Source organism: Rhinolophus hipposideros, assembly GCF_964194185.1.
Source record: "Rhinolophus hipposideros genome assembly, chromosome: 24".
Classification (NCBI taxonomy): Eukaryota; Metazoa; Chordata; class Mammalia; order Chiroptera; family Rhinolophidae; genus Rhinolophus; species Rhinolophus hipposideros.
Genome location: NC_138070.1, coordinates 27,664,777 through 27,953,134, shown reverse-complemented (window position 1 = coordinate 27,953,134; position 288,358 = coordinate 27,664,777). Strand labels below are relative to the sequence as shown.

The 288,358-nt window shown below is 41.1% G+C and overlaps 1 protein-coding gene across 2 annotated transcripts; it reads left to right on the top strand.

Annotated features, from left to right (window-relative positions):
* The first annotated feature begins 84,295 nt into the window (after positions 1-84,295).
* ETS1 (ETS proto-oncogene 1, transcription factor) lies at positions 84,296-204,758 on the top strand. Of its 2 annotated transcripts, XM_081037655.1 has the most exons (10): positions 84,296-84,373; positions 97,551-97,633; positions 110,240-110,384; positions 174,842-174,961; positions 176,506-176,706; positions 179,509-179,586; positions 180,545-180,793; positions 185,096-185,356; positions 202,348-202,466; positions 203,462-204,275. In XM_081037655.1, exons 2-10 carry the CDS (start codon positions 97,565-97,567, stop codon positions 203,675-203,677), a joined length of 1,458 nt encoding a protein of 485 aa, XP_080893781.1. In that variant the 5' UTR covers positions 84,296-84,373; positions 97,551-97,564; the 3' UTR covers positions 203,678-204,275. The 2 variants fall into 2 exon arrangements, with proteins under 2 accessions (XP_080893781.1, XP_080893782.1); XM_081037656.1 differs by lacking the exons at positions 84,296-84,373; positions 97,551-97,633; positions 110,240-110,384 and adding an exon at positions 142,217-142,628 and having other exon boundaries at positions 203,462-204,758.
* Positions 204,759-288,358: the final 83,600 nt, after the last annotated feature.

The window sequence follows — 288,358 nt, the reverse complement described above, 5'->3', positions numbered from 1 at the left end:
GTAACAATGGTCCCTTCAATTTCACGTATATACACATAGTGTTGAAAAGTGAGTTGTGTTTGGCTTTAGAAATTCATCTCCTTCAGTTTATAAACAATCTTGTTATGTTACTTTTTTAAAAACCTCTTATTCTTTCATTACTGTGGGAAAAACTGTCTCTACTGATCCCTAAATCTTCATCATGTAGGTGTATGTGTGTCACCCTACTGCTTCCACACACATGCAGTATTTGATCAAAGGCAGCACTAGACACAGAAAGGAAACCTTGAATGTCAGGTGTTGGCAAAAGCAGTCTCCATTACCAGCTCCACAGGACTCTGTCTTTCTACTTTTAAATCCATAACATGTCAGAATTGGTGAAAATTGAGAATAAAAAGGAGATGATTTGCATTCGGATTTTTTCATTTGGTTAGGAGCAAGGCTGGGACCATGCCACCTGAGTTTTGTGCATTACTTGACCCTGTGGAGCCAGTTTTTCAGGAAGTTCAGGACATCCCTTCAAAAGTGACCTGGGCAGCACCAGCTAGTGGGGTTCCAGACACAGGTTCACAAGGAGTTTGGGAAGCATGGTGGACCCTCTGAGCCCTAGAGGATTTGGTCAGGTGCAAACCTGGCTGGGGACTTTGGGATCTGGAAGAGCTTGTGGCACGGGGGTGGGGGGGAGTGCTCTCCATGGTGGGTAAGTTTAAGTCTCTCTTCTCCAACTCCATTTCCTGCCTCTAACTGCCACAGCTTGATCGTTGAGACTTAGCCACCCGTGACTGTTGAGGGAAATAGAGGGAAAATTAAGTGGCTGCATTCATCTCCTCTCCTGGCAAAAGGGGCAGGGCCCAAGATAACTGAACCCTGGCCAGAACCCGTTGCTCATTGTCACTCTCTGTTTTAAAATCCTTCTGTTAGAATCCGGGGACAGAGATTCTGAGAACCTTACAAGAGAGCTCCTTCTCCACAAACTACAAAAAATACAGCTAATATCTTGCTTTTTTCTTTGAGGTTAGAGATGAGGAACTCAGTCTGTGATGGAGAAAGACAAATTAATGCATACTAGAGGGGCAATATTTAATTCTAGGGAGGGAACCAATGAACAAATACTGAGAAATGAAGATCAGAAATGATGGAAGTTAGAGTCTGCTCTAAGAGGTATGGTTAATTATCAAGGGGTTGTCACATCTAGACATTCATCTCTGCTCTTCAATCACTGGGAACTTATACGAGTCATCCTTGCCCTATCCGGGCCTCTGTTGTCCTAGTCTTTTAAGTGGCGATACTATTCACAGTTGAAAATGAGGTAAGGATAGCGCTGGATAGCAGAGGCCCTAAAAAACATACCCCAGGTCCATGTGCAGAGAACCATGCCTTAAAACTTGATTCTAAGAATTCACTGATAGCTAAAAATACCTTGTTGACACAGGCCTGTCTGCACCCTCTGATTTTTCATTTTACGTGCAAAAATTTATGTTTTTCCATTTTCGTTGGCTAGGGTTCTGTTATTTGAAGGTAAGGTGTGGGAAGTTCTTCAGAGGTTCAATGGGAGACAGGGAATCGGATATAGTTTTTCTCTCTGGAAGGAACTTTCATCGAGACTTAAAAAAAAATTGTTTAGGCTCTGCTTGCTACTGTAACCTCTAGTCTTCTGCCAAATGGCAACACAAGAAAGAAAGCCTCCTTTTCAAGTTTCTGGTTAATAAAACAACACAACGCAAGACAAATAAACAGAAACAGAAGGCTTGAGCTCACATAACTTAGTGAGCACATGTGTGGAGTGAGGAGTCACTGCTCAGCTTGGCCGGGGCAGGCGATGTCTCTGGTTAGACCACCAGACCTCAGACCTGAGCCTCAGGTCTGAGACCCACTGCACACATTCCCAAATGAATGAAATAGTGGTCCTGGAACAATCTCACAAGCAAGTGGTTTCTTCTTTTTGTTCTTTTGCTCACTGCCCACCCCTAACATTTTTTTTTTTTTCTCCTTGGAAGTTTGAGTTGGTGACTGACTTTCTGGAGGCTGTGGTTACAGACATGCTGGTTGAAGGGATCTTATTAACGTAGTGCTAGAAAGGGTGGGTGTGACTGGAAGGGTAGTAGTGGCAAGTCATTTGGGAGAGCTTCGGTAGAACTTAATGGGCAGTTGACTTATGTAAACTATGGGACCAGCCTTCTCAGGCTTCTGTTCTTTCATCTTTGTGATTTGTGAATAAGTGAGGGCTGGAGGCCTTGTGCTAGAATGAAGGAGGAGTGGAGGTTGCAGAGGAGCTGCTTGCGTGCAGGGCCATGGTCTGGGCATCCTGCAGGGACTTGGAAGGTTCACAGTGCTCCTATAGCTGTCCCTTCCCGCCCCAGTGTGTTCTGGGTGGGGAATTGGGCATGCTCAGAAAGTTGTGTAGCAGCAAAACCTACTCCTTCACTCCATATTTCTCTCTCCCTCTCTCTTTGTCTGACCTGTCAGAATGCTATCTCACTTCCAGCTTCCACTGGATTCCCTCTCTCCACCTTCCATCCGGACACAGAGAGCACTGGCTTTTACCACAGAATGAACATAAGTCTCAAAACATGAGGGAAGCATTTCTAGTAGTCATTTTTTCTAGGCTGGCAGAGAACGGTTTCTCAGCTCTTCATCTCTGTTCTCAGGGGATGTGTCCCGACCATTACAAGGTAACATCTGTGGGTCAGCTTCTGCTAAACCCTGGAAACAAAGAGTATACCCAACCCTTGAAGAACCACTAAGGATTTATGATGTTTCAGGGGAGAAACTGTTCATAAAAAGTTGATGAGCCAACTTCTCTACAATGTGTTAAATAAAAAACTGAGGGTGTGAGCTGCTTTTGTTATTCAGAGCAAATTAAATGACAGGGAATACCAGGAAGCAGTTGGTGGGATGTCTGAGACTTAGGAAATTAATAACATGGAATTTTTATCATTTCGAGGATTTCATGCATTTAGCTTCTCTTCATTTAGATCTGTTGCTTCTTCTGTTGTTGATAAATGTCTCTAGGAGATCTTCTGGGCTATAGGATTCCCTCAATTCTCTCAGAATCCTCAAATCTCACTTCCTTGTTGAGGGCTTTATGAGATTTATCTAAAACTAAATTTTAGATTTATCTAAAACTCTTCCTCTTCCTCTCTTTCTTTCTTCTTTCCTTCCTTCCTTCCTTCCTTCCTTCCTTCCTTCCTTCCTTCCTTCCTTTCTCTCTGTCTCTCTCTGTCTCTCTCTGTCTCTCTCTCTCTCTGTCTCTCTCTCTCTGTCTCTCTCTCTCTGTCTCTCTGTCTCTCTCTGTCTCTCTCTGTCTCTCTCTCTCTGTCTCTCTGTCTCTCTCTCTCTCTCTCTCTCTCTCTCTCTCTCTCTCTCTCTCTCTCTCTCTTTCTTTCTTTCTTTCTTTTTTTCTTTCTTTTTTGTCACCACAAAGAAAGTAGGAGCTGGACAATATCCTCAAGAGGAAGCTTTACATTTTAAACACTATAACGGACTTGATGGCTGCCTACCTGGCTTCCCTTCCCACTTCCCCCCTGAGCAAATCTTGGCATGGTGCATAACTCTTTCCCTCACTGCCTGAGTTTCTCAGGGACAGTTGAGCTATCCTCAGCTCCAGAGATGGGCTATGACTTGACTACACAAATCAGGGCAATTCCATCCTTCTTGAACAGTTTGCTTCAGGTGTGGTCATGAGGCCTTATTCTGTTTAAGGTAAAGATTGCAGAGAGTTCTGGCAAAATTCTTACTCAGTTTTAGGAGGAGCTGTAAATAGTCAATTTTTTTTCTCTCTTTCTGCCTCAGTTTCTGTTGGTGGTCATTTTAGGACCATGAGGGGAGCAACTCTGAGAAGAAGGCTGATACTCAGAGGAAGACAGCTTGAGGGAATGTGGGAGAAGTGTAGCCAGAGTCCTGACTGCATGTTCTTGGAATCTGCCCAGGCTCTGGACATCCAATTTTGTGAGCTAAATACAATTTCTTATCGGTTAAGCTGAAATCATCCTAACTGATATGTTATATTCTCAGCATGGTGTAGGGTGGGCCTGGTGAAAAAGAACTCAGATAGGAATCCGAGAGTCTAGCCTGGAGTCTTAAGCTCCCATGCACTGAATATATGTCTAGGAGCAAGACTGGTCAATCTTCCATGCTGATTCCTGTGTTAAAGGTGTGTAATGATCACTGTGTGTATGTCACAAAGCTGAGAGAGCATCAGATAAATCAGAGCTTCAAAACATGTTGTGTAAAATGTTATTAATATCACTTGTCACTTCAGTCCATTATTCCATGATAATGAAAATGACAGTGGCTAACTTTATGGAGAGATTTTCAAGTGTCAGGCCCTGTGCCAATTGCTTTAATAACTTAGCTAATTTAATTTGAATCGCAATCCTATAAAGTGTGTTATTATATCCCCATTTTGCCAATGAAGGAAAAGCATTAGAAAAATTAAGAATTTTTTTTCAATATTATACATCTGGAAGTGGGAGAGGGCTTACTAATAAGCATTTGAGGATTATGATAATTGCTTAATCATGTGTTCAAGAAATTGTCAATTCCACAAAAATTGCCACCAGTCTCAAATTCTGTATTAGACTTGTTCTTATTTTCAGTTTTATCACTCATTATCTAGCTTCCTCTTACTGCTCCCTAACTCCTTAAGCTAATACAAATCCTTCCCACCCCCCCAATTAACTACTGTACTTATATACAGCACTTAGAAAAGAAGTAGTTTATGCTGGAGTTGGTTTATACCACATCTCTAAAAGTTTGTGTAGTGTGTGCGTGTGAATGTGTGTGTGTGTGTGTGTGTGTGTGTGTGTGTTGGGGTATAAATGGAAGTAGTAAGTGCTTCAAATATTTTGACACTCTTAAATTAAAGTGAAAGTGGCTTGCTGGTCAGCTAGTAGCTGTAAGTGATCTAACGCCTTGCCCTAAAATACTGAAGGTAGGTACAGATTCAGTGTGCTCAGTGCAGGCCTCCTTACTGTCCAGACCAATAGTTCTCACATGGGAGCAGTTTTGCAATTCTAACCCCCACAGGAAGCTGTTGATCGTATCTGGAGACATTTTGAGTGTCACAACTAGGAAGTGGTGTTGTGCTATTGGTGTCTAGTGTAGGGATGCTGCTACATATCCTCCAATGCACAGGATAGCCCCCAACAACAAAGAATCATCCAGCCTCAATAGTGCTGAGGTTAAGAAACCCTGGTCTAGACATCCCCCATGACCAGTGCTGAGCTCATCTTAATGTATCATTCCTGCTTGGTTAGGAGTCAGGTACTCCATCCTGTTTTAGGGGATCTGTATGAGTGTCCTGGAATGTTCACAAATTCATCCCCACACTGAGGCCTGGCAAAGCCCTAGAGCCTGGCCAGTTGTCTTTCTATTGGAGGTGCCACCAGCCTCTTGCGCAACACTGATGATGGAAGACTCTTACAGAAAGGAGCTGAGATCAGCTGAGATGCATCTCTTGGACAGTGTGGGATGGTCTTCAGGCATTCAGTTTCTACAGGGAGCCTTTAATGTGGTTAGCTGCTGGTGATGTGTGACCACCTCTATGTGGACACCGCTCTCTCCTTCTCATCCCCTCAGGTTTATTTCTGCTCTCTTGGTCCCTGACATATTCCAAGGTCTTGATCTCAGCACCTTTGCTCCTCTACTCCCAACCCAAGTTACTATAATCAAGTCTCTAGGAGAGACGGTATGGTCATTTTCTTCTCCTTCTAACCCTCTCTCTCATCTTTACTCTGGCATACACTATGTCTCATTACACTTAGGTCCTTTCCTTTTGATTCCCAGGAGTGTAAGTTAGAATTTTTAAAAGAATAGAATATTGAAATGTTCCTTTAACCCCCTCAATATCGAAGTCAAAAAATTCCTTAAAGCCATGTGGATGCCTCGGAATAACAAGGAGAGACATACAACAAAGAAAGAAAAAAAATCACAAAGATGAATATGTGAAGATCTTATTTCACGACATCAGATATTTCATAAGTTGTTTTTTTTTTCTCCTTACACTTTGGAGTTAGGAAGGAGGTAGTGGTGGTAGAGAATAGTTTTATGGCTTTAGCCAGATGTTAAGAACATCTGGTGACTGGATGTTTGTTTTTTAGGCATTTCTGAATGTTACACTCAGAGAATGGAAACTGAGAGTTGAATGGTGGTTGCTCTGGTCACTCTAATAGTATTTGCTTCAACAGTAGAGGTTAGAGGCAGTAGTAGGAGAGGTGGTTTTGGCCTGGTAACAGGCAACATTTTCCTCTCTGTACCTCCATTTCTTTACTTGAAGATGAGACTCCACCTATCCCTGATATAATGAGCATAATGATTCTAGCTGTAATTTACAGAGTGCTTGTTATATGACAAGCACCATATTAGATTCTGTTTATGTTTACTTACTTACATTCAGTTCTCATAGGCTAGAATCTGTGATGCTCTGTAGAGATGACTCCTAATTCTTCTAGAATTTACATCATTTTCCCCCTCCACTATCCAGGTGGATATCATTCTTTAGACTTAAATACGTTTCTCACATTTACAAATTTTACTGTTACCAACCCCAGTATATATTTTTTTGTTTGTTTGTTTTCCACATGGTATTAATGGATGGTCTTAACTTATCCACATCCGTTAGTCCAATTTTCTTAGAGAAGTTGCTAGGTTAATGGTATTATTTGTGGCTGCAAAAGTCTTTATGTAATAAAAATCTCCCCACCCAAAAGTCAAACCTTGGGACCTTTGCTTCATAAACTCTAGACTTCAAACAGGTGAATAAATTGATATCTTTGAAGAAAGGGCTAAATTATCTGGAGGGATATCTTTTGGACTTGAGTCTTTGTTCTATCAAAGGCAACCTGATGAAACAGAGGTTTGCATTTGGTGCTGAAATTCATACTTCAGGAAAGGAAATGTAGCCATGGGAATATACTGCATGTGTAGATTTGAAAACTGAGGGAAGAAGATTGTGAACAGAATTTTTTTCACCTCTTCCCAAACACGATGGGCAACAGGTTTTGACTATTGTCCCAGGGAACTAAGATGTCCCCTCATGGGGCAGGCCCGGTGGCTCAGGTGGTTAGAGCTACATGCTCCTAACTCCAAAGGCTGCCGGTTCGATTCCCACATGGGCCACTGGGCTCTCAACCACAAGGTTGCCAGTTCAATTCCTTGAGTCCCGCAAGGGATGGTGGGCTTACTGAACCTGGAGCTGAGCTGTGCCCTCCACAACTAAGATTGAAAGGACAACAACTTGACTTGGGGAAAAAAAAAGTAAATAAAGTCCTGTTCCCTTAAAAAAAAAAAAAAAAAGATGTCTCCTCATGGAGATTTTCTAGAATTAGACAGAGACAGAGGTTGTCCATGGCAGTAGGAACAAGGTTCTGAGGTAAATAGGAAAGAAGCAAAGATGGATAACATATGTTGGGGAAAGTGAAAAATCCAGAATCTTTCAAGGAAAAGAGTAGTGGGCTGAATAAGAGTTGAAGAAAAAATATCAAAGATTTAGTTGGTGGGAAAAGATCTTGATTTGGGGGCCAGAGACTAGTGGCCTAACTAGAGGAGTCTGGGTCTAGAAGAATCTGGGAGATGTAGGTCCAGAATAAAACCATGGTCTAGACCACACTGACCTCCCACATGCTGCTCCCCCATCCCAATTGTTATAGTGGAGAGACCCTGGAAGGAGTCAGAGCAGAATCAGAGATGATTGGTGGTAAAGGGCTACAGAATTGGAGATACAGATGAGCAAGCCTGCACCCTGAGGGCTGTCCTGACCTATCAGCTTCAAGAGGATCTGTGCATTATTTGAAGAATAAGGACTTATCACAGCTTAGAGGATTTGCTAGGGATTTGACCACTGTTGGAGCAGGAGGCTTACTGTGCTCAGATGGGCACCAGTAGACCACGGCGTCTTGTTTTCTTAAACGGTGGGAAGGGTTTGATTTATCAGGAGGTCCTCAGCTTCAGAGAGTGGGGAGAGGTACACAATGGGCTGAATAGGAATAAGACATAGAGTGGAAGACAGAATGTGTTTCGAAAGTTTCTCTGCATAATGACATATACATACATCCTCTGCTTTTAGGAAAGGAAGCTGATCTTAAACAACAACAACAAAACACTAACGTAGGGGTTTTTGAGAAAGTTTATAAAGGAACTTTGAAGACCAAAGAGAACCCAAATAATTCACATCTTAATTTTCCTGTTTTTCTGTGACCTTTGCTTTGTATTTTGAGCAGACGGAGATACCCAGAATTGACTGTAAGGCAAGACTCCATCCCTGTCACGTCCTATAAAGGGGAAAACTGTTTTAAAGTTTGTAAGTCTTAAAAAATAACAGTTTGTGAATAGATCCTTATGATAAACAAGGAAAACAGAATGATTACCTTCTATGATATCAAATTTCATATACAGTTTAAATATTCCTACCACTTAAGGATCTACCAAATACTTTAAACTCTATAAAGTTGCTATTATTTCATTTAGCCAGAGAAATCTGCCAGATAATACTTGACTAAGCTTGAAAAATTTTTAACTAGCCCTTTCGGTATCTATCAAATTCAAAGATATGGTTTAGTTCATGTATCAATATTTTATAAAGTTTAGTCCTAGCAATGTGGATTATACTTTCAATATTTATTAATTTTTTTCTTTGTTTATTGGCTAATTCATTTTAAGCCTATGAGCTCATACTTTTATTGCATACTAGGCTTAATTCATATGTTCAGCTTAGATGACCCTAGCATTTTTCTGTTCATGAAGATCATTTAAGAGGAAAGGCATTAAAATAAGGTAGACTTGAGATATCTAAGCATCTGTTTAATACAGCGCCTCTCTATTTTACTTATTTCTGGTGCTGGGCATCAAAGAAAAAAATGAAAAGTCGGCACTGCTCTCTTAAAAATACGTCAAGGGCCCCCAACTCTTTAACAACACAGGAAATGTCAAATATTATATGGATATAAATAACTCAGTAAAACAGGGTTACAAGAACATCTGGCTTTGCACAGTTCCACGCACTCGGCTGGCGCAAAGATATTTCAGTAATACTATCCAGTCGTTGGGTTGTGTGAGACTGTGGGGCACAGAAGGGAATTTGAGTGTCGAGTGAAAAATGTGCTTGTAAAAGGGTCTGAGTTGTTATCTGTCTAATCCGTCCTAATCTGTTCAGTCATTTGCTCTGGGGTCTCTTAAGAGGGAATACTGACCCCCTCTGGAAGCTAGTCTCTTAGACAGATACCCCTGGAGTCCCAGGGTTAGGGATGGAGGGCAGAAGGTTAACGACCCTCAAGACACAAGCTGCCCCAATGATAACTGGAGTGATCATTTTAAAAAGGGACATTTCAATTTTCTGAGGAACTCACAGCTTTATTTCTGTTCTAACACTGTGGAAACAGTCTGAAGGGAAAATGGTGACATACATCTCCTTTGTTCTTGCCAGTATTGCCTTTCACCCTATTTGGTTCCACTGTTTGGTTTCCCTTCTCTCTTTACTGCATCATATTCTCCGCTGTAGGCTTTCCTTTATTTTTAAGATCTAACTTCTTTGGGTGTTGGGCGTGCTATCATTTGGGGAAGGCAGTTTGTACAATTTATTGTTTATTTATTTATAAATTTAAAATTTATTTACCATTTGATATTCATTTCACTTATGTACACTTAAAAAAGAAAGTAGAACCCCCAAAACAAATTACACAAAAACTACACACAAGGCACTTAAGGTTTATGGTTTTTCTTTAAATAACAATGCTCAGCCTTATTAAAGATAATAAAGAGCAACATCATCCATTTCAAGGAAGACAAGGCCAAATATAAATGATAGGTAAACCCTAGATTCCTTTTGGGTTCATTCCCAAATAACTCTTTTACTTGTTTATTCTACAAATATTGAGTAACTATTATGTGCCAAGCACTGTGATAGGTAAAAACTCAAGGCCCTTTCTTATCTTTAAGGAGCTTACAGCCTAGTGGAGGAGACAACACGTGGAAGTAAACTATTCCAGTCCAATCCAATCCAATCCAATCCAATCCAATCCAATCCAATCCAATCCAATCCAATCCAATGTAGTAAATTCGATTAGGTTGGTGCTAAAGCAATTGCAGTTTAAAATGTTAAAAATAATTGCAAAAACTGCAATTACTTTTGCACCATCCTAATAAAATAAAGTGAGCCATCAAAAGAAAATAAATACCAGGTAAAGATAACTTGCTTAAATATCTCCTACCAACCTTTTGAGTATCTAATGATATTGATGTCTTTCTGTCCCTTCAAGAGTCTTCTTGGAAATCAGTTGATCCTTCGTAAAATCAAATCTAGGTGGGGGAAACACAGGTAAATCAACAGCTGAATGACAGTGTTGCCCACCACTGGAACAGGAAGTGGAGGTGAAGCTGATTTCTCTCTGAAGCAGTTGGAGAAATTGTATTGAGGTGAAAGAAAGCACTTTATTTGAAGTATGGTTGGTAAGCATGCACAATAATCTGTTTGTGCAGTGGTTCCTACAGACCCCAACGTGCCACCTGTATGGCATATTTTTTGTTTTTTTCTCAAATGACCTTATTCTATTCATTTATTAATTGGTTAATCTAAGTATTGTGTATCTATTGAGCATATTCTAGGAGTGAAGGTCTGTGGCAGATGAGAATTCCTTGCTTTCAAGGAGCTTAGACTGAGGAAAGCCATGTCGAGTGCTAAGGGGTCTGTGCTAGACAGAGAGAAAGATCTGGGTAGAAGACAAAACCCCAAGGTGGATGGGTTAGAAATCATCATCGAATGGATCAGTGTAAACATTCTCACTAGAAATATTCATATGTTAAATTGCATTTTTCATTAACATTTTTTCTTGTTTGCATTAATTGGGTAATTTCCCAATTTCCTTTCACTCTGTTCTCTGTGGACTTGACTTGAAAACAATGTCCTGTTAGTCACCTGAATTACAGACTGCCTAGAGTGTGTTTGCTTCTCTAGAACCGTGAAAGTGTGCCTTCTTAGGTTTATTTGTTGGAGGAGTCCCAGCCCCTACACCTCCAGCCCCAACCTAGATGGACATTGTTGGGCATCACTTGCCAACCTGTGCTTCTGCTAGTTTTTTGCACTTACTCTCCCCTTTCTCTTCTCATTCTATTCCAGGGATTTGACAGAACAAACTGCCCCCAGACACCATTGAGATCGTGACACAGGCCAGTACACTGCAGGAAATTCAAAATGACAGAAACTGCTGCCTTCTGCTATTGCAAAAGTGGCTTGGTGTAGTAAGACGCCAACTCTGAGCCATGGGCTGTAACTAAAGGTTCTTGACCCTCTCTGCAGAGATGGGAGTGCTTGGGGGGTTGAAAACTTTGGCAGGGTTGAGATAAACACTCAGGTTAAGGCATTTTTCATCTGTTTAGCCAGATCTCATTATATTGTCAAACAAGACTGCAGTGTTCACAAGAAACAGCCATGACATTCTTATTGAGAGTTGGGATGAGAGGTAAGAATTTATTTTTTTCACTGAAGTTAATTTCCCTGATGCTGAGATGCCAGGCAAAGTTTTTATTGGGATTGAAGTGGGGTGGGGGGGAGGGTAAGCTCTTGCAGCCTTTGAAGAAAAGCCTAATGGCACTTCATATAGTCCTGCCCCTCCTGGTGTTGGGGAGAAAATAGGATTTTAGTAATAATCTTGCCCACATCCTGTGCAGAGAACTTCTTTCTCTAGATAACCTACAGAACCTATCCTTAATCGTATATTCCCTTGCTATGTCGTTGTCTTACAGTCCCCTCTGTTGACTCCAAGAAATGTCACTTTGCTTTTTTTTTTAATAGCTTTTCTTATCTTTCCAGGTTGAGTTAAATTTAATAGTTGCTTAGTCCTGACGATGCTCAAATGTTTGGGAAGTTACCATGCTCCTCAGCCACTAGTCTGAATTGTATAGGAATCGTGGTGATCCATGTGAAAATACTTATAGTTTGTGATACAAAGTGGTCTTACTGAAATAAAGCATCAGCATTTTAGAAAATCTAAAGCAATTATCTATTAAGTAAATCCTTTTATTAACCACTGACTTCCATCATAATCCAATTTTATATTTGTATAGTGCATTTCACACTTACAGCTCATTTTATTTTAATCATAAAACTATGATACAGCTTCCAAAAATTTTTTAATTTAAAATTTTTTTTAAAAATTAAAAAAATTAAAGCTATTCTTTACTCAGGAAATATTTATTAAGTTACTAGTTTGTGAGGATGTCTTACTATGTTCCTCTGCCACTTTTGCAACAACTGTTTTAAATCTCTGCTTTCCTGGTACCTCCAGTTCTCCCACTGCTCCTCCTGTCCCACTGGTGATCTTGGGTCCTACTTCACTGAGAAAATAGACGCCATGTGGTAGAAACACGTTTAACTTTTTGCCACCAAAAAAGGCATCTTCTATCTGCCTTCATATTACTCTCTTCCTTCCTATGACAGTGAAGAAGGGTCTCTTAAATAGCTATCATAATTCCCTGAAAATAAGACCTAGCCGGACAATCAGTTCTAACACATCTTTTGGAGCAAAAATTAATATAAGACCAGGTATATTATATTATATTATATTATATTATATTATATTATATTATATTATATTATATTATATTATATTATATTATATTATATTGATCATATCATATCATATTCCCGATCTTATAGTAAAATAAGACTGGGTCTTATATTAATTTTTTCTCCAAAAGACGCATTAGAGCTGATTGTCCGGCTAGGTCTTATTGTTGGGGAAACACAGTATTTTACAGAGTAGGGAACATGCAGAATGACCTGGAGAACTGTCCAATATCTTACACATAGCAAAGGCAGCAACAAAGATTTCACTCAGGTCTACTGATATTTGGTCCCAATGCCGCTTTTCTTTTTTTCAATTTTTAATAGACTTATTTTTTTTAAGAGCAGTTTAAGGTTGACAATAAAGTTGAGAGGAAGGTACAAAGATTTGCCACATACCCCCTGCTCCCACATGCATAGACTCCCTATTATTAACCAGAAATATGTGTATATATATACATACATATATATGCGTATATATATACATACATAAATATGTGTATATATATGTGTATATATATACACATATGTGTATATATGTGTATATATGTGTATATATACACAAATATGTGTATATATGTGTATATATATACATACATATATATGCATATATATATAGTTTATTCATTCATTCACTCATTTATGTATTTATTTATTTTTACCAAGGATGAACCTTTATTGACATATCATAATTACTCAAAGTCTATAATTTACCTAAGAGTTCATTCTTGGTACTCTATATTTTGAGTTTCTTTGGATAAATAACCAGAAGTGGAACTGCTGGATTGTAAGGTAGTTCTATTTTAAATTTTTGAGGAACCTCCAGGCTGTGTTCCACAGTAGCTGCACCAATTTGCAATCCCATCAACAGTGCACTAAGGTTCCCTTTTCTCCACATCCTCACCAACACTTTTTTATTCTGACAGGTGTGAGGTGAAAAATTTGCATTTTTCTGATGATGAGTAATAGTGAGCATCTTTTCATATGTCTATTGGCCATCTGTATGTCCTCTTTGGAGAAATGTCTATTCAGGTCCTCTGCCCATTTTTTAATTGGATTGTTTGGGGGGGGAGGTTTGGTGTTCAGCTGTAGGAATTCTTTATAAATTTTGGTTATTAACCCCTTTCCAGATGTATCATTTGTGAATATCTTCTCCCATTCAGTAGGTTGTCTTTTGGTTTTGTTGATGGTTTCCCTTGCTGTGTAAAAACATTTTAGTTTCACTGTAGTTCCATTTCTTCATTTTTTCTTTTGTTTCTTTTGCTGTAGGAAATACATCAGAAAAAAATATCACTAAGAGCAATGTCAGAGAGTTTACTGCCTATGTTTCTTCTAGGAGTTTTATGGTTTTGGGTCTTATGAGTATATTTAAGTCTTTAATCCATTTTGAAGTTTATTCTTGCATATGGCATGAACAAATGGTCCAGTTTCATTTTTTTGCATGTATCTATCTGTTCAGTTTTCCCAACACCATATATTGAACAAACTGTCTTTGCCCCATTGTATATTCTTGCCCTCTTTATCATAGATTAAATGACCATATAGGCATGTGTTTATTTCTGAGCTCTCTATTCTTTCCCATTGATCTATGTGTCTGTTTTTATGCCAGTATCACTCTGTTTTGATTAGTATAGATTTGTATTTTGATATCAGGTAGCATGATAACTCCAACTTTATTCTTCTTTCTCAAGGTTGCTGTGACTATTTGGGGTGCTTTCTGGTTCCATATAAATTGTAGGATTGCTTTTTCTAGTTCTGTGAAAAATGCCATTGGTATTTTGATAGGGATTGCATTGAATCTATAGATTGCTTTGTGTAGTATGGATATTTTAATGATGATAATTCTTCCTATCTGTGAACACGGTATATGTTTCCATTTATTTGTAACTTCTTCAATTTCTTTTTTCAATGTCTTATAATTTTCCGAGTATAGGTCTTTTACCTCTTTGATTAAATTTATTTCTAAGTATTTTATTTATTTATTTGTTGATGCAGTTGTAAATGGGATTTTTTCCTTAATTTCTCTTTCTGAATATTCATTATTGATGTATAAAAATGCAACTGATTTTTGAATATTAAATTTGTATCCTGCTACTTTACTAAATTCATTTATCAGTTCTAGTAGCTTTTTGCTGGAATCTTTAGGGTTCTCTCTATATAGTATCATGTCATATGCAAATAATGACAGTTTTACTTCTTCTTTTCCAATCTGAATGCCTTTTATTTCTTTTTCTTGTCTGATTGGTGTGGCTAGTACTGCCAATACTATGTTGAATAAAAGCAATAAAAGTGGATATCTTTGACTTTTTCCTGATCTTAAGAAAAACACTTTTAGCTTTTCACTGTTGAGTATCATGTTAGCTGTGGGTTTGCCATATATGGCTTTTTATTATGTTGAGGTATGTTTCCTCTATTCCCACTTTGCTGAGAGTTTTTATTATAAATTGATGCTGGATTTTGTCAAATGCTTTTTCTTTTCTTTTTTTTTTTAGGGGAAAATGCTTTTTCTTTATCTATTCATATAATTAAATGATTTTTATCTCTTATTTTGTTATATGATGTATCATGTTAATTGATTGGTGGTTATTGAACCAACCTTGCATCCTAGGAATAAATCCCATTTTATCAGGGTGTATGATCTTTTTAATATATTGCTGAATTCAGTTTGCTAATATTTTGTTGAGGATTTTTGCAACTATGTTCATCAGAAATATCGAACTATAAATTTATTTTTGTCGTATAATGTCTTTGTCTGGTTTTGGAATCAGGGTAATGGTGGCTTCGAAAAAGGAGATTGGGAGCTTTCTCTCCCCCTGAATTTTTGAAATGGTTTGAGAAGGATAGGTGTTAATTCTTCCTTGAATATTTAGTGAAATTTATCTGTGAAACTATCCAATCCAGGGCTTTTACTTGATGGGATTTTTTTGATTACTGATTTGATTTCTTTTGTAGTAATTGATCTGTTCAGATTTCCTGTTTCTTCTTGATTCAGTCTTGGAAGATTGTATGTTTCTAGGAATTTTTCCATTTCTTCCACATTGTCCAATTTGTTAGCATATAATTGTTCATAGTGTTTTCATATAATTCTTTGTAATTCTATGGTGTCAGTTGTCACTTCTCGTCTTTCATTCCTGATTTTATTTATTTTGTTCCTCTGTCTTTTTTTCTTGATGAGTGTGGTTAAAGGTGTATTGATTCTGTTTACCTTTTCAAAGAACCAGCTTTTGGTTTTATTGATCTTTTGTATTTTTTTTTTTTTTTTTTTTTACAGATTTATAATTGTTTTTATTTTTTTTTATTTTTTTTTATTTTTTTTTTTTTAGCGTTTAAATTCCGGTCATAGAGCACTTTTATTTATTTATTTTTTTTATTTTATTATTTTTTTTTTTATTGCCAGGTCAGTATATATAATCTTTTTTTTTGTTGTTTTGTTTTTGTTTTTTTTTTTTTTGTTAATTAATTTATTTATTAGTTTCAGGTGTACAAAACAAGGTAATACTTAGACGTTCATCATTTATATCCCTCATACTGTGAACCCCCCTCCCCCCATCCACTATCCCTCCGACCTCACACTGAACCATCACATTATATATATAAAATTATAGTTGGCATTCATTAATGTTTAGCTTCTGATGTACAATGCCATGATCAGGTATCCACAGTATCCCTGAGGTGGTCTCCCAAATAGGACGCATGTCCATCGGATACCCAACAAAATCTTTACAACATTATAGAATACCTTCCCCAAATTAATTTTCAAAAGAAAAACCCTGAGGCCATCTTGTGGTTACCAGCTGCTTCCAAATCCCTTCACCTTTCCCCTTATCCCCAACCCCCTCCCACACACCCATCTAACCACTCTCGGTTTTTTCTCTGCGTCCCCAAAACTGACTCTGATTAGTTCATTCACATAGTCTTTTCTTTAGATTCCATATATAAGTGAGATCATATGGTACTTGTCTTTCTCTTTCTGACTTATTTCACTTAACATAATGTTCTCTAGATCCATCCATGTTGCTGCAAATGATAAGATTTCTTTCTTCTTTATGGCTGCGTAATACTCCATTGTATAAATGTACCACAGCTTCTTAATCCAGTCATCTACCGATGGGCATTTTGGTTGTTTCCATATCTTGGCTATTGTGTAAAGTGCTGCAATAAACATAGGAGTGCATACAGATTTTTGAATTGGAGTTTTGGATTTCTCCGGGTAGATGCCTAGGAGTGGAATTACTGGATCATAGGGTAGTTCCATTTTCAGATTCCTGAGATACCTCCATACTGTTTTCCATAGTGGCTGCACTAATCTGCAGTCCCACCAACAGTGCACTAGCGTTCCCTTTTCTCCACATCCACGCCAGCATTTGTTGTTTGTTGATTTATTGATAATAGCCATTTTGACTGGAGTGAGGTGGTATCTCATTGTGGTTTTTATTTGCATTTCTCTGATGGTTAGTGACGTTGAGCATTTCTTCATATGTCTTCTTGCCTTCTGTATGTCCTTCTTAGAGAAATGTCTCCCCAAGTCCTCTGCCCATTTTTTAATTGGGTTGTTTGTTTTTTTGGAGTTGAGTTGAGTAAGTTTTTTATAGATTTGTGATATTAATCCCTTATCAGATATATCATTGGCAAATATCTTTTCCCATACAGTAGGATCCCTTTTTGTTTTATTGATGGTTTCCTTTGCTGTGAAAAAACTTTTTAGTTTGATGTAATCCCACATGTTTATTTTTTCTCTTACTTCGCTCGCGCGAGGGGATATATCAGTGAAAATCTTACTCCGGGTAATGTCCATGAAGTTTCTTCCTATATTTTCTTCTAGATATTTTATGGTTTCAGATCTTACATTTAAGTCTTTAAGCCATTTTGAATTTGTTTTTGTATATGGTGTAAGGAGGTGGTCCAGCTTCATTTTCTTGCATGTGTCCGTCCAGGTTTCCCAACACCACTTATTGAACAGACTATCTTTACCCCATCGTACATTCTTGCTTCCATTGTCGTAGATTAGATGGGCATATAGGCATGGATTTATGTCTGGACTCTCTATTCTGTTCCATTGATCTATGTATCTATTTTTATGCCAGTACCATGTTGTTTTGATTTCTTTTGTATTTTTTTTAAAGATTCTATTTCATTTATTTCTGCTCTGATCTTTATTATTTATTACTTCTACTCACTTTGTATTTTGTTTGCTGTGTTTTCTAGTTCCTGTAAATGTAAGGTTAGATTGTTTATTTGAAATTTTTTGTTTGTTTGTTTCTTGAGGTAGGCCTATATTGCTATGAATTTCCCTCTTAGGACTGCTTTTGCTGTATCCCACAGATTTGGGGTCATTGTGTTTTCATTTTCATTTGTCTCAAGGTATATTTGACCTCATTGTTTAGTAGCATGATATTTAGCCTCCATGTATTTGTGTGTTTCCCTGTTTTTTTCTTGTAATTGATTTCTGGCTTCATTCCTTTGTGGTAAGAAAAGATACTTGATATGATTTCAGACTTCTTACATTGGTACTTTTTTTGTGGTTTAACATGTGGTCTATCTTGGAAAGTGTTTCATGTGCATTTGAAAAGAATGCATAGTCTGCCTTGGAGTGGAAGGCTCTAAAAATATCAATTAAATCCATTTGGTATAATGTGTCATTTAAGGCCTCTGTTTCCTTATTGATATTCTACTGGAAGATCTGTCCATTGTGTCAATGGGATGTTAAAGTCCTCTACTATGACTATTACTGTCAATCTCTCCCTTTATGTCAGTCAGTATTTGTGTTTAGTTGCTCCTATGTTGGGTGTATAAATGTTTATAAGGGTAATATCCTCTTGTTGGATCGATCCCTTTATCATTATGTAATGTCTCTTTGTCTCTTATTATTGTCTTTGTTTTAAAGTCTATTTTATCTGATATACTAAGTATTGCTACCCCAGCTTTTTTTTCATTTCCATTTGCATGAAATATCTTTTTCCATCCCTTTACTCTCAGTCTGTGTGTGTCTTTCAATATGAAGTGGGTCCCTTGTAGACAACATATGTATGGATCTTGTTTTCTTATCAATTCAGCTACCCTATGTCTTTTGATTGGAGCATTTAATCCATTTACATTTAAAATGATTATTGATCGGTGCATAGTTATTGTCATTTTATTATTCATATTTATGTCTCCCCCCTTCTTCTTAAAGAAGTCCCTGTAATGTTTCTTGTAATGCTGGTTTGGTGTTGATGAACTCCTTTAGCTTTTTCTTGCCTGGGAAACTCTTTATCTCTCCTTCCATTTTAAATAATAGAGTTACTCAGTAGAGAGGTCTTGGCTGTAGGTATTTGCTTTTCATCACTTTGAATATTTTGTGCTAATCCTTTCTTTTCTGCAAAGTTTCTGTTGAGAAATCAGTTGACAGTCTTATGAGAACTCCCTTGTAAGTAACTAATTGCCTTTCTCTAGCTGCTTCTAGGATTCTTTCTTTGTCTTTAACTTTTCTTATTTTAATTATAATGTGTGTTGGTGTGGGCCTGTTTGGGTTTATCTTGTTTGGGACTCTCTCTGTTTCTTAGACTTGTGTATATATTTCCTTCATCAGGTTAGGAGATTTCTTCATTATTTCTTCAAATAGGCTCTCAATCTTTTTCTCTTTCTCCCTTTTCTATTTCTGATACCCCTATGAAGTGAATGTTGTTATGTTTGCTATTGTCCCAGAGGTCCCTTAAATTATCCTCATTTTCTCAAAATTCCATTTTCTTTTTGCTGTTCCCTTTGGGTGCTTCCTGCTACCTTGTCTTCCAAATTGCTGATTTGATCCTATGCTTCGTCTAATCTGCTGTTGATTCCTTCTAATATATTCTTCATTTCAGTTATTGTATTCTTCAATTCTGACTTGTTATTTTTATGGGTTTTATGTCCTTTTTATGCTTACTATCTTTTTGTTGAAGTTCTCACTAAGTTTCTTGAGTTTCCTTATAACCCATTTTTTAAACTCTGTATCTAGTAATTGCATGTTTCCATTTTGTTTAGTTCTTTTTCTGGAATTTTCTTTTGTTCTTACATGTGGGACATGTTTTTTTGTTTCCTCATTTGGCTGCCTCTCTCTGTTTGTTTCTATGTATTCGGTAGATCTGCTAAGTCTCCCAGTCTTGGCCAGGTGGCCTTATGTAGTATGTGCCCTATGGGGCTGAGTGGTATAGTCTCCTTGATCACCTGCTCTGGGTGCTCCAAGAGTGTCCCTTATGTAGGTTGTGTGTACTTTCCTGTTGTAATTGAGACTTGCTTGCTGTTGGCATGTCAGTGGGTGAGATTTACCCTCAGGCTGACTGGCTGTGAGGATTGGCCATACCCACAGCATATGAGATGCTCTGTGTGGGCTGACCCCATGGAGTGAGGTTCAGCTCAGCAGGCTCAGGTGCCTGCTGAAACTACCCTTTTGGTGTGCCACTTGTGGGACTAATCATGTCATGCTCTGTTGCCTTCTGAAGCTGACCTGTGTTGGTCTGGGGTCTCTTGGGTGTGGCTCCCATTCAGGTGAAGGTCAGCTGCTGCTTGTGACCAGCCTGGGGCTATGTGGTAAGAGATACAAAGCAATCAGTGGTTAGTCACTGCTTATGCTGGACCTGGGGGCCTGTGGGAGAGGCCACACTGTGAACCAAGGCAGCTTCCATCAGTATTGGGCCTGGGACAGCTCAGCAAGAAGCCAGGGCACACTGAGGCCTGCGACTGCTTGCCTGCTGCTTGTAAGGTTCAGCTATTGCACAAACCTCATGTGGTATGCAAGTTGGGTAAGGTAGGAGTCTCAGGGAGACACCAGGGTGAGGTGAGTGGTATTTACTAGGTTAATGCAGATTCAGGTCTGGTGCCAGTGTTGAGCTTGGGACTACTTAGCAAAAGTCTCCGAGCACACCAAGGTCAGCTGTCCCCTTGAACCTTGAACTGCAAACCCTGACAATGTCGAAGCTAGGCTGCACTGCAAGCCAGGACTGGCTGCCTGCTGTAGAAAGTGCCTCCAGTAGTGCATGAGTTGTGTCAGACAGGATCCCAAGGAGTCCTTAGGGTGGAGTGAGCAGAGTTCACCAGGCCAATACAGATTTGGCCGTGTTGAGGAGAACTCAACATAAAAAATATGGCATCTGTCTGTCAGCTGCATGGGACAAGAGCTCAACACAGGGATAATGGCATCTGAACCTCCAGCCCTCACCCTGAAGCCACACAACAGTCTGTTCCTATATGTCTCTGGTGCCTTCTGTGCCACCGTCCATCTGCCAGAGCACAGGATGAGTGCCTGGGAATGAGAGAGTCTGCACAAGCCCTTTAAGAAGACTTCTGGGTTTTCTATAGCTTTCTTTCTCACTTGGATGAATGGAATCCCCACTTATTTTCACAGCCAGATGTTGTGGGGGGCTCCTCTTCCCATCACCGGTGCTCCTAGCTTGGGAGCCCCATATGGAGCTAGGACCCTCTCATTCCTCCAAGGGTACCTCTGCAGCTGAGATATCCCTCCTGATTCTCAACTGCCCACGTTAGCGTGGGGCCAGCCTGTTTTGCATCTTGCCCCTCCTACAAGTCTCAACGTGACTTCTTCTTTATATCCTTAGTTATAGGATTTCTGTTCAACTAGTCTTCAGATAGGTCTCTAGGTTGATTATCCTATATTTAAGCTGTAATTGTAATGTGGTCATGGGAGGAGGCAAGCATAATGTTTACCTACTCCACCATCTTGACCGCATTCCCAATGGTATTGTGTTTCTAATTTAAAATTCAACCTGTTCACTTTTGGTATATAGGAAAGCAATTGGCTTTCATATATTAACCTGCATGCTGCAGTCTCTTATTAGTTCCAGGAGATTTTTCCTTAATTCTTTTGGATTTTTGACATAGACAATCATGTCATTTATGAACAAATAATTTTGTGTCTTCCTTCCCAATCTGTCCTCCCTTTTCTTTCCTTATTGCATTACTATTACATTTAGTATGATGTTGAAAAGAGTGGTGAGAGGGAACATCCTTGTCTTGTACTAATGCCCTTTTCACTGTATCATAGTACCTTTTAGTTTTTTAAATTAGGTAAACAAGTATTTTTAAATGTTTATAGCAGACATGTCTGTCAAGCACCCACCCTTTCCTTGCTTATTTCCAATAACCCTGAATTTCTGTTTGGTGATCTATATGGGTCTTGGGAATCTGATTGCACCTCCAGCTCTACCTATGGAGAAATTAACTAACAGCATCCCTCAGCCACAGTGATTTGTTCAGAAGTAGGCCTGTGTCTTAAGCTGGTCCAATCAGAGTGGCACACAAATGCTTTCTCTCCTTCTGTATCACATGGTATAAGAATGAGAAGCCTAGAGCCACTGCAGCCATTTTGTCATTATAAGAGAAGTCAATCTAGGACTGAAATTAAACACAGAAATAGACCAAGTGCAAGATATTTTCAGGAAAAAAAAAACACCAGGCTCCGATTAAATCATAACCAAACATTCTCATTTATGTTAGCCATAAATTCCAGTTATTGCTTAAGCCACTTTGAGTTTGGTTTTATGTAACCTGTAACAGAAAGCATAATTGACTGCTATAACTTTTTTCTAAGTAATATAGTTTTCTTGCAAATAACTTAGAAAATTCTTAGAAATATGAAGAAAAAATAAAAACCATGCATAATTGTACTACCCAGAATAATTGCTATTAATATTTGGGGGATTCTTTTATAGTTTTTTTAAGGAGAAAGTAAAAATTAAGATTTTTATTATATAAAGTTTTATGTCCTTATTTTTTCCTGAACACTATATTATATGAGAATTTACATGCCCCTATGTAATCATTAAAAAACATTTTTAAATGGCAGCATGTTTCAACTATTTATATTAATTTTCAAAGTTGCCAAGATTGAACTTAACATTATTTAGGTTTGTGTTTTGTATATTACTTTGTAATACCTTACAATTTAATTTTTTATCACTTGTGTTATATGAAATAGTTTTCAGATTTGGTATTCATTAAATAAACATTTATTGAGCACGTACAACATGCCAGTGATAGGTTCTGGGGCCAGTGAGTAAAAACTGACACCAATCCCTGCCTTCATGGGGCTAAGTCTGGTACAGGAGGCAGGCATTAATCAGAAATCCACAGAGGAATTTATTATTACATATTATGCCTATGTTAAAAGAAAGAATGTGGATGCTGTTAGAATGGTATGGAGTGTAAAGTGAAGGGAAGGGTTCCATGCAGAAATGATGCTTGAGTGGATCAGCAAAGATAGGTGGAGTGAGGGAAGGGGTATGGGATAGAGGAGACCCTTCTCTTCAGAGGAAAAAGAATGGGCAAAGGACATGTGTCAAGAGAACTCAGCACATTTCAGGGATTGGAAGGGCACCATGGTTGGAATGCAGAAAATGAGGGGAGAGTGGTACTAGGGAAGTCAACAGGAGGGCAAGGACCACAGCAGAAAGGAAGGACCTTCTCTTTTCTCTTTAAAAAATATATTTTTTTTCCTTTTCTCTCTTCTGACAAATGAAAAGTCATCAAAGAGTTTTGGTGGGGGTGAGGGTGGGGTTGATAACAGAGACCTGTGGGTTGCTGAGCTCCTGTGAGACAAGGATGAGTAGGAAGATACCAGCTGAAGGCTTTCGCAGCCACTAGAGGACTCTGGCTGCTTGTTCAGGTTGGTGGTCCTGGAGGTGGTAGGAGAAGTGGATGAAAAGGAGATAACGAGGAAGTACTGTGAATAGAGCTTAAAGACAGGTGGAATGTGGAGAGTGAGAGAGACATCTTGTTTCTGGCTTTGTGCGCAGGGATGAAGAGTGGTGCTCTGAGAGAGAGGATCACACATACAGTGTGGGGCTTGGAGAGGCTGAGGAGATGGAAGGGGTCATGTGGAGGAGGCTTTGTGGGCTTGCAGCTCACAGGAAAGGTGTAGAGAAACACATTTGTAAATCATCAAAGATGAGATGGAAATTGCAGTCATGGGTATGGAGGAGATTGTCCTTCAAGGAGAATGAGAGTGAGATTAAGAAGAATCAACTTTTCGTGCCAGGTAGATGAGAGTCTGAAGTCCTTGAAAGGGGCAGCAGAGAACTCAGAGAGAAAGCTGAGCAGCGTGGAGTCTTAGCTTCTTAAGGAAAACAGCACAGCAAGAAATGCAGCATCATAACAAATATCTAGAGATGCACAGAGGTCAGCTGCCATTGGATTCAGCAGCATTTGGATCTTTGATGACTTTGGCAAGAACTATTTCAGAGAAGTGATGGAGCAGAAACCTGATTACCTGATTGCTGTGGTTTAAGAGAGGTTAGGAGAAAAGGGAATGGAGACAGGTTTAATGAAAAACTTCTAGGAATTTGCTGAGAAGGGAGTAGAGAATTAGGGCTAACATAGTTCTCAACCTTATCTGTACACTAGAATTATGTGAGGCGCTTTAAAAAACCCCAGTGCTGAGGCCACACTGCAGACCAATTAAATCAGAATCTTTGGGAGTTGGACCCAAGCACTGAGATGGTTTACAAAGCTCCCCGGTGATTCCAATGCACAACAAAGACTGACAATCCCCTGGTTAGGAGATGTAGTATTGGGGGAAAATATGTGTGTGTGTGTGTGTGTGTGTGTGTGTGTGTATGTGTGTGTGTGTGTGTGTATGTATGTATGTGTATTAAGTATTGAAGAGACTTGAACATGCTTAATTGTTGATGGGAGAGGTCTAGGTGAGAGAAAAGAGAAGGCACAGTTGATTTGGGAAATCTCAAATTGCAGAGGAGAGAAAGGCCTCAAAAAGCAGTGGTTTAAAGGAATGCACTGCTTTTTTAAATGTGCTATTGGTTACCTTGACATTTTTCAAAAAATACTTTAATATACATTTCTTTACTTATTCAAAGTCGAGTAAAGTTGCTTTTTGAAACGCTTCCTATAGAAGATAATGCAGTTAAGCCATTTTTACTTTTCCATATACCTTTACCTTTTATTGAGTTTTTAATCCACATAATGGTTACAAACTACTTGTTCCTTCCACTCTGTATTTTCTTTTTTAAAATGACTCTGCACATGTGCATTTAATTTTGTAAACATAGTTCAAGGCAACTATTTAGGTTTAATTCTAGATGTAATATTGCCTGCCCATATGATGACACTGTGACACCCCCATTCCTAGGTTCTGAAATTCCTCTCTCATTGGGTATATGAGTTCAAAAGAGGTATATGGTATATTTTCTGAACTCTTGAAGAACTGAAGATTTTCTTATTACCCTCACAAGTAAAAGACAACATGAATGAGCATATAATTCTTTCATTTCAATATTCTCCATAAACACTCTGCCAATCTTAATTTCTGTTCCACTATAGGTAGCATGGTTTCCTACCTTCATACTTGTATGGTATTTTCCTGTTATCCATATGTTTACAATAAAGTTCCAGAATATGGCTATTTGTAGCTGATTTAGGCAGAGACATGGTGAACACTTTTAGTCTCAGGATATTTTTATCCTCCTCAAAATGTGTTCTTTAGTTATGGTTCTGATTATTACTCTGTTTTGAGTAGCTTTGATTTATTCCTCAGGGACATACTCATGCTTATACAGTTGACCCTTGAACAATGAGGGGGTCAGGGTTGCTAATACCCTCATGGTTGAAAATTCGTGTATAACTTTTGACTTCCCCCAAACTTAGCGACTAATAGCCTACAGTTGACTAGAAGTCTTACCAATAACATAACAGTTATTAACAGATATTTTGTATATTACATACAAAATATATGTTATATATAATAATATACATATATTACATGTAAATATATAATAATGTATAACATTATGTACTACTCTATTCTTACAACAAAGTAAGCTAGAGTAAAGAAAATGTTATTAAGAAAATCATAATGAAGAGAAAAAAAATTTATAGTACTCTATGTACTTGTATTTATTGAAAAACAATCCGTATATAAGTGGACCCCTGCAGTTCAAACTCATGTTGTTCAAGGGTCAACTGTACTAGAACTTCATTCTTTGTCCTCCATGTCTGGTATCTTTTCTCGATTTTCATTTTGACTGATTTCCTTTGCATTCTGGAATAACTTTTCAAGTTTATTCTCCAATTACCAATTGTTTTTTCTGCAATTTCAATTCTATTTTTTCCTGCCTTCAATGTAATTCTGCTACTATTTTTTTCATTAGCTTGTAATCTGCCATTAGCTTACACATCTACTTTTTATTTTTTTGTAGTTTTCTTTTTTATTATATCCTGTCTCTTCTTAGACTTTCTGTTACTATTTCAAAGAGGCAATATCTTCTGGCTTTCTATTAAAGTTGCCATTTTAGAAGTCCGATGTTTTTCAGAGTTTTTAAGATGATATACCCTATCTCATGTGCTTCAATGTTTTTTTTTTTTCTTTTCGTAAGACCTGTATAAAATTCCAAATGTGCAGATTGCCTGTGTATACCCTCTATATCCTTGGGCATATGTTATATTCTCTTTTTTATTTCAACAGGTATATGTACAATTGATATACACTTAGGCCTTAGCTAAATTCCCAACATTTGGCAGTTCTTCACCTTAGCTTGTTCTGTTGGCATGACAACATCTTCAGTTTATTCTTCTCCATCAAGCTGACATAAAAGCTACATGAAAACCTGTAAATCCAGTATTGGTGGCAATGGGGACTCTCCTTGCTTTTGTCACTCCACATTCCCTTAGACTTTTCCTTCTGATGTTTATGTCTCAGGGGAGGCAATGCATTGCTTCCAGTCCCCTGCACCCAGATTCTGTGCAGTTTTATTCTTGGATTTGCAGTATCTAATTAGTTGGGGAAGCGGATACTGATGCGAGTGTGAGAGAGGGATGGGGAAATGGCACACAGGGATGGAAGTGCTTGCATTACAAGGAGAGCTGACTGGTTTCCCCTATTGGTGTTGACCTTGCAGCCCTGAAGCAAAGCAGAGTGACAAGCAGATTTGCCTTGTTCTCCACACCTCTGACTATTTCTGTCATCAAGTTCTACCAGACTTCTAGTCAGTGGGAAGTCCTCTCAGATTCTGTTAATAATCTAAATTTTTGGTACTGTGAATTTTTGTCTTTCCCTGTCTTAATAAGAATGTTAAATGGGAGGCTGGCAGAATCTTAAATGGAGGATTTAAATTGAGGCCAGATGCCATTTTTCTGACATCTCATTTAAAATTATATTTTAAAAATTGAGTGGTGGTATCCTATAAATACATCTTAATTCAGTTGAAAGCCTTTGGCAACGGTAAGGAAATGGTGAGAACCAGCCTAATGCTATGCAGCAGATTCCTGGTGGATGTGGAACCCTCAGCATTGGATAACCATTCCTTTTTGCTGCACTCTGAAGGACGCTTACAGCTCCAGACTTTTGCCTCTTAGCCTGCATAGATCTCTCTTCTCTTGGGGATTCTGGAATCTTCTACATCTCCCAAAACTATTCCTTTCCTTTTAGTAAGGTGTTTAAAATGTGCTTACAACGTAGTGCTGCAGAGTTTCATTGTGGAGAAGGTGCTGGCCAACTGAGAGTGTTGAATGTGACCCTATAAGACAGATGGGTGCCCACCGAACATTGCATAGACTTCTGGCTCCCTGATAGAAATACTAAGAACCCACAGAAGGGAAGAGCTTGGAGGTCTTTCTAGAGTATTGGCCAGCAGCACATAGTGTACAAGATACCGTGTTCCCCGAAAATAAGACCAGGTCTTATATTAAGTTTTGCTCCAAAAGATGCTCTAGGGCTTATGTTCAGGGGATGTCATCCTGAAAAATCATTTTCAGGATGATTTTCCTAGGGTTTATTTTCCGGTTAGGTCTTATTTTTGGGAAAACACGGTATGACAATTAAGTACGTGAACTGATCCTAAAAAAAGTGCTATATACCTCATTGCTGAATATCACTACAGTCACCTTCAAAGTACTCCCCTTGGGAAGCTGTGCACCGATGCCAGAGTCTAGTCCATCCTTTAAAGCAATTTTGGAACTCTTTCTGAAATGGCCTTCAGAGCTGTTGTTGTATTACCCTTGGTGTCCTGAATGTCATCAAAATGTCTTCCTTTCAATATTTCCTTTATCTTTGGGTAAAGAAAGAAGTCATTGGGGGCCAGATCAGGTGAGTAGGGAGGGTGTTCCAATACAGTTACTTGTTTACTGGCTAAAAACTCCCTCACAGACAGTGCCATGGGAGCTGGTGCATTGTTATGATGCAAGAGCCATGAGTCGTTGGTGGAAAGTTCAGGTCGTCTCACTTTTCATGCAGCCTTTTCACCACTTGCAGATAGGAAACTTGGTTAACTGTCCAGTTGTTACTAATTCATAATGAATAATCCCTCTGACATCAAAAAGGGTTAGCAACATCCTTGCAATAAGTTTGCGAACTTAATTGTCAGAACTCGTATGTGGAAGCCAGAGGCTCTTCCATTCATTAACAGTAGCTGATATTTACTGAGAACCTACCATATGTCAGCTATGAAAAAAGATATTGGGGGCACATTCTCTGCCCTTAAGCAGCTTATTGTTTATGACATTGAAAAGTAACAAGTAATTTTATGCGCTAAGACCTGAAATTGAGGTAAATCCATGGTTCTATGAAAGAGCAAAGGATGGGACAATTTAACTCACCTCGGTAGAGCAAGGAAGACCTCCTAAAGGAAGTGATGCGTAAACTCTAGAAAGAAAAGGGACACGAAGGAGAGTCAATACTAAAACAAACAAACAAAACTCTAGTATAGAAGAATGTATTCCTGAGTTGAAAGAAGACCTAAATCTGTAAAATCAAAGGAGGCACCAGATCCTGTCAAGTTTAATTTTTTAAAAAGTACACATGTGGTGAGCAGTGAGCACAGATTCTGGAGCCAGACCACTTGGAGTTGAAGCCTGACTCTATTGCTTCTGAGCTGTTTGAATTTAGGCCATATAGTTAACCTCTGAGTCTCAGTTTTCTCACCTGTAAAATGGAAATAACAATCATATTTACTTGAAATGTTACTTGGAGGATTAAATGAGTTAATACATGAAAGTAGTTTAGACCAGCGCCCAGCATATAGTAAGTAGGTCTTCAATACATATTGGATGCTGGTGGGCATATTCTTGTACAATCACAGAGCTTCAAAGTAAAGGGGAAAATCTCTTGAATTTCCCGACAAAAAGAACGCATGATATATAAATAAGAAACAATCAGACTAGCATCTGATTTCTTCCCTGCAACAGTGTAAGTTAGGAGATGGCCAAATAATCCAACAACCAATGAATCTAAACAGAAACCACGTGTATTACTAGTGGCTTGTCTGGAGATGTATAGTAGGTGCTAAAAAACAGTGCTTAAAACAAAGATATAGATCGTATAGACTGGAAGGGAAATTTCAATCATGTCCTAGAATGACATAATTGACCCGGTAAAGTGGGGAAGGAAAAACATTGCAGGGATCACTTTTATTACTAAGCAGGGCCAATATTTGATTCAGTTCAACAAATATTAGTGGAATATCTGTCTTGTGTCAGGTGGACGAAGGCAAATACATGTCTATCATGTGCCAGGCATTGCGCCAGGATGTCAGACTAAATAGGACCTAGCTTCTGCCTGGTTTGAGTTTACACATTGAGGGATTCACATAAGTAATCGGGTGACTGTAGAGCAAATTACTTTATAACATGGTCCTGGGAGCTGTGGGTGCACAGAGGAGGGGTCCCTTCCCCAGTCTTGGGCAGTCAGAAATTATTTCCGACAGAAGTGGGGTTGAGCTGTATTAGAGACTCTTTGTGCCTATGGAGGGAAGTGAGGCATTGATCTTCATTCAGATTATAATGCCATCAGATTGCATTTGCTTGAAATATGAGGTATTTAAGGAAAAAGCAACAAGGTGGAAGAGCTTATACATCTAGATCATTGTCTCAGCAATCCCCTTTGTGGCAACAACGGTGGCAGCTGCCAGGACCACAGCCCTGGGGTCCCCACTTGTGGAGATCGGCTATATTCTGTTTGGAGGATCATTTGGTGTCCTGTTTGTCTTAGCTTGTGCCCCACCAAACATCATCTCTGGGTTTACAGAGTATTGATTTATCTTCCAAAACATCCCTTCCTCCTCTAGATGCTTCCTCACAAATTTCCTGTTTCCATCAGAACCGACATATCCTGTGAGGACTTTTGGCTCATGGATGGAGCACATGCAGCAGGAGAGTCAAATTGCATGGAATGCTCCCGAAGGAGCTCTTTTTCCCTCCCTTTCTTTCCTTGCTTCCTTCCTTCTTTTCCCTTATCTCTCTGCTCGGTTCCTCACTTACCCCCAATCCTCAGACTTCCTCTATAGGTTCCAAGCAAGGATTTCAGAGATGTTGAGATTCAGGGCCTCTATTGGGGGCAGGGGTCCTCATGGGCCTATTATAGCTTTGGATAAAGTAGTTATTTTGGTGCAATCACACAGGCAGTACAAAACCTGTAGGTAATTAAAAAGGCCCTGAATCTCCCTTCTGCCCTACAAATATATGCCTCTGGCAAAAGAATTGTTATTTCACAACCTTTGCTCACTGAGCTTCAGACAATAAAGACTGCTGAAATTTCAGGTGTTAAATAAGAGGCGATAAATATTATAGTCACTGACATCACAAGGTGAATTAGCTTCTCTACTGGCCCCGGCCCCCAGGGTTCCTAAAGGCATGAGACCCAAAACATGTGATTTTTATAGGAGCTGATGTATCTGGAGAATGGGGATATTACCTGAGGGACAGAGGTATATGCCACAGTGGAAGGTCCCTGTTGGCACACACTTTGGAAATCTGGAAATGGAAACAGGCCAGTTTCTCTGTCTGTCTGTCTGTCTGTCTGTCTCTCCCCTCCGCCCTTATCTCTTCACTCATTCATCTATTCATTAAAGAAGAATTGTTGAGTGCCTCCCACAACAAGGCAGTGTTATTTCTATATTCTGGGGATTCAAGGATGAACACTGCCCATGAGGATCTCAGTGTGGTGGGAAGGACAGAGCGAACGGATAACCCTACTGGACAGTAAAAAATATCCCAAGAGCTGGAGACCCACCCCAGCACAGTGGAGCAGGAACTTCAAGGTAAATAAAGATTTTCCAGGGGGACTTGATGGGGAAGGGACTCTGGCTGAAGTCGTATGGGAACCTGATATGGTCAGGAGGGGAGAGCAGCTCCCTGGGTCCAAGTGTAGCCTGTGTAAGGGAGAGGGGGGCGAGGTGGCATGTGACGGGCTCTGTGTGCCAAGTTGGGTTCAGTTACTGTCTCAGGGTGGCGGAGACACTGGTGGGTTGAAACAGAGCGCACAGGATGACATCTTATTAAACATGACCATTGTGTGGAAATCATATCAATGATACTCATAGTTTTATTATAGAAGGGAGTTGTGGATTTTCCTTTAAGCTGGGTGAATATTTTGAGAGACTAGAAAGCCTACCATGTTTCCCCGAAAATAAGACCTAGCTGGACAGTCTTTTGGAGCAAAAATTAATATAAGACCCGGTCTTATTTTACTATAATACAAGACTCAGTATAATATAATATAATAATTATATAATATAGTATAGTATAGTATAGTATAATATAATATAATATAGTATAATATAATACCGGTCTTATATTAATTTTTGCTCCAAAAGATGCATTAGAGCTGATTGTCCGTCGAGGTCTTATTTTCAGGGAAACAGGGTATTAAAGATGTTTTATTCCAGCCTGTGGCTGTGTCAACACAGTCATCAAACAAGGTGAAAAATATGACAAATAGGAGACACATAATTAACGTGGGAATTAAACCCCAAATCCAATAATTCGGGTTTTATTTTTCTTGTATTTTCCTGTATGGCTTTTGACAATGATTGAATGAGCTTGCTTTCCCTGTGGACTATGGGCACCAATCTTTGGCTTCTCAGGATTCATCCTTTTGTCGGAGAGAGAAGAAAAGGAAGCTTAAAGATTCTCCCTGACCAGTGGCCCGTGTTGGGGAAGGGACACTGCGGTGGGCACTGAGATTCATCTTGGGTGACCCATTCTTATCGGTTCCATTTCTCTTAAGACAACATAGACTTTTTACAGGAGAATCCTGAGGGTCTTTTGTGGGCATGCATGGAGCTTGTGGGGGAAGATGGCCCAAATGTGCGGTGGCCCTGCTTTTGGGGGGTTCTGGGCAAGGCTCTTGTTAAAGCCAGAGGTGATGGGAAAAGAATCCAGAAGGAAGGGGAAGGGAAGTGAACGTATTTCTGGTCAGTGGCTCCTGTTGCTTTTGGCACCTCCAGAATGAAGTTCCCAAGCTGCCTATGGTATCGCAGTTGGGCAGGAAGGCCAAGGGGAAACTCAGGACAGGTGGGGAGAAAGGGAAAGGAAGAGGCAGCAGCCTAGACGAGGCTCTAAGGTCTTTCCGAAAGAGCCTTTACACACAGCTGGGTGGAAGACATGGACGCTGCAGGCAGAGGACGTGGCCACCAGGCGGCGCTGTCTGTGACCAGGAGGCCGGCGCTGCTTCTCTGTAGTCTGAGTCCTACAAAGGATAGGTATTGGGCTGCCCCAGGGTTGACTTGCCAAACTGAAAACTTCCAGAAACTAAGGACCCTAGATGCATTATCATGTCAGGCAAGTGGGAGGTGTTCAATAGATGCTTGTTGTAGGTGTTAGGAGTAAATTCTAGAGCCCAAGCTGATGGTGGTTGGATTCTCACAGTGCCCATCTTTTATAGACACTGAAAACAAAATATGAGTGTACTGGATTCATAACTCATCTCCAGGCAAAAGCAGGACGTGTTTGTATCATTGCTGATTCTGTTTATTAGAATTTGTTCAGTTATCTCTTATACCTGTTTCGAAAATATTGCCAGTGTTAGTCTGCACGTTCTAAGATCAGGCAGAATATTTTTTTTCATTCTTTCTACACCATGGAGTACCTGTGAGCGCAGACCAGTCATTTTCGCAGGGGAGCAATGACCCGACTAGCACATCACCAAGAGTGAGTGCTCTTGTGTTTTGCATCCTGGGGGCCTGGTTTGCCCAGTCCTGCCCTGGCCCCTCACCACTGCTCCCAGCAAGGAGATAGTTCATCTGGGACAGATTCTAGGAGATAGAGCCTGTGGAAAATGAGAGGACACCACCCGAGGGACAGAGGCGGCCATGACAGTCTTTTTGCTTTCCTGCGGCCAGCCCTAATTCTGTCCTGGATCCTAGGTCAGTTTGATTCTAAAATAACTTGGACTAAAGCTTAGGTATTTAAGGTCAGAGACATTCAACCATGCTGTGTAGCCCTATGGCACCGGGTCATTGCAAGATGGCACCCCTCTCCCCACCCCTCTGTCAATTTTTTTTCTTTCTTGTTCCCTCAACCTTCTACTCCTCTCTGCTTCACCCAGCTCCCCTCCCTCTCATTTCCCCTCCCCAACGCTTGCACTGTAGCCTCCGGAGTTCTCAGTGCAACTTTTCATTATCCTCCACCATTTTTTAATGACATTAAAACCCCCCTACAAATGTTCATGGTCTCCTAACCCCACTAGAACTCAGAGCTTCCCATCAAGTCTCACTTGTTTTCAGTCAGCTCCTTCTTCCATGACCCTCCCTGCCTGGTTCAAAACTTCTCCTACTCACTTCAGACGTCCTTGAAATTTTCAGCCCCTGCTCACAGCCATTCTTATTCCCATTTCACAGAAGAAAAGTGAGACTATCAGGGCTGATCTTTCCATGTGTCCACTGGCTTCTCACATATGTCTCCACATCTCGGCTGCCTCCTCCCCACTCAGCTCTGAGCGGAAGGGCAAGGCTGTCATTTTACTCTGCCTGACTCCATGGCCACTTGTCTCTGTCAGTATCATCTCAGAGCCACACTGTCCTTTCCTGTTTCTTAACCTCTCTCTGTTGCTTGCTCCCTTCAGCTTATAAATGTATAAAATTCCTTCCCATCTTTAAATAGCCCGTCTCTCAGCAATACACCTACTCACAGCAACCATCAAATTTCTTTTCCTTTTTTCATGCACACATCTCCAGAGCAGTTTTCATTTGCTGTCTTCATTCCCTCGCCTGACATTTATTCCTTGACCCAGTCCAAACTGTGTCTTGCCCCAATGGATGCTAGCCTCTCCAAGAGCACCAAAGGGGAAATTATTTGACAGATGTGAACTGAGGCTCAGGAAGTTCATCAATCAGTAAGTGGGGAAGCTGGAATTCAGACTAGGTTTTATTCGTTCTATTTTCTGCACGCTTCCCATGACTTGATGCTGCTAGGAGGGGTTGACCGTGGGTCCCCCAGATGCCTCACTGAATGTCATCTGGAAAGGCAGGCTTTTGGAGTGGGGAGGTGGTGGTTGTGGGGGAAGTCCATGTTAGGGGTACGGAGGCTAGTTTCAATAGTTTCCTTGGTATTATAATTTCTTCGGATCCCTCTCCGTACTCACTCCCACTCCTCTCGGTAAAACACACAGACACAAACCTACAAAGGCACATGTGTGTCGTGTTTACTATGCATCTCACCGGCCTAGCAGAGCACATCATAGGCACCCAACAATTATTTGCTACATGAACGGAAGACGAGGCAGGAGAAGGGGAGAATGCCAACACTAGTAGACCCCATGTTTGCCAGTGGGGAGGAGACTCCCTCCCGGCTTGGTCACCCTCTTTGGCTGGAAGGAGATCATTCTTGAAGCACCTTTCCAGGGCCTAGCCCTGAGGGGGCCTGCCTTTGAGAGGCAGCATGCCGGGGCGCAGCCCTGCTCTGTTAGCTACTGCTCCCATCTAGTCACTTCTCTCACCTGGAGAACGGGATGATCATGGTGTCCACCTCATGGGGTTGTTAGGAGATTTAAATGAACTGCAGTATCACAGTGTCTGGGACACAGGAAGCTCTCAGAGCCTTAGGTGCTACTGTTGCTGCTCCTGTTGTTTTGGTGACAGTGATGATGGTGACGACAGGGATGATGGTGATGAACAAGATGTAACTCTGCTGTCAACTCAGTGCATTCAGTACACAATGATTGAGCACCTATTGCATGCCTAAACTGTGCTAGGCAAGGGAAGTGTAGGGGTAAACAAGACAGAGCCCCTGGCCTTAAGAAGGAGGAACCTGGACTTCTTCAAACCTGGGGGTCGCTGTGAAGCCCCAGACTCTGGCATGATTGGGTTGGTCCTTCCTAACAAGTGGGCACATCCAGCCTGGTAAGAGCCTTTGAGGAGGAACCCCCCTCCTCCAGGATCTCAGGGAGCCCCATTTCTTGCCCCTTCCCAGAAAGAGGACTGTCAGCAAGGTTTGAGTCTGTCTGCCCCAGGCATCCAGGGTTATGAGAAAGCCACAGGGTGGGGACCTGGGAGGGATCACGTTACCTGGCTTGGAGCCCCTGATTGGTAACAGGAGCTTCAGAGGCCATTTCTTCCCTCTGCTGAGCTTGTGGGAGAGGGCAGGCACTTGAGGACCTGATGCAGGTGAGGCTCCGGCTTTGGGGTACTCCCTGGGCTGGGGGTCAGTCCAGCAGCTCCAGGGGTCTGAGGACAATAGTGCTGCTTTCTAGATGAGCAGAACAATCCCTGCACTTGGTCCTTTTTGCCAAATGGAATTTTCACTTCTTTGTACCCAGGATGTCCAGATGGCAGGAAGGGGAGCCTAGAGCCCAGGGAGCAAAGGCAGGCAGCCCCCAGTGTCTGTCGAAGGCTGGAGACTTGCTAGAACCACTGGTGTCCAGGCTTCCCTTGGGCTGGGACTCAGGCTTCTGATTTCTGGTCAGTTATTCCATTTGAGTCTTATAGGGACCATTGTTTTTATGAACGTTTAAAAAAGTTATAGAGATGCTAAAGGTCTGTCCTTTGGGGACACGCGTCATTTCTTTACTGGTCCATCTGTCATCTCTTCCATCATGAGGGTCACCCAGCGTGGCTGGGTTGATGTGAATTATCTTACTTAAAACCTTATGTTTTCTAGTGGTAAATTTAGTAATGCCTTTCTCTCGTACTTGTTTTTTCATCTCTCTACCCCTGTTTTGTTACAAGCCTTCTCCAAGTTGGATTAGAGTTGCCTCAGAAGTCCAGTAGGGGACACAGACTTTTCTTTGTGGTGATTATGTGCTTTGAATTAGAAATTGACATGGGCTTCCATAGCCAGCCCCTTTGTCATAAATGCATTGTGTTGTTCTCAGAAAAGAGGTGATAAATGATATTTAGACAAAAAAACAAACAAAAAAAGAAAAGTGGAGGCTAAGGGAAGATGTCCCCGGCTACTTCGGAAGCCACTGCTCTGTCACTTTGTCCCTGTGTCATTCCAACTCCAGGCCAGGCACACATCCTGGAGGAGTTTCAGTTTTTCCTGTATATCTTCATTATCCTCTAAAAACCAAAGAGGCCATGTGTTGCCTATAGGACAAATTGCAAACTCTGAGCTTGGCCCGCAGGACCCTTCCATAAGCCCCTCATCATGCCTTTGCAGCCTTGGCTCTCACTCTTCCTACTGCATGCCCCACCCTTGGCCTCCCTCCCCCAGGCCTTCTTGGCTTTGCGTACTCTAATCTCCCCACCTGTTCTTTTCTCTGTTCTGTTTGGTGGACCGTCCTCTTTAATCGCTTGAAGAACTCCTCTGATGAAAAGGTGCTGTGTGTCCCTTAGACCTGGTCATCACTGTCCTGCTATACCCTTTGGCAAAAACCCCCACCTACATTGTAGTCCTGTGTGCCCAGCTCTCTCCTGCAGTGGCTTCTGAGTGTCTCAGAGGGACACTCCCCATTAGCTCCCAGCACAGAACTTGCTGAATGCTGTGGTGGTCTCGGGTGTGCACACGAGGGCCAGAGCAGCGCTCTGACTTGTCAGAGATGAGAGGGGGCTGCCCAGGCCTGGGGGAGTGGGTGGGTTTTGGACAATGCTTGTTTCCCTGGCATCTCCTGTGAGAGCTAGCAGTTGGCTGCGTTGCACCTCCAGCATTTGAGCAGAAGGGGTCTCTCCAGGCGCAGAACACAAGTTCCCAAGGCTGCAGTCAAGGGAAGCTGCTGAGAGGGGCATCTTCCAATAAGGGACAAGAGCCAGACTTCCTTGAATATTTGGTTTATGCTCATTAATTGCTACACGAAGAGGAACTCAGCACCTCTTCTTTCTCAAAAGAAATGCCCCCCAAATTTGGCCTCCTTCTGGAAGGCATGTTTCAACACCCCCTTCCCCATGGAAGACCGTTCTTGCCTCTCCCCTCCCACCCCTAAAGTCATCTATCCTTTTCTTTAAAATAAAGTATGCAGAGAAGGGGTTTCTCTTAATGATAGTGTGTGTGTGTGTGTGTGTGTGTGTGTGTGTGTGTGTAAAACACATGTAATTGGGAAGTTTTCCCTGAACTGTATTTTTCTCCCATTGTCACAGGTTAATATTAACAATAACAATACTAAGAATGTATAGTCAGAGTTAATTGATTTTTTTATTCATACGTATTTTTTATGTGGTATGCCAATTGTCCACATACTATTTACTGGTTTCTTTACTTATTAATTTAACACTCTACTTTGATATTTTATTTCCCCACATGAAGCTATCACCTCATATCTGAAAGAATGGCTGTTATCAAAAATATAAAAGACAACAACGATTGGTGAGGATGCGGAGAAATTTGAACCCATGTGCACTGTTGGTAGGAACGCAAAATGGTACAGCCACTATGGAAAACAGTATGGGGTGCCTCAAAACATTAAAAATAGAACTGCCATATGATCTAGCAATCCCACTTCTGGGCTTTTATCCACAAGAATTGTAATCAGGATCTTGAAGAGATTTCTGCACTCCCATGGTCACTGAAGTACTACTCCCAGTCGTCAGGATGAGTAAAGAACGTCCGTCAATGCATGAACAGATAAAGAAAATGTAGTGATATACGCAATGGGATATTATTTAGCCTTTAAAAGGAAGGAAATTCTGCCATCTACAACTATGGAAGAACCTGGAGGACACTTTGCTAAGTGAAATAAGCCAGTCACAAAAGAGTTAATTGAGTTTTAAAATGCCGTAAGTGTCTTCTTAGTTATCTCTTTTTACCGATTTCTTGCATGTAGGGTAACTTTCATGGCAAAATGGTACATCATTTTGGAGTCTCTATCCCACCTGGGAAGTAGAGCTCAGCTCAGCCTACTGGAGACCCCATTGTATACTATGTGTATTCTTCCTTCTGCTACATCAGTTTGAGTGGTAGAGAACATAAATGTTGTATGATAGAAGGACAATGAGCCATAGGGAGGGTCAGAATGCTCGAGAGCCTCTGGACCCCCTCTCTGCCTCCAAGCCTATTCCTGATCACGCTGTAGACTCCTAATCAGCCTTCTTGTTGAGAAGTTCCCAAGAACCCCAGTAAGGAAAGAGCTGAAGGGAGACCCCAAGGTTATTGCTTTCATGCCTGCAGTTCATAGTGTTCTATGTCTTTCTGAATGGTCAACAGAAAGGATTTAAATGTGATTGAACAAGAGATGTCCTTAAGGATCACCAACCACTTCTATTCATCACTGAGGAAGTGTCCTGAGAGGTGATTGTTTGCCTAGTAGTTCAATGAGGTTCTTAAGTTAGCATAAAAATGTATATACTAGAAAGTGCCGTGGGGGGAGAAGGGAGGCACATTTCCATAGATCAGGGGTGTCCAAACTGCGGCCTGCAATACATTTTTTATTGGCCCGCAGCAAATTCCAAAAATATATTTATTTTACTTAAATAAACCAGGTGAGGCAATACGTACTTCACCTTGAGTGAGTGGCCCGGCTGTTTGTGTATTTTACCGCATATGGCCCTTGGTGAAAAGCATTGAGAAAAGTTTGGACACCCCTGGTATAGATCCATTCTCCAGATGAGGGAACTGAGGCACAGAGAAGTCAAAATGTTTTGCCTATGGTCATGCATATGGACGTGGTCAACCAAGAATTGGAACCTAATTGTAGCTATTTATTGAGCATTAATTCTGTGCCAGGCTCAGATTTAGGCCGTTCACATTTTTCTTCCGAGTGTTCCAGTGGCCTAGCCGGGTAAGTATGGGAAGCAGTATGATGTGTGGTTGAGTCCAGACTCCCGACTACATCACCAAGGTTCAAACCAGGTTCTGTTAATTAATTACCAGCTGTGGAGGTTTCTAACGCACTCTGGGCCTCAGTTTTCTCATTTGTACACAGGAGACAATAATAGCACATAAATCATAGGATTTTTGTGAGGATTGAATGGGTTAACACATTGTAAGCACATAGACCAGTGCCTGCCACATTATAAGCAATCCAAAAATACAGTAGTACCTCAGTTTTCAAATGGCTCTGTTGACGAACATTCCGGTTTACGAATGCCGTAAACGCGAAGTGAATGCTTCGGTTTTCGAACATGCCTCAGAAGTTGAACAGGTCACGCAGCTTCTATTGAGTGTAAGATCCTGAGGCCTAGCTGTCGGCTATTTTTGAACATTTCAGAACTCAAACGGTCTTCCGGAACAGATTATGTTGGAGAACCGAGGTACCACTGTTTACTTTGCATTCTGTATTATACAGAAAGGGAAACTGAATCAGAGAGGTTAAATACCTTATCTGTGTTGAAATTCAATCCAAAGCCTGTTTTATGCCAAAGCTCAATCTCTTTTCAACTACGTGGGCACGTCCATAAACAGCTAGCTGGGGTTAGTATAGCTACTTGGTTTTGCTGACTCTGCTTTTGCCACCCCTGGCCAGAGGGCTCCTAGTTCCTCACCTTTTCCGCTTTTACTGCACTCCTCCTTGTTGGCCTTCAGGGGGCACCATTGGGCCGTACTCACCAAGTTCCAGGCCAAAGGACCTCAGCACAATTGGAAATTACACATGACGACAAGAGAAGACAAACTCGGAGGCTGAAATTCAAACTGTTAAGACTTTTGTCTCTATGACAGAACAGCTCTTTTTAAAAAAAATTTGCTGTCCTGCAGGAATGAAAGAACTTTTCAGAAGTTCAGGTTATTGCAACATATAGTATATCTTTTCTTTGTTCCATGTACTTTAAAAAGAAAGCTATATAGCTATCTTAAAACACAGACACACACAACTCTGGGGACAATATCAGTGTCAGACTCCGCAGCCTTCACCTTGTCAAGAATGGTGTTTTATAGCCTGACTGTCCACCTACATAATAAACCAAATGCTTGACTCTGGTTAATGCTATCAGGAATCTAACACATCAGAGAGAATGGAAGCCCTGGAAAACAATTAGGACCAATTTTCCTTTGCTTATTTGCCAGATCACAGGTTCCAATCTGGGCGGCTTCCCTGGAATCTTTCAACAGGAAAGGCCAAGTGTCCCAATGCTTGGATGCCTGGAAGGCTGGCCGTGCCCACCTGGGGCACGGCCATGTCCACTTCCCTGCTCTCCCGCCGGACCCCGCCAATGCCAGCCTCTGCGGTCAGTCTTCCGTGGTCACGGCCTGGCCTCTTAGAGAATTGTTAAAGGCTCCATAGTACCTTTTATCCCATAAATGGTGACACTCATGTGCTCACTATTTCTCTCTCTCCCCTCTCAGGTGTAAGCCAGGCTTAGAAGGGAGTTACTCTGCTCTAAACAAAATACTCCTAGTGCCACTGCTTCTGGAAGTCACTTGGCAAACAGTTTCTGACCATCGCTAAATAGAGGCACCTTCAAGTCCTTCGGCCATTTGATCTCCAGCAATCTCTTGTGATTATCCCCGCTTTACAGGGTACACAGGGGAAGGTGACTTGAATGTTACCCAGCTGCTAGAGAGGCTTTCTGGAGGTGCTAGCTCTTTTGATTTAAATCCAGGGGTCTTTCAATGACCAGACCCTCAACTTTTACTGAGCAGCAGCCAGGCTGAAGAATGGAAGTCACTCAGCTTCAGTGGTCGTCTCTCCTCTCCTCTGCAGGATTTCCCAGGGCAGGTGCTGATAAGACCATATTTGCTCTATTCCCTCTCCCCACCCCCATCTCATGCCTCTTCTCACTCTCCAAAGTTCATCTTTATCAAAAAGGCCCTGACTTCTAGCAGAACAATCAGGGCCAGTCTGGTGGAATCTGAGGTGCATTCAGGAGGCCTGTCCAGATTTCCTCCGGGATCCCTATTCTGGTCCTACCCTTCCTGGCTTCATGGCCACCGCCCACCTTCTGTAGCACCAGCCTGAAGTCTTCTGCTTGGCAAAATCCAAACGCCTCCATAAGGGAGGGCTAATATGGTCCCTAATGTCTTAATGTGATCTAGTTTATACCTCCTGTCTTTGCTGAAAAAAATTAGGAGTAGGAAGCAGAAGAAGGAAGATCAGGGACCAAGGAAAAGAAGGGATGAGGTGCTGCCTTTCTGGGCAGACCCTGATCCTGAGCAAATGGGTTCTGAGGCCACGCTCAGTGAAATGAAGTGTGTTCAGAGACAGGGTGTTGATGTCGGTCTCAACTCCCACCCCCCACCCCACCGCACCCCTCCACCCCCGCACCTACCCACATAAGCAGGTCTCCACAGAGCGAGTTGCAGGCCTGAGCTGCACAGCAGTTATGCACCAGCAGCACTTTGATGGCATCAGTGTGGTCTAACTGTATGTTCTGTTTTCTGCCACGCAGTGTGGGTGACCATTAAATGGTCCTGGGTAAAGCTGAAAGAATCAGACTCGGCTCCAGGAAACACCTCATTCTGTTCACAGAAGGGTCCATCATGGAAATGGAGCTTTCCTTAAAAAGGGCTTTAAAGAAAGAAAGAAAAAAAGAAATCTAGCCTTTTAATTTATAACAACAATAACAACAACAACAAAAAAAACCACACAAGTCCATCTGCTTTTTTGAAATAAACAGAGACATAATTAACAGTTTACAGACTTTGGCTGGGGTTTTTCCTTTTTCGTTAGTATGTGATATGTATTTGCTCCTCATCTTTAAGAAGAAATTTCACACCTTCTTTTAAATTTGTCATTACTTTGAATGCTGAGCTGAACCTTACATTCGATTCAGCTTCAAGAGGCCCTTTCAGAATCTCATCAAATGCAATATTTAGGACTTAAATCCTGGAGAATCTTCAAGAGGCCCCTTCATTCCATTAGGAATCCCAATTCAGAAAGCACGCCCCTCTGATGGACAAGGAGATATAACCATGTGTGAGACATCTGAGCAATGTCCAGGGTCACTGGGAAACCCCAAACACACACAGCCTGGTGAGAAGTGGCCTGGCATATTTTTTTTTCCCCAGGCAGGAGGCAGCTGGATTCTAACTTACTACAAACAGGTCACATTCAGTGACTTGGAGCACAGATGAGGCATTACAATGTCAAGCAGCACTCTTTCCTGCTCACTGTCCCTATTTCTTCTCTCAGTCCTCATCTGGGTGGTCCTGATAAGAGCTTCATTGCCAGCAGTGGTTCTTTCCTTCCAGCCTGCATACCCTGGTGGCTCGGAGCTCACCGTTGGTGCAGGAGCTGGGGGAGGTGGAAGGAGGTGAATAGGCCCCTGAAGGCACTCCTCATCTCCCCATCATTCATCTTTCCTCCTCCGCTTTTCTTCCCCACTGTTCCCACTCTAGTGGCTTTCCTTGTTAATTCCTTCCCCCATAGGTGTTAAGGTCCCCGCCTACCCCTCTGACTCCTCACAACATTTTCAATGAGGATGAAGGAGGACTGGCCTGCTCCTTGTGGTGGTCATGCTTTGCAGAATACCACCGAAGACTCTTACTCAAATTAGCACAAAGAGCAGGCGTTTCCTTTGATCTCTGGGATGAGCAAGCTCTAATCAGGCTGGCCTTTGAGACTGAGCCAGGCTCACCGTCTCCAATGGGTCCCAGGGCGTCCCCAGATTCTAGCAGATCTCATGAGGACCCACCAGCAGCACCAGGTGGCTGGGGGCGTGGGGTGGGAGGGCAGCTGGCACCCCTCCCACCCCGGGCTTCTTCTGTTGCATCTGACCCGCTTAACAACAATTCATGGCACCTAATTGCTCTTTTCCTTTTCATTTTATTTAGTAACTGAGTTCAGCCCAGGAAACTCTGGCTTCCAATCCTTGACTGTTTTGACTCAGGGACCGTAAACTGTCTGATTTCTTGGACAAACACAATCTTGAGGAATTTTTCTCTTTACACAATGGCAGGGCTCTGTGAATGTCACGGTTCCCCCATTCAGGCCCTGGTAGTTTTTTTTTTTTTTTTTCTCCCCTTCCTATAGACGTCAATCTACTTAAAATAAATATTCCCTTTGGTTTTGGGGGCCTTTTCCTTTGGATTACTCACCTTTATCTCTGGGATTAGAAAGCAGCTGGGAAGCAAAGATAGGCTTTGTAGTGATTCTCACACTACAAGAGAAATAGATTATGCTGAGAAATTCAACTCACATTTTAGATTTTAGTGACTCTGGAGTTCATGGTTGGCTTTGAAGATTATACTCCTTTACCATGGAGACTACCTACCTATTTTATTTTCCCACCTAGAGTGACTACTAACTCCCTGCTCCAACTTCCCCCTTTTGTGACCCCCTCTGCAGCCACCTGAGTCATCTGTCTGGAGCAAATCTGGTCATGTGTCCCCCATTCCCCTGGCTGGAACCTTCTGAGAACTCAGATAAAGTCCCACTGCTCAGTCAGGCACACTGAGCCCTGCATGATGCTGCCCCACCTGCCTTCTCAGTCTCATTTCTCAACACCTCCCCATGTGCTCCATGACACAGGGTACCTTGGTTTGTGTGACTCCTGCCTAAAAGATGCCTTTTCCCTTCCTGGTTGAATTTCGACTTTCCCCTCCTTGTCCATAAAGACCTATTTCAACTTTTATTGTGGGAGGCCTTCCTATACAGACAGAGTCTCTCTCCCTCATGGGTGCCTCTGCGACAGCACTTAAAGCCATACCGTGGCTCACAACTTTTCCATCCATCCAAATAGACTGCTAACTATTCTTAATTCTTCTTTTTTCTTTTTCTCCTTCTTCGTCTTCCTCTTCATCTCTTCCTTCCCCTGTTGAAATCTCTGCTGGGACGTTATGGTACCTGGCATTCCGCCAAAATAAATAAATAAATAAAAGGTTTACATGCTAATTTTTGCATTATCGAATGTCTGCAATGTCTAGAGACTGACCAGCCACCTTCTGTTTGCTATCTCACTTAAATATCACCCCACCCTTTGAGGTAGACGTTGTTGTCTCATTTTCACAGAAGCTAGACTAAGGCTGAGTGAGTTTAAATTATCTTTTCAAGGTCACTCTGCTAGCAGATGGTATAGTTCCTATGCCGGTGTCTGATCCCAGAGCCTGGGCCTTTTGGTACTGCCCCTCAGTGAAAGGGAGCTGAGAGGACCTGGGCCCCAGGTGTGGTTCTCCCTGCAACTCACTGAGCTCTCAACTGCTCTGGCCTCCATCCTCTGTATGTGAGATGGAGATGCAGTCCTCAGGATGGTTGCTAAGTGCAGCAGGATCATAATAAATCATCTGCCATTGTTAGGCATTACAAAAAAGTGAGCGAATGAGGACTTTTCTACCCAATCCATTCTTATTTCCTATTCCACCCCAAATCTATTGTGCTTCCGTGGTCAAAACATCATCCCCTGGGAAAGCCTGCTGCAATTGGTCTGGGTTGCTGGGTGAACACCAGGGGCAGGAGTGGGTATGTAGATTTTGGTGTAAGAATACTTAGAGACTATGTGGCGACCAGGTAATAAATGCTGAGTATGGAGAGGAAAAAATTATGTAAGAGTGTTAGAGGGAACTGGGAGTTGGTGGGGGAGGGGAAAGCGGCCGCAACACAGCATACTGTGTGCTGAAGAAAAAGACCCAGGCGGGGGGTGGGGGGGGTGCTGCATGAGGACCCCAAGCCCAGGGTCTGATGGGGCGTGTATTCTTGGTACTACTGAGCACAACCAGTTGTGTGTCCTCTCGCTATCTTGTCTCTTGTTCTTTATTCCTCTCTTTTCTTCCAAAAATAGAATCCACTAGAATCAATCATGCACGTTTATTAAGTGCCTACTGTATACAAGGCATAAGAAAGCTATAAGATTGTAAGACACAAGCCCTGTTCTTAAGAAGCTAAGCCTGGGAAGGGATGAATAATAAAGTCATACCCAGATCACTGTTTATTGACTGCTTTACAATGTTTCAGGGGTAAGGTGGGGGAATACCAAGGAACAAGCAGTATGTCAGGTGGTGATAGTTGCTGTTATTCAGAAAAGGAACGCAGTGCAGAGGGTTAGCAGGAAAGGGATGGAGCATGTGTGCTGTTTTCTATGCAGGGGTCAGGGCAGGCCTCCCTGCCTGGAGGGGAGCGGGGCGTGCCTGACCCAAAGCCAGATCCTCCCTAGCCCATCTAGTGCATGTAGTGCTCCATGGTTTTGGTGACAGTACCCCATTATTGAAAAGGACACATGAGCTAACACTGGGCTCTATTATGGACACATCCGGACCAGCAATTGGGAACTGGGTCTTGCCCAGAACATCCAGTGTGGGTTGTCGTCCTGCTGAACTCATAGTGCCCATGGGTCCCGTGGCACCTGTCCAGGACCCTCCACACTCCATTAGGTCTTTTCCTGCGATTAAATGGGGAACACGCAGCAGCAGCTGGTGTGTCTCTGATTCTCAGCCACCCTCTTTTAGCATTGCTTTCTTTGTTTCATGCTGAGAAAAGGCGACTAATGCTGGTCGCCTGTGTGCTCTCCAAGCCCTGTGCCCAGCCTCTTCAGGCCCTCAGAGCCTCGCCCCTGCTTTGGCATCCTCCCCTCTCCTAAGCACACGGCCCATCTGGGTGTAAAAACGTCTTGTTTGGGGAGTAATTCTATCTCACCATATCTGCCTCCGTTATGCTGAAGTCAGGAGAGGACTGTTTGTCAAAGCTGACTGGTACCCAGAATGTGTCTCAGCTTCTACCCACCTCTTTTCTTCAAAAACAGGAAGTCACTTCAGGCCAGTGTAAATCAGCCCCAACACCCAAGGGTGTAGATTTCGTTAGAGCTCAGAAAATCAGTTTAAAACTTGGCAAGTTAGGTCTCTCAGAGGCCCGGCCATTTACTTTTGTCCTCTTCCAGACTTCTAGATTTCTCTTGTTGCCCTCACCCTCACCTTTGGAGACAGACTCCAGCTTCTTGGGTGAGACCTGGAAAACAAGACAGTGGTGAGTTGGGAGAAGCTTCCATGGATTTGAAGAGCACATTCATTCTGCAGGTGGGCAGTTGTCCATGGTGGTTGGAATAAAGGATAAGGCCTCAGATTCTGGAATCCGTTGTGGTTTTTATACTATTTGGTTAATCCTACTGCTTTACAGCTAAAGTGATACATTCACCGATTTCATCATCAAGAGTAAAACACCAGTAAAAACACCAGTTTTGCTTCTCAAGAGGAATGATTTTAGCTTCATCTGAAACTGTTCATGTTATGTTGGGGTAGATAAAGGCACAGACACAGGGAGTCATGTGGCTGGTGATCAGGGTGGGAGGAAAGGAGTGTGCCTGAGGAGTTGTCTGACTGTGTTCTTGTCAAGATAGGAACACTCTTCGTAAGCATGAGAGCGAGGTCTGAGTTAACCCCTGTGAGTCAGGTGATAAAACGTGTCACAGACATTTCTCTGGCATAGCTTTCCCCTCTGTGTCTGTCATCTAGGTCGCTTTCCCCACTCCTTCCTCTCATTTCCCCATCTCTATCCATTCAGATGTCTCTCTCCCCCTTCCGAATCTGAATTCCTTTCTGTGGAAATAAGAGATCTATCATGCTGAGGATGGAATGAATAATGAGTAAATATGTTCCTGCCCTCTGTCATCAATGAGATACCCCTCCCACTTCCCCCATTCCAGTTGATTATCAGTTGCAGAAAAATGTGATAACACTGAAAGGGCTCCAAAGATGAAATTGGTTGTTAGGGAAGGAAGGGAGTAATTTAGCCAAGACCCAACAAATCCAAGAAAGTCTTAAGCCAAGACCCAACAAATCCAGGAAAGGGGTGTTGTGGAAGAGATTCATGCTGGCTTGTGGAAGAGATTGAGGGCTGCCATCTCAGAGTCTGTGCTTCTTTTCTCTCAGCGGCACCCTGGGGAGCAGCCCTTCTTCCCCCAACACCATCTCTGCAACTCCCAGTGTGTGCCTTCTTGGAAACATGCCTGTGGCCAGGACTCCAGACTCCTCCATACTCTGACATACCTCATGGTCAAGAGGACGATGACCAGTTGGGTCCCAAAGCTCCCTCTATGAGAGAAGTTGAGGACATTTACAACTTTGTCCTGGACATTTGCTGAGTCATCTTTTAAGAGACAAATTCCATCCCATGCAACATAAGCCCCCAGCTGAGCGGTGAGATGCATATGTTCTCGCGCTCTGAGACCCTGTGGGTACTGGCCTATAGGGCGCCTCAGCCTGAGAAACTGGCCTAGCGGCTTCACAGTGTGACTAGTATCCTATAGGGACCAGCTGGGTCCTAGGACTTGCATCACAGTCAGCAGACCCGCACCTCCTTGAGCAATACCCCTGGGACTGTTCGTGTTCATCTGGGAGAAACTAGATGCTGACTCAGGTTCAGGACTTAGTTCTTTCCCACCTCTCACCCCAGCCGTGTGATCTACACATCACTTAATGATTTATACATCATTCGATATTTTCTGCCAGGAAATCCCAAAGCATCTAAAAGACAAGCGGTGTTACTCAAGTTGCAGCCAAAGGTATATGTGCTCTGGTTTGGGGGAAGAGAGTACTGCTGAGGAAAGGAGGGAGAGAGAGAGAGAGAGAGGAGAGAAAAGAGAGAAGAGAGAGAAGAGAGAGAAAGAGAAGAATGTAGAAAGGAAATGGCCAGTAGGAAGCTGAGTCTCCAAGGTTTAATCCTGTAATATTAAAATTGATAATCCTGTCCCATTCAGCAGTGCATGACAATCTTCAATAGAATTTACTTTTTATAATTTGGATTATAATTGGGTGAAACAGTGTCACACAAATAAAATGTCTTTTCCCCCCATTTGGGGATGTTGGCAGCAGGGCGTGTTTTATGTTTAGATAGCTCACCAGTTGTCCCTGACCTGGGCTTGTTCCCTATTGCCTAGCCAAACATGGTACCTGTGAAGCATCTCCAATCTCTGATCACTGTGAGCTCCTGAAACCTTTAATTTCATGGGCCAGTCCGAGTCCCTGGCAAGTGGATAAATTAACAAGACTTGGTTATTTCTCTGTAGTAAGGATAGATAAAGCTTGGAGCTAGAAGCGGCCCAGGGGGCAGAATGGTGAAGCAGAAATACCTGGGATTGGAGGATACTACAATAACTTTAAATCCTGCCTTGTGGCCAGATGGCTCTATTAACCCATTTGGGCTTCAGTTTCTCCCTGTGGATAATGTGTCTCTGAGGGTGGTAGGTTGCACTGCACGTGGAAATTGTTCAACATATAGAAGCCCTTCTTATAATCTTGTATAACGTCTCATTTTGTCAGGTGACACTGGAACCCAGGCTGGCACTATGTACAGAGGAGGGGTTCTATAAACACTGATTGAGTAGAATTGACAAGCTACCCAGGTCTTTGCCCTTAAATTCAGTGCTCTTTAGAACTGATTTTACCTTTTTTTTCTAACAGGCTTCTTCTCTGCTTTCAACCACACAGACAGAAGAAGTTCCTGCACAATCCCATTTCCTGAGACGGGCTCTATGGAGGATGCGCTGTAGATCCAGTGAGTTGAGATCAAGCTGCTTCCTTGGGACCTGCAGAAGTAGCTGCTTCTATGACTAAGAGGCTGAGCTGGGAGGTCTATCCAGAAGAGGAACTGGCAGATTAAGCTCTCTCCCCGGCAGGCCTGGCTAGAGGTTGATAAGTGATCTTCAGAGATGTGGAGGTTGCTGTCTATCCCCGCTTCCTTGAAAAACCATGACTCAGGAATATTGTTCACATCCTCAGGATGACAGAGGAGCTAAAAATAAATCATGACCAAAAAGACCCTGGCAAAGGGTGGGGTGGAAGTAGTGGGGAGTATGAGACAGTGAAGATCACGGAGCAAGGAGACGGAGGGATGCCAGTGGAGCTGGGGGGTGGGGGAGGAGAGCAAGAGGAGAAAAGGGGAAGGAGAATGCAACTGGACAGAAGATGCACAAAAGGAGAGGAAGAGATGGAGCTAGAGGAAGGAGAGTCCTGGAGAGAAGACATGTCCACTGCACACAAACATGAAATTAACATTTTTAAAAATTAAAATTTATTGGGGTGACAATTGTTAGTAAAGTTACATAGATTTCAGTATTACATCATCTGTGTAATTCTGTATTACATCATCTATAAATCTCATTGTGTGTTCACCACCCAGAGTCAGTTCTCCTTCCATCACCATATATTTGATCCCCCTTACCCTCATCTCCCACCCCCCACCCCCCTTACTCTCTGGTAACCACTAAACTATTGTCTGTGTCTATGAGTTTTTGTTTCTCATTTGTTTGTCTTGTTCTTTTGTTGTTTTTGGTTTATATACCACATATCAGTGAAATCATGGTTCTCGACTTTTACTGCGTGACTTATTTTGCATAGCATAATAATCTCAAGATCCATTCATTTTGTTCGAAATGACAGTATTTCATCTTTTCTTATGGCAGAGTAGTATTCTATTGTGTATATATACCACATATTCTTTATCCAGTTATCTATTGAAGGGTACTTTGGTTATTTCCATGTCTTGGCCACCATAAATAAAGCTGCAGTGAACATCAGAGGACATATATCTTTACAGATAAATGTTTTTTTGGGTAGATACCCAGGAGAGGGATTGCTGGGTCACATGGTAATTCTAATTGTTAATTTTTTGAAGAACCTCCACACTGTCTTCTATGATGGCTGCACCAATCTGCATTCCCACCAACAGTGGATGAGGGTTCCTTTTTCTCCACAGCCTCTCCAACACTTGTTATTATTTGTCTTGTTGATGGTAGCCATTCTAACCAGTGTGAGGTGATATCTCATTGTGTTTTTTATTTGCATTTCTCTGATGATTGGTGATGTTGAGCATCTTTTTATATGTTTATTGGCCATCTGTATGTCCTCGTTGGAGAAATGTCTATTCAGGTCCTCTGCCCATTTTTTAATTGGATTGTTTGTGTTTTTTGTTGTTGAGTTGTATGAATTCTTTATATATTTTGGATATTAGCCCCTTATCAGAGGTGTCGTTTGCAAATATCTTCTCCCATTCAGTTGGTTGCCTCTTTGTTTTATTGATGATTTCTTTTGCTGTGCAGAAGCTTTTAAGTTTCGTATAGTCCCATTTGTTTATTTTAACTTTTACTTCCTTTGCGTTTGGAGTCAAATTCATAAAATGCTCTTTGAACCCAAAGTTCATAAGTTTAGTACCTATGTTTTCTTCTATGCAGTTTATTGTTTCAGGCCTTATGTTTAGGTCTTTGATCAATTTTGAGTTGATTACAATACATGGTGACAGACAGCAGCGTAGTTTCATTCTTTTGCACGTGGCTTTCCAATTTTCTTAGCAACATTTATTGAAAAAGCCTTCTTTCCATGGTACGTTTTTGTCTCCTTCGTCAAAATCTGTCCACATTTGTGTGGGTTTATTTCTGGGTTCTCAACTCTATTCCATTGGTCGATGTGTCTGTTTTTCTGCCAATGCTGTATTGTTTTGATTTTTGTAGCCTTGTAGCACAAGCTAAAGTCAGGGAGTGTGATACCTCCAGCACTGTTCTTTTTTCTTAGGATTGCCTTGACTATTCAATTCAAATAGAATAGTGATTCCATACAAATCTGATGATATTTTTTTCTTTTTGGTCTACTTCTTTTTTAAAAATGCCATTGGGATTTTGATGGAGATTGCATTAAATCTGTATACTGCTTTGGGTAATATGGCCATTTTAACTATATTGATTCTTCCAATCCATGAAGAAATTAACATTATTAAATGGAAAAACAGGCAGGCTGGAGGCTGAGTGGAAGGTCACTGCTATTCTCTCGTCTCTAAATGGGAGCGTCCTGGCAGCTCAGTAGTGGGCTCTGTCTTCCTCAGAAGTGTCGCAAATGTCTCAGTTATCAGTTCTATACTGGGGACCCAAATTTCATCTCTGACTCTAATCTCTCACCCGAGTTTGGTCAGTATCTTCAACTGCCAACAGCAGTGGGTTTCCAACGTAATTCTGGGGAACCCTTAGGCTCTGAGGGGTGGCAGTAGGATGCCAAGGGACTAGGGTTCATGGCACACCTAGTTTTAAACTAGTGCATCTCCCTTTTACTTTATTTTATGGGTCAGGTTTTTCCTAAGATTTTGTCTGCTGCTTACAAAAAGTTTGGCAAAAGTTTCAACTTTTAGGTTGAAATTGTCTTTGCTTACATTTAAAATGTTCCCAATTAAATGTGCCCCTCCCACATTTGTCCCCTATTTCCTCTCCTCTTCCTTCCTCTGGTTTTGTAACTATCCTCCCAGATATTCAGACTCCAGATCTGGGAGTGCACGAAGGAGCGTGATTGCCCCCTCCACACGAGATCCTGGCTGCTGCCTTGGAAATATGCCTCTGTGATTGGGCACTTTCTTCTCACATCTGCTGTGGTCCCCACGGTCCCATCCTGCTAGGGCTTAGATTGCTGTGGTGTCTAACTAGCTTTTCTCTCCTTCCCTTCTATGCTACACGCCACTGTCTGATCAAACTTCTCTTTCCACCTACGTTATTCTGATGCTCCTCTTTCAAAATCCTTCAGTACTCACTTGGCCTCTCAGGGATTCCTCCGACCAGAATTCAGAAGCCCCTCCTGGCCCAGGACCTGGCCAGATGGACCCATCACTCCAACCCCTCATTCTCTCCTGTCAGGCTTCCCTCCCCGGGGGTGCAGACCTCTTTCAGTCCTGCTCTTCTCCTCCCTACCTGGGAGTGCTCCCCACTCTTTTCTAACTATTCCCATCTCTCCCATCCTTTGGTTTTCCTCAAGCCCAACCTTCTCTGCTTCCTTCTCCAAGACTCCACTGGTTATTTTAGCCCATTCATTTTCTGAATCTTTGCCATCTCTAGAGTCTATAATACATAGCTTAGTATTTCTTTATATACACGTTAACTGAACAACTGGCCCATGGTCCATCCGTCCCCTGATGCCACAAATGCTGCTCCCCAGCCCCTACGTGGGGGCCCTTGGGCCTCTGGCTCTGTAAATCTCAACTCCCTTGACTCTCCCGCCTTCTCAAGTTGCAATGGTCCTCTTAGGCTGACTCACCTTGCTCCCGAGCCACGAGGGTCAGGTGGGTGCAGGCCTGGACTTCACATATATACACATCTATTGCTTTTGATTGCTTTCAGCATCCAGGTCCTTGAGTCTACAGGTACAAGGTGTTAGTGACCCTAGCCTTTCTATTTTCTCATTCTCAGTGGAGCAACGCAGGCACATTTTCATCCACAGCATCATAGCCCTGTGGGCCTCTTGTTCTCTTGGCTAGGCCAGGCGACTTCCAACCAGGGCCTTTGCATGTGACACCTCTTTCTACTCTCTTTGCCTGGGTCACTTCTACTCATCCTTCACTTTCCAAGGGAACACTAAAAGTCACTTCCTAGGGGGCACCTTCCCTGACCGAGTCTGACTCCCCTACTTTATTCTCTTAGAGCATGCGGTGCTGTTTCTTCATAGCTCTTATCACAATTGCAATTGTACACTTAGTTCCTTGTTTATACACTTTCCCCAGTGGCCCATATATGCCATATGGACAAGGACTAGATCTGTATTATTTTCTGCTTTGTTCCTAGCACTAAGTACACACAGTGTCCGGCTCAGAGCAGAATATATTTGTTGAAAAACTACAGAAGACGTACTTTGGATTTGACTTGGGAGCCGGGCCAGTGGTTGCAGGACTCAAGGTCTCTGCCTCCCACACACACGTTGCTGAGGTGGTTTGCCTTTCACTTCCTGTTGAGCTGATGGTCAGTGTGGAGAAAATATCCCTGATGCACTGCATTTTCTCTCGCTCCTTGCAGTACAATGTCATTCTCTAGCTTAAATTCTCCACTCTTCTAATATCCATGGCAGAGCTCCTTTTCCCCCACCTCCCACACTCTCTCCACTCCCCCAACCCTGGTACATATTAGAGGCTGGCAGACAAACGAACACATAAGACAACTCTTCTGCCAATCCTGCCTGTCTCATCTCTGGGCCAGTTTCTTTTCTGTCTCCTGGCTCTGTGGGAGGCTTCTCACACTAACTGTGGGAAAAGCAGTGCTGGAAATCAGGAAGGGGAGAGGAGCAGTCACCCAGCTAGAGCACAGCCCCAGGAAAGGCAGCTAGGAACCCAGAGGGACAAGGCTGGAACCCTGGAGACCTGCAGAGGATCAGTGGGGCAAAAAAGCTCCATCATGCATTCATTCATCCATCCATTCATCCAACCAGTGTTTATCAAGTGCCCACCATCCTTCCTGCCCTCAGAGAGAGGGGGACTCAGACCCCCAAAGGACAGGAAGGAACAAACAGGGTCCTCAGTAGGGACCTGTGGGATCCCTGCTTCGGACCTGAAGATCAAGAATAGAAATAAAGTTAGGTGGTCAGATTCACCTTGCTTCCCACCTCCATCTCACTGATTATTTTGTCTTTCAGTGGCTTCTTTCTTAACTCATCTCTGATCCACTCGCACTATTCACATCCCTATTTTCTGTTTTCCAAGTTCTCTCTCTGCTGGTCTTTGCCTGTCTTTGGTTTCAATTTATCAAATGGTTTGAAAACCTAGAAACTTTCCTTTTTTTTCACTTGTTTCCCCCCACCACCCCCAGCAACAAAAGCCCTGGAGTCCCAGGTTCTGTCATACTCCCAAATCACAGACTACAATGGTTCGAAGAGACCTTAAAAGTCAGTGTACACAGTCTTTCCATCTTCTGACTCTCTGACTGTCTCTCTCTACCACTCATTCACCATCACTCCATCCCTTTCTTTTCTCTGGTTCTCTCTTCATCTCCTTGTATTTCTGTCCCATCTGTCCTGAAGGATAACAAGTGGTCACAAGATAAGAAGGAGAGCAATTCTCCAAGGGCAGCTCATCTTTTCCCCAGGCTCATGGAAAGATCTTGTTTCCATTGTTGCCTTTTGATATAGGTCAGGTTGATTTGCTTCAGTTCTATGCCTGTCACTTCATCTTTCCCCCTTTTGTCCTATGCTTCTTTGTTCTGTCAAACTCACAGAAAGAGGAACTAGCCAATTTACTTTCCCTTTTCTGGAGAACAGAGCATGAAGGACCCAGAAATATCTGGACTGTGTTTTTTGGTATGTGGTACCTAGTAGCTTCGTTTAGGCCTCCCTCCCTTTCTTCCTGATGTAAAGTTCTTTAGGAGTAAGAAAACGAAAGCCATGTTTGAATATTCTTTCTGACCTGATTATCAGGGAAGTTAGGCTCAGTGGCCAGACAAGTTATCAAGCCTAGGAAATTACATGGGCTGGATGTGAACCACAGTGTGGCCATTTATCAGCTGTGCAACCTTGGGAAAATTACTTCATTTCTCTGAGCCTCATTTTCTTATTTGTCAAATGGAGACAAAATAGTAATTACTTCATAGATTGTGGGTGAGGATTGAACCTATTAAAGTAGCCAAAGTACCTGGCACAATGCCAGATGCATACTCCTCATTTCAATTATTAAGCACGTGGTAAACACCTCACATTCAATTCTGCAGATTATACAGAGCCTGGACCATGGCTTTGGGGGGAGGCGGATGTAGAGAAGAAGCAGCTAGGACTGGGGAGATTGGGTTACAGACATGGTCCCCTCCTTTGCCTGGGCAGCCTGGGCCTGAGCTGGGGATCGCAGGGCCTCGCCAGGCCTCTCTCCCCAGGAGCTGGGGAGCACATCAAAGCCTGTCATACCTCAGGAACCGGGCCCGCTGTGCCAAGCATCTGGATGTTCTTAGATCTCTGTCTGGATTCCGTCTGCTTGTCTTGTAGAATCACTTATCAGCAGCAGGCAGACCAGGGCTTTGGCCTTCCTCTCTGTGGGCCAGCCCCGCTGCCTTCCTATCCATAAACATGAGAGCAGGGGACAGGAAGGTGGCTCCAGGGTCTGCAGAGCAGGCTGCCCTGCACGCTCTCCTCTCCCGCCCCCTGACCACAGCGGCTGCTGTCCCAATGCTAACGCAGGGCTTCCCTTTGTACCCAGCTATCCTGACCTTCCCACATCTTCAGTTGAGAGGTGCTTAGGGATCTGACGGAAATTTCAAAAATTTTTGGAAAACCTTAAGAGTTGAGGGCTGTCTTTAGTCTCGGCTCGCCACACCATTCCTTCCAAACTACACCTGCTACCAACTCCCTTCTCTCAGGGTCAGCTGCACTTTCTGAGGCTACACCAACGCTACTCTTCTTGACATTAATGGACATGTGGATTTAGGGTGAAGGCTGGTTGTGGCCTTGGGAACAGACCATTGCATCGGTGGTGTCACCTCAGCCTTTGTGGCTCTGTCCCCAGGAGGCATTCGAGGCAGGAATATCGGATTGGAATGGGGGAGGGACTTCCAAGAACAAGAAAACTATTTTGGAGGATGAGGCCCTGGGACACCCCTCAGGTCACTCCGAAATAAGAATGTTAAATCTCAGTCCTTGTTTTGGTTTCACACTGAAGTGGCCTGGGATACAGCCATTCCTTTCCCCCTTCCTTGCTCTGCTTTCCTCACTGGGCCTTCAGGATGCTCTTCTCTGGTTCTCCTTCACATTACTGGTCTCTGCTCTGCCCCTTCTGCTGGGTCCTCGTCTCCTCCGCCTCTTCACTTGGGAGGGTCCCTGGCTCGTGTTCTTTCTGATTCTCTCTCCTCCTTGGTGAACTCAGCCAGTCTTGGCTTTAGAAAACATCTGGAAGCCGGCAAATCCACATTTATAACTCCAGCCCAAAGTTCCTGTGACTCCAGACACACATGTGAAACTCACAAAACCGAAATGTTGGAATTCAGGTGCCTGGTCTCCCCATGTCGGCCTTACTGCAACCTCCTCCCCGGCGACCACACTGCCTGCTTCCTGGGTCGAAGGCCCAGATCTTTGAGGTTCTGCTTGACTCCTCTTCTTCTCACAACCTCGTCCAGTGTGTCAATACATCCTCTTGGCTCTACGTCTAAGCAACACCCAGTACCCAGCTGCGTGCTGTCCCCTGCATTGCCACCTGCCTGGTCTGACCCACATCATGTCTCACTGTGGTTCTACGATGTCTTTCTTGCCAGTCCCCCACTCTGCCCTTACTTTCCTGTCGGTGTCTGCCTCTCAGGAGAAGCAGGAGTGGACAGACCAGGATTCTCTTCTCCCCCCTCCTTCCTCAAGTCTTTCCCCAATCCTCAACTCCGCAACATGGCCCGCTCTGACCCTTCTATAGGAAAGAGCAGCCCCTCTGTGTCCCACCCTCTTCCTAACCCTGTTGCCCTTCTGTTTTACCCCGGAGTTCTCACATCACTATTTCTTATACTCTTCGTTCCCTCTTTCCCTTCCCTCAATAGGTTGTAAGCTCCACTAGGACAGGAACCTTTGTTTTCATGTTCCAGCAGCGTGGTGACACATGGTAGGTACTCTGTAAGACACAGCGCTCTGCTGTGTGTGAAGGTGGCGCATTCTTCCGCTCAGGTTGTGACCTGAACACAGGGACCATCCCAGAGATAGTGGGGGCCGCCACCTCCTCTCAATTGTTCTCTGTTGGGACCTTCCTTCAGAGCTTATTGTCACAAGCTGTAAATACATATTTAGTGTGTACTCACTTGTTTGTGGTCTGTGTACCCCCAACTGTGTAACCCCATCACAGAGTGTTTGTTTCCTTCCCTGTCGTGTTCCTAGCACCTGGTGTAGGCCTACAGAGACTGTGTGCTTAATGCTGGTTGACTACACATGAAACACTTTTTATGTGAGGTTGGGCAATTAAGTTTGCGAACTCATCCTAGAAAAAGTGCTACATGCCTCATTGCTGAATATCACTCTGGTCACCTTCGAAATACTCCCCTTGGGAAGTTATGCACTGACGCCAGCACCTAGTCCACCTTTCAAAGCAATTTTGAAACTCTTTTTCTGGAACGGCCATCAGAGCTGTTGTCGTATTACCCTTGATGTACTGAATGGCATCAAAACGTCTTCCTTTCAATATTTCCTTTATCTTTGGGTAAAGAAAGAAGTCATTGGGGGCCAGATCAGGTGAGTAGGGAGGGTGTTCCAATACAGTTATTTGTTTCCTGGCTAAAAACTCCCTCACAGACAGTGCCGTTGAGCTGGTGCATTGTCGTGATGCAAGAGCCACGAGTTGTTGGTGAAAATGTCAGGTCGTCTAACTTTTTCACACAGTTGTTTCAGCACTTCCAAATAGTAAATTTGGTTAACTGTTTGTCCAGTTGGTACAAATTCATAATGAATAATCTCTCTGATATCAAAAAAGGTTAGCAACATCATTGCAACAAGTTTGGGAACTTGTCAGACCTCAGATGTTATCTCTGAAGTTTATAGCAATCTTGTGAAATATTATTATAATAACTTTCTTGTTTTAGGGCAGGGACAAAGGGATTGGTGGCACAGAGAGGTTGAGTAATTGGCCCATACACACAGAGCCAGGTGAGGGAGCCAACCTTGAACCTAGGTCTCTCAGACTGTGTGTGTGCGTGTGTGAGGATCTGTGTACTTTCTTCAGTATTGCACTTGCAGGCAACTGCCTTTTGTGTATGGAGGGCTGTCCATGGCTGCCTTTTCTGGTTTACCCAATGCCACTAAGAGACTTCTTCTCTACCCTTCAGGGTCCTTTATTCTCAAGAAGCCTACTCTGGAGGCTCGATTGTCCAACACTGTGAGGTCCGGTGACTGCCTGCTGCCCCCTCAGCCCTACCAAATCCATGGCTTCTCAGGGAACTAAGGGCCCAAAGTCCCGTCTGTTTGTACACAGAGCACACACATCCTTGGGAGATTTTGAATATTGCATGGCAGACATAGCCACGTGAGTCACCTCCAACTGAGTGATCAGCTCTGTCCAGATCCCACCACCGAGCAGGAGCCAGCTGCCCTGGCCTCGCTCAGTAATCTGAGGCCACTGTGGGCACAGCTGAGACGGCCCAACGGTCCTCCCCTTCCTTCCCACCCACAGCAGGTGTCACGCTCACTCTGCATCCCACAAGGAATACACTGGTCTTTTCTACAGGAAGGCAAAGGGGGAGGCGGAAGCAAAACGGGGCTCTTTAAAAAGCACATGGGGCTACACTCCCAAGCCAAATGGAAAGTGCCCTGAACGTGCCGACAAGGAAAGAGAGGGGAAGAGGATCACCTCACCCAGTGCCTGCAGCCAGACCCAGAAGTGTTGGCTGTTCCAGCTGCTTAGCAGGCAGCCCGCCCCAGAGCAGCAGCAGACACTTTTCCAGATAGGCCCAGGCCTGCCTGCTGGGGGTCCAGTGATGGCTGCATGTGTGCCTCACGTGAATAGCAGTCACCGAGATGCTTGCTGCAGGATGGGCCTCCCAGGGGCTGGGGAGTGGGGTTGGGACAGTGACAGGCACCCAGTCAGGAATCTGTTGGTCATTGAACCAAGCTTGTTGGTGACGCGTGGCCTGATATACGGAAGCTGAGGGCTTATCTTTTGTCAACCTGGGCAGGCAGGGTAAGAGTCAAATGGCAAATGAAATGGAATCATTTAAAAAATATTACCTATGAAACTTTGTTCTCCAGTTATTATACAATTTTGGACACAACCATAGGACCCTCTTGACATTAAGTCACTGTTTTTCTTAGTTAAGTGTGCTTTTGCTTCATTAGCAGTAGACGTGCTTTGCTTGTCAGCTGCACTACAGAGGGCCAAGTCCGGGTCTGGGCTTCTGTGCACGGTGGCTGGGACAGAGGGAGGGACAGGCCTTTGAGTGGGGTGGGGACTCAGGAGCTGTGAGCACAGCCCAAGTTATGCATTCTGGTTTGCAAACGCAGCAGACCTAGAAATGCACACACACACACACACACACACACACTCACACACACACACTTGATTTGCAACAGGCAATCCTTAAAGCAGCTCATTCAATGCTGTTGCTATTCTATAAAATAAATGTAGATTTATAAATAGACCTCACATTTTGCTTCAAAAACTGACAAGTGTGCAGAAATGATTTCACAAACAAGCTAAAATGTTGGCTGGCTTAGCTTCGTTTGCTCTGATGTAGCAGGCATCTCCTGAATTGTGGGTGTTCAGGCAGATTATGTGAGGGTTCACAGCTTTCTTGGGATTGTTTCTTCAATGTAACTGGCATTTGGCTTTATTGTGTTGTATAAAATATTAATATCTTTTTTATTAAACTCTTCTCAGAGTGTTACCAATACCAACTTAATACCAACTAGCTTTGAGAGAGAGAGAAAGACGGAGGGAGGGAGAGAGAGAGAGAGGGAAGGAAGGAAGAAAGGAAAGAAGGAAGGAAGGAAGGAAGGAAGGAAGGAAGGAAGGAAGGAAGGAAGGAAGGAAGGCAGGAAGGAAGGAAGAGAGAGAAAGGAAGAAACAAAGAAGGAAAGGTGAGCCCTGCTTCTGTCCTGCAGGACCACTGCTTGGCTATGTTTGGGGAAAGACCACAAACAATGATGAGGACACACCAGCTTCCGCTCCTGGTTCTGCTCTTACAATCAGTCATGATTACAATCAGTCATGATACCGTGTTTCCCAGAAAATAAGACCTACCCTGAAAATAAGCCCCAGTTAAGATTGTCAGCCAGACGGACGCATTTAGTACGTTACGACGATGTTCCAGAAGAAGATGACATGACTGTATTTGAATAAATGTAGATTGTTGTACATGAAAAAATATGACATCTCCTGAAAATATGTCCTAATGCATCTTTTGGAGCAAAAATTAATATAAGACCCAGTCTTATTTTCAGGGAAATACGGTATCCACCTGACTGCCTGCAGATCAGATGCATTAGGCACCTTTACTTTCCATCCAATCACAAATTACAATGGACATGAAACATGGAAACCAGGTTCTACCCAAACAGGCTAAGTCCATTCTATACCAACTGAGAGATGGCACATAGGACACAGAGACCTGAACTTGGGAGAAGGGTCACAACTCATCCTCTGTCAGCTGTGAATTATTGGCTCCTTTCTTCACCACCTGTCCACGCCTATGCTTACAGGTGGGTCCCAGGTTCCATCTCTGATCTGAGCTGATCCTGACAATGGCACTTAGAATTCCATGAATTTGATTTGATCACTCATTTTGAGACGGTATTAAATCTTGAGGCCAAAAGTATGTGCCACGTGAGGCCAGTAGGCACAGGCCACTGAAGAATGAATCCTTTGTGCTCTGTAATATCAGTGTCCCATGTCCCCTCACCTGTTGTACCAACTGCTCCTTGGCACTGAAGGCCTGTCCTAGAGAGAGGTGTCCCAGGCCTTTTCTTCCCCTGGGGGACTGGATCCAGCTTTCTGTGCCCCTAGCCATTGACTGGGGCTTGTACTCATGATTAGACCTCAGCTCCTGCACTGCTGGCAATGCTGGCTCTGCCCAGACTGGCCCCTCAGCCTAACTCCGGCACTGAACTGCCCTGGGTGCCTGACTGCCCTGGGCAGTTTCCCAAACTACATCACACCAGTCCCTGGCTTCCTCCTCCTCCTGCCGTCTGCCTTGGTTGCAAGGCCTAACAGTTTTTGCACCGATGCTTATTCACATTAAGGCAGCTTGCAACTCAGAAGTGAGAAGACAGGGTCAGAGAAGTAAAATGTCTTGTCAAGAACTCTTGGCTAGTTGGAGGCATACTCTGCATAGTACCTACTGGGTCTTTCGACCTTGTGTCTGTGATTTTTTTCCCCTAGACCAGCAAACTCCCACGTTTTTGCCACATAAACAAATGGGAACCTTATGAATACTCAGACATAACACAGAACAAAGCACTACCAGATACCAGCTGCCCCGCATGCCACTCTGTAGGCAGCTGTCCCTGCCAAACCAGTAGAGAGAAATTCACCCATCTATGGGTCTGTGCACCCACCAAGGAGGCCTGCCCTGCAGGTGGTGATTTGCATGGGGCAGCATAACCTCCCCTCTGAGGTTTTGCCTATCTAAGTTTCTTTTCTGCTATGGGGAGATGAACTGCCTCTTAAAAAAAAAAAATAGAAAAGAAAAACAAGACACTGGTCACTTTCTGCTGGGACTTGGGCCTTAAGGTGTTTCAAAGCCTCCCATGGCTATTTCTGGCCCCATTGTCGTCGGGGTCTGAGAGGAAGGCCTGATGGCCGTTCTTTGCTTTTAAAGGCAGAAACAGAACATTGTTTCTCCAGGCTTTGATTTAATGGCCAAAAACAGTTATAGGAAACTGTTCAGCAGATGTTTTATGAAACTCAGAAAAGATTGGGTCTTTTAGAAGAGCTATTTTTAGACAAATGCTTCCTACCATTGGGGGTTTAGTGATCACAAAAGGGACAGAGAAGGAGAGAGAGAGAGAGACTTGGAGGGAGCTTTGAACATTTTGGTGATCAAGTTTAGTTTTTTATTTTTTCCCATTTTCGGCATGAATTAAAATGTACCTGGTACGCTATGGTGGATGGATATAGAGGTGGTTCCAGGGAGGAGGGGATCACTCCAGAGTTTCCTTTCTAAAATGAAGGTTTACTAGGTACAAGAAAAATCTGTATTTTTTATGATTCTCCACTTCCCATTAATGTTGCAGGAATACAATTTTTTCTCTTTCACACGTTCCTTTCTTACCTCCTTTTGCCTGAATTAACCTTTTTCCTCTGTCCCTATCCCTTCTGCTTCTTTTACCTTTTTCACTCTGAGCCATCATCATTCACACTCAGGTCAGGCCCTCCCTTCCTCAGGGAAACTTCCCTGAGCTCTCTAGGATGAACTGGTGTAACTTTGTGTTACTTTGTGATACGCTGGCCATATTTTAAGCACTGCATTTACTGCCTGGCTTCACAATCTATTTATGTATCTGGCTCTTTCCTTAGGCTGCAAGCTCCGTGAAGTTGGAGACCTTGTCTTAATTATCTTCTCGTGTTCATCGTCTAGCACTGTTTAGTGTAATAATGGGCACAGAATAAATATTTTGTTGAATGAAGGGATTGAAGAAAGAATAAATGGAAAGAGCAGGTTAAGGAATTTTATCTAGTTGAAAAAGTTTTACTTCATCTATAGGAGCAGAAATTAATCTTTTTTTGTGTGTGTCTCTGCTGTTCAAATCAACCCAAAATCTGATACTATTATACTAAAATAATTACTGTACTTTGAGGTGGTTATTATTATTTTCAGGAAACTGAGGCTTTGGGACAATAAGTGAAAGAGCTGATGTGAGAGCATTCAGAATCAGATGTGTAATTCCAAATCTTTTATTTTCCCCATTCTACCAGGGAGAATAATGTGTAAGGAGGCAGAGCTTTAAGAAAGCACGGGGTACTGATATAAGATATCCTGAAAGAGAGAAGGTATGGAAAAGGGAGGTGGGGAACTCAAAGCAAACGTTTCTTCCTTTATTTCTTTCTCTGGGGCTGCCGTCAGCTGGAACAAGAAGACAAGAGTGGCTGCCCCAGATGAAGACAGACAAATGACCTTCCATGTTCTCACTTGCCTTAAGATTTCTGGCCAAACTCTCAAAGTCAGGTGGACAGAACAAAGGCCAATCACCTCCCACTGTCTGGAAAGTCCGGGAATTCAGCCCAGGAAAAATGAGGTTCTCACTTTATTTGACCCTCACTTATCACGGTCTCCCTGGTTTCTTGAGCCCTTATCGGGCACTTTCCAGAGAGCCCTTTTAACTGGCTGAGGTTTAGGTAAGTTCTGATATCTGGGAAAAGGATCTTCGTTGCTTGTGTGAGGGCCAACGATCACATCTCTGTGCTCTGGGCAAGAGTTTTAACGTTTCCTGGAAGCTGAACCCGGGCAGAACTCCCTTTTATGTTCCATGGCCCTTTTGTGAAGTTTCCATACCCTTTTATTTTTTTAGAGCTATCTTTTTTTTTTAAAGGCTGACTATGTTGTAGTTACTGTGCTAAGTGCACCAGAAAATGACCTCAGTTATCTTTAAGACTTTTTTTTTTTACGCACGAAATATAAAAATGCTTCCTTATTAGTAAGGAACGTTATGTTCGGACGTCCTCAATCACTCTAAGAACTGAGATTTATTCGTACCTTCTTTTTCCAGGTGAAGAAACCAGGTGGGTTAGAGTGGTGAAGTAAACTTGCTCAGAGTCACCCAGTGGGTGAAAGAAATGCTGGAATTCAAGCTCAGGACTGGTTGATACCACAGGCTGAGCTCCCAAAGGCTTCAACATTGATTTCAATTTCCCAGTGGTTTTTGACTGAGGTCCCCACAAAGCTTTCTCTCAGTGGAAACTTTCCTTTCCGATCTTTGCACACTCATTCAGACAGTCTCTATTTTTAACTTCCCCCAAAGTTCTCTGCCCCTTTTTAGGACAATTTCATGGCATTTCTATTCTGACAGCTAAAATTTGTAGGCAAAGATAGAGAGACATTCCCTACCAAAGTAAAATGGCTTCAAAGAGAAAGAAACGCTGACAGATACGGAATGTTAATGGCTTTGCGTGGTGCCTTTTTAGAAACAGAAACAAGAACACATTAGAGAGGGCTAGTAAAGTATTTTCCAGTGGAGGAAGCCTTCACCCAAGCCATTGCCAACCTAATTTATTTACCTCCTACTTATCTGCTACAATCGAGCTATTGGGACAGAGCTCAGCAAATATTCGTTGACCACTTCTGTAGGAGTCAGGCTACATCATACTGTGGTGACAAGGGCCAAACCTTCGCGGCTTGAAGCAATACTTCTTACTCAAGAACATCACAGGTTAGCAGGGGGCTTTTGTTCCATGGTATCTAAGCCACTCAGGGCCCCAGTTGATAAGCAGCTGTCACCTGACACGTGCCAGAGAGAAAAACAGAATGGTTGAAACTAGTCACTGGTTCTTCAAGCTTCTGCCAGAAGTGCTCTAATTTCATCAGTGAAAGAAAGTCTTGAGGCCACTCCTAATTTCACGGATGCAGGGAAGTGAGGTTCTACTACGTGCCGATTAGGGAAGAACTGCAATTTTGGTGAACAAATCTCATATGCTTAATATTAGATTAGGCACTGTTAAAAAACAAAATAAACAAGAGTCCTGATCCTGCCCCCAAGGAGCTTTTTATGTGGCTGGGCAAGTAGGACTTACTACCTGTCAAATGCTTGAAGAACACTGAGTTGATAGAAAATAATGTATCCTGCTAAACCATAAGGAGGGAGTGGTAAGGTTTCATATTCAGTGTTTCAGGCCTCGAGGCAGCAAATGAGGAGAATCTGATCTGCAAAATAAATGCCCTAGATAACGTGATGCTCAAACAGAAAGAACAATCATACAAATTTTGGAGATGAAAGGACCTTCAGAGATGATGAGATTCAGTTTCCTTAACTCTTCTCTCATCTAACTCTTTACTAATAGAGCCTCCACTCAAAAAATTAAATCACCTTGTTACTTGTTCCCCTGATAAACTACAAGATGTACAAACAGATTTTACTTTATCTTTTATTTTCAGTTCTTATCAAATATCTGGAACACAGAAAGGCGTATTACACATTGTCTGGTTGAGTTAATCCTGCGGGGCCCATTTTGTATCAGGTTTCTTAGAAGAAAGAGAGCTTGAAGGCCACCCATGAAGAGCCATCAGCAACAGCAACTGTGCTCAGAGGACTCTTTCCTCAGTGACGGTGACATTCTCAGCACTGCTGTTTTTCCCCCAGCAGACCAGCTTGCTCTTACTCAGCCCTACCACACACCTTCTGTTAGTTGGACATCTTCTCACCTACGCCTTTTGCCTGGCCGCCCTGGGAAGAAAACACCACAGTTTACCACAGAGTAATTATTTAGAACAAAATATACTTCCCCTTCTCCGATTGGGTTCAGCATAGCCACGAATCTTAAAAACACTGAGTTCTTTAAAATGTTGAGCTCCATAGGGATCCTCTAGTCCATGTTGTTACTTTGCAGAAACTGAGGCTCGGGGAGCTTAGGATCCTCCCAAGGCTTCCTAGAATTCAGTGGGAGGTCTGGGCAAAAGACCTGCACTCCAGGTCTTTTGACTCATATTTCACTGCTTTTTGTACTCTGTATTTATAGATTCATATTTCTGTTTAGACTTGTTGATAAACTTTACATTGATACCCAAGACCTTATATTTTCTCCTTTCTATCAAGACAACGTTTAAAGCAATGCAGAAATGACTAAAAAGAAAAAGGAAAAAGTAAACATAATGTGGTTTACATGCAAGAAGAAGAAAAATTCTACACCCAACGTAAACATGAGATCTCATAGAACACCTCTGCTCACCAAGCAAACTTCAGCCACATGAGTGACATCAGCGCTGCTGGGTGTCCTGGACATCTTTGATGAAGCCGACCATCTCTTTGATGGCATGAATGGGCAGGCTCTGATTCTCATTAGAGGTTGTCGTAGTTTTGTGGAAAACAGATGAGATTTGAAACCAGGTTTGACTCAAATCCCACCTGTCTCTGATTTCTGAGCTTCAGTTTTGTGGTCTGTAAAACAGGTTAATAATCCTGCCTGGCCTAATTTATACAGTTGCCCGCCCATCAAATAAGACAATGAGAGTGAAGGTACTAAATGAACTGTACACAAACATTAGTTGTTGCTAGACCCTGGTTCATGGAAATTAGCATACATGAGATCATTTCTTCTCTTGAGCTGGAGGCAGGGAAGGAAAGAAAGTGGAGTTATCCAAGATCATTGACCATGATCGCGCTTCCTAGTTCGCCCATAATTGAGGGTGTTATAGGGAAGAGGCTGAAAAGAGAAAATGGGAGGGTAGAGCAATGGAAGATATGGTGAGGGTAAGTTGAGGACCAAGGTGGGTGGGAAAGAAGCAACTATGTCTCAGAAATGGGGGTAGAGTTAAAATTATCCGACAAATAACAGCAATGATATTGCCTCTCACATCTCTTCTCTAAAAGCACTTGTTCTCCAAAAATAAACCAAGAGCAGAAAGGCAGTGTCGCATTGTGGTCAATATATGGGCTTAAGAGTCAGATTAGCTTGGATCTGAATTCAGACGTATTTGTGTATTACCCTAGACAAATTATTTAATCTCCTGTAGCCTCATTATTTTCTTTCAGCAAAATGAGAATAATACTAACTCTCTTACGTGTGTTGTTAAATGAGGTAATGTATCAGGTTGGACAACTAAGTTCGTAAACCTGTTGTAACAATGTTGCTAACCTTTTTTGATATCAGAGGGATTACTCGTTATGAATTGGTACCAACTGGACAAACAGTTGACCAAATTTACTATTTGGAAGTGCTGAAAAGCCTGCATCAAAAAGTTAGATGACCTGAACTTTTCACCAACAACTCGTGGCTCTTACATCACGACAATGCACCAGATCACACAGCACTGTCTTTGATGGAGTTGTTTAGCCAGTAAACAAATAATTGTATTGGAACACCTTCCCTACTCACCTGATCTGTCCTCCAGTGACTTCTTTCTTTGCTCGAAGAAAAAGGATATATTGAAAGGAAGGTATTTTGATGACTTTCAGGACATCAAGAGTAATATGATGACAGCTCTGATGGCCATTCCAGAAAAAGAGTTCCAAAACTGCTTTGAAGGGTGGACTAGGTGTTGGCATCAGTGCATAGCTTCCCAAGGGGAGTACTTCAAAGGTGACTACAGTGATAGTCAGCAATGAGGTATGTAGCACTTTCTTTAGGATGAGTTCACGAACTTAATTGTCCGATCTCATATGTCAACTGGACAAGTAGTAAGTACGCAGTTAATGTTAGCTCTTATTATTACTAACAATGTAGCTATTTGTAGGGGGATTTCTTCTTGAACTTGAGCTGAGACATTATTACCTAGGCCCCCCCCATAAAAATGAACCCAGAATCCTTGTGTACTTTCTCTTTTCCCTCCTCCCTGATAAACTTGGACTCATTTTCAAGCAGTTTAATTAAAATTTTCTTGAGCATTGGCCACAATTGAAGGCAAAGGAGACAATTAATTTCATTTACCTGTAAGAACTACCTCGGTGAATTAGGACCAACTTAGGACCTTCAGAAGCTGATAGAATTTTCTCTTTCTGATGGCCCAATAGAATGTACATGTAGAAATATACAATACTTCCAAGGTCCTATTAGGGTTGTCATAGCTTCACACTTCAACCGACTGATAGTAGATGAAGTTCCGTCACAGCCTTGTACAAAAGTGTAAGCTTTGCTGCCAGAAAGCCTCTACTACATTGTTATAACTGGTATCATAATTAACTAAGATGAGACTCTATTTCCTGTTTTTTACAGCCATGTTTGCTGTAACCTAGGATAAATAAACCCTGAAATGGTTGTTAGACCAGGAAGCATTTTTAGGGCCCATATCCTGACCTGGCAGAGAGACAGGATCAGATGAGATAATGGGTCTTTCCATGGCTAACTGCGATGACAGCTGCCATGTTAATAATGGCAGGAGCATCAAAACAGCAAGCTGTCCAGTGAGAAAAATGTTGAATTTTAATTTCCATCACCACAGGAAAATGACATCTCAAGGCAGCCATGTTTGTTCTGTTCATGTAGGAATTAAAATTAGAATGAGAGATATTTGAAGCCATTTGTTCCAGGATGTGTAACAGGACTCATCATGTTCAGAGGGGATAAGTAAAAAACCAAAAACCAAAAAAACTAAAATAAAACATAATCATGATAATATACAAATCAACCCTTTGGAATTACATTTTAGATTTGGAGGGAAAACCTGTAGTTCAAAACCTCCATTTTTTTTTTCTTTTCTTTTTTGAAGGCAGGGCTTCAAAAAGAGAGAAGATCTGAATGTCACTGAGTGTCGGTAAAAAAAAGAAGTAATCTTAGTATCTGGAGTTAATATGAGATTAGTCTTCCAGCTCTGTGGAGGGAAGACAGGCCTCAAGTTTCACCCATTCTAGCAAAGTTCCCCCTGAACCTTACTTCTCAGCCAAGTGGCTAGTATTTCTATTGTCTAGCATTTGTCTGCTGGTCAGATAATGACAACTACTGGTAATGTGGTCTAGGATGGACCGTAAAACAAGGCCAACGAATAGAATGTAGTCCTATTGCATATTGTTCCTATTGCATTTGCCCCATAATAAGTAGACCATGATCCAAATCAAGTCTGAGCTCTGATTTCATTATTTATTAAATGGAGAAAATATAATTTGCCCCACAGATTTATCTGAAAGACAAATGAGTTAAAAGTACAAGCGTTTTAAACTTAGAAAGGAATAGGCACATGGATAAAATGATTCACTTCCCTCTCTTCCAACCCCACGATCTTGTCTCCAGTCAAACTCTTTCGCTTGCCTGCAACGTAGAATTTTCTGGCTGCCTTCTCAAGCTACATTTTGGCTGCAGGGTGACTGGGAAGGGCAGGTTTGGCATTCAGAGAAAGTATCTAGCCCATGGATGTGGGTGGTATATAACAGAGCCAAGAGAATTATTACTCTTGCTGGCTCCCTTTCTCTTTTCCCATGGAGGGACCATTTTCTCACCTATTTTCCAGTTTTTTGGGAGTGCACAGTCATTGCATAGACTTTGCCCTTTTCATAAGCCTGACCACAGGGGATACAGCTGTGTGGTCACCCTTTCTTACTCTTTCTGGCCTAGTGGGAGGAGAATGGGCATTGGGCACATTTTAAAGCCATTTCTATAAAATCGATGCTGCAAGTCAATGAGAAGCCTGAACTCAGCTTTCCAGGCAGGGTTTGCCAAAGAACAAAGATCTGATTCATGCTAACTCATTGACTGCCTTATTTGTAATTTCCCCCCTTAATATTATAAATGCAGGCAACCAGGAATGCAGGCTTCCCAGATGAGGATTTGCACAAATCATTTTTGTTTTCTATTTTCTGTATATTTCCTGCCCACCCCCACCCCCAACTCAGGGCACTCGTAGAAACACCATCATTCTGGGGAGAGGAACTGGAGAGCCCTTTGTTCAGAAGAGAGGAGAGCCATGCATGTGAGGGGGAGACAGAAATTTTGCATGGCACCTTCCACTGTCCTCTCTGAGCCCAATGCAATTAAGAGTGGGTGGTTACCCTGAGTCTGTTGACAAATGCCTTAAATCTAGTTCTTTGAGATAGGAGGAGGAGGCTGGCTGCAGGTCTCTGTGAAGATTGTTTCCCCTCCACCATCCTGCCCTACCTGAGTGTTTTTGAGGTGTGCTGTGAGCTGTGTGGGTGGTTGGCTACAGAGTGTTCAGAAAGTTGGTAGCTTCCTCAGAAGATCTTCATGTAGAAATTTGATTCTGCCACAGGGAGCACTGGACCTGTTGACTCAGAAATCATACTGAGGAATTCATTTGACTTATTTATTTGCATGCCAAAAATTTATAAAAACTGCCCTGCTCCTCTCTACTAGTCCTGGTTCAAACAGATGGAGAACAACCCAATGGCACAATTTTCTATAGCTTTTTTATAACTTGAACTTCTCATTTCCTTGGGAATCTGAATAAAGAAATAAAACATCATGGGCAAGGACCCTATTGAAGGGTAGAAAGGTTATTAAAAGAAATTTATTAAAAGATTTGTCTAAGATTACTGTTTCTTTTGATTCCAAATTCTATAGTCTTTTCACAGGTCTTCACAGCTTCCTTGTAACCTGTATCAGAAAAATAAAGCCAAATTTTCATTTTCATTTTTACATTTTTTTGGGGGGGTCAGATTTATCTATCCTAACATACCAAATGTCATAGGGGAAATGACATAAGCCAGCACCTTCCGATACAAACAGTCTCTTCTTTTTAAAACAGAGATGTTTTAAAAGTATAAAAATAATGTATTTGTGTGGTAATGAAAAGTCAAACAGAAGAGAGTATTATGAAATGAAATGTGAAAGTCGACAGTCCTATCCCACAGCCAGTCACACACAATTTAAACTATTTCCATTTTCAGTGTTTGGGTAGTTAATTTCATATTATGTATAATACGATTTCACTGTTACTTTGTACTACTTAATCACTTAAATCATATCAATGGACCCAATACAAAGCATAAAATATGTAGCTCACTTACACTACACCCAATCCTATCGGTTTTCCAATTTTTAAGTGATTCAAAAGATTTTTGTTCTAGTTATCTTTATAACTTTGAACATACACTTCAAATTTTAATTTTTTGATTCATCATCGTTAGATATCTCTCATCTCATGCCACGTGAAATGAGAAATTAGCACTCCCATATTTCTTTCCACCTTTTTACATATCCTTCACCTCCTAATATCATCAAAGTTATAATATTTGCATTTAATTTTGTAGCTATAATTAAATCATTCATCCTTTGTCTATAGATTGATTCTGAAAATTGAAATCCCATTTGTATTAAGCAAATCACGTATTTATATTAAGATGGCTTGCCACAGAACCAAACTGTGTAATTAGACTTTATAGACTGAGATATAATTCTATGTCACTGAACCTGTGTGCCAATGAAAAATATTCCAAGTTTTAAGATTAAATGAATTGTCCTTCTACTCCATGAATTGGTTAAAATCAGATCACATTCTATTTTTCATTATATGACTTTCTTATATAGTTTTATTTTCCTAGTGTTTCTGATTGCTTATTTTCTTATTAATTAAAGCAGTTTATGCTTTCACCTATTATCCAACTTTTTAATAATTTTATGTTATAAGTAAATCTACTTTCTTTTAAAGGTATTCTCCTGTTCTGTGGTGGCTTTTTATACCTACTGTATACATATTTCTTGGAGAAGGTCCACTTTTTCTTGGATCTTATTTTCTCTTCTTCCTTTGTTTCTATTTTCATTTAGTTAAAAAGTACACCTTATTTTTCCAGAAAGCCTTCATGAGAGGAAAACTTTTGCATTCTTTGTGTGAACGAAATGGTTTTTGTTTTGTTATTATACTTGATTGATAGCTTAAGTATGAATTTTAGATTCAGAATAAGTTTTCCTCAAAAATTTTAAGACTTTATCTTTCAGCATCCAGTGCTGCTAATTTGAAGCCTGATGCTAATCTTAGTCTCATTCTTTTGTGGATAACTTCCCACCTTCTTCCTTTTTTTAAATTAAAGTTTATTGAGGTGACAATTGTTAGTGAAATTACGTAGATTTCATGTGTACAATTCTGTATTACATCATCTATAAATCCCATTGTGTGTTCATCACCCAGAGTCAGTTCTCCTTCCATCACCATATATTTGATCCCCTGTACCCTCCTTCTTTCTTTTGTATATTCTATTATCTTCTTTTATCTTTCAGTGCTTGTTCAGATTTTTCAGTGATTGTTTCAGATTTTTGTATCTTCTTTTATCTTTCAGTGAAACTTCAATTTTAAGATTGGTGACTTTCTGAAAAAAAAAGGAAAAAGATTGGTGATTTACTTCAGCTCTCATAAATTTTCTTCTAATATTTTCTTCCCTGTATTTTCTCTCTTCTCTTTTGGGAATCCTCATGAGGTGAATGTTGGACATTCTTCTATGTCTCTTAACTTACTTAAAAAAAAAAAGTCTCTTTATAATTTTGTTCTTTGTTTCAAAGACTTCTTCGACTTTTTTTCAGGCATGTTATTGAATTTTTATTGGGCAATCATATTTTTTAAAATTTCCAATAATTCATTAACTCACTCATCATTCTCTTGTTTAGTATAACGATTATTGAGCTCTTTAATATGCCAGACACTCTAATAGGGGATATAGCAATGAACAAAACCTACAAAGTATCTTTCCTCTTGATGAGAGAGGAGGCAAAGAAAACAATGAACAAATAGACACATAGTGTATCCGATGATGGTAAGTGCTATGGAGAAAAATAAAGCAGAGGAAGGTGGATAGGAAGCACTGAGGGTGGGGATGGGTGCTTTTATTTTTTTTATATATATTTTTTATATATATATATATTTTATATATATATATATATTTTATATATATATTTTATATATATTTTATATATATATTTTTTATATATATATTTATTTTATATAGGATAGTCAGGCAAGACCATCCTGATAAGCGAACATCTTCATGTGACATGTATGAAGTGAGGGAGGGAACTATGTAGAGCCATATCAGGAAGGAAGTGCAAAGGCCCTGAGGTAGAAGCTTACTTGCTCTCTGATCATTTTCCATAGCAACTCAAAAAAGCCTTGGGGGAGATTCTTAACTATGTCTAAGTTTTAAGATACTCATGTTTTGTTGCATTGGAGGCGGCCACAGGCTCCATTTACAGGTTACCTTCTAGGTTCTAAAAAACATGAAAACTTAGGCATATTTTCAATTAAATTAACCTATACTGAGAAGTACCTCAAGGCCAGGCACCAAGTGAGATGCTGGAGATACAAAAATAAACGAGTCATAGTCTTTACCTTGAAGGTAAGCAAATAACTGATTTGTAAGGCAGTAAATATTTATTGGCTTTATGTACAAGGTAGTTGGAAATATGAATGGGTAATAGGAATACCTGATCCCACAGAGATGCTATATGCTGGTGGTTCCAGAAGAGGGTGAAGTCAGGAAGGGAAGATTCAGAGAGGAGAGGAGATAAAGATTGAACAAGATTTTGCTACAGGAGGAAGGTGGAGGAGGGCATCCAGCTGGTAGTAGCCACATGCAACACTCGACAACAAATAGAAAATTCCTGTCAAGAGTTTTCATTCAATTCAATCTAGTTTTTACAGGCCCAAGAGTAGCCCAAGCATATTAACTTAATTTTCCCCCAGAGAGAAAGTCTAATAAAGGAAGGAGTTAAAAGGCAGCAGGACTAGAAGAGGGCTCTCAGCAAATGGTCACTAACATGTGGCTTCCGTTTCACTTTTAAAATACGGATTTACCGAGCATGTGCAGCCTTGGATTGGGGGAGGCACATGAGACAGGGAACACAGAGCCGAATTAAGAATCTAAGAACGGCAAATTAGCTTTGGACAAATTATTCTTCCATAGTCAGGTCTGCTCAAGTTTGCAACAATTGATTATAAAACATTTCTAAATGTTTGCATACTGTCCCTGTGTTGTGCCAAAGCCTACCTTCCTACAACATCTATCAACCAGGTCTAGTTTGATGCTTTTGAAATAAAACACCTCCTCTTCTGCATTACAGCCCTTTACATATTTAAAAATAGCAATAGAGAACTTTAATAGTGGATTCATAGATTCTTGGAGCCGGCTGAACCTTAGCTGTCATCGGATCCAGTGTAAGAAAACTTCTCGACAGCATCCCTGCTGATTGGGCCTGCAGCTCTATTGCAGCCTATCAAGTCTAACCCCCTTCCCACCCCCAAACTCATTTTTGTTTTTGAATGGCTCTAAGTGTTCAAAAGCACTTCATCATTTTGATCTGAAGAATGCTTCCCTGTAATGTTTATCTACTGAGCCAAGTTCTGTGACACTTGTCTAGTATGAGGCAAATTCGGTTTTAACAATGAAATACTATAACAGACTGCTGTAATGAGACAACGCGGGATTCATGTGAGCTATCATAAACAAAATCTCCGATCCCTTTCATATGCAAAGCATTTTACTTTCAAAGCATTTTTTCCTATTATCTCATTTTATTTTTTAACATCTCCATGAGAAATGACCTGCTAAGAGCACAGGCAATCGTAGGTAGGGAGTGCTGCCTAGTTCAATGAATATTATTTCTGTGTTCATTAATACTGACATAGATGGGCGAAAAATAATCAAGAAGGAAATGTCTCAGAAGATGCTCCGTGGTCTGATGCCATCATTCTTTGGAATCCTGTTAGCTGATCATGTGGGAATATCAGCACCTCTTGAGCTAATGAAATGTGCCAGGGCTATTCCTCACTCTCCTCCCATTTCACACCAGAGTTACAAGTTTCTGGGGTCAGTGGAATTCATGATAAAAACCAAACATCAGAAGCTTCTACCTATCTTCTCCGTGGCTATGCTACAGCAGACTGGTGAGACGTTGGCTCTTCTTGAGATACCCAAATTGATAGACTCCAGAAATATGCAGAGATAAAATTCAACTCTGTACTTAATCTTTTAAGATTAAGACTGATTTTTGTTAGTCTTGGGCCAGTTACATGAATAGCTTGATCAGACCTGAAGGGACACAAAGTGAGGATAGGAGGATACCCTTCCTTTCAGGCAAATGAACATGAAAAATACCTTTAGAACTTAGTTATGCAGGATTGCATGTGGAAGTTTCAGGAGACCTGGCAAATCTTTCTATGAACTACTGTATCAGACCTCAGGAATCCCTTTGGATTCCAAATTATGGGCAAATTGAGTCCCTTATTCATTTTCATAGGCTGCAGCGGAAAAACATTGTCTCTTCCTAGCTTCTCTTTGATGTGGGACACAAAATCCTTACTGGCCCCTTTAAAAGAGGAAGAGATTAACGTTTCTGTTTCTGGTCCAAAGAAAATGAATGTGCCTTTTACATTTTTCTCATAGTCTCTCTCTGGCTGGAGACTTTAAGAAGGAGGAGACTTACTTGAAGCTCCAGGAGTCAATTTTCTACACCAGGGATATGGAGTTCAGGTGAACCTGGTGGTAGAAACACACAGAACTACCTGCCTTGTGCTTGGGGCTCAAAACAGGCGTTGCACTTCACAGCAGGAGAGTGGTGCCGAGTTTGCAGAAGTGTGGAAGAAGCCAACCACCCATCTTCTGATGAGCAGATCAAAGGCATCATATTTCATTGTTTCAGGGGAAAGGAAATGGAAAAATAAAAGGAAAACAAATCAAAAGATGAAGGGAAAGGCGAAATCCCTCTCATATGGAGGATACATAGTAGGCAAAATGGCACAGGGAAGAAACTGTGCATTATATGATTTATGTAGCAGAAGTCTTCCTCTTGGACTTTCTAGAAGTCAGCTATGTAATCTTGACTTCATAGATGAGAAAACGAATGCCCAGAGACCTTGCCCGAAAACATACAACGAGTAAGTAGAACTAGGAATTCAATCCAGGTCTCATAGTTCTTTTCATCACTAGGAGAGTCAGCATAAAAGGAAGGTTTAGTCCTATGCTAATAGCTTTAAAAAATAATGTAGAAGGCAACCATTTAATGGATTAAAAGGAGATTAAGATTTATAAGACAAAATAGATATGTCATTTGTGGTCTAATCTATTTTATTTTAAATAAAATAAAAAATAAACCTATCTACATAAAAGACTGGAAAGAAACTATCCATTGAAATGTTATTTCTGGCTGTCTCTAGATGGTGGATTATAGATGAATTTAATCTTGTGTTTTTACTCTTTCCATATTTCCCAAAATTTAAACAATAAATGTACTACTTTTCAATTAAGAAGAGTAATGATTATTTGGAAAAGAGATAAATGGCAGAGTTCATCTGGGATTCAAGATTAAAATTCTTGAATTGTAATTGCAGAAAGTGATTTTAGAGGGAGAACATAATTTCAGTATAAATTTTTCACTCTAAGCTTCCTTGAATTTTGACCACCTTGAGAGATGACCTTCTCAAGAATCTGGACCTGTACCAGCACTCCTGTTCCTCTGACCCATCAGAAGATTTTGCCCTACTCCAAGCAAGGAACAACACTGCTGCTGTTTTCACTATTACTCTTTTTGTTTCTTTTGGCCCTCTTTAGAAATATCTATTATCCAAACACCCAGAATTTCTAAAAACTCATTTTTGAAATGCCACCAAAATAAGATAAAACGTGCTGGACTGTATCATGTGTGCTTTGGCCAGGGATGAGCTATGATGCAAATTGCAAGAGACAGCCCTAATTAGGAGTTCAATTTCATTAGATAATGAGCCAGGTTTTCTTTGGTCACAGGCCTCTCCCTTGGAGCAAGGTCAGCATCTTTGGTTATTCCAGATACTGTCTGGTTGGTGCAAAGGTTGGGTTCAAGCTTATGTCATTTCTTTAGCCGGCTTTCCAAAAAAAAAAAAAAAAATGGTTCTGTTAGTAACTGATTGATATGCTTATTAGGGAGTTAAGATATAGGATTGCACAACCAAAGTGTTTCTTTCACACTCCATGCTCATCCCACTCCAAATCACTACTCGGATGTCATTTCTACACACCTATCCACTGGGGAGGGTTTTTTTTTTTTTTTGTGGCCAATAGCATTGATAGGAAAGAATGACATATTTCAGGGTCTTTCAGATCTGAAACTCCAGGAAAACAAACTAGGAGAGAAATAAAACCCAAAAGTGTAGTATAAGGCCAGAAATCACAAGTCAATGGCTTCTATTTTACTTTTTATTTTACCTTAAGAAAAAAATAAGATGAGGGATGTATTGAGGCAACTACTCAAATGGTAATGGAAAAACACACCAGATGTAGACTGAATTACCCAGATAACAGGCAAAAAGAAATCTAGTGTGAAGTGATGACTCATTCTGTCTGTTCATACTGCCTGAATTTTTTGGTTAATTGTCAGTTCTTTACTTCACTTTGTGCTACTAATTAAAAAAATAAATTATTCTCTTGATAGGTTTATTTTTGTGTCAATTGGGAAAAATTCATGTTAAAACAGTTGTGTGACGTGTACTCTAGAGACAGAATTGGATGCCAGAATTTGGTATCGTATGTAACAATAGCACCACCAATGGGAGAAGGATTAAGGATCAAAGAACCAAAGTTAAGGAATTACAGGTAAATTAGTGTATAGCCAACATTTAAATATCCATCTTTTTCATCTCTTCATTCATCCAACTATCTATGTCCATCATCTACCCATCCATCCATCCATCCATCCACACCTATCCATCCAAGCATCCATCCATCCATTCGCTTTTTCAACCATCCGTCAGATATTTATTTAGCCTTTACTTTAGGTTCCAGGCACAATTAAAGTTGCAGGAATGATGGTAAACAAGGCTAATCCATTTTTTCTTGCTCTCGTAATTTACAATAAACAAAAGAGACAGACATGACACAAAAATTGCAATATAATTCTTGATAGAAAAGAGAAAGTAGTACAGTAGTAACACATATAATGAGAAGACATAATCTAGTGAAAGAAGGGAGATGAGGGTGGTCAGAGAAAGGCTCCCTGTGGAGGGAAGATTTAGGTAGAAACCAGATATACATAAATGTCTGAGACGTCTGGGTCTTCTTAGTTTGTCTTCCTGGTCCCTGAGTTCAGAGATAGTTTTCGGCTATGTTGAGGAAGAAAGGGAAGTATCCAGGATAAAGATGTTAGCAGCAAACCTGGCATTTGTTGAAATGGTGTTCCAAAAAGGCTCAAGAAAACAAAAAAAAAAAACCCAAATCTACTTCTAATCACTGATCAGCACCGGGCCAAAATAATGAGTACATTAACAACTGATCAATGTGGCTTTCTATAAATCTCTCACTGTATTCATGACTGCAGCTGACTATGTTAGTGGACTTCTGGACCTAAGCACATTTTGAAACAGCAAAACCCACAGTGATCTTTCATGGTCCACTGGATTACTCTTTCCTCTTCTTGGTCTACTGCAGACTGAGCTATCCACTGAGACTCCAGACATTTGGTGTGAATGTGGAAGCATTATTCAGTTAACAGTTCAATTAATTTGAATTTCACTTCTTTAGTACCAGTTACCTCAGCTCCAAACAGATCTTTGGTCTCTCTTAGGTGCTAAATATGGATCTTACCTATAGATAGGTAGGTAACCATTTAGCTTTGAAGCGATGTGGCAAATGTATTTATCAGCTTTCCCTTAAATAAGAGATTAATCTCTTTGATTCTGGTTACTTGCCTGAAAGGTGATGAGATTGCAGACTCCCTGAAGATTCTGCACTGCTTACAAACTCATGGCTTCTAGAGTTGTGAGTCATGTTCATCTTGCCCTGAGAAGCATATCTTGTCTGAGCAGATGTTCTCAGGTTAGTCCAGGCCTAGGGCACAGGTAGAGAGATATCGGAGGCAGAGAGAGAGTATACAGTTGGAACTGAGGCGGCGACCTCTTGAGTTCCTTGGAGAAAGCAGAGTTCAGACTGTCTCCCAGAAGTCCCGAAAGCCTCCCATGAAGAAGGGGGAGTGTAGGACCCCTTTGTCCAGTATACATCAGGAAATACATTAGTGGTCTCTGCCCCTCCTATGAAAGTGAGTTGTCTTCTGAATCGGGATGAGAGAACGTGCTTGGGGGATTTCAAAGCGTTGGTCCTGTTATAGCTTTGGGGAGGAGGCCCTGGCTCTAAGACTGGACTCAATCTATAAACAGGGAACTGTTTCAAAAGGAAAAATTAACGTAGTCCACGTTACTTGGTGTGAACCACTGAAACACAGCTGCAGGCGTTCTTCTCCAGACTCAGCAGGGCCCCTTCTTTCAGCAGCAGGTCCTAATTCCATTCTTGGGTGCTGCATCAGTCTCTTCTCTCCTGACCAGCACACCAACACTCCACTCAGGGGGGAGGATCAGCCTCTGGGTTCTCCTCCTCTGAGGATTCATGCAGTGTGGTGAGATGACACTGGGTTGCAAAATAGAAGCCTTGGACCCAGCCCTGGCCCTGCCATTGATGACAAGGATTAATATTGTTGAGTCCAAACACAATGAATTAAATACTCACCACTCACTACTCTTTAATCCTCACAGTTATCCCTGAGGTGTTTAGCATTATTGCCTCATCTCACAAACTAAAGATCCGAAATCTTAAATAAAATATCCATGATAACAGAGAAAGAAGCAGGGCTGGGATTCAAACTGGGCTGTTGAACCTCAGAGTCTGTGCTCTACTGTAATATCAATCAGGCCAATAAAAATGACATATTTAAAAACAAAATTTGCCTTTTTTCTTATTACAGATGGAATATAACACTGTATGAAAGTCACAAAACTCAAACATAACAAGAATAAGACAAAAAAATCTCCCCTACCACCAGAAATGACCACTCAATAGTTGGATGATTTATGCTGTTAGATTTCCAAGAAATGGTGTCATGCTGTCCGTACTATATTTTTACCAGTCAAAAGCCATAACTTTCTACTCATCCAGACCATATTCATGTACATTATGTTCAAGGGAGTATGCGGGGGGAGGACTTTCTGTGACTATTGGTCACATGAAAAGCACAGAGGGGAGATAAGGCAGGAAAGACATGGGAAGGAGAAATGAAACTTAAACTGCACATTGTGACGATATGTGAACAAGAAGACGGCTACATGGAAAAGTGCAAGAAAAGAAGACTGGGGTGTTTGGGGAGATACAGAGGAAAAATGAGTTGAGCTGGAATTTATGAGATATGATAGAGGATCATGGCTTGGTTGCTGCAAAGAATGAGGTTATTGTGATGGGGCTGATATGGGAGGACAACGCCAGTAAGCGTATAGCCGCACACCAGACAATGACACCCAGAGACCAATACATATAACACAACCCAATGATAAAGGCATAGGAAAAAAGTGAAGGGCTGCATATCAAACTGTAAACTATTAACTTTTTGGTGTGAGATTGGGTGCAAGGGGGCAGGGGTGGCAATTTCTCTTTTTAATTCAGATTCTTCTGTATTGTTTGAATATGCTACAACCAAATGTTAATGTTGTAATTAAAAATTGAGATTTAAAAGTAACTTTGTAGGAATTAGAGTGACAGAAACAATATAAAAGTACTTTGAGGAAGGAGGAAACGAGGTGGGGATAGGGACAAAAATACAGAGGAAGAAATGGAGTCAAAGAAGGTGGTGGTTAGAGAAAGGTTTTCAGTGAGCTGTAATCCCACAGTCGTCCGCTCTGTTGGAATGCTTTGAATTTATGGAATCTAAAGGATGTTCAGAAGGTCCAAGACAACCAGGATGGAGAAGTATCTCTACAAAGCCTGTCTAAGCTACTTTGCAGGATGTCCATCTGGGACCCTACCTCCAGCCCATTTTATACTGCAGAGAGGGAGGAAACAACAGAAATTTGGTGCAAATGATAATGGATCAACACACCGTGGGCTTCTGGGAGGACTATGCCAAGAACTCTAGCATCTCCATAGGCTCTCTGGCACACAGAAGGACCAGCGCCTGGGTGCCAGATGTGCACACACACATACGTGTGCCACTGCTTATTCATCTGTGGCTCAAGACAAAGGCTTGGCTTTTGATCACGGAAAGGAGATAGATTCATTACAAAGTACAGGATAAGAAGTTCCAGAGCTGGAGCATGAATAGACAAAGGTTCTTTCCTCCTCTCTTTCCTTTCATCTTATCTTCTGGGGCCCCTTCGACATTTGGTGACGACTGCACTTGTAACAGTATCTGGATTTTACCCCCATTCAGTTTTGATAATTTGTTTAGAGACTGCTTTCCTGCGTGTATGGAGTCTTCTGAAGCATCAGAAATAAGAGAGAATATGAGAAATGTAACATGTAACTAATATTTTGTTTTGTTTCTCAGTAAATTTAACATCATTGCTCAGTACAAACTTAACTCTTGCTGTGTATGACAGTGGTTTAAAGACCCATTACATGTTGTGTGACCAAACAATATGGTGAATGTTTAAATTAAAAAAAAAAATATTACAGTAAAAGACACATTGCCATTAATCCCTCTCAAAATACTCCTCCTCGCTTTGAACGCACTTATCCCATCATTCTTGTCACTTTCTGAAGCAGTTCTGGAAGTCCCCTTATGTGTCTTTAGTTGCGCTGTCGTGGCTGCCTGGATGTCTTCAACAGGTTCAAAACGTTTACCTTTTCATGGTCATTTTGAATTTGGAGAAGAGCCCGAAGTCGCATGGTGCCAGATCCAGTGAATAAAGTGGATGAGGACACATCATGATGTTTTTATTTGACAGAAGCTGTCATCTGCCAGAAGCAATGTGTGACACAGAGCATTGTCATAATGGAGGGTGATTTACAGCACACTTTAAGACACACCTTCTCTTAACCATAGCTCACACCCAACTGACTGCACAGAACAAGTTGAAACTTGTCACACACTGTTATTAAGGTTTGACACGCTGCTTCCTGTATTGAAGACCCCTGCCTTTCCATTGGATGGCACTCGGCAGCAACATTCGTCGTATTGTTTGATCACAACAGAAAAGCTCCATGTCACACTTTGCTTCTGGTAAGGCAATTTCTGTCAAATAAAAGCATTATGGTGTTTCCTCATCCACATTATTTACCAGATCTGGCACCGTGCGATTTCTGGCTCTTCCCCAAAGTCAAAATAACCATGAAAGGTAAACGTTTTGAATCTGTTCAGGACATCGGTGCAGCCACGACAGTGCAACTAAAGACACTCACGAAAGAGGACTTCCAGAACTGCATCAGAAAGTGGCAAGAACGATGGAGTAAGTGTGTTCAAAGTGAAGGGGATTATTTTGTGGGGGATTAATGGCAATGCGTTTTTTATTATAATAAATGTTTTTTTATTTGAACATTCACTGTGTTGTTTGATCACACCTCGTAGGTCTCTGTGAAGGCAATTCCTAAATTTTGGGGGTTGGAGTGGAAATGAGGGAAGGTTGATAATGGAAGGGGTAGGCACAGGTACTCTTGGGCTAAGGTTCTGGGAATTCATCTTCCCCATTTTCCTCTTAGGAGATACTAGCAATGTATCTTGTTATGCTGAGAAAAGGAAAATGATTTATTCACAGTAAGAATAGCAAATAGCTTGGTGGTAATTATTCCAGAAATTAATTCAGCCTCTATTCCAAATGTGTCTAAACTATACTGAAACTACCGTTCCTCATTGGGCTATGGAAATACTCCTTCAGAGGAACAAACAACTCTTTTAACATAACTCTTTTACATGAGGGCCCAAAGGCATAGGAGGCCTGACAATTAAGTTTATAAGCTTGTTGCAACGATGTTGCTAACCTTTTCTGACATCAGAGGAATCATTCATTATGAATTTGTGCCAGCTGGACAAACAGTTAACCAAGTTCACTATTTGGAAGTACTGAAAAGGCTGCATGAAATAGTTACACGACCTGAACTTTTCACCAACAACTCATGGCTCTTGCGTCATGACAATGCACCAGCTCACACGGCACGGTCTGTGAGGGAGTTTTTAGCCAGTAAACAAATAGAGCTGTATTGGAACACCCTCCCTACTCACCTGATCTGGCCCCCAATGACTTCTTTCTTTACCCGAAGATAAAGAAAATATTGAAAGGAAGACATTTTGATGCCATTCAGTTCATTGAGGAAAATACGACAACAACTCTGATGGTCATTCCAGAAAAAGAGCTCCAAAATTGCTTTGAAAGGTGGACTGGGTGCTGGTGTCGGTGCACAGCTTCCCAAAGGGAGTACTTTGAAGGTGACTGTAGTGATGGTCAGCAATGAGGTATGTAGCACTAGTCCTAGGATGAGTTCACGAACTTAATTGTCCCACCTCGTATATGCCTCCTAGGTCACTGGGTTTTAATTTTTTTCTCAAGAATCTTATAATATGTAGTCATTTCATTTGAGGTCCTTTCCTATAGAATTCAATATTGCAGAGCATGGAAAAGAACTGTTAGTATTGCCTTTTCAGTTTACTGTTTACACAATCATTCAATTATACAGTAATTTCAAGAAACTTGTGAAGTTGGGCTGCTACTTTTATCCCCACCTTGAAAGACCAAGGGAGTCTGTGTGGTGGAGGGAGTTTCCTGTGATTCTTCCTATGAGTTCATACCCTCTTTTTTTGGATTCTTTTTCTTGGATTCTTTTTCTTTGCTCTGGACCATCCATGTCGATAAGCAATTTGTGCCAGGGGTGGTTTATTGTGTACCATTCAGATTTCTAGCTTAGGCTTTTTCATACTATGACAGGTAGTGGTAGAGGACAGAGTTAAGGTCCTAAATGGTTACTGTGTATATGAACTTTGTGTAGACAACTCCAGATGCCAGAGCTCCTGAATAATCACACTGTATACCCTTATAGGGCAAGAATCCAAGTTTTCTCTCTCTTTTGCTCAACTCCCTTGCAAACATAGTGAGTAATACAGTTATAATTAGTTGTGATTGGTTTAATTGACCTGGACTCTTTAAGAGTATTTTCTTTGGGAAATACCAGTTTTTTAATTTGTTTTGTTTTATTCTTTTTAAGGAGGGTGGAGCTCACAGTGGCCCATGTGGGGATCTAAACGGCAACCTTGGGGCTATCAGCACCATGTTCTAACCAACTAGGCTAACCAGCCACCCCCGACCTGGGCTCTTTAAATGGAACCAAGTGAGGTATAGGGGATGGGCCAAATATTCTGTAGCTCTATTCATAGACTTCTCTCACCCGAGGTTTGACAATTAAGTTCATGAACTTGTTGCACCGATGTTGCTAACCTTTTTTTTTATATCAGAGAGATTATTCATTATAAATTTGTATCAACTAAATAAACAGTTAACTAAGTTTACTATTTGGAAGTGCTGAAAAGGCTGTGTGGAAAAGTCAGATGACCTGAACTTTTTGCCAACAATTCATTGTTTTTGCATCACGACAATGTACCAGCTCACATGGCACTTTCTGTGAGGGAGTTTTTAGCCAGTAAACAAATAACTGTATTGGAACAGCCTCCCTACTCACCTGATCTGGCTCCCAATGACTTCTTTCTTTACCCGAAGATAAAGGAAATATTGAAAGGAAGACATTTTGAGGCCATTCAGGACATCAAGGGTAATATGACGACAGCTCTGATGGCCATTCCAGCAAAAGAGTTCCAAAATTGCTTTGAAGGGTGGACTAGGAGCTGGCATCAGTGCATAGTTCCCCAAGGGGAGTACTTTGAAGGTGACCATAGTGATATTCAGCAATGAGGTATGTAGCATTTTTCTAGGATGAGTTCGCAGACTTAATCGTTATACCTCGTAGCACGTGCACTTTATTGGGATGGTTGATTTATGTGTCTGTCTTCCCACCATAGTGTGAACTTGTTATATTCCTAGTGCCTAGCACAGTGCTTGGCATAGGTATTTATTAAACTAAATGGAACCAATAGCATTATGTCTTCTTTTCTTTCAAATTAAGCCATGTTAATCTGCAAAGGCAAAATATGAGCAGTAAAATCTTGTTTTAATTACAATACCATTTTAACTGCTCTCCCAGCTTCGTACAATGAAGGATAATGATGATGTTGCTCTGAATGACATTTATTAGATTTTCATAGACTTTCAACAGTAAGCATTATGTCTTCATTAGAAAGGGAAAGGAGCCAACCAGGACAAATTGTAAATCCCTTCTATTACTCAAAGAAAAAGGAATCTTTCAGGATAAAAGTGTTAAATTAAGCAGCCACAGTGACAAGAATTTCTGCAAGGAAACAGCCCTATTCATTGAAATGATAGTCCACTGCAACATTCTTACCACAGTTCTGACTATGTGAATAAAAGATGCTATGTTTTCACCTAGAACAGATGCAAGATTTTCACATTGTTTGCATTTTCTCTAACTTGGGAATATATGACTATTTCTACCATTTCATTCCTGCATCATGGACTATGAATCAGGGCACTAAAGCCAATCTATTTTAGAGATCACCTAAAAGCAGGTTTACATAATGAGCGTATTTGGGCTATACTTTCCAGAAATCACAACTCTCTATTCCATCAACTCTCTTCCATACAATCATTTTCTTTTCTTTAAAAAATATCACATTTCACATCAGGTTAATAGAGACAAACAAGAAGCCTGAGCATGTGACTGGGTCGTAGTAGACATCCTTTCTTCTGACAGCCTTTCCTGACCGGATTCTTCCCCAGTCCCTCCCTCTCCTGACCCTTTGCCTAGGTTAAATGGAGCTCCATTGAGAATCAAGACATGTGAATCATGAATATTCACATATTCAGTGGAGAGTAAATCTAATGCATCTGCAAAGGCTGAAAGCCCGTGTTATCTCATTCAGCTAGTTCCCTTTTGTTCCTCTCCCTCCCAATTACTCTCCAAGGCTGAGTTATATTTAATGGAAGGATAATTTGAAGGATGAAAAATAAGGTGTGATTCGGTGTCATCTCAGCCAGTAACATTATTTGCTTTACCACCTAGACCGAAAAGCTTGCTCTAGTGGTTGCCTCTGTGCTGTCGGGGGCTAGCGCAACCCTGCCTTTTTCCCAGCTTTCCCGGGCTTGACCACACCTCCCCCAATTTAAGGAGGCAGCTCTATTAGAAACATTATGGTCTTTGCATCCTTTAGCCTTCCAGCCTGGGATTCCCGCAGGTAGTTGGAAGGAGACCACGGTCGTTGAGGGAAGCTCACTCAGGACTGTTGCTTCATCCAGTCTCTCCAGCAAAGTAGTAAGTGAAGTGTGAGTTTCTGCCTAAAACTTTGCAGTTCATTTTCCTTTTCCTTTTCCTTTTTTTTTCTTCTTTAAATTCTGTGTAACGAAATGGTAAATTGATGAGGACTTTCAGGATACAGGCTGGTTTTCTCTTTCTCTTTTCACATTTTTCTGTATTTTCCATTCAATTCTTTAATAGTGATTTTCAAAAATACTTCCTAATCTTGTTTGAATAGTGCGAATCAAGAGTGTTTCACTCTTTTCCCTGCTTTATAAAAGCAAAATCATGCACGATTTTGATACTCACAGAATAGTTGTCAGAAACTCTGAATTTTTTTTCACATATTGGAACACTTCCAAAGAACTAAAGTTAAATGTAATAATTTCTTTTGATTTTTTTTTTTTTTGTCTTTCACTCCTAGCGAGCCTATTGTTTTACTTCTTTTTTCTTTTTTTCTTAGCAGCTTAATGAGTTGCTTTTATGGAGAAGAAATTGCTACAGGTTTGAATATAACAAGCCAAACTAGCCTTTTTGGTGTTTTTCCCTGACTTGTGACTCACCTTTCTCTCAGGTTCTCCCTGTCTTTCGGACTGCAGCTGAGAAGGGGGTCTCTGAGTCAGGGGGACATTTGTCCCCTCCACGGCAGAGCTGGACTTGAGGGACTCTGCCATTGAAGAGCAAGGGGTGTGTGTAGATGGCCATGCCCCGCATTCCATGATTTTATTTGGCAATTCCACTTTGCCTGTGGCTTCTCATCTACTGTTAAAACGTCTCTGCTATCCCCTTTTAAAGTAACATTTTATGTGGGTGAACTATTGGAAACGATGCTGGGTTACTGAGATCAAGGCATTTAATTGATAGGTTTTTCTTATTATCTTTTGGGTAAGTTTTTTTATTATTTTTTTTTTAATCTCAAGGCCATTTTTCTTCCTACTTCATACCACGACTGTGCAACTGACAAGATAGATATTTGTTAAGTAACAGAAAATACAGATTCTAAAATGATAACTCGGGTAGCTCCATTTGATTTGTAAAATGACTGACACTTTGACTCTTTCATCAGTTGTCTTTCTGGTTTGCATCACCTCCTTTTTATCTAAAGAGAAAAACCTTTTGCTACAGATGCCTGGGGGGTTGCTGGGTGGCCACTAGTGCTACGGAGAGTCTTACCTGTTGTTTCCGAATGGAGGGAAGGGAGAGCTAATGAGTTAATGTCTGCAAAGTGCTTTGAAGATGAAAAGACCTTTTCATGTGTTCAGCATTGTAGTTATTAATATTAATATTTGAAGAAGCATGCTGCTTCTAATTGTAAATCAACAACTTCCATCCTTGCCAACTCAGTAGTGAAAAAACAAACAGGGGAGGCAGCCACGCAGACTCTTCCGTCCTGGTTCTGCAGCCAAGGATGGAGGAAGTGAGAGTCTGATTACAGAGGGGGCATCTTTGTCCTACAGGCCCCTCGCACAGAGGTGCTAGTTGGTAGAGGTGCCAGGAGGTCCTAGAGTAGAGCCCTGGGGGAGGGTGGGTAGCAGGAGATAATCCGTCAATATCTGGTATCTATGACCTTGGAGAATTGGTTGAGGGCATGGACCTGGGCCAATTGCCTGCCTCTGAGTCTAATGGCATTCAAAGGTGAGTAAGATAAGAACTGGCACCAGCCCTGGTTTTGGAGTCAGGAAAGTGGATGTGCACTTGGGTCCTATTAGAGGTTGGCTTTGTAACTGAGAACAAGTTATTTAACGTGACTATGCCTTTTTTTCTTCATCTCTAAGTTGTAAATTATGATTTGTGCCCCACCTATGTCATACAGAGGAGAGAACAGAAGTAAATATAATTAACTCTGATGTTTCTCTCCTGACTGTACATGGAGCCTCAGTGTAGGCGCAGCCAAATTTCTCACTGATCATTCAAGTTCTGCTGTACCTCATGATTTTATTTACTAGTGAACAGATCTGTTTGCCACAGCAACTCTCCTTTCCTCATTACCATTCAAAATTCTGATTTCTGCATCAAACAGCAAAGGGAAGGGATTACATCCCAGAAACTGGGCATCCGACCTCCCTTCCCTCCGTCCCTTCCTCTCTCTCTCTCTCTCTCTCTCTCTCTCTCTCTCTTTCTCTTTTTCTCTTCCTTTCTCTCTCTCTCTGTCTCCCTTTTATAAAAATTAAAAAGTATTTAGTATTTGAGCAAAATAAGTGTGGTATGCAGGAATTTAATGCCATTGGAGGCAAATTTTGTGAGTCTTTAATCTTGGAGAAACTTAGACATGAAGACAACTAATTTTTTTGCCTTTTCATTTCCTCTGTCCCTGCTTATTTTTAAAATCTGGATGATTATCTGTATACAATACCTGGTTTCCTCCACTTCACCTGAGTGCGGCAGGATAATAATCCCTCCTGTTTACTGAGCACTTGGTCCATTGCAGGACCTGTGCTAGGTGTTTTGTATGGACCAGTCATTTAATCTACAATGAAGTCTTTGAGGTGGGCATCTTGTCATCCCCATTTAACAGATGAGGACCAACTTTTGGGGGAGACCTGATTAGAACTGAAGGAATGTGAGTCTAGGGCTTGTGTCTGGGGTGATATCTCACAGGAACTTGAGTAGCTTTGGGACACAAGTTTAGGCTGAATTTTTCTGCGTAGACCTAGGATTTGCTTTTATCTGGGAGAGTACAGTGGATCAAGTTTATTTTCCAAAGGGGAATCTGCATTAATTCTTCACTGTTAGGAAGATACTGAAGAAAGGCTACAAGGTCTAGTCTCTTCCTCAATCTCTCATGACAAATATTGATTTAATTTCTATTCTGATCCCAGCCTTGTGTTGGGTGCTGTGATGGGTACAGAAGCAGCAATACAGAAACTCCATTTTTTAAATTAACATAATTTATTTTAGGAGGCAAGGTTTTACCTGAAAACAGGTTAAAAATAAAAGATAATGTAATTGTTATGCAAAGTAATACAGTCTATGAGTGCTTGGAGAGTTCTGATGGAAAAAAGTGGTGTGCAGAGCTGTGAGGGAGGGAAAGCTGTTTGCGATCAATTTTGATTCTCAAAGAAGAGGGTAGATTTGGTATTTCAGTTGACCAATTGCTGGTGCTGTGTTAAGAACTTAAAAAGGATTAGTTTAGATACTATATATTAGAATGAAAGTCAAGCAGCAAACTTTTAGTGCCGATGTCAAGAAAAGATTCTCACTGGGGGAAATAAAATATATACATTTTCAAGAGATGTGGAAAAGTAGAAAACCCCAGGATTTTAGTCTTTTCATATTCAAAAATCTTTTTTAACTTTTCATTTTGAAATAATTTCAGATGCACAAATGTTGCAAAACATAATACAAAGAATTTCCAAAATATTTAAATACTTTAAAATTGTGATAAATATAATGCAAATTGCTCTCAGTCATCTTTTGGTGCCTCAGGTGATCCTTAATCCAAAAGGATTTCTGTTGATGGGGGGATGACAGTGAGGCCGGTTTCTTGACATTAGAAGCTAAATAACTAAAACCACAGCTTCTTAGGAAAGGCAAGAAGTTTTGTCAGATGTGGCCATCATCTGGCATTTGGCTTGAGAGACACGAACAGATCCCAAGCTGCACATTCTCTGTGGCTGGGTTTGGATTGCAGCTCAGATAAAAATCAAACTTTTGCTTAGCCTATGGCACAGATGTCTTCTTGTCTGTTCCTCGGTGGACTCTGCCGCCTAAACACTTGCCTTGTTATAATTACACGTGAGTTGAACCAAGTTTGTCCAGATACTGCCTTGCTTCTCAAAGTGAGTTCCTTTGACCTGTAGCATCAGTAAACATCTTGTGGGATCTTGTTAGAAATGCAGACTGTCTGGGAGGACCTCAGACCTGCTGAATCGGGCTCTTCTGCATTGTAACAGGCTTCTCAGGTAAGTCTTATGCAGATCAGCTGGGGAAGCACTGCTGTAAAAAAAAGCAAAACAAACAAACAAAAACTTTTGCAATATTTTTCCTAGCAGCTTGCTACTTCCTTATATTTCTATCTAGTTACTAAAGTGTTACTCCACAAAAGATTGGCATTTATATCAAAAAGATGTTGGTTTAACTCAGGAAGCTGCAATATTTCCCCATTTGTGCTATGCAATCTTTCAGTGAGTTTGTTCCCCACTGTAAAAAGAATGCTTACTTCTTGGTTTTATGCATAACAATGATACAAACACAACCATTCAACAGAAATTGTGGCTCTTTTCTCCTGTGAAATTCTTGACTAATGCTCCTCTATCTATGGTTATGAAAGGGAATGCTTTTTATGATGATTTAAATACCAGTGCTTTAGAAAAAGAGAGAAGGGATTTAGACCACCTGGGTTCTAGCTCAATTACCTGAATAAATAACCTCTGCTACCTTGGGGTGTAATAATAATAATACAACCACTATTACTATTAATTCATGAATGCTTACTAATCTCAGGCACTGTGATAAAATAGCAATAATAATAACCATTGTTTATCGACCATTTTATCATCTGTAATGCACTCTGCTAAGCACTTTTATTTTACATAACCCTTCTCAATAATCCTGAAAGTGTTGGTATTATAATCTCCATTTTATAGTCAAGATAACTAAGATTTTGTGAGGTTAAGAAATGTGCCCACGACCCATATGTGCAGTAAGGAGCTCTAGGTAACCCATAATCTGTTTAACTCCAGAGCTCATTATCACTCTGCTAAATACTTCACCTCTCTGGGTTCAATTTATTCAATTGAAAAATGGGCAGATTTAATGAATTGTTTCCAACTCCACAGTTCATGGAATTTGCAAAATCCCTCTTTATATAAGGATGCCAGCAAACTAACATTATACTACTGAGAAATTTGAACCTTACAATTTGGGCAATGAAACAAATGAAACTCCACCATGGAAATCACAATCAGACATAGTCCAAGAAGTTGTCTGCTGGATTTGAGAGATCAGAGGCAGCTGGTGTCCTTTAGTTCAATTTTAAAAGGCGTTATTCAAACTCTCTTGTACCCTTTCATTATTCTCTTCATATCTATATTTATGGTGACTCTCCGTTTTCTGGAGAGTTTCTTAACAGCCTGAGCCATATCTAAATTCTAGATTATATCTGACATGCTCCACACGCTGTGAGTTGAAAAGTAATTTAAAATTTTAGGCTCTTTAGGGATTCCTTGGGCCAGAGGCATTGGGTTAGAGTTGACATCTTTAGTCCTGCAGCCCTTCTTTGGGTTTGATTTGGCCAAGAATCTCATATGCCATTACCTCTGCTACACCCGCCATTATAAAGCAAAGAGTACTTCACATTTTTCTTCCAGCTTACTCTTTTTTTTTTCTAGTTTCTTACTAAAAACCATCCTACTTTATTTATTCAGTTATTTGTGGAGCACCTACTGTTTGTTGCATGGCACTGGGCTACATCTGAAGGCCAACTGTGATCCTTTGCTGAATTTCAGGGTTAAATATAGGATTTGGGGAATGGCATTTGAAGCCAAAGCCAATTTTACTGTAAACCAGTTTACTGAATATTCCCTTTAGAAGTGGAGCGCTTTCCCACACTAGAATAAGGAGTGTTCATTTCTGAAAACTTTCAGAGACTAAGATTGACATTGTGCTTGTAACCTTTCTGGTCATATATGAGCAGGCAGGTTGGAAGGTATTGCCTTGATGTTTATGAGAAACAGCACCATTCCAGCAGTGTGATGGTGAGGGGTTTGTTTCCATGAGGAGGAAACATAAAGCGTCTATGAGGCACTCTTCATTTCCTAACTGCAATGGTACAGCAGACTAAAACCATTTTATATCCTCTTTCTTTTCCAGGAGATATTAAACAATATACCCTTCTAATATTATAATAACACAAGTCCATTTTTAGTATTCTAAGAAAGATCAGTTGAGCTGTGTCAATTCATACAGAACTTGAAAGTATTATGCTTAATTAGGAGATGGGGGTTGTTTAGAGAAACAGGAGATGGATATGAGTCATTTTCAGTTCTCGATTCACGTAAGGGTGGGGGATGAATTACCAGTGGTGTTGGGGAGAAACAAGACTGATGTTCCCTGTACTGTGAGTTGCTGCTTTGTGAACTTAGTGATAGAGTGAATTTAGTTTAAGATACAGAAGCCAATAGCACGTAAATGAGAATATCGTCTTTATTGGTCAGTGCTGGCTAATTAAGATAAAAAAGAATGTTTACTACTGTAATATGGGTATACTCAGTCAAGAAATTGAGCTTTTTCCAGGTTTAGGAGTGAGACAGAGAAAACATCTTCAATTCCTCTAATCATTTTTCTTTTCTGGTTATTGTAACCACAAAGTTTCCTTGGGGGATTGAGGAATGTTCAGCCATCTAAATTTGATGCTATTTTGATCTAAACGCTTAAATTTGAGTTTTTGGAGAATTGAACTTGGTAGCTTTTGTCACACTTCCAGATCAGGGGAGAGATCTACTAAAATGATTTGAAAAACATGGATGAGAATTAGGAAGAAAATGATGGCAAACAATAGACAAACTCTTCATTCAGCTAAATCTATTAGTTTACAGAAAAAATATCCTGCGTGTAGTTAACATTAAAGAAGCCTAACCTCAGGTTGCATATGGACACACATCATCACAGGTAACTTTTTTTTTTTTTGGGGGGGGGGGCACCAGAGATATCTTCTCTCTCTTGGATATACTCAGGCAGTGAGACATAACTCTTGCACATCCTAACTTTTATTTCACATAGTGTTACATGTCTACTGTGTGCTGCCTGAAAAGGTAGTCCCTACTCTCAAGCAACTTTCAGGAGCAGAAACAGACACATATACAGGAAGTACAATGAACTTTAGTAGGTACACTGTGAGAGTAAATACCAAGGAGGAGGATCAAGGAGGTCCATCTAACTAACTGCCTAGGAGGTTCAGGGAAAGCTTTCTGAAGGAGGTGATACTCAGTCTTGTAACCGAACAGGAAGAGAGTTCCTCCACCTGGAGCACAGCAGAGCCAAACAGTGAACACCGAGAATTGCAGTGGAGGAATTAGAGTAGCTTTATTGCAGGGCACTCTGCAAGGAGAATGGGGAGCGGTAGCTTAAAAACCCAAACTCCTCGATAGCTTATAATGGTGAGCGTAGTGTGTTCAAAAGGGTTACGGGAAATCAGTATGGCGAAGCATTGGTGGGGGCAAGTTTTAGTTGAAGAGCTTTAGAACTTGACCATTTATGGTAAGGAGCTTCTGCTTTGGATCCGCCTTTGCTTTTGAAAGGGTCCCGGTTTTCAAGTTCTGGTCATGTCCTGGTCCTTTGGTTCCATGGAGTGGGGCACAAAACTTTGGTTCTGGGTGAAGCTGAAGGTCAAAGTTCTCCTGTGCAGCTGCTTTGGCTGCTTAACTTGCGATTTTAGTCTGCTGTCTCTGAAAGGCAACTCAGTATCTTGTTAGAAACAGGGTAGGATCATTTTGAACTGGGTTTTCCATTCTAGTCTTGAGTTTTTAAAAACAGATTTGTAAGGCATTTATTTGGAAACATGAAGTTAAAACTATCCATTACACATTAAAGATGCTGCCTTGATAGCACGGGTCGCAGCATTGTCTTAGCTTGGCAAAGGTGCTGGCTTTTGGGGAAGGTTTCCTTTAAATAGTCATTTTGAAAGCGAACTTCTTTTTCATCTATATTCCAGGCCAAAAGGATATCCTTTTTGTATAAATTGATGGGAATCCTAACTTGTTGATATTAGGAGAAATACTAATTGCAAATCTATTTAAATTTTGCATAGATTTCAAAGAGGAAAAAACCTACATTATCTACATTTTTTTGTCAGCTGTATCTCACTTTGTATTCCCCATGTAGGATCGTCATACCCAGGATACATTGTAGCCATAATTCCTGACCTATGAAGCTAACATCAAATTTAAAACACAATGCCTTTTGGTGGCAGTGTAACTTGGGCTTCTCTGTTATGGAAGACAGTGTGTCAATATGTATTCAGATATGGAATGTACACATCCTTTGTCCCAACAATACCACTTTTAGGCATTTAATGAGACTAGAAAGTATTTTAGTCATTTTCTTAATGACAAGGAATTGGGGACAAATTAATTTCACAATAAGAGGCTCATTAAGAAAAGAACAATACATATGCACAATACTCAACAGCCATACTCTGGGAGGTAGAGCTATATTCATTGATGTAGAAAAATGTCCACAGCATTATGTTAAGCATCAATGAAAAAAAATCAGATTGCAACACAGCATGTACAGAATAAAACTATGAAGGTAAAATTATGATCATATGTATATGTTATATCTATATTTGCATAGATGAATTAAAAAATACCTAGAAGAATGCTGAACAAAATATCAGTACAGTTATCTCTAGATGATAATGATTTTAGCATTCGTTTTAGAATTTTCTGTATTTTTATTGTAATTTTACAATAAATAGATATTATTTTGGCAAAAACAATTATTCTCAAAAGAATAAAAAACATAGTTTACTGAGTTATTTACCTAAAGGCATAGTCTTTCCTTGAAGAGCACATAATCCAGAATGAAAAACCCTTAAATGATGTCACAATTATCATTTGGAAAGGTAACCAAGCAGGGCAGAGTTGATGTGAGCTGGAGGCCACCTCCATGAAGGCCTCCTCTCTCGGGATTTCCTGCTCTTCTGCCTCGGCCTGAACCTCCCAACTCCTCTCTTCATTCTGGGCATCACTCAAACTGCCCCTGGAAACACTTCGGTGAAGGAAGTGTCAGCCTGCAGATCTTGGCCCTCAGAGGGTGGAAAGCTCTAGAAGCTGTCAGTTGCATGCTTTATGAAGAATAGAGCTCTCTCTAGAGTTCCACAGAAAATTAGTTCGAAGTGCTTTATTGTACGTGAGACAACCATATAAACTAAATTGTTAACCTTTTCTGTCCTCTGCACAGATTGTCCATTTTTATCCCCCAAATCCAGGATGGTGAGGATAGAGAAGCACAGGAGAAGGTGGCTGAAAACCTGCGGCCAGGCCTCGGTTTGTCCAGTTAAGAGCTTTGCAAGTTTCTCTCCTCCTCTGTGAAAAAGGGGAGTTAAGTGAGCTAAAGGGTGTGTACAAGTTTTTATGACGTACCCTCCTATGTTCAACAGTTATTTGTGTGTCACCAACCTACCAATACTGGTCTGGGATCTAAAGATACAGGGTGAAGAAATAGACTAAATCCTTGACCTGGAGGGGCTTAAATTCTAATGGAGTAGGAGTGGGGGAGACAATCACAGCAGCTAAGTGTCAGAGTTGGGGAGTAGGGCACTGCTATTTATATGGGGGCTGTGGCAAAGCCTTTGATAAGTAGCATTAAACAGGCAGTGAATAAAGGGAAGCAGTTTTCACTTAGAAACAGATCATAAAGCAAACCTTTTATTTCAAGTGGCTCTTTATCCAGACCTACCATCTATTCAGATTCTCCAATTTGAAAATCAAATGTTATTTACATCTGATCCACCTCTTACATGTTTCATCTTTTGAGACCAATTCATTCATTCATTCATTCATTCATTCATTCATTCACTAATTTAAAAGAAAAGAATTTTATTGTGCTCCACAGTCTGTCTTAAATTCTGGAGATGCAAAGATGAAAAAGACATGGTGCCCACCTTCACATAGCTCCGTTGAGTGGGAGAGGCAAACAGAAACAGATGTTTATAAAACAGTATGTTAGCCGCAATGATTGAAATACATGTGGGGAACACAGAGAAGGAGCAGGTCGCCCTGGCAGGAGTGAGGGGTGCTTCAGGAAGAATTCCTGGCAGCGGAAACTTCGGAGATGAGCCTAAAAGCTTGTGGAGAAGGGTTTAGCCCTGACGAGCAGCAGGGTAGATGGTCATTTCTATTTGAGGAGGTCCTATGAAAAGGGCAGGGAAGTGAGAAATAGCACTGGGTGTTTAAAGGAACAGAGTTCCATGTTACAGGAGTGAGGTTTTGTACTGGTGTGTGGTGAGGGGTGGGCTGAAGCAGGCGCACAGATCCTGGCGGCCATGGCAGGCAGTCACTTCAGATACCTTTATTCTGCTGCTTGGGCCTTGATGGTCCCATGCAAGAAACACGAACCTCAGCTCTTCCTGACTCTTGTTACCAAGTGTTCAAATCATTTCTACATTGTGACAAACCTATGGATGCTTTTGGGCTGGGGAGTAAATCTTAAATCACACAGTTGTTTTGTGTTTAGGTAATAAACGTTTATAGTGCCAAGACAAAAAAAGTTGGTCCAGCTGATGTTCAAATAGCTGTCATGTGGGAGGGAATTCTCTTTGGCTAAGGAGTCCAAACGAAAAAAAAAAAAAAATTACCCAAACACTACTTTTGCTTTTTCTGAAAGGGTTTGCGTCTACAGCAGCTGTTCTGTGTCACAGTCTACAAGTGGGAAAAGGGTGGGTTCTTTTTTTTTTCTCCAAAAAATAATAAAGCAGTAATCCATTTCTGTCCCAGAGTTATTTCCTGAGATGAGAGCCCTGGCAACTCCCTCTTTTCAGCTTCCTCTCTGGGTGAAGGGCTTTTCCCCAAGGGAAGTGTCCTTCATGTAGCACACAGCTTCAAGAAAACAGCCCGGCACAGAATGTGCCATATGTGGGGCCACAGGTTTCCTCTCTCACTGTCAATTGGAAAGAGAAAACATATTTACATGGAACCTTTTTCTAAGCTGCATGGAGTGTGGCTGTGAAGAGGAAGTTGTCCATCTCTCAGGCCAAAAGTCTTGGAGCCTTTGAGCTAGGCGTCAGGACAAGGTTGCCAATTCCAAAAGTCCTGACTCTTACACATATACAACTAAAACAGGAATTCAGAATGGTAAAGGTCTTTGGCTGCCTGTGGGCGTCTCAGAATGGTTCCTAGGGCCATCTGGTCACACCTTACGTGTACAGTGTTCCGTGAGTGCTCTTCCCCACACCCAGCAGAACTGACTGCTATTTCCCCCATGTTGTTGGTCAACTACCCATCATATTATGTTATATTTATATGTGAGTCTGTCTTCTCCAGGACCTGAAGATAGAGGCTGTCCTTCTCAGTTTTATCCCGAGTCTGACTGAATGTAAGGTCCACGAGGTCAGGGCTCTTTGTTTACTAGTGCATCTCCAGGGCTCAGAACAGTGCCTGGCACGAAGCAGACACACAGTATTTATTTACTGAATGAATAAACAAGTTCCTAACAAAGGGAGCCATCACTGTGCTCCTTGAATAAATGGAGCTGTGATGATTCAAGGGATCCATGGCGCTTTGGAGGAGGAAACCAGGGGCTGAGTGGCTTGTAAGAAGCAGCACTCCTCCATCCCTGCATATTTTCCAAAGGTACGGATTACTCTGCAGGGCCCGGGAGGGATGACTAACTTTTCCCTAAGGAAGCTGATCATGGTTAAGCCATCTTCACTAGGACACGATCCATGCTGTTAACTTTTAAATCTCATTTATGAGTAGATCAGAAACATTGAAGTGGGGGTGTATGGCTCGATGATGATTCATTGGGACTTTAAAACTCGATTTTAAGGTTAAAAATAAGGAATACTTTGGTAGAAGGGAATGTGGAGCTCATGGAGACTATCCTCACGATAACTGGCGAGGACGAGTCCACGTTGACCTGGGCTGCATGCATCTCATTTTTATTTCATGCGCAGTGCCCAGCGCAGCGTCTGATATATGGTAGCTGCTCACTATTTTTAGGAACAAACACTGAATAGGCGACCACTGGTACAGATGTTAACGATGTCCTTGGACTAGAGGAACTGGATCATTTTCTACTCCTCAGCTTTTACCACTGGGGGCTGTTTTGCTGCAGTGGATATCAATTCCCTGAAAAACTAGACCACAAAATCTTGATTAACATAGCCTAGCTATCTTTACTTATAATTTTTTAGTTAAGCTTACTTTGCTTACTTATAATTTTTTAGTTAAGCTTACTTTGGGTGGCTTTTGGGAGAAAATTCTATTTTGGGGAAGAGAGACATCCTAAAAGGGTAAAGTTTTAGTTGAAAACAATAAGCACAGTTCTGGGCTAAGTTATGTCCCTAAAGGTTTTTAGCTTACGTCTCTGCACCGCATGATACTACTGGCTCTGTGATTGGAGCCCTTAGTCAGTATAATTTTATGTTGCTGAGATTGTTTAACTCTATCATTTGAATACATTTTTATGTGTAAGAAGATATGTTCATTGGCTGTCATGGTGTATCGACATGGTGAACCAAAACTGCAAATCGAGTACAAGACACATAGTGCTCTTTATTTTTCTTGAAATGTGCCAGGGCTTTAAATCTTAACAAGAATAAAGGAAAAGGACAGACAAATACAAACTGGAAACAGTCAAGTTGAAGCTGAAACATCACTTCCTAACAATAGGAATTTGGCCTCTGAATGATATGCCTAGGAATTTAATCTTCTAAATTATTTAGGAAAGACATTTATAAAAAGTGTATAATATTGAATTTATGAAAGTGTGTGAACTGATGCACTTTAGAAAGCATTTAGATCAACAGAAGTGCTTGATATATAAATGATTTTCCTGATGACCCACAGCGAGCTGGAAAAAATCCCTTCATTCACTACATTCCTCAAGGGTTCCTGTCATCCAGACTTTCAATGGAGATAATAGCTCTCAACAAGAGTTATTTATCAGTCCTTCTTTTTTCAAGATGAATAATGTTCAATCCGTTTTCCAGGGCTTCTCTCTGTTTCTCTGTGTCTTAGGGTCCTGGTTTATATGTCTCTTCTGTAGAGCTTTTCCATCCTTCTCTCCAATCCTTTCTTTGTTTATTCCTTTATCAATTAATTTACACCACAACTGTGTACTGAGTCCAGTTATGCGCCAGACTGGAGGGAGGGTGATAGATGGATAAGGATATTACTAAAAAAGACACACACTACTTAGTCCCTGTCCAGAAACCCTACAAAAGGGTGTGTGTGTGTGTGTGTGTGTGTGTGTGTGTGTGTGTGTGTGTTTGGTACACTCCCACTGTTTATTGCCTGCAGCACACACAGGCTATCCACTTTATATGCTATGTTGCCCACAGGAGACTGGCTCTGTCTGGGGTCTGCCCTGCTCTCGGGGTGCCAGGGTCAGTCACTTTATCTTTCTGAGTTTTGCTTTTCTTCTCTGTAACACATAGAGGTGGATTCTATGGTTCTCAGATTCAAACCCTCCTGTGGTTTCTAGTCACCTGTCGGTGCGTCCAGTGGCTCAGTGAACCCTTTCTCCCATGCAGGTGCTGAAAGCAAGATGAGCTACTTTGTGAATTCTGCAGTGAGCAGTCCTGCTCCTTATTCAGCAGCGCGTCCTACAGTGGTGGTAAGTGGGGTCCCTTTCTGGCCCTCCCCTTGCCCACCCTGCCTTCTCTCCTCCCCTTACTTCCTGCTTCCCGACCTCTGCTAGACAGAGGAGCTAGGGATCCAACTCCGAAGTTGGAGTCGGCTTTGAATCTTTTTTGGAGGAGCTAATTTGTGAAATTATCTGTCCTTTTATCAGCCTATAAAGTAAAAATCCAAGACTGATGGATTGGCTGAGAAAGATTTTTTAGTGTTTGTGTTTCAGAGAATATGACTCGAACATGATTAATGGATAAAACTGGGTGATTTTTTTTTTCACTGCTCAGTTCATTTGGTAATGATTTTTCACATGTTGATCTACCTTAGACCTGTTCTTGGCATAATTTAACATATTTTTGGCCTCATAAATTCACAAAAGGGGCTGGAGAAATTGCCAGGGAGTGGCTCCTCCTACTTCCCACATAGAGGTTATTGTCCAAGGAGAGCCCAAATTACACTGAATTTTCTTATTTATTTATTTCTTCATTCATTCAGGTACAGTTAATTTCATTTATTAATATAATTCAGTTATATTAATTTCAGGTGTATAGCATAGTGGTTAGATTTTATATAATTTATGCAGTGATCCCCCTGATTAGTTTAGTACCCATTGTTGACAATATTCTCTATGCTGGTCTTTACACCCCATGATTGTTTTGAAGCTACCAATTTGTATTTCTTAGTCCCTTTACCGTATTCACCCAAGAGCCCAATCCCCCTTCCCTCTGGCAACCATCAGTTTGTTCCCTATATTTATGAGTCTATTTCTGCTTCGTTTGTTCATTGAACACTAAAGATTTTCTTTTTTCTTAAAGATGATATTGTAGAGATTTGTTAAAATAAATAAGGATATGGTGATTTCGGGGCAAAAGGTGTCATTGACTTGGAAAAGTAGATTAAAAAGGCATCCTATGTTCATTCTCTTTTACCAGCCTTGTAATCAAATTAAACAGTATTAATAAGCTGTAAAAAAAAGCAATGCCACACACATTTGTATTTATTTTAGATACTGAAATAAAAAAAATTATTGTAAGTATACAAGTTGCAAGCATAATATTAAATTATCCTAGACAGGGTATCTGGAAATTATATGAGATTCAAAAACCAAATACTCAAAGTGCATATTTTTAACTAAACCCCCTCCATCCCCCACCTCAACTGAATACACTGCATATTTTTAATGTAGTTTGAATGATTCCACTGGTTTCAAAACAAAGAACCCATTTACCCTCATCCTCAATCGCCATATCTGAAAAGCATTACCAACATGTGGGATCCTTTTCACTACAAATTTCAAAGTTGCTTGGGTAAAACCAGAAGGTTGTGTAAGAGAACTAAGTTATTGTTTTAACACTTTCACTCATAACTTCTTTCTAGGCCTTAGTTTCTCCATCACTGGAACTAGTTAGGCAACCGTTTAGAACTCAGCAAGCAGAAAAGTCCTTTAACTGCTTCACATACGCTCTCTCTAATAAAAATAAATAAGTGAATAACGTTTAGTACAAACTCAAGTTCAATAAACCAGCTCCTACAGATAACCTTCAACTTTAGACTGGGCTATAATAAATAGTCAAAGGTTTGGCAATTGTCTACAGGCTATAACCTGGGGATATTGGCATTAGAGAAACTAGTAAATTGCACATGTTCAATCCCAGTCTGAGATTTCGTGGAAGAGTGAGCACAGCTTCAGGAACTTTCCCAGACAAGGAAGTCAAAGCCCCCGGTGCTGGGTCTTCTCAGTCCTGCTGGAGCCTCTCTGTCTAGCGCACAACCAATGGTAATAATACAAGTTCTTCTGCTTCCTGCCCTGGTCTCTGATCTAGTTAGCTTGGTTTACCAAAAAAAGAAACTATGCTCCAGGTATGACAAGTTTAAGGGTGAAAGGAAAAACATAAGGGCAGTGGGTTTTCAGCTGCATTAATTTTGCCCCCAGGCTTAGGGATGGATAGTTAATGATATTTTTGGTTGTAAAACTTAGGGGATGGATATACTAGTGGCTTCTAGAGGGGAGAGGCCAGGGATGTAGCTAAACATCCCATAATACACAGCACAGTCCCCCACAACAAAGAATTATCCAGTCCCAAATGCCAAGATTGAGAAGCCCTGGCCTAAGAGTAGCCACAGACCAAGTTTGAAAGCAAAATGGTACTCTGTGTACAGATTGGTCAAAAGGAATCTTGGGTACTTGTAAATTATTGCGTTAGAAAGTGAAATCTTAAAAAAGAAAAAAACACATTGAGAATATATTCATGTCATGGGAAGCTCTGCTGAGCATACATACTATGTTAGTTGTCCAAGAAACAGTCTTCTAAATCAGGCTAGAAATGTTTTCTAGTCCTTGAAGATTATAAATCTCAGGTTCTCTACTTATACGTGAGGTAGCATTAGCATTCTTTGTTCATTTGCTGCACCAGAAAAATGCTTAAAGTAGTCTCAGGGACAGTTGTAACATTGATGCCACCGTCAGGTAATAGCCATTTCACATAGAATTCACATAAAATGCTGTCTCAGGGTCAGCTTGTCGAAAACAGGACACATGTTTTCCCTCTTGTAAGGTTAGCCCTTCAGGAGACTACAATGAATGAGGTGATGTCACAGCCGGGGAGGTAGAGAAATAACACATTTGGAAGTTGTCTGGCCATTGTGTGGGAGGGGGTGACATGTTCAGGTACTTATATGGGTTGCATGTCCGGGACCCTTTCATCCAAGAGGAGGAAGCGCTTTTTCCTGTTATGCTACCTCAGCAAGCCTGTAGAGAGCGAGCCCTGGAAGTCCCTCGCACTGCTGGTCCCTTGTCCTCTCATGCGTCATCCTCTCCTTCATGCCACTGAGCCGGCAGAGTTGGGGGAGGACAGGAATGGGAGGGATGGTCCGCCCCTAGTTTTGACCAAACATGTCCCCGTCCTTGGCTGCCTCACGAGCAAAGAGGACGTGGGGAGGAGGTCCTCAGGGATTAGTGACCCCCAGGCTAAGCAAACTTTAGGAAGTACCTTGAACTGGTCAGAGGGAAGGAACAGCACTGCCTGCTCACTACCTCAGAACTCCAGTTACAGCAACATATTGGGACGGAGTGACTGCCCAGAGTGTCAGACCAGAGGGAAGGCAGTGATCCCCAACACTGAAAACGAATATTCCAAAATGCCAGAGTTTCTTAGGAGGAGACTCTGGTCTTAGGAAACATCCCTTGTGGGTTGAAGTGGGGTGATTGTATTGAAAATTAGTCATTCTTTCTAGATCAAATATTCTTCTCTTATAAATACAGTGACTATAGTTTTTGAATGAAAACAAACGTTTCAGACACTGCCGGACAAAAGATTTTTTTGACTTGCGGATTATTATATGAATGATTTCCAAGTTATATAAATGAGATCATATTTATTAGACACTTAATTGCTTTGATTGCACAGAGTAACATGACACGAACCCAGGGCTATTTCAGACATATGATCACTGAATGAATAGGGGATGGAAAAAATGCCTGAGTACATTCTGGATGCCAGCCTGGAGGGGGCAAAGGGGAAGCCACTGGCAGGTTTTAGACATTGGCCTTTGTCCTTCCTGTGCTGTTCCAGTGGGACAAAGGGACTGGCTGGTCTTCTGACTCTCCAGTGGGCAGAGGGGACTAGCCTGGCCACGGGGTTCTGCTAAGCGTGGTGCAAAGGGATCTCCAAAGCCCTGCCCTCAGACACAGATCCCTCTTACTGAGGCTTTTGAGACTGACTGTGGGTCTTGCCAATCACATCCTCATCTGAGAAATCCTCTTTTGGTCATTTTCTTTCTTCCTTCCATCGTTGATGGATTGATGGATGGGTGGATTGATGGACACATAATTCTCTTTCCACCTTCTGGCATCCTGGTGAGGTAAAAGAGGGACCTACCTTGTTCTTGCTTCTTTTGTACCAGGCATTCAACAGAGCTTTACGTCCTGGGCCAGGCAGCTGTGGAATTCAGCCTGGCCAATTATCATGGAAAGCACTTGGGCTTTGGAGTCAGAAAGACCTGGCTTAAAGTCTGGTTATTCCTTAGCCATATGGCCTTGGACAAATTACGTCACCTCTCTGAGCCTCAGTGTCTTCATCTGTAAAACAGGCAGACCTGAGGTCATTGTGATGGCTAAATGAGAAAATGCTTGTCCACTGCCTGCCACAAAGGTGACTTCAGTTACTTCTCTTTCCCTTACGTTCACCGTCTTTTCTCAGGACTTCGTGATTGTCTTAGGTGGACACAGGGAGGGAGGAGTGGAGATGATTCCACTTATTGTCCATACAAAGTGCTACCAGAACAATCTGGAGCTACTGGGGGAACGATGATGGAGACATTCGTACTGAGAAATCTCCTGGCTTCATCACTCCCCTGCACTAGAAACAGCTCCCTTACCACCAGATCAAAGTTCTCTTGTAAAGGCTGTTGGTTTACAACCCCACTGTGTAAACAGACCTGGTTCTCTTATCTTGAGTAATTGCAGTTTAATTGGGCCTCCTTGGGAAGCAATTCGCTTCTTACCCAGGGCTGCTCGGACACTTCACTTGTCTCAGGATTCCCGCCTTTGAATGGTCACAGAGGAGTCTGTGCTGTCCCCACACAACTTGGGAAGGGCTTGTGCTTGTCACTATGAAGCTTAGCACAGACACCCTTTCCTTCTGTCTGGGAATCCTGGAGAGCAATGAACAAGGTATTGAGGATAAAAGAAGTGGGAATGCACAAAAAGATATTTGGATTGTAAATGGAAACGGAAAAAGAAATTTTTGTTTGTATTGCTTCGAATGGTGATGGTTTTACCCTTGGAGAGATTGCTGGAACATAATGTTTAGGGAAACTGTTTATAGCCATAACTCTTAATGATAGAAAATTGGAAGGAAAAAAGAGGGATAACGTATATTTTTCCAGCATCTTAGAAAGCAGGGGTTTTCTAAGATACTGGGTGCACTTGGCACAATCTAGAGAGTTACAGAGCCAGACTATAACCTGGAGACCATCTCCCAATATCAGGAAATTAAGGTCTTAGAGGTTAAGTAAATTGCCCAAGTTTACAAAGTGGGCAAGAGCTGAAATGTGGTCCAGATCTGGACTCCTGGGATAGGACACTACTTACTATTGAATTCATCTTAAAATTTTTTAGATATGTGGTGATGCATAGTAACCTAGAACAGACTTTCATTCACACATCTATATGCCTTATTTATGGTGATTTGGTCATCCCTGATTTAGGAAAAGAAAACTACCGCCATTTTGGAATTGCTGCCCAATCTTGTAGCCATGGCGAGCTTTCCCACCCTCGTCCCATAATGAGGCTCAGAGTCAGCCTCTCCTTCCATCTCCTGCTCTGTGGGATATCTGTCTGACGCTGTCACCCCTGGAGGCAGCACTGGGAGTCTGAAGCCTCCTTGCTAAGGGGATAGAAGCTGACAAATTCCACTACCTCACCCAAGATCTCTCGGCAAGAGAGTGTCAAGTCCAAGCTCCCAGGAGGGTCTGAGGTTCAGAGGTCCTTTGCATTGCCCAGCCCTGAGCATTAGCCAGCCTTCACTAGTGCCTGCTACAAGAGGAGGGGATGGTGGTTTCAGGCTGACAAGAGGAGCTGCAGTGTTGGTCACACTACCGCTAACTGGATATGCTGCCCCAGGGCCGGGAGGCCTGTTGGGGTTGCCTGAGCTGTGGTCCCTATAGAAACCAAGCACATCTTTCCATTTAAGAGCAGAATTTGATATTCTCATCTCTATAGCACTCTCTCTGTGCTTTAGATTTTCTTTTCCTCTCTCAGAAACCTGCGGTATGTTAAGTCTGCCCTTTCACCAAGGCCCAAGCCCATCACTCTTATTGTTTTAAAAAGCATTTCCTGGCCTTGAGTCTAAAATTAAATTGCCCTTTGAGAGTTTCCTATTTTGTCTGTTCCTGCCTCTCCTGGTGGCTGCAACACCCATACCTCCCCCTCCCTTGCTAGGAGTACTCAGGCTTTGTCCTAAGGTAGGCTGAGCACCAAGCTAAGAAGCATTGCTGTTTTGGCTCCTTCCTTTGTGCCTCTCGAGGGAGCAGGACACGTGTTCCCTCCTGAAGAAGATGCGCCCACTGTCCTTCTGAGAGCCAGAGATGCTCTCCCCTAAAGGTCTCCTCAGCATTGCCCACAGAGAATCTCCGTGATATGTTGAACAATCCTTGAAAGGAGGCGCTAGCTTGTCTAGCATCTTCTGAGAATGAGGAAGCTCAGACTTGATTAGAAGTCTGCAGAGTTATTCAGCTGAGAGTGGAAGGGCATAAACTGCACTTTATGGAGTAAGAGGTGTTAAGCTGGGAAATTTTCCACTTATTGTATAACTGTTTATTGAGCACCTACTATGTAAGAGCCCCTACAACACTTCAGTAGCCAGTTACTCCTTAAGCTTCACTTTGTCTACTGAAGAACGGGGAATGTTGGGTCAAAACAGTTTGAACATGGTTTAGGGAAGAATGAAAACAAACGAAATGAAGACCTTCATACATTTTAAGGGGACATTGTATGCCATGAACCCAAATTATGACTATGACAACTTTTAGCTCCATAGGCTTCTCCACACTGAGGTGTGGTTCTTTATCAAATGAAGGTTTTCAGTCACAAGGTCAGGAGAAAGAATGTGGATGGATCAGCAAAAAGGGGCCTTGAAGTTGGCAAGGAACTTGGAGATCATTGGAGCCAACGTCCTCAGGAAGCAAAAACTTAATGAGGTTAGGAGACAGGCTGAAGGTTACACAGCAACTTAGGGGTAGAGCAAGACTTGAATCCAGGCTTCCTGATGTCCAATCTTCTGTCTTCCTACAGAGCATATGAACATCTGTGGCATTCCTAGAGTAATACAGTTTATCCCTGTAAATAGTAAACCCCTGTGCCATCCATCCAGTGTTAACTCAGCTTTGCCATTGGGTGTACTTGTATTTTATAAGGAGCAGCTTCTAGAAATATTTATTGTGTCTTATATGTTTATAGCCTTGCACCAAGGCTAAACCCTAGGATTCTGAAGTCGATCAAAGAGAAGACAAATTGTTCCCACAGAGTTTGTGCATGAGTAACACATACAGAAGAATAGTAAGGATGGAGTTAAGAAGCCAACCCCTGGACATGTAGGCTATTTGGCTAAAGAGAGAAACAAACTTGAAGAATAGATCATACATACCCATGGACAGGTAGACTCTGTTTGCAAGTTAGTGTAAAAGTATTGCCCTCTTCTCTCTTTTCCAATTTGGGGTATTTTGGGGGAACAGAGAGAAGGAAGACTGTGAGAAATGCAATGGCTGTGAGGTTTGGCAGGGTTGGGGTGGGGAAAGGTGAAGAGTTGTCACAAAGAGAGAGTAACGTGTGTGGATAAGGGAAGCTCGAGGTTCCTGACTCTGAAGCACTGAGAGGTGGCACTGGGAGAGGTAAGGAATACACAAGCTTTTACGTGGAGGTAGTCAGCTGTGATGATGGTTGTGAGAGCTGGTTCACCTTTAGACCAGTGTAGGGAGAAGCCTGTGTCCACTGTCCTGGTTTGCAGACTTCCAGGGCTTCATTTCATTCATTTCCAGGATGAGAGACAGGAAGTGTCTAGGCTGTGGGCCTGTGTCCTGTGATAGCCTAGGAGACTCAGCACTGGGTGTGACAGAGCAGGGCAAAAGCGCGTGCTTTCCTGAGATGCCCAGGGGACCCAACCGCTCCAAGGCTGCCTGGCTCCTATCCTTTTCTTCACGGCCATGTGCCAACTGCCTCTGGCTCTGAAGCTGCCCTTGGCTTCCATGACACTGTACACAAGTCCTTGGTTTTCTTCCTATGTCTTTACCTGGTCCTCCTTTGCTGTCCTCCTGTCCCCCATTGCTCCTCCCAATTGTAGGCAACGTTATAGATCTGTTTTTGATCCTTTCTCTTTTCGTTTTAACTGCCATTTTCCCTGACTGTGTACTCTAACTGGATCCTGTATGCTACCTAGGTCTAACTTTACCCTTTCCTGTCTTCTCCGAGCGTGCAGCCACTTTACGGACCCCTCCACCAAGGGTCTCTGCCATTACTCCATCTAAATGTAACCCAAAAAGTGAAACTTCTTACTTATGTACCTAAACTCACCATTTTCACTATTATAAAAGCAAGTAATCTGAGCATTATCTTGGATTCAATCCCCTTTTATTTGTCTTCTAGCATTCATAAAATCATATTGATTCCGCCTTGGGAACATATATTTCTTGCTTCTCTTCGCCTCTACACCCATGATCCTAACATGACTTATTCACTGTAACTGGGCTGCTGCTCACCTATGGATCTGGGGTAGGATGAACGGAGCACTCACATGGGACAAAACTTAAGGGATGCCCACCAAGTCAGTAATGAAGCTAAATAATATCTGAATGCGATACTTTTAAAAATCAAAATTAATGCAAAAATTATGATGAAAAAATAAATAAGTAACCAGAGTTCAGATTTGTCATGCTGATGGTTCCTTTTGGTCTCAGTTTCCCATGTGGCTCTGCAGGGCACTAGTACTGCCTGTGTCAGCCTCGTCACCTTTGGCTCTGCCCAATCCATCGAACAAAGCTATCGACAACACATTGATTCACCATTCACTACTTCTAATATGTACAACCTCCAATGCCTTACTCTCGAAGCCTAATTCCTGTCTGGTATTCGTGGCCCTCAACACTGATCTTTCTCTGTCCCTCCAGCTTTAATCCTTACTCATTACCCTCCTATGAGCAAGCAACCTCATTGCCCCAGAGCACAGCTTTCCTTCATGCTTTTCACCACCAAACAATACAGTCTTTATCTCTCTATATCATCTATCTGAATCTTTCTTATTCTTCCGTACATAATTGTATCTGTTCCTTTTCAACATCAGGTGTGTCATCATCTTCTTCTTCTTTTGCTCTCCAGGCCCTTCGCCAAATGTTCTAGGCTAGATATTACTGTCTTTCAGTTATTACCTTAATCTGCTTCCTCCAAGAAGTCTTACCTGCTGCCACCCCCCCACCCCCTTCCACATCAGTACTTAACCCTGTCACATCCCTTCTCTGTAATTTCCTGTTTACTTGTGTGTACGCTCTTAACGGTAAAGTTCATCTGGTGCTCATATTGTATTTTTAGCATCTAATATTGTAATACTTGGCATGATACTGATTTGTTCCATGAATGCACAGTACCATAATTCATCTGCTACCTATCATGGGACAGCAGTCACCCTTTTTAGCAATCTGTACCAGAGCCACACAAGCTTCATGTTGCACAGGTAGGAGAAAAGGGTCTGAAATCAATTAGACCTGGGTTAGAATTCTATCTTCATGATTTTATTAGTTGTGTGGCCTTTGGAAATTTACTTGCCCTCTTAAAGCCTCAGTTTGTTCTTCTGTAAAATGGAGATAAAAATACTAATCTTGCATGATTGTGATGAGGGTTAAATGCACACCAACTGGCATAGAGCCGGTATGGGATACAAATTAGTTTCTTTCAATAATCATCTGTGGGATGAATGAATGAGGATCTGTCAGGTAGTTTCCTTAAAACTGTGACAGGGACTGGGAGTGTTGCTTGCATCTCATTAAGTCACCTCTAGTTGTAGCCCGGAAAGGAAGATGTCCGCGAAGAGACTGGAACTTGTTTTGGGTGGTGCCATTTTAAAGCAATGAGGTGGGAGCTGTGCTGCCCAGATTTCTGACCTGTTGATAACCTGCTTCTTTCTCCTCAACTGAGACAGTTTCACAATGAATTGGAACTGGCTGTGTGGTTATCTTGAGATAAATGTCATTTTCATACTCTATGAAATAGGAATTAGGTCAGTTTGTGAAATGTCTAATAAACAAGCAGGTGTCCAGATGACAAGAGTCATGATGCTTCCAGGAGCATCCACCAGCAAAGGCGTTTGTGGGTTATGATAGGCTTGGTACATTATCTCCTCATTTTTCAGTATAGAGTCCTCTGGTTCCACTGAGGACAGTTAAAGAGGAAATATATCTTAAAAATAGAATTCCATTTATAAATTAATAAATGAACTGTCCCTATCAACAAAGAGCTGGGTTTGGGGGCAGGAGAGACTCTATGAAAAAAGCCAACCATGTAAACTCAGGCTGGTGATGCACTTGGTTGTTAGTCAAAGGCTACGATTTGACTCCCCACATAGCCACGTGGTCATCACCCAGGTCTGCAACCTCGCTTTGTCCCTAATCCACTAACTCCTTCTGTCTTGCGTCTCTCCCCTGCACACTGACTGCATCTAGCTCATTTCCTTCAATAACTCTCTGCACACTACACTTTGCCTCCATTGCCTTTCCCAAGCAGGAAAAGCCTAAACTTTTAAACCTGAATTCAAGTTCTCCTCAGGTTCCCACCACCCTAGCAAAGCCTGTGACCAATTACTCACCACTTATCTACCTGGATCCTACTTGTCCTAGCTATTGCCATCTTACCAGGATCTTCTGGTTTAGGCAAGCCATGCATACACTGACCCAAAAGGAGACAGGACCGGGAAGCTTAGAGTTTTCATTTATACCACTTAGAATCAAAATTTCCTCCCTCCAGAGACTATTGCTACCACACTCTGATTCTTGACGTTGAGTTTTGAGAAAGACTCCAGAGAAATATAAAAAGATGGAGATAGATAGATATCGAGCACACAGCTAGTCTAGAAAATGGGTTTCAAATTGATTTGCTGCAACGTATTGTTGAAAACCTACTTATCTTTTGGGTATTCACAAGAAAATCTTAATGTCGTTGCTGTAGGAACTAATAATATTAAAATACAATGTCAGCAAAATAGTTTTAAGGCAGAATTAATGAAATGTGTTCTGGCTGAAGCTCAGTAGAGTGTTCTTGATGATTTCCCTAAATTTCTTGGTCCCAAACACAAAGAGCTAGCTGAACTGTCATTGCTTCATTTATATTCTGTGGTTCTCACCAGAGCCTCCTGCTAGCAGAAGGCCAAGGACATTAGCCTCTGATATACAACAACTCAAGGCAATTCCATTCAGTCCCAAGGGTGTTATTACCTTCTCAGCATCTTTAGCTCAGTTTGCAGATGAAGAGACTCAAAGTACACTTCATTCAGTCCTAGTTTGAATGACTTTATGAATATTATGGGAAACATGTGCACAAATTAATGTGCACAAGACCTTCTATATTTTGGGTTTGATTGTCATATTTCTCTGTGCCAATGTACTCTGTTCTGTTATTTTTACTGAGCTGAAGTGAACAGACAATTGCAAAATGGGGAGGAGAGTATAGATAGTGAATGATTGAATCTAACATAATAGGGCTGAGTTCTTGTATTGTACTCAAGGGGAGACAGGACACAAGGGGTTCTCTAATTAGAGGGTCTAACTGACGGTTAGCAAGTTACTCTTTAGGGATGAGAATACCACCTGAAGAGTTACACTCTTTAATTAGCACCATAACATCAATACATTTAATTACATCAAATTCTAGGAGAGTTTGGTTTTCTTAATTGGTGTTTTTATTGAGGTAGAGGAACGATAAGAGAGAAAGACTAAAAAAGAGAAAAAGAAGGTTGAGGATGGTTCAGTGTAGATTAGACTCCTAATCTCAGGTAGTCTACTTTCCATGATTCTGCTGCTTCTACATTTATGGCTTAATTTTTAACCCTCTGTCTGGTCCCAGAAATGTTAAGGGTCTCTTGGATTAAAAGAATACCTACCTTATACTAGTCTTCTCAGACAGTATTTTTTACATCCATTTTGTATAATATGTAATTTTATTACATGAATTCCATGTTTTATTTTGCTTTATGTATTCTTTTCTTACACATATTTCATTTAATTCTCCTGCCTTATGAGGTAGGTATTATCATTCCCCTCTTAAAATTGAGTAAACTGAGGTTTAGATAAAGGAACAGGCCCAGGCCCCCAAGTAGTAAGTGGTGGAGCCAGAATTTGAATCCACGGAAAAGTGGTCTCAAAGGACGTGGTCTTCACTACCACAAAATATGGCCTCCCACATAGCACATTTGTCTTTCTGAAACTGTACTAGGTGGGTAGTATATTTTATGGATTTCATAGCCGACAAAAGAGTGGCACAAGTTTCCAAATGTTGAGAGAAATGGAAAATTCCTGTCTAGCAACCAGTATCATTAAAACCTATGTACATTGATTAACTGAAAAAATGAGCAATTATTATTATGGAGTACATTTTTGTTTTGTTTTTCCTTTGGCATTTACCACCTATTGATTGGTTCTATGATATTGGAATAAGTCTTATAAGAATATACTTTCATGGTATTTTTACAGAGCAAGAAAACAACAACAAAAAAAAAACACCAAAAGCCAGGATTCTATACATTTAAGATGACCAAGATTCTGCCTTGCTGTTAACTATGGGTTATTTGAAAATTAGAAAAGATAGTCCTCAAATGTTTGAAGAAATGAATGGAAATAAATATGTACATAGTCTAAGTCAGAAACACTTCCTATTCCCTGTGTCTTTTTTTTTTTTTTTTTTTTGATGGGGAGCATGTGATCAATAGTTGGTTCTCTCATCTATGGATGATTCCTCCTGACATGTGGTTGGATGACATGAAGTCACTGTTCCATTAGTGCTAAACTATAGAGATTTTCCTCAATGTATTTCCTTTTTTTCCCTTGGTTACAGAGGCAAGGACCTTTCAACTCTTATGAAGATCCTCGAATGGCCTGTGGTTTCCAGTCCAATTACCACCTGCAAAGAACTTGCTATCCTTTCTGGGAAGAGATGGCCACTCAGGAAGTTCCTACTGGTCTTGAACATTATGGCTCAGGTAGGAACATAAAGAAAGGCTGAGAATGAGGGCAGAGTTGAAGGACAATGGAAATTTAATGAAGGCTGCTTTCTCTGAAATAACAGCTGCCATATCTTATGTGGATATGGATGCTATTATACTCTCATGGAAAGCCTCAGGCCTTTTCAATAATTTTGAGTTATTTTATTCTCTAGCAACAGGAAACCTAAACTCTCGGAATGGGCCCAAGAGAGGAGAGATTCTTTTAGGTCTTTATTTTGTAAATAGTTGTGTCTCCTGTGCATTTCCTGCAACTTAATCTGTTTCAGCCTGGCGGTTGACAAAGGGCCTAGAAATTTTGCAGTCCCAAAGTATAAACTGTATAAATGGTCTTCTTACAGAACATAATTTCTTTCATTCATGTTCTCTTTCCATTATACCCTACCTCTCTTGCCATGTCTACCTGTATCTGGCTTCTGTCTCCCCTTTTTTACTTTCTCCCCAGCTCTTCTTCACAGAAGCTCCTCTCCTCCTCTCAGCATTCCCTTCGCTCCAGACTTGCTGGTCACAGTGGTGCCCTCTGGTGAACAGGAGTTACATTGCTCCATAGAACTAAAAGGATCTGTTTTCCCTAGGAACTGAGTTCAAAGGCCTACCCAAATTCTGTTTTGCAGGACTCACTGCATTTCTCACAAATTCAATTAGTCTTTGTTTACTTGCTACCTTTTTGGGTTTATTTTTAATAGAAAATGTAAAACTTGAATTTGGGGATTCTGAAATAATTGATTCAGATATTAATTCAATTTTTTTCATGAGAGTAGGTTATGATAATATATACAAATACCGAAAAAGCCAGTTAAGATCTGTGTTTTCTCCCAGGATGAATTCTTAGCATAAGAAACTTCATTACTCTCTTACATATTGAAAATATGTACTTCTGAGGAATTACACAGGGGGAAAGCCACTGGAAACTAACTTAAATTAATTTTTTTTCTGTTCATTGTCTCTTAACCCCACAAAAATATATGGTAAACTACTTTTATAATAATGAAAATATAAAATAAATGTTTGTTTTGTTGTCCATGCCTTATCTTTCACCAGGAATACCCAGAGAGGCCCAGAGAAAGATGCAGTAGCACTAGATGGGGGTTGGGAGCAAGGCATGGGGGTTGCTTTCCAGTTGCCTGGTTCTTCTCCAGGGCAGGATGGAACCAATTCTTGTGTCCCATGTTCTCTTGATTCATAGCTATTGATCTTTGAGGTATTCTTAGGCGCCACCTTGGAATTCAGACATGATAACATTAATGCTTTCTGCTGGGTGTCTCAGTTCCTGCAAGCGTAAATACAAACGTATCAGCTATCTACCCATTTCAAGAGAAGACAGGGAGGGTTTCACATCTGTTCACAGGTTAGACTTAAGGACTTAAAATTTTAAGAAATGAAAAAAATGATCCTTTGAAATTCTAAACAAAATAGATTTTATTTGTATAAAATAAAGATCAAAATGATTGTGTCTACATTAGTAGAATTCTCGAATCCTGTTAATATAGGAAGCTTAAGTCTTATGTTTCCCAATGCAAGAAAGATTAAAGTTATCTTGCCGTAACACTTTCAGCTCAGGATGGTGCTTCTGCGTGCTGAAGGTTACATCTCAATAGCTGAGATCATTTCCACACTTGCCCATAGTCTCAAGATCAGAATGTCTCTTCTTCATAGCAAAAAGACATGGTCCTTCTCTTTCTTAGCTAAGTACGTGAGTTCCCAAGTGAAGATAAGTTTTCATTCTCCCCCTTTTCAAGGTTCTCAAAGGTAAAGGAGTTTTTATTTCAGGGACAACGAGACAGAGGCTGTGTAGAACCTCTCAGGATGAAGCTGCTTTAAAATGTAAGGACTGGTAGCGGTATAACATAGTCTTCCCAGTCTATTGTTGCAAAAAGAAGGAAGCTGGAGTCACTCAAACTAGTGGCTCTTGGGTAGGGTGGGAAGATGGGGGCGCATAATAACCAGTCTTCAAATGACTTCGGTTGCCATCAACCGTAGCTCAGAAATGCTAGGAAGCCTCCATGTGGGGAGTGGTACCTCAGTGGCAAATGTGATGTCTGTAGTTCCTTCTGTCCTAGGCTTCCTCTGATGGAAATATCTGGCACCAGCCCTGAGCTTTTCCAGCTCCTCCTTTGCCTTTTGCTCTGTCCAGATGAAGGAGTTGCAACAATTATTTCTGGGCTTTGGTCCAGCCTTCCTCAGTGATGGGTGTCCTTTGGAAGGAGATCGTGGGGTTGGTTATAGGGAAGGGAGATGGAGACATGGACCAACCAACGATTTCTCCAGCTGCAGCACATTTCCTTGGAGTTGTGTTGAGTAAGAAGAAAGAGGGAAAAAATACTCTACATTTTTTTCATCTTCTTTTATCCTATTTATAACTTCAGTTTCCTTCCCGTTCGTTCGTCTCATGGCTGCTCCCCACCCCCGCTCCATCTCACGTTTTGTGCTCTCAGAAAGGATGAATGAACTTCTTTTCCAAGGACTACCCTCTGTCAGTGAGTGAGATACCCAGCAGGAGGGGCCATCAGAAGGGGCCATGGAGAAAGGATTAGGCCCCTTCCTCTGAATGTTGCTCCTATTCACAAAGGGGCAGAGGCTGAGAAGGAAGAGAGGAGTGGGGGAGGAGGTGGAGGGCAAGGGAGAGAATAAAGCTGAGAGAAACTATGAATGGGGGAGAGCTTACCAGGGGAGTGGGAGAGACAACTCAGTAACCATGTTAAGTTGAGAATCGGTTAGACAGAATAGATAGTAAAAAGGGTGCTGAGAAAGAAAGAAAAGACGTGTGGAAATGGACAGAAAATAAAGGTGGATATTAGTAGAGAGGTGGAGAATACTGGGAAGAGAAAATGAAAAATGAATGGGAAGGGGAAAAGAAGGGGATGCCAGACAAAAGACAAAGCAAAAAGGGGAGGGAAATGGAAGATGACATGAAAGAAAAATAGATGAATCTGAGGACGTTAACTACACAGCTAAAAAGGGAAGCCACATTTGCATGCAATTGCCTGTGCAGCTGTACATTTCTTCATGACAATCTTGTAGTCATCATTTTCTTTCATTTCTACCTCCTCTCATTCCCCCTCTCCCCCCTTCTCCCTATCAGCCTGGAGCCATTAGCAAGAGCCAATGGGGATGGAGAGCTGGTGTTCTGCATGAATGAATGGGCCCTTTCTGTCTTAGCTTCTAGTCATCCCTCTGTCGGGGAGCCTTTTGAATCAATGGAGCCCCTTACACAAGACATGGCTGAAATGTCTGCTAGTGTTTATAGTCTGACTGGAGTGGAGCCCAGGGACCGTGCCTCTTTTCTGTTCTCTTCCTCTGTTCTGTCCTCCAACCTCAGTCTTTTCTCTCAATCATTCATCACAGCAAGATTCCTTTTTTTTTTCTTTTTGTTAATCGCTTGCTACTTGTCTCTAAGAACTCACTAACATTTCACTGCCATTAAATATTTTGACTAGTTCCTATCCACAACCCTGTTGAAAGGATGGAGTAGATGGCAAGCCATTTCTAGATAGAGGCAGTGGACTCAGAATGGTGCCCAGACCCAGCTGGAGTCATTCAATGCCTGTTTTCCACTGGGAACTAGAGAACTGACATCAGAGACACAAATAAGCACCCAGGCCACAAGACCACAGCCCATCCCATCAACTGATAGCTGTCTGCTTGATTTTAACCTCATAAGCATGATGATCATGAATGACAATCGTGTGTATCAGAAAATATGATGCTTATTTACTTGACACTCTTCCAGAGTGATACACCATCAAATTGTTTTCATTTCAGGTATGCATTTATTTTGAATCAGCCAAAATTATGGATGTGATGTTGTGACTGACGTTCACTTTTGCGAAACAGTTGCTTAGAGCTGGAAAGTTGTCTCCAGCTACAGACCCCAGTAAACCCAACTTACCCTCAGGGGATGAACCTGTAGGCCCTTGATTTGGAAATAAGACAATACTTTTTTTTATTCTTGTATAATGCAACTTGGTATGTGTTTGGTCATTGAACATAGTAAAAAATCCTCATCTTCCCACATTTACATCCTACCCTTCAGTTCTCATTCCTCACGAGAGAGGAAGAATATATTATATAATGGTAAAGAATTCAGACTTGGGAACCAGATTGCTTGTTTTTTTAAATTTATTTTTTAATCACAGTTGCCATATAGCATTATACTCGTTTCGGGTGTATAACATAGTGATCAAACATTTATATACCTTATGAAGTGATTGCCCTGATAAGTCGAATGCCTATTGGACACTATACATAGTTATTACAATATTATTGAATATATTCCCTAGGCTTTACTTTACATCCCTGTGACTATTTTTATAACTGGCAGTTTGTACTTCTTGTACATGAGCTCTCCTGAACTATGTGACCTTAGGCAACACAATCTCTGTACTTCAGTTTCCTCATCTAAACCAGCAGTTCTCAAAGTGTGTCAGAATCACCTGGAGGGCTTGTTAAAACTTGAGGCTTCTATCCCCAGGGTTTCTGATTCAGTGATTCTAGGGTAAGTCTCAGGAATTTGCATTTCTCACCAGTTCTCAGGTGCTGCTGCTAGCTCAGGGACCATACTTTGGGAACCGTTAAGTTAATATATGTAAAGTTTAAAACAGGGCCGTCACTTAGCAAGCGCAATATGAATGTTTTTACTATTATAACTCATTGTCCTGAAGTGCCCGAGAGTCCAAAAGTGTCTGGGTATCATTGAGTCAGAAAGTGACCCAGTGATTTGTTGAACACTTTTGGTGGCCACTGCCACATACTGGAATCAGAACAGACATATGGAGAAAGGGGAAGACTCATTCTTTGTTTCTGAGCAACTTTTATTCAAGTGTGTATGAAGGGGTACATTTACATGATAGAAGAAATGGTTCCCGAGTGAAATATTACACTTATTTATGAGATAAAAGTTGGCAATGTAAGTATGTGACTTCGGATTTCACTATTTAAAATTTCTAAAATAAATGTCCCAGCAAAATGGTAGAACTAAAGAATGTCTTTCCCAAATAAACTTTGGAAGTTCAAGTGGGAGATATATTGAGAGTCCGAGTTCAAGGTCTCTCCTGGGGCTTTCTCAGGCCGTCAGGCGGCTGGGAGAGATCAAACCTGGGCCAATGTTTGGAAAGGGCTATCGACAACCAGGTGGGAAGTTTCAGCAGGAAAAACAGATGCCTCCAATTTGGCTTTTAAGTGTTGAGAACATTGAGGGAATGCCAGAGAGACTTGTTAAATGGAGATTCACCTTGCTGTCAAATGTTTATTCTCATAGCAGTTTTGTTCTTTCAACTGGCCATCTCAGATGACCCGATGGGTTTTAAAAAAACGATATTTTAAACTCTCTCTGCAGCACATACGTGTTCTTTTCCCATTCAGGGTGTGTTTTCCTTTTCTAGAGGACTTGTTTCAGGTTCTTTGTTCTTCAAAACAGTTCTGATCCTGTTTGTGTGTGTGTTTCTGGGATGTTGTCGCGGACTGTTCTTCTCAGGGAAAATTTCGACCTTCTCAGCATCTGACTTGATAGCTGTGGTATTTGGGAAGGAGAAAACTGTAACTGGAATCATTTCAGGAAGGCGACAGTTGGGGCCTAACTGCCTTCACAAGCAACTTCCAGGGGACAGCGCCGAGGGAAGGTTGATGCAGGAACACCCTCTCCCCACCAGCATTCCATCTCTCAGAGGACCAAGGATTTCAAGGAGGAAACACTGGAGGAGAGAGAAGCAGATCTGCCTTGCCCAAGTAGTATATTAGGAAGAGAATCCAGATGCAAAACACCATTCTACATGCTTGCTCTATCATTTTGTTCTTCTGATAATGAGATTTCTATGAATGCCTAACCCTGTTCTCCATAAGCAAAGGATATTTCTCTGCTATGGACTGGACTTGCTTCCATTTACCAATGTTACATTGCCTCATCCTTTCTATTCCCATCCCCCGCTCCCTTAGTAGTTTTCTAGCCTTTGCTGTTTCATACTCAGATTACAAGATTTTTTGGTATGAGTTTTTGAGTACAAGCTGAAAGGTATTGAATCCAATCAAAGGGTTTAGCGTGGTCTGGAAAGAGCAAGAAGTCACCTGGGATCTTGTTCCCTCACCTGTAACAGGTGGGATACTCAAACACTTATTTCCAAGAGTTCTTGTGCCCATGAAAAGGGGTGATACACTTAAAACGTCATAGCTATCCAGGTGATTAATACATGCTACCCTCCTTCTTCCTTTCAGCAGATTTGAGTGTGAATTTAAGTGAGCCGAAGAAACTAGAAGTCCCACCCTTATCTAAGGGGTCTTGCCTACTCATATCGTCCAAGTTTAATTTTCTTACACCTGTCAACTTTACCATTCACTGTGCCTCATTTTACCAGGGAAAGGAGAAGGGAGCCTGGTGAGGACCAGAAAGGGAAGCGCAAAGCGCAGCCTGTGAGGGACCAGAGCCCTGTGTCTCTCTAGTGACCAGCAGCCCAGGGCAGTAAGGATTGTAAGGTCTTTACAAATGTCAGTCACCTCTGTAGCTCCTCAGGAAGGAAGGTAACCTAGAGGAAGACACTGGAGACCATGGTTAGTTGAGTGAGTTACAATTCGAATGCAAGCATTCCGTCGGCTGTCCTCTGATTTGTTGCTTCTCGAAAATCCTAGGAAGTAACAGCAATGCACTGGAAATCCCAGGCGGCTGTGGAGAAAAAAGTTATCTTAACTTTTTCAAACCACAAATATTTGGGCCGAGTTGGGAAAAGGTCCCTGGGGCACCAAGTTCCTATTTGATTCAAGCAGTTTGACCCCTCTTCTGGAAGTCCTAGAGCGGGGGATGGGGACATGGACCCTGGCCTGGCGTCAGCCCCCGCTTGGCTCGGCTCGGTGAATGGAAATCTGGGGTTGGGGAGTGATGCGGGAGCTGGACAGAGTCTGGCCAGGAGGAGGGCTGTGTGAGGGCGGGCAGGGTGGGGGTGGATGCGCAGAGACAGCCTGTTTTGCTCCGTGTCTGGCCGCGGAGAGACTCGTACTCTCTTTCCAGATGTTCGCTGTGTTTATAGCTGCTGTAGCCGGGGACCCAACTGCCTCATTACTAAGTTTCCTTCTTGTGCTGCAGCCAGGGGTCTCAGCGGGGCCGCAGCTGGAAGGGGCTCGCGGGGGAGGGGTGGGGGGAGGCGTCTGGCTCCCTCCCCCCGCCTCTGCGTCCCTAACCCCTACCCCGCCCTCCTCCCCTGCAAGCCTCTCAAAATACACGAGCACACAAAAAGAAAAACACCAGCAGATTTTTTATTTCAGAGAGTAAACACTTGGGCCACGGGGGTCTGGAGGTTATGGGAAAAGAGGAAACCATCAGGCTAATCAGGCAGGCACACACTTCCCCTGCTGAAATAAAGCAGAAATCTTCGCGCGCAGGGCTGGCGGGTTAACCCCAGCGCTGCCAGCCTCGCGTGCCCTGAGCTTGGGCGGCCTAGGACAGGGCTTCTAAGCCAGATCCTGGCAGTGGCAGCGAGAGAGAGGAGAGACTGCCTCGGCCCGGCCTGAATGCCCTTCCTTAGTCCGTACTAGCATGTCTGCCCTCAGCTGGGCTTTAGAAAGAGTTGGAATGAACAGAAGAGATTCTGGACTTAGATTCGGTTTTACAAGAGGTCGGAGGGAATTCTAGATAGTGGGGGAGATAGATAGGTAACAGAGCTGCGCTCTGCCCAGAGCACACCTGTGAATTGCTACTGTGTGGAAATGGGCAAGAGAGTCAGTGGGACTGATTTGGGCTAAGGTTTTAGCACTGCCACCTATCACCCCTGTAATCATGGCCAAATCACTGACCCTTCTGAGCCTCAGTGTCCTCATTTGTAATATAATAATGCCTACCTCACAGAATTATGACCAGGAAGGAATTGTGACATTGAACGTGGAAATGCACCAAAGCATGGTTCTCAACTCATTATTTCATATATTACTTTAAATTGATCAGGTTTCCTCCCTCCCTTCCTCACTCCTTCCCTCCTTCCCTTCCTTTCCTTCCTTCCTTCCTTCCTTCCTTCCTTCCTTCCTTCCTTCCTTCCTTCCTTCCTTTCTTCCTTCCTTCCTTTTTTCTTTCTGTATTAAATGTCTTCACCTTCAATATTCACTCATTTGCTCCCTGGATGGCTGTTTGGAGAGCATAAATAGCTCATGGGACACAGGTCATAGGTCAAACATGAGACCTAATTGCACTCCCAGAGAAATGACCTTTTCACTGATGTATAGGGCAACCTTGGGCTCTTTCTGAGGCTGCCAGTGTGAGTGGCCCATCAGCTTTCATTTCAGACCCTGCCCCCATACCATGATCTAGTCAATTAACCACCCCTCCCTCACCATCAGTATTTTTTTTAAATAGGACTATGTTTTCCCCACTCTATTCCTGAACATCCCAGTTAGATTCACTCACAACCTTCAAAGAAATGTTTGACCCTTGAATTTTCTTGCTTTTTAAGAACACAGACCTTTGGAACCTCTGTTTACTCTTTCGGGTGGCATTATAAAATCAAAAAACAAAACCTACCAAAGTTAGCTTTGCTGAAGTTATTTTAACAGTCTTTTCCATACCTTCTCAGACTGGCTGAAGGGGTGCTTGTGAAATAGAAATACCCATGATTTAAATATCCATAGAACCAAGGCTCTAGTTGCCTTTGCAGAGGTCACTTTAATTCTTACCTGCTTTATACTTTTTTCTTTTTTTTTCTTTTTTTTTTTTTTTAATATCAACCCCGACAATTGTCTGCCAATTCTTAGACCTGCTCATTTTCAGAGCAGGGGTGCTTGACCCAGATGAATTTCAGAAATGTGTGATTCCTTTGAAATTGTGTGCAAGAATTTTTCTAAGGGTCTGTAGTTTCCCCCTGATGTGGGAAGTGCTCTGAGATACCCAAGAGATTTAGAGCTACTGCCCTAAAGGAAAAGGTACCTTTGTACCCCCTGCAGTACTTAGCATATTGTACTTAGAGAGGATGCCAAGCATATTTGGTTGAACTGGATTGAATTCACTGATATAAGCTTCCTTCCTATCAGCCCTTCTCACCACTTTGGTCATTCCCAAGAGAGTATTATTTAAATCTGGAAGCTGTTTCCATCCCATTGTCTCGGAGACACTGGCATTGAAGCCTTGCCTGAAGTCCAGCCACATCTCTCCTTTTTCTTTTTTTGTATCTCCTTTTATTTCATGCTCCATAGAATGATCTCACCAAATATTCATGAAGGTGATGGAACTGTGGCCTCTCTACTGAGAGGTGGGGGTGGGGATGGGGCACTTCCCTTCACTTCAGATGGTCATAGGAAACTCACTCTGTGCTCTGCTTCTCACAGACTTCCCAGTGAAGGAAAGATTTTCCTCAGCATCTCTATGTCATGCAGTGGGGACAAATGAGTGGTAGAAGCAGTGCCTCTGAAAGAGGTAGAAATCCAGAGCTAATGCCCCCTCCAACAATGGATACAGGAAGAATAATGGCTGGTAACCCTCCGTCCGATGCTGCACTCTGCCAGCCGAAGGCTCCAACTCTGGGCTGTCCCTCAGAGTCTTGGCCCTAATTTCTGATCTTTGGCTTTTCTTGAAACCGTTGTGATATCTGCTGCCACCAACTAACTTAGACAAGAGGAGACCATTTCCAGAAGTCTCAAATCTAATGAGAGAGATTACCCCACCCTGTGTCAGCATCAGCTACTTTGAACTGTCCTCGGACCTCTTGGTATCTCTTTCTTTGGTCAATATAGATGGACTTTCTTAACTGAGAAGAGCTAAGTGTTTAGATCCCATTGTATACTCATAGGTTGAATGTTGGGTTTTATAATGAAACTGTCTGAAATGACTGTGGGCTGTTTGTGGAAACTAGAAATTAAAAAGTTGTGTTTGCTTCAACCACACCTGAAATATTTAGGCAATTCATCAGTGCTTTTTGCTTTGAAAAACCTGAGTTGAAAGTTCCTGAACAACACAACCAAGCTATCATAATGCAAAGTTTGCTTGGCTTTAGTGCTTTGTTTTTTTTCCAACACGGTTCTGATCCCTCTGTATTTCCAGTTAGATAACTATACTTATCTCTATTTCTATGTTGTTTCTCTACTGATCAATAAAAACCAGAATATAAAGTTGAAACAGTTCAGATCCCATTCTTCTTTAGTTTTAAATAATCTTATTGTAGAAAGTCCAAAAGAAGGCCTGTCCTTTTAGAACAGTTTGAGGTAGAGGAGTTATCCTTCACTGAATACTTTCCATGTGTTAAGGATCACACACAGATGGTCTCTTTTACTCTCACAACATTCCTATGAGAGTGATATCATTCCCATTTTACAGATGAGATTAATGAGGCTCAGAGAGGTAAAGTTACCTCCCCATAAAAGTCTAACTATAATTATCAGAAGTGGGAGAGGTTCAGTTAAACTCGGGTCTTACTCCAAGGCCCATGCTCCTAACCATTATACAAACTTTACCTGCTGCCCCAAACAGTCACCAGGGATGAGGCAACAACGAAGTTGCCGTTGTTGCCTCATCCCTGGTGACTAATGCCCACCTCTGGGATAAAGGAATAGAAGTTTTCCTAGCTGTCCCACCAACCAGAGAGCCATGGAAATCTTACAGAGATGGGACAGGGAAAATAAGCTGCTGCGGCTTTATTCCTTTTGGACCTTGTCTCCGATTTCTTTTGGTCCAACATTGGTATGAAAGTGCATGAAGGAACACAGAATTCTGTGAGGCTGCTTCAGAGACCGGTGTCTCCTTTGCTAGGCATTCACTTAGAGTCTGTTACCTAAGTATTGCACTCCCTCAGCCCCCCACTCCTCCACCAACTAGCTCTGTGAGCAGAGTCACTGAGCAAGAGTAAACCCTTAGAAGTTTCTGAAAGGTTATACCCTTGAAGCTTCCATAGTGTACACAGCACGTGCTGAAGTTTACACAGACTTCTCAGACCTCTGAATAGGGAGACTAATTGTGGGGAAGCTGCTTTTCAGCACACAGAATGGGCTGTTCTCTGTGGGTTTTACTATCAAAAGGCTTTTAAAAGTGCAGTGCAGCCATTGTTGAATATTTCACAATGAATTAAATACCATTTCTCTCCTCGCAGCTGTTCCATATGAGTGAGCGTAGAGTGCTATTTTTTTTCCCCTGGCAGAAGACGTCTGCTACAAACCTAAGCACTGGGGTAATGAGATTATTTGTGTGTGAATTCTTTAGGAAAAGCTTTTCTTTATTTTAAACTCAATGTGATGCAGAGCTGCTGCTCTGGAGACGGGCGAGGGAAAGTCTTGGAAAAGAATGGAATTGAAATGTGTCTGAGCAGAACCTGGAGAAGGAAGGAGTGAGGGTGAGGGGAAGAGGCTCTAGTCTCAGAACATTATTCTCATTTTTCCCCAGGCTGCCTGTGTCCCTCAGCTCTACTTACTGGGTTATGGAGGAGGGAAATTCCATATATTGTTTTTAGTAAACAATTAATCACTTTTCCATCAGCTCTTTCAAAATTCCTTCCTGATCTCACGAGTTGTTAATGGAATTGAAGGAACACTTGTTTTGCTCTCTACCTATTTTTATATCAAAGAGCTTTTTAAAAACTTTAGATTGTAAAATATACAAGGAAAAGAGCTTTCTTAGAATAGTTAGGGCAGTTTCCAGAATTAGGACATATTTGACCTCACTGGTGCCATGCATTAAGTTCTGTACCAAGTATCTACTCATCTTCCCTTGCTTTTCCTTTTTAATTTTTTTCATTGCTTTTCATTGAAATTGAGCTTCAGGTAAGCAGTGAATTGGAACTAAGTATAAAATCAATTATGATTAAATACTAGTGTAGACTTAATTTTTCTTAAAATATCACCAGGGAGTTACCAGTTGCTCTTTAGATCCATTGAAGACTAAGAAAAAGATGGAATAATGGGAAAAGAGGGATTTTAGATTAGCTATGGTGAAATTTAACTCTGAAATCGATTATTAAAGGAGTTTGTGAATTACCTCTCCCCTCAAATACCTTTCAGAATATTTCAGAAGTGGTTTAATTTGTGAAATTATCCTTCTGCTTCTAAGACAAAAATTTCAAAACCTTTTAAGGGAACTTCAAGGGACTATTTTAGGAAATGCTCAAATGGGAAAGAGCAGGTCAGATATGAAAAGAAAGCTATTGACTTCAGAAATAATCTTTTACTTCTGCTTCATTGAGTGAGACAGAAGGCTACTCGGGCTAGGCATGCTGATAGGACCACTCGACCAATAAGATTTGAGGGCTAAAGGTAGAGTTTGAAATGTAATTCTGTACGTCTCCCATTGCTATTGATCTCTTTTCACTTCCCAAATTCCCGTGTTTATGGCAGAGTGGGCAGGTGGAAATTAGTCATTCTTCCCTCCCTCTAACAGAAGTGAAAGGTCTGCTGGGAAGGCAAGAGAAAATCTATGCCATTTTGGTTGCGTTAAAACACATAATCTTCCTCTTTCTGGCTGTGTACTAGTGCTTTGCCATGTGCTTCTATGCCATGTTTTGATTATTTTTTTGTAATCATTGTGAAAAATAATATATCTCTTTAAGTAAAATTTGTAAATTACAGAATAGTTGAGGGGAGAAGGCAATTTAGTCTCATCACTTACTGGTTAGCATGTTCAGGTCTCTTCCATGTATATTTTTCTGTGACTAGTTCACCTGGCTATCACACAGGTATCTCAAAGTTACACATGATCTCATCACCTTCTCTCCTAATCTTTAGCCTCTATCTTGGTGAATGACATCATCATTTACCAATCACCAGGCTAGAAAACTGGATGTTATTATCGACTCCTTCCCTTCTGCCTTAACCCTTTGTTGGTTAAGACCCTTTTTGTTTGCAAGTGGCAGAAACCTGGCTCAACTAGCTTAAGTTTAAAAGGGAATTTATTGACTGACAGAACTGAAAACTTCAGTAGAAGAGCCAGCCTGGGGAACCCTAAGAAATCAAATAATCTCGTCAAGTCTCTCTTTTCTCCTCCTCCTCTTCATCTCCCTACCCCTCTCTCTCTCTGCTAATAGAAGGGAAGTGGGAGGGTTCCTGTACTAGAAGAAGGGAAAACTCCAGGGAGATAAAAGCAGCAAATGACCACTATATCCTCATATTTAGTTGGTCCCAAGTCCTGTCAACATTATCTTCTAAATATCTCTTGAATTCATCCTGTCTTTTCTATTACTATTGTCAATACCTTAATTCAGGCCCTAATTGTGTTTCCCCAAGACCAGTGAGTCCCTGTATTGTAGAGATCATTACACTGGGTTGCAATCACTGACCTTTGTCTTCCCCTGTTAGTCCATGTGTGTCTTGAGGGCAGGCCCTTTTCCTTGTCATGTTCCTAGTAGCTAGCAGAGTGCTTGCATCATCATAGGTACTCAGTTAAGTAAGGTCTGTTGGATAAACAAACCAGGGTTATTAATTTCATCTGTCAGGATAATTGTGATAACTAGTGAGGATTTTAAAACCAGTTAAGAAGTTACTAAAATTAAAAACAACAACAACAACAAAACCCCAAATCCTTCAGAACGAAATTCAAAAATTGGTCCAGAAGGCTCTTTGTGTTCTGTTTCCTCTTCCTCTGAAGCCAGAGGACTTAATTATTTACTTCTATATTCCTAGTATGTAGCCAATACTTGCCACAGAGCAGAGGATATAATAAATATCTCTATCCTGGTTGTCCAAATATGTCATAGCTAGTGGAGAGGTGATTGGTGTCTTGGTCCTCGATTGGATCAGAAGTAATTCAATGTTTTTGACCAGATTTAGGTCTTGGTTACACTTGAGAACCTTTATTCTGTCCCTCATCAATGAACACATATTTATTGAGTCCTTATTCTTCATGGTATTGGGGCTGCAAAGTAGGTGTCGCATTTGTCCTCAAGGACCATCAAATAACCTTGAAGGGCGCTGAGACAGACATAAACACACTGGCAGTCAGGTGAGCCCCAAGAGAGTGAGAATGAGAAGGAGAGACCAACACAGCATGGTTTCTCCTGTGGCCTCTTTCCAAACTGTGTGAAAGTGAAGGTGGAGGGAGTTCGCCATGAGAGGCACTCATTTGTCCAAACTTGGTCAGTAGAACGAGGACACAGAGTTTGATTTGAACAGGGGTGGCTTTACTGATGTTTAGAATGTGGTCACTCTTGCTCTGCTTTATGTATCCTTGTTCAGTGTTATTCTTTCCTTCTGTACCCTGTGTTGATTTTCACCTCCTTGGCCTCAATCTGGCCCCTCCTGGGCCTTTCTGCTTTCCTTTCAGAGATGAGTGGAGACTTTTGCTCGTGCCTCCCAACCTGAGTGAAATGTTCCATTCGCTAGGTCTGCCGCTCCTCACTTCATTAGCGTTCCTAATGTTTATAAAGCCAGGAGATAATATTTTTAGGTTCCATTTGGAGTTTCCTGGGTAGCCTCTCTCTAAGCCACTTAGGAAGTTTAGAAAAGAAGGTCATTGAAATGTTAGACGTTTTTCCACTGAACTTTGGTTAAGCAAATGGTCTTGAGATGATGTTCATAGACTCCACAGGGCAGACTTTACTGGATGATAAGAAATTCTGTCTCTTTTATTCGTCTTCCTTTCACCTCTGAAAGGCAGAGGGATTTTTTTTAAAGTAACTTTACTTAGATAACATTTATTGAGATATAATTCACATGCTATACAATTCACTCATTTAAAGCGTACAATTTAAGGTTTTTTAATATATTGACAGCATTGCACAAACATCACCACAATTTAATTCTAGAATAGTTTTGTCCCTTCTAAAAGAAATCCCATACCTATTAGCAGTTAGTCCCATTCTCTTTCATCCTTCCACCCCTATGCCCTAGTAACCACTGATCTAATTTTCATCTTTCTAATATAATTTGTCCATTTTGCACTTATCTTATAGATGGAGTCACATATAGCCTTTTGTGACTGACTTCTTTCACTATTTTTAAGGTTCATCCACGTTGTAGCATATATCAGTACTTCATGCCTTTTTATCACAAATAATATTCCATTATATGGATAATGCCACATTTCACTTATCCATCACTTAATGGACATTTGGGTAGTTTTTCTTTGTGTCTATTATAAATAATGCTGAACATTTATGTATAACTTTTGGTGTGGACATAGGTTTTCTCATAGGTATATACCTAGGAGTAGAATTGTTGGGTCATATGGTAACTCCATGTTTAACTATTTGTGGAACTGACAAACCGGTTTCTGAAGTCGTTGTACCATTTTACATTCCCACCAGCCATGAATAAGGGGTCCAATTTCTACATATCCTCACCAATACTTGTTGTTGTCTGTCTTTTTGATAGCTCTCATAGCAAATGTGGAGTGGTATCTTATTGTGGTTTTGATTTACATTTCCTTAATGATTAATGATGTTGATCATTTTTTCATATGCTTATTAGCCATTTCTATACCTTCTTTGGAGAAATGTCTGTTCGAATCTTTGTTTTTAAATCGGGTTGTCTTTCTACTATTGAGTTGTAAGAGATCTTTTTTTTTAGTCTAGATATAAGTTTCTTATCAGATAAATAATTTGCAAACATTTTCTCCCCTAATATGGGTTGTCTTTTTAGTTTCTTGATGTTACAGTTTGTAGCACAGAAGTTTTTAGTTTTGATTAGCCCAATTTGTGTGTGTGTGTGTGTGTGTGTGCGCGCGTGCTCTTGGTATTATATCTAAGAAATCATTGCCTAACCCAAGGTTATGAAATGAAAATTTACTCTTGTAAATCTTGTTTTCTTATAAGAGTTTTATAGTTTTGCTCTTATATTTAGGTCTGTGATCCACTATGAGTTAATTTTTGTGCATAGTGTGAAGGGGTCCAATTTCTTTCTTTTGCATATACATCTATCTATATATCTATCTATATCTATCTATATATCATCTATCTATCTATCTATCTATCTATCTATCTATCTATCTATCTATCTGTCTATCTATCATCTATCTACATATATCTTGTTGTCCCAGCACTATTTGTTTAAAAGATTATTTTCTTCTTCATTGTCTTGGCACTCTTGTAGACAGAGATTTTATATATATATATATATATATATATATAGATAGATAGATAGATAGATAGATAGATAGATAGATAGATACATAGATAGATAGATAAACTGAGCTATATTTATGAACTGACTTCTTAATGTATGGCATAATCATTTGTATTAAGTTGTTCTTCAGTATTGCTGACTATGATAAATGAGTATTTTTTGGTGTATAGTGAATTTAGTTAAGGATACCTGAATTCTAGGGTTTTTTTTTTGTGTGTGTGTTTTTAACCCGAGAAAGCCTCCCCAAACTGTCATTTACTATTTATTTTAGGCCAGATAGCGCCAAATAGTTTACATACATTATCTTATTTAAATCTTACCAAAAAATCCTGTCAGTTATTACTAACTCCATTTTATAGACAAGTAATATGAGCTTTATGTAGTTGAAGTACCTTGCCAGAAGTTATACCATTGGTAAGTGGCAGACCCTGAATTTGAAGTCAGGTCAACCTGACTCCTGTGCTGGGCCCTGAGCAAATTATGTGAAATAATATTAACCAGAAGGCAACAGAAATTGTAATTTGTGAAGCATGCAAAATCTGAAAATCTAGTTAAGCTAAATGGTTATCAATTTTCTCATCTCTAAGTAGGCACATAACCCTTTCCCTTTACCTCCTGTATTACAATTAAAACAAAAGAAACATTATTTAGTTTTTAATATACTTCAGTGTATTTACTCCAAGAAAAAAAGTCATCAGACATTTCTAGGAAAATTTCATCATAATTTTATAAATTAAGTGTATAAATCTCATTTAATGCAAGTTTCTTTGCCCAAGACATTAATATTGATGTTTAATTTTTAGCTCTTTTTTTGTGTCTTATCTTTGATAGCGTTCAAAGAAAGTCACTAACAGTGATCTGGCAAACATCATGAATCTGTAGAGTTTGCCATATATAAAACTTTGAATAGAATTAGTATATTCAATTAAGCCCTCTTGAAAGAACAGCCGCTGTGAATCCAAGGGAAGCAGAAATACCCTTATATTGGAGGTGTCAATACATATTATACCCGAAATCAACCCTGCAAATCTTCTTCCCCATCTCTTTTCTCTTTCTCCCTTTTGTCAGGTACTTCCTTGGCCTTTGGTGAAGAATTTGGGTTCTGTGTCTTTAGAACAATGAGACATTTCCCAGGATGTATTGTTTGTGTATGTGCAATGGCATGTCCTACTTGCCTTGAAGTGTCTACAGGAACATGTTGTTATAAAGTCCTAATATACATATATAGATTTTAAAAAATTAGAAATACGTGTTTTGTGACCAGCTGCTCTTATTTGTAATGCTTGCCAACATTTCCCTGCTGCAGCTGTGAGGGAGATGTGTAGCAGACATTGACTTCTGAGTGCAAGAGTTTACTTCATGTCAGTTTCCCTCGCCCCTTAGTTCCCATGGGAAGAGAACTGAGCCCTTCCTTCCCTTTCCCTTAATCCCCAGGCCTGATTTCAGTCCTCGTCTGGGCCATCCCTGAGCTCAGGCAGATGTATCACTTGGGATCTTACTGTATGTACTCCCAACGACAGCTCCACTTATTCCTGGTTTGAATGGAGATGCGTAAGAGTTAACGCATTAATAGTCTCTTTTTCACCAGCATGCCTTCCCTACTTCTGCTCCTAAACAGAGTTTCTTGGTGGGAAAATAATGATTCTGAAGATTTATGCGACATAAGTGATAAAAAGTCTCATGAGAAGTCCAACAAATGATGACAAAAGACCTAGCAGGGGGAAACCACATTTAAAGGTCTCTGAGGGACAGGTCAGAGTGATTTGGGACATATGGATCATTTGAAAGAGCTGAGCAAATGTGTGTCTTCAGTATTTTGTACAGCTGAGTTGGATCAGAGGTGTGTAAAACACTGGAGAGTCTCTACTCTGGACAGACACTGTAGGCTGCTGCGGGCTGTGATGTGTGCCCTTCCCCTAGACATTTCTCAGAGGTGCTGGAAGATCATGTTGATGAAAGTGCTTTGTGACCTTCCAGGCCAGACAAAGTCACGCAATGCTGTTATTTCACTCAGAGGAAAGGAGCTGTGCTTACTCACATTTAGTTCTGAGGTTTGGTACGTAAAGGATTTAAAATGACCCATACTCTATGAAGACAGCATGAAGTGGATGTCTCCTAATGGTTTTTCTATGGGGACCCATTTGCAGACTTACATGGCGAGCTTACCCTGAAGTCATTGCTTAAATAACCTGCTTACTGGAATGTATTGACATGGACTAGCATCAACGGGGCTGTTCCATCTAGCCAATTCCGAGCTCTTTCTCTTCCTATAGAAAGGTTTCTTATGTATCTTGATTTGTCTATATTATACCTTGTAGTATTACTCAAAACCTTAATTGGATTTAGAAAGGAGCTATTTCTATCCTACAATAAAGTATGCTATTGTCTAAGACCTTAATAATGTTGTGTTTACCTAATGTACCCAATATCTCCATGACAGTACTCACATTTACAGTACTCGTTTCTTATGTTCCTCCTTTTTGATTAAAGTTCATTGATTATATGCACCTGATATTTCTACTTGATTAATATGGCATTCACACTTATAATCATTTCTAATCATTCTTTTCTTTCTACCATGTTTTCTATTTATCTCTGTTGTGAACAGTTTATTCCTGCCATGTAGTTTATTTGATCTGTCCTTGATGAATTAACAGGTGTGATTTTTACACGCTCAGTGCTCAATGGTTGCTTTGTATTCATACCAAGTGGTATCTTGAGGAGACAGATGTATATAAAGTTACAGATCTATTTGTCTTCATTTATTATCCTGTTTTCTACATATCTTAGAGGACTTGAATGAGTCTGCCTTAAGGCAAGATGTTAGAATGGAGGCGCACTGTGGTAAAGGCAAATAATAAAGAGCTTCTTGCCAGCCAGAATTTAATTTTACAGCTTTCAATCCATTATGATCATTGTGAATTGGGTATTCTACTCCAGCAAGTAGGAGTCTTGCCAGCACAAAGTGACTGCCAAATGAAACGGTGTTTTCTCCCCCTTGGTGTCAGGTTGAAAGTTATGAATACTTTTGTTGATATAATTATTTATTACTGTTATAGCTGTTGTATGATCATGGAATCTTCTCTGTTTTTATGCCTCAATTTCTCTCTTTAAATCAAAGCTCTCCCCTCCTTCCTCCTTTCCCCCCATCCCAAATTTTAGAAAAAGTTGAACTTGTGATGGTAAAATAACAAGGAAACAATTGACCCCAAGTGTCATCATGGATAGAAGTGAATTTGTACAAGAATCATCAGATAGGACTTTTGCTGCAAGGCTTTATGATTTAGGGATGGGAATCATTCAATGACTTTGACTGTTTTTAAATGTTGGGGATTTGGCAGAGTTCAAATTCTGTTTTGCCAAGTGCTTTAATTTTTCTTTCTTTTTTTTCCCCTGCTAATTTAGAGGCCCATGAGTATTTCATGGGAAATTTAAATTGTATGGGATTTCTTTATAATTTAGTCATCTAATCATCTGTATAGGATGTCCAAGAAGATTGGTGAGTCTTCTTAAAAACACTTGGAAGGAAGGGGGATCAAATATATGGTGATGGAAGGAGAACTGACTCTGGGTGGTGAACACACAATGGGATTTATAGATGATGTAATACAGAATTGTACACCTGAAATTATGTAATTTCATTAACAATTGTCACCCCAATAAATAAATTAAAAAAAAAACACTTGGAAGGAAATGTTTGTATGGTGTAATTATTAAATAGCTAGAAGTCTCAAAGACAGTTGTTGGTTTGAAAAGTTAAGCTCTAAAACTATTAAAGATTTAGAAAATGGCTAGCCTGGTCTCCTTCCATTTTATTATTAAAACAAAAAATATATAGATATAGAAAAGTGTGTGCATGTGCGTGCATGTGTATGAGATTAGACAATTTCAAATGGAAAGAACTGTGCCATAAAATACGAATGCCCTTTTCTGAGCACACAAGCCTCTGTAGTGAAGCAGGCAGTAGGCCTGATTTTACCACCTCAGATCACACTGAAAATCAAGTGGTTGTTTTATTTACTCATCCATTTATTCATTATTTTATTAACATATTTATTCAGTTACCTATGTTTTCCACGTTTATTAAGCAGTTACTATGTTACTGTGGCTAAGTCACAGTGTTTTAAACTGGAAATTAAAACTTGAGTTGAATATGTTTCCTGCCCTTGAAGGGCTGAGATAGGTAGAAAGTGCTCAGTCAGAGCCTGTATGTGCTGACTTGAAGTAGTTTGTTGTGAGAATGCAGAGGATGACATGCAGAATCATATCCAGGAAGGGCCCGGAAACCATGGGCAGAGGTAGTGATGGTTGCTGCTGTGTCTTGATGGATGAGTGACACAGGTGGACCAGGAATTTCCAGAAAGGGGAAGGTCTGTTAAAGTGCCCACAAGGGTGAAGCACTAAGTAAGGGGTGTTCAAGGGACTTGAACAAGTCCAGGATTGTTGGAGAGCAGGGTCCCTCTGTGGGAAGGAAGTGAAACGTGGTTGATAGGTGGGCAGGGACCAATTTTGACCTTTTGGTCTAGGCTTGGACTCTATCTGGTTAGCAATAAGGAGTCTTTGAAGGAATTCGTTATTTCTACATCATGTTTAAAAACTTCTACTCTTATTTCTGCTTTCCTATACGATTGATACCTTTCCAAGAAGTCTCAGCTTTACACACAAGTCTGAGGATGTCTACGGGGGTGGAGACCTGCCTGTGGTCATCGTGGCTGTCTTTCCCAGGCTCTGAGACTTCAGTAGTAAGTCCTTCATCAATGCTCCACTCTGGCAGGAGTGAAAGCACTTTCGAACTGTGATGTGGATTTTTACATGGTGACAGAAACTTTCCCAAATCATTTATTTTTAAAATAATATAAATTTCATTTATTCCGTGAAGCTGGAGGTAACTGAAGTCTGAGCTAGGGATGAATATGGAGCATGAACAAATGAAACAATATTGACAAGATGACTTTTCAAAGGCTATGGATTGATGATGGGGAAGCTTATGAGAAGTGGAACGTTGGCTTGTCTATCTCTAGGCGTTTTGCAGAGGTTTTGGACAGAGAAAAGCTAATCAGGAGACCTGCATGGGGAGAGAGGCGTGTTATTTAATTAACTTTTACAATGGGCTGACTTGAAGGCACGTGGTGGTTTAAATAAAGGGAGATAGATGTCCCTTTTTGCAGGGCTAATTGTTGGGGAAAAGCAGGGTCTTTGTTCAGGCCCAGCATGAGGGCTCTGATCTCTTGGAGCCTAGGGCTGCCCCTGCTTATAATTTTAGACAGAGCTATTCAAGGCTGCTCTGTAGAGAAAAGAAGAACAAGAACAGTATTGTGTGTGCAGGATCAGCGCCCAAACCTCCCCAAAGTCACTAGGAAAAAAAGAGAGAACGAGAAGACCCAGCCATGTGCATTTTGGAGTATTTCCCCATCATTTATTTGCTACACTTGTTAGAAAGGGCAAAGCTACACTTTAATCATCTTGGACCTCAGGTGGGGTGACTTAACTAAGCACCCCCAGAAAACCAAATAAATCCACTTTTCCCAATGATATGGTGTTAATTTTGCCAAAAATGGAGCAGGCAATTAGTGTGGAGACTACGTGTGTTCCATGTTGCCAACCCTGATGGCTAGGTGCCAGGCACTAGTAGTGCCAGAATACAAATTATGTAGCTGACAATCTCTCAATAGTGAAATCTGTGTTGCTAAAGAGCAGCATAGGAGCAATGATGGTGCAGACTGGTGGCCGAAGGGGCAATGGGAGAAACCGCTCCCTAGGATTCTTTTGGGCAACTGGTCAGCACAGGTAGTTGACATCAACAGGTAAAATACTTCATCTGAATTCTGGGTAGCAAGACCAAGCTCAGATGGAGTGCTACATGGGTTCAGCATTCTGTAACTAAATGCATGTGTATGGCACAACTAGACATGATGGTTAGAGGTTCAGGTTTGCTGTACAAGTTAGGTCGTTAGAAAACTTTTGGGGTCAGAGCAAGAGTTAGCCAAGGAAAATGTAAGGTGGGGTAACATAAGAAAAGACTTCCATGAAGTGAATGCAGTGGTGTACTGCCTAAAAGGGGGGTTAGTTTGGGGAATGCTTCAGCAGCATGGGATAAGGTATGCACTGTAGAGTGTGTAAGCTTCTGCTAAATTACTGGCCAGCTTGAAAGCCAAATGGCAACGCCATTTGTGTAAGGTCTTATTTTGCTCAGCTGATACAAAAATCAATGAATGGGTATCAAACCTGCAACCCAGAGTGAGGAGAATCTGACATCGGGAGGAATCCTAGAGGGTGCATATGCCCATCTTTGCTGCTCATGTGTAATGTAGCTGTGAACATATGGTTAGACTGTCCATACCTGTACTTCAATTCTGTGTTAATAGGAATCAATCTCCTTGCATCCAAAGGGGTTGGTGTCAAGATTTGTGCTATTTGCATACTCAGACCTAAAATTATCTTTATTATTACATCATGATTTTAATGGCACACTCCAAGAGTGGTCACCGTGTCTTCAAAGAACACAACATACCACAGTTTAAATGAACTTCCATGAACATTTTACGCTCACTAAATCCAAAGTCACAATTAGGATTTTTCAAATTTAAAATAGCAGTGAAGTGTCGTTAAGTGTGCAGTCTGCATTCAGCACAGTGTAAGTCACTTGGCACACATTCACTCCACATTCGGTTTAACTCTGTGAACTGGGCACTGTGCTCAGTTCCATTCTACAGGTGAAGAAATTGAGGCTTTCTCAGGCCAAAGGACTGACAGTTGGAGAATGGCCAGGCTAAACTTCAAACTCTTGTCTATCAGCTGCCAAAGCTTGTGTTCTTTCCCAGTCTCCGACATTGCTCACCTCAGTTATTTTAGAGTTGAAGTGCCCTCCTACAGTTAGGAAACCAAAGCCTGATAGTCCATTTGGCAAGAAACTGCGGGTCTTTGTATGGGCTACTATGAAGCATGGCGGACTTTTATTTGGAAGAGTCTCCTTACCTCCACACTTCAGTCAATTCAATTCAACTCAATTGAAAAAACAATCTCCACAAGAGAACATATTAGCTCACTGAAAATGAAGAGTGTGTGGAGATGCTGGGCCTTTCCTGGATCTGGAATGGTAGTTGCCAGCCATCTGGTCTGTCTCAATGCCGTGGAATTCCCTGAAAGAAAAATCCATAATCTTTTTGATTTTTAAAAATTCTCAGCATTATTTAGAATTTTTAATATCTGGAAAGGGAGCTCTCCTGGGACCCTGTCACAAGAGAGCTGCCTGCCCTGTGTGCTTTCCTCCCACACTCTGTGGCCAGCTCACTACCCAGCTGCACCCCAACCCCCTTCCCAAAGGGTTCCTTGTGGCACTTCCCACCCAAAGTCTTTTTGTGATGAAGTCTTTCAAGATAGTTTCCAGTCTGGGGAAAACACATGTTTCTGATCAATCTGATGAAATACATTTTCATGAAGAAGTAACTTCTATATTTTCTACTTTCTTCATTCTCCACATTACCTATCATTACCTATGATTTCAAGCCCTGAACACTTGAAAGTGCTTCACAGGCCTGACTGATTAAATGGCGCCTTCTTGCATGTCACACATGTTGGATTTGCTTCTCTCCTCTTCACCAACTTGAAGAAAGAAAGGTTTTTATTGTATAGGAGCCAATCCAGATAAATGAGATGTGAGCCGGGGCCGGTTCCACCTCATGCGTCATCACCAGGACCATCCACTACATTCTGACTCCTTCACAAGGGGTGATGTAAGACGCAGAGAGAGCACAGCTGGCTTCCTGTAAATTAAAGAAGGCTTCATCTCCTTCTGGCCCTTAAGAGCAGAGAATTAAATGTGAGCTGTAATCCCAGAGAAGCTGACATATCCCTTCTTGAGGTTGTTTTTCAATTGTCAACTTTTTATCGGTGACATATTTGGTGCTCAGTAAATTCTAAATATGAATAATTATACTAGACTCCCTAGAGTTGTTTTTATGGATTTGTCTTCCTGCATATTTAGGAAACTCAGATTCTGGGTACATTTTTCAGGACAGTACACAGAGAAAAAGAGGTTTGAAACAGCAAGGGAATTTTAAAAGTGCTCTGCATTTCACTTCTTCTGTTGCTAGATTCAGCATTGGCAAAGGTAGGATTTGTATTAATTAATTAGGACCCAATAACATTGTGCAGTGAAGGATGCTAAAGGTAAGATAGAAGTAAATACCTGCATAAGATGTTTGCAAATGACGGTAATGATGTACTCAAAGAATGTTTTATTTACCGGCTTGTAAGACGTTCTCAGTGTGACACATACCAAGTTGTTTTGGGCCTGGTATATGGACCTACCCCTGCAGGAAGTGATGTAAAATAGTGTGTTCATGATTCCCATCACAGCTCAGCTGCAATGTTGGATCCTAACCAAAACCAGTATTTCCTTGGTTTCTACGGTTTAAGGTCAGCCTGCTTTTCTGTTGCTACATTTCCATTATCCATTAGCAAATATAACTAATTGCAGAGAGGGGTGGGCTGCCACAGTCCAGACAGCAAGAGGGGTCAGGCTTTCTTTAGGGGTTTCTGCATCACCTGTGAGGTTAAGCTACCTGAGAGTAGCTTAGCTGACTCTTCCCGCCCTCCCCATTCCCATCCCCACCCTCAGCCCTTCCCCTTCTTCACTGCAGGTGATACCTAGAGTATGTCCAAAGGATTCCAAAAATGCAGTGTTTCTGAGAACCTGACTAGGCACAGTAAATTTGAGAAGGTGGAGGGGATGTGTAACAGGCTCTCGGCTCCCTGTAAAATATCTAACAATCTACTCTTCCTCAAAAAGATGGAGAAAATTGGGTTTATTTTATGTGTTCTTTTGTCTTACAAATAACAGATATAACAAGTACATCTTGCCTTTATGATAATCAGTGAAACAAAAAAAAATGCAACTTAAAGTTCAAAAATTCCTAAAGACTATTTCTGAGCAACAGTTTGAGAATATGAACAGTATGCTGTATAAAAGTTCAGACCAAGAACAAAACAACTGGTTTGTTTTGTGGTGAGCCAAGTGCCATTTTTCACAAACGACTATATCCGCCGCATATACTCAGATGAAAAATAAAATGAATATGGTGACCTTAGGTAACATTTGCCTTTAAGGGGTTGGGGTAGGAAATGAGAGGAGCAGAATAAAAGTTTATGGAGACCTTCTCAGTTGGAAAAGAAACACTTGGTTAGCTCTTTAGTCTTAAACTTTGAGTTTCACATTAGACCAAAAAAGAAAGATATGTATCTGAGTTAAAGATCCATTTTTGGGATGTTAGGAAGTTATCTATTCATTAATTAAATAATCAACATTGAGCTTCTACTGTCTTGAGCTGGGCCACTGAGCTTATAATGAGGACTGAAACTCGTCGCTGCCTTTAGGCAGGGTGGCAGGCAGACATGCACGTTCAAATAGGCTCTTGGGGTGTACTCAGGCTATGGAGCACAAAAGGGGCACCTTGTGAAAATGGGGAGGAAAATTCTTTGTATAGGGCAGATGTCCATGTGGGGGACAGACTAAGGAATAGCCTCTGTGTTCAGTGTGGATTTTTTGGCTTGACCTTCCCTTGCATCTTCTGTGACCTCCTGAGACCATCACCTCTCTTCCACTCTGTATTCTTTGCAACTGTTCCAGCTCGAGGACCTCCTACTGATTTGTTTTATTGTCATTTCATAACTACTGGTCATGCAGGACAATTAAATTGGCTCTGTGAAGTGCTGCATACATCGCCAGGCCTTAATTTCATTTTGGAATCTTGGGGACTTAAGTCGCAGAATGACAAGGACATAGGATCACTCTAACTCTACCTCATCATGTCCTGACCTTCCCTCCACTCCCCACTTAACCTTCCACTGTTCTCAGAGGAGGGTCTTTCTACTGTTTTGTCCTTTACCATCGTCCCTTTTCCTTTCAAGGATATTTCTTCCTTTTCTAGTCCTATCTGCTTCCTCTGCCTGGCTTCCAGTATCAAGAACAGGACGGAAAAATTCTCCACCCCCAACTGCTCCTTCATCTCTAGGGTGGTAAATGCTAGTCTTTTGGGGCAATTGACTTGGCATTTCAAAATGAAAGGGAGAGGAGAAGGGGGAAGATTCCACAATAAAATTATCTTAATTTAAGATTCAGACCACAACTGCAGAGAACATCTGTTTTGAAGTCTGGTGTTGTCTTTGTAACCTAAGAGCAGAGCAGGGTAAGATCAGAGGAGAGCCCTAGTCTTCCAGCAGATGAAACCACCTGCATCCTGGGGAGGGGCCGGGATCCTGTTCTCAGGGGTACAGAGCTCCTTGCTAGGAGCCTGGTTTTCCTCTTCTGCCATGGTATTAAAGAACATTGGTTCTCCTGCCATCTATGCTAACACCATCATCCCTCTACCTCCTCAAGAGGCCAATTTAAGACAACTTAAATTGGAATCCAAATTACACGATCCCCAAAGGCTCACGAGACAGCCTGCGTTCTGCATTATCCAGGCCAAGGAGGAAGCAACATTCCTGGGAAATATGCTCAGGCTGCTTTGGGGAAGCAAACTGATGCTGGGTGTAGAGGAAGCCTTGGAACCCTGTCGCCTTGACTGGCAGCTCCTCACCTCTTTTTGTGTGATTGGGGTCTGATTTGCTGCAAGAAGAATACGTGATGTCTAAACTGGTGGATTTTAAAATGTCGCTTGGTCTGTGGATGGGGCCAATCCATCCTACATTGTTGGGGCTGCAGATGCAGCTGAATGGTTCATAATTACAGTCTAAAGAAACTGCAGATGGCAATAGAGCCAACCCAGACCCTTTTTCTCCTTACAGCCCATGCCAAGCTGTCTTCCCCAGGGAATGATACTGTGGTTATCCTGCAATGTGCTTGCTCAGAGACAACACATTCAGTGCACAGTAAATGGTCATATTTCTCGAAATTTATTTCTAAATAAAGATATAGTTCTAAAAAAATGTTTTATTATCTATCTATTCCTGTGTGTACACCGTATCCTGCTTCGTGTCTCAGGAGTGTCTGGTAACTGACCAAGCGGAATGACAGTGACTGCTCCTGCAAATGGGTTATCTGTAAACATACGGAGCTGCCATGGAGAGAACATTAATTAGGGGATCCCGTTCTAGTCCTGACACTGCCCTTTTCAGGCTGTGTGGCCTTGGGCAGAATAACTCTCTCAAACTCATTTTCCCCACCTCGGGTAAATAAGAGGGCTGGACTTGACTCTCTCTATGAGACTCCCATCTAGTTTTCACATGTGACAAAGCCAAGACCTCAGGTTTTGTCTCCAAGGTCACAAATGTGACCTTCCTCCTGAATTTGAACCATAGTTTTACCATGACTCTTACAACACATACAAATCTGCATTTTTCTCTTCTAATCAGGTAGTGCTGGGATTTCCTAACTGAGACCAAAGCTAGGTGAGTTCCCAAATCAGGAACTGAGAAGGGAGCTTGGGGAGATTTAAACATGATCATTCTCCCTACAGAGCTAGTTCAGGTAAATAGAGGGTTCAGGCTACTCTGTAAAAAGGATGGCCATAGAGAATAGACTTAATGTGAGTTCTCAAATAACCTACCTTATACTGGATCTTAATAGCAGTAACAATTATTTAATATTAATGGAGCACTTTTTCTGACTTAGATACTGTGCTTGCTGCTTTGCATGCATTTTCTCATTAATCTTCCAAACAACTCTAAATGGTGGGTGCTATAACTATCCCTACTTCATACATGGAGGAACTGAGGTTTAGGATTGTGTGACTTACGTGTAGTAATTCAGCCAGTTAGTTGGTAGGGCTAGAATTTGAACTTGAGTCTTATTCCAGAGCCTACACTATTCATTCTCATCTTGGTTTTATTATGGAGAGCTTTCCCAGGCAAACAGGCCCCAAATCCTTCCCCCTCCCTGCCCATCCCTCCTCCCTGCTTCCCTCCTAACTGCAGCTCCTCTTATCGCTCATTGTTTATTGTACCATCTAAACAATAGCTAATGAGTCTGTATTACATGGTAGGGGAGCCAGGGGTGATTTTATGCCCTGAAACAGAGATGAGGTTGTGACACAAAAAGGTTAAGTGGCTTTGGTGGGGTCACAGATCCAGCCTGCAGTCAGCAACAGCACAGTTCTGAGTCCCCCATTTGGGTTCTTGAACTGACCCTAAGGCCTTTTGACACCAGAGTTTAATTAAGAGAGTTATTTTCATTTTCCTTTCTATCTCCAATTTTCCATTTTATTGCTGCTTGATAATGGTGGACATCAGAGCCCCAGGCATCTTTCTTCCCCAGTGTGCTTTTTAATGACTCAACTTATCAAATAGAAACCACTTGCTTTAGAGTTAAGCTTTAGAAGCCTGTTTCTGTGTGTGACAGGGACTGTTGCTTTTTCTCAGAGAAAAACAACCACAAACTTAGACAGGTTGTTAATTGAGGATTTTTTTTTTAAATATCTTACATTTAAACCAGTAAATCAACATCTGTGAGTCATAAACTTGTTGTGGATCAGCCGTTAGTGGTCTGAATGTTTTTGCACTTACCTCTAATAAAGTATATTTTAGCTTCATACTCAGAAATTCTTTGGTTTGTTGAAGTTCAAGATTCAGGAAAGAGACAACTTATTCTAGCACACTTCTGGAGAGGGAGTGTCTGTCTTCCATGATTGTTTGAAATTAGGTGTACTTGTATATTTATTTTTTGATTGAAAATGGGGTGGAGTTGAGGGAGGAGTATAACTGAAAATGTTTTTGTTTTACATACTCCATGTGTTTGAGGAAATTCTTGTAAAAATGTGAGTATTTTCTTGATACAGTCATGTCTAACTCCCCACCCGTCCCCCAACTTCTGCAGCCTTTTTCTGACCCTTGTTGACATGATGTTCCTGATTTAAGGAGTTTCAGCACTTGGTGGATGTAATTCCCTAAATCTAAGGGATGTTTAAAAATAGCTCTGTACTTTCTCAAGTACAAGAGGAACAGACTGGTACATTGCAAGCAAAAGCAAAGAACTATGTCCCTGGTTGATTTTTCTTGAATGCCTTAAGAATCAGCTGTAATCTAGATACAACTTGCCCAAATGGATGGAAGGCAAGGCTCAGCTGATCTTGTTTTGCTGGTGGGGAAACTTAGGCTCAAGTGAAAACATGAGTGCTGGGGAATAGAAGCTCTGTTCTGCCATGCGGGACGGAGAACAGACCTAGAGGCAGAGTCACTGACATTTCTTAGTTCATCTTTACCAGCCATAACATATCAGATGCACTTAAACTTTGAATTAGAAAGAGTTGGTGGCACAGTAGAAGCCCACAGTGTCCAGGAAGTTGATAGTCCATCATTCAACACATATTTATTGAGCATCTGCAATGTTTTAGGCACTGGGCTAGGCATTGTTTTCTTAGGATGTGGTAAGACAGACATGGCATCAAAAGTCTTAAGAACATTTAGAAAAATCTACTTGTGTCCTAAAAAGAATAAAATTTTCATTTATCAAAATCGATTAATCAAGTGGGATTCTTATAAGATTTTAATTTGCCAGATTAGTGCTCCTTGTCCCAAGCAAAAGTTCAACAGGAACTGAGGTTAGATGCCTAACTTCTGATAATATCAATATTCATGATTAGCTCACATAGAAGTAACCTTCTTGGATCTCTATGGTGGGCCTTGGCAATCTCCCCAACTCTGCCATTTTACCCAAATCCATTCCTTGACTGGGACCTTCAAACATTTCAAGCTTCTGTGCTTCGGGGCTGTTGTTAGAAAAGGATGATTGACAAGTTGAGTTGTCACTGTTGAAGAATTGAAGGAATGAATCCCCCCAAGTGTTTACAGTTTAATCAGGGAGGTCTCTTTTAGTATCTAACTTGGGTGGTTGGGTGGGTGGGGCACATGTTAGCAGCAGTGTTTGGGCTAGGGCAGAGAAGAAAACTGAGGAACCAACTGGGGAAGAGAGAAAGGACTGGTTCTCAGGAAGCTGCTTTTGAAAACAGAAAAGTACTCATTCTTGAATTAAATTCTTTTTTCTTAAAACAACATTAATAAAACAAAATTCCTCAAAGCAACACTTGATTTGCTCAGTTCTGCTGATGTATTCATAGTGGTTAAGGCAGAAATGGCTGGAGATCCATTTCTTTGCTGCTCATTTGAGTGTGTGAATGTACAATTCATTCATCAGCTGTTTCCCCCGCAGCTTTTCCCAGAATCAGAAATGCCTGTTCTTGTCATCTGGGGGCTAGCATTGTTTTCTCATACCTTTTAGAACCACAGCTGGATTACAACAATCCTTCAAAAATTAGAATTATCCCATACAAACATTTTCCTCTGGGTACTGAAGGAGGGGCATAATTAATCCGAATTTTGAACCAGAAGCTCAAGATTTATTTTTTATTCCTGGCTCCTTCCTTCATTTGCTGTGGGTAATGTGCAAGTTACAAATGCTTCAAGGAGACAAAGCTGGGATTAGATGAAGGTAAGCAGGTGTGTTAAAACTTATCAGAGGCAGAGGTTACAGTTATGGGCAGGTGGTGGGAGTTCAACATATGCTTAGAAATCAGGAAAAAATATTAGAAATAGCTTTCTCTGAGGTTGTGCAGAAAAATTTTACTCAAAGATAGATCTCAATGTATGGTTCTAACTCTACATGGGTGCCGATGTATGAACCTCTATTATCTACTGGTTGATTTATTAATTAGGACCAACTATCTCCACTTATGGTAATCAATGTACCCGTGGCAAATCATTAATTATTCAGAATCATATTGTGCTGTCTGAAGTGTTCTGAAGTTCCAACTGGAACAGGGGCTGTGCACTGTGGTTCTGTCATGGCTGGGAATGATGTACTCCAGAAATTCAAAACCACAGAGCCTTTACATCAGTTTTCTGGTGGTGGTGGTAATAGGGTCGTCAGTTTTATCTAGTCCAGGAGAGTCTGTGAAAGGCAGGACAAAACTTTGGCTAACCGTGATATAATTAGAGGGACAGAATAATAGCTTCCCCTTCCACAACACCATTGCTGTACCTAAAATGAAAGCTTATGGAAGCCCAGGACTGGGTTCTAATTTGGGGGGCCCTGTTCTCAACTCTCTCAATGATACAGCGGAATCCGGGCCTTTGTTTTGGGGTCTCCTGTAGCCTGCCTTGGGTGTGGTGCTTATCAAGGACAGCTCCGTCTTTTCCGAACGATTGCAGGGGTGGGCTCTGAAAAACGGAAGGTTCTCTAGAAACACAGTCCCGATTCCTGACTCATTAACCCGCTGGACTCCAATATTCCTAAAGCCCTTTGAGGACATGGGCTCCCCAGTCCCCTGCGCCTGCTCGCACGCACGCCCCTTCATCCGCATGCCTCATGTCCTGTGTGTCAGTGTTCCTGAATGAATGATGTACACGCACTAGGAAAACTATGCCGCTACCGGGAGGGGGCCTGAGCGGGTGACCAAGCCCTCAAGAATGCGTGGAGCATCAGGGGGACTTTCCTGAAGTGTTTGGGGAGCCTGTGCACGCAGCCTGCTCTCCGCAAGCCCCGCGCGCCCCGGCTAGGGGGCCCCTGCCCTCGGGCTACGCGTCCCGCTCCGTCGCCGCTCCCCGGCGCTCCCCGGCCGGGAGGAGCGGGAGCTGGAGGCCCGCAGCTCCACCCACCTTCCTTTCGCTTTGGGCGGCCGCTAGCGATTGGCCACGGGTGCTGGTCCCGCCCCCAGGCCACCCCGCCCTCGACGCCCCGCCCACGCTCCCCCCCGCGGAGATCCTGGGGGATTTGCTAGGGGGGGGTTGGGGGGGTGGGCCGCAGACCCAGCTCTGGGCTCTGCGCCGCGAGAAACGCCCTAAAGAGGAGGGAAGAGCGCGCTCGAGAGGGCGGGCGGGCGAGCGGCTCCCGGGAGCGGGGACGAGCGGAGGCAGCTGGCGGCGAAGAGGGAGCGGGCGCGGGCGCGGTGGGAGCGGCGCGGCGCGGCGCGGGCGAGCCTGGGACCCCGAGCGCGCGCGCTTTCCCGCAAAGTGCCAACTTCCCCGGAGAGTGCCGGGCGCACCTTCTGGGTGCGGGGGAAAGTCAGCGGGAATTTGAGATTTTAGGGGAGAAAGTCGGATTGCCCCCTTCCCCTTTTCCTTGTTACGAATTCCCATTAAGAGGAAAAACAAGAATAACAGCAAACTTACTACCATCCTGTCGGTCCACCACTGCTGGCACCATGAAGGCGGCCGTCGATCTCAAACCGACTCTCACCATTATCAAGACGGAAAAAGTCGATCTGGAGCTTTTCCCCTCCCCGGGTGAGTGGTGACTGTAGAGGCGCCCACCCTAGCCCTCTGCTGGGGTCCCCGCCGCTTCTCTTCCCCCCACCCCCCACTATTTCTTCCATGCAGTGCTCTGCCTGATGGGGCGATGCTGGTGGCAGCTGGAGAGAGGCAGAGAAGAGGACTGTTGGTGGCCTGAGACCCTTGTTTAGGGGGTGGTATTTATTTTCACAGCTGTGTTTTTGTGAGGAGTGAGAAAAAGCTTATAGAATGTCCAGCACCCTAATTCCTGCTTCTTTATTTTACCAAATGAGCAAGAACCTTCTGGTCTCATTCCTTAACATTGGCGGGAGATAGACATTGCCGCAGAGGACATCATTTCCCTCACCCTGCATCCCCCAGAATTGGAGCCTTGGGCAGTAAGAGCCAAAACGGTGTCTTAAGTGGCTTGTCTTAAAGCACATTTTCAAATGTCTTGCTTTCCTGAGCTCCCCTGTCACATGTCCCTTTGCTTTCTCGCTCCTCTTTTCTGGGTTGAGGACAAGGAGATGGGAGGGCAACAGAAATGATCATCTTAACTTCAGGAAATATCCCAATTCTGTCCATGCAGATCACTCAGTTTATCCATCTTTCTAATCTGCCATGAATTTGTCCAAAGATGTGTTAGAAGAGGGACAACATCCCAACACTAAATGTGACTTTGGGTCTTTGGTTGGAGGTGTTATCCTCCTTTTGGATTTGAAGGATTTGAAGAAGAAAGGGATAGGAAAGAAATTTCATTTTGTCTCAGGCACAGCTTTTGGTGCTAAGCAGTTTAATGGAGTCTGGTCTTTAAGAGTTCCTGGGATAAATGCAGTTTAAGAAGAAGATTTGCTTTCTTTTAGGATAGTGAACTGCCAGCTATCCTTTAAAAGTAGTGATTTTTGGAGGTCAAGGTATATAGAGAGATACAGAGAAAAGGTGATGTGTTCTGGAAAATAATTGCTTTAATGTGCTGCTGTGTTGTATGTGATTGTCAATAAGTTTAGCTTCTGCTCCCCATGGCTAACACTTCTTTTTTTTTTTTTTTTGGCCTTTTTAAAATTTATTTATGGCCTCTGCCATAAATAGTTGCTTATTTTAAATCTTTCTGAATCTGCTTAAACTTTCAACGGAAGCCAAGCTGATGTTTTGTCATTTGGAGGTCTTTCAGAAGAAATGTTACTGTAGACATGGTCACATCCTCTCCTTTTAGACCCCCTAACATTCAACCTCAGTATTGATCATTGGGAAGTGTACAAAGAAGGCTAAGTTGTTTGTTGTCACAAGGGTGACGATGGATGGCGAGAGCAACACTGAGATCACCTAGAACCATAGAGACGTTTCAGTCACTTAGAGCTACAATTCAGAACTGATGTCGCTGTGACAGTTGCATTTGGGGGTTCAAGAAAGCCAGAGTAAATTCTGTTAGTCACAACTGATTCAAATCATATATATAAGAAGTGAAAGGATGGTTCCCAGCAGAGATATAAACTCAACTAATAGGTCTTTCCCTTCAGAATGGCTTGTTTATATGTGTGTTCATGGAGAAGAGACAGATTGGGTCATCTGGGAAATATCGTGTGGATATGTCAGTCCACACACCTACATGGATCTCGTGTGCTGGGAATGAAGAAGAGTCCCTGGCAGCACAGCTTTTAGATCGTAGTAAACAGCTGAAGCAATTTTTTTTTGGGGGGAGGGAGGGTTATTTAATGTCAAATGTTAGAGATTTTAAGTACATTGTGCTGTTTTTTTGATTATTGATGAAAATTAACCCTGGCCATGTAACTTCCCTTAGTTCTTCCATCTGTAAAATGGGTAGAGTAAGGCCTAATGCTCTAGTCACATCTATTATATAATAAGTGCCTTTACATGCCTCTCTTTTTCAAAAAAGATTTACAAAGCATTGATTGTATTTTATAAGCAGGCTTCAATACAAATTTCAACTAGTCAAAGAAATTGGGCTGTCTTCTGCTATTCATTGTAATGAGATGTGATTTCTGGCACTATCTTAGGGAAAATAAAAGGAGAAACTTGAAAATGTATATATAGAATATAATAACTAAGTTTTAGTTAATTTTTTTCTGGTGTTTAGTAGCATATATGTGAATATTATACTCATCCCTCAGACAGGAAAGAGAGAAATAGAGGCACAGAAAAGGTAAGTCACTTACCCAAGAATATGTAGTGAGCCAGCAGCTAAAGTAAAATGAATCCCTGTTTCTAACTTCTCAGTGTATGTTGCTTTGAGTAATATACAAGTTACTTTTGAAAAACTCAGCAATGAAGAAACTTCAGTTGCGACTTAAACTTGCAGGTGCAAGAATGGAAAAAACATTGGCCAGGCTGCCTGCTTTTGTTGTGGGAGGAGAAGACACTGGTTAAGTGGGGATTTGCTTTGCCCATCAGACCATACAGGACATGTGTTTAAAGTTTAACTTCTTGCAGCGTGGCTTTGTGTCCACAGCTGTAACTTAAATATTTGTCAGAATGATTCTTTGGGTTGTTTAGTTTCTTATGTGTGGAGACAGCTAGTTTGGGATCTTATCTGGTTTAAATAATTAAACCAGATTCCCCTCTTTCGCCCTCCCCATTATGTGAGAACCAAAGAGAGGCAGTGGGAAGGCCGGGTGTAGAAACAGGAGTCCTGGATTGTTTGCCCGTCTTTCTGGATAGGACCTGATCAGGAACCTTTATTGTAGATTGAGACCTCACAGGATTTTCGACAGCTTTAAGTACCAAATTAAAATATATGTACTTTGAAATCACACTGGGATTGAATTTTTCTTGTAAGCGTAAAGTGGGATATACTATGTTGATTACAGTGTACAATGGCAGGGTTCTCAGATCTTAAATGGGCTAAAACAAACAAAGCTATTGAATGTCCATGGAGTTCCCTCCTGGTGTGGAGCTTACTGTGAAGGGGTGGAGACTGGGTGCCAAAGCAAATACATTCCCAAGCCGCTTAATTTTTCCTCTCCTTCCCACTCCACCTTCTTGGTGAGGTGAGTGTAATGCCCAAAGAGCAGGAGTCCTAATTCTGAATGTTTGCTCTTTTACAAGAATAAAAGGGTTGGTCCCCCTCTTACCCCAGCAGAGGATGTCCATCCTTCGGGTACCTGTACTGTCCTTAGAGAGAGGAAGAATCTTTTCCCCCCTCCCAGTCCCTTTTGTCAGTCTTTGTATCTTTGTCAGTGTGGACAAAAAGGGAGAGCAGAGCCGCCCAGGCTATTTAGGATCACTTGTTCACTGCGCTTCCAGACCCCCACAGACCACATGCTCCATTAGTGACTAAATTGCCCAGTGGTTCAGAGGTGGGACTCTGGAGCCAGCCTGTCTGGGTTTGAATCCCAGCCCTGCCACTTACTAGCTGTGTGACTTTGGACAAATTGCTTAATCTCTCTGTGCTACAGCTCCTACATCTATAACATGAGTATAATAATTGTTCTACCTCACAGGTTGATATGAGAATTAAATCTACTAATGTGGGAAACATCTTAAAACATGGTCTGACCTATAATAAATTCAACAGTTAACTAGAAAACAAGTCAACAAAATATGACCCTCATCAGTGTGGAATTTTCAGGGGCCCTTGAAATGTTTAATAGGGGCCACCGCTATATTTGCACCTCTTTACTTATAAGAAAAGTAAAGAGAACTTTTTTACCTGCTTAGCTGATATCTCATGCTGATGAAACAACATTCTGTGCTCCAGGGAGCAAACACTGAGGTGGGTAACTTTCGGAGCATTAGAGTATCCCAAGGTCCCCACTGTCACAGGTCAAGGCATGGGAGTTGGTTAGTTGTTTTGCAGTGATGGAGGTGGTCAATGCTACTTCAGAGCCAAAAGGCCACCAGAAAGACTAGGGGGATATTTACAAGGTTGATGGAAAAGTAGAGTGTTTCAATTATGCAGAGTTGAGAAATGCATCGTGTCCAGTTATAAAGTATCTCACATTTTATTTATTTATTTGGTTGGCAGAGCTTGCATTCCTGGCATTTTTGGTTGATTCGTATTCCTGTTTCTTTTTCTTTATTTCTTTTCTTTCTTTTTTTTTTTTTTTTTTGGTTGGTGTAATTTTGTGTGTGTTTGTTTCTTAAAGAGACCAGACCACCCTGTATGAGATCACCTCCCTCTACGAGACAAATCGACCAAACCAGCCGTGGTCAACCTTCCAGAGCCCAGCTTGCTCTGGGCTGCATCAGAATCTCTGCAAACGCAGAGCTGGTTAGTGTAGGTCAGGATTACTCAGGAAAGCCAGGCTCCCTATTTCCAAGAGCACAGCTAACTCTACAAAGGCTATATTGACAGCACAATAAGCCACCTCTCTGGTTTTTGGAAGGAATGATCCATGGCTGTGGTGGTGGCATTCCATGAGTTTGCATTGAAGGTAGATTCTTACATTCACCAGTTATAGGGGTCCTCTGGAGACACACATGTAGTCTGTATTATGTACTTGGCACTTCCACATAAAATAGTGCTGTTACACTCCACACTAACTCTAGGGTGGCAGGAGTTCTTATTTTCTCTAGGGTGGCGGGAGTTCTTATTTTCTCTATTTTTCAGATGAGAAAATGATATTTCGAGAGATGCATAATTTGCTCAAGGCCACAGTGTTAGAAAATGACAAACTGATGAGCTGTTGCAGGCATTTTATGCTTAAAATAAAAGCACTGTGTTATTCATAGAAACTCTGGAAATTAGAAGAGGGACATACAAGAAGGCAGTGATGGTTGTGCTTTGGGGTTTGAAGAGGTGCAGGGGCTCCCGGCCAGCCATCCAGCACTTACGCCTCGTGAGCCTGGGGAAAGGGCCTGTCCGTGCACTGCCTCCAGACCTGGCAGTCAGGTGTGCTGCTTTACAAAGATGCTGGAAGTTTCAAGCAATGCTTGCCTCAGATCACCAAGCAAAGCACCAGGGTTCTTGTTTTGCTAGAGTCTTCCAGATGTACTTCGCTCTCTCACGGGTGGGGAGATGATTGTATTCACTTCCAAGGTTACATCCTTCCCAGAGCCTCCTGATTCTGCTGGTCTTACCTCTTTTGTCATGGACACTGCTCTGCATATCAACTCAACCTGGGGGAACGAGAGACACAGATCAGCAATGAGTTCATTTTCTTAATATAGTTGTAGTTTAATTTTCCTGCTTAGAGACAGGCCAGAGGTACCTACATTTGCTATCTACACAGCAACTTTCTTTTTCCTGACTAAAACTTAGTCTTTTCCAGTCCATTTCATGGGTCAGGGCACATTGTTTGTAGTTATTCTGTCACAAGAGGCAAGGTAAGCCCCAGGATTCCACCTGCAGACCTGTCCGCCTTCCATGGCCCCTGGCTAATAGAGAAGCAAACAGACGCCCTGGCTACTTGTCCGAGGGTAAGGGATTGCCTCCTCTATCATTTTATCCAAATAATTAACATCCTCGGGGTCCATACAGTCACACAGAGAGGAATTTGTATATTAACAACATAGTTGCCATGTTTTTTATCTGACTCCTCCAGAATGAAATGTTGGCTCCATTTATATGCTTAGCCAGAATCTCTGATGGGATTGATTGGTCTCTGTGTTCACAGCATTCTGGGTCTCCCCTTTGCTTATAGCTATTAAGCTCTTCTTAACTCAGGGTCAGGAATGCCAAGACAATTTTCAAATCTATCATCTTTACTTGTCATGTGTCTATAGCTACTTTTTGTTCTTTTTCAGTTGGGATAAAGATATCTTTTTTCATACTATTAGTAGATGTTTTTCAAATTGCGTAAATAGGCTGTTCCTACTTGGCTCCTTTTCTGAAGCCCTGTGCCTATCTGTGTTGCTTTTTTTCTTTTAATTGTGTGGTTTATAGTCTCCATGCAGATACAGAAAGAATTGGTCTGTAGTGTAGGTTGCAGCAGATCCAGTTTCATTGGCAGGGAGCCATGCTTACAGACACATTCAAAATATTGCTGTTCAGGTCATAAATATTTATTGATTATTTGGCCAACTTCATTATATTTCCCAGGTGCTTTCCAGTTTCTGCTGCTTGGGTCCAAGCCTGTCACTGGGCACTTGAAATGTGTCTTCTTACTATGCCGTTAACTTTTTTCAGTTGTCCTTTTCTGTAGCATTTAGTTCTGTCTCTGAAAAAAATTGTAAAATATTGACCCAGATGGTGCTTTAAGACCCAAAGTAGCATTGGAAAGTTTTAGGCTATTGGATTTCAGATCTTGATGGTCTTTAGATTGGGAGAATATATAATTTCCCATCTAAACTGCAACACTTTTGAGAGTATAATGGGTGCCATTACTAATTATGTCAGAACAATAGACAAACAGGACTCTCCCAGCAAACAAGGGTTTAGACACTGAATTTGAACGATAATATTCTTTGTAATATCTATTCTCAATTGCTAATCTTAGGATTTAGACCATCCAAAGTAAGCTAAGAGGACCAGATTAAGAGTTTGAAGCCATTCAAGTGCAGTGTGGTTTTTTTCTAACCATGGGTTATATTTTTAAATGTGTTTTTGACTCATAATATAATATTTCTCAGTACCTGAGAAACAACTAAAAGTCAACCTCAAACAAGTTCACTACAAACATCTGAAACCCCTTGGTATCTTTGGGTAGCTATGCTAAGCTGATGATTTTTGCTTTGCAAGATTCTGCAGAGAAACTAAATTTTCTGTGTGTGTGTGTGTGTGTGTGAGAGAGAGAGAGAGAGAGAGAGAGAGAGAGAGAGAGAGAGAATATGAACTTTTGAGTAGGGGGAAAATGTCATCATTACACAAGTGTAGACAATTAAAGATTTTGTTTTGTTTTAATATTTATCTAAGATGAGAAGTTTTACTGTTGGGATCAAACGGTACACAAAAATAGTTTTTTGTGTCATTAAAGTGGGTAAAATTAAAAAGCAAAAAACAAGCCCTCAATTATTGAGGAGGGGAGGAAGGGAATGGTGGATTCAATTGCAACATCCCTTTTGGCTAAAAAAGAAGAGAAAGAAAGAAAAGAATGATACAAGGAAAAGAGTAAGAAAGCATAAATGAACTAATGAAAGAACAAAAGGAAATAATGAAAAAAGGAATGAAAGAATTTAAGTGATAGTTCATCACCTTTTGGAAAAATCCTCATATGGGCCAACCATTACACTTGGGTAGGAGTTCCAGTCTCAGGTGGTCAGGTGGGTCATCTGGGGTCTGTTGCTCCCTGTCTCTGTATAATCATTTCTAGTAGTTTTAATCCTTCATGGATGGATGGCTAGTCAGGAGAACTCACAGAGAATGTTCTCTGTACTCCAGATGCTTCCCTGGCTAACGGCGCAGGAGGACCATTGTTTGAATTTAGGGAGATATGTGTGCATTGATGATTATTTATATTTTCTGTGCCTGTGGGTCCTTTTTTCCAACAGTTCTGGGCTAGAATAATTTCTTAGGGGGGTCAGCTTCATGGGGAACTTGGGTATTTCAGAAGCATGTGAAGGAGGCATAAGAACAGGGATAGGATTATTTTAGATGTAGAGAACAATGTGCGAAGAATGCTGAAAGTTTGGAGGGAAAGAAAGATTTCCATAAATGTGAAGAAAAATACCTTGATTTTAGGAAGGAAAGAGAAGGAAGTATAAGGCCAGCACCTACGTGAGAGCATTTGGAATCTTAGAGTGAATTTTGCGTTTGAAAGAAGGGAGACTTTAAAAACAGGGTAGTGTTACTATTTTTTTTTTTTTTAAAGCAATGTTATTGAAGAGGCTTATGAGAGGTGATACTTTTTTTTTTTTTTTTTTGTAGCATTTCTTTACCTCCCACTCATACATACTGTTAGTTGTTAAAACCTCTGTATCAGTTAATCAGACCAGGCGTTAAACCTCAAAGATGATGACAGAATCAATCAGGTACATATTTTCAAGGTACAAGTGGAAAATAAAGAGTCTAGCCTAAGCAAGGGAATTCCTAAACCTGGTGCATGTAGACACATGGTTATTGAAATATTTAGGAACTTCTATTCTCAATTAATGACATTTTTGTGCAATCGCAGTTTTTTGCTAGGGTAATTCACTACTTGTTATTCATGTTAAAATCAGAGTGTGTCAAGTTTGATTTTAAAATACCCTCCAGAAAATGCATCACAGGAGATTTTTAGTGGGAGAGTTTCCATGTGATGACTTTTATACTTCTAGTATTTATACATTTAATCTATTTGATAATTCCTTGCCTAAGATTTAAGTTAATTCTATACATTATGCATAGGTTACCTTCTGTCATTGAAATACCAATTAAATGCATGGAAGGTAATGAGAATTCATGAGTGATAAGGGGAGACCTGTCACTGTAGTAGGAATAATCATTGTGTACAGAATAAATAGAGTGACCACTCTGCGGAGCCCGTCACTGGCTGGAGGCCTGGATTCTAATCCTGGCTTTGAAAATGTTTGTCTGTGTGACCTTGGGAAAGTCATTTCTGGACCTCCTGGTCTTCATCGGCCAAATAGATTAACTGGAGAAGATGGCTCTGAGGTTTCTCTTAACACTGACATTTTATGACTCTAGGTAACATTAAAAATAATTAAGGCTTCTAGAGAGCACAGAATGTCATTCAAGAGGTAGGCAAAATGGTGATGTTTTTCCCCTAATCCCTACATTCTGTTCATTACAATTCAATCATTGAGGGAATTTGAGATATATTTGTGAAGGTTACCTTTCTTGAAGAAAGATGTTAGAAATTGTTAGTGGCCTTGCAGAAACTGTACACATTGTCTCAGGGGTGACACCGGACCAGGAGTCATACCTTCCTCTGGTCTCCATCTGTGAAACAGCTTCCTTTTTCCACAAGTCTTCGCTACAGTTGTAGCGGAAAGCAGCTCCAGTGTAGGGTCTGATCTGGAGGAAGGAGATGGAGGTTAGGGGTCTGGGAGGTGAAGCAGCCAGCCCCAGCTGCATCCTCAGGGCTGAGCATGTGGTCTGAGCACTGGGCTTACTTCATCTAAGCTGCCCCTTCTCAGTGCACTGCTCTGTGCATAAACAGTCCCCTCTTGCAGCAGGAATGCATTCTGCTGTGAAAGCCACCCCAGTGCCTCTTCCTGACATGACATACCCAGTGAGTCAAGGCCCCTGCCTCCTGTTTGTACAGAGGGAAGGGCCCAGGTCCGCTTCTTTCTGGCTATTCACGGAATGGTGTCCGCTCGGCAGCCAGTGAGTGCCCCGTCAGCAGGTGCTGGCTGTCCGCGGAGTCAGGGGCAGACAAGGTACCTCTGCCTTGGTTTCCCCAGCCATCCAGGAAGCTGTAAGTGTGTGTGTTGGGGTTTCAAAGGCTGTTGCTGCAGCAGCGAGAGTGTCATCGCCTGCACACAACTGTTACCTGAAAATCATTTTCGTGATGTTATTCTACATTTTGAGAAAGGTCCATCACAGTGACCCTTTTCTTGTAGAAGCAGGGACCTAAGATCAGCATGCTAGTTTTGGGAAAAACAAAACGAAACAAGGAAAACTGCCATTGATAATAGGGTAGAGTTTATTTACTCGTACTTATGTAGGCACATCTCACCTCTACTCATCTTTACCTTTTTGTTTTGTTTCTCTTAGTTAATGGGTGCTAACTTATTAATGTGTTAACTTATTAATGTGCCAAGAACCTCATCACGTTACCCTTATCCCTAATAGCTAAGTATAATTCCAGTTTCACAGATGAAGAAACTGAGAGTTTAAACAACATTCCCAAGGTCACACAGCTGGTGAGTAGAGGAGTTGAGATTCAAGCCCAGCTGTAGCCAGTTCTAAAGTTCCCTGCCTGCTGCCTTCACAATTCTCAGAAATGTTTGGATGCTTGTTGAATTTGGGCAAATACTTAGATCTGTTGGAGCTAACCATTTACCATTCACTTAATACTTGGCTAGGATCTGGTCGCATTTTACCCAAATGTGACTGTGCCACATTTCAGTGTCACGGTAATCTTTTGAGTTGTCAACATTTTATAAAGGGGGAAACTGCAGAGCAGCGATGCTAAGTTTCTTACCCTAGATTATGTGGTAAGTGGCAGAATTAGAACATGGAGCTGGATTTCTCCAAACTCCCTGACATTTTCTTTCAGCCACCCACATTTTATATTTCTTCGATTTGGTGAGTATATGGTGCATTAACTTTAATAAAAATAGTAATTAATAACAATGAACATTAGCTTCAGCTCAGAAGTGTCAACAAGGCACCCTCTTGTCTTTTGCTAGAGATAGATTTCCTCCATGTGTTTTATATATAGTTGGTCCCACGTACAAAAAGTGAGCGTGGAGTGGGCGCACAGCGCTCCATGATGCCGAGCCACGGGCCAAACTTTAAGTGAGCCGGCAAGTTAGTGACTTCTCAAGAAGTGAAAAACAAACAAGCAAACAAACAAACAAAAAAACAACAGGAGTTGCTTCACAGGCTACTAGACAAATAGGTTGACCTTGAACTTGTGAGAAATACATTTTTTTTTAATCTAAAGAGTTTTGTAAAGGATTCCTGTCCAACATCTGTCTTCCTATGTTGAAATATATGGCACGTGCCTCAGTTTACACTTTTAAGCAAATGAAGTTCACTTTAATGACTGGCAGGAACTTCAGGTAGCTGGAGAAGCACTTCAGGAAAAAAAACAAAACCCAAAACTTTGGAATCTCATACTGTATGTTACGGGAAAGAATTGTGTCAAAGAGGCATAAAAGAATTAATGGCATCTTAGGTGAGTGAGTTCTTTTCCTCTGTTAGTTTCTCTTTGGGGTCAGGGTGTTTGCTGTGGCATCAAGGACATGCACTTGGAGTTCAGCAAAGTTAGATTATCCCCATAATACAACGTGTTGTTCCTCAGCAATCAATATAAGTTCCCTCCCCTGTTTTGGTCATTCTGGAAGCCAGAACAGTCGCTCCAAGGCCAAACAGGTTGTTACACTCAAGTATTCCCTTGGCGTGTTGCTGTTTCTTTGGGAGTGAGTGTAATCCGAAGAAGCCAGCGGTGCCCTTGGGGGCCTCTGGATTATTGGGGGAAGAGGAAGTGGGAATGAGAAATAGAGGGTGGCACACCTGATGGCAGCAAAAATTGAGATAATAGTTTTAAGTTTGACATGTTTGAAGCTGGATCCTAACTTTCATGCTTGCTAGAAAAATTTAGGCTTGTAAAGCAAATCTTACTGTGGCTGCAAGTGTGTCTCCTCCTCAAAGTGGGCTTCAGGCTTTTGGCTTTGTGTCCTCCACTTGTGAATAGTTTTGGTCAGTCCCCTGGAGTCCTTGGTTCTACCTTTTCCTGATATGAGCCTTTTCTGTACTGACAACTGGGCAGGTTCACCCATCGGTGGTCTTCCTTTCCCTTCTTATTGCCTGGGAGAGAATCAGGAAACGTGAGTCTGTTTTTACTCTGAGCTGACAGATTATAACCACATCTCTGCATCATCTTTGTATTCTTCTGGAAGAAGGGTGCTTCTAGTGAGCGAGCTGCTCTTTCATTGGGAGAGAGTGGGAGAGTTAATACATTCATGTTTAGAAAGCACTGTGGAGTCACTGGTGATGCCACGAGTGTTATAGGATTAGTGGGAGATACGAGACAGTGGTGATTCTGAATACATACGAACTCGCTAAGGGTGAGTCATGTGCATATGTACAGGAAATGCATCCTTGATTTCACATAAGATCAAGAGTTCAATCTTACACCTTTCTTGCCTCCTAATGGAAACCAAACGTTCTTCAAAACTGCTGGGTGCTTGTTTTTGGTCTCTGTATATATCTGTGTTCAGTTGGGAGGAGTGAAAGAAGTGAAACTCAGATTTATAGAGTACCTGCTATGTGTCAGATGCTTTGCAAAGTGCTTTACACAAACACATCTTTCAAACAAACTCTATTAGGCTGGTGTTTTAATCCTCTTTCCGAAGATGAGAAATTCCATCTCAGAAAGGCTCAGATAATTTCCCGAAGGCCGTAGAGTTTTCAAGTCACAAATTTGAACTTAGATCTTTAATTACAAAGTCCTTCAAACTTAGAATCTGGAGAAAAAAACTTACTAACATTCTTATCAGTGGTTTTGATTCTTGGAACATTCTGTGTGGTGTGCTCTTTTAGGCTCCTCATTATTATCAGGGTAAAGAAGAAAACATCAGTATATCTATAAATATCTACCATTGGGATATGTAACAGAGACAAAGCCAAAAATAATAGTTCACATAATTTCCACTGCATTTTTAAATTCAAAATAGACTAGTGAAAAGTGGCTCACTAAACTTACTAAACTTGCATACAGTGTTGGGGCTTTGGCCCCCATTTTCCAGATTGGGAAATTGAGGAATGAAGTAAGAGCTCCACCCGTGCTTGAGAATTCTCCAGGGAGGGGATATTCAGAGGCACAAGTCTAGGCCTTGAGGCCACTTGATGCAACAGGAATGTTTGTAGAAAAATAAACACACACACGGAATGAATCAATGTCTACATGGCGGACCTGGAGTTAACCCCTGATTTGATTGGAGAATAAAAAAAAGGTATTTCTTTATTTCTGGACTACTGAAGGCCTCTCTTTAGGAGTTTTCTGGCTTTGCCATTCCCTAACCTATACTGTTCTGTGATGGATGGGCTCATGGGAGAAATTTGCAATTTCAGGCTGGCTGCAGTGTCTTCAAAGGATGTTGGGTGCTGGATGAACAAAACAGCAACTTCATTTTTGAAATGAGGTTGGGCCCTGGTGACTTGCTGCTGGATTCACAGGGTTTGATCAGCTGTGCTGCTCTCAGGCATGCTGCAGACGGCCAGTGAGGACCAGGGAGGAGCCCAGTCTGCAGTGGAACCCCAACTGCCTTGCTTTATAAGAAGAAAATATTTTTAGTATTTTTATGGGCAAACCATTCCAAGGAATTAATACTTGAATTTCTCAAAAGCTCGTGCGAGATACACACGAGGTTCCTTCGTGAGAAACCAGTCACAAATCTCTTTGCAAATCTTCTCAATATGTCGATGCTAATGGTGCCTAAATGCAATTCACCTTTTTTTTTTGTAATTGGAACTTGGTTCTTAATATTTGTCTGGTGGATTTGTGTCACGTGTGTGTGTGTGTGTGTGTGTGTGTGTGTGTTTACCATAATCTTAAAATATAGATAAGATGAGACCTGTAAGTCAAAAGGAAGGAATTTACTTCTCAGTTGCTCCATAGAAAGTAATCTTTGTCCCTGAACCACACATCCTCTCATTCACTGTGTTGGTTGTAAGATATCCCTCACTGCAGGCACCCTGGTGTCTTGAAAAAAGTAAGGTCTAGAGGTGAGACAGCCTTATTTGTTCTTTAGGTAAAGTATTTAACTTTTCTAAGCCTTCCTTTCCTAATCCTTACAATGGAGATAATAAAGTGCTTGCAGGGCTATTGTAAGGACTTGAGATAATTCCTGTCAAATAGTTTTTCACTGCCACAGGGTCTTGATAAATGGTCTTTTATCATTATCTTGTGGGCACTGTATTTTGTACAAATGTGCATTGCTGACAGGGCTGTTATTATTTCAGTGGTTGTTAAAACTGTGGTTACTGTTAACCTGGTTACAGAAAATTTTCCACTTGACACCCCCATAACCAAGTGGGCCAGAGCAGGCCCTGTGGCCAGTACAATAATTTCTTCCTCTCACGCATACTTACCAAACCTGAGTTAGGGCTTAGGTCCCATTTCCCGCTCTAAAGCATGGCTCCTGCCATATCAACAAGGTATTTTATTGGAATTGTCCTCATCAGGATACACAGTTATTTAATTGCTGTACTATTCTCCTCTCTGCCCTGGAATCCTCTCCTTTCTGGGCATCTGAGGTTTAGGAGGAAAACTCTACTACCTGTTAATACAACAAGCCAGGAGTGGGACTTGCATTCTCCCAGTTATCACTTCTTGAGCCAGGCTGCTTTCCGTGTCAACGTGCTGTGAAGGGCTAGGTCAATGAATCCATCTGGCAACCTCCCGAAGATAATAAGCCTTGGGACTGAAAAAGCCCACTGTCTTTTCTTTCTTCTCCACACCCTTGTCCCTTTTGTCCGCCAGCCAAGGCCTGTTAGACCTTCCTAGTTCTAGCAGACTTTCCCTGAAGCGCTCTGCAACTGAAGACATCTGTAGGAACTGTGCACCTCTGGAGGATGCCAGTTACCAATTGCAATGGTTGATTTACAGCCAGAATCTGGCACCTAGAAAAGGGGATCCTGTGTCTTTAAACAGCTGTGCGCCAGTGTGTGTAAATGTGCTTGCTAATCCGGTGACTAATTCAGTATATTATAAAGCAGCAATGAGCTGGCTGCCAAGGCAGGGCTGTAGCCCAACCGGAGTGGTGTGTAAAGCTCAGAGAAGTATTTCTTGAATTCTTCCACACCACCCGTCTCTGGAATGGACTCGAAATTTCATCTGTCTGTTCCCCGAACCGGAGTCAGCATTTGTCTTCTCCTGGTTCCCGTCTCCGCCTGCCCCCTCTCTTTTCTCCTCTCTCCCGCCCTCCATTCCTTGGGTCAGTTTATTTACTCATCTGAGGGTGGAGCTGCACTCAATCTGAGTCAGGGCTGGGGAGCCAATCAGGACTGCGCTGGGGCATTCCAGGGGACAAAACTCATAACCCCTCTTGGAAAAGAATTTTCCAAAAGATTCCTTTTGATCACAGTGTTGTGACTGCACCTTTCTCAGTTCATGTCAAATGAGCCTGCCCAGGTGTTTGTTTTGCCAGGAGCCCTGTTCTATCTGCCCTTCTTTTGTCCCCCCTCCCCCATTCCCCAACCCTCAGGGATTGGGAGAAGAACCTCTAGAAAGAGCCAGGTTTGATGGAGACTTCTTTCCCCTGAAAGCCTTAAACATAGACATGTAAAAATGCAAATGTCACTGTACACGAGTGCTTGGGCAGCCTCGGCTAAGAACATCTTTGAGTGAGGGGAATTTGAGGTATTCGCTCATCTCCTGGAGTCTGTGGCAGCCCCTCTCAGTTTCCACATCTGTGGTCTCAGAAGTTTTAGACACCAGGTGTCTGATTCTGGAAATGGACCAGCTTCTCCCACAGTCTCCAGTGAATGGAACCTGTCTGCCATCTCACAGGGCTTCTGTGTGGCAGGCAGAGCTGCCATCCTCTCCCACTCTGCCCTCCGCTAGTGCCAGCCATCCATCTGCCATTGGGGTTCTCCTTGATACCAGATCCCTCCTCTTCTTCACCTTCTACACTGAGGACCTTAGCAGGCTCTACCCTATTCCCTTCCCTCTGGAGCCCAGCCACACCACTGACTCCACCTCAAAGCCTTCTGTCTTATCAGCATAGCGCTCAACCAGAGGTGCAAGTATGTGGCTATTGTCGATGTGCTTTGTTTCCCCCACTGGAGGGAAACTCCCAAGTGAGGGGTCTGTGTCTCCCTGTCACCAAGGTATCCCCTTGGCCCATAGCAGGGGGCTTACTTACTTTTTCTTTTTTAAATTTATTGTGTGTTTTTTTGAGATATAATTCATATAACATAAAATTCACCATTTTGAATACAACTCAGTGGTTCTTCGTACATTCTCAGAGTTGTGCAGTCATCACCGATATCCAATTTCCAGTACATTTTTATCACCCCCAGAAGAAATGCACACCCATTAGCAGTCAGTAGCTCTTTTTGACTGAAGGAATGCTGATGGGTGAGGCTATCCAGCAGGGGATGTGAGGAAGTGGACCCATGTTTCCTGAGGAGCGCCCCCAGCATTCTACCTGATGCCCCAAGCACATGCCTGAGGGAGCTCCCTGAATCTCCCCAGTCTCTAAGGACCTTTTCCATCCCTCTCTCTCACCGGCCCAGCTTGGCTTTATTCTGGTGGCTCACTTGGGTAGGCGCCACTGTGTAGTGAGCTAGTGTTCGTCTGGGCAGAGATAATGAGCGCTTTCCCCAGCTGCATGCAGACTGTTCAGTCTGGAGCTTGGAGCTGTGGTGGCTGCAGTTTCCTAATGGCTTCCTGATGAGGCAGAGCCATTTATTAGGGCGGAGGAGGGCAGTCTCTCCCTTTCCCACCTGATTCAGGCAGGCAGATGGAAAGTGGCTTCTGCTCCCTCCCCCTTTTGCATTGATCACTTTTTCTCTGCTCTCTGCTCATTTGCCTAGCACGCCCATTGATCTGGAGGTTGGGTCTGCCTGGCGACTTCTCAGCCTCTTGGGTTTGCCACTGGGACAGGCACCTGTTGCTGTTGGCTCTGAGCCAGCGCTGGCGAGACTCTGGGGCCACAGTGGGATTGTGAGAACATCCAAATCTAGGCGTTTGGGGCCATTAGGAGAGGCCCATTCTGAAAGGAGAGAAAAAAATCTTCAGAAGCTCAGAAAGATCACAGTGAGGCCTATCTTTCCTGGAACCCTTAGCTCCCTGCCCTCTATAATACTTTTGCATTTAGAACTAGAGCTGCTTATATTGCTTCAGGACATGGCCTTTTTGACTTGGACATATGGCTTCATTAATTAGATGCGTCAGGGTCAACTTCCAGGCCAATGCCACTGATTTTCTGTTCTGACTTTGTCAGTGGGGTTTGTCGTATCCCCTCAACCCCATCAGTGTGTCTCTGTTGCCCTATCTGCAATACCAGCAGGCCTGGAATTGCAATACTTACAGAAACTTTGAATCACATAATGGTGATCTGTTCTCCTTTTAGTGCTTCCTAGTAGATAAAGGTCAGTAGATCACTGAAATTTACTGCTGCCTTCTCTATTTCTGGTTGGGTAGGAGAGCGCCTTCAAATTTTAGAGCTGTTATACACAGTGGTGTCATGCCATTGAAGATGCCATTGAAGGGTATTGAAGATGGCTTGCTTTGCAATCCCTGGTGATCCAGTGGGATCTCTGCTTGAAGGAAACGCTTCGACAGTAGGGCCAGAACGTTGTTATCGAAGACTGATAACCTTCGATAGGTTAGGTAGCACCCCGGGGCTGGAAAATCCCATGGCATGTTTGTTAGATTTCTGGATGGGTTGTTCCTCTGGGGCTCTTAGGAATTTGGGGAGGCGTAGTGTTTGTCTGGAGTGAGGATCCAGAGCATGATAGCAGCGTAGATATGAATAAGCAAACGACAGTGGTGTTGAGGAAGGGGAGGCGAGAGGTCTAGAGTTAATAACCATGTGACCCAAGGCAAGTTGATGTCACCTCCCTGCGCTTCATTTTCTCCATTGGCAAAAGGGTTTGAATTAGATGATGCCTAAGTCCCTTTGAATTCTGTGCTCCTGCGATAGTGTGGGACCCCTGACCGGTGACAGAGCTTGGCTCTTCCTCATCGCTGTGGGGAGCCTACTTTTCATTCATCTTAGTAGCCAGGAAGGAGAACATCCCTCTGAGGAGTTGTTGAAGTTTAGAGCAAATTCTGTCAATTCCTCTTTCTTGCTCTGGCCCTGGATAAGTCTTCATGCTTCATACAACCATTGTAAGGGTAGCAGAATAGAAGAGTGGAGGAAAGTATGAACACACAAGTAGAGTGCACGAGGTGATAGTTTCTGACCAATGCCATAAAAATGGCCAAAGCTGAAGAGATATAGGGGTCAAAATTACAGGTTAGGTTGGTCTAGACAAACCTGGGAGTAGCCTCAGATGATAGGTTTTAGTGGTGAACCTACTGGTTTAGGGAGAGTGCCCATAATCCCTTTGCCACCATCGCTCTAGGTCCCAAGTATCTCCTTAGCAGCTCAGGAAACTTGAGCTGGGACTCTGAAATTATTACCTAAATCCCTTAAAGCTGTAACAGGATTTCTGACTCTTCAGTAGGGACATAAGTATGTTTGGAGTTAGTGAACTGAGTGGTACCTTTATTTCCTGAGTTGTTGAGCATGGAGAGAAAGCCTGCTACTGTAAATTCCACATATTCCATGTTAGGGCAGTGCCATCGGGTTTTGGTGCATTGAGCTGGTGTGCAAATTTTTGAAGACTGTGATGGGTCGGAGAAGGGCTGACTCATGCTCTTGCCAAACACACACTGGGTGGGAAGTTTTGCGTCTTCTCTGATGTCTGCCTAGCTTCAGGGTGGCAGTGTGTGTCTTTGCCTTCTCCCTACTCTTGCCATGTGGCTCCCACGTGGGTCTCTTGAATTACACTGGGACAGACGATTCAGCAGGGCCCTTAGAGAAGGGAGAACTTTCTCTGTTGTGAATAGGGGGTGGGGGAGAAATCAAAGAAGTGGTGTTTTAGTGAAGTACTGGACAAGGTGAGGTGGCCCTGGCACCCACTTAGATTTTTATACTTTGGTGTATTTTAGGTGGTCAAAAAGGTTTCAGTCTCTGCCATCTGCTTAGAACAAAAAATGTGTAAGAGTGTTTGCTTGTCATGGCCTTGTCCATATTATCTGTTATGTTGGTAATTCAAGTTTATTAGACCACCCTATAGATGGTGCGAACTCTGAACATCTTGGCTTCTGCCCTTTTGAAGTCAGTGAAGAGCATGTGGGCGTGGGGAAGCAACACAGGGCGTCACTTTTAACCGTTCGTTGGTTGCATTGGCCCAGCCATGTCCAGCATACGCCTGCTCTGTGCTTCAGCTTTTAAATGATAAAATATTCAAGTGCTTGCTCTGCATGTGGTGACATTACCTGGGATATTTTCAATGAAACATCCTAAGCTAGCTATATGTAAAGGAAGAAAATGATGATGTTTAGGTTTCTTTCTACCTAGTTTTGGTTTTCCAGGAGCAAGGAGGGAAGTTGGTGTCAGAAACTTGCAGGCAGGCGTGGGAAGCTGAAGTGACTCTTCAGGGGATGTCTGTATTAAGCCCTGAATTTCTTACCTCTAGGGGATTCCAGCTTTGCACTTCAGGTGGTAAGGTTGGACTATATCCAGAGTGTGCAGTTGCTGACTCGGGGTTGCCCCATTAATGCTGAGGGCTGTTGGTGGAAACGCACAGTGAACGCGCACAGCAGGATGACTGGCTGCAGGGCTCACTCCTGTGTCCCCACACCTTCATCCCTGGCTCAGGCTCTGTCCATTTTCAGTTTGGTGTCTGTCACAGGCTTACGTGACCATGCTGACCCTCTTTAGTAAGCCTCTAGGAGGATTAAGACTATAGGTAACACAGTTGGGAAGGATTAAAATTGATTGTCACTCCAAAGTTATGTTTGAGCAAAATGTTCCTCCAGAAAATGGAGGAACAGTCCAGAGGGGCTGAGGTGAAGGGGAGGCAGAGATCTTCACTGAGACACAAGGCACACAGGTCTGTGAATTTCAGCTCTTGGCCTCTTTATGCTAGCTCCCAAGAAGTGAGGAGGGAAGTTTCCCATGGAAACACTCTTTTATAGTGCCCCTACATGTAATCAACATACCCGAAAGGACTGTTGTTTCAGGGAACATAGAGTTGACCTCCATCTACTGGTTAGTTTTTCCCTGACAACTCCACCTTCCTTTGACCTCTGTAGACAGAGGCCTTAATTGTGTTGGGCTTTGCCGAGCAGCCGTTCTGACTTACCCCATCTCAGCGCTGGCTGTATTTTAGCAGTAGGCAAGCAAACTTCTTCACTTGCCTAAAGAGATTCTTTATGCTAAGAAGAAACTATGTGAGCCAAAAAGTAGCCTGTTCGTAAGCAGGCAACACTGTTGGTGACTTCATCTTCTTCCCAGCTCCTTGGAGCTGTGCATACTGGGCAGACTTCCAATTCCTCCTGTCTGGGACCCACAGTGGCAGATATAAATAGACCAAGACTTTGTCTGTGGCCATTGTTCTCTAACTGCCCATTGTTTCTGGAAGCAAAGTAGTTGTAGTTCTTGAGGGCTAGTAGTTCTTTCTCTCATTCTCCTCCCACCCCCCTTTTCCTCTTTTTCTCATTGTGCAGAGATCTGAATCCCAGCTCCACCATTTCCCTCAGCCACCTTTGCATATTTCTGGAGCTTAGTGAAAAACTTGAGGGGAGAACGGGCTGCACAACGGATAGATCCACTGATTCCAGTGAAGCTTTTGTTCGAGCCTTTCCCTGATATATTTGTGGTCAAGCCGAGGATATGTGGATCCAATGATAGTTAAGTCAGGAGGATTTGTAACTGGTCAAGCAACTAGTAAATACCCAAAAGGTCTTGATTAATGTGTCAATGTCAGAAGGATGCGTGGCTCCTGGTGTCATGTTATAGGCTCCATACTTGGTCGTTGCCTTTTCAACATTTTTGTTGGGGGCTCAGATTGGAGAAGGATGCTGAAAGCATACTTAGTAAATTGCAGATGGTGCAAAGCTAATAATAGGATGAGGACAGATTCATGATACAAAAACGATCTCTACTCATGGAAACATGGATCAGAACAAGGTAAAGCTTAATGTGTAGATAATTGTAAAGCTCTGCCTGAGGTTAATAAGATGCAGTCAGTGGGTACAAAACTGGTTCAATGTCAGTTCCTGTGGAGAAGGTCTGGAGTGCACTGTGAGTGGCTTTTGTAGAGTGGCTGTTAGAAAAGTTAGTGTTGGTCTGCTGAAGTGCGTGGAGCGGCACGATTAATTCCAGTGTTTCCAATTCCACTCCTGAGAAGTGTGGTGCTCATCAGTGAGTGTTCAGGAGGCTCTTTTTAGGAACATGGGCTTCTGGATGTGGGGGACGGCCAAAATCATATCATTGTGAATGCTTGAAGAAGCCAAAGAATTTTAAAACCAGGACCGAAATGATAACAAAGGGATGAGAAAAAAGTTGAAATGCTGGTAGAGGAGGAAAGATTATTGTACTGCTCACCTTCAACCAATAGAACTACGGTCCATAGATAGAACTCACAAGAAGGCAGATTTTAACTCAGTGTGTCTCATCATTTTAAAATAATTACTGCAGTCCACAAGTGAAATTCAGAAGCTCAAAAGGTGGAGAGGAGCTGAATATGGTAAGTGAGGAGCTGTACGCAAGGACCTTCTGCTGGCCTTTCCAGGAAGTATGGCGGTTGTGTCCCAGGTCCTACCCTATCTCTGATAGTCATTACTCATTTGCAGGTAGTCCTTAATAGATTTGGAAAGTTTGGGTGCGTTATGTTTATAGAGTGTATTGCTTCTGTACCTGCGGTTGGCATGTTGAGAAGATTTGTCCCTTTACTGGGAAAATGGAGTTCCATATTCTTATTTTTCATTGTGGTTTCCCTAGGTTGAAAACAGACAGTTGCACTGTGCAAATGTGTATGAGTATGCTTTTTCCTTCTCAGCCCAGATTTATTTATTAAAAGAAAAACACATCTGCATAAAAAAGCCTTAGAACACAGGAAGAATGTCCACTTTGTTTTTCTTTCTGTAGCACCAAGACATGTGGGGTTTCAGCTTCCTCTGAGGGGTTTTTGAAGACTGGCTTTCATCTCAAACAAGGCTTTTTCCCATTGGAAAAAAACCGTCCTTTTTTGGTTTAAAAATGTATTTGTATAATGTATAAATAAATAAGAAAGTCGAGAGAGAATTTCCTTTTAAAATTTATGGAAGAATGCTGCTTTCTGAACACCATTAATTGGGAGTAGGTTCCTGGCTCTTCCCAGCCCACGTTCACTCTACTGTCTGTCCCTTTATTCTGGTTTAAAATTCTTCAGTGTTCGCTTCCTCTGCTTTTCCTTGTCTTTCCCCACTGTTTCCTGCTCTGCCATCCTCACTGCCAGTTCTAACCACCTTCTTCTCTCCTCCTCCCCCCAAGTCTGCTCCCCAGTGAACCCTGCCCCACTCACCTCAACTCCTCTCCTTGCTCTTAGCCCTTCTTCCTTCTGCTTTTCCCGGGGAGCCTTCAGTGATTGGAGCCTGCACTGGAAGAGGCCTGTCTCTGTGTTTGTTTCCTGCGTGGGAGGGAGAGGCAGGCCTTGAGAAAACAGTTCAAAAGTGCAGAAAAATGTTACCTCGTCCAGCCTAAATAAACGGGCTCCACTCCATCTGTTTGCCCAGATTTTCCCTTTGCCCATGGAGAAAACCACTCATCCTCCCCCTTGACCAGCTTAGCCTTCCTGGTAACCCTCGAGCCCCCTCCATGCCTGTCTTGCCCTTAGACCAAGTGCCCAATGGGCCCTGACTTGGCCGGTCCTGAGTACGACAGGACGACCTGAGGTGGAATCCTAAGTTCTGGTGTCACAGCTGCTGTCAGCAGTCCCTTGGATTGAGGTGCATCCCTTCACCAGGAGGAACTTTCTCTCTAATGAAAATGATGGAGAAAATAAAGGGCAATATTCTGTGTCCATCATATCTGCTCTCCTGCTTTTATCTTTGCTGATAGGCATGTGTAGGAAAGACCTGGTTTTAGTGTCCAAGGATCTGGGTTGACCATCCAGGTTAAACCCCTGAAATAATCTTTTTGAGCCGTAGTAGCCTCACCTCTGTGATGGAGATAATACTAAAAACTTGGTTGTTTTCAGGATCATGTTAGAATATGGGAGTAAACATCTTTTAAAATGTAAAATTCTGTTTGATACCAGTGCTGAAAATTATGGGTGGGAATCCAGTGAAACTAAAATAAATTGGTTAACCCAGTAACCCGCCACCCCAGGGTCTTGGAGAGTGAGGCATCAAAGCCTGTCATGTAAGCTGGCAGTAGTGGGAGCTGGGGTAAATAGCAAGACGTAGGATGTCAGATATTTTCCATATTCTTCTTGAGTGGGGTTATCCTGTGCCACATTGGTACCAAACACATTTGACCCTGTTGAGAGTGTTTTAGTTGAAGGCAGGGCAGGAACTTGCCCTCTCTCTGAGCTGTAAAATCTGGGAAGGACCAGTCGGATGCACTGTGGCTCCCTGCCAAGCCTTGGTGGAAAGGGTCCAATCCATGCTTTTCTCCTGAGTAATCTGGGGGCTGTGGCTCTGTTTTCGTCACGCTGTTCTGGGACACTCAGGACTTGTAACATGCCTGGTGTGGTGGGAGTCAGCTGTAATCATCTCGTAGCAATGATATGAAACATGTGAAGCACTCTGTAAATAACGCTGAATGCTCATTTAAGAACTTTATTCTTTAAAGTGCTCTATGGAGATGGGCTTTTTATGCAGGAGTCCTAATCTCAATCGTAAAAACATTCTTTTGAATTGTGAGAGTTTATTCATTTCAGGGCACATAAGTGAGGAGGGTGAAATGCGGCTTGGGTTTTGGCAGGTTCTAAACACAGACAAAAGAGTTCTGAGCACACAATTACAATTTCGTTTAGTGCCATGCTGATTCTAAGATGGCACTGTTAGGAAGTTTTGGAAACCAAAAGGCATCTTCGGTCCATTGGATCAGTAGCTGTGAGGTGTTTTCATGGCAGAACACTATTTTAGATGATTATTGCTACCAAAAAAAAAAAAAAAAGAAAAAAAAGATTTCCCGCTTAGCCGGATGGAGGATGCAGTTGCAGAATAGGTAAAAAACTATTCTGTTAAAATCAAGAGCCAGATTCAGGGGACATCAATTTCTATGTATATCTCAGAATCTGATTATTGTGTCCCCTCCTCCCCATTTTCTCAGTTGCTTCATTGTACTTGGGGAAATTGCCAGATTCCTTCTTTTTGCTGCCTGTCTAAGCATTGGGAAATAAAATCATATTGTTTTAGTCTTTATATTTTACAAGACACTTTTCAGTTCAGGTTCAGTCACCAACAATCAATTTATTGAACACCTACTATGTATTAGGCTTTGGCACTTCACACATATTTAAATTAATTCTCACTGCAAAGCAGACAGAGAATCCTCGGTAAGGAAAGGATGCTCTATCTCAGTGACCTCTGAGGCCTGTCTCATGCACCTTTCCTGGTGCCGGGCTGCCAGAGAAAACACGTAGTCTGGAGTCATTTTAGCAGGGCACATTCATTCAAATATTTCCTCTTTCAGGCTATTTGCCCAATGTTTAGGGTGGGAGATTTGAACTGCTGTAAGGAAAGAGCAAGAAACTTTAGCTGCAGAACCCGTGGAGCAGTTCTGCTCTCTGGCTCAGATCCTGGAACGGAAGAGCCTTTCTGGGTTTCCCTGAACACCTGGAATTGATTTGGGCTTTGCTCCGACTTCGAAACATTTGCTGAGGTGGAGGATGGTGAATGGGGTAGGAAAGAAATAAATCCAGTGATTAAAAATAGCTTTTGCATGTCAGGTGCCTGAACGAATTTGGGAACATGCCTGCAATCCCTTTTGTCTGGCAGGTCTGAACTCCGGCGCTGCCGAATTACAACCGCTTTCATTTGTTTTTCCTGCTCCCCTACCATGTAATGGTCAAGGGCTCATTGGAACCATGTGTGAGCCTGGTGAGTCACCAAACCCTCAGGACTTCAGTGGGAATAATGTGTTAAAACTTCTTTTGGGGGATGGGGCAGGGGGTGGATGAAGGGAAGAATGGAGAGGACTGAAGTCACTTCCTACAGATGTTCACTGCGCTCAGCCCCACGTGCAGCCTCTTTCCCAGGCCTGGCTGCAGGGCCTGAGGCTGGCTTCCCAGGGCAGTTTGCAGCATGCTTTGCTTCCCAGAGGACCATCGCTTTTGTCCCAGGGCAGCTTCCCTCTGAGAAGAGGTATCTACCTTCGAGTTAGCACATTGTACTCAAGCAGTGTGCATTCCCCAGACGCAGTGTGCATTGGTGGCAGAACTGATATTCTGTGATTGGAGACTGCCTTGTATTTTTGGTCATTCAGGTCACTGGAGGGTTAATTGGGGATTTTCTTCTGTGCAGCTCCTTTCTCCCTTCTTTGGGGTGGTTTTCTATTGGCTGGTGACTTCGAGGGGGGTAGGTATTAAGAGAAGGCAGAAGCCCAGTTGCATGTTTCCCTAACTGAAAGTAGTCTGTTTTAGGGCTCATGGCGTCCCATTATTTGGGGGCAATGATGGACTGTTTGGTTGGCCCAGTGAGGGCACTGAGCCATTTCTTGCTTAGTTTTTGCTGGAGCCAAGAGTCCTGCTTATCCCTCATTGTTCTGTCACATAATTAGCTTTATGAAAATGGAGCTGAGGGCCTGAGGAGGGACACTGATTTCCCTTCGTTGCATTAACCTCAGCCAGAAGCTTTTGGATTATACTAGCTCCCTCAGCTGGAAGTCCTGCCTGCCAAGTTTCTAGGGCCTGTAACAGGATTTGGAATCAGGAGTATAGGAGAAAGAGGACCCTTACATGTCCCTTCATTCCTAGTTCCAGTCCACCCTTCCATGAGTGAGAGATAGGGCAATAGAGACAATTTTTGAGATTCCCTTTCACATTCTCCTGAGATACTGGTATCTTTATTGTGTAAGTCCTCTTAGAGACTGATATCAACTTTGCAGGGACAGTCAACTCCTGAGTCAAAGTTACCAGTCACTGGCCACAGCCCTTTTTCTGTTTTTTTTTTTTTTTTTTTCTATTGATCTGAAGGATGAAGGAGTAAAGCCTCCTTCTGTCCTACACTGGGACTTGTTCTAGGCAGTTTGGCAACCGCCCTTTGGGTTCTTGCCAGAATCCCAGCCTTTTCTTTCCCTCCTTGTTACAGTTGTAAGTTCCTGAGGACATGAACAGTTAGGAAGAAATGTCACTGCGTTCTTCTGCTTGTAGGATGTGGGGTCAAAGGGACTGGGTTACCACCCTGACTTGAAATCATCTCTCTCTGATCCAACTTTACCATTTTCCACATCATGATCATGTTGCTTTAAAAGAAGTTTTGTGGTTCAAGTGGGCCAACAAATGAAATATAGACATAGATTTAAGCACTGTGGAAAAGTAATCTGAAGGCTTATTTTCTTTTTCTATGAATTTATCTGTCTCCTGTAAGCTTTCATGTATATTATGATCCTCCTTTTTCTCAGAAATACCTCCAAGACAATAAATTATTTGTGAATGAAATGACATGTTGTCTGGGATTAGCTTTACAGTTCTTTAGTGTTTAGGGAGAAGGTGAATTAAAAGCTGGATATGTTGATAGATTTTGAATAGGGATTTATTATGTTATTCTCTCTACTTTGGTATGTGTTTGACAATAGCCATAATAAAACATTAAAAACCCTGTGAGAGATATAGGCATTATTTATTAACAGACCGCTTTTTAGCAATGCATTGATTAAGTGAGTTATCCAGTGTAATCATATTAGTGGCAAAACTGAGATGAGAACCCATGGATTTTGACCAACAAACCAAGTCAAGCCCAGCACATGTCCCACCAAGTCTTTTTCCCTTGTCTTCAGAATCCTACCTTCCCATTTGCGACAGTTCTTTTCTCCTCTCCGCATGAAACAGAAGGTTTCTTCTTTCTTGGTTTCCTTTCACTTCAAGAAACATATTTCAGTAAGACTTTATGTAACTAATTAACCTTATATTATGTGAACAGTTTGCCCATCAAGGTGACTCAGGGGTGAACACAGACAGGGAAGGAAGCCAGATTGTCATTTAACCTGTGTCACTTTGTATGAAAGGAAGGAAGAAGCCTCACTACTCTTAGTCCCAAGAAAGGAAAAGACTACAGTTGATTCTGTAAATGGCTTTTAATTATGTCTATATGGGGCTAGCCATATAAAATTTTGGATTTCTTCGATCCAGGAGTGGTTTTAAGTTAATTATTTTCTTCAAACGTATCTGATTTTCAAAGAAGACACAGAAGTCCGATTTTCTCTCTTGCAGCTGTAAACATTTTAGTTTTCTTGGATATCTGATCGATTCCTATTTGCAGCAGCGGAGTAGAGTAGAAAGACCTTGGACTTGAGTTGAAAGATTGGGTTCCAGCCCTGGCTGGGCCTTCCCAGCTCTGTGACCCTAGGCCAAACTCTTGATTTCTTGGAGTCTCAGCTTCCTCATCTATAAAATGAGGATCTTGTAATACCTTCCCAGGCCCTTCAGAAGTTTCATGTTATGAGGATATTGTGGCATAGTATACTGGAAAGATCTTGGTGGACTGTAAGGCGGTTTTCAGATGAAAGGCACATTATTTATCCTTCTTTCTTTCATGCTGCCACTGATTGGGACAGTACCGACCATACACCGTAATCCTGTAGGGTTTGGCCAACTCAGTAGTTGCATGCACCTTAGATCTCTAGTCCTTGGCTGTACCCCTCATTGCCTCATTCTCGGATCCCAGATGCTCCCGTCTTTTCTGTCATTTATTTGAGAATGGGGAGAAGAGAAACATCTCAGGTCAGTAAGGCCATGTGTTTTGAGCTTCTCCCGGAACAAACACCACTGCAGGCTTAGATTCTGTGGAACACTATTGATGTGAGTCATTCAGTTTCAAAAAACTCAAAAGAAGGGTAGGAAAAGTCACATGAAACGTCCCTGACGGTTTCTTGGACATTGAACAGCCCTCAACTTTGCGTTACATAAAAGTGAATTGAAACCTTTGTTCTACATTTGACTTAAAACATCCATGGAGTGTATAAGTTGTTGTTCGGCGTTAGGCCACAGTGAAAAATGAGCAGATGTTTCCCTGCGTTCAAAATGCCATGGGCTCATCATACGCCTACTGATTTAAGGAAAGCTACCTGCTCATTTCCGCCTCGACACTGCAGTCTTGGTAAGGCAGAGTTTGGGACTGTTACTTATTCACCAGCTTCTGTACAACTCCTCAGAAACTTCGGGTGATTCTTGTAAATACAAACTTAGATTTAGGATCCTGAGGAATAATAAGTGGGCAAGAAATCTAATACATTTTAGGTTTTCAGTTTCTGGTGCACTGTGTTTAGAGTTTCACTGTATTGGCGTAATATATATCCAAATCAGGTTTTCAGCATTTTGAGACAAATGTGTCACTTAAATTTAAAATATTGCAATTACAATGATTAGCATAAAGGCAACTTTAGTACTTGTCCATAGAATACAATTAGTTGATGTCTGTGGAGGCATTGATGGATTTGTAGATGCTGTTCCTAAAATTAGAAATATTTGGTACCTAATGCGAAAGTATTGTAATAGACAATGAGATACAGTATGGTTAAGAATAACAGACAGCTGCTTGGTCTAACCCATCTCAGCTTCTTTCTCCATCTGTGGAATGATTTCATTATTGTTGGTGATCAGTGTAATTAACAGAACTGTCATAATCAAACAAAGGGAATTTTTGCATTCGTATTTTATATGATAAGAGTTTAATATTTTATATTAATATACACTTTTGAATGTGATTTTTTATCATCACTTAAATGCAGTGTCACTGCTAGTGAAAAAGACAATCTGACTAATTGTTCACCCACTTACAGAAGAGTTTTGATTTTTTTTTTTTAAACCAAAATTCCACACTGTATAAAAATAGTAGATAAAGCTCTGGCTTTCCTTTATGAATCCTTTGGGTCCTAGGGCAATGATATGCCTTTTCCTGAGCTCAAGTCCAAATGCAGGTGTCCCAAAGTGTATGGGGGTAGTAGCTTCTACCATCTGCGCTGTGAGCACTTTTTCAAGAGATCCAGGACTTTGAGTCCTCAGTCAGCGGCAGAGCCGATGGGTACTGTGCAGCTGTAGCTGACGGCTTTGGACCAGGTTTTTGAAGATGGCATTGAGGTGGACAGGCAAAAGTAATTCCAGCTGTTTCCCTTGGAGAGAATCAGTGAGAACCTGGAAATGCCAGCTCCCTGAGAGGAAGCAGAAACCTTTGTGGAGAGCTGTCAGCCCAGCGGTCCTGTCCAGCCAGATTAGGTGGAGTTATGGGAAGCAGACTCCAGGAAACCTCTTTCTCAGGCTTTCTGCTGTCATCCTTGGCCTTCCTATCACCCTGAAATCAGACTGCCCAAGCTGTCCTGCTTAGAAGATGCCTGGGGCCTCCTAAGCCAATCTCATCCTTCAGTTCCAATTTGCAGCAGAATCACTGCTTGTCCATTTGGCCTGGCTTATATATTCCCCATGTGTTGTCCTGGCCAATTTCCGCCATCAGTAAAGTCCTTTTCATCGAGTCGTAAATCTAATAGAGGGAACAAACACACAAAACAAAATCCACACAGTTTAAGTTCATGAATTTGTGTTGGATGGGAGGGAAGGGAAGGAAAATTGATTCAAATTTGGAAAACATTTAATTTCACTAGACATTTGTTGATTGACTTGTGTGTTTCGCCCTGTGCTAGGAGCTAGGGAGGCTGCAGTTGTCCCTTCTTTCAGAAGCAGTACTCTTGGGTTAAACAGTCTCTTTTTATAATGTAAAGCTGACTTCCACTGTAAGGGGAGACTTTCTGGACCTGCCGCTTAGCTGTCCTTGGGTGTGTAGAGTGGGGACTAAAGGGGGAGGGCATTGATGTCTGTCCTAGTGACTCATTTGATGATTACTCCATTGTTTGAAGGGCCGAATGTTACATAATCAACACTTTATCCCCTCCCTCTATCATTCCCCCCTAACAATCTGGGATTTTCCATCATTTTGTCAACCTTCCTGGAGGCATGTTGATTTTTCCACTAGATTTTTTTGGGTATGTCCCAGGGCAACCCAAAGTCTCCACTCCCTAGAACTTCAGATTCCTGCTCATTGGCAGGGCCTGGGAGAGCAGCTGCAGTGGACCCTTCTGCACTTCCAGAGCAGAGGCTGGATTCTGAGCAGTTTTCTGACAGCATCGCTCATAGCAAACCGGAGGGAAAGTGCTGCCTGCCCTTCTTTCTTGTAATGTAATTTCCATTCATTTTGACTTTCAGAAGCAATGTATTTGCTCCTTTATTCAGAGGTCACCGATTGTCATCTTTTCCCTCATGTGTTTCCATTTTATTCAGCCAATAACACATTACGTATGTCCATGGAATTTTTGGCTAGTCAGGGTTTAGAGGTGGCTAGTTGAGGAACTTCTACCAGAACCACGCCTGGAACTCAGCCATTTTATAATTCAGTTTCACATTATACACTATAGATACCAGGTGAGGCAGAGGGCTTCTGGAAATGACTGTGGTAAAGTATATCACTGCCTGAAGGTCATAGGATGGCTAGAAGGAATTCTCAGGTTATTTCTTTGCTTATTAGTTTTTTGTGGGAAATTATGCCTGAGGTGAATTCAGAAGGTTTTGAACTTGAGCCATATTTATGTATCTTAGTTTTGAACATGGTCTGCAAGTATAAGCAGAATTGGACATGGCAGAGATAAAGATACATATAGGTGCAGCAAGGATGACACATTTATGAATCTGCAGATTTTGATACCTCATCCTTTTTCACTCCCTACATAAAGCAAGTTTTATATATACTACTTCCTATATGCACTTCAAATTTCTTTACTTATACTATCTGCATTGCCACCTGCCTAGTCAAAGCCACCATCATTTTTCACTGCAACTCATGCAACACTTTTTTAACAGGCCTACCCACATCCATTCATAGTTACCTCCTGAACAGAGCAGCTAAGGTGATCCTTTTTTATTACCCGCCGCCCTTTATTTTACTGTTGTAAAATAAACAACAAGATTTACCATCTTAACCATTTTTAAGTGTACAGTTATATGGTATTAAATACATCCATAATTTCTACAACCATTACCACTATCCATCTCCAGAACCCTTTTCATCTTGTAAAACTGAAACTCTCCCCATTAAACACCAACCACCCATTCCCTTCCTTCCTCCAGGCCCTGACAACTATCATTCTATTTTCTACGTCTATGAATTTGACTATTCTAAGTACTTCATATAATTTGTCTTTTTGTGACTTGCTTATTTCACTTAGCAAAATGTGAAGGCTCATCCATGTTATAGTATATGTCAGAATTCCCTTCCTTTTTAAGGCTGAGTAATCCTGCATTGTATGTATATACTACATTTTGTTTATCCATTCATCTGTTGACGGACACTTGGGTTGCCTCCACATTTTATATATTATGAATAGAGCTGCTGTGAACATAGGCGTGCAAATATCGCTTCAAGACCCTACTTTCAACTCTTTGGGGTATATAGAGAACTCCTAAAACTCAACACCAACAAAAAGCAAACAAACAACTCAATTAAGAAATGAGCAACTACTTGAATAGACATTTCTCCAAAGATAGACAAATGGCTAATATGCTCATGGAAAGATGTTCAACATCATTAATAATTAGAGAAATAGAAATCAAAAGTATAATATGACACCAGTTCATATCCATTAGGATGGCTACTATCCAAAAAAAACCCCCAAACCAGAATGTAACAAGTATTGACAAGGATGTGGAACGCTTGTGCACTGTTGGTGGGAATATGGACTCATGCAGCCACTTTGAGGAAAACAGTATGGCAGTTTAAAAAAAAAAAAAATTGAAAATAGAATTGCCATAAGGTGATCTTCTTAAAACAAAATGTAGTCCTGTCATTCCTCTGCATAAAATTCTCAATGACTCTCTATTCTACTTAGGTAAAAATTATAAATTTCTTAATATATTCCTTGTGTACCTTTTCAACCTTATGTCAAGCAGCTGTCCTCCTGTCATGTCACTCTGCTTCCGTTGCACTGATCTTTTTGATACTAAAACAGGCCGTTTCTCCTCCTCCCCCATCACATGACCTTCATTTATGCTTTTCCCTTTATCTAGGATCATGGTCCTCTAACTTTAGTGATCATCAGGGTACCTGGATTCTGTGTTACAAACACAGATATCTGAGCTTTTCCTCCACCTCCCGCCACCCCAGAGGTTCTGACTCAGGAGGTGTGGAGAGGGGCTCAGAACTTGCATTTCCATCAATTTCCAGGTCATGCTGATGCAGCAGACCTGAGGGCCACACTTTGAGAACCACTGGTGTAGAGTATTTTTCTTTTTTAAACTCTATGTATCTTTTAAATCTCAAGTTAAACACCTCTCTTCTAAGGGAGGCCTTCTCTGATTTCTCCAGACTAGCAGCAATTCCTGTTATATGGTAACATTTCATCTTTCTTTTTTCCTGAGAAGCCCTCATTGACAGTTTTGAACGCTTAATTGTGTAAATTGTTTTTTAATGACCGTATCTTCTGCCAGAATCTAATATCCAGCTCCAGGAGGGTAGGGGTCATTTCTGTCTTGTCACTTCTGTCTTTAATTCCTTGCATGTGGCAAGTGCTACATAATTATTTGTTGAATGAATGAATTTTTTTTTTTAGTAATTGGAAGTATGTAGTAACATTAATACTCTCAGTGAATGTGAAGGATAAATAGAAACTATGAAAAAAATTACAGAAATATACAGAAAGAATGAACATATTTTGTTTGTCAGGAATGTAGGACAGCCTAGGCAAGTGTCAGGTTTTTTTTTAAGGGGCCTAACACACTGTGGAAAGCCCCCCAAATTTACCTGCCCTGCTGAGGTTGTCAGTACAGTTATTTCTCAGCTTGCCTTCTTCAGATCATTTATGTCCTATTATATTTTATGGGTGGTTGATTACCTATTTATTTTTTAATTGAGATATAATTGACATGTAACATTAATTTTGGGTGTACAACATAATGATGTGATATTTGTATGTATCGCAGAATGATCCATCACCTATTTATTTTTTGTTATCCATTTGTTTTATCCTCACAGATATGGAATGTGCAGATGTCCCACTGTTAACTCCAAGTAGCAAAGAAATGATGTCTCAAGCATTGAAAGCTACTTTCAGTGGTTTCTCGAAAGAGCAGCAAAGACTGGGAATTCCAAAAGGTATGTTTTGTCCCTGGGAAAGAGAAGGTAGGATCAGACATTTCGGTAAGGTTGGTTTTCTCACCTATAGTGTGAGGTAGACGTCAGTCCTAACCAAACTTCAGTCAGCAGCTACAGGTCATTGCAAATGTCTTTTAGAGCGATTGTAGACACGTGCTAATTCTTCTCCATCTCCCAGGTCCATCACTGCCACACTGGTCTTAGGGCAGTGGTTCCCAAACTTGTTTACGCATTAGATTTGGGATCTTCAAAAAATTCCTTAGCTTAGGCCACGTCCCAGACCAGTTAAGTCACAATTGCTGGTAACAGTATCTTTGAAGCTCCTCAGGTGATTCCAAACTATAGACAATTTGGAAGAAACATGCTCTTAGAATCATTTGGGGCTACCATTGGATGAACTCAGTGAGCTCCATTTCTTGGAATTTACTGATTGCTCTTTTTTCCATGTACTTTGGTGAAATGTGTTTATTCTTGGGTGTTCTCTCAGAGGGTTTATTCAGGAATGTAAGGGGACCAGAGTTGTCAGACAGGAGAAATGGAGAACACTTAAGCTTTCACCAAGCGATATTTCCTGAATAGCTGAGAGCAGGAAGAACACTGTGCTATTGAGTAAGAGTAATGCTGTCTTGGAGCAGCCACGAGAGGCTTCTAACCCTGTCAGAACCAAGCCTCAGATAGAGCCTGTGAATGTATGTACACACCTTTTCCCAAGTACACTTCTCTACCGCAAACCTCCGCGGACAGCAATACCCAACATCCTTTTAGGGTCACAAGGCAGGATAAAAGGAATTCTGACCAACATCTCACAAAGTCACCTGCTAGATTGAAGGGGGTACCTCTGAGAGCAAGTGTGATATGGGCACCACAACCTGCCATCATTGGAGCTTTTTAATTGTCGTGGCCGGTGTAGCCATGTTAAACCTCAGCCATGCATGAAGTATGTCATGTCTGTTCTATGGTGCTAGTCAGCGCAGGGCCTGTGACACATACGTACTTGGCAGGGTATCTGGTATAATACAGGCACCTAATAAGTATGTTGTTTTCACTGCATACTATTTGACTCACTTACTATTACTAATTGCTATGATTATTACCAACCATAATTAGCTATGATAAAAATAGAGAGTAATGGTCTCAAGTAGATTATAAGAATTAAGCAAGAACTGAGTGCAATCTCCAGAACGCACTTGACTTTGTTATTATTGCTGTTAAAGAAGTCATTTGTTTCTTATCCTAGGCTTAATGGAAATAAGGCAGTGAGAGAGAAGGTTCATGAAATCTTTGAGTGGCGGGTGGAGAATACTCATGTGTTACTCTTTGGCTGATGATAGTGGTCTCCTAGCTGGCAAGAGACAGAAGGTGGGGATGTTGAACGTGGGGAGGAGGAAGATGCCGTACGACATGCATTTACAGGCTAGTGCTTCCCAATTCTGTAAGTCAGAGAACGTCCTCAACTAAGTTCAAATCCTTTAGTGTCCTCTCTGAGGCTCGGGTAAGAAGTCAGAGCCTGACCTACTGGATCTTCATTTGATCTCTTCCCTCAGACCCCCGGCAGTGGACGGAAACCCATGTTCGGGATTGGGTGATGTGGGCTGTGAATGAGTTCAGCCTGAAGGGTGTGGACTTCCAGAAGTTCTGTATGAACGGAGCAGCTCTCTGTGCACTGGGGAAAGACTGCTTTCTCGAGCTGGCCCCAGACTTCGTTGGGGACATCTTGTGGGAACATCTTGAGATCCTGCAGAAAGGTAAATGTGTGGGGATAGAGTGAGGTGGAAGCTGTGTGGGGTAGCTGCCACAGTAGGTAGGGGAGTGTACCTGATGGTGGGATGTCAATGCCATCGTCTGGGGCTGTCCTATCATAGCATAGGTTGTCTAACGGGACATGTCAGTACAGTGCCTGGCATACAGCAGTTGTTCACTAAATGTTAGTTTCTTCTTCTCCTATGCATTGAAGGTTCAGATTTTAATCTTTAGCAAAATTCTACTCCTGAAGCTTCTTGGTGCACAGAATTCTAATCCCAGCCCTCTCTTAGAGTCACACACTGTCACAACGAGCAGTGCCTACAGCCAGCTCGAAGAAAATTTTTTTTTTCCTGGCAATCTTAAGGCACACTCCCTTGATCCACGGCAGCGTGGTACCTGGCCATTTCTACCAGGAAGCTTAGTTTCTCAGAGCTTATTAATAAGACAGGCTTCTCAACCTACTGACTGGATTGGAATTGCAATAGTGTGGTGGTGTACCTTTTTCATGTGGAGCAGAAACTGGGGTTATGTCAGGACGCTATGTTGCAACCTTGTAATGACATGGCCTCCCCTACCAGCCTCTTCCAACCTTTTTGGACCAAGTGACTCATGTACCACAGTCCTGGCTGAGTATAGAAACAGCAGCAGGCGGCAAACTTGGGTGTTTTTGCACTTATTTTTCTGAATTTCTTCTTAAAATAAATTGCAGTTACCAGCAGTCAGCAGTGCCCTCCAGCTGACTGTAAGCCTAGAAGCCTGTTGCCCTCTCTGACCCAGGCCCACCCTTTCTCTGTGGTCACCAGCTCCAACCCTTGGCGCAGACGCTGGGGGCAGGGAGCAAGGCTCAGGATTAGCATTTTTATTCCATATAATACCTTCCTTTGTTTAAGGATATTTTCCACTCTGTAGTGCTCAAGGGGGGCCCAAATTAGATTCCTCTGGGCACAGAAGTATTATCTTTCTTCCTTCTCTTCGGCTTCTGCTGAAAAATAAATAAATAAACACAGTCAAGAACTAGGTGACTTTTGCTGTGGCTGCTCTGGCCAGGGACCATGGGGCAGTTTACAGGGTTCTCCGAAGCGCCCACTACACTGTTCCCTGTGTAACTGCACAGACACCCACTCATATGTGTTGGCATGAGCAGCCGGTGTACAGAGGGAAAAGATATGGCAGGTTCGTAACAGGTCTGATGTGATGGTTGGCTGATAAACACAACAGTGGATCCTACCAGGCCATGTAACCCAAATATCTTCTCCTAATACACTGTTGCCCTCTATTTATCACCATGGTGTGGCTGGGGATTCTGGAGCGTCTAAGCTCGTCTCTGATCATGCTTATAATTAATATCTATATAGCATCTCCTTGTTTTCAAAGTGCTTTAAAATTCATTTTCTTTTTGGATTCTCACAAGAGCCTGTGAGACAGGCAGCACATGTTCTACTAGTGTCCCCGTATGTAAAGTGAGGACAGCTTAGGTGGTTTCCTCAACATCACTCATTTCCTTAAACCCAGGCCTTTTCAATTTAATTTCCTGGCCTGTGTTCTTTGTATGATAAATGTGGACTCACGGGGGAGCTTCTGGTCCCCAAGGTTGGTTTGGCTTACCTTCCTGCAAAGGAATAATTTAAGAGAATTTAGAAGCATTAGGAAATAATCGAGTACATTTGAGCACAAAGTCATATCATCCCACCCATTTTCTACTGAGAGACAATAAGAATCATCTCTCTTCAGATCCTTGAAGAGCTGAGTGAGATGTTTGTATAGAGGCTACAGCTTTTGTTCTGTAATTAAACTAAAGCAACCCAGCGAGAAAAGAACATAGCTGTTTGGGGTGGGGTAGAAGGGCAAAGGTACAGGGGATGTTTCAATCTGATAAGCTGCTGAAGCAAAGTTTAATCATTTTATCTCAGCTGGGAACTGTTTTTCTGTGCAGGCATAAACTTGTTTTCCCAGCAGCCTCTGCTCCCAACAAGCTATCAGATACCTGAGGAAAAACCCAAACCAACCTTCTCTCTTTGTCTGATTCTAACAGTGAAATAGTATCAGACTACTCCATACAATGGTCAGAAGCCAGACAACTAGATTCCAGGGCAATTGGAGGACCCACAGGCTCACCTTAGTTCAGCAGGAAACCTTTCAGTGCTCAATTACCGCCACCTGCATTCCTCACTCATTCCTGGGGAAGTTGGCACCTGGGCAGCAGTTTGGTTATGTTGCTCTTCCCTATCTTTACACAATCCCTGTCGTGTTTCGCCGAATCGTTACCTTACTAGTATCCTGCTTCTTATCTGGGCCTGAACTCGAAATCTGAGGGCAGTGGAAACAGACCACATAACAAAAAACACACCTGTTCGGAAAAAACGGAGGCTATAAAAATCTACCTGCCTAAAGGTTGTAATATATTTCTGAAAAGCTTTAGAGTTGATCAGTTTGAGCACTGGGGACTGATTTTGGTAACTGCCCAAGATATCTTCTAGCCTTTGATGCTAATGAGGTCCATGCAGGCCTCAGAAGCGGGGCAAAATGCTTCCCTAACCCAAAAAGATTACTCACTGGTGCTCTTTCCAAGATGTTAAATCCTATTTTGCAGCTACTGAAATAGTAAACTTAGCAATGCTTTTGTGATCTCATCTCTAGACAAGGCCCCAGTCAGGGTGGCCTCACAGACCAACTCATCAACGAACATGAAGATTTCTTAGAAGAGGGGCTGAGATCATTGTGGTCCTTGCATCCAAGATCCTTTCAGGCCAAGTGTTACTTGCATGTTCACCTCTCTGTTTCGTTCCCTACCCCGTCTGTTGCAGAGGATGTGAAACCATATCAAGTTAATGGAGTCAACCCTACCTACCCAGAATCTCGTTATACCTCGGATTACTTCATTAGTAAGTTCACCTTTCACTGTTCTTCCCTCATCTTGCTCATTATAATGGGAAATTAGGAAAGCGTCCCTGTCCCAGTTGAGCTCATGGTAATTCTACAAAAAACAGTATTTTCTTCAATGTAGACTCTCTGTTACTTATTTTATTTTCCCCACAAAGCACAAAGCTTCAACCTATTTCCATGTTTTATTAACCTGCAGGCTCCTACACATGAAGATCTCTCTCTGATGTCTTCAGCATGAAAACCACTCAGAGAGACTACAACTTGATCTCTAAACTTCGATCTTGTTTGATCCTATGCACTGTGGGAGGCCATAGAGGTTTTGGGTTAGGGATTTGGTTGTGGCCCTTGTTGTCTCTCTTTTACTAGTGGATATGGCAGCATTTCTTCTGAAATGCTTCCTCAAGAAGTGCCATGCAGCTTCAGATTCTGTTATAGAAAATCAAGCCTTCTCCCTTCGAATATATGACACCTAACCATACTGGAGAGTTGGCCAGAGGAAGATAGTGTAGGGCTCTTCTTATCTGATGGTCTTGCTTCCAAAGGGTCTCTAAAGCAGCCTTGTTTTTATTTTATGTTTTCACTTTGTTATGATTTTTATTCTAACAACAACAATCATAATAACTACTACCTAACAGCTTATTGTGTGCCAGAAATGTTGGTACGTATTTTACATATATATTTGCATTTGATTTTCATCACAATGCTCTGAGGAATATTACCATCATACCTATTTTAGAGATGAGGAAATAAAGTCAGAAGAAGGAGATATCTTGCCAAGGGCCATAGCTGTTAAGTTAGTGGAGCAAGGTTTAAAAGCCAGGCTCTTCTCACTTAAAATATTTGACTCTCTGAGGTAGTCAGCTTGTTTCATGTTGTGGGGCCATCGTAAATGGTGAAGAACTACTTGTTTTAGGTACAAATCTCTCCTTTCTTCAATTGTACACACTCTGTTTTTAGGCTATGGTATCGAGCATGCTCAGTGTGTTCCTCCCTCGGAATTCTCAGAGCCTAGCTTCATCACAGAGTCCTACCAGACACTCCATCCCATCAGCTCAGAGGAGCTCCTCTCCCTCAAGTATGAGAACGACTACCCCTCAGTCATTCTCCGGGACCCTCTGCAGACAGACACCTTGCAGACTGACTACTTTGCCATCAAACAAGAAGTTGTAACACCAGACAACATGTGCATGGGGAGGACCAGTCGTGGTAGGTCAGATTTCTTCTCTGGAAGCTCTTGGGTTTCCAAGAATTACCTAACTTTGTGAGTTTTTCCGGTCCCATTTTTTTCCCTCTCACTATTCGCCCTATATATTCCTGAGTTTCATTCAGCCTTTCCATTTTAGAATGTCTAGCTATTAAGAACTTTCCATCAGGGAAATTTAGTCCACCAGGATGACAAAGACCCAGGATCCATGATGGAATTGAAATCTGGCAGGATGACCAGTCACATTTCTCATTTGGGTAAAACATTTTACCAAATAACGCCTCTAATTGAATGTGGTTGTTTTTAAAGGTATGCTTACTTTATTTTTTTTGAGAGGATTTTGTTTAAGGGAGACACAATCAAATATAAATGGTTCAGGTGACCCTTCTGGAAAGCTTTTAGTTTCGCATGTGCTCTGATGTTCCCCAGAGCATTCCTGGGTCAGACTGCAGATCCTGCCTTGGTATCTGAATGACATCTTATGCTTAGCCTGAGCTCTCAAGCTTCTTGTGACATTTTTGGTTTGGGAAGATACAAGATGGTTAACCAACAGTTTATTTGGAACCAGTCATCAGCAGTGTGGCGAAAGAGTGTATTTAGCTAGAAGACTTAGGAAAGAGGTGGCTAGAGGCTTCCAAAAGAAGGTACTCTTGTTGACATGACTATTATGACAATGATAAAATATTCACTGACAGTGAAGTAAATGTTTCAAAATAGAGCTGGTAGACTTTAAAAATCAACAAAAGTCAAATACACTCAATTTTTAAGATCAGGACATAAACATCCAGAGGGGCAGTCTGCCTAGTAAAGTGTGCAGTTAGTTTTGTTTCTGAGAGAAGTGCAGTCCATTGTAAGGAAGGATTTAGTCATCCATGAAGAGCTGGCTGATTTCTAAAAGTTGAAAAAGATGACTATTCTGAGGGATAAACGGGAAAGAATTATGAACAGGAAGAAGAGCAGGAGAAAGCCCATTTAAGAGCTCAGAGGGCCTTGTTCACAGAAGTCAGGCTTGGCTAGCCTCCTAGTGACTTCGGCTTGGTGATCACCCTGTTACTTAGTCTGAGGCTCACAGAGCGGGGCCCAAAGGCATCTCTACTTTGAAGACTCACCCGTCGGCATCATGGGCTTTATACCGTGTCATCTTCTTCGAGTGTTCAGGTTCAGACTTCCTCCCAGCAGGCCTTAGGACAACCAGTGGGCCCTGCATAGGGAAAGTCCCTAGCAAAATCAGAACCTGTAATCTTCCTGCTTCTGGCCCCAGGGTGTTTGCGTTTCAGACAGAAGGGGATGGGTGGGATCAGTTTGCCTTCCCCTTTCTGACTCTTTTTTATTTATTTTTGGGTGCGTGTCTATTTAAATACGTACATAAGTGTGTATCTCGTATACCTTTTTTCTTAGGCAGGTCAGAGCATTAGAACAACTTTCTTTCTCATGGGGCTTTCTGTGTATCTATGAGATGAGGCTGAGCCTGTGGTTTTGGGACTCAGCCATGTTGCAACTCGGGGTAGATCTGCTGTCACATGTCTTTAAATTGCATCTGACTTTGCATTTGTGTAATTGTCCCTTCTCCTTTTTCTTCTATTGGTTCTTGGTTTTGGTCCCTACCACCCTCCAACCCCAAAGTAATAACTGTGGACCAGATAGTGACCTGTACAAAAGGACATGAGGTATTTCTCTCTGGCCTCATACTCCCTCCCTCATGCCAAGCTTCAGACCACACAGACTTGAGGGGCAGACTGTTTTGTTCATGGCTGCTCTTTCCACATTACAAGTGCTGCAAAGAGGACATATTTCAAGGGCTGATTGACTCTGACATGGTCTGATTGGTCTAGAATGAAAGGATTACTGTTAGCTGATTAATATTAATAATGGTAGTGTTCATATACTGCATTACAGCATACAAAATGCTTCTCTGTCTCACCTAATTGGACTCTGAGAATGTCTTTGTGCTAGTGTGTGTTCTGGGGGTTGCTGAACAGGGGGCTACCCCATCTGTTGTTTTGAGTGCTCTGAGGTCTGCTTGGTGGCGTCAGACAGCTTTGGAAGGACCTTGCTAAAACATTTCTCAGGAAAGCTGACCAATAGATGTCTTAGAGAACACATGCTTCCCTGCATGAGCCCAGTAGCACAACTGAGTGCTAATCTAGTTGGATTCAACCCATTTTTGGAGAAAATTCCTGTAAACGAAGGTTCCCAGCTCCAGGATTGTGAAATAGAGCTAAACTGAAAGTAGCCGACTGCTATAAACCGCAACTCTCAACAGAATTGCGTTCAGCTCATGTTTGAGAGACGGCCAGAGAGTGGTTATGCCCAGGTTAGTGCCTTTGCTCATTGGGCGACCTTGGAAACACAACTGTCTGCTTGTGGAAATTCAGTTTCCATGCCCTCCAAATAGAAAAATGACTGATACAGAATCATTTCAGAGAGACTTCAGTATAAGTACTGCCTAAGTATCGGTGACTTGGTGAGGTGTTCTTCATGAAAACATAAATTCTCTTTCTTAGGCTTTTGGTGTATTTGTCCCACAGAGAAATTGAATGACCTTTAAGGTGGGTAGTTGGTGTGAGTGGACACCTTTTTACAAGATGCCACAGAATTTCTTGTTCCGTCAGAAAGAGGCTATTGCATTTTGGTTGTGGGCTGTTTTCTGGAGTCTTTTAATATGAATTCCTAGAAGGAACAATTCCTTCATTTTTAATAATAATAAACAGTTGTGAATGTGACAGTGGACTAGGTAGGCAGGGCTGATAACTCTATGAAGCGTTCCAATTTTCCTTCTGGACTTATCCTTCCATAAATGGATGATTGGAGGAAGGGCTGAGAAGAAGCAGATAAATAACTGTCTTTCTGTTATAAGTGGTATTGGAGGGGGTAAGAGGTTCAGGAAATATCCAACAGTAGAATATACAAAAATTACATACTTAACTGAATACCTTTTATCTGGATTATTTAATTTTTTTTTTTCCTGGGAGCTACATGTCTTCCTAATTACCATATATTTAATTTTGGTTGGGACACCAGTATTAAATATTTCAATTTCGTTGTTTTAACCAATCTCCACTATTAAGAAAGAGAAGAAAGTACCAAAAAGATACTAATATTGGGTTGTATTGGCCAACCTTACTCTGGGATTTAGACTTTATAGTAGATCAGCCACCCCAGAACAGTTGAGAGTTGAATTATAGGTATTTCTACATATGGATTTGTCACATCCTTTGCCCCATGACTTGTGCTGAATTGAAGGAGCCATTTAGTCACCCGGGATTTAATTTTGGTGGCCTAAAAAGTATCTGAAAGTAGAACATACAAAATATTCTTGGGAGCCTTTTCAGCGTAGATGCATTTTCCTCCAGAGTTTTTGTTTGTTAGCCTCCTTTTTAATGGCATTTTTGCCAATGGAAATTTCTCTTGGAGCTATTATGCAATGATAGCAGCTGTTTATAACCTGGTTTGGGAAATTAATGAACTTGCATGATCTTGTGGTCAGTTAAGAATGCCTTAGGCAACTCAGAGTGAAGGATTTCTGACGTTGCTGTGGACCTTAACTCTTTCATCAACTCCTTTATGTTGCCCACACTTCCCCATTGAAGGAGAAATGTCAAGTAATCGCACTTGGACGGGATAAACAGCATGGATTTCTGCTTAGAAGAGGGATAATTGTTTTTTGTTTCTGTTTTTTAATCCCCTGGAAACAGCATCTCATAACTTCGTTCTCTATTTGACAAGACATGGAGGCAGTACATGTATATCATTTTAAAATAGTATTTGGAAAACAAATGCTAAAACATAACACTTTAGTTCCAAGGTCAAGGAAGGTCAATCTGCTCTTAGTCTAATGGAATTTTTTTTTTCTTATGACTAAAATATTTTGCCAAATTGGGCCTTTTGAAATCATCTCATTGGATTCAGTTGGAATAGGGAATTGAGCCTGACACTGCTCCGGCTTCTTCATCTACGCATTGGGTCGAATGCATCAGCCAGAAATCCCACAAAACCACGTGTGATTCTTAGCTTTTAGATTTCTGGCTCTAGGATTCTTGAGTTTCCCAGGCACTGCTGTCTCCCTCTGTCAGGTCTGAACAGCCATAGAACAGACAGCACAGTGCAGTGGGTTCTCAGATTGTGGCCAGTACAGTCCCTCTTCCCCAGAATAAAGCCATGAGTTTGCATTCCCACTGGCTTCTCCCTTCTTCCATCTCTCCTGAGGATCTGATGAGCAGTCTGTCCTCACTAAGAGGTTTTTTACAGTTGTCTTTTCCCAATCCCTCCCCCTGCCCTCTTCCTACCTCCTCCTTTACCTCCAGGTAAACTCGGGGGCCAGGACTCTTTTGAGAGCATAGAGAGCTACGATAGTTCTGATCGCCTCACCCAGTCCTGGAGCAGCCAGTCATCTTTCAACAGCCTGCAGCGTGTTCCCTCCTATGACAGCTTCGACTCCGAAGATTACCCAGCTGCCCTGCCCAACCACAAGCCCAAGGGCACCTTCAAGGACTATGTGCGTGACCGTGCTGACCTCAACAAGGACAAGCCTGTCATTCCTGCTGCTGCCCTGGCTGGCTACACAGGTAGGCGCCTGCCCCTACCTCTGTAGCCTTGTGTGTGCATTGCTGTGGGTGGGCTCAGTGGAAAGCACTGCGCAAACTCCCAGACACTGGAGTCTGCCTCTTTCTTTATGCCGGGAGTGAGGAGAAGAAGACTGTAAGAGGTCTGGTTAGTCTCTCAAGCCACTCTGTTTGTGAATAGCCATTGGTTGTTGGAAGCAAACAGTTCATTCTATCTCAAGGGATCATTTCCAAGAGTGGTAGGAGAAGCTTATATTTTGGACACTTTTCCATATCTGGGGGAAAGGAGCTATATTAACTTGGTGTTTCTGGAAGCTCTGCCTAGCAGCCAAGCATCAAGGGACTTTTTCTACTCTGCTTTTGAGAAGTCTTTCTAAATACAAAACGAGCAATAGCATCTCTCGAGGGCATCACTAAATGGCCTACACTGTAGTGGCCTCTTCTGTAGTGGAGTGAGCATTAGGCTGGCTGTTCAAATGGGGAAAGTGTCCTTGGTCACCCTAAACTCTCAGATCCTGGCCTACGTAGGAAGCCCTTTCCCACAATGAACTTTGTTATTGATTTTCTTCTAGGAGTAAAAGTTACAGTAGTAGTGAATGAAGAAAGACTGTGGAGAAAGGACGATGTATGCTGAGAGCTTAGGCTTTGATTGAGAATCTGGTAATAGAACAAAACAATTCGTTGTCCAAATGAGCTGTAGTGCATATGCTGCTTAACGCTGGAAATGTTTGAAGAGTATATCTGGGAACTACCCAAGGAGCATGATTGCATTAATTATCAGATCCGTTCTGTAAGGTTGTAGTGTTTTCCAAAAAGTAGAAATTGTGTTGTGAGTGGAGCTTATTTTAAGCTTTGATTCTAAGCCTTGGTCTAAGACTTGATTCTCTTGTAACTTACTCCACCCTGGACAGGTTGCCATGTGGGGACCCTCTGTGTGGATGACGGTAAATAGAAAAATCTGTGTTTCTATGGAGGTATCTGTCGGATCTGAAGAGTGTGCTACATCTGTGTTCTTGTGTCAGGGAAGTCTCAGGTTTTTACTAGGAAAACAAGCTGATCTTTGAGAACAACTCAAATACTTAGAAAAATCACTCCTTGTTCAAAGATCAGGAGTATGTGTCTTAGGTTGCAGTCCACGCATCTCCTACTGCAGTTCAGAGCATGCATAGGTGCTCAGGAATTATCTTTGTGTTTTGAGGTAGTGACATGGTCTGTATATAGAGTCATGGGTTAGAAAGGAGGAACTTAAAAGTCCCCCATTCTGTTCTTTCTACACTATCCCCCGTGGTCTTTGCTAGAACATCAGTAGGATGTGGAAACTTGCTGCTTGTGAAGGGACGCCTTGGCCATCTCTGCAGAGTAGACTATTAGAAAGTTTGCCCATTTCCATTAGTGACACTTGGAATGAGGAAAAGTAAATTAAGTCTCTTTCAAGATATACAAGCGTGCTGGCTCCTGTAATTATTAAGTCTACTTGTAGGTATTTTAAGAACTAGTTTCCAGTTGAATACACTGATGATGGAGGGGAGAAATGCAGTTTAATTAGGAAGAGGAAGGAAAGGCTGAGGTGGCTATAAGATGACTCTGTGGGCTCTGGAGGTGGCAGGTATCTCACTGGGCATGCTTGCTTCTGTTCTTGGCGTGCCGGGAAAACCATGCTCTCATTTGCCCAAGTGTAAAGGCCAAGTCTTGTGCACTTACTCCCTAACTTCCAGTACCAAATCCTCAACTTAGTTTCTCCTTAGTAAAGGTATTTCTTTGTTCTCTTCGGCATAATCACCACTACAACCACCATTCACATCCACAACCATAGTTCTTTTCCCATGACAATTTTCATCATTGTCTTTTATCTACGTATGTGATTTTGTAAATTTTGCTAGTTAGGGGATATGAGATTAAATAGTTGTGGATAATGAGATTAAATAAACTGACTTTAAATCCTAAAGTTTGCGTTATGGCTAAAGAAAGCCTTATGATTTAGGTCAACCTTCATGGGATGAGATTCTGGTAATAACCCATGGTGGCACTGCAATAGATGTAGAGGTTTCTAGAAATGGTAAAAGCCTGATTTACACCTCAAATAGAAACTCCTCTGAAAGCGTTGCATATATTAGTTATTGGATTTTCTACATAGGAGAAGCCTGTACAGCTAATAGTCTACAAGAGTGACTTGAGGGTTTTATCTAAGATGATTTTAGTACCTTGATGAGAATTATCTGAGAGTTGGGGGATCTTTCCAAGTGTCCCAGTTTCAATGAGAGGAAGGAAAGGGATGAATTGGAAATTTTAAGGACTAGAATGAATGTGAAGTACAAATTAGAGACATGAATGGCCATCAAGACAGCCAAAATGAAAAGCCACCTATGGGGCTTCTCTGGCAATCCAAACCCAGAGACAACCAGATAAAAGCATCAGAAGTTCTTTTAGCACAAATACGTATGTGTCCTGGAGGTCTTAGTTATGTTTGCTCCCTTATTTGGATACACTATTTTTAATAGTCCTTCCTTCCTTCCATCGTTCCTTCCATCCTCCCTCCCTCCCTCCTTTCCTTTCTTCCTCCTTTCCTTTCCTCTTTTCCTTCCTCCCTCTTTCTTACTCTCCCTCCCTCCTTCTCTCTCTTTCTCTCTCTCAGAATAAAACATTCAATGAGTAGAAGAAAAGAAGAGTGACTATTAATTACAGGTCTCAAAGACTAAAGTTCTCATTTGAATTAAAACACATTTTTAAGGATCTTACCATTCAGTTTCTTCCTTATAATTGCCGATTTAACTTTTCATAGGCTCTCAAATGGTAGTGAGAACAATAGCCCAGAAAACAGAAGTCCTCACTTGCACCCTCCCAACTCTAACACACTGTGTGATTTTAGGCAAATTCACCTTGTACCCTTTTCTACTTTTAGTGAAGTAGAAGTGTTCATCCTTTGCTTGGTGGTAGGAGATTTGTGAAAATGTAATTGAACTAAATCAATTAAGTAAACAAATGAGTGCTAGACATGGTGCTAGACATAGTGGGGAGAAACTCAATTGTAACCAATCGATTATTTCAACAAATGTTTCCAAGTACATGTTGAGAGCAGATAAGTGCTAGTAGCTTTTTAGGGTTCACTATCTTGTCAGGTTCAATATATTGTAATTGTTTCTAGACTTCAATTGGATTTTCTTATGGCTGTGGTCTGAAAGAAGGTCAGGATTTGTTAGGCATGTGGGGGCTGGGGGTGGGGGGTGGTAGCCCAAAATTTGATGGCTTTTTTTTTTTCTGCCTAATGCCTGGTGAACATTTGCTCACCCTGCAAACTGATTCTAGGTGGTTCCTTGCTCTTGCACACTCATTGTGGCCCCTTCTCGTTTCAGATACATCCTAGGGAACGGGGACATACCTATTCAGCCCCCTCCACTGCCTGAAGAGCAGGCGGGTTACTGGAGTCCCTACAAATAGGTTGCTGTCTTTATGCAGACATGTTAAGATAAGCCAAGTTTGGAAAAGTACTTTGGACAGTGGGAATTATTGTATAAGTGCTGGCAAAATTTTTTTATTGCTCATAAAAGTCACACCTTTTTTCTGTCTCAAGTTCTGCCCTCGTTTTTGTTTGTGTCTTAAAATTCGATTGCTCCAGAGTACGTGTGGCCACACGGTAGGAGCACTTGTACCCGTATATCACTATTACTTGACCTGAACGAAAGGGTGCAGACCTAGATTCTCTGAGCTAGGAACAGAATCCATTTTCCTGCCATTACACTAGATATCTAGGTCTTTATCCATATTACCTGCAAAGGAGTACATTTTACTTCTTCTTCGTGTGATGTGTTACTGCACTGTAAGTGTGGAAATCAGTTAGAAACTGAATTTTCACATTCTCTTGCACAGTTACATTCTTCCTCCAAAGATAAGAAAATTGCATCAACCTTCGACTGGGCTCCCATGGTAACTTGTTAAATTAGGTCAAGATGTGGGGGCAGATAACATGGCTTGAAAGCTGGCCTGTGAGCTGAGTTAAGAATACATCAAATATAATGTTGGCTTCCGCCAAAATGTACCTTCTTACCTTACTGTGAACTGCTTACGGTTATCAAACTGATACAATCAGAAAGCTCCATTTTCTCTTGTTCAAAGATACATTATGAACCCCACCTAATTAACAAAACAATCTGCGATGAGTAGCCCTATGTTTTCTGTATGTTTGATAGACCTAAGCAAAATGTTTCCAAATCCTTGAAAAACATAGACATCTCTGATTTTATTTTCAATTTCAGTAGGCATAGAATAATATACTCGATTGTCAGTTAGTAGTCTCTTTTTCTCTCTGTCCCTCCAGCCCCATTTTGTAGATGATGAAACTGAGTCACAAAAAAATGACTTATTCAAGACCACCTAATTGCAGTCTGCACAGAAGGTAACTCCTGAATTGAATGTTAAGTGCAAGATGTGTCACTTGCATACAAAATCTTTCCCTATGTTAAGGAATGACAATACTAATTGGTTATCTCAGTTGCCTCCCTGGAGCCTTGTCTCGTGCTGGCCACTCATTAACATAGTATGTATATGAATGAGTGAGGGGAATGGGGGATGAGGACAGGGCTAGCCTTTGGCTTCAGTCCAGAGTTATTGGTCTGTAAATCACCTCTATCCAACTTTATCCTGGATTGCCAGACATTGCCACCCATTGCCACGGATAAGGAATCCATTCCTATCACTTCTGTGATTGTCATTGAGCCAGCCTAGTGGGAATGCTCTTGTCACTATCCAGGTGTATCCTGACCCTTCGAGTTGCAACTGTGAATGAAGGGGTTTGGGTCTCTTTTTTTTATCCTGGAGCCTGAAAAAAACTAAACCCAAAGCCATTCATTAACTATAATGTAATTGTTTTATAGTGCTGTGCTGACTTGTGACTACGGTAGTCTCTGTTTCCTAACGGCTAACTTGGGGACAATCCTAAAGTCAGCTTCCAAATATTTTGGGGTGAGATATCACAGAAAAATGGAATTAGTCTTGTAGAAAAAGAAGCCCCACACATTCTCTTGTAGGTCCTCTCAGATTGCTTCAGGCTTGAAATAAATAATCTTTTTCCCATTTCAAAAGTCCACTAGAACCAGTCTAAGTCAAACAATAAGTAAGTCCCTCTAAGGGCAGAACCTGGGAGTTCTGGCTTGCAGTTGAGTTTTAGGGGTCAGTAACGCAAAGCTACTGCTGAAACATGTTCTCGAAAATAAACAACTTTACTATAAAAGCAAGTGCTTCAAAGCCTTTCAATTCAGAATAAAACCTGAGATCATAGTTTTGTGAGGGAAAACTGGATTGCAAAATAATCTCAATGTACTGGGGCACAAACGATAACTGAGGAAGCTTTGGCCATGAGCCTGCATTGCTGATAAGGAAGAGGAGAGGGGTCACCAAAGCAAATTAGTACTGCAGTGTGACTTTGTACAGATTTTTAAAAATTTTAAACCCAAGTGGCTATGTTATTAGGAACAGTGCAGAACTTTTTAATTTGGGGGTTTATTTCTTGAGCCAAGTTCTGGAATATAGTCTCCATATAAATGCTGTCGGCATAAGGCAGTTTGAATTGACCTAAGTTGAGAAGAACAAACTTGTTGATGTCAGCATAGGACTCTGGTGCCCAGTGTGTGCAGTAGCTTTTATAGGGGCCCTGAGGTGGGCCAGGCAAAGCTGGAGCTGGTTGGAGGGCTTGTAGGAAGCCATCACAGTCTCAGTGTAACACATCCTTGGGCAGCGCCTGCATGGACAAGAGGAAGAGAGCTTCAAAATGAGAAAGGCAACAGCAGAAAATGTCTTCCTCTTTCTGGCTCCGAGGCCCCTGTGTGCTTATTATTAATAGCGGGTTACAGGAAGCCAGAAAGACCCCCTCAGCCCAAGTGGAGCCTTGCTGCCAGCCAGCATCTCAGGACCTGGAGGGATTCTGATCCTCTGTGCTGTGTAGGCGCTATGGTGGGGCATGGAATGGATTTGGGAATTTCACTGGAGTAATGGGTTGACATACTGCTTAGTGGTGAGACTGATTGGAAACCACTTTGGAGCATGAGGGAAGTAAACTGGGAACATCTGAGCTGGATGGGAGGAGAAGCCCCTTTCTGTTGCCTGCAGAGCAGTTTCACTACTGCCTCCTAACTGATTCACCTTGTGACAGTTTTTCATAATCATGTGCCACCTGTAGAAAAAGATCATGTGGTAGGAATATTTCGCCTCACTATTATTTTTATTTTTTCCTAAATGTGTTTCAAAAATGTGGAAAGTGGAGGTTCCCTGTTTCCATCTGTGGCCTTTGAAAGCCACCACTGAGTGTCTTGTTTCAGCTACAGGAATACCTTGTAAGCTGGCTTTGGGGCGGGAGAGACCCATTTATATCCCACAACGTCTATCTCAAACCCTGGTGCTATGTACAACTCTCTGAGGCTCACTGGGAGCCTGGACTTTGGGTGTCAGGAATCTCACAAGTTTCCCCATCTTTTCTGAGTACAGCCCCCCTGCCTGTTGTAAAGGAGTCTCTGAGGCTCATACTTTTTTTTTAAACAAGATCTAGCTACAAATGATGGAATTGGAGTGATTGTTCTAGAATTCTACTCTGTCTCCAGTTTGAAGCTCCACCTTTTTGTCTTTGAAGTAAAATGTTTCCACTGAGCAAAATTCAGCCAGGACGCTGCTGAGGCATTCACATGGGTCCTTGCTTCGCTCCCTTTAACATCAGGCCTTGGAGACTCCCCATGGCTCCCCGTGGGAAAGGTCCTGCCAGATGTCCAGGAGGGTCCTGCTGCTTTTGCCCCTGGGCACATCTCTGTTTTCCCTGGATGGTCTTGGCTGCTCTGGAGAATGAGCAGTGGTTCCTCAGTATAGAGAGTCGATTCAAGATAAGCTATACACCTGCCATTCTTCCTAAAGTGGCTTTCATGTGACGCCTGCAGGTTGCATACTTATCCGCTGTGGTTTGTCCCTTGGGTATGCCTTCAGATTTTCGTCCAGGTTAAAACACGAGAGGGCGGTCACCCCATGCTGTTTAGCCCCTGGTCACATTTCAGGGCCTATATCGTATAGGAGATAAGAGCATGGACTCGAGAGCCAGTCAGCCTGAATGTGTCCTGGCTTTGCCACTGACCAGCTGTATGATTTTGGATCAGCTAACATCTTTTTGCTTCAGTTTTCTCATCTGCAAAATAGTAATAATAATACTTCCTATCTCATAGGCTTGTTGTAAGAATGAAATTAATGGGAAGCACCCACAATAATGCTGGTACATAGGAAGTGTTCTATAGGTGCTATAGAATATAACAGTGTGACCACTGTTATATATTATTCTCCAAACTTTTTGTCTTTCCAATATAATTCTACACTCCGTAAAGTCAGGACACAATATATTTTACTTACAGAATTCCAGTAATTGCTGGCAGTGTCTTGGGGCACAGCAGATATTTAATATCAGATAGGTCACTTTAGCCATTCAGCTCAACCCACGTGGGTGTTAAATTCCTGCTGTGTGCTAGACTCTTTCACAAACATTAATTTTTTTTTTTTAATCTGTCACCAACAGTCACATGAGGAAGGTTCTGTTATTGTCATTGTACAAATGAGGGAATTGAAGTTCAGAGGAGGAAACGGGTCTAACCCAAAGTCACACAGCATAAAAAGAAGATGTCTTTCCAAGATTTTCACAATGTGAGACAGTCAGCAGGAAAATATTCAATATTAGTAGTGTATTTGTTTGGGTCTGCAGAGAAGCAGATGTCAAGACGTGATTAGACTTGCAATAAATTTATTACAGAGGGTGGGGACATTTGTGAAGGACAAAGTGGGAGAGAGCAAGAGAAGGCATGGGATCCTTCAGACCATGCTGCAGGTCTGTTACCTGTAAAAGGAGAGAGGGAAGGAGCAGATTTGGGTGGGAAGAGCCTCCAACTGCAGCTCAATTCCAAGAAAGTTTTGGCCAGGCTGATGGGGAATCCTCCACAGTTGCCCAATCGAGAAGCTCCCGTCTCACAGGAAGGGCCTTGTGTCCCCACCAGGCTCAATCCCTGGCTGGAGCAGCTCTTAGGAAGTGGGGTCTTGGTGGGGACATGGTGGATCTACTCAGTTATGCTACCTACAGCAAGCAACCTGAGCAGCACGCTGTCATGGCTGCCTTAGATTGTGTGACCCCCACATCAGACCTGACTGATAAATGTGGGTTTTCAGATAGGCTAGCATAGCTTTTCTATCTGGCTAGTTGTACATCAGGACTCAAGACCACGGTCAATCCCAGTGCTCTTGGTGGCCCATTATAGGCTTCAGAGATCAGTATATTGTTGACTATGACTAACCAACTGCATTGTCTTATGTGTGACTCACGTCTCCCTGAGAGATAATGAGAGTGAAAGTTCTCCTAAGGTGAGTGAATGTGAAAGTTTAAACTCTGAAACGTGGATGGGACTTGTTTTGTTGGAAAGGTGCTCATAGGGCATAGCTATGTGGAGGTGTTTGACCTTCAGAGCCGAGGTGGGTATGGTTTCTTGTGAAGGCCCCTCAATGGTAGGTTCTCAGTCCTGTCTTCTTTAAAAGTGTAAATTAGGACATTTTCAGCTCCTCATAGTAAGGTGGAAAAAAATAGTGTTTCTTCTGTGACGGCCATGCTGTTGTTAATATTCTATTTTGTTATTCAACCCAATCTGGCTGCAATGCCTGACATTTGAGGGGTGGTCAGAAATTATTTGCTGGATAAATGCTTTAAAACTTCAGTTCTCAAATGATCACTAGGATTTAGTTCATCTCCCCAGGAATTGTAAGATGCTTAAGCAGTCATTCTATCATCTTTGAGATGCAGGGGAGACTTTACCCCTCAGATAAAATAAATTCCAGAGATTGCATTGAGAATCTACTGAGGAAAAGGCACTGACTTTGGATTTCTCAAGTCTTATTTTTTAATCCTCGTTAGTGAAAACATCTTTCTTCTTGTTATCTAGATACTTAGGAAGACATTTTCTTTAGGCATTTACATTGGTTAGAAAAAAGCATTTCCTTAGTATCTGACAAAATTCTTACCATATACCCTCAAATCCAAACCAAACCCATTTCTAGTGAGTTCTTAAAAGAATCGGTTACCTAGAAGACATCAGGAGGAAAAACTCTAAGGAAACCCACTTCCTGACTTGAGCGTCACCGGCTCGCTTTCCAAGTCTGTGTCTGAGTGGTAGGTTGAGTATGGTTAGACAGAGCTGTTGAGTTTATAGGAAAGAGGCAGCAGCATTTGAATATAGGCTGTCCCTTTAAGAGAGGAGCAATCTCCTTTCTCCTACAGCCACCCCCACACATGTGTACTTGAACACATGCAGGTGTGAGGAGCCCGGGCAAAAACAAGGGTCTTTTCTCCATACACTACAGTGTATAACTGTCATATTCTCAGGCCCAACGCTGACTCCCAATGAGCCTCACTTACGTCTGTCCCAGGTGGGCAGCCCAGCCGGCCTATGGCGAGCCAACTGGGCTTGCTGCCCAGCCTGTCTTAGACACTGATGGCTAGACAAGACTTTCTGTTTCACCTTCAGTTAATGCTGATGGGATCTACGTCGGGCCAAACTACTGACTTTTGTGGGCAACGCTGCTGAACTCTCTAGGTTAGTCCTCCATAATAATTAGGTAGAGCATGCTTGGTGAGGAGCATAAACGATTAGGGAAAAAAGTGCACCAGGGGAAAGAGGATCTATGTCTGTCTGTGGCGAAGATTTCCCCAAACCATAAATGTCTGTGCTACTTTCACTTGCAAAGCAGCTTGCATCTGCTCTATCTTTTTGTGCCTACCTACTTTGAATTAGAGCAAGCACTTCTTCACAGAGTTATCCCTAACTTTAAAAAATCTTCACTGGTATTCTCCTCTACGATATTGAAAGCATTTTACATTTATATACTTTCATCTTTTTTTTTTTTTTTGCCTCCAACTTTCTCCTACTTCAAAGTTGCCATATAAAAGGCCCATTTAATTCTTGAAAGAATAATTGAATTTTATCTAGTGCTTTTGCTATTTTCTTTTCAATTCCATCTTTTTTTTCTTATCTTTCTTTGAAAAGTCTGCTTTAAAAAGTATTTTTTCTGTTATTTTATTGTTGTATTTTATGCTGTTCCCAATTTATTATAAAGTGAGAAGGAGCAGGGATTACTATTTACATTTTAGGCATGGAAAAACTAAAGCCCAGAGAGGTTAAATGAGTTGCCTAAGATTGCACAGTGAATCAGGGAGGAATTGGGATCAAAGCCCTGGACCCTTGACTCCCTGTGTTAGCCTTTCCCACAGGCAGATATCTGTTTTAATCTTTTAGGATACTGTCTGCTGTCATCAGTCCTCCATTGCTTGACATGTTTCATTATTATTTTTAATACTTTCTTCCTTTCTTTTGGTCTCACCTGTCAGCAACATGGAGTTGACATCAAAGGCTGGTTTTAATTGATTGGAGAGATGTTTTCTAACTTGTTTCCCTTGTTAGATACTGGCTATTTCAACATTTAAATAAATGCAAGTTCATGAAGGTATCGTCTTTTGTTATGTTCACGTGTCTTTCAGGCACCTGTTAGAATGTTTTTTTGTGATTCTGAGTTGAATTATTAGAACTTACATCCCCAATGGCTTCCCTTGAGTTACTAGCCATTGATGATAAAGGAACATAGGTAGAAAACATATTGACTTAACAGTGATTTGATTAAACCATGGCCGTGGTGGCTTGTTATAGACTGTACCTTACATGGATCATGTTCGAGATGAGATGAGATTGGGTCGGGATGGGGGCAAAGGTAACTCAGAAGAGATAGGAAAAGGGACGTATAGGCGCACAAAGCTAAGCCACAATATCAAGCAGCCCATACCCTTCCTTTTCTTTTAAAAATCTTCCTAGTGCTTTGGTTGTCAAACAATCCATCAATATGATCTCTTGAATTTTTTCATTCTTAGGCAGCACACTTGTGCAACTTCAGGTTGAGTTTGGTCCACAGGCAAGAAACTGTCGGGATGTTTTGTTTGTCATTAAACTTCATTTAATAAAGACTTAATGGAAATAGAGAGATTTTGGAATTTCTTGTGAATGATATTTTGGAAGGGAGTAGACAGAAAGGGGGTGATGCTTAGATTCTGGGGTCACCCACTCCACCGCCAGAGGTGGGAGCTCCTACTGTAGTATGAAAGAAAGATACACTTATGAACAGATGGGTCATTTCTGGATTTGAGTGTTCTGTTTTTGCCATCATCGTTTGGCTGTGGGTAGAGACACCTGGGTGGAAGGGAGGGGCCAGTCAAGCTCGTTCGTCTGTTTTAGGAACACCTGGCAGATGTGTGCTATTAGGGCAAAGTCAGCCCTGTTGCAAGGGTGACCAACCATGAGAGTTTCATAGGTTAAAATAAATGTGGTGTCCTGCCCACACTGAGGTATTTGATTTGACTTTTAGAGTCAAGCTAAAGAGATTAGCTTCTCAAAGTAGCAAATTAATCCCCAAAGGACAGGAGGTGTGGTCGTTTTTATTTTGGGGAACATGTTGATGAAACATAGCTTGGGAGTCACCCATACAGTTTGGTCCCAAATATAGTTAGAGATAGAAGCAGTTTGGGTAGCTTTTTACATCCTTACGCCTTTCTTCCGAGGAGGATTGTTTTTGTAGTACAATTCAGTAAATGTTTGTTGAGCACCTATCAGGGAGCAGATACCATACCTGGCCCTGAGAAAAGAGGGATCGGAAAGATACAGTCCATGCTCGCAGGGAGCTGATAACTAGAGTCCTTCAACAGCAAATAGCTTTTTGATGGTTAGTGTTTGTTGGTGAGCACTATTCTAAGCCTTGGATTCCAGCAGTGAAAGAACCTAGTTCCTGCCCTTGGAGCATATCTTCTAGTGACGGGGGGTAGACATTGAGCAAACCATCAGGTTGCTCTTGTAAGTAAACCACAATGAGGGTGACTGCCCTCAGCTGACCTCCATCTGTATGGAAGTCAGCCCTTCTGTGTGAGCCTCGCAGTAGGGCACAGAGGACTGAGGAAAACTTGCAGTTGAAAAGAAAAGGAAAAACTGAAGCCCCACCCTGAATTCATTGACATAGGCAGGCAACCCCTGTGCCTTGAAAAGGAGAGGAAAGGTACTGACAAATTGCCAAGTGGAAAGGATTATTATCAAGGGAGCACCTCACTAAAATTTTGTCCTAGCCCAGTGCTATATACATATTTAAGTCGCTCACTTGTTATACTCAGAATAAGGAAGCAAAAAAGCAGGGGATTTTTAATAACTAACCCTCATTGAGATAGATTGGCAGACCTCCCAGTTACTAGACAAGGAGAAGGGACTTGAAACAAAACCAAAATGAGTAGGAAGTTACTTGAAGCTTTGCCTTAAAAAAGAGAGAGAGATTGTAGCCTTGGATTTTTGAAGTGCCTTGAGTGCCCCATCTGGAGGGAAACATACTCATGACATTTATTCTGCTGGCCCTCCACGTACCCACCTGATATTTCTTCTTCTGAAGTTGTATCAAGTTCTTCAAATCAGGATTGTCAATGTTGTACTAAGAATTTTCTTCTTACCCAGAAGCTGAGAAGAACAAAGCAGTCAGAGGAAATCCCCCTTGCTACACTGCCAGTGACGGAGGTGGAGGGAGCAGACTGCAGGGGTGTGGAGGCCCAGAGAGTTGGGTGGGTGTGAATGTGTGTGGTACCCTCCCCCACCACTTCTTGGGAGAGAGACTTCATTCTAACAGGGACCCCTCTGTTGCTGTGGCTCAGAGCTTCGACTTGAGAAGCATAGTTTCCCAGTGATGCCACCAGATTCCTGATGTGTGACACCCAGGGCAGCATGGTGAAGGCCGCCGTTGACTGCCTTGGGGCCCCCAGACAGGGACAGCATTGTGAGTCACATTTAGTATGTGAGCTCCCCTTTCCCATGACTGGCACTATTCTTAGTACCATTTTCTGCTCCCTGGGACAAAGGTCACTGGGACCACAGTCCAGTTGGGTGGGTGGATGGGGTTGGGCCCAGGCGTGAGAGGAGGTGCAGGGAGAATGGAGGAACAGGCTTTACAACTTTAGGATGTATTTACAATTTTCGGATGTGAGCAAGGGCAAGAGAAGAAGTCCTGTAGCCTTGGGGACTGGGGCAGACCTGCACTAAGCAATACAGAAGCAAATCCTCCGGGAGAGCCTGTAGCTGGGAATGCTAGCCATGTCCAGTGTTCTGTAAGTCTAGGGCATAAGGTGTTCCCGTGGCGTTAGACTTGGATGTTTCTGGGAGATGTACGTAATTAGTGTGCATTCCAACCCCAGAGCTACCTGCAAGCTATGGGCTTCCAGATGGCCCTGAATGCCCCTCCCAGACCTGAAGTGAGGGTGACACATTGTTGTGGAAACAGGTTCCTGTGTTAGACCCTTCACTAGTCCAGCCAGGGAAGGAGCCCTTCCTGGACCCAGAATTCTTGCGGTGAGAAGAATTCTGTGTCCTTCCTGTTTGCAGTTTAGGAGTCAGCACAAAGGTACTAGAGAGGACTCTTCTGGAGGAATCATAGATTCCTTTCATTTGGTATGATAACGTGGGCTTTCTCAAGGGTAAACAGCGACTTTCAGAAAGCCCCGGATGAAAGCAGAGCACGGTGTGCATGTTAGCTCTGGGTGGGCTCATAGGATTTTTCTTCAAGAATTGGGGGAAGGAGACTTGAGCTGACGTCACCACTGTTTTGACTTTCCTATTGTGAAGCTAACCAGAGACGTTCCTTCCCATCTAATTCCTGAGCTTTCCTTAGGTATCTGCTTTTCCTATTTATGCTCCCTCTTCCCTTTAGAAGACAAGAGTTAGAGAGCATCGTATTCTAGAGCCTGGGCTCCCAGTTGCCGATTTTCACAGTGTGATGTTCTTTATGAACAAAGGTAAACTCACAATGAGAAGGAAAAAAAAATAGCCCCTGCAGACAGGGACTCACCCTGCCCTTCGACCACATACACACACAGACCTCAGGGGTCAAATATACAGAGAAAGGCTGGCGCAGAGCAGATGGAGCCTGTGACTTGGACATTTCAATTCGGGAAATGGCGCTGGCAGGAAAAACAACAGTCACTCTGTCTGAAATCCCTTCCTCTATGAGCTGGCTCCAGTGACATGAACTGAAGTCCCCTTCTCTACATTATAGCTGCCCAGTCTCAAGGGCAGGAGACTGTGGTGTGTGTGCTCCTGGGTCCTTCTCTCTGGGACTTGCCGGGTAGAAGCCCAATATTTCCTTCCCTTTCCTCAGCGTGGTATCACTAGCCCCCTATTCCCCAAAGGGATTTTAAAATAAATAGTATGAGAGAGGTTTTAAGGTAAATAGTGGGAGGGAGCAATAATGAAATAATGAAGTGACATAGCCTAACAGCTACCAAGAGGAGACTTGACTAATTGCACTGGAAATGTCACTTGTGGAGGTGAACACCGAGGTCATTAGCTGTCAGAGAGTTGGGAGAACCACTGTCCGTCCAGTGTCCTGTGGCTGCTGTGAGAGTTGAGGAAGAGGAGATGTTTTTTAAAAGACAGGTTCCTTTATCCCTTGGATTAGTGTGACCAGACAGGCAGTTTAGATGCCAGCCTCTGGGTTGGTCTTGTCGAGGGGCAATGTAGTATTGAGCTGAAGAATTTGGGGGTCAGCCTGCCTGGGTTCCATTCCACTTCTAATAGGAATGGCCTTGACCAAGGCCAGTGGACACCCACCACACAGTGGTACACTTACCAGTTTTCCCTGCTGTAAAATGGTAAGAACAACTAACATCTACTCCGTGGAGTTACAGTGAGGAATAAACGAGAAGTGTATACGTATCAGCACAGTGTCTAGTGCATAGTAAGTGTGCAATAGATCATAGCACTCGCGAACATTTGTGAGCCTGACTCAAAAGAGAACTACAAACTCCAGAGTTCATTTACATAATATGGGGGTAGTTGGTTTTTCTCTGTGTGTCACTGCTCAGGGGTCCTGTTTTTGCCCTTCATCCGGAAATCTATTATGTCACAAGGGACTTGCAGGTGCCTTTTCTTTTCTTTTTATTTCTTTCCTTTTGCCACCAGAAATTCCATAGCATTTCTTAATAGAGATTTATTTTCTTATTCCTTCTACCCATGAGGGCGGCTTCTCAATGGAATCCCCATATGATGTCCTGTTTAGTCCTGTGAGCCCAGGCAGGGAGTAGTAGCTAGTGACTTTAACTCAACTTCTAAGAAACCTGCAGATGTGTCTAAACACCCAGTGGTTTTTTTTAACAAGGGCGGGGGAGAACCGAGGAGGATAAGGCTAAACCAGTGTTGCACTCAGGTCTGTTTTTGCGCATGTTAATTTGTTTTGTAGGCATTCACTGAATCATTTTATTCTAGAATATGTGTAGGGTATTTCTTGCAAGATGGTTTTAAAGAGCTCAGGGTGCATTCTTAGAAGGATGAGGTGAGGTAGCAATATTTCATTTTCCATTTTTAGCTTGGGTTGTGCAGAGGAAGAGCCCTGGAAACCACCTCTAGGAAGCAGTTACTGAAGGAACACTTCCTTGGCGGTCAGATGACAATGCACACCCGTCACTGTTTCCTCATAGGTGTCTGTCGAGGTTGCCCTGTGCTCGGAGGCTGAAGACCTGGACACTAGACGCAGAACCACCGTTTTCTAACTGTGTCTTGGAGCAAAGTCACATGACTCTTCTGAGCACCTTTTTTCACACCAACAGGATGGAAACAGTGAGACCACTGTGCTTCATTTATAGAGAGGAGTGGGCAATGGATTTTAGGAGTATGCAACATGATATCTGTTAACATGCCTGGTGGAAGTATAAGATAGAACAAGAGATTTCCCTGATAGATGATAATGGATATTTTGTTTTTAGATTGAGAGAGAACCAACCTAAAGCTGGTTTCCTGTTGAATCTCCATTTACTTTGAATCAGACAAATTTGAAACTCAGGTTAAGGATTAGAGCCTTAAAAAGTCAAATGGTCCTGTATGAGTTAAGAGTATCCAAGGCTCCCTTCATCTACATGGACTGGATCTTTCCCAGTCCTACTCTGTCCAGATTGCTTCTGAGATGGTGTTGTAAGGCACAGTGCAGACATGGAATAAGCAGCATGGACGGTTGAACCCATATTTGTCTCCCCGGCTACTCCCATAAGGCAGATAGGAATCACTGGCAGAATTGTCATTTCTGAATAGAAAGGAAAACCTATGTTGCATGAATCTGTTAGCATAAGATAAATTGACTATCAGAGTATGCCAGGCCTTCCAGAACTAAGATCTTGGCAGTGTTGATGGCTAAGACAAGAAAGTAATAGAGTGTGTGTGTGTGTGTGTGTGTGTGTGTGTGTGTGTGTGTGTGTATTAGAATATACTGAATCTGTAAAGAATTTGAGACAGTCCTTACCTGACCTCTGAAGATTTCCTGGGTGGCCAGTCAGTTGCTCAGTCATGATGCATTCCTTTCTTAGTTTGGGTGCTTGCCTATACGTGTCATGGGAGGACAGGAGAGGAATATTAATGACACAGCTAATTATATAAGCCTAGGATAGTGATCTCCCTTGCAAACCAGGGGCCAAAGTCTCCCTATGTAGAGGAGTGCTTATGAGGTTTGACTTCTGATTAGAACTGGCAAAGACATTCTTCAGTTAATACCTTTATTACTTCTTAAGGCAAAGTGAGTTAGTTTTTGAAGGCACAAAAGATTATGCTACCTTAGAATATTTCAGAGGATAGAGTCAGTATATTCTTTCTGCAGTTTGCTTAGCAATAAAAATGGACCAACCCTTAAACCAATCAACATTAGGCAATTTGACATATTGTCTTAAGTGCTTTTTTTTTTTTTCTTTTGGTAGGAACTTCTTCACCTTTTCAGTCTGCTCGAGCTCATAGCGCCTCTTCCAGCATTTATTCTCTGTGTTGCTTTCCTTGTTCTCTGGCTAGATGGACTAAGAGAGGAGGGAAGAGAGAGTACTGTATCCTGGAATTAGTTGCCCAGAATACTGAGCATCGGGTGTAATGATTCACAATCCTTTGTGTTTCCAGGCAGTGGACCGATCCAGCTGTGGCAGTTTCTTCTGGAATTACTCACTGATAAATCCTGTCAGTCATTTATCAGCTGGACAGGAGATGGCTGGGAATTCAAGCTTTCTGACCCAGATGAGGTAAGATAGGAGTGACTTGAGAGTACTTTGTTAGAGAGAACTCTAGAAAGGGGTTGTGTGAGTGTGGTAATATTTTCTAGGATTCAAATCTCAGTTCTGCCACTTGCTACTTGTGTGACCTCTAGCAAGTTACGCAGCCTATCTGAGCTTTAGTTCCATCATTTGAAAATTAGAGAAAATATCTATGATGCTCATTTGTTTGCCAGGATCAGAAGATGTCAGGCACATAAGAGCTCTTCATAAATATGAGTTGCTTTCTCTTACTTAGCACTTTTCTTGGCTCTGTGAATCTGAAAGGGGTCAGACAATTCAAGAGGCCTTGGAAGATTGGTACAATTTATTCATTAATTCATTCTCTTATCCAACAAATCCTTATTGAGTGGTTGCTCTGTGCCATGCCCAATTGTGAGGATTTAAAAAAAAAAAATGAAGAAGAGAGACACCTTTGCTGTTCTATTCTGGCAGATGTGAGAAGGTAGGTGCCCCAGAACTGCTTCCTGTTGGTGGAAGACAGGTATGATTACAGCTTAGTCCTCCACTTCCTCACATGAGATTTCATGCTTTAGAAGCAGGGACATTCTCTTAATAATATAAGGACAAAAGAGAGTCTAGAGTGTTGCTTTCTTATTTTCAATATCAGATACTTTAAGTCCACTACACAGAAATTCAGGGTCACTGTGTTTTCATCAGCTTAGAGAATCAACTTCACTGCCGTTTTTTCCAACCCTTGAAAACTGGAATTCAGAAGAGATAGGTCAGAAAAGTATTTTCTATGTCCGTGAGTCTCTTGTCTTCCTTAAACATCATGGGTCACCATGGGTAGGTATAGGCATGTAAACATGTATACTGGATCATTTTATAGATTTTTACCCCTCCTTTTTTCTTTTTCCTTCCTTCCTTCCTTCCTTCCTTCCTTCCTTCCTTCCTTCCTTCCTTCCTTCCTTCCTTCCTTCCTTCTTCCTTCCTTCCTTCCTTCCTTCCTTTTTAAATTTCAGGTGGCCAGGAGATGGGGAAAAAGGAAAAACAAACCTAAGATGAATTATGAGAAACTGAGCCGCGGCCTTCGCTACTATTATGACAAAAACATCATCCACAAGACAGCGGGTAAACGCTACGTTTACCGCTTTGTGTGTGACCTGCAGAGCCTCCTGGGATACACGCCCGAGGAACTCCATGCCATGCTGGATGTCAAGCCCGATGCTGATGAGTGACAGACATTAAAGGGGCTGGGGAGACTCCCCTGAGACATTTCAAAGGACAACCACGTCGGTTGGACTCTTAATTTTTAATTGTTGTTCTATTTTTAATTTTCCAGAACTCATTTTTTACATTCAGGGGTGGGAGCTAAGTGAGCTGCAGCTATAATCACTTGTATATGGTTGGAAACAGAGAGCCAGGAATGGTGGGTGGGTGGGACAAGAAATTCTTGAGCAAATGTTCAGGACAGAGAGAAGGGTCTTAGAAGCTTGAAGAATCTGGCTCAAGCGTCCAATCGTTTTTTAAAATCATCCATGGAAAAATTGTGTCTCAAGTTATGGATCTATTAGCGAAAGAAATTGAGACATTAGGAGTCATGTGACTGATGAAAGGCAATTCATTTGCTTGTTTTAGGTCTGGTCAGCCAAAAAAGAGGGAAATGGGATAGAACATTTTGTTTGGGGGTGGGGGAAGGGCTGCACTAAAACCCAAGGACTCTTTACCTTTTACTCTACTTTTAAAACAAAGATGGACTTCAGTGGGGAGGGGCCAAAACTGTTTCTGTGTTAAAATTTATTTTATTAAATTTTGTGCCAGTATTTTTTTTTTCTTACAAATCGTCTTAAGCTCTAAGGTGGTCTCAGTATTGCAGTATCATGCAAGTTTGTTTTTATTTGCCGGCTAAGGATTCTGTCATAGTGAAAGAAAACTGTTTATATAGACCCCACTGGAAATGCAAAATGCTGTCACTGAGATTGGGGATCCCAAATTCCTGTGGCTTATATATGAAGGAAAAAATAATGCTGATTTGGGTACAAGGGAACTGTGTGTGTAAATTTCATCTATAATTTACAAAATTTATCATCACACCCCTCTACGTATTTGTGGATTCTTAGGGTTTAGACTTAATGTTGAGCTAAGAAGTATTAAGTCATTGAACTGAATGTATTTTTCAGCCCTGGTTTTGGACCACAGCAAATGTAGGAGCACTGTTGAAGTCATGGAAAGGAGATCAAAGCAGGAAAATTGACTTGGTTCTTTATTGGTTCTATACCTGTAACAATGACTTGGAATAAAAGCTGTGTGCATGGGCATTACCCCTCAGGTCTTAAGAAATAAGTCCTGAATGCATGTGATTCCAAACTAACACTCTACACTTTCTCCTTTGTGTCTTATTTTCCCAGCATCCCACATTTTTTGCTTCCCCCCTCCCTGTTATTCAGTAGAGAGAAATATACAGGTTTCTGCTTGGTGAGTGCAAGAGTAACTGCAGACATGACATGAGTTAAGTGTCTGATAAAGCCATTTAGACTCACTGGGTTTTAGGAACAATGGAAATTAAGGGAGCATAGAAATAAAGTGTGGCTTGGCCGACTTGGGAGGAGAAATGCAAGGCTTTCCTTTGAAGAACTGCTAGCTGAGTCAGATGTCAGGTGAGACGTGCATGCAAAGTGAATAGTGTAGCCACTGTTAGGGCCTTGTGCATGGGTCCATTATCGTGGCACAGGTGAATGAAGGCTAGTAATTGCAGAAGAGAGTAATGACTTGAAGGCAAAGGAAACACATAAGATGAGAAGCTTGAATGAAGAAACTAGGGTGGTCCATGAGATTTGAATATATTTTTGGTTCCCCTATAATTTAACTGCAAACTTAATCAATGAGGAAGTTGTGGAGGGTAATCTAAAGATGGGATTTGGAGTAGGGGAATCAACATCTAACTAGTGAGGAAAAGTTCCAATCAGCATTCCCCTACTATATGGATCCCCCATTAACAAAAGACAACAACAGTGGGATGGCTTTATAGACTTCAGTGAGAGAGGTGAAGAAACACTTAAGATGGGCTTCTCAGGGCTAGCCTTTCTTAGGATCTAGCTGAGAAATTGAAAGTATTAACAACTTTCTAGTGTGTCTTCAAGAAAGTGGATTGTCAATTCCCAGGTCCTTTTGTAGACCCTAATTATCAGGAACTTAGCTCTGTGATTCATGAGTTTCCTCATACTAATAAATCAGAGAGTCCACTTGGAAAGCAAGGCAGAATTAGCCCAGTTGTGTATTTTGACCTTCTTCCAAATCCAGGTGCCTTAATGAAGCTCTCGAAATATTTTAGGAACTGCTCAGGGAGTGTTAGGCGGAACTGTTGGACTACATTGTTTTTTCTTTGATTATGTGATCTTTGTTGGGCACTGGCAGGTGTGTGTGTATGTGTGTGTGTGTGTGTGTGTGTGTGTGTGTGTATGTATGCACAGACATGCAAAACTGCAGCTGAGATACTGCTTGGGTTATCGAGGTTAAGTCTTTTCCACATTTCGGTAGTGGGTGAGAGTAGAACCAAGGCTGGGCATCAGTCATGGCTTGCTGTTTGCAACCAGGCATAAATCACTTTCTCAACTCATCCAGCTTTCCTATTACATTTATGCCAAAAACTCCTCTTGTGTGAGTGTGTCTAACTCCTGCAATAATTTCGTAGCAGATAAGATATAAGAAAGTATGTCGTCATGCTCCTCAACCCGCTTGCTCGCTCAGATGCTTTTCTCTCTAGGTCCACCGTTTTCAGTATTTATAGATAGTTTATTAGATAAGACAGCTTTGTTGATCTGGCCAGATGCTTTTTATCCTTCTGTCCAAAGGCCAGAGACCATCCCAGGAAGAATGGTGGGTGGTTTATACACTGGAAATGCAGCAGAATTGTTGCATTTATACTTTTTAAAAACACATGTTAGCTTCAGAGGAAGGATGGGCAAATCTGGTTTAGCTGGGGGAAACCCTTAGTTCCCTGGAGATGCCTTAACCCATATCAGTTTTGGCTGTAGGGTTCAGTTACTTTTGTTCCCTTCTCCGTTCAGGGGTTGGGGACTTCCCTGCACAGAGCCCTGGTTTTGTGGTGATGGGGATTGGCGGTAGCATTCCATGATCAGATGTGCTTTTCCTCACTTTGGAGATGAACACTCTGGGTTTTAGAGCATTAACCTGCCTAATCTTCATGGTGGAAATTACACCTTCTCTCTTCTAGTCATGCTGTGCATGCTGCTTTCTCTGTTGGGGTCTATATAAATGTGTTGAACTCTTATCTACATTCCAAAGAACTTTCAAGGAACCATAAATATATGTATACATATACATATATAAAATATATATATTAAAATGAAATTATCTCTATCAGGAATACTGCCTCAGTTATTGAACTTTTTTTAAGAATACTTTTTTTAAGCTGAGAAATATAGTAGTAAAAAAGATTATATTGTGTTTGACTATTTTCCAACTTGTATTTTCATATAATTTATATTTTTTAAAAAGCTGAAAATTTAAAAGCAAGATGAAAAAAAAAGGAAAAGCAGGTGCTTTTTAAAAATCAGAACTGAGGTAGCTTAGAGATGTAGCGATGTAGGTGTCTATGTGTTTTTTTTAAATGCAAAATAAAATTTCTTATGGGGGAGTTTTTGTTTGTTTATTTTAGTAGCTGATGCTGGCACATCATTTTGCTGGAGAGTTTTTTATATACTGTAGCCTGATTTCATATTGTATTTTAAACTGTGTGAGATTAAAAACAAAGAAATTCATTCATAATGATGTGGGTTTGGCTCCATTCTTTCCTGTCTGGTTCGTGTGTGAAAGCGGGACAAATTAACCAACTAGAGACAAGCACAGGAAGGAATGTACCTCCGTCTTGGTGATCTCACTATCTCTGGACCTTTTCAGATAAAGATTTCCCAATAAATTGAGAACTACAGTAGGAATATGAGGAAGTATGATCTCACATTCCAATTATTGCGTGTACAGTGTCATCCTTTGTGGAATGTCCCTGGCCTTATCACACCTCATTTTCTTAGTCCTTCTGAAGGACTAAGAGCCACGTGAAAAATAAATTTAGTGACTCAGCAGGTAAACATCTCATTTCAAGTAGGTAAATTTCCTGATATTAACAGAGACAGTTGAACGTCTTTCAAATGCTCTGAACAGGAATGGTATTCTTGTTTCTTCTGATATAATCTTTCTCTATGCCAATTTGTACCCATCACATCCATCTCCTTGGCTCCACTTCTTTCATTGGGACTGAAAATTAAGAATGATATTATTTGTGAGAACCCCCAGCAACCCATGTCATAAATAAAATCATATTTATAAGTGCTTTGGGGAGGAGTACTTAGGAACCCATCCTACTTGGTGCTTTTCTCTTGTTGAAACTGTAGAAGGTGGATGTTTTTAATTAACACCAGCATTTGCAACATGAATTCCATCTCACAGCTGGAGAGAGAATTTTTGCTGAATTGTTCACAAAGAGAGCTCTGTTTTTGGAAAAACTGTTTCTTCAGGCATAGAGCATGAGGTTTGCTGAGTGCACGTTAAGAACCGACTGTGTGGTCTAGTGGTCAGGGAGCCCAGCTGACCACAAGGAGGGCTCTGGGTCCTATATCCCGGTCAAGCCACCACCACTCACTCAGAGACTTGGGGAAGATGGCTTGAAGTACTTATATTTTTTAGTCTTCAGCTGCAAACCTGGGCAAAGCCACAACTCCTGAGCCAACCTGAGGCCACATCTGAGCTATTCTCCCTGAATAAACAGTACACAGGGAATAGTTTTCTGTCTCAGTCAAGGATTTGGACAAGGAGCTTCCCTTCACTGCTGAGTTTCTGTTATCCCCCCAAACTATCTGATTTCATGCTGACCAGGTTAAAAGATATAAGATCTGCTTGAATGAAATCAGCTTAGATCTCGTTTCTCAAACAAGGAGCTAGAGTTTAGCTGGGGAACTCAGACAACTGACTGGGCTTTAGGGATCTCTTTAATGGTGCTGATGAGACCACTGTATTAAAGCCGTGGTGATGGGATCTGGGGGAGAGGCAGTATCCTCTAAAACAATTGCAGGGTTTTGGGGAAAGCTGGTAGGGTTAAGATAGAAGGAGACACGGGAAACAGGAGTCGTTCAAAAGAAGCTGGTAGTCAAAATATAGATTTGATAGGCTTTCAGGAGGTTGTGGGATAAGAGTGAGCCACTCTAGTTTGGCTTGCCCCTGTAATGGCTTTGGACCAAGTTCTAGCACCCATCTCTCTCTCTCTCTCTCTCTCTCTCTCTCTCTCTCTCTCTCTCACACACACACACACACACACACATACACACACACACACACACACACACACACACAACAGCTTTCCTGTATAATGAAGTATAACTATTTGAACCAAAAAAGTGGGTTGTGATTTGTGCTTTGGGTGAAAAAAGCCTGCAGTGGAAACTAGAGGTTACACACTGGCTGACGGTGGGTTGGTTCTATGCCATCGAGATGTTTAGTGTAGCCTTCCAATGTTGGAATGCACCTATGCAACTGAAGTGAACGGCAGTAGGGCCCTGGGTGGGTGGTCTTTGATTCTGACTTTCCTATCTAGCAAACACTCGTAGACACTGAGTGGAAGCTGCCCCCTCGACATGAACTTCAGTCTCCTTTCGTCTCTAGTACGTCAGCCGCACACATTCACATTCCTGCCCGTAGAATTTGAGTTTATGACTTCTGAGAAGATATGTCTCCACATTCCATGTTTACTTGATGTAAAGCTCATCTTATTCTAGAGCCTACAGTGGAAGAGAACAAGAGGTCATCAGGTTCAATAGAAACATCTGACTTCTAAGCTGTTCTTTCCATTATGCCATGCTGCCACCCATGAACTCGGAAAGGTCTCCTTCGGTGATGCTGACCAATGGCTCACCATCCATGGGAGCCACAGCCCTGGTTACTGAGAGGTACACTTCACACCCCACATATGGGACAGTTTTCTTTCAGTAAGGAAGGTTTTTCACTTCCACAGCCCTTTCCAACCTCTGCTTTCCCCCACCAGCTGCTCTAGGAGGTGGTTTGCAGCGCAAGTTGTGCAAAGGCCTTCTAGTTCAGATACAGGGATACTTGACCCTCTGGGTAACTGGTCCAGGGTCCTGGCCCTTGCCACTTTACAGGTGTATATGGGCTCGCATGCTGCTCGTTGTTCACTGTTCTTTGGGATCTCTCCATGCTACGAGAATCTGCACTGAAGAACAACAAATAACCAAAGAAAAAAAACACTTTCCAGGTACCTCTTGCAATGAGACAAAGATTTAAGGAGTCTGATAAAAGCAGGTGTTGATCTACTGGTAAAAAAATTTTAAAGGCCTGAAGTTGAGGGAAAAAAACATACCCAAATTAGGGGGTAAAGTGGCTCTGGCCTCTGTCCCTTGGCCAGTGCCAATTCCCGTTTTACTCAATATCCCAGTTCCTTTCCCTTTTTCCATTTTCCTGGAAAATATTTCTATCCTGGGAAAGCCAGTTCCATTTTGTTTCCTGGTGTATCTCAATGTGCTGACGCCCAAAGTAATGACAGTCATGCTCATCTGCCCATAGCAACACTGGGAAATCAACAATGGCCAGGTCTCGGGACCTGCTACGTGATCCCCTAAGATCTTCTGAGTTTATTGCCCTGTCTCTGATCTCTCATCCCTGCCATTCAGGCTCTAGTGCTCTCTCAGCCACAGCATTTGTACAGAGCTGTCAGGTCAGCTCTGGTCAACCCATGTGAAACCATGTGGAGGAGCAAGGAGGTTTTCAGCAGCCACTTGTGGGTCAAGAGATAGTCACTACCTTCTCCCAACCCATTCCACACTGTCAGTTTGGTCTTCTGGCCCTGGGCAGTAGCAGACTTTTTTTTAATCTTTCTACTGTCAAATACTGGGATTTCAGCTGTTGACTCTTTTTATACTCCTTCAAAGACTGTCCCCCAAATGTGCCTGGAAATAGTAAATGACTTGAAGAAGTAGCGACAGTCTTCAGAAGGCTGGAAAATTGATGATGACTATTAGCTTTGATCTGGGATTGCATTTTTCAGTCAATAATATTCCAAAGGTCCAGAAGCAGAGATGGGACTGAGGACCTAAAAAAGATTTTGGGAATTGTGTAGTGTTCATACAAACCAGTCATTGCTCTTACAGATCTCAGGGGAAGGCAAGTTCAAAACCGTGAGAGTAACTGAATTGGGGAGTTCTCGCTGTTAATCTACCTCTCAGGTGTACTGCTTTTTTCCTATTTGTTCTGGTTTCCAGAGAGTAGGAGAGTTCACTAGTGCAGCCAACATACCTTTAATCTTGGATATTTATACATATTAGAAGAAAGGTAAGAGTGATGGTGCAGATAATGACCAATGTTTGGAGGATAATGAATATTTCATTGAGGTATCTGTTTTCTGTATGGTCAAGTTTTCATGATGATGGCATAGAGTTGTACACTTGAGTCCAGGGAGATTTAAAGTATTTTCTTCAATAACTGACCTTAGACCACTGGTGTGGTGCAGTCATTAGGGGTGTGGCTGGGAGGTGCATTAACTCTGGGCTCCGGCTTCTTGTTCAGGAGTGGGTAGGGTGGCTGGGATGTATGTGGGCAACCTATGTGATTGTGAGGCATGTTAGCTGCTCTGGTCACCCACGTGTAAAGCCTCCTTGAAATCCCAGAACAGAGCCCTGACTACAAATTCCAAATAGCCTTCTCTACAATCACAAGTAACAACTGAAAACTGAAGCCCAGCCAACAAAGACTGAATTAAAACAAGGGTGACTACACCTCCTGGTGTACCTGGGATTGTTCTAGTGTCCATTCATTGTCCTTGCATGATTATTCATAGCAGTTCTTTCCACTTCCATGATATCTTACTTACATGGTCTCCTTAGAAAACCTATTAATGGCCTAGAAGATGATGACTGGAAAAGCAAACACCAGAATTATAAATTTTACATTTTTAGAGTCAAAAGGGACCTTCAAGATTATCTAGTCCAACCTCTTCAATTAGGCACACATGAACTTGAGGTTCAGAGAGGCCAAAGGACTTTCCCAATCACCTCATTAGTGACAGAACAGGTATTTAGAATGTGGATCTGACTCTCCCCATGTCCTCCCAACTCCATCCCTTTTCCTCGAAAATAAGACCTAGCTGGACAATCAGCTCTAATGGGTCTTTTGGAGCAAAAATTAATATAAGACTTGGTATTACATTATATTATATCAAATTATATTATATTATATCATATATCATATCATATATCATATCATATCATATCATCATATTATATGACCAAGTCTTATAGTAAAATAAGACCCGGTCTTATATTACTTTTTGCTCCAAAAGATGTATTAGAGCTGATTATCTGGCTAGGTCTTATTTTCGGGAAAACATGGTATATGGAATTCATCCAATTTCCAGGCAAAACATTCTAATTTAAAGGTGACCATGGTTGATTCAGAATCTATCTTGACAATTCTTTCTATTAGTTCTGATGGATTCCAACAATCTGCTAAATGCTGATGTTCAGGTTGGGAAAGAGAGACAAGGAAAGGTGAATCCCAGGGTGGTGGGAGGTCTCAGATTTATTAGTTCTCAGAAACTGAAAATGCAGGGTCTCTGAGATTGCAATTTATGGGACTATAGGATATTATAGCTGGAAGGTACTATATAAGATGACACTACCAAACAAATTTGTTCAGGTAACAAACCTTTGTTGAATACTAGCTATGTGATTGGCATTGGGCTTAGTATGAGGTAAACCATAAGGGAAAAGATAAACACAACTTTTTCCTTTACTCTGTTTTTAGTAAATCAAGGGTGATAGACAAGTAAAGAAAGAATTACTATTCTGTGTAATGACAGTATGATTCGACACCTAGAAGGAACACCTAACATGGAAGAATTTATACCCTAAAGATAAGTAGCTTTTAGCTAGGTGGAAAGGGGAAGAGGTTTAAGTCGAGAACTACAGATGAGAAAGTTTATGGACTGACAGAAAAACTAGAAGTAGTTTTGTGGAGCATAGTGTGAAATGGAGTAATGGTGAGAGGCGAGGAGGGAGAGAATGGAGAGGAGATGATTCAGGGCCTTGTGGGCTGTGTGAAGAGTAAGATGGAGCCCTGAGGATATTCCCACAGGGTAAGTCACATGCTCTGATATGTGCTTTAAAAAATCATTCTAAACGTAGATCAGAGAATGGATCAGAGGGGACAAGGATGGAAGAAGGAATACCAGTTGGAAAACGGTTTCATTTGTTTACAAGAGATGCCTCCAGAAGAATCAGCAGGGAACAGATCAGAAAGGTGTTTAGGAGATGGACTCACCAGGACTGGGTGAATGGTTAGTGTGGATGGGTGGTGGGCCACCGTGCTGGGACCAGGACTTCGGGCAGTATGCAAAGATAACTATCACAGTCTTTGTCTGTGGACACAATATCACTAGAATATGGATTTTAGATCTGGAAAGATCTTACAGATAAAGTCTAATCCCCTTACTGTAGAGATAAAGGGATTAAGGTTAGAAGGTTTAGATGACTTTTCTAAGATCACATTGGTAACTGGTGAGAGGCAAAATGTGGTCTCAGGTCTACTGCTACCAAGGCAATCCGATGGATCTGCTGAGGGGGGAGGGCTTGTCCCTCCAAACACAGGTGAGAAATAGTTCATTTCTTCCTTCTCTCCCTCCCTCCTTTCCTCTCTCTCTCTTTCCCTCCTTTCTTTCCTTCCCACCCTTCCTTCCTCTGGGGACCAGAGCTATTTAGCTTACAAATGGATGTGACAGCCCTCCCTGGATGACTGACATAGGCTGTCTCTTCTCATTAGGGTGTTAATCTCTCCATGGAGCCCTGGGCACCTGCCTTCACCCCAGGCTGTAATTGAAAGAGAAAGAGAAGATGTTCGTTTTTCTTGCTCTGGCTGCCTGCTCAGTCTCCCTGAGAATGGCCAGAGCCCAACTTGGTGAGTGATCTCTGAGCATTAGTCCCAGAATCCTATTGGGGGCATAGGAAACAGCCGGTGACTAACCATAATTGTTACAGCTTCCATTCCCAACTCAGCATTTCATGCCATCTCTGTATCTTGGTCTCACACTCCTTTTCCTAGACTGACAGCCTCCTGCTGTTGTTATGTTTTTTAATCTTTCATTATTCCAGTTCTTGGTGATTCTTCCTCTTTTTCTCATTCATTCCCTTCATTCTCCTCTCTTTGTCTCTCATAGTTTATATTCTTAGAGAGGAACATACACATTTAAGAGTATGGACTCTGATGCTAACCTGCATGGTTTTAAATCCTGGCCCTGCCTCTTTTGAGCTGTCTGATCTGCGGCAAGTCATTTAACCTCTCTGTGTCTCGATTTCTTTGTCCATGAAATAGGGATAATAGTACTAACCTCACAGGATTGAGACGGTGATCCCCAATTAATACATGTTGGTGCCTGACCCATAGCAAGTGTTACACAAGTGGCAGCGATTAGTAAGTCTGAAACAACAGCTCAAGAAAGTCTTTTTCTCCCTTCTTTGTGAACCATTCCCCCCTCCCCCCTCCCAAGTTTCCTTGGACAAGGAAAAGAGTTCAACTTTCAGGGTAAGGACTCTGGAGGGCTTGTCTGCAGAGAGAGGAGTGTCTGTTTCTCGCCCTCCCCGCCCTGGGGCAGGACTCTGGGTGCCAAGGCCTCCCTGCCTGCTGTGGGCCCTGCCTGCTATTGCAGCTGTCGGTGGGCAGAGCGCTGGCTCCAAGCACCAACAGGCAAATGCTGTCCCACCAGCTCGAGGACTCAGCATTTTCCATGATTCCCTGCTCTGTTTATTTTCCTCTTTGGGCTCCCTCCACTGAGTGGGGACTTCTGAATGATGTCCAACAGCAACGCTGGGCTGCCCAAAGGCCTCTCCCACTGCTGAGCTTAAGCCCTCCCCTTGTCTCCTCCTGTTGGCAGGCAGAAGGAAGCGGGCCGGGCTGGCCCAAGCAGAAAGCTCCCACACAAAGTGCCATTGTATGGGGCCGGTCTCTCGGAGACAAATGAAAGGGATTTCAAAATCAACGGCAAGTTATTTTTATCCATGGAAGGGCTAAATGCCTTTATTTTCCATCTTGGAAAACAAACTTTAAGGGATCCTTGTGCTGCAGAGTGTTTTCATTTACTCTGGTATTCAAACATTTAGGAGGAAAGCTTCTGAAAGACCTAGGTTCAGAAAGGATGAAATCCAGAAATCCAGACCGTTGCATGGGGGTCTGCTGGGGAGACCAGAACCTATTGCTATTCGGCCTTCAAGACCTCAAGCTTCTTTTCCACCAGTGCTCTCAGCGCCCACTTAGGTCTTCCAGTCTGGGCACCTTCTCGTTCCAGCCTCACCCGCTGACTCCACAAGTCTTCCCTGGCTGCTCTTCTCATCCAAACCCTCAGCTTTCTGCCTCTGAGCAGGTCCAACTCAGAACTATGGGATCAGCCTTCTTTTAGGGCAGGGGTCTCCTCTGGGAAAGGACATACTCCAGGGATTGCACAGAAGACATGGGATATGGGAGGAAACCATTGGAACTTCTATTCATGTTTATTTTTTGTCTAAACATAGGAAACACATTGTTACTTACTAATACTGCATATGCCTTCCATCAGGCTACCTTGGGCATTTGCATATATTCACAGCACTGTAAGGGAAAGTGAGAATTATGCAGTGTCCAAGGGGTATCTACACTGGTGCTTTTATTTCACTTTTCACTTTTAGTGTAGTATAGTGTTTTAAGGATTACATATATACCATGAGTAGATTTTCAAACCAGATTTTCTAATTTTAACCAAATAACCTTCACAAAATGGACAAGTGGCTTAAAATGTTCCCTGCAATACAACTGGATCATAGACAATAAGAATAATTCCGGCACATGAAGACAGGAAGAAAATCCAGATTACTTCTCCTGGAACAAATCATTTGCCAGCAATATAGTGAGGTTAAAACAACAATGATTTAATTATATTTGGCCAAATCATTTTCCAAATTATCAACATTATGTTAAATATAAATCTACCTCCATTGTCATTAATGATGATTAGTGTCCTGGCGTATTATATTATCAATCAATACTAATAGATATTAGCTAGTGCATCTAATTTTACAAACGATATGTATATAGTGGAGGTGGTAATTAAAGGTGTTTATTGGTGGGAGTAGAGGGTCAGAAAACTTTTGAGACAACTACTCTAAAGGCATATTTCAGTGAGCCAACAAGATTTCTGCTTATAGTGGAGAAAGCTCAACATTTGCAATCAGTTAAAATCAGAGTTTGAACTTTGACTACACACTTAATAAACTGTATGGCTTTGGCAATACATGTAATTTCTCTGAGTTTCAATTTCCACAAAATCACAATGATGACAGTTACCTCACAGGTCTATTTTGAAGATCAATAAAATAATTCATGTTAAGTACATAGAACAGGACTTACCATATAGCAATTGCTCAAGGCATGTTTTGTCTTTTGTATTCTCACCTTGCTTCTGCTGTGAAACTAGGAAACGTGAGAGGGTTTAAAATGGAGCTCAGTCCCTATGAAATCTTACTACTGACCTTCAGAGAGTTTTTCCTTGTGTCTGAGAAGGTGAGCCTATGTGTTTCAACACATCACTGATTGGCTGTTCTTGGATCTAAGGGGAGAGAAGATTTGAGAGTGTATGTATTTAAAAACCATTCTGGGTAGGCTTCCTGGTGGCTTCCTAACAAGTATGCAATAAATGGTTGTATGTTGGTTTTAGCCCAGTTCCCAGCAGACCATATTTTTATATCAGAAGGTATAACACAACAGTGCCACAATTGGCAGTAATTAGCCCCCCCTGCACCCGACCCCCCAGGATGAAACTCAGCCAAAGGTCTCAGAAGTGAATGAGCTATGGAAACTAGGAAGCACTCCCTGAGCCTGGGGTCTGGGCTTTGGCAGAGGATTTGGCACAGCCCAGCTGTGTTATAAAAGAGGCAGTGTATGTGGGGTGGGGTGGGAAGTGAGGCTCAGTTCTTCTGATTCCTCTCCCCAGCTCCCATTTTGCACACAAGGATACAAAATGAAGGATGGTGGAGCCATTCAAGTGTGAGAGCCATACTCTTCTCTACCAACTCTTATCCATAATTGTTCCTCAAATTCAGATTTAGAGTATCTCATAAAGTCGTATGCTAGCTCTGAGAAAACATTGACCAGCTTACACATATGGAAGCTCCTTATTCATCAGAGCCCCCCACTCTAAACATCTTCAGGTAAATATCAACCCCAGATCCCTCAACCCTTGCAAATGAACCTGGGGAAAGTTTGGGGGAGTCAAAGACTGCATTTCAAGCTTTAAGACAATGATCAATGAACGGTTCATTCACAGTTCTAAGCTGGGAGATTCAAGGTAAAGCAAATGAGGTTTTAAGGCCCAGCATTCAAAATATGTTGTAGATATTGAAAGAGACTCACTTCACAAAGAAACAATCTCCAACGAAAGGTGGAGTGAATTGGTGTGACCTGAATACAGTTGAGAATGAAACTGCTCTGGCCCATTGCTCTCAGGGTGACCTCACTGGTGTGCCCTCACGTAGTCTATTCCAGACAGGTGACCAACCTGTGAGTCAGCCTTGCCTGGGCAGGAGGCAGCTGATACAGAGAACATACCCAGTCCTGTAACCTGACAGCTTTGACCCTTGGCTTCTGAGGAATTACTCCATCTGGGGACAAAGCAGCCTTTGTTCTTATAGGCTGCCTATAGGTTGAAAGGAAAGAACACATTTCTTCTCTCTCCCCCACCTGCCATGCTGGGTCCTAGATCTCTTGGATTTTCTCTGAGCCACCCTCTTGTCTTCTTGTCTCAGGTCAGACTTCCTTGAGTTTCAGATGAACTATACTCTGCCTCCAGGAATAATTCACTTTGCCTGTTTAGGAATGAACTCTCAGAGACCAGTGTGACAATTCCTAAGCCTGTAGACAGTGAAGTATTTCTGGGACTTTTCCATCCTGATAAGCGGTCTTTACTCTCTGAATTTCAATAGGCCATTTCAGGCGCTTAATTCTCTTTTTAGAATCAAAACATGGATTTGAGAAGCAGCCAGACCTAAAATCAAGTTAAGGGACACATAACAACCTGTCTGAACCGCCAATTCCTTTTTTGCAAATGGGATAATACCTACTCCATAGATTTATATTGATCAAATGGAATAACGTAATAAAGTGCTTTTTAAAGGACCTGAGATATAGCAAATGCCCAGTAAATATTAGTTTCCTTTCCTTCATCCATTCTGCAGGACAGAATACCCTCAAATACTTCATTCTCTTTTAAATATTAGTTTTATGTATTTTAAGAACAGGTTCTGTATTTATTAAAAACTTTGGTAACAGTGGAAAAATAAAAGATAATTTTAAAAATCACTGTATATTCTTCACTATTGAAATTTTGGCATAAATTCTTTCAGAATGTATACATATACATGTATATTTGATACTAGACATGCTTTTTTATTCAAGTAAAATTTATAACAGTGATATTCACAAGTCTTAATTGTTCAATTTGATAAATCTGTGTGAGCAACGCTTCAGAAAGTCCCCATATTTACTCTCCGCAGTCAATCATTATTCAATAGGTTAGTTTTGCCAGTTCTTGAACTTCATAATTCATGGGGCTTTGGGTAGAGCACTTACAAAGGTTTTGCATCAGTCATGGAACAAAATTAGCCCTAGACTAAATGCTGTTCTACTCCAGCCTAATAAAGATTAAAAGCAAGACTCAAGAGTCAAATTTTTTCCAAGCTCAAGAATATTTTTAGGAATACAAAAATACCCAGCAAATCTAGTGTCTGGTATCCAACAAAAAACTGCCAGGCATACAGACAAGCAGGAAAATATGACCCCTAATGAGGAAAAAAATCAGTTAGTTGGAAATTTCCCAGAAATGACACAGATAATATAATTAGTACACAAGGATATTAAAAGAGAATAACAATTTCACACATTCAATTAGCTATAGGAAAGACTGAATATGCTAAGTAGAGCTATAGAACACATATAAAAAAGATCTGAGTTAAACTTCTAGAAATGAAAACTATAATATATGACATGAAAGGTACACTAGATGAGATTAATAGCAGATTTAACACTGCAGAAGAAAAAGAATTAGTAAACAAAGTTATAGCAATAGATACTACCCAAAATAAAATACATATGAAATAAAGACTTAAAAGAAAACGAGCAGCGTGTCAATGAGCTGTGGAACAATTATAATTGTTTGAATAAACATGTAACTAGAGTCCTTAAAGGAGCAAGAAGAATTATTTGAAGAATTTTTAATGACTGAAATTTTTAAAATTTTGACTACAACTCTAGACTCACAGACCTAAGATGTAGAAGATCAACGAACTCTAAGCACATGAAACTTGAAAAAAATTACACCAAAGCACATCATATTCAACTTGCTTAAAATCAATGATAAAGACAACTTGAAAATAACTAAAGAAGAAAAGACATATACAGAGGATAGCAGATTTCAAGCAAGAAGAAAGTATACATCTTTAAAGTACAGAAAGAATATCAGTCAACTTAGAAGTCTATACTTAGTGAAAATAAATATCTTTTAAAAACAAAAGCAAATAAATATATAAGATAAACATATAAGCAAATAAATATGTAAGCAAATAAGAAAATAAATATATTTTAAAAATGGAAGGCTGTACATAGTCCTTTTATTTCCTTGTGACCTGTGAAACAAATTTATAATCAACTCTTAAAGGATAGTCTAAATGAAAAACAAAAGAAAACAAAAGCAAAACAAAGAGTTTTTCAGATATAAAGTATTGAGTTTATCATCAGCAGAACTGCACTATAAGAAATCATAAAGTCTTAAAGTTGTCATCAAAAGAAAAAATTTATAAGTATGTGTGATGATGGATGTTAACTAGACTTATTATGGTGATTATTTTGCAATATCAAAAACAAAATAAAATAATACAAAAGCAATTTAAAAAGACATATTAAAGGATACCCTTCAATCAGATGGAAAATAATGCCAGATGGAAATATAGATGTGCACAATACTATTAAGAGCCTTGGAAATGGTAATTATGTGGGAAAATATAAAATAGGTTTTCTTCTTATTATTTAAATCTCTTTGAAAGAACATTGGTGGTTGAAAGCAAACCTAAGAGCGATGTAATGTGGGGCTTGTATGTAGAAATAAAATGTATGACAATAACACTACAAAGTTCAGGAGACAGGGAATGGAATTATATTGTAAAGTTCTTTTAATATATGTAAAGTGGTATAATATCACTTGAAGGCTGACTGTGATAAGTTAAAGACATATTCTATGAACCCCAAACTAACCATTAAAATAATACAACAAAAGATATAAAACAGAATAATAAAAAATATATAGTTAATACAAAAGAGAACATACAGAGGAAACAGAATAAGATGGAACACGTAGGAAAAAACAAACAGCTGGTAGATTTAAAACGTACCATATACGTAATTACATTAAATAGAAACAGTTTAAAGACTTCAAATTAAAAGTCAGAGGTATCAGAGTTAAAAAAAAAAAAAACGGCCCAGCTACATGTTACCCACATAAATGCATTTCTTATTTATTTTTATTTATTTATTTTTTGACATTCAATATTATTTTATATTAATTTCAGATGTACAGTATAGTGGTTAGAAATTTATATAATTTAAGAAGTGATCCCCCTGATTAGTCTATTACCCACCTGGCACTATACATAGTTATTACCATTTTATTAATTATATTCCTTATGCTTTACTTTACATACACATGACTACTTTGTAATTACCAATTTGTAATTTTTTCACCCTGTCCCCCAGACGCCCTCCCATCTATTATCCTGATAAATCTAGTACTCATCTGACACTATACATAGTTATTACAATATTATTGACTATATTTCTTATGGTATACCCTACAGCCCCATGACTACTTCGTTACAACCAACTTGTACTTCTTAATCCCTTTCCCTTTTCACCCACTACCACAACCCTCCTTCCATCTGGCAACCATCAGAATGTTCTCTGTATCTGTGAGTTTGTTTCTGTTTTGTTTGTTTATCTTGTTCTTTAGATTCCACATCTAAGCGAAATCACATTGCATCTGTCTTTCTTGGTCTGACATAGTCCACTCAGTATTATACTCTCCAGATCCTTCCATGCCGCTGCAGATGGCAAGCACCCATTCCCTTCCATGGCCGAGCAATATTCCATTGTATGTATGTACCACCTCCTCTTTATTCATTCAATCATTGATGGACACCCAGGCTGCTTCCACACTTTGGCCATTGTCAACAATGCTGCAATGAAAATGTAGATGCACTTGTCCCCTCAAAGTAGGGTTTTGGATTTTTTTGGGTAAATACCCAGAAGTGGGATTACTGGATCCTTCTTTTTTTAAATTTATTTATTATTTTTTTTATTAGTTTCAGGTGTACAAGACAAGGTAATACTTAGGCGTTCATCATTTATATCCTCACACTGTGGACCCCCCTCCCCCCATCCCCCCATCCACTATCCCTCTGACATCGCATTGAGCCATCACATTATATATATAAAATTATAGTTGGCATTCATTATTGTTCAGCTTCAGGTGTACAGTACATTGATCAAGGATCCTTCTTTATCTCTTGTTATAGCCTTTGTTTTAGAGTCTGTTTTGTCTGGTATAAGTATTGCTAGCCCAGCTTTTTGTTTGTTTGTTTGTTTCCATTTTCATGAAATATCTTTTTCCATCCCTTTAGTTTCAGTCAATGTGAGTCTCTGGTAGGCAGCATACATAAGGGTCAGGTTTTCTTATCCATTCAGCCACCCTACCTTTTGAATGGAACATTTAATCCATTTACATTCAAAGTAATCGTTGATAGATATGTAGTTATTGCCTGTTTCTCCTCCTCCTCCTCTTCCTTCTCCTCCTCCTCCTCCTTCTTCTTCTTCTCCTGCTTCTCCTCCTCCTTCTCCTCCTCCTTCTTTTTCTCCTCCTCCTTCTTCTTTTTTATCTTAAAGAAGTCCCTCGAACATTCCTTGTAATTCTGGTTTGGTAGTGATAAACTCCTTTAGCTTTTTCTTGACTAGTAAGATTTGCTGAGTAGTGTCATCTTGGTTTTAGGAAATCGCTTTTCACCACTTTGAATATTTTGTGCCAATCTCTTCTGGCTTGCAAAGTTTCTGTTGAGAAATCAGCTGATAGCTTTATAGGACCTCCTTTGTAGGTAACTAACTGCTTTCCTCTTGCTGCTTTTAAGGTTCTCTCTTTGTCTTAAACCTTTGGTATTTTAATTATGATGTGTCTTGGTGTGGGCCTCTTTGGGTTCATCTTGTTTGTGACTCTCTGTGCTTCCTGGGCTTATGTGTCTATTTCCTTCACCAGGTTAGGAAAGTCTTCTGTCAGAATGTCTTCAAATAGGTTTTCAAATCCTTGCTCTCCTTTTTCTCCTTCTGGTACTCCTATGATGTGAATGTTGGTATGCTTGATGTTGTCCCAGAGGCCTGTGGGGACAAAGCCCCCAAAAAACAGTTTCCAGGCTCTCCGCCTCACATAGATAGGTGCTGGCTCGGGTAGTAAATGGCCATCGACTGTGATCAGATGGCCAGCAGCTGTGGCTAGTTGGCCGTCAGCTGTAACCTGTAAGCCATTGGCCACTAATATAACGGCTGTGGCTACGCTAGCAGAAAAAAAAAGGGGGCTAGCAAGAAGATGGTGGCTGGCAAGCACGGACTGCTGTTAGGCAGATTATGTAGATCCTGCTTCCTGTGACTCCAGCCCAGCTGCCAGCGAGAATATATTGGTTTGACTTCCCTATCTATGGCTCCGTGGGTGTTCCTTTTTGGCCTTACCGTGTCCTGCGTTCTTATGTGGGGAGCGGGACCAGAGACCCCTCCGGATGTCCCTCATGTCAAATGGCGCAGCCAGCAGGGTCCCCTGCACGACAGGCCCCTTACACTATCCTCATTTCTTGGATTCTTTTTTCCTTTGCTGTTCTGATTGGGTGTTTTCTGTTACTTGGTCTTCCAAATTGCTGATTCAGTCCTCTGCTCCATGTAATCTGCTATTGATTCCCTCTAATATATTCTTCATTTTAGTTATTGTATTTTTTATTTATGAAAGGTTCTTTTTATATTTTCTGTCTCTATTTTTATGTTTTCTATCTATCTCTTTGTTGCAGTTCTCCATGTGATCATTGGGCATCCTTATAACTATTGTTTTGAATGGTGCGTCTGGTAGATAACTTGTCTCCATACTATTTAGTTCTTTTCCTGAAGCTTTGTTCTGTTCTTTTATTTGGGACATGTTTGTTTATCTCCCCGTTTTGGCTTCTATCCTGTACTTGTTTCTATGTATTTAGGTAGGGATGCTATGCCTCCTGGTCTTAGTAGGGTAGCCTTATGTAGTAGGTGTCCTGCGGGGCCTAGTGGCACAGTCTCCCTGGTCACCTGAGCCGGGTGCTCCAGGTATGTCCCTTGTGTGGGTTGCGTGTTCCTTCCTGTTGTAGTTGAGCCTTGGTTGCTATTTTTGTGTCAATAGGAGTGACTGACCCTCAAGCTGATTTGTTATGAGGACTGGCTGTGACTACAGTGGTGAAGCTGTCGTGCAGGGGCTACCCTATTTAGCAGGATTCACTTTAGTAGGCCTCTGGTGCCTGCTCAGTCTGCCCTTTGGGTGTGTCATCCTTGAAGGTGGCTGGGTGATGACCAAGCACAGTCCAAAGCTAGGCACCAGGCATACCAGACTCCAGCCTCCTGGGAGGGGTTCCACCACAGGCCAAGTTCAGCTATAGCTAGTGCCCTGCCTGGTGCCGCCTGGTGGCCCCTGGCAAGAGCCACACAGCAATCTGCAGATGGCCACCACCTGTGCTGGGCCAGAGGTGCTTTTAGAGGCCAAGCTGAGAGCGAGGCTGGCTGTGGCTAGTACTGGCCAAGAGGTTGCTCAGTAAGTGGAACGGGACATACTGAATCCAGATGTTGCTTGTTCTCGGGTTTGTGAACCTTTGAGAAATTTTAGGAAAGTCCAAAGTGTGAGGCAAGACAGGTCATTTGTACGGAAAAGCCACTGGAAGTGGCTTGGGTGGGCTTGAAAGTTGGGTATGGCAGGGTGTCAGAGAATCACCAGTGCTAGGTGAGTGAATGGTGTTAGCCAGGCTGGTGGAGACTCAGATATGGTGGCCACCTGTGTCTGCACTCTGGGAGCGGGGAGAGCTCAACAAAGAAACAACGGCTTCTCCCAGCTCCTCTGTCTGGGAGAAAGCTGCCCTTCCAGCACTTGCCCTGAGGCCAGACAACTCGATTTCTCTCTGTGTGTCCCTAGTGCCTTTTAAGCCATTGCCCCAGCACTGGAGCTCAGTGTGAGTCCATCAGTGAGTAATTCCATGTGTGGGCCCTTGAAGAGAAATGCTTCAGACTCTAGCAGCCCTCCTTCTCACTCAGTCACTATTTCTGCTGATTTTCACAGCCAGAAGTTATGGGGACTTCTCTCACCGGCACTGGAACCCAGGGCTGGGAAGTCTGGTGTGGTGCTGGGACCCCTTGCTCCTCTGGGGGTGGGGGGAAACCTCTACAGACAAGTTATCCCTCCTGATTTTTAATGGTCACACATGGGTGTGAAACCAGCCCATTCTGTATCTCTGCCCTACCTACCAGTCTCAAGGTGGCTTTTCCTATATGTCTTTAGTTGTAGAGCTCGGTTCAGCTAGACTTCAGGTAATTCTCAATGATGGTTGTTCTGTAGTTTAGTTGTAATTTTGATGAGGTTGTGAGAGGAGGTATTGATCTAGTCTGCCATCTTGACCAGAAATCAAGAATGCATTTCAGATATAAAGATACAAATGAGTTAAACTTAAAAGGTGAAAAATTACATACAATGTTAATTCTAGTCAAAATAAAGCCAGAGGGGCTAAATTAATATCATAAAAATGGATTTTAGATTATAGAAAGAGTATTATCCGGGATAAAAGAGATATAATAACGATAAAGTGGTCAATTCACCAAGATGATATAAGAGTCGTAAATATTTATACACCTAATGACTGAGCTTCACTATACCTGAGATAAAAATCAACGAACTTAGGGAAGAAACAAACAAATCCATAATTATAATCAAATATTTCAATAGCTGATAAAAATATAGACAAAAAGTCAGCAAACATTTAGAAAATTTGAACAATACTGACAATCAAATTGATTTAATTGACAGTTATAGAGTACGATACCCAAAAACAGCAAAATGCACTTTCTTTTCAAGTATAAATAAAACATTTACCAAGAGAGGCCATATGTTGTATTGTAAACAAAAGTAATAAATTTAAAAAGAGTCAAATCTTACAAAATCTATAACCACACAAAATTAAATTAGAAATCGTATCAGAAAGATTGCTACCGTGTTTCCCTGAAAATAAGATGTAGCTGGACCATCAGCTCTAATGCATCTTTTGGAGCAAAAATTAATATAAGACCCGGTCTTATTTTAATATAATGTAAGACTGGGTCTAATATAATATAATATAATATAATAACATAATATCAGATCTGGTTTTATATTAATTTTTGCTCCAAAAGACGCATTAGAGCTGATGGTCCTGCTATCTTATTTTTGGGGAAACAAGGTAGAAAATCCACAAGTAATCTCAAGCTAAAATACATAAACAACTCATGGATCATGAAATAAATTTTAAAAAATGTCAAAGTATTTTGAACTGAATGAAAATGGAAATTACATAATACTAAAAATTGTGGGTTCAAGTAATACTTAAAGAAACATTTACAGCACAAAAAGACTTATATTAGAAAAGAAAAAATGTCCTCAAATTAATGAACTCAGCTTCCCCCTTAAGAAACTAGAAAAAAAAAGCAAATGAAATCTAAAGAAAGAAAAAACAAAAAAACAAAAAAATCAGAGTTACAAATCGATGAACTAGAAAACAGAAAAGCAATAAAGAAAAATCGATGAAATCAAGAATTAGTTCTTTAAGAAGATCATTAAAAATCAATAATCTTCTAACTTGACTGATTAGGAGAAAAAGAGAGAACAAAAATTAGTAATATCAGGAATGACAGAAGTGGCATAGCAGGTTTCTGAAGATGTTACAATATAATAATGGATAAAATAGTACATACTGGATGATTCCATTTATATAAAATTACAGAAAAGAGCAAATTGTTCAGTACAGAAAGAAAGCAGATCAGTATGGGTATGGAGGGAGGGGAGAATGGATTACAAATAGGCACAAAGGAATTTTGGAGTTGATTAAATATTTGTTATTTTGATTGTGGTGATGGTCTCTTGAGTTTATACATATTTCAAAGCAGATCAAATAGTGCTTTCCACATGTGCAGTTTTGTGTACTTTAATTATCTCTCAATAAAGTTTCTTTTTAACGTTATCAGTGGCTGATTAGCTCAGTTGGTTGATGTCCAGTGTCAAGGAGCCCAAGACCATGAGCTTGGGTCAGTCATAGGCTAATTAACTTCTGTATTTCCAGTAGCCCCAAAATACACCTCTCTTTTTTCTAAATTTTAAGGTCATTGAATTAGAGTGTCTATAACAGAGAAATCACAGAGAATCAGAGAAATCCATAACAAAATAAGGAAAAAAAGAGTTTCTCTGAATAAATTGTTCATAGGCATTGAATCTTAGCAGATCCTTGGTTTATAATGGAAAGCATGGTATTGTTTTTTTTCTAGAAATGATTTCTAGCTAATCCCACTTAATTCTGAATTTCACTTTATCTCCTAATACTAAACACCTATTAATTGAACACATGAAAACTATAGATATAAATAATTGTCCCTTATATAGGTGACCTTATACATACATTTTCATCTCACTTCTTTGCATCTAAATACTGTTCTCCCCTTTCTCTCTTTTTAATAAAATTTAAATAGATTCCCTGCGGTATAGTTGGCATGTAATGAATTGTAAAATTAAAATGTACAATTTTATAGGGTTTGTAATTGTGTAACATGAAACCATCATCCTATCGAAGCTAAAGAATACATCCATTACTCCAAAGTCGCCTCGAAACCTTATGTAATCCCTTCCTCCCACACAACCCTCCAACCTCATTTCCTGTTCCCAGGTGACCATTGATCTGTTTTCTGGTACTGTAGATTACTTTGCATTTTCTAGAATTTTGTGTGTGTGGAACTATGTATTTTATTTTAATCTGGCTTCTTTCACTCAGCATCATGTTGTCATGATGTTATCAACAATTTGTTTCTTTTTATTGCTTGGTAGTATTTTATTGTATAGATAAACCAGTTTGCTTATGCAGTCATTTGTTGATATATATATTTGGGTTGCTCACACATTCTGGCTATTACGAATAAAGCTGTTATGAACATTCATATAAAAGTCTTTGTTTGGACATATGTGTTTATTTCTTTGAGTAAAAACCTAGGAGTGTAAAGTGGTAGATGCATGTTTACCTTTTTGTTTTTAAATCAACTCTTTTCTAAAAAAAGACTTAATTGTATAAAAACAGTTTTAGGCTTACAACAAAATCGAGAAGGTACAGTGATTTCCCATATATCCCCCACCCCCACTCATGCGTAGCCTCCCCCATTATCAATATCACTCAGTAGAAAAGTACATTTTTTTAATCAAGGATGGATCTACATCGACAAATCATAATCACCCAAAGTTCAAGGTTTATCTTAGGGTTTACTCTTGGTGTTGTATATTTTATGGGTTTGGAAAACATATAATGACACATATTCATCTTTACGATATCATACAGAGTATTTATGCTGCCCTAAAAGTCTTCTGGGCATTCTGTATTCATCTCCCTCCACCCCAATCCCTGATAACCACTGATCTTTTTATTGTCTCCATAGTTTTGCCACTTTTAGAATATCACATTTTTGGAATCATATAGTATATAGCCTTCTCAGATTGACTTCTTTCACTTAAAAATATACATTTGAGTTTCCTCCCTATCTTTTTATGGCTTGATAACTCATTTATCTTTAGCACCGAATAATATTCCATTGTTTGGATGTACCAGTTTATTTATCCATTCACCTACTGGTGGACATCTTGGTTGCTTCCAGGTTTTGGCAATTATGAAAAAACATCTGCTACAAACATCTGTGCAGATTTTTGCATGGATATAGTTTTCAACTCCTTTGGGTAAATATCAAGGAAAATGATTGTATGGTAAGAATATATTTAGTTTTGTAGAAACTGCCAAACTGTCTTCCACATTGGGTATACCATTTTGCATTCCTGCTAGCAATGAATGAGAGCTCCTATTGCTCCACATTTTCATCAGCATGTGGTGTAGGAAATGTTCTAAAATTCAGCAATTCTAATAGGTGTGTAGTGGTATCTCATTGCTTTTTCTGTTTTGTTTTCAATTTTTGAAGATTATTATTAAAAATATATTTAGATACAATAGTATATCAGCTTCAGGTATAAACAATAGTTATTCAACATTTATATACCTAAAGAAGTGATCACCTTGATAAGTCCAGGAACCATTTGAAACCATACCATGCTATCACAATATTATTAACTATATTCCCGATGCGGTACATTACATCCCCAAGACTTATTTGTTTTATACCTGGAAATTTGGACCACTTGTTGCCTTTCACCTTTCCCTCCCTTTTAATTTTTCAGCTACAGTTGACATTCAATTTTTGAAACTAATCATTTCAGATGTACAGTGTATGAGACATTTGTATAATTTAAGAAGTGATCTCCCTGATTAGTATAGTACCCTCCTGGCACTATACAGATTTATTACCATATTATTGACTATATTCCCCAGGCTTTCTTTACATCCCCATGATTATTTTACAACAGTCTGTTTGTACTTCTTAATCTCTTCCCCTTCTTCACCCATCACCCCGAACCCCTTCTCATATGGCAACCATCAAAATGTTCCCTGTATCTATGAGTCTGTTTCTGTTTTGTTTGTTTATTTTGTTATTTAGATTCCACATATAGGCGAAATCACATTGCATCTGTCTTTCTCTGTCTTACACTCCACAATACCCTCACACGATACCCTTGAGGTCCACCTATGCCGCCACAAATGGCAAGAACCCATTCCCTTCCCTGTTCGAGCAATATGCCACTGTATATAAGTACCACCTCCTCTTTTATCCATTCTTCCATTGACAGATCCCCAGGCTGCCTGCACATCTTGGCCACTGTAAACAATGCTGCAATGCACAAATGGATGCACATGTCCTCTCGAAGTAACGTTTTGGGTTCCTTTGGCTAAATACCGGGAAGTGGGATTACTGGGTCCTTTTTTGTCTCTTGTTATAGCCGTTGTTTTAGAGTCTATTTTGTCTGGTATAAATAGTACTACATCAGCTTTTTTTGATTGTTTCCATTTTCATGAAATATCTTTCCCTCCTTTTACTTTCCATCTGTGTGCGTCTTTCAATCTGAAGTGAGTCTCTTGTAGGCAGCATTCGTAAGGGTTTTGTTTTCTTAATATATTCAACCACCTTATGTTTTTGATTGGAGCATTTAAACCACTTACATTGAGAGCAATTGTTGATAGATATGTAGTTATTGCCATTTTATTATTCATATTTTTTATCTTTTTCCCCCCATTTTAAAGAAGTCCCTCTAACCTTCCTTGCAATACTGGTTTGGTGGTGGTGAACTCTTTTAGCTTTTTCTTGTCTGGGAAGCTCTTTATCTTTCCTTAAATTTTAGGAAATTTTCCTTAGATTTTAAATGTTAGCTTTGGTGGGTAGAATAGTGTTGGTTGTAGGTCCTTGCTTTTCATCACTTTGAATATTTTGTGCCAATCCCTCTGGTCTGCAAAGTTTCTATTGAGAAATCTGCTGACAGTCTTTTTTTTTTTTAACTTTTATTTATGTAAGTGTGTTTTTCCAGGACCCATCATCTCCAAGTCAAGTAGTTGTTTCAATTTAATTGTGGAAGGTTCAGCTCACAGTGACCCATGTGGGGATCAAACTTGCAACATTGTTGTTAAGAGCACTGCTCTCTAACCAACTGAGCTAACTGGCTGTACCCATTGATAGTCTTATAGGAGTTCCCTTCTAGGTAATTAACCGCTTTTTTTCTTGCTGCTTTTAGGATTTTCTCTTTGTCTTTTAACCTGTGCCATTTTAATTATAATGTGTTTTGGTGTAGGTCATTTGGGTTTATCTTGTTTGGGACTCTGCACAACCTCGGCTTGTATGTCTATTTCCTTTGCCAGGTTAGGAAAGTTTTCCATTATTACTTCTTCAGATGGATTCTCAATCCCTTGCTTTCTCTCTTCTTCTGGTACTCCTATGATGCAAATGTTATGTTTGATGTTGTCCCAGAGGTTTCTTAAACTATGCTCATTTTTAAAATTTCTTTTTTTCTTTTTGCTGTTCTGATTGGGTGTTTTCTGCTACCCTGTCTTCCAAATAGCTGACTTGATCCTCTGCTTCATCTAGTATACGGTGGCTCCTTCTAGAGCATTTTTCCTTTCAGTTATTGTGCTCTTCACTCTGACTGGTTCTTTTTATGGTTTCTATGTCGTTCATTATACTTGTTATCTCTTTGTTGAAATTCTCAATAAGTTTCTTGAGTATCCTTAAAACCATTGTTTTGAACTCTGTATCTAGTCAGCTGCTTGCCTCCATTTTGTTTAGTTCTGTTTCTGGAGTTTTCTCCTGTTTTTTTCATTTGGGATATATATTGTATTTCTTTTTTTCCTCACTTTGGCTGCCTCTCTGTTTCTACATATTAGGTGGGCCTGCTATGTCTCCCAGTCTTGCTGGGTGTCCTTATGTAGTATGGGTCCTGTTGGGCACAGTGGCAGAGTCTCCCTGGTCACCTGCACCAGGTGCTCCAGGTGTGTCCCTTGTGTGGGGTGTGTGTGCCCTCCTTTCGTAGTTGAGCTTTGGTTGCTGTTGGCAATCAGTGGGTGGGATTGATCCTCAGGTTGACTGGCTGTGGGGTTTGGCCATGTCCACAGCTTACGTGCTCCTGTGCTGGGAGCTTACTCCATGGAGTGGGATTTGCCCTAGCGGGCTCTAGTGCCTGTTGAGACCACCATTTGTATGTGCCATTTGTGGGGCTAACTGGGTATTGCTTTGCTGTAATCTGAAGCCAGCTTCCCAGTATGTTGGCTCTGGGGCCTCTTGGGAGGGGCCCTGGTGCAGGCCCATGTCAGCCACTACTTGTGACTTGCTGGGGACTACCTGGTAAGAGCTACAAAGCTATCTGTTTTGGTTGCTGCTTGTACTGTACCTAGGGACTTGTGGGAGAAGACACACTGGGAACTGAGGATAGCTGCCACCAGTAATGGGCCTGGGGTAGCTCTACGAAACAAGCCAGGACACCCTGAGGACTGCTACCACCTGCAGGCTCCCATAAGGTTCAGCCACTGATAAAGCCTCCTGCAGTATGCATCTTGGGTGAAGTATGGTCTCAATGAGTCAACAGGGTGGAGCGAGTGGAGCTCATCAGGCCAATCCCATTCAGATTTGGCCTGTGAGGGCAGGCTCAATACAAGAAATAGTGCCCATCTGCTGGCTGCACATGAGAAGGACCCCACACAGGGAAAATGGGGACTGTTCCTCCAGTCTTCACCCCAAAGTTACACAACTCAGTCTCTCCCCATATGTTTCCAATGCCCCCAGAGTCACTGACCCTCCACCACAGCCCATGGTGAGTGCCTGCATGGGCCCTTTAAAAGGATGTTTAGGTTTCCAGCAGCCTTCCGTCCCATCCAGATGGTTGGAATCCCCACTCTTTTTCACAGCCAGAATTGTGGGGGCTCCTCTTCCCAGCACCAGTACTCTGGGTTAGGGAGACTGGTGCTGGGGGCTGGGGTCCCTCTCTCCTTCATAGAAAACCTCTGTGGCTGAGATAGTTCTCCCAACTTTCAACCACCACATATGGGTGTGGGACCAGCTGGTTTCAAGTCTCCACCCCTCCTACCAGTCTCTATGTGGCTTCTCCTTTTTATCCTTAGTTATAAAATTTCTGTTCAGCTGGACATTAGATGGCTTTCCTGGTTGATTGTCCTATAATTTATAATTTTGATGTGTTCATGGGATGAGACAAACACAACATTTATCTACTCTGCCATCTTGGATCTCAGTTCATTGTTGTTTAATTTGCATTTGATGCAAATTTAATTTTAATTTGTGTTTGATAACATATGATGTAGAGGATCTTTCCGTATACTTATTTGCCATCTGTATATAGTCTTTGCTGAGGTGTCTGTGAGGGTCTTTGGCCACGTTTTAAATCAGTTTGTTTGCTTTCTTTTTGTTGAGTTTTAAGAGTTCTTTGTATATTTCTGACAACAGTTCTTTATCAGATGTTTTTTTTTGTAAATATTTTCTCCCAGTCCATGGCTTCTCATCTCATTCTCTTGATATTGTCTACTGCAGAGAAGATTTTTTTCTCTTCATTTAAAAATTATATTTTAATTGAGGTATAACTGAAATATAATTTGAATTTCTATTACCGCAGTTTTTAATTTCAGTGAAGTCCAGCTTATCAATTATTTTTCTTGGATCATATCTTTTTGTTGTATCTAAAAAGGCATATCATACCCAAGATCATCTAGGTTTTCTCCTATGTTATCTTCTAGGAGATTTATAACATTACATTTTACATTTAGGTCTCAAAATTAACTCATGTTGAGTTAATTTTTGTGATGGGTATAAAATCTGTGTCTAGATTTAAATTTTTCCTGTAGATGTTCTATTGTTCCAGCATCATTTGTTGAAGAGACTGTCTTTGCTCTGTGGTACTGCCTTTGCTTCTTTGTCAAAAAGCAGTTGATTATATTTATGGGGCTCTATTTCTGGGCTCTATAGTCTGTTCCAATTATCTGTCTACTCTATAGCCAATGTCACACTGTCTTGATTATTATAGCTTTATAAGTAAGTCTTGAAATTGAACAGCAGCAGTCCTCCAACTTAGTTCTTTTCCTTCAAGACTGTGCTGGCAATGCTGATTTGTTTTTTTGTTGATTGCCTTTAAATCAACTTTTTATTTTATAATATATTTAAGTTTACAGAAAAGTTTTAAAGATAGTACAGAGTATTTCCATATGTCCTACACCCAGTTTTCTCTGTTATTAACATTTTACATTAAAATGGGACACTTTCCACAATTAATGAACCAATATTTGCACGTTATTATTAACTGAAGTCTCTATTTTATTTAGTTTTTACCTAATGTTCTTTTTCTGTTCCAGGATCCTACCCAGGATACTGTTATGTCTCCTTAGCTCTTTTTGGCTGTGATGATTTTTCAGACTTTCCTTGTTTTTGATAATCTTTACTGTTTTGAGGAGTACTGATCATGTATTTTGTAGAATATTCTCAACTGAGATTTGTCTGATGTTTTACTTATAATTAGATTGAGATTATACTTTTGGGAGGTATGTCCACTTTTAAAAATAATTCTATAGCATTTTTGTGGTAATTATACCTTATTACATTCTCACCAGCAATATTTGGGAATTCTATTTGCTTCTCATCTTTGTCAACACTTGATATGGTTAGACATTTTACATTTAAATATTTTAATGGGCATAATGAGATAACATTGTGGTTTTAAGTTGCATTTGCCTAATGACTAATGATGTTCAACATTTTTTCATATGTTGGTGGGAAATTCATATAGCCTCTGTAAAGTGTCCAAATCTTTTGCCATTTGCATTGTCTATAAGAGTCTTTGATACATTTGCATACAAGTTTTTGTTTTCGTTTTGGTCAAACATATGTGCTCTGAATATTTCCTTGCAGTCTTTGACTTACCTTTTCATTTTTTAATAGTATCTTTTGAAGAACAGATATAAATTATTTTGATGAGATTCAATTTATTAATTTTCTCTTTTATGGTTCAGGCATTTGGTGTTCTATCAAAGAAAATGTTGCTTAACACAAAGATTTTCCACTCTGTTGACTTATAGAAGTTTTATAGTGTTAGGTTTTCCATTTAAGACTATGATTCATTTGAATTAATGCTTGTGTACAGTCGAATATAGATTAACAAATTTTTCCATACAGGTATCCAATTACTGCATTGCCATTTGTTGAAAAGATTTATGTATACAATTTTAGTATACTTATCAAAAATCAGTTGAATATATGTAAGTTTATTTCTGAACTTTCCATTCTATTCCACTGACCTATATGTTTATTTTATTCACCAATACCAAACTATCTTGGTTATTGTAGTTTTATAATAAACTTTGAAATTATGTGGCTAAGTTCTCCAACTTTGTGTTGTTATTTTTAATAAAAATTGCTGTGATCCTTTGCATTTCCTTATAAACTTTACAATCCACTTGTCAATTTTGACAAAAGAGCCTGATGAAATTTTGACTGATATTCCACTGAATTGGTTTGGGAAGAATTGCTATCTTAACAATATTTATCCTTCCTATTAATGTGCATGGTATACTTTACTATTTATTTTGCTCTTCTTTAATTTCTCTCAGGAATATTTTTATTACAGTGTTCCTGGGCATTTTTTTAAATTAAAGTTTATTGGGGTGACAATTGTTAGTAGAGTTACATAGATTTCAGGTGTACAATTCTGTAATTCATCATCTATATGTATCACACTGTGTGTGTGTACACCACTCAGAGTCGGTTGACGTTGGGCATTTTAAAAAATATTTATTATTAAGTATTTTAAATGTTCTGGCAACACTATAAGTGGAACTTAAAAAAATTTTATTTTCCATTGTTGGCTCCTAATCTATGCTTGTGTACTTGTATGTTTGTCTGTCTATTGACCATGTATACATAGTTAATTCCATAATTTGAATGTAACATTTTTGGTAACTATTTATTTTTTGTTAGCTTTTACATGTCATGAACAAAAGGACTAGCACCTAACACTTGATGTAGCTTTTTCTGTCTGGTGTTTGCTATCAATGTCAATAGTTAGGAAAGGATAACTGTTAATTGCCCTACCTGTCTCATTTTCCTATCCATTATTCTGTTTTTATCACATGACATTAAGTTGAATAACATCTGGGAATTTTTGACCATAAAACTTAGACAGCTCTTATTCCCTCATCTGTAAAAATCAGAATAATTCACAATAATCATAGCATTTTTTTGAGAACTCCTGCTATATGCAAAACAATGTGCTAAATACTTTACATGCTTATCTTAAAATAATAGTACCCATCTTCTAGGGCTGCTATGAATACTAAAGCAGATGTTGTATGTAAAAAACAAAATCCAGATCCTGGTAAAAAACTATCATTAAGTGTTTAAGTATTAATTAATAATATTAATCTGCTATACTATTAAGTTTTATTTTACCAAAGTGACAGTGATAGTTATTGGAATTGTTGACAATTTTATTACAGTTATATGCAATGCTGTGATATTTATCTTTACACACACATACTCACACACACACACACACACACACACACACACACACACAGCTTTGCATGTCTGGCAACTATTTCCTAAGGCCAAACTATTAGAAGTGGAATTACTGTTTGGTTGTTTTTTTTTTGTTGTTGTTGTTGTTTGTTTTTTTATTGAGGTATAATTGACACACAACATTCTATTAGTTTCAGGTGTACAACATGATGATTTGATATTTGTATATATAGTGAAACAATCACCACAATAAGTCTGGTTAACATCCATCACCATACATGGAATTACTGTTGAGACTCATTTAGTTGCAAGTAATAAGAGACATCTTGAGCTCTCCCAGGGAAAATATATATTTTATGGATTCAAGGGTGAGTTATGGGCCTCTGTGACTGTGAGGAAGGCAGCTGGAACTGTGAAGGTTCCAGAATCAGCAACTGAAAAATCATCAGGACTTCCATTCCATCTCTTGTTTCTCCTTTGTGTATTTCTGCAGCATTCTCCTCCTGTCTGCAGGCAAGCTTCCATGGTTTTTCCTGTTCCATGTGATAAGAAACAGGGCCTTGTGAAAGTTCCAGAGTTCAGGTGGCATGGGTCCAGCCACATACCAAGAGAACAAATCTCTCTCTTTCTCTTTCACAATATATAAGCCCCAAGGAAAGGGCTCTGATTAGTTCAGCATGGGTCAAACGCTTAGTCCTGACTATGAAAAAAGATATCATCTTGCTGGGAGCTTCTCTAGTGGGTAGGGAAGGCAGTGTCCAGAGAGGAGCACCTGGGCAGACAACTCACTGTTTCTACTCTAATGATTCAAAGTTTATGTATGTAACAATTTTAATGTGTATTACCAAGTTTTCTTCCAAAATGGTCTACATTCCCACCAATGGTGTATATGAGCAACCGTTTCTAAATCAAAATAACAATTCTCTAGTCTGTTCCATTATGTCAAAAGCGTTCAAATGTAATATCTAACTCATATAGTTAAAATATTGGAGAGATAGAATCTAATGTTATAGTTTTTTCCCTAAAGTAGAACATCTCTCCTATGTCTACAACTCATTCCTAAAATCCTTTCCTAGAATATCCTTTTTTGGGTGGCCTTAAAGGATCTGGGCTCATCCCTCAGGGATTGATTGCACCCTTGCTGGGAGCTTACCAACGCTCATGTCATTTAGCACTTTTGTAATACCTGTATTCAATATCTATATCCCCTTCATAACTGCTCTTCTATTCTGTTGGTAGTACCATAATTCTTATAATATTTATTACCAGAAACTGAGATATCCACCTGGACCACTCCGTTTCTCACTTTTGTTATGGTCAATATCTCGTCAAGTTTGTGAGCCATACATGTAGGCCTCTTTCTTTCCTATCTGCTCACCATCTACCTCTGTTAGTTAGTTCACATGAAGGCGACAAATGGCAGATCCTCAGCTGCCAAGATTAGATTTTACGATTTAAGTCATATACAAGGATGGACGAACTCTTTCAGCCCAAATTCCAAATGTTCTGCAGAGGTCAAGCGCCTATATCTGGACTAGTTAGGTATAGGTAGGGGTCAGAGTCATACAGCAGAAATATGAATATTTATGAGCACTTATGGGTGGGGTGTATTGCTCCCAGACTAGAGGGCCTGGCAGGAAAACTCTGTAGGTGGCCATTATAGGATCCATTGAAACATCATAGAAAGAGGTTCAAGTGTTATCTGAAATCAGAATTTGGGATCTATTTCACACATTGTTGATGAATTTGAGGTTCAAATATACATTCCCTGAGTAAATAAAGCTTGATTTTGTGCTGGAAATTTTCATGTAATTATTTCATGAAAAAGGTCCTGATAATGGAAATAAAGGAAACATTATCCCATCTTCCTGGCTTTCACTTAAATAGAAAAATCACACCACCTGCAACCAGCAGCCTTTACAGACTCTCATTTTTCATCATCCAGACATGTAGTATGTGATTCCCTGGCTGCCACGGTTTGTGGCCTCCAACTCCCCATTGTTTCACGCTGCTGGAGTGACATCAGCACGCTAGGTTTTCCCACATGTGAGCCCGGAGGCTTTTAGTACTCTCAGTACAAGTTGTTTTTGGATTAGGCACAATAAACAGACAGGTTTAGAGGAGGCTTTCCTATAAGCTTAAACTATTGTCCATACTGCTCTAATGATCAAAATTAAACTCAAAGAAAAAAAATAATTAAATTCAAGGAGAGAGCCATTCTTTGGGCTGTTAGATGTCTAGGCATTGCTATTAAGTATCCCAGGTTGGAGAAGTACATTAAGCACTTCCTGCCTCATGTCCCTCATTCTATGGGGCATTCACGCAAGATTTCTTTCATTCAGGTCTTGTTATACAAACTCATTCCTCTGGGATTATGAAAGTGCTGTTGCCTTTGGCTTTTCTGTATAGTAAGAGACTGCTCATTTACCAAAGTCCAGCTCAAACATCTCCTCTTCTATAAAGTCTTTCGCCCACTTTTCCCTTCTTCTTCATTTCTGCTGAAAAAGCTGTTCTTTCTTAAGTGAAACTGCCACACTCTGGCTCTTCACTCTTCGACAGCATTTAACAAATAGGTTGAACACCTACTCTATGCCAAGTATAAGCATTTGACTTGTACTTATTAGGATGAAAGTATAGGATGAAAAGGCATGTTTTCTTGCCTACAAGTATCTTCTAATCTCATGGAGAAATGTAAAAGGAAAATATCACATAACATGGTTAAGAGTTATAATGTGTATGTAAGTATGTAGGGGAAAAGATAGACAATTTTCTTCTCTACTCTTGGAAGGAATTCCATTAATGTAACATTACTGGCCTTTCTCTGCCCATTACTTGCTTCCCTCCAAGGAGTGATATATTTGATTGGTGAATTTTGAAAGAAGAAATTAGTCTGGTTTATAAGGGATTCATATTCTTTCCTGTTAGCCCATGCCGTAAATCTTACACTAGTAGGCTTTCCAGTACTCTGACATCGTGCATCTGAGCCTGTGTCTTGTAAGATAAGTTATCCAAATTCTGGGGGTTATTCTTAAGAAGCTCCTTTTTCCAGTTGCCCATAGGTATAAACTCCTCACTATTATATCACCTTTATCAGTAATAAGGGTAATATTTTTGTATCCTATTCCATCTGCTTTTTTGGTGGGTCTTTTTTTCATTTATTTCAGAGCTCAGGTAGGAAAAAGGGCTGCTATGTTCTCATCACTCAAGCCCTCTCCCATCATCAAGTAGATAGGTGTAGGCTGCAAGAAACTTTAATAAAATGGGACCCAGAGTAGGAATCAAAGGTTGTTAAAGAGGAGGTGATGCATCAACACTTTAGTAAAGTAGTAGGAGTGTGCTAGGTTGATAGGACAGATAAACTATTCCTAACATGGAGGTCAACATGTCCACAGAAAGAGTATACTGGTTTCATGGAAGAATGTTTCATGGTTGAAGGTCTGAGTGTATCCAGAGACATGACTGTACATGAAATTAAGAATCAGATCATAAAGGGCTCTGTCATATTAAGGAATTTAGTATTTTTCTATAGCCAAATGGGGGAATCTGTTAAGAAATTTTGGATTGAAGAATACTATGAGAAAATTTGGGTGCTGAAAACATAATTCTAGCAGCAGTAAGAAACAGACATGGTAATTAAAACAGTATTGTGTTGGCATTAAGATGGGCAATGAAGACCGATGGAACAAAATAGAGAGCCCAGAAATAAGTTCACACATATAAATTATATGCTCAACTGATCTACAACAAGGGTGCCAAGAATATGTGATAAGAAAAGGATAGTATCTTTAACAAATGGTGATGGGAAAACTGGATATCCACATGCAAAAGGATGAAATTGGACCCCTATCTTACACCTTGCACAAAAATCAACTCCACATGGATTAAAGATTTAAAAGTAAGACCTGAAACTGTAAAACACCTAGAAGAACACATAGGGGAGAGCATCATGACATTAATCTTGGCAACGATTTCATGGACACAACATTAATCTTGCCAGTGGTTTCGTGGACATGACACCAAAAGCACAGGCAACAAAAGCAAAAATAGACAAATGGAACTACATCAAACTAAAAAGCTTATGCATAGCAAAAGAAACAGTCAATAGAGTGAAAAGACAACCCGTGTAATGAGAGAAAATTTTTGCAAACCATATATCTTATAAAGGGTTAATTAAAAAAATATGTAAGAAACTCCTACAACTCAATAGTAAAAACCCCAAATAACACAATTTAAAAATAGGCAAAGGACTTAAATAGATGTTTATGCAAGGAAGACATACAAGTGACCAACAGGTGTGTGAAATGGTGCTCAACATCACGAATCATCGGGGAAATAGAAACCAAAATCATAATGAGATATTACCTCACACCTGTTAAGATGGCTATTATGAAAAAAAAAGGCAACAAGTGTTGGCAAGGATGTGGAGAAATTGGAACCCTCTGTAAGTGTTGGCAAGGATGTGGAGAAATTGGAACCCTTTGTACGCTGTTGGTGGGAATATATAATGGTGCAACCACTATGTAAAACAGTATGGAGTTTTCTCAGAAACTTAAAAATAGAACTACATATAAGCCAGTAATCCCTCCTAGGTATGTATCCCAAATAATTGAAATCAGGACCTCAAAGAGATATCTGCACTCCCATGTTCTTTGTAATATTATTCACAATAGCCAAGATATGGGAACAACCCAAATGTCCATCAACAGACAAATAGATAAAGAAAATATGATATATACATGCAATGGAACGTTATTCAGTCTTTAAAAAGAAGGAAATCGTATCATTTCCAACAACATGGATGGATCTGGAAGACATACTAAGTGAAATAAGTCAGTCACAGAAGCACACATACTACATGATTCTATTTACATTAATGCAAAGTATCTAAAATAGTCAAACTTAAAGAAGCCAAAAACAGAATGGTGGTTGCCAAGAGGTGAAGGAGGGGGAAATGAGAATTTATTATTGAATGACTATAAACTTAGTTATACAACACGAATAAGTTCTAGAGATCTGCTGTACAACATAGTGCCTACAGTTAATAACATGGTGCTGTGCACTTAACATTTTGCTAATAGGGAAGATCTCATGTTAAGTGTTCTTGTTACAAAAAAAAAGAAAAGAAAAGAAGAAAGCAAAGAGCAAAGGGACACAGGATGTTTATTACCCTGATTGTGGTGATGGTAACATGAGTGCATGCATATGTCCAAACTCATCAAATTATATACGTTAAATGTGTGTTTTTTTGTTTTGTTTGGTTTTGCATGTCCAGCGCACCTCAATAAAACTGTCAAAGAGAGAGAGAGAGAGAGAGAGAGAGAGAGAGAGAGAGAGAGAGAGAGAGAGAGAGAGAGAGACAAACTGATTAGTAGAGGTAAGGAGACGTTTGGAGATTTGGAGACTGGTTTATGTACTACACTAGTCCATGTGACAGGTGATGAGGCTCCAGACAGAGTAAATTACGACAATGGGAAAGGAGCAAAGGGAAGAGGTTCAATCGATCATAACGAAGTCTATAGCAATTAAGGATATAGTAATTAAATGTTAGGATGAGGTATGTGGAAGGGTCTCTGCTGGCTCCTAGATTTCAGGTTGGATCATGTGGAAGGATGGAAAAGATGAGACACCTGTGATCAACGCCTCTATCTTACCACCTAAAATACTGCATCATAATTCATTGATAGTCCAACAAAACTTGTTTATGATCTCCTGTAAAAGGAGGACTATGATTTTCATTTCAGTACCCAGAAGGCCTTGCATATTGCCTGACAAATAGTAGATTCAAAATAGTTCTTGAATTTTTCACTAAAAAAAACCCGTATATAGTGCTTAGCATGTGTCAGATACTACTCTAACTGCTTTATAAATGTTATCTTACATACTCCTTATAATGATCCCTACTTTACAAGTTAGGAAACTGAGGCACAGATGATTCATTGACTTGTCTAATGTGATAATAAGTTGTTGATTTTGTTCCCACCTCAGGCAACCTAGCTTCCGACGTGTTGCTCTTAGCCATCGTGTTACACTGAATAAATATATGACTCTCTTGAGGTCTGCTATGTTAATACCTCCAAAGTGACTTCTGCCCACCTTCAATTGAATAACTCAGCTCATGTATCCTCTGACATTCTAGCACTCACCTGAGTGCCCAAGGTAGGGTTCAGAGCCCCTTCCGTATGCTTCCACAGTGTCCTAAGACAGACTCTACCCTCTTGGAACAGCTTATTTATTTCTCTGCCTCCCTCACTAGCTTGTGAGCTCCTCAATTGCAAAGAGTTATAGTCAACACATGTCTGTGGTCAGATCATCTAGCATTCATTTATTTTGGTTAAAATAAAAAAAATAAATGATCCAACAATGTAGATATCCATGGGACAGGGTGCCACAATGAACCCTGAGAGATAGAGTGGGAGTTGGTGGGGGACAGGGGTGTGGTGAGGCTGGTGGGAGGTGAAATACAGGTAGAGCAAGAGACTGATCTCAGGGACCAAGCCCTTCTAATCTCATGAAGAGAGGGGGTCGAGTTAGAGAATTCCCTGCCAGGGAAGGCTGCAAACATCTGTTTCTCATCTTACTATCCATTTATGATTTTCTCTCTTCCTCCCTCTGACTCTTGGGGTTGGCTGCAGCCGGAAAGCCCATGTGGAAGTAAAGTTCTCGGTAAATCACCGAGGAGGCTCCAGGGCTTTAAGGCTCATTTTTCACTGGAAAGAGCCAAATCCAGTGGAGGCTGGTGAGGGCTGGTAAAGAAAGCCTGGCTGGGGATAACTCTGTGTCGTGTTTCTCCTCTGTACAGAGTGGGGAGGGAGAGGGTGATGTGTGTGTGTGTGTGTGTGTGTGTGTGTGTGTGTGTGTCCAATGTCCAGGTGATGGTTCAGACCCTTCCTTGCAACTCTCATTAGGTAGGAGTCAGAGAGTCAAAACCCGTAAGTGGCTGAGCCTTGATGGTCCTGCCTGCACTCGCCTGCCCCATCCCAGTAAGAACAATGCTGTTTCTCCATGAGAAAATCTTTGCAGAAGTCAGGTCTGTGCCACGGTTGCTTCTCTGCACTTGCCGCCCACAGACTTCACAGGAAAGTCAACAGGGGCAGAGAGAGCATGTCCAAAAGACTTGGGAGTAGTGGCCAAATTGGAACTGAGCAAGGCCAAGGAAGCAGTTAACTAATAGGAAATGTCATCTTCTAGAGTCTCTGTAGGGCTGTTAAATCTCTGTAAAACTTAGTGCTAAATCTAGTACTAAGACACTGTGTATTGCCTTTTTAATATAAGCTGCTTTCTACTGAATTAAGCTATTTTATATTGACATTTGGTGAGAGCCAGGTGAGGGCACAAGGTTCCACAGGTTAAAAAACCTGTAGGATCATCAGATTCTACTCTGACTTTTCTAATAAACACTGAAAGTTTGTACAGATCATTTATCCTTCAGGTCTTGTTTCATCAGTCTTTAAAATTCAAGTGATGCTGTATTAGGAATACTAGACTTTACTTTGAGATTCTCAAGGTATGGTGTTAATAATTCTCTATTATAAACTCCATCGTTTTTGGTGAAAGGTTTTTACTGGAACTTGAGGCATTGATGTTTCTTCTGAAGGCCTTGCAGTGATACAGAATGGGCCTTTGTGAAACAGTGCTTGGTTTGGGGTATAATCTTTATACCTCTCAGCCCATCAAAGTCCTACAGTGATAGTAGAACTAATTCTCAGTCTGGGGTTCTTTCCATTAATGCATCAGCCCACTTTAACAGACAAATTTGAGACAAGGTTTAAAAAAGGATGTGTTCTGTACCACATCCAAATGTGAGGAAAAGCCTGGGAAATGTCATTTCCAGAAAAATGTTGATGGTTTATGAGAATAACAGATGAGATTATTTGAAATTGAGGCCATTTCTGACAATCTAGGACTAAAAGTCGCATTGCACAAGGACATTTACAATTTATTTTTTAGGATTCCGAGGAACAACCTCCTGCTTTCCACAACATTTCCTACAGATTTCCATCTAAGCCTGAGAATAAATTTCTCAATGCTTTTATTGTGAGTGAGAGCTAATACGTAATCTGGTGGAATTCATACTAAGAGGTAAATGACTAATATCAGAAACTGAGAGCGATGGAGAGAGAGGTTGGGTGTCTGAACTGAACTGAATTTGAACAGATAACTCCACACTCCCACTATAAGAAAAGGTGCACAGTCCCATTAGACAGGACTTGATTCTATTTATAGGAACACCTGGAATTCTTCTCATAGCTTTGTTTGGCTAAAACTTTGCCACTGGGATAGTTCACCATACCTGTACCTAGCTCCAACTTTTCTTAAAGTGAATTCTCTACCAGAGATCACACAAGGATAATAAAAATACTAATAAAAAATGTGGGGGCTGCCAGATGGCTCAGTTTGTTAGAGTGTGTGCTCTCAACAACAATGTTGCCAGTTCAATTCCCACATGAGATGGTGGGCTGCGCCCTCTGCAACTAAAGATGAAAATGGCGACTGGACTTGGAGCTGAGCTGCGCCCTCCACAACTAGATTGAAGGACAATGACTTGGAGCTGATGGGCCCTGGAGAAACACACTGTTCCCCAATAAAAAAGAAAAAAAAAGAAAAAATGAATTAGCTCATTAAATATTATTATAAAAAAAATTTGGATGGCCTCAGCTATGAGTTTGACAGAAATGCACAAACATGTTTGAATCCAGCGGTGTACACAACCTAGACTGAATAGTAATAGTAACAATAGTAAGAATAGTAATATTTATCGAGTCCTTACTATGTGCCAGGCACTATGCCAATCACTCTGCCTAAATTATTTGTCATCACAACGCTAAGAGGAAAGTACTCTTAACTTCTCCATTTTGCACATGAGAAAACTGAGGCATGGGAGAAAGGTTAAACAACCTGCTCAAACATAAGTGGCTGAGCTTATTTGCACCCAGGCTGCAGAGTCTATAATCACCCTAACCGGGTTTGCAACTTCTCTGGAAACTGAGAGTTCTGAGATGTAATTCAGCATTTACCTCAGAACCTCCTTAGAGTGTCACTTAATAACATATTCTTGCTACCCTAACTAGCAACCACAACTGATGTTTGGAGTACTAATAGGGCAGATTTCTAGGAGTTAGATGCTTAGGACACGTTCATTTCTTCTTCTATTTTCCTAGGAATAACTACTGGCAAAATCTATAGTTTTTGTAGTCATGTTAGTTCCATTTCAGTGGCTGGATATGGGTGGGGATAGGAGGGAGTGAACTTGATTATTGGTACCTACTGAAAATATGTAATGGAATATTAATATTATATTATATTAATTCCACTGGCAAAGTGAGAAGAAGACAGGTGATTCTATCCATCCAACTTTTTCCTCCCATTCTGATGTGATGGAAAGAATGAAAAGGCTGAGCATGACAGAAAATGGTGACAAATGTGCCCAGGTCTTGGCCAACCAGGGAGAATGTCCTAGGGTCAACCAGCTCAGCCAGAGGGAACTGGATCCTTCCACAATATATGAGAGCCCAGTGGGGCACCCACAAGTGGCCACCCCTGTGGAGGGACCTGCCTTTATGCTTATTATTTTGGCTAATCTTATGAACAAATCTCATGCTGTGGTGAAGGGAATACTTCAGTCTTCACCAAGGCTATAGCCCCAGGGCCTCCTCCCTTCCTTTGGCCCCAGTGCCAAAGGATGGGGAAACCCCTGTTGACGCTTTAGAGGGAAAAGAAAAAAGAGAGTGGGTGAATGGGTTTTGAACCCTCTTCCCACAGCTGTGACCTTTAGACAAACTGCATTCTCTGGGCCCCTAGAGCCCGCAGTATGCTCTCCCTCTCATGTCATTTGCATGTCTTCTAACTGCCTTAAACAGATAAGGACCAAGTGGGGGGGGGAGGGATCTGTGGCTGGAAGGAAGCTACTGAAGTGGAAGGAATCTGCCTTGGACCATGAGTGTTGGAAGATGAGTGTGGGGACAGAGTCCCAGAGAGCAGTTTCCAGGCTCTTGGCCTCACATGGAAAGGTGCTGGCTCAGGTAGTAGATGGCAGTCAGCTGTGGCTAGTTGGCCATCAGCTGTAACCAGTGAGACAATTAGCCACTGATATAACTGCTGGGGTTGTGCTGGTTGGGGAGTCTGTCGGTTGGCAGGCAGAGAAGTGGACAGCAGGTTGCAGGTCGTGTGGCTCCAGCCTCCAGTGAGACTATAGTGGTATGACTCCCCTATCTATGGCTCCGTGGGTGTTCCTTTTTGGCCTAGCCATATCCTGTGTTCTTATGTGGGGAGCGGGACTAGAGGCCCCGCAGGCCACCCCACAAGACAATGTGTCAACCAGGATGACACCAGGCAGAAAAGACCCTTCTCAGAGGTGAAAAGAACCGAGCTTTGAAGGTGACCAGAGGGTCCTCCCACCATTGCCTAAGCCAGAGCCTGGCATCCCCATCTCACCTCACTCTCCATGGGCCTTGTGGGGACAGAGCCAGGAGTTCAGTTTCCAGGCTCTCGGCCTCATGTGGAAAGGTGCTGGCTCAGGTAGTAAATGCCCATCAACTGTGATTGGATGGCCATCAGCTGTGGCTAGTTGGCCCTTAGCTGTAACCAGTGAGCCATTGGCCACTAATACAACTTCCGTGGCTACACTAGCAGCAAGTGGGGGGCTAGCAAGAAGATGGTGGCTGAGCTAGCAAGCAAGAATTGCAGTTAGTGGGGCGGATTGCAACTAGCAAGTGGGGTTGATTGGTTGGCAGAGTAGCGGAGGGCAGGTTACAGATGATGTGGATCCTGCTTCCTGTGTCTCCAACCCAGCCACCAGCGAGACTATAGTGGTATGACTCCCCTATCTATGGCTCTGTGGGTGTTCCTTTTTGGCCTCACCATATCCTGCGTTCTTATGTGGGGAGCGGGAGCTGAGACCCTGCATGACACTGTGCATGACAGGCCTCCTGAAGAGGATGGGCATAATTGTTTCCTGGTTTGAAACTTGATGTTATCAGAAGGCTGGTCATATGGGTGATTGAAAGAGCCTCTGTCTTGGAGTTTGAAGGCCTAGTTTTGTGTCTAGCAAGTTGTCAAGTCTCCTTAAGCCCCATCTACATACAAAAGTAATGCTTGCTTTCTTGTAGGCTAACTGTAAGACTCAAGTGAGCTATGAATGTAAAAACGTCCCGTAAATCTGTAATGGACTGTTCCCACATGAGAGGTGACTGTTATTACTACCCAAAAAAGGTAGTATGTTATTAGTTAATGATATATGTTCGTATGTTATCAGTTAATAATATAAGCAGTTAATATTTATTTAACAGATACTGCATTAAATATTTTTAATTATTTTCGTTAAACAAATATTTATTCAGTGACTACTATGTGCCAGGCATTGTTCTAGGAACTGGCAAGCCAGTTGAAAATAAGATCCTTGCTCTCCTGGGCTTACTTTCTGCTGGGGAAGACAGACAATAAACAATTACATGAAATTAATGAAGATAATTTCAGACATTAATGATATTATGAAGTAAATAATCCAGAAAACGAGACAGAGAGTCTTTGGGGATGGGAACACAACAGTGTTATGTAGATGATTGCCATCTGAAGAGGCGATCTCTGTGCTGAGGTTGGAAGAGGTGAAAAGAAGCCACACTTGTGAGGGGCGGGGGTGTGGATGTTCTTGGTAGAGAGGAGAGCAACTGTGAAGATCCTAAAACAGAAGCAAACTTGAGGACCAGAAAGAGGGCTGGGGTAATTAGAGCAGACCCATGATTGCGACTGGGGCACAAGATGAGCTTTATGGGGCTGCCAGCAGGGGTGGTCTTTGGGCCATGGCAAGAATCTCATTCCTAGTGGAAGCCATAGGAAGGTTTCAGAAGGGAAGTGATGTGATCCGATTCATATTTTAATAAGAACTCTGGCTGTTGGTTGACAAGAATTAGAATGAGGCAAGAATGGAAATCGGGGGAGCTATAAAGAGGAAACTACCTACATTATCACAATTGATGATCATACCAACACAATGAGGAATCATAAGTTATTATCTTAACTGGGAAACTGAGGCTTTAGGGTATCTGAGTGGTTTTTGTGAGGCCATACTGCTAGTGTGTGGTGGAGACAGGATTTGAATGAGGAGGCTCTGCTTCCAGAGTCTATGTTCATAAACCTTCAGGATATTCTTTCTCCCATAAAATGCCTTTGTAAGCTGTTGCAAGTAATGCTGTTGGTTGTGGCTAACCAACGGCTGGAGGGAGCCGGATGAAGTGGCAATAAGAGTCCATTTTGGGCAGGGTTGGGGTTGGAGGTGGGAGAGGCCAGGCAGCTGTTATTCACATCACAATCTGGATGGCCGGCCTCTGCTCCACCCTCCCGTGGGTTTTCCAGTCTCAGTCACAGGACCTCCATTCCCACCACATTGTGTCCCAGCAGTTTTGTTTATGTTGGTACCCAGAGCACTCCACTGAGGCCTGTGGTTACTGAATGGCTTCCCTCCACATTCTGCAGCAGGTTGGGAGCCATGGAGTGAGGATCGGACAGTTCTGTTTTGTCATAACAGCTGGCTCCATGGTAACAGCATGCGATAGCATTGGAAAAGTGATCTGTAGGACTCCTGAGTTGGAAAGAAGGAAACAGGGCTGGAGAGCCTGGAGCAGCAGATGGGGAGGGCAGGTCCATGCCAGTGCTTGAAGGTGTTATACACACAGGTCCCTTTCTGTGGTCACTGTCATGTCATATCTTTTGGTTTAGGCTCAGTGAATCCAGATGTTCTTTGAATAGCTCAGGCATAATGGCCCAGTCATAAATTTCTCTTCATTTTTCAGCCAGTTTGGCAGATATTTGTAATAACCTCATTCTGTGAGTCCCAGAACACCTTCAGACTAGAGTGGGTTAATGAGAACCAATGCTCCCCTGGTAGCTTCCCTGCTCCCTGGTGTTACCCTGGGCCAGGCCAGGCCTAGGTCAGCTGGACTTGCTGTTCAAAGGACCTCCTAAGACATCCCAGCGGTCTTTTCTTAGAAACAGGAAATTGTCTTCAGCCAAGTACAAATGAACTGAAGCACCCAGAAACCTGAGGACTGCTCCAAATTCTCAGACAGGGAAGAAGGTTAAATTTCTGGCAGGGTCTCGCAGACTCACTCGCTCATGAATGGGATTGATCTCAGCTGTGGCCTCAGCCATCTTTCATTGCACTCAGACCATTATGTAACTGCTGGTAACAAATTCATTGAAATACTTTCAGCAAAATCTTTTTACACCCTGAATATATGTGTGTGTGTATGTGTGTGTGTATATATATACATATATATATATATATATATATATGCACATGAAGACAATATTACTTGTTATTTTTCATAACTTCATAACCTTTCATTGAACAGACACTAATTACCAGCATGATTGGAAAGATAACTGACATTCTTCCTAGGCAGTTATTTGAATAAAGGAGAATGGAACAAAGGGAAGATTGTGTTTCTTACTAAATATAGCAGGAGCAGTAATGCAGGACACTGTGCAAAGGTGGACATTTGCTGTGTCTTGCAAGTCTGTACACTTTCTTTTCAAGGTATAAATAAATATCTCGATGCTCCTTGAGAATTGGGGGCACATCTGTAAGTTCTCTGTGGCACCCCCAGGGCTGAGCTTGATGCTTGCAATTTGGTAGCTACTCAATAAATAGTTGTTGTCTAAATGAATGAATACATCAATGAAATTAGTTCTTGATTCACTGAGGTCATAATAAGTCAGCATTGGAGAGGGGAGTATTACTTGTCAGAGTTTGGGTGAAGGAGAATAGAAACGGGCAAGAATTGGTGGTGGGATGTTAGGAGGAGGAATGTTGTACTTAAAATCAGACAGAGCAAGTATTAAATCCGACTCTCTACTTCGGTGACTCTCTAACTGTGTCACCTCAGACAAACTGTTCAATCTCTCTGAGCCTCAATTTCTTCATCTCTAAACCAAGACTTTCAATACCTACACATATTATCATAATAACCTTGGCATTATATGAGACGTGGATGAGAGAGAGCATAATAGATTGCCTCACCCATAGTAGGGCCTCTGCACACTTTTGATAAGTTGGCATTTCGGCAACCTTGGATCTGTGGCTCAATCTCTTCTAAATGGACTATGTAATTTCTTTTCCCATCGATGGAGCTCACCATATATTCTCACAATCAACAAGTGTTCACTCTTCTCTTAGAGTTCTTTCCTATGGGCCACACAGCGAGAAAGCTGCCTCCTGCCCTGGGTGGGCAGTTTCTCTTGGGCAGGTCATTTCACCCGAGTGTCCCCAGTCTTTCCTCTATGGTTACTGTAATTGTCAATGCACAGAGTCTGAGTGAGCACTTCATAAAAACTTCAGAACGCATCCTCGTGTTTTTGGAGTTGTGGGGTGTTCACCACTGACGGGATTTTGTGTGTGTTGTGTGTGCTTTTCCCTAAAACCAGGATGGGAACCAGCCTTAATGACTGTGCTGGGCCCACCCTTCCTTTACGAGCAACAACTCATGCTGAGAGGAGAGCCACACCATGCCCCAAGCCCTCCCTCTGCTCTGCACTTCTGTGCCTATCTCTGCCACCACCTACACAAACGCGCCTCAGTGACAGCTCTGGTGGAGGCAGCGTCCTCCCCCTCCCATGGCACTTGGGCTTTCCGATGAGCCCGCCAGCTGAGGGAGTGGTTTCTGTGGTATGGTCCCCACAGCTCATTTTCCATCAGGGTCACCAGGCAACCACCAGAAAGCGACAACTCCTGACGCAAACTCTCCTTCGCCCAGCGACAAGCTCAGTATCCCATTACTAAGCCTGGGCTGGTTCCAGGGGTGGATATGCCAAAGGCATGTTGCTTGCAAGGGCAGACTGGAGAGCTCCAGAGCTGTGCTCCCAGCAGTGCTGGGCAGCTGGGAGGTTAGGCCACGCCAGTGAGGTAGTGTTGGGTGAGTCCGGTAGGGGCAACAGGTTTAAAATCAGACAGTGATCTCAAATGAAGCATTCTGCTTTGTCCCATTCTGACTGGAAGATTTTTCTTTTTAGGGTGTCACTCAGGAAACAAACTGCTGAGCTACTTAAAAAATGATACTAACATCTCGTTTTTATATGGTGATTTACAGTGTTCAAAGCAGACTTATTTACACAATTGAGATTTACCCTCCACCTAGCTGTTTGAGATAAGTATAGTATTGTCTCTATTTCAGAGACTGGGAAATTGAGGTTCAGAGAGAATTTACTAGCCCAGTGGCATGTCAGTGAGTAATTAATTGCTGAGCTTGAGGCTACTCTTAGGCCTTCTTACCACATCAAGCTGTGGTGTTCATGTAACCTTCTTTCCCAAGGACTCTGCTTTTCCATGAAATACTAGTTAATTAATCCAGTCATTTACTTACTTATTCATTTAACAAGTACCTACAGAGTACCTACTATGTGCCAGTATGAGAATAGCAACACTCTGCTCTAGTGGCACTTATGTTTTGAAAAGAGACTGACAAATAAATACGTGTGAAATTTCAGGTGGAGATAAGAATACTGGAGAGAAGTTGAGCAGAGTTGGGAGATCTAGTGTGTGCATGTGTGGGGGATGGAGAGGAGCCTCTGTTTTATACAAGGTGATCAGACAAGGCCTTCCAGTAACTTGCTATGTGATCAGCACTTGAAAAGAGTGAGGGAGGCCTCAATGCATGGGTATTGTTACCCCCGTGAGAGATGAAACACTCTCAGAAAGCAGCTTGCCCAAGTCTGGCATTTACAAGTAGGGGAGAGAGGTTGCCCACCAAGGTCTGTCTTCAAAGGTCTGCTCTTAACTATCATCAATTTCAGGCAAAGGCATCTTATCAGGTGGAGAGATATTTTGGGCAATGCCCTCTTTACTCATAGTCCTCAAAAACAGTGGCCTGTTTTCATTATTTGACTTCCTTTTTATATCCTGCTTATATTTCATATCAGGCAAAGGACCAGAGCCTAGAGATTATGGTCAACATCAAGTGTATTGTAGCCAGAGAGACTGGACTAATGATAATCTCATTTCTTTAAATGTACGTCAGGCATTATGTTAAGTATGATGAAACATGTTGTATTTCACTTAATTTTCACAAAAATACTTTGATACAGATTCTACTTTTATCCTTATTTTACAGATGATGAGCTTGAGTTAAGTCAAAGTTACACTACTAAGTCAACCCAGTCAAAGTTACACTACTAAGAAGTACCTGATTTAGATTCACCCCACCCCTTTCACCATAAACTGTTGTTGAGACCTAAGGAATCGGTGATGAAAATATTGAGTGGCAAGAGCTGAAGGAAAGAATGTATTATAGGGCAAAAGGCAGGGGAAACTCTGGGTCTGCTCTGTTAGGATCACGTATTTATGTAATACACCTAAGTGGACCAAAGTGAGATTGGTTCTAAATGAAACCTTTTTAATCCAGAACTGCACTACAGAATTATCACAAGCAATTCGTCAGTTCACTAAGAACCTGTTGGAGAGACTCTCAACGTACTTACCATTTGATTTTTAAATTTCCACTTTTTTTCCTGATTATTAAAATATAGGCTTATTGGCAAAAAATGAGAACACGCGGTAAAGGGTGAAGAAAATTAAAACATCGTTAATCTTACCACTCAGCGACAATCACCATTACCATTCTGATATCTTAGTGTTCCATCTTCTTTCTAGGCTGCCATAAAATATGTAATTTAGTCAAAACAGTTCTTTATGTATAACGATGCAAGACCACCTCTAGTTTGTGAACTGAGCTCCACACACACACACAGAAACGGCTCTGGTTCAGGCTATAATGCCCTCCTTTGCCCTTTGCTCATTGTCTTGCATAGGAGATTGTGGTAAAGCCAGGCCCCGACTAGGCCCTGTGTCTCCGGAAGGATTTTAGCTGACCCTGGGCTCTGGTGCAGACAAAGGGCATCCGCCCCTGCTACTGAGCTATACATTTCCCCTGACAGGAGCTCCTCTCAGTCCTCCCTAGACAGTGAACATTTGCGAGCAGACAGCAAGATTCACGGCCGTCTGGCTTCTCCCTGTCCTCCTCCAGATGAGTCGAAGCCAGATGACATAGCATTAGACAGATCTGAGGAGGTGCGGCCTGCGACACGCCAAGCAGAAACAAGCACTATCTGATCCCCACTCCGGCTTGGGCTTAATCGCAACCACATGAGCAAAGTCATGGCTATAGAGCATAAATGTGATTAGAACCGAGTTTCCTTTGGGAGACAAAAGGGAACCAAGCCGTTACTGCAGGAGACAATGTGCTGTTGCAGACATCATCCTTTTAACAGCAACAGTAGCTAATGTGCATTGAGTGCCTATCATTTGCCTGGCATGATATTCAGTGCTCTGCGAGGATTACTTCATTAGCTTTCATAACTCGAAGATAGGAATTATTTCTATCCTCATTATGGCAATGAAGACGCCGAGGCTCAAGGATGGTAGGTAAAGTGCCTCAGGTCACCCAGCTAGTACATGCTGAAGTGGTGATTTGAAACAAGGCAGTTTTAGTGTAGATCCAAAACCTCTCATTTGAGGTTTAACTTCATTCATTCACTCATTCATGCATTCATTAAGTAAGCATATTAATTTAAGCTACTGTCATCTCTCACCTGGACAATAGGTAATAATAACTTCCTAAATCATGCCTTTCTCTAATACAGAGAGTTTCAACCTTGGCTGCGCATTGGTAGCACCTGAGAAAATTTCACTACCATAGGTGCCTAGTCCCAGAGATACTAATTTAACTTGTCTGAGATATGGGCCAGGCATAAGACATCTATGTGTATATGTATATGTATGTGTATGTGTATGTATTTATTTATATTTATACTTATATCTATATCTATATCTATACCTATATCTATATATCCAAAAACCTATATCTATCTATATCTATATCTCTGGCTTTCTCTCTCTCTTTTTCTCTCTCTCTTTTTCTCTCTCCTCTCTCTCTCTCTCTCTCTCTCTCTCTCTCTCTCTATATATATATATATATATATATATATATATATATATATATATGTATATGTAAATATATATATACACATATATGTATATATATATGTAAATTCTGATCATGTCCCTCTCCTTCATAAAACATTTTCCTGGAGAAAGGCCCTAATTCAACATGGCTACACTGCATGGCTCTGCAATATCCAGCCCCTCCCCTTACCGGCCTCCTTTTACACAACTCCCCTCTCACTCTCAGCACACTGCCACTCTGGCTTTCTTGACTTTCAGGAATGTTCCAAGCTTTTTCCTGCTTCAGGGTTTTTATATGCTGACCACAATTCTCTTCCCTATTTGCCTGGTTGACTCGTACTTACTCTTTCAATCTTAACTTAGAGCAGCTGATTATAAAAACAGTACAATTTTCTACTGCTCCTGGATCTGCATGTTTTGCTATGTGACGCTGCAGCTCTTCCCATGGAGGGGGAGATTCTCTTTTCCTACCCCTGGCATCTGCACTGGCCTTGTGACATACCTTGGCCAGTAGGAGGGGAGTGGTGCCAGTTCTGAGCCTGAGCCTCAGCCCACACTGTAGGCTTCTGCTTGCTGTCTTAGAACCCCACCATACCCCTGTCAACAAACCTGGTCTGACCTCCTGGAGGATCCCAGCTGGGGCCATCCCAGACCAGCCAATCCCAACCAACCTGTAACGGATCACAGACTCACGAGGAAGCCTTGCTGAGATCCGATCCTGGGCCAGATCAACAGAACTTTTCAATTGATCCATAGACTTGTGAACAATAATAAATGGTGGTTGTTTTAAACCACTAAGTTTGGGTTTGATTTGTTATGTAGTGATAGATGGCTGATACACTTTAATATCATTTCCTATTTCTCTTCTAGCCTGAACCTGGTTCTCCCATTTATCCACTCTCATAGCACCTTATACTTATCAATGGTAACATTTGTACAATTCTACCAAGGTTAAAAATTGCATAATTAGTAATTTTTTCTCTCTCTGATTGGAGGTTAAGCTCCATGAGGTCAGAGACCATATCTGATTTGCCCCCCAAAATATTTCTATCATTAGCACTGTTTTGTCCATTGTCAATGCTAAAGAAATATTTCTTATAAAACAAATGCAAGAATGAATGAATATATTCACTAAAGATTTATAAAGTGTCTCCTGTATATTGGGTATTCTGTAAGATTTTAAAGATATAAGAATAAATAAAAGCTGAGACATAAACATGTAAACAAAAAATGTAGCCCAAGTTAGTAAGTTGAGCATGTTTTTAGTGTTGAAGAGATCCAGGTCGAGTGATGGGTTGAATATATCTGAAGAAAAGAGGATTTTAGAAAATGCTTTGGGGAGGAAATATTTGAGATGATGGTTCTATGTCTGATCAGTGTGTTGCCATGAGTGGTACAGCCACTGGCAATATGACTTTTCAGAATGATTAACGAAGTTTGTAGAATTTCCATACAAGACAAAACGTCATTCCCCTGATTTACATAGCAGTTGTATTTATAGATAATTCAAACTCCACAAAAACATGCTTTAACACTATACAAAAATTAGGTCCTAACTGTTTATATGTAAATGGAATTAAGTATTCGGCTCAGATAATTATAAATAGATTTTCACCCACATGACTGTCTGGAGGGACATTTAAAAACCATGTGGAATATGTGGTAATTTTTAGTTGCGTGGAAATGTTCTATGCACTGCAGGATATCCAGCAACCCAGCCATTGCACACTAACAGTGTGGCAGTAACATCCCCTCCTAATATTGTGATAACCCAAAATTCACTTCACATTTATAATGCTCTTTTACCAGCATCAAATCACATTTGAATTTAACTACTGATAAAAAAAATTGCCTTGACTAATTAACATTAATGTTTTATGGAAGAGTGTTATTTGAAAGGACTTACGATATCCATACAAGTGTTCTGACACTTCCAAATTACTTTGGTATCATTACAGAAGATGATTCTTCAGATTTTCTTGAAGGAGAAAGGATACTATAAATACTACTCAATTTCTATCTCTGGAAGCAAATAACCTTACTATCTGAGCCGTTCACGAGAAGGATGTGGTCAGGAAGCACAGCAAACCCTCATTGCCACAGTACTGGGAACAACCCAGCTAAACACTCTTTTCATGATTCTGGGTCAATAGCAACACAAAACACATGACATTTCCTGGAGACTTATTATAAATAGAGCAAGTCCCCATTAATTTTTACTGATGGGAGTAGTTTGGATTAGTGATGAATTCTAAGCATTTGTAAGCATTTAACAGGTCATGTTAACCAGTCATTATAATCAATGAGCAAACATCCGAACACCTACATTATATGAAATCACTGTGCTAGTTGGCTAGAGAAAACAAAAAATTCCTACTAAATACTGCTGTACTTCAAGGAACTAAAAATCTAAATTTGGAGATAGAACTGTACAAAATTTACTGGCAACACAAACTGGAAATGCCTAATGAGCGGTATAGATTCTAAGGGCTTCAGGAATTCAAGGGCAAAGAGGTCATTGAGAACTCAAGTGATCAGGGTAGTTTTCACAGATGCTGGAGCAGAACCTAAAAGATAGATATGACTCAAACAAGAAAATTAGGGAGTGCATTCCAGGTGGAAGCAATGGCATAGGAAAGAAAGGTGGCAGGAGTATGGACATCATCTTTTAGAGACAATCAGTAGACTCATCTGGCCAGAATCCTACTACGTGGTAACTAATAATATATGACAATGGCAGTTTAGAAACAGATAGCTAAGCATCTTTAATCTCAGACTGAGATGTCAGAATTGTTATTCTAAGGAATGAGTGAGTGGTCATTGACTATTTTGGTGAAGAGAATAAAAGGATCAAAGGTTATTGAGGTATTAAAAGAAACCTTGTCTTTTCCCCCATTGTTAATATTTTATTGTGGATAAACCTCTAGTACAGTAATACTCTTCGTCGCTGAATCTATCAACTCAAACCTCCCCATGGAGAGAATAATTATTTTTCTGATTGAGAATTTGGGAGATAAACCTAGGCATGAGTTAATCAGCCCCCTGCTTGCTACTTTCCTGAGAAGTTTCTAAAGAATGTGTATACTCTTTCTACTTGCATTCTAACTTTTATAGGGCTAGGCCCACATGGAGAGGCCTGTGTCCAGATGTGCTTGTGATGAAGTAAGTAAGTGTGCCTAAGTCAGAATGAAGTATTAGCATGTCCACTTGACTGCAAACCTCAGCTACATTCTCTAAAGTAGATTTGACCTGTAATAAAACTGTCATTTTGATCCTCACTTGTCTCACTCCTGTGTTTCTCTCTTAATTCCAACTTGGGTGGAAGATGGCTGACACCTATTAGCTTCTATCACACTGGAGAGGAAGAAATCCACTTAGACAGAGGTGAAAGAAAAACCTCGCCAATCCAAAGACCCTAAGAAAGATTCACTGAAGAAAGCTTGTGCCTCTGCTCCACATCCTGTGACTACGTATATATTAAATTATAGTTGACATCCATTCTTATTCAGCTTCAGATTCAGGTGTACTGTGCAGTGGTCAGGCATCTACACCTTCCATGAAGTGGACTCTCTACTAAGACAAGTGTCCGTTGGATACCCTACAAAATCTTTACTATATTATAGATTATATTCCCCAAACTGTCTTTCGTATCCCCGTGGCAATCTTGTGGTTACGAATTTGTGCGTTCCAGTCCCCTCACCTTCTCCCTCATCCCCACCTGCCTCCCATCTAGCAACCCTCAGTTTTTTCTGAAACTAACAAACAAACAAAAAACAAGACATAGGCATCTAGTCCCTCAGAACTTTGATGGATGTGTCTTTTCTATTATGCCCAGAAATCTTTGAATTTGAGTTATCACAATGTTACAATAAATACTAAATCAAGAAGACAAAAAAAAAAAGAAAAGAAAAGAAAAGAAGCTTGTGACTGATATACTTTAGAGCTATAAATTAGGTTAGAAATGGAAGTGACAGATCAAAATGGCAGCGTGAGGTGAGCCTCTGTAAATCTCCCATGGAATTTACAACTAATTGAACAACTATAACTCCACAAAGGACTCCCTGAACAGCAGACAGGCAAGACGAAGAGGCCCACTACTGAATTCACCTAAAGGTGGGAGAATCGCGCGAGCTGGGGAGGAGGGAAGGGAGAAGTGCAGAGACAGAGCCGCGTGGGTGCAGGACGCAGACCTAGCTCAGTGCTCCAAGCTCGCTGCATCCCAGAATTACAGCAGCTGCAGCTGTGGGAGAGGGAAGAACTCGGACTGCTAGGGCTCTGCTTATGGCCCACAGCACTGAGGGGGAAGCATATAACAGGGCTGAACCCAACACTCATGGCAGAGACCTCGGAGAAAAGACTGAGGGATGAAGGCTGAAAATGGTGGTTTAAGCCCCCACTGTTGACCAGAGAACGGAAGCCTTAGGCACTGAGACTAACCGCCCCCTCGCTCTCCTCCCAGAGCTCGCCCCGCCCCCACTTGCCCAGTGCTAAAAATGGACCAGTAGCAGTGTCAGATCAAAAGAACAGAATATTTGCTGTTCTGAGAACTGTGGACTGCAGGCAAAGGGGAGGGAGCTGTGGAAGCAGGACCGGCTGTGGTGGTGGTCACCGCCATTGCTCTGGGCCACCTCTCACAATTCACCCCACCCTGGCCCCATCTATCGGGGTGGATCCCTGCAGGAGTAAACAGAACTACTGAAACATATGGGCTCTGAATCTGGTGCAGGAAGACCTTTGGAACTTCACAAGCTCTCCGCATACCCACACGGACACTGCACCCTGTGACCCAGGTGAACTATTAAGAGAGGAGAAGACTGTCTCCCAGGGAATCCCCCCATTGTGTGAGAAGCTGGAATAGTGCAGAGAAAACATAGCACTACTGTGTGAGAGAGACAAAAAGGCTGCAGTCGGAGAGAAAATAAAACATTCTACCAACAAGTACTGGAAAACAAAAGAAAGACTTCTTCCTATCAACCTATTGCAGAAGGCACTCCTGTAGATGACTAGGAAGAGAAATAATAAATCAGTAATTGCCATGAATAACCAAGGCAACAAGACAGCTCAGAAAGAAAGTGAAAAGTCTCCAGAAAAGGAATTTAAAGACATGGAAATATGTGACTTAAATGACAGAGAATTCAAGATTGCAGTTCTGAAAAAACTCAACGAGATGCAAGAAAACACAGAGGCATGATCACGATCAACGAACATGAGCATTTTATGAAGGAGATTGAAATTTTTATAAAGAATCAAATAGAATCTCTGGAGATTAAGAACTCAATAGAAGAAATTAAGAATGAAATAGCCAGTTTAGGTAGTAGAGTTGACCAGATGGAGGAAAGAATCAGTGACATCGAAGATAGAAATCCATAAATAACATGATGGAAGAAGAAAGAGACTTGAAACTTAAAAGAAATGAAAGAACTCTACAAGAACTTTCTGACTCCATCAGAAAGAGCAATATAAGAATAATGGGCATAAAAGAAGGAGAAGAAAGAGAGAAGGGAACAGAGAATATATTCAAACAAATTGTTGATGAGAACTTCCAAAACTTGTGGACAACACTGGATCCTCAAATCCAAGAAACAAATAGAACACCTAATTACCTCAATCCCAACAGGCCTTCTCCAAGGCACATTGTATTGAAGCTGTCTAAAATCAAAGACAAAGAAAGAATCCTCAAGGCAGCCAGGGAAAAGAAGACGGTAACCTACAAAGGAAAGCCCATTAGATTATCATCAGATTTTTCAGCAGAAACTCTACAAGCCAGGAGGGAGTGGAACCAAATATTCAAACTATTGAAAGAAAGAAATTAGGAGCCAAGAATAATATATCTATCCAGCAAAGATATCCTTTAGATACGAAGGAGGAATAAGGTCCTTTCCAGACATACAGAATCTGAGGGAATTTTCTAATACATGACCTGCACTACAGGAAATACTAAAGGAGGCTATTCGACCACCATCAATAGAGACAATTTGTGGTAATCAAAACATAAAGTGGGGGGAGTAAAGGCCTGAACCGGAATATGGGAATGGAGAAAGTAAGCGTGCTGAAGAAAATGAAGTACTCTAAATATCAAACTTTCTTTTACATAAACTTAAGGGTAACCACTGAAAAAAATCCAGAACTGAAATATATACTGTAATAAAAGAAGAAACAGAGGGAAACATCATAGAATACCACCATACAGAAACAATAGACAACAAGAAAAAGGAAAAGAAACAATGGAGACACAGCCTTACCAGAAAACTAAAGATAGAATGACAGGAAATCCTCACATATCAATAATCACCCTAAATGTAAATGGACTGAACTCACCAATAAAAAGGCACAGAGTAGCAGATTGGATCAAAAAACTAAACCCAACCATATGCTGTTTCCTAGAGACACATCTCAGCTACAAGGACAAGCATAGATTCAAAGTGAAAGGGTGGAAATTGACAATCCAAGCAAACGGTATCCAGAGAAAATCAGGTGTAACCATACTGCTATGAAATGAAACAGACTGTAGGGTGAAAAAGGTAACAAGAGACAAAGATGGACATTTCATAATGATAAACGGGACTATACAACAAGAAGACATAACAGTCATCAATATTTATGCCCCCAATCAGGGAGCACTGAAATATATCAAACACCTACTAACAGAACTAAAGGGAGAAATTGACCAAAACACAATTATACTAGGGGACTTGAGTACATCATTGACAGCTATGGATAGATCATGCAAACAGAAAATAAATAACGAAATAGCAACCCTAAATGACACATTAGATGAAATGGAGATAATTGACATATATAGAGCACTTCATCTTAAAATATCAGACTACACATTTTTTTTTCTAGTGTACATGGAACATTCTCAAGGATAGACCATATATTGGGACATAAAATCAGCCTCAGCAAATTTAAGAAGATTGAAATCATCTCAAGCATATTCTCTGATTGTAAGGCTTTGAAATTGGATATCAACTGCAAAAAGAAAGCAGGAAAAACCACAAATACATGGAGATTAAACAACATACTTTTAAAGAATGACCAGGTCAAAGAAGAAATTAGAGGAGAGATCAAAAGATACATAGAAACAAATGACAATGAAAATACATCCTACCAAAATTTTTGGGATGCAGCGAAAGCAGTTTTAAGAGGGAAATTTATATCACTATAGGCCTATCTCAAGAAACAAGAAAAATCCCAAATAAATAACCTCATGTTATACCGTAAAGAACTAGAAAAAGAAGAACAAATGAAACCCAAGGTCAGCAGAAGAAAGGAAATAACAAAAATCAGAGCAGAACTAAGTGAAATAAAGAAGAAAAAGACAATAGAAAAAATTAATGTGACAAAGAGCTTGTTCTTTGAAAAGATTAACAAAATTGACAAACCCTTGGCTAGACTCACTAAGATAAAAAGAGAGAAGACACTAATTAACAAAATCAGAAATGAAAAAGGGGAAGTTATCAGGGACACCACAGAAATACAAAGGATCATCTAAGAATACTATGAAGGACTATACGCCACCAAATTCAATAACCTAGAAGAAATGGACAAGTTCTTAGAAACATACAGCCTTCCAAGGCTGAACCATGAAGAACTGGAAAATCTAAACCGACCGATCACCAGTAATGAAATTGAATCCCTCATCCAAAACCTTCCCAAAAGCAAAAGTCCGGGACCAGATGGCTTCACTAGGGAATTGTATCAAACCTTCAAAGAGGATCTAATACCAATCCTGCTCAAACTCTTCCAGAAAATTGAAGAAGAGACAGTACTCCCTAACTCATTTTATGAGGCCAACATTACCCGGATACCAAACCTGGTAAGCACAACACACACACACAAAAGAAAACTACAGACCAATATGTCTGATGAATACAGATGCAAAAATCCTAAACAAAATTCTAGCAAATCGAATGCAACAATGCATTAAAAAGATTATTCATCATGATCAAGTGGGGTTCAACCCTGGGTCACAACGATGGTTCAACATCTGCAAATCCATCAATGTGATACATCACATAAACAAAATGAAGGACAAAAATCATATGATTATATCAATTGATGCAGAAAAAGCACTTGACAAGATACAACATCCATTTATGATTAAAACACTTAATAAAATAGGTATAGAAGGAAAACACCTTAACATAATAAAGGCCATATATGACAAACCCTCAGCTAATCTCATAATTAATGATGAAAAACTGAAGACCTTTCCTCTACGTTCAGGAACACGACAGGGCTGTCCCCTATCACCTCTGGTTTTCAACATAGTGTTGGAAGTCCTTGCCAGAGCAATCAGGCAAGAGAAAGAAATAAAAGGCCTCCAAATTGGAAATGAAGAAGTTAAATTTTCACACTTTGCTGATGACACGATGCTACATATAGATAACCCTAAAGACTCCACCAAAAAGCTATTAGAAGCAATAAGTGAATATAGTTAAGCTGACGGCTACAAAATCAACGTACAAAAGTCCATTGGATTCCTATATACTAACAATGAAATCTCAGAGAAGGAAATACAAAGAACAATTTTTTTTTGCAATTGCAGCAAAAAGAATAAAATACCTAGGAATAAACTTAACCAAGGATGTGAAGGACCTATATGATGAAAACTATAAGACATTTTTGAAAGAAATTGAAGAAGACACAAAGAAATGGAAAGACATTCTGGGCTCATGGATTGGAAGAATCAACATAGTTAAAGTGGCCATATTACCCAAAGCAATATACAGATTTAATGCAATCCCCATCAAAATCCCAATGGCATTTTTTAAAGAAATAGAACAAAAAATCATCAGATTTGTTTGGAACCACAAAAGACCCTAATAGCCAAAGCAATCTTAAGAAAAAAGAACAATACTGGAGGTATCACACTCCCTGACTTTAGCTTGTACTACAGGGCTACAATAATCAAAACAGCATGGTATCGGCAGAAAAACAGACACATAGACCAATGGAACAGTATTGAGAACTCAGAAATAAAACCACATAAATATGGACAGATAATTTTTGACAAAGAAGCAAAAAACATACAATGGAGAAAAGACAGCCTCTTCAATAAATGGTGCTGGGAGAATTGGATAGCCACGTGCAAAAGAATGAAACTGGACTGTTATCTGTCACCATGTACCAAAATTAATTCAAAATGGATCAAAGACTTAAGCATAAGACCTGACAGAATAAACTGCATAGAAGTAAACATAGGTACTAAACTTATGAACCTTGGGTTCAAAGAGCATTTTATGAATTTTACTCCAAAGGCAAGAGAAGTAAAAGCTAAAATAAACGAATGGGACTATATGAAACTTAAAAGCTTCTGCACAGCAAAAGAAACCATCAACAAAATAAAGAGCAACTGACTGAATGGGAGAAGATTTCTGCAAACAGTGCCTCCGATAAAGGGCATCCAAATTATACAAGGAACTTATGAAGCTCAACAACAAAAATACAAACAACCCAATTAAAAAATGGGCAGACGACATGAAGAGACATTTCTCCAAAGAGGACATACAAGTGGCAAACAGACATATGAAAAATGTTCAACATCACTAATCATCACAGAAATGCAAATAAAATCCACAATGAGATATCACCTCACCCCAGAATGATAGTCAGAATGACTATCATCAACAAGACAAATAGTAACAAGTGTTGGAGAGGCTGTGGAGATAAAGGAACCCTCATACACTGTTGGTGGGAATGCAGACTGGTGTAACCGTTATGGAAGGCAGTGTGGAGGTTCCTGAAAAAATTACGAATAGAATTACCATACGACCCAGCAATCCCTCTCCTGGGTATCTACCCAAAAAGTCTGAAAACATTTATCCATAAAGACACGTGTGCTCCAATGTTCATTGCAGCTTTGCTTACGGTGGCCAAGACATGGAAACAACCAAAATGTCCTTCGTTAGATGAATGGATAAAGAAGTTGTGGTATATATACACAATGGAATACTATTCGGCAGTAAGAAAAGATGATATAGGAACATTTGTGACAACATGGATGGATCTTGAGAGTATAATGCTAAGTGAAATAAGTCAGACAGAAAAAGCAGAGAACCCTATGATTTCACTTGTATGTAGTATATAAACCAAAAACAACAAAAGAACAAGACAAACAAATGAGAATCAAAAACTCATAGACACAGACAATAGTTTAGTGGTTACCCGAGGGTAAGGGGGTGGGGGGTGGGAGATGAGGGTAAGGGGGATCAAATATATGGTGATGGAAGGAGAACTGACTCTGGGTGGTGAACACACAATCAGATTTATAGATGATGTAATACGGAATTGTACACCCGAATTCTATGTAATTTTACTAACAATTATCATCCCAATAAATTTTTAAAAATTAGGTTAGAAATGGAAGAATCAAGGGAAGCAAATAGAGAAATTTCAGGATGCTTTAGATCAGGTGTTGACAAACTACAGCCCACTGGGTCAAATTAGTCCCATTATCTATTATTGTAAACAAAATTTTATCGGGACACAACCATGTTCATTCATTTGCATATGTGTTAGTATTTGCATTTGTGTTAGTATTTATACTAACACAATATTTATATTGTGTTAGTATTTATATATACTTATCACTATATTTATTTAGATATAGTCATCAGAATTGAGTAGTTGTAACATAGACTGTATGGCTGCAAAGCTTCAAATTGTTTCTGAATTCTGAGTGATCACTGACAATCAGACACCATTTAAACACACGTTTAATTTTAATTTGGAATAGCAGTTTACTAAATTGAAAGTTTGAGGTAGATTATGAAGGGAAAGAAAGGATCTTCCTCATTATTTCCAGCAGAATTTTGGACATTAAGAGATAAATAATCTGCAAAATAAATAATGATAACTGAATATCCCTCATCAGTTTATTCTGTCCATGAAATTAATTCTTGTGCTGCTGGAGTTTGGTTAGCAGTCTGAGTTTTTGAATTCCTCAGTTTTTTAACTAAAAAGACTCCTGGAAACCCCTCCTCAGTTACACGGTATGGTCTGACAATTGTCTAAACATTGAAGTCCATGCTTAAGAATCTATCCTCCTTGAGATATCAGTAGTTAAAAGCACTTGTAGAGTCCTCTGCATGAGACTGAGATTGTTCTTTGCTGAACACAACCAAAGCTGCGAGCCTTCAAGTAAGCATCAGAGGAAAGCAGAAAATATTTCTGGATGAAATTAAATTAATCATGGCTTGTGTAGTTAACTTATTACAGTCATCAATAATATCCACATGGAGGAGAACAAAATTCTCTATTGAGGGACAATACATAACTATTTCATAAAGGTTTGACCAATGTTTCTCCTGAGAATAAGAATATATTATAGAGAATGAAGGCATTAATAAATCTCCAGGTACTTTCAATTCATAAAGTGTCCAATCTCTGAAACATTTATATTAATGACATTTTACCTACATAAAATTATGCTTTGATTTAACAACTCTTCCCATGCAGCTCTGAAAAGATCACTGAGCTGAGTAAAAAGTACAGAGCATACCAAGTATACCTAATCACTTCTAGTATTTGTCTTTATATCACATGAAAGAACAAATCTTTGCGATTGTCCAGGGCTTTCTGGGAAAATCCAAAAGTAAACTTGGGTATAAAAAATTGTACTTAAAATAATTGGGATATGATTTTAGGAAAATCAATTCAGATGAGTTCTCAAAGTCGATTTGGTGGCTTGATTAAGATAGGGTCATAGGTGCCTGAGAAAAAATAGTGTGATGATGAATTTTATGTGTTGACTTGGCTGGGCCAATGTGTCCAGATAATTGGTTAAACTATTCTGGATGTTTCTGTGAGAGAGTTTTTGAATGAGGTTAACATTTAAATTGGTGGACTTGGATTCAAGCAGATTGTTCTCCATAATATAGGTGAGCTGCATCCAATCAGTTGAAGGCTTAAACAGAACAAAAGTTTGATGACTGTGGAGCCAGGAGGAATTCTGCTATCATGTTTCCCTGAAAATAAGAGCTAACTGTAAAATAAGCCCTACCATGAGTTTTCAGGATGACATCCCCTGAACATAAGCCCTAATGCGTCTTTTGGAGTCTAGCTATTACATTGTTTTGTGCACCTGAAACTAATAAAAAATGTTATTAAAAATATTAAAAAATCATGTTTATGAAATAAAAAATATTAATATAAGACCCAGTCTTATTTTTGGGGAAACATGGTAGTATATGGACTTTGGAATTGATCTACAGCTTAAGTTCTTCCCTGAGTCTCCTGTGTTTTTCCTGATAAACAAAAACACATTCACATTGCAAATGCAGTTGTATTTTCCTGCTACTGTCTTTGCTAATACAGTATTAATCATCCTGTTAACTATAACTTGTAATTCAATTAACTAACTTCTGCTTTTATAGGAAAAAACTGGGAGGTGGGTGATTGATAATTATTTGTCCACTGGCAAGTATTTTAACAGACTTGTAAGGGTATGACTTATGAGTATATGGTACAACAGCCTGGAGTCACACACATCCATTTAACCATTCTAAAGCGGCAGGAATGAATATATTCTTTAACATGACTCAGAGGTATAGTCACTCCATAACATAAAAATAAGACACAAATGTATAAAGATTATGATATACATTGTGATCAATGTTTTAGTATTCTATCTTACTTAGAAATTATTCAGGTGTACAAAGATTAGTCAATTAATTTAATGTCACTCCTACTTAATGTTAACTAAGGAATTTGGAAGTGGTTTTTAAGCTGAAACATTATAAAATATGGTAAAAGTTTATGGAAATTATTTTTTAATTTAGTTGAACACATAGTGTTACAATTTTCACAACCATAGTGATTATGTAGGAGTCATATTAACTAATTTGATAATAGGCCAATATAAGGAATTTAGGGAGTTCAGAATAACTAGTTTCTTCATGAAGAAACAAATCTAATAAAAATAAAATATATGTTTGTATTATACTTAACACTAATAAAATCAGGTTTTGAAAATATGACTTTTAAACAAATATGATCAAGCTAGTATAGATTTGCCTTAATTACACAAATTCATATTTTTATATAAAAATACTTCTGTTAGTAGTTTCTACTAAAAAGAGTTTTTATTATCTTAAAAATGTATTTAAAGTATAAGATGTTTAGTTTATTTTCTAGGGAAATATTCTGAATTCTTAGAAAATATTAGATTTATGTAAGCAGTTATTATTCTCTCTAAACTAATTAAAACCTGGCTCCATTAAAATTCATTATAATCTAATTTCATAATACACTCCAGAAATAGAAAAATATTACACATTCACACACTGAGAGGTAAAGACTTACCTCTCTTGTAGATACACAGAGAGCCCCTAGCTTCAGTTTTACAACTTTAGCCATGGACAAAAATAAACAAAAAAACTCACTAGATAGATCTTAAAGATTTGGTCTCCTTCTCAGAGGGCATATTATTTATTTGAGCTCATAAGTAGACAGAAAAACTAACAAAAATAAATTAACCAAATTCTGTAATACACTATATGTATATCACATTGTGTGTTCACAACCCAGAGGCAGTTCTCCTTCCATCACCATATATTTGATCCCCTTTACTCTCTTCTACCATCCCTTCTTCCCCTTTTCCTATGTAATTTTACTAACCATTGTCAACCCAATAAATTTAGTTAAAAAAATTAATTAACCAAAGTCTCTGCTGTTTCTCATCTTACAATATAGATCCCCATCATCTGATGATCAGATGAAAAAACTAGATTCTCCATCATTGCTGCCATCTATGGGGAAAAATTCATCAGCCATGCACAAATAAGACCCAGAACCAAATTTAGGTAAGTACACAAATAAAAACAAAAATACAAACTCAGGAGAAAGAGTCAGGACAGGTTAAGTTGTAGTGCCACTTAATCACTCTAGGAACCAAGAAAAGATGTACTTGGACTTTTAGACAATACAGTTTAATTGGCTCTGTAGGGCTCTCAATGTGACCTCCAAAACTGTTAAAGAATACTTTTCAAAAGTTAAAAACATGGCTCTCATTCAAATATCAATGGACTACTTTTCCTTTGGTATTCATAATTCTTCATTATGGAGGGAACACATAAGATGGAAAAGCTGGTTCACAGAAGACATGTTTGTGGAACTGGGTATTTTATAGACATTAAAAAATAATTTTAAAAAATGTTAGAATTAGATTCCTAAGATAGATATCAAATTGATTAATGTCCATGTAGGGCAATAAAACTGTAACCTTTGTGATTATCTTTTTTATCAAACAAATATTCTAGTTCACCTGGAACTTCAAAATATCTGGGCTCTAATCAAATTGTAATAGAAAAGTCAAACAAACTTTCCAAGAAAATTAAAATATCATTGGACGGTCCTGTTAAACAATGCTTTTGTATGATGTTGAAAGGAAATTCCACCCTACCCTTTGATTTTTTTCCAGGTTTTGGACAATTTTTCTTAATATTTTATTGCCCCTATTCTGTTTATATGACTCCAACATGTTTTGATTCTGCAAATTATTCCAGTTTCCCGTGAATTGCCTGAGTAGGCTTGATTCCTAGAGATCAAGCATTTTAGACATAGGTATTTAAATTTCTCTTATAGCCTTCAGGATTACAATAATTTCATTGATGTTTTTTCTCCATATCCCAAGATAATGGTATTTTCTTTTAATAATAAAGGTTTTCCTTCATTTTTCTTTATTTACTGATGCAATCTACTATTTTTTGGGAGAAGCTGTAACGTGGGGCTTCAATGTCTAAGGCCTCCTTCTAAACTTAGGTGATTTAGCAAATTTTACAATTTCCTTTGGGGTGATTCTTCAACCCGGTAGATGAGCAACATGAATTCAAATTCATTCCATTCGCATTTCCATCTTCAAATTTACATAAAAGATGAACCAAATTATGGGTAGTTGATCTAGAACTGGTTAAAACATTTAAAGCTAGCATCTTACATCATAATGCTCTGTAGTACAATGAGAAAGTAGCTACCATTGAATTTTAAAATCTAAACCTCCTTTCTGGACTGAGAAACAAAGCTGTAGTAGCCAACTTTGTTCTGCAGTGTTCTTTCCTCTAAACCACCCCAGCTCCCCTACAGTGCCTAAAGGGGTGTATTGGCAGGCCTCTTTTTCCTTTGATCAAATCATTGCCAGCATTAGCATAGCTTGCACATGTTTGCTAAGTCCCCCACCCCCATTTGTTTGGCATTTTGCTAAGGCCTGTGGGTGTTAAGAAAAGCTCCTCCCCTACCTACAAAACTGCTAGGAATGATAGGGACTTTGAAGAGTCGAGATCACATAAGTTTTACTTCTAAATCAGTAAAGCCTAAGACCTAAATCTGCCTTCACAAGCTGCACTAGTTAAAAGTCAAGCACACAATTATAAAAACTAGTCTAAGGAATAATAAGGTCAAAACTCCCCAATACCCATCCATAGTTGCTAAAATCTGTGGCCAAAATTTGAGATCAAGGCCCTTTGGGGAGCCTTAATCTACAGGTTCTAGTTTTCCAAATTCCAGTCCTTTTCTTTTCTGGATGGTTTCCACTGCAATTAACTGGATGTTGGGGTTCACAGGGAAAATAAATAGCATCTATTCTTTTCTTGCTTCAGGTTAGATACTGAGAGATAGCTTGTGGAGTCAGTACCCTGGTGATTAACATATCTTCTTCATCACCAATGAAGCAGTTGGAGACCGTGACTTAAGTGTGAAAGTCATATGGGCTTAGCAGACAGTGTGCACGGCATGAACATTTTGCCCTCCCATTGCCCTCGAACATGAGACAGAGCTCATGTGAGTGGCAGAAAGAGTGTGAATGCAGCATCAGCCAAGCTACAGAGCTAAGGGACTCTTCTGGGAATAAAGGAGGGAAAAGAAGGTGGAAATGTCCTCTAAAAGAGGTCTTTCCATAATAGAACATGAAGTCCAATATTAGGCACGGGGAACTCAGCTTATGTTTTAGATTAGGGCCTTGGAACAAAAGGCCTGACAGGTCGTAGGATCTCAGAATCTCCCATTCATGCATTATTAATTTCCTTCATTCATTCAAAGATTTTGATATTTTATTACATGCTCATATTGTACTAGAAATTGGAAAACAACAATAAATAAGACTCACATGTTTCCAACTGTCATAAAATTTCCAGTCTAGTGTGAAAAACAGAAATTGAACAAATGCTTACCCACATCATGACTGTCAAAATGCAAGAAATCACAGGGCTTGTAGGGACCTTTTCTCTCGAAAATGAGAAAATCCAAATTAAATTGGCTTAAGCAAAAAAAAAAAAAAAAAAGAAAGAAAAGAAAAAGGAATTTTATTTGCTCACATAATAAAAAATCTGAAGACTTTAGACATATGTGGCAAGAGCGGTTCCAAAGCCATCTGAGTCTTGTTTCTCTTTCTCTGTTTCACAGCTCTGCTTCTGCTGCATGGACACTGTTTGCAGAAGGTTCTTATAGATGCCGCAGCTCTGGATCTTAGATCTCAACTTTAAGCCCAGTGGGAAAGACTGAGAATCTTTATTCCAGCATTCTCAGAAAAAGTCTGATCGGGTAATAAATCCATCTCCATACCAATCACTTTGGGTTAGGCCTGTACCTAGAATGAGCCATTTGCTGTATGAGCGAGAGGAGCGTAGTACCCCAGAAAGGAAGAAATAGGCTGATTATTAAGAAGCTGAATGGATACAGGGCACAAAAGCAATTTATGTTCACCATGAGTGAGTTAGTCTGGGGACAACAGAGAAGTCTTCTCTTTGGATGGTGTGGCATCTCTTTGATCTGAAGGATGTGTAGAAGTTTGTTAAATTTTAGAGAAGGTGAACAGCATTGCAGGTTGAGGGAACAGCTTGTGAAAGATTGCTAGGGAGTGTGGTAGGCAAGAACATTATGTATTTAAGGCCAGAATGGTCAAAAAACGATAAAGACGGTGAGGGACAGGAGAGAAGGTTGGAAAACGTAATGGGTATCAGATTATATTAGGTCTTGTAGGTCACAGTAGAGCCTTTATCCTTTTTGTTTTAATTTGGTCATATGGATTACGGGATGGTAGACAAGTGACTAAATTTTTTTAAAATTAAGGACATTTACCTGGGTGATTATAATATTCTACGGACAACATTCTAACACAATCTCAAAATTCTGCCCATTTTTAAACATGCCCTTGAATGTGTATATGTAACATGTCTTGAAATTAGTGGTCCCTTAGCTGGGCCTCAGAAATCATTGTTATCAGCAGTTTGACAGAATGGTACTTAGTGGGGATGGGCTATGGCTTAACATACTGATAAATAATATTATTATCATTCTCTTTTGATTTAGACTCACATATTCTTCCAGTAATTTTTTTTTTATCTTGCAATGGTTGGACATGGGCCAGTTCTAAGCAATAGTTAGGTATTAATATTAAGAAAAGAATGAATGTGCAATGTCTCAGCATAGCCATAATTTCCCCAAACATGAGTTGTGGGGGCTGAATCATAGGGTGAGTGCTTGGCTCCGTTCTCCTTGGAGATCAAGATATTTCAGAAGACAGAAAAAATTTAGAGAACGGAAGACAATAGTAACATTGGCCAGAGAATTCTCTTCAAATTGTTGCCAAAACTTTCCACTCTTCAGATTATTAAGAAAGCAAAAGCTACTGTGGAGATAAGGGGACAAACCAAGAACTTCTGCTGCCAACACTGTGGTGAGAAAGTTAATGACTGAAAAACATCTGTATCCCAACAAAACTCAGAAGAAATAAATGCCTCCTTTCTAAGGGAAATGGAAGAATCAGAAAGAAGTGTTGCAGAGATAGCCTGGAATGAGATTAAATCGTAGAGCAGATCCTTTTGCTAAAGTAGGATTAGCAACAGTGATTTGACAATATTTTTTTAGCTTTTCTTAACTGGAGCAATGGCAGAAAAAAATAGGGGGTGATGCTGAAATTGGCAGAATCTGCCATCCTTCAGGAAAAGAAATTGTATTAATAACTACGTGAGGCTATGCATGGTAACTACACTTATTGTGGTGATCATTTTGCAGTATATACACATAACAAATCATTATGTTGTACACCTTAAATGAATACAATTCTATATGTCAACTGTATCTCAAAACACTGGGGAAAAAGAAAACTAGAAACTGACAAATGAAAAAAAAGTCTTGTTTATGCTATTATAGATGTGTACCACTGCTGGTTCAGAAATATCAGAAGCCATGGACTAGGATAAAAAGGGAAGAATGTAAAATCAATGGATAGAGGTCTTTCTTAGGAGTAGGAAGATGCTGACTGTTCAGGAAGCCCTAACTTCTTGAGACTCAAAAATGTAGGAGAATATAAGTAGAGATCTTAGAGACAGAGCTGTAGTCAGACATATTTGAAAGCTATTGTAGTATTGATCCATCCAGAGAAAAGGTAAAGATGACTCTTACTCCTTAGAGTCATCTTTACCTTTGGCTGCTAAGATCTCCAGTTGAGAATGTTTCCGGAAAAGAAGCCATGGATAGTTTTAGGGTTTAGAGTTTTGTGCAGAAGTGAGTTGGTTTGGAGACAGGCACATCCAAATGTATACAGTGAGACTCTGCTTCTTGTGATAAGGCTACCGTCTCTCACAACTTGTGAACTAAATAAAGGAACCATTCTAACATCAGACCAGTTGTTTCAAAGTTGGCTAGAAGAAGAACTAGAAAAAAAACAAACATTGGGCTGGACTGAAAAGAAATCAAGTTGTGATTTTTTTTTGAATTTGGGTCAAATTCCAGAGCTTTGATGCTGAACTCCTCTGGGCAATTTCCATCACATATATCATTACTGGCCTGTGTCTACTGTCAAAGAGATTTGTAAGCCTTCTGTGGGCTAACAGCACTGAAAAATCTCTACGAAGTAATTTCAGCCACGGTTTCAAAAATGAATGCTTCTTTTCATATTTCTTTTTTAGATCTAAAATGCCATGCAAATGACCAGTACTGGTCCCTTGATTTTGGAGGGTCAGATGAAATCTGGCAGAGCAGCGGTGAGCTTTGGTTTTGTAAATTGATGATTGCACAACTTGAGGAATGGTTAACAGTTCCCTCTTAAAGAATGGCTTTCTCAGCATATGGGAACCACAAGAATTAAGAAGGTCTTGAAGCAAACTGTCTGACATGAGCCAAATTCCTAGGAATAACACAGTGAATCACTGGGGGCTCTCCTTACCACAAGCAAGGGTGTATGCCACAGCTCATATAAACTAATTTATAGCATTGCTAATCTTTCTTCTACCTCTTTCTCAGCCTTGCTCCAAATCAGAAGATTTGGTCTTTGGTTGCTGTGTGCCTGGAAAAAAATAGTTTCCCACCATTCTTTTCGTCTTTATCTTTAGAAGAGATTGAAGGAGGCAGACAGAATGAGGTCTGTCTGCAGTCAGCATGACAGTGAGAACTGTTTACATCTGTGTATACAGTGAGCCTCTGTATGGGAAGGACACACTTCACTTACTAGAATGGTTGCTAGAAACAGAATAGGGAGATATGGGTGAGAGGTTATGGGAGAGCCATGGGAGAGGGAAGGAAGAGGGGCAGGGGTCGGTTCCTCTGTCATGGTGAAGAAGGGAAGAACTGTTTGCAGAGCTCAGCCTGTTTTGAAGTTGTCTGTACAGCACAAGATTACCTTTTTTTGTTCTGTCCACATTGGGGAATTTTTCCTATGTTTTTGTCTCTCTCTCTCTCTCTCTCTCTCTCTCTCTCTCTCTCTCTCTCTCTCTCTCCCTCCCTCTCCCTCTCCCTCTCCCTCTCTCTCTCCCTCTCCCTTTCCCTCTTCCTCTCCCTCTCTCTCTCTTTTTATATCTTGTTTAGCTAGTCATGAATTCTCAAGAGCTACCACCTATGATCTTTCTATTACCTTTCTTCTTTCTTTTTCCCACTATTGCCCAATGCAAAGGCAGGCCTTTTCAGAGGCCATTTAACAGGCAAAACAGTCAGGATAGGGCTGTGAGAAGGCTAAAGAAATTAGTGATGAAATGGGAACCATTAGGGGCTTTGTGCTTGGTGGATTGCTCCAACTTCCTCTTTCTTTCTTTCTTTCTTTCTTTCTTTCTTTCTTTCTTTCTTTCTTTCTTTCTTTCTTTCTTTCTTTCTTTCTTTCTTTCTTTCTTTCTTTCTTTCTTTCTTTCTTTCTTTCTTTCTTTCTTTCTTTCTTTCTTTCTTTCTTTCTTTCTTTCTTTCTTTCTTTCTTTCTTTCTTTCTTTCTTTCTTTCTTTCTTTCTTTCTTTCTTTCTTTCTTTCTTTCTTTCGTTTCACCTCCCATAATCTTGTCATTATGTGCTTAAATTTGGGTGATTGTTTATTGGATAAATATGTAGCTCCCTTTATCCATCGGGGATACTGTCCAAGTGGATGCCTGAAACTGTGAATTGTATCAAACCCTATATATACTATGTATTTTCATATACACACATATCTATGGTAAAATTTGTAAGTGGGCACAGTAAGAGATTAACAATAACTAATAATAAAATAAAACAAAAATAAAAGTATACTATAATAAAAGTTATGTGAATGTGGTCTTTCTCTCTTTCCAGTGATTTTTATATTTTTTAGTCCAAACCTATTCCTGAATCTGTGTAACCATCCCTTACTTGCAGTAAATGCTTGGTGTCATTTGTTTTAGGGGATCCTTTACTGAAGTTTTCATATAGAAGACTCAGTGTTTCCTGAGCAACACATTGACATCAATCAGAACACATTTTCTGTTCCTGTCTTCCAGCCACAAATTTAATGCCTTTCCATTTTAATTAAGTGCTGTGGCCATAACTTTTGTTTGAGCAAAGCTAATACAAATTTCTTTTCCTTTCTTCACAACTTCATGGATAGAAGATTCTTTCTTACTCTAGATCTTAGCAACCTCAGCATACATTTTTTCTCTCTCCTTATTGAGTCTAGAACTCTCACCTTTTCAATTAAAGGAAGCAGCACTACTTTTGTGCTTTGGGGCCATTATTAAGTAAAATCAGCATTACTGGACCATAAGCATTGCAATACCTTGACAGTATATCTGATAACTGAGGTGGCTACTAAATGATTAATGGGCATGGATACACTGGACAAAAATGTGATTCACATCCAGGGTGAGACAGAGAGGGACGACACAAGACTTCATCATGCTACTCAGAATGACAGGCAACTTAACATTTATGAATTGTTTATTTCTGGAATTTTCCATTTAATATGTTCAGACCACAGTTGACCACAACTGAAACCACAGAAAGGGAAACCACGAATAACGGGAGACTACTGTATGCTTCTTTTCTTACCTTCAGAGGCCCACCAAGTTCTCTCTGCAGAGGAACAAAAAATTTTTCATGTCAAACAACAGGTTAAGGCATTCCAGGGGTATAGATTCAAGGCATATGTTTTTACATGTTACTATAGCTAATATATTTTTACATGTTAATATGTCTGTTAATATATCTCTATATATGCTGCCACATGGAGTTGGGCAGATTTGACCAGCTACCTTTGCTTTCCCTATCCTTTTCTTCATAGGCTGCTGGGCAAAGACATGATGGGAAATCCAATGCCTTGGCCAAGGAAGCTTTGAAGAAATAGTGAGTGAGGCAGCTCTTACCTCCTTTCCCAGATCTCCCTGGCATGAAATGTAAAAGCAGTAGACTCCAAGACCATTGAGCCCATGCCTCTTTGTTTTACAGATAGAGAAACTGAGTACCAGCAAAGAGAAGTGATATGCCAAGACCCTATTTATGGTAGAATTGAGACTGGCATTTAGATCCCTGACTCCTTGTCTAGTGTTCTTTGTAACCAACAGCAAAACACTCAAGGGTGCTTCTTCCCTCTTTCCAAATCCTGGGTGCTATGGGGGAGGAGGGATGGATGTAGTGACTTGGCTCCCATTTGTTCAGCTCTCACACTCATTAGCTTCTACATGGGAGGCTTTTTCAATTTTTTCTCCCTGTTTCCCAAGATTCCTGGTTCACAATCCAAGTTAACACCAGAGAATTTATTCCCAGAGATATCCAGGGTATGTCAGCAATTTTCATCTTGTCTGGGACAGAAGTGGCAGGACCTCAGAACTCTTGCTTCTGAAGAGTCAGCTCAATCTCTACCTGACTCAGCAGAGGTTTCTGGAGTCTTCCCTCCATGTTCCAACCAACTCTCAGATTGGCACTAACCAGAAGAGATAGGTTGTCTCTCTGGTTCTGTAATGAGGAGACCAAAAAAGCTGACGATAACCACTGAGAAAGAAAATGTACAACATGTAAACATAGCATTCCCTGCTCTATAAATAACCCTAATTAAAATGAAAACACCCGCATAGTCTCATCTTTTTAAAAATTTTTCCTGTTGAACATCATGGGAGGTCCTTGCAGCAGAACCTCTGGTTCTTGCCAACAATAACCAGGATCTGAGAAAGAGAAATTTCTGTTTCTTCAACTTTTCTTGCTAACTCAAATGTCTTTTTGGAGGCTGAATGCTGGTCCTTCTCTCTTTCTGCTTCTGTTTTTTTTTTTTTTAAGTGACTTTTAGAGCCATCTCTGATTATATTCCCCTCCTAAAGTTCCAAGCATTATGCAGTTGATTTACGAAAGTAGTTCAGCAGGGCTTAATTCATCACGCAATTCAAATAGTGCCATGAGGGTTTCCCTTGGAGGAAGGAGTGGTGGCTATTCTACTCTCATTTTTAAAAGGGACCAGATAACACTAGACATAACACAGAAGTCTCCTTCTCTCAGAAGCCAGTGTGAGTGGGAGAAGTGGCCCAGCTGTCTGAGAAGAGTTCTGGGGCTCAAAGGGAGGGCACTGGGGGGTGGGAGTTGGGGGCTGGTCTCTGTACACGGAGGGCGTGGACAGGCTCCTGCAACTGAGAAGCCTAAGAGAAAGCTGACTGCATGCCCAGAGCTACCAAGGTCCCTGCCCTGGCTCTGCCCCCATCTTCTGAAAGAGTGGCTCCAGGTTTTCACATCCTGTTCTGCAGGCTGGAGGGATCACAGAAGACCACATTATACAGCTCTAGGGCCCAGGGTGGGAAAGGCAATAAGAGAAGGGTTCTTAAACCAGAGAAATCACTAAATCAGCCAACATAAAATTAGAGTTTATTAAAATTTAAACTTAGAAATTATTGTCATTTAACTCCTCATTTTGTAAACAAAATAAACAGATCATTAGAAGGTTTACTTGATCAAATCTGTGGAGATAATCAGTGACAGCGCCAGGGCCACTCATAAATGTATCGATTCTAGGAGGTCTCTTCAAAATTGCACTCGGCATTCATACATCTCATGCCAATACTCCCACACTGTTAGGCCACAACTATTTGTTGAGTATAAATGTTTAGTACCTTTTTGTGCTTCCAAGTATCCCATGGATGACTATCATTTTTTGAATGTGATTGAACTCATCTGTTTCTAACTCTGTATCTTCCACTAGTTGTAAAGATTGAAACCACGTCACATTTATCTTTATGTTGCTGGTATCTATGTTTGCTGAATTTACTCTTATTTTCTAGACCAAGCTCTGTTCTAGATTCCTAAGGAAGTGTGAAAGATATAAAGTATGTTCTCTTTATTATAGCAGCTTATAGCCTAATGGGACGTATAAGAAATACATGTCTGATCCTTTTACTCCCTTATACAGGAAGATCTTCAAAAATCACACGTGTTTAATAAAATTCAAAAGCTTTAACGTGATGTTCAAAGTGATCATTTTCTTGGTTCTATCATCTTTTTACTCCCTCTATTCACCTGCATGTGTTTCTGCTATACGGACAGTTTTAGGTGCCCTGAAAAGTCCCTATATTCCCCAACTATAGTCACTTTCCTTATGGAGTGGCCTCCTCCCTCAGCCCCTATGTTGAAACCCAATCTATCCTTCCAGATCTATAACACTTGTTGCTTCTTCGTGATAACTTTCATCCAGGAGTAGTTTGAAAGTCCTTCAGTCTCTTCCTTATCCTTTTCTCCTGACTGTTATTACAGGGTGGTAGCTGATTGTGTAATGTGAATTATACATCTGCTTCTTTCCCCAGCCTGCGTGTTCCTCATATCTCACTAGTTTCTAATTCAGTAACTGTCAGTGCACAGCATAAAAGAATGCAAATACCATGCTCAACTCATATTTGTGGAATGAATAAATCAGTCTACCTTAGTAGACAGGAATTATTGTAGATAAGAGATTGATTGTATTTTGCCTTTACATCTCCACCACATCTAAGTCTATATTCCAACAGTATTGGCTTAATCCGTTTTTGTAGATTGAATGAATGACCAATAATTACCAAGTAGCATGTCAAAGTGCAGAAGGAGAGGGTATTTCGTGAAGATACTTGCTTAAGAAGCAGAGAAGGTCTTCCTGAGTCACAATTTGCGTGGGGGAAATAGGGAGGAGGAACGTGAAAGGATGGAGATAATCAGAAAATGACCAATAAGGAGTGTTCTAAACAAAGGGCCCGGATAGATCAGTTGTCACATACGTTGCTTAAGTGTCAGTTCTTCAGGGGATGGGGAAGTGAATGCAGAGATATTGGGTTGGGGGCCAGAAGACCTTTGGTAAGTTGTTTACTTACTTTGAGCCTCCATCTTCTCATCTGTAAAAGAATAATTTATTTCAGGCCTACTGGCTGGATCAAATGAAAGAATATACAAATATAAATTTGAGCTGTAACTCTTTTGACAATTGATGCAGCTTCTGGCATTTCTCTTCTGTGGCTTCTCCTCCACTGAATTTATTTTTCTTGTTTGTCCCTGCTTTCTGGACACAGTGAATTTATGTACTAGTGAAAAGAATATCTATAGATCAATGTGCTAACTGCTTGTGCTCCTTCTAGAAATTAACTGAAAAATCATGAATTTAGCTATAAAATTGTTCTTGACAACGTAGTTTATAATACCTGAGAATAAGGTGCAATCTAAATATCTAGCTATAGAGGACTAAATAAAATATAAAACACCCATGTAATAAAACATCATTAAACATAAAGTTTAGTCAATCTGTGAGGTAAAACATAATAATCACATTTTGGTTCCCATTTGCATTTATTTAATTGTTTAAAGGATAGTTGAGCATCTTTTGGTTTATTGGCGCTGTGTGTGTGTGTATATGTGTGTGTGCACGCGAGTGTATATTTGCTTGTTTTAGTGGGCTAGTATCTCCAAAGGCATGGAAGTCGAGTATAGGTGACCATAGATCTTATCACCCAATCGATACACTTTTGAGAATGAAAATTGGTGCTATTAATAATATAACAAGCCTACACTGTGATTGCCAGAGCTAATATTAGAGAAGTATGGGTGCCCTCACACACTAAGACCTCCAGCTTTCTTCTTCTGTGTTCCTTATTCTTGTCAAGGGTTCACTTAAAAAAAAAGTGAAACACATGTTTTATTTTGTAATGACTTTAGATTTAAAGAAAAGTTGCAAAGATAACACAGAGAGTTTCCATATACCTCTCATTAGTTTCCCATTAATGCTAAACATCTTACATTATGATCCTAGTACAGTTATCAAAACTAAGAAACCGACGTTGGTTAATTGCTATTAACTAAACTCCTGACTTTGCCAGTTTTTACAATAACTGCCAATTTCTGGTCCAAGGTACCACACTGCATTTAGTTATCATGTATCCTTTGTTGGATGTGGTTTGTGATAGTTTTTCTTCCTTGTTTTTCATGCTCATTATAGTTTTCAGTAGGACTGACCAAGTAATTTGAGCTTTTCTGCTGTTTTTCTTGTGATTAGACTGGGGTTATGGGCTTTTGGGAAGAAGACCGTGAAGGTCAAGTTTCCTTGTCATCACATCATTTAGGGGGTATATGTTATCAATACGTCTTATCACTGGTGAGGTTAACCTGCATCCACTGGGTAAGGCAGTATTTGCCTGGTTTTCCCATTGTAAAACAAAATCACCTTTAAAAATGGAAATTCAAACTCAGTGATTAAAAAAATCAATATTGTTTGGGCTGATGTTTCTCATAGATTTTCCCTGATTTGCAAAATGTCAGCTATATAGCCCTATAGTGAAGACTGAGGTTAAATATTCCTTTAAAGCCCAACTCCTGCCCTGACAATCATAGCCGATGGTTCCTGAAGTATAATCAGTCTATTTCCTACAAAGGTGGTTCCATCAAAGTTTTAGAAGGAAAAGGCTGCAAATAAAGGCTGGTCCTGGAAATATGGGCAGGTCCAGGCCAAGATTTCCATGATAACACAATCCAAATAAAATCCAGACTTTTCTTTGTTTTGTTTTGTTTTCTTTCTTTCTTTCTTTCTTTCTTTCTTTCTTTCTTTCTTTCTTTCTTTCTTTCTTTCTTTCTTTCTTTCTTTCTTTCTTTCTTTCTTTCTTTCTTTCTTTCTTTCTCTCTCTCTCTCTCTCTCTCTCTCTCTCTCTCTCTCTCTCTCTCTCTCTTTCTTTCTTTCTCTCTTCCTATCTCTCTGTCTCTCTGTCTCTCTCTCTCTTTCTTTCTTATACAGAGAAGAGATTTTATTATGACACTTTAAACATTGGCTCACCATAAAAAGTATAAATGTTGAAGAAATATTGAAGAAATCAGAAAAATGATAAAGAAGGCAGAAAAGAAAATATCATGATCATATAGTTAGGTCTTCTTGAGTTATTCTTATATTTTTATAAAAGGATAATATCTTTTATTAGACATATTTAATGCTAAGTATTTCAAGATAAGGGGTTTTTGTCTTAATTGATATTATTTATTTTTAATTTTTTAATTTTATAATTACCGTTGTCATACAATGTTATATTAGTTTCAGGTGTACAACAGATGATTAGACATTTATATCACATATGAAATTATCAACCTGATAAATCAATCTAGTGTCCATCTGACACCATACATAGTTATTACAATACTACTGACTATATTCCCCATGCTATTATACTCTACATTCCCATGACTATTTTGTAACTAACGATTTGTACTTCTTAATCCTTTTCCCCATCACTCATCTCCCCAACCCCCCCTCATCTGGCAACCATCAAAATCCTCTCTGTATTTATGAGCTTGTTTCAGTTTTGATTGTTCGTTTATCCTGTTCTCTAGATTCCACATATAAGTGAAATCATATGACATTTGTCTTGGTCTCACTTACTCCACTCAGCACAATACGCTCTAGGTCCATCCAGGTTGTTGCAGATGGCAACGTTTCATTCTTTTTTTTTTATGGCTGAGGAATAGTCCATTGTTTATACGTACCACCTCCTCTTCTATATTCATTCAGCCACTGATGGACACCCAGGCTGCCTCCAGGTCTTGGCTATTGTAAATCATGCTACAATGAACATATGGATGCACATGGCCTTTCAAAATAATATTTTAGGTTTCTTCAGATAAACACCCAGAAGTGGAATTATTGGGTCCTTCTTTGTCTCTTGTTATAGCCTTTATTTTAAAGTCTATTTTGTCTGGTATAAGTATTGCTAGACTAACCCAGCTTTTTGTTTTTGCTTCCATTTTCATGGAATAACTTTTTCCAATTCTTTACTTGTGTGTGTCTTTTGATCTGAAGAGAGTCTCTTGTAGGCAGCATATGTAAAGGTCTTGTTTTCTTATCCATTCAGCCCTCCTATTTTTTTTTAAATGTAAAGTATCCCAAATTAAATTAATTAATTCATTAATTAATTTAGTTTTTCTTCTCTCTCTCTCTTTTTTTTTATTAGTTTCAGGTGTATAAACAATGTAATAGTTAGACATGTACACCTCTCACAAAGTGATAATCCCCTCCCCCAATCTACTACCCCTCTGACATCGTATATTGCTGTTACAATTCTAGCCCTCCTGTGGTTTTTGATTGGAACATTCAATTCATTTACATTTAAAGTAATTGTGCACAGGTATGTAGTTATTTACATTTTATGATTAATATATATTTTTTACCTCTTCTCCTCCTCCTCCTTCGTCCTGTAACATTTCTTGTAATACTGGTTTGGTGGTGGTGAACTCCTTTAGCTTTTTCTTGTCTGGGAAATTCTTTTTTACTTTTTAATTTTTATTAAATTTATTGGAGTGACATTGGTTAGCACAATTATATAGGTTTCAAGTGTACATTTCTATGATACATCATATATATATATATATATATATATATATATATATATATATATATATATATATACATATACATCATGTATCTATATTGCGTTGTGCATTCACCAGTCAGAGTCAGTTCTCCTTCCACCACCATATATTTAACCCTCTCTTCCCTTATCTACGATCGCCCCTTCCTTTTAACCCTCTGATAACCACTAAACTGTTGTCTGTGTCTATAAGTTTTTGTTTATTTGTGTGTCTTATTCATTTGTTGCTTTCAGTTTTATATCTTACATATGAGTGAAGTCATATGGTGCTTGACTTTTTCTATCTGAATTATTTTGCTTAGCATGATAATCTTAAGATTCATTCATGTTGTTGTGAATGGCAGCATTTCATCTTTTGTTATGTCCAAGTAACATTCCATTGTATACATGCATTGTATATATGTATCATATCTTCTTTACCCAATCATCTGTCGAATAACACTTTGGTTGTTTGGAAAGCTCTTTATCTGTCCTTTGATGCTAAATGATAGTTTTATTGGACAGTTTAATCTTGGTTGTAGGGCCTTGCTTTTTATCACTTTGAATATTTTGTGCAAATCCCTGTAAAGTTTCTGTTGAGAAATCAGCTGATAGCCTTATGGGAGCTTCCTTGTAGGCAACTAATTGCTTTTCTCTTACTGTTTTTAAGGTTCTCTCTTTGTTTTTAATCTTTGGCATTTTGCCCTTCTGGCTGATTGGTTGTGAGGACTGGCCATGACTATGGTGGAGGAGCTGTTGTGCAGGTGCTGACCCTATGGAACCTGATTCACTTTAGCAGGCCTCTGGTGTTTTCCCAGTTTGCCCTTTGGGTGTGGCTTTTTGTGGAGGTAGTTGAGTGGTGTTCTCATGTGGTCTAAAGCTGACTACCAGGTGTGTTATTTCTGGGGCCTCTTGAGAGGGTCTCTGTTGCAGGCCAAGTTTAGCTGCTGCCTGTGCCCTGCCTGAGGCCACTTGGTATGAGCTACAAAGTGATCTACAGATGGTCGCCACTTGTACTGTGCTTGGAGGTGCCGGGGAGAAGCAAAGCTGTGAACTGAGGCTGGCTGTCAGTAGTGCTGGGCTTGGGACTGCTTAGCAAGAGGTATGCAGCGCAGACTTATATCAGATGTTGCTTGTTTGGGGTTTGTGAACCTTTGAGAGATTTTAGAAAAGTCTGCAGCATGAGGCAAGACAGGCCATTTAGATAGAAAAGACAATGGAATTGGCTTGGGTGGGCTCACAAATTGGGTGGGGCAGGGCCCCAGGGAATCACCAATGTGGGGCAAATGGTATTAATCAGGTTGATAGACAACTCAGATATGATGGCCACCTGCATCTGCATACTGGAGTAACTCTGAGAATAATGAGGGGTATTTTCTTAAGAAAATTAAGTCTGAAATTCCAGACAAGATGGTGGAGTAGATAAACACTATGTTAGCCTAGTCTAATGACAACATAAAAATTATAAGTAAACTGTAGAACAATCATCATTGAGAATCACCTGAAGTCTGGCTGAATAGAAGTCCTATAACTAAGTACATATAGAAGAAACAACATCAAGACTGGTAGGAGGGGTGGAGATGCAGAACTGGCTTCCCCACACCTAATTGCCTGTTGTAGGACTGGGAACCCTCACTCCTCAGCCGAGATATCCCTCCCTATTTTTAACCACCACAAGGAGGTTAGGGGAGAATGAGAACATCTGCCCTAGGTGCAGGCAATAAAAGAATGCATTTTCTTTAAAGAATTTAAAATAATAATGTAACTCATTATAAGTCAATATGCCACTTTATTATCAGCGTGCACTGGCAATTCTAAACAATATATGATCAAGTACTCTTCCTCACCAGGGTAGAAGTCTCGCACCGCTCTCTCCTTTGGCAAGTCACTGACCATCCTGGTTTAGAAGATATTGGATGGAGTGTTCCAGCCTTCTTAAGACATCTTAAAGGCAATATTGGCATATTGGTTAAATGCCTAAGCTCAAGTCCAGCTTCTGTTATCACCCAGTTTTGTGACTTTAGTAAATTACTTATCCTAAATATGTTTCCTCATCAGTAAAATGGGACTAATTTAGTATCACTGTTGTGAAAGAGAAATGAGTTAATTTGTGTAAAGTGTTTAACGCATGTGGTAAAATCCAATATTTAAAGAAACAACCCTACTTCAAACACTTACTCCTGGCAGCTATACTAGAATATGTCAACTTTAAGGATAGAAAATCTTTGTCAGTTTAATGCTTTCTGGCCTCTAACATGCCTTTGGCTTTCAACAGTGCATACCATATTCCTAGGAAATAACTTACTTCTTGTAGAATTGGCCAGGAAGTTTGGTTTTCTGGGTCTTCTGGCCTAGTCCCAATATGTTTGGCTTCCTAAAAAGATTAAATTCACTGAAAGTCTTTGAAAAACACTGAGCCATAGGAAAAGTGACAGCACAAGGAGCCCTTGGAATCGTGGATTAAGAAATAGCTATCTAAAGAAGAACCCCATTTGATGCATGGTGAAGCTAAGCCTGAGATCAGGGGTACCACTTTGCAGGCTTGCAAGGATGGGGTTCATATACACATTGATTTTATTTTTATTATCATCATTATTATTTGTGATTCTGAGCACACTCATGGGCTAAGCCAGCCAAAGTTTTAGAAATCATAAATCCACCTTTAGAATGGACCAAAGGATCTGTAAGGTTGACAGTTAAAGTGTTTCTAAGGCTAATAGGGGCTAATAGTACAGACTGGGAACAGTTGAGCAAATTTGTCTAGTGGAGCAAATGGCATAAACCCCTGTATCTTTCCAGCCCATGCTGCAGTGAACTAAAGCCCCATGGATCAAGAGTCTAATGTCATACAGGTTCAGGCTGAAAAATCTTGTGTGGATCACTTGCCTTTCCACTCCTCACTGCTATAACTATGGACCACACCTCTGTGAAATGTCTTGCATTGTACTAGAACTGTTAAAGTCACCTAGCCAACTTCCATATGGTGGGAAAACTCTTAGATCATCTGTACCATTGGGATGAACCAGTCCTTTCAGGAACTAGCAGACTTTGGAGTTTGCAATGCATTTCCTGTGGCTTTCTCATTCCCCATGAGGACCTTTCCCTCACAGGGACATACTATTCTGGGATTAGTACTCCAAAGCATGACTTAGAGACTTGCCATGCTAAATATCCACAGAATTTTTACCACATAAATTGGAAGAATTTTCATGTGGAAAGTTATGTTGGTTTTCTCTGAGTAAATTTTTGGGTCAGTGATTACAGATCTCTGTGGGGATTGTACTTAACCTATTATATTATGGGTTTTTTTTCTGACTTTGATTATGCCACATTGAGTCTGTAGGATTAGGACACCTTATCTAGTACCTTCCATGAAAAAAAAAATGTTGAAAGAATAAGTCAGTATCTGTGGTATCCACCCTTTTGGGTCTCAACCGAATTCAGAGACATATGCATTTTTGTAACCTAGCTTTGTGACTAGCAAATTTAGCAGGCAAACTGGGGCTCTTTTGTGAGAAAAGTCCTTGAATCCCTGTTTAGATTGGATGAACAGGAGAAAAGAGGTTAAAAAATTGCATCTACACTTTCTCTGTATGTGATTTTAAAATGTACTGTTGTTTATCTATCTTTGTTATAACATAGATTGCAACCCAATTATTTTGGCCATGAAGCATCTTGATAATCAAATAGAAAATTAGTAATTGTAATTGTTACATGATCTGTTAGTACAGGAAGAGCAGGTAGGGAGAGAAGCAACACAGAAAAAAATAAGGAAATAGTGAATACCACTACATAGGTGAAGAATTAAAGAAAGTGAATTTCCCTATATAAGCAGAAAGGAATGTCTGAAAGGAATTTTTTACATGACTTAATTGTGTCCCCACTGTACTAGAATCTGAAGTTCCCCTCTCCATCACCAATTAATGGATTGTTCTTTCCAGTCTGAGGAAAGTTGCTCCCTGATGCCTGGTTGCCTGAGTTGCTGAAGTTGGCCAGAGAGTTAGAGCCTTGCTATTGCCTGGCCAGGGCACAGTGAGGTTGTGTGGCTCAGTGCTGAGCAGACCAAGATCTAAAACGTTTCTGTTAGCTCAATGTCTGGGTTGAGGCCTTGTCATGCAAGGTGGCATGAGGGGGTCTCAGCTCCCGCTCCCCACATAAGAATGGATATGGTGAGGATATGGTGAGGCCAAAAAGGAACACCCACGGAGCCATAGATAGGAGTCATACCACTATAGTCTCTCTGGCTGTTGGGTTGGAGACACAGGAAGCAGGAGCCACACTATCTGCAACCTGCCATCCACTTCTCTCTGCCAACCAAGCTCACTTGTTAACTGCAATCCGCTCTTGCTAGCTCAGCCACCATCTTCTTGCTAGCCCCCATTTGCTGCTAGCATAGCCACAACAGTTATATTAGTGGCCAATGGCTCACTGGTTACAGCTGACGGCCAACTAGCCACAGCTGATGGCCGTCCAATCACAGTTGATGGCCATTTACTACCTGAGCCAGCATCTTTCCACATGAGGCTGAGAGCATGGAAACAGCACTCCTGGCTCTGTCCCCACAGGCCATTAGTAAAATGTAGTGAACTCTTGTAAATTATAGGAAAAGAAGAAGTAAGGAAAGTGACATTTCTTGTCAAGCTCAATTTCACATTGGTCTAGTGGAGATAGTCTTAAGACCACCTACTTCCTCCCAAATTAACAGATCTGTTACGTTTTTTAACCCCTTGATGATTAACTTTTCCAAGAGAATTTAAGAGGAATAGCATGTTGGGGCAGGTGTGTCGCCTTTCTTCTCAAGAAACCTTCTTAGGCAGCTAGCACTAGAGGTGAGAAGAAGGCAGGTGATTTTAGCGGTCAGATGGATGGGCTTTGGAGTCCAATGAATTCTGTGTAAGTCCTGTTGCACCCTTAAAATCTGCCTGAGCTTTGGGAAATTATTAATTTCAATGTCTTGTTTTTCTCATCCATAAATTGGAGTGTTGGTAAAGTTAGCACCCACATCAAAGGGTTGTTGTGCAGATTAAATGAAATAATGTATGCAGTGCTCGCAGTGTATTAGCTTTCATTATCATAAATACGATACCAAGTTGGAGCTACTCTTGCCTCATCTTTTCCAAATACTTCATCTGAGGTTTATACTTGACATTTATAACTGAGATCTGCAACTTCTCATTCAATGGAGAATTCTGGTATCAGGGTACACTTGTGATCCAGAGGCTGACTAAATATTTAGTGTAGACCTCTTTGAGGGACCTCACACTTGTTTTTCAGGCACATGTTGTGTGATTTGGTTACTGCTGGTTAGTGGTGAAAAACAGGACCTATTTCCAATTCAGATAAGTAACTTAACGTAATAACAGGGTTTTAAAACATTAGCTGAGAGTCAGCAATGAGTTAGCAATGAGATGTGATACTGTGTTTCCCTGAAAATAAGACCTAGCCGGAAAATCAGCTCTTATGTGTCTTTTGGAGCAAAAATTAATATAAGATTTTACTTATTATTTTTACTTATTTTACTATAATAAGTAAAATTTTTTTTACTTATTTTACTATATTACTATAGTATATAGTAATATACTATATTATTTTTATAGTCTTATTTTACTATAATATAAGACCCAGTGTAATATAATATAATCTCATCTCATCTCATCTCATCTCATCTCATCTCATCTCATCTCATCTCATCTCATCTCATCTCATACCGGGCCTTATATTAATTAAACACAGTAGCAAAAATGGCAATGTAAACTTAGATCGTAAAAATGGACATGAGAGAACTAGAACAACGAAAGATGCCAAACGAAAGATGCTGTATTCCATGTTGGTTAGAACACCTTTGGATTATTTTGTTCATTTCTTAGCATTGCACTTTAAAAGAACATTGGCAAACCAGAACAAGTTCAGAAATTAGGAACCAATGTAGCAAAGGGTCTTGGAACCACCGTGTTTCCCCGAAAATAAGACCTAGCCGGACCATCAGCTCCAATGCATCTTTCAGAGCAAAAATTAATATAAGACCAGGTCTTATTTTGATGTAATATAAGACCTAGTCTTTAACATTAATATAATATAATATAATATAACATAATATAATATAATATAATATGATATATTACCGGGTCTTATAATAAATATAATATAATATAATATAACATAATATAAAATACCGGGTCTTATATAGTATAAGACTCTATCTTATATTAATTTTTGCTGCAAATTGGATAGCCACGTGCAAAGGAATGAAACTGGACTGTTATCTGTCACCATGTACCAAAATTAATTCAAAATGGATCAAAGACTTAAGCATAAGACCTGACACAATAAACTGCATAGAAGAAAATATAGGTACTAAACTTATGGACCTTGGGTTCAAAGAGCATTTTATGAATTTGACTCCAAAGGCAATGGAAGTAAAAGCTAAAATAAACAAATGGGACTATATGAAACTTAAAAGTTTCTGCACAGCAAAAGAAACCATCAATAAAATAAAGAGGCAACCGACTGAATGGGAGAAGATTTTTGCAAACAGTTCCTCCGATAAGGGTCTAATATCCAAAACATACAAGGAACTCATGAAACTCAACAACAAAAAAACAAACAACCCAATTGAAAAATGGGCAGAGGACCTGAAGAGACATTTCTCCAAAGAGGATATACAAATGGCAAATAGACATATGAAAAAATGCTCAACATCGCTAATCATCAGAGAAATGCAAATGAAAACCACAATGAAATATCACCTCACCCCAGTCAGAATGACTATCATCAACAAGACAAATAGTAACAAGTGTTGGAGAGGCTGTGGAGAAAAAGGAACCCTCATACACTGTTGGTGGGAATGCAGACTGGTGTAACTGTTATGGAAGGCAGTGTGGAGGTTCCTCAAGAAATTACGAATAGAATTACCGTATGACCCAGCAATCCCTCTCTTGGGTATCTACCCAAAGAATTTGAAATCATTTATACATAAAGACACGTGTGCTCCAATGTTCATTGCAGCTTTGTTTATGGTGGCCAAGACATGGAAACAACCAAAATGTCCTTCGATAGATGAATGGATAAAGAAGTTGTGGTATATATACACAATGGAATACTATTCGGCGTTAAGGAAAGATGATATAGGAACATTTGTGACAACATGGATGGATCTTGAGAGTATAATGCTAAGCGAAATAAGTCAGACAGAAAAAGCAGAGAACCCTATGATTTCACTGATATGTGGTATATAAACCCAAAACAACAAAAGAACAAGACAAACAAATGAGAAACAAAAACTCATAGACACAGACAATAGTTTAGTGGTTACCAAAGGGTGTGAGGTGTGGGGGGAAGGAGATGAGGATAAGGGGGATCAAATATTTGGTGATGTTTCTCATTTGTTTGTCTTGTTTTTGGTTTATATACCACATATCAGTGAAATCATAGGGTTCTCTGCTTTTTCTCTCTGACTTATTTCGCTTAGCATTATATTCTCAAGACCCATTGTCACCCCAATAAATAAATTAAAAAAAATATTTGGTGATGGAAGGAGAACTGACTCTGGGTGGGGAACACACAATAGGATTTATAGATGATGTA

Excerpts from the sequence above, each read along its gene's own strand:
- ETS1 (XM_081037655.1), top strand. The coding sequence starts at position 97,565 with ATGAGCTACTTTGTGAATTCTGCAGTGAGCAGTCCTGCTCCTTATTCA. Across the intron at positions 97,634-110,239 it reads CAGCGCGTCCTACAGTGGTG|AGGCAAGGACCTTTCAACTC; the intron begins GTAAGTGGGGTC and ends CCTTGGTTACAG. Across the intron at positions 202,467-203,461 it reads AGCTTTCTGACCCAGATGAG|GTGGCCAGGAGATGGGGAAA; the intron begins GTAAGATAGGAG and ends TTTAAATTTCAG.